The sequence below is a fragment of the Mobula birostris genome, chromosome 2, assembly GCF_030028105.1.
Source record: "Mobula birostris isolate sMobBir1 chromosome 2, sMobBir1.hap1, whole genome shotgun sequence".
In the NCBI taxonomy this organism is placed as follows: Eukaryota; Metazoa; Chordata; class Chondrichthyes; order Myliobatiformes; family Myliobatidae; genus Mobula; species Mobula birostris.
Window position 1 is genome coordinate 173316072 of NC_092371.1, and position 288358 is coordinate 173604429.

General features: G+C 41.8%; 2 protein-coding genes across 6 annotated transcripts; one reads left to right on the top strand and one right to left on the bottom strand.

The window, feature by feature from the left end:
- Positions 1-5556: 5556 nt before the first annotated feature.
- Positions 5557-127166, bottom strand: fbxo9 (F-box protein 9). 4 transcript variants are annotated; one of them, XM_072251117.1, is made up of 13 exons: positions 126905-127166; positions 96987-97064; positions 95328-95486; positions 93961-94018; positions 78332-78431; positions 65045-65175; positions 53768-53882; positions 50530-50648; positions 43765-43855; positions 24766-24861; positions 18554-18647; positions 14876-15033; positions 5557-6170 (listed from the first exon to the last, which is right to left on the bottom strand). In XM_072251117.1, the coding sequence occupies exons 1-13, from the start codon at positions 126905-126907 to the stop codon at positions 6062-6064; spliced, it is 1311 nt and encodes a 436-aa protein (XP_072107218.1). In that variant the 5' UTR covers positions 126908-127166; the 3' UTR covers positions 5557-6061. The 4 variants fall into 4 exon arrangements, with proteins under 4 accessions (XP_072107218.1, XP_072107217.1, XP_072107216.1 ...); XM_072251116.1 differs by having other exon boundaries at positions 95328-95483; positions 96987-97067; XM_072251115.1 differs by having other exon boundaries at positions 96987-97067.
- Positions 127167-128147: 981 nt separating this feature from the next.
- LOC140193932 (serine/threonine-protein kinase ICK-like) lies at positions 128148-218403 on the top strand. Of its 2 annotated transcripts, none has more exons than XM_072251119.1 (14): positions 128148-128335; positions 145828-146098; positions 151638-151692; positions 152731-152852; positions 163987-164066; positions 174089-174221; positions 181781-181952; positions 190409-190576; positions 191515-191829; positions 197757-197944; positions 198027-198172; positions 203227-203364; positions 213075-213188; positions 217271-218403. In XM_072251119.1, the coding sequence occupies exons 2-14, from the start codon at positions 145998-146000 to the stop codon at positions 217414-217416; spliced, it is 1878 nt and encodes a 625-aa protein (XP_072107220.1). In that variant the 5' UTR covers positions 128148-128335; positions 145828-145997; the 3' UTR covers positions 217417-218403. The 2 variants fall into 2 exon arrangements, with proteins under 2 accessions (XP_072107220.1, XP_072107221.1); XM_072251120.1 differs by having other exon boundaries at positions 191515-191820.
- Positions 218404-288358: the final 69955 nt, after the last annotated feature.

Here is a 288358-nt window from a genome sequence, read left to right on the forward strand (position 1 = left end):
GTTGTTCACCTGGCACCTATCAGTCTTCTCCTTCCCCCCCCCTCCCCCCACCTTCTTTATAGGGCCTCTGCCCCTTCCTCCTCCAGTCCTGATGAAGGGTTCCGGCCCAAAACATTGACTGATCGTTTCCACGGATGCTGACTGACCTGCTGAATTCCTCCAGCGTGTTGTGTTGGTTTGACCCCAGCATCTGCAGAGTATTTTGTGTTTACGAACTGTGAATGGAGGTGTGTATAGTAATAGCAAGGTCAAAGTACTTTACCATGGGATAAAGTGCAAACATGAAAATAAAGGACAGAAAAAAATGTCACCTCCAACGCTTATTCTGTTGTTCCAAATTGCAGCACCTCAGGTTGGCACTGCAACCTGCATATTCCCTTTGATATTTATGCTAAAGGGTTGGAGGCTACCCAATTTCTCCAAGTTGCAGTAATTTCTCTTCTAGCCCACTTTCCCTGTTCTGGCCACCCTTTTGCCCCTTTCTTCCCTTCATTTGCCCATCACCTCCCTCTAGAGCTTCTTCTCCTTTCCTTTCCCTCATGGTCCACTCTCCTCTTACTTCAAATTCCTTCTTCTATAGCCCTTTACCTTTCCCACTTATCACCTCTCAGTTTCTCACTTTCACCCTTCCTGCACCTGGTTTCCCCTCCCCCCCCATCATCTTATTCTGGCTTCTTCCCCCTTCTTTTCCAGTCCTGATGTCTTCTTGGCCTAAAATGTCAACTGTTTATTCTCTTCCAGGGACGTTGCATGACATGCTGAGTTCCTCCAGCAATTTGTGATTTCCAGCATCTGCAGAATTTCTTGTTAATGTTATTCAGTCTATTTTGTTTCCATTAATTACTAAAACTTTGTCTTTCTTCTGCTCCAGTCATTGACAGGGACAATTGAATGTGAAGGACCTCAGCCAACGTATGCCTCCAATGGTCGAGGCATTTTCTCCAGTCTGTACGTCAACACAAATCTGGAGGACTGCATAGCACTTGAGAACATCTCTGGTAATCCATGCCTACCGTACACAAACGGGCATGACTTTGGAAAGCCAACTTACCTTTACGATCCATGTGAAATGGATATTAGCAGATATTACGGTAGATGTACACAGTTTAGTGGAGGGTGCCATAATCCTGGAAATTACAGTGGCCCTGCAACAACCTGCAGTGCGAGTTTTGAGTGTGGAGACTATCCCAACTGGAACAAGATCCCTTTAGGAAAGACTGCTTACAGCAACTCATTTATTAGATATTCTCAAGGTTCGCCAGATCCTTGCAATGATGCTGCCAGTTCCAGGAACCTACGTGATCCAACACAGCATGCACAATGTACAGGGAGCAACCTGAACAAGACAGTTTATCAAGCCTCGAAGCCCAACATGGATGAATATGGTGATTACGTTTATGACATGTACTTACAAAATCAGAACAGCACTTACGTATCTGCCGCCATGTATCCTGTGTAGGGGTTTGCCACAAATAAATAACCAACCTAGAACATGTGGCGGACAAAAAGGTTACAATACTACTCAATAATAGGACTGTTTTGTGACCAGCTCATTCTTATTTGCGTACATCAGGGAACTGAAGCCATTCTCCTCTGATCTCCTCATTAACAAGGTACTTTGGCCCACAGAACCACCGCTCACTGGATGATTTTTATTTTTCACACCATTCTCTGTGAACTCTAGGAATGTTGTGTGTGAAAATCCCAGATTAGCAGTTTCTGAGATACTCAAACCACCCTGTCTGGCATCAAAAATCATTCCATGGTCAAGGTCACTTCCACATTTTGATGTTTGGTCTGAACAACACTGAACCTCTTGACCATGTCTGCATTCTTTTATGCATTAATTTGCTGTCACATAATTGGTTGATTAGATATTGACATTAATGAGTAGGTCAGCGTAATGAAGTGGCCATACATGTATAGTTTGCCAATTCCTTGTGGTGCGATGAATAAAACATAGCTCAGTATTTAGACAAGTGGCCTTTGGGTTAAGCCAATTCTAACAGACTTGTGTGGAAGGGCTTTGCATGTTAAGTATATAAAAACTCAGTGAATCAAGTGTACATTAAGTTTACCAATCTTGATGTTTTCAGAATTAAAAATCTAATTTTTGGAAAATCACATTCCCAGGAAACATCTTAAAGGGTTAATTAGTCATAAAAAAAATACAGGCCAGAAACAGACCCGTCAGTTGAGTTTGTGTCAGCTGTCTATTTCACACTATTCTTACATTAATTGCACTTTGCCACTCATCAAAGATTCCACCGCATGCCCACATATTAGATGCATTTTACATCAGCCAGCTTTGGGACGTGGGAGGAACAAAGAGCAAATTCCACACGGACAGCACACAAGATCAGGACTGAACTCAGAACTCCTGCCCTGAGAGAATCAGGTGAACTCATATCTGGTGCTGTGAGATCCCAGTTCAATCCTGGCTCTATCAGCTCTTCCACTGTAGGGCCCTCGTATCATTTACACCTGCTTCATGTTTAAATCCAGGGTCACCTTGGAATGCCAGAAACCATAGAAGTTACCATTCAACTAACTTCCCTCTCTAGACAAGAATTAAGACAGTTTTGGGAGGAAAATATTTGCCTTTGTGCCTTTATATAATTTTAAGCAATTTACTGTGTAGTTTTATTACGTTACTTTATTTTTGAAAATTATAATGTATTTTATGAAAATATTATCAAACGTCACTGTTTGTCTGAAATTCTATTAAAACACCTGAATGGCAAAGATTCTATAGGCTGAGTTGCTGGCTGAACACCAATTAAAACTGTTTTTAAAAAGTCACTGTAAAGTTATTGATGGATTCAATTTCAGAAAGAGGCCACAGTTTATATTAATTTGCTTTGACACTCAGTTATTGCAACATACTGCCACTTGTTCTAAATCGATGAAGGGAGGTTGGTTGATTCTGATCAAAATGGCAAGGTCCAAAATGTACAATAGTGGCTGACTAGGTTTGATAAGTGTCATTAAAAAACAGCAAATAACTTAAGCTTGCCAACTTAATATAAAAACACAGATTTTGTTAGTCCCTAATGCATTTTGGTCTGGTGTAAATGTGCCTGGACTTTAGACCCCCTCATCAATGTGAATGGCTCTTCAGCTCAGGACAACAAATAGGAAACATTCTCTGCACTTCCACACTATCAAGGCCTTGCAATATTTGGTAGGTCAATATTTGGTATAGAGGTCCACAGCTCTGAACAAATCAATAATAAGAAAACAAAACCATCTGGATACAAAATAATTCTAGACAAAGGACTGTAATGGATTTCACTTGATCAACAACACCGTCTGATTCAGCTTCTTTCAGGGCTCCATTGCCTGTCTTCAATGTCCTCTGCAAAAATATCCAAAGTCCAAAACTATCACAACTGTTTTAAATTGAATGTTTACTAGTAAATAACATTTAGGCTGCCTAATCATAGGACAATTTACAATAATTGTAAATTAACCTACCGGTACGTCTTTGAACTGTGGGAGAAAATCAGAGCATTAGGAAAAAAAAACACGATTCACAGGGAGAATGTACAAACTTACAGACCATGCCAGAATTGAACTCTGAAGCTGAGCTGTAATGGCACTGCGCTGCTATGTAGACTTATTCAGCTCAGCATATCTTGAAATTAAAGGTAAAATTGGGTTTCTATTAAATGAAACAGGACCACCTCTTTAGAGTACAGCAGTGCCAGCTTTTACCATTAAACTGATAAAAAAAAGTTTTCAGTCAAGAAGTCTGGACTCCCAAGTGGAAATGTGTTCATTTTCCGCATGTCTAGTCTTCATGCTATGCGAAAATATGCAATACTGGAGTTCACAATTTGCTCTAAAGGATAGCCGATTGATGGGAAGATGACTACTGTTAAATACAGGGAGATCCTGGATTAAAAACGGGCTAGCCTCAGCTAGAATGCATAAACTAAGAAGGTAGTTCATCTTTGAACAGGACAATGACACAAAGCATACTGCCAGAGCAACCATGGAGTGACTTCAAATGGAGAAAACTAATGTCCATGAGCAGCCCAGAGTCTTGAACTTAACCTGATTGAACATGAAATTAACAAGATCTCAAGACTGCTGTCCACCACCATTCCCAAATTAACCTGGCATAGCTTGAGCAATTTTGCAATGAGAAATGGGCAAATCTTGCTTCATCATGCATGCAAAGGTAACAGAGACTTATCTAACAAGACTACTGGCTGTAATAGTGGCAAGAGGTGGTTCAACTAAGTATTGAGCTAAGGGGGATGAATAATTCTGAACTACTGAACGTTCGGTTTTTGAATTTTTAGTTTTTCATTCTTTAACATTTACCCATTTTTGGGCTCTTCTGTGGAAAAAAAAGGAACACGTACGTGACCCACAAATAAAAATTCTCAGTTAAATTGGTCAAAATCCCTGGATCTAATACTCATTTATGTGAACAAAGGGTGGCGGCTGAATACTTTTACAAAGCTCCGTACCTGAAAAATGCTTTAAGACTAATCCTTCCAAATGACAAGGAATTGGAAGTGCATTTGATATACAGCTAAAAGATTCTCATGTCAAAGTCAGAAGATTGCAAAACAATAATTATAAATAAAAACTGACAAACCTCCCATGCACACCTTTACTTTCAAAGACGCGATGTCACTATTTTAAGTATGTAAAAGCAAATCGCATGATCTATTTTGTTGTACAATTTTTAGAGGGTGTTCATTTTATTTAGAGATACAGCACAGTAATAGGCCCTTCTGGTCCAACAAGTCTGCACTGCCCAATTACTCCACTAACCTGTACACCTTTGGAATATGTGAGGAAACCCACGTGGTCATGGGGCGTGGGGGGACATACAACTCCTCACGGATAGTGGCAGGATTGAATGCACGTTGCTGCCATTGTAATAACTTTACGATAACTGGAATGCTCCTGTGCTGGCCTGTATTTTAACCCTGTTCACTCCTACATGCAATTAACTTTGGTACTCCTAGCTTTGCAGCAAATGACAGAATGCGCACATTTGAACTATAAGAAAATGAGACAGAGTTAAATACAACCGCACAGCACAAGGAAGGCCCTTCAGCCCACCGTCTGTATAATAATGATGCCTGTTTAATCCCATCTCTCTGCACAAAGTCTGTATTCCTCTAATCCCCGCCTATTAATGTCGTCTTGAAAAGCTGAGATAGACTGCATATGGAGAGGATGTTTCTTATAGTAGAAGACTTGAGGCATAAGGATGTCCCTTTAGAATAGAGATGAGAAGGCATTTCTTTAGCAGAGGGTGGTGAATCAGTGAAATTCATTGCCACAGATGGCTGTGGAAGCCAAGTCATTGGGTATACTTATAGCAGGGTGTCAAAGGTTACAGAGGGAAGGCAGGAGAATGGGGTTGAGAGGCATAATAATTAGCCATGATGGTGGAGCAGATCAATGGGTAAATGGCCTATTTCTGCTCTCAAGTCTTATAGTCCTGCAATATATTTAAAATGTCACAGGCTGAGAAACATAGGCAGCAAACACAATAAAGACACAGCAAAAATATTTCAAAGAAAACATTTATCTCATTATTGAAACATGATTTCAGTTTAAGTAAATTATTTAAAAAAAACTAAATCAATTAAAGCTTTGAAGTTGGAAGTCACAGATAACATGAACTACTCAATCCGTAATAAAAAATGAGTGAAGATTTCATTCTGGCAACACATTGTAAAAATTCTGCAAATATTGACATATGAGAAGTAAAATTAAAACACTGCCACCAATGCAAACAGCCTCAAAGTTTATTTTCTAATATTTATATAGCCCAAGCCCCAATGCAGATTTCTGATTTTTATTTTATCCATATCACTCCAATGGATAAATGACACAGTGCATTTAAACTTTAATTGCAATTTCAGGCCCATTTTTCTTGCAATATATCTAGCACCTTTTAAAAAGCACTCAGACAGCAATATCCTATTCAAACGGAGACTGCAGTTCCTTAGGTAGCATTAATGTCATTCCACTCATGCATAAGGAACTTTACAATGATTATAAATCTAAACCAGCAGATTAGATCAAATTAAAGAGGTGTTTCAGAAAATGCTGTAAAGCTCTTCACACGAGCGAAGAATAAGGGTGTGTACATTTTATCGATGTCAAATGTGGAAACTGCAGTCTCTCCAGTTGACCTAAAAATGAAATATATAAATTAGACATATTCTACAAGTCTTGATTGAAAAAGAATGCCCCTATTATTTTGAATATCATAATGGAATTAATTAATTAATTACATGACAACAGAATGCCTAAATTTAGTCATGATACGAGTTTCAATAGTGACAGCATTTAATTGCTCTAGGCTTGTACTTGCTGCAGTTTAGAAGAATGAGGGGAATTCACTGAAACCTATTGAATAGTGAAAGGTCCAGATCAGGGATTTCTATTCTTTTTTATGCCATAGGCCAATACCATTAAGCAAGTGGTCCATGTACCCCAGGTTGGGAACCCATGGTCCAGATAAAATAAACGTGGAGAGGATATTTCTTATGGTGGGTGAGTCTTGGACCAGAGAACACAGCTTCAGAATAGATGGACATCCCTTTACAACACAGATGAAGAATTTCTTTAACCAGGGGCTGGTGAATTAGTGGGGAACCCAGTACCACAGATGGCTGTGGAGGCCAAGTCTTTGGGAAATGTGAAGTGGAGGTTGATAAATACAGGTTTCCCCTGCTATCTGAAGGTAGAGCGTTCCTATGAAACCGTTTGAAGCTGAAATGGCGAAAAGCGAAGAAGCAATTATTAATTTATATGGGAAAAATTTTTGAGTGTTTCCAGACCCAAAAAATAACCTACCAAATAGCACATAAAACGTAAAATAACACTAACATATAGTACAAGCAGGAATGATATGCTAAATACACAGCCTATATAAAATAGAAATAATGTGTGTACATTTAACAAAATCCGGAAGATTTAACCAAAACCGATTTGTAGAAAAAAAATTTGGCACGTACACGCATGCGCACACACCTGCCCGCGCAAGGCTTCACGGTCATGGTAGTCTTTCTCAGGGTAAACACAAGTTTAAAGCGGGCGTCTTTTTCCGTAAAAGTGAAAATCCTCTTTCGGTTAGCGAAAACAGGTACTAATGTAGGTCTTTCGTAAAAGCGAAGTGGCGTAAAGCGGGGATCACCTGTACTTGATGTGAAAGGGTGTGAAAGGTTATGGGAAGAAGGTAGGTGAATCAGTTTAGAGGGATAATAATCATCTATGATGGAATGACAAAGCAGACTTGATGGGCTGAATAGCTTAATTCTGCGTCTATGGTCTTATGGTCTATGGTCTTATGGCAAGTATGGATCTGTTCTAACAGCACTTATTCCGTAATTATCCACAGTAAGGTACACATTACAAGAATTTCCGCTTCTGTTTTCTGTATGAACAGTTTTCACATCCCAATGCTCTGGATGAACAGACAAAGTACTTGCATCATCTGAAATTTTCTTTCAAAATAAAAAGTGACTGTGATAAATTAAAGCCAAAGAGCAAATAACGTAACAGGCACACAATGAAATAAAAGAAAAGCCTTCACACAATTTTATGACGAAGAGAATCGTTATGTTTATTATAAACAAAAGATGATCATTATTAACTAAAAAAGTTCTGACATTATTGTAAGAAGAAATAAACGTCAATGGGTAAGAACCGCAGTTATGGAATCATCAGTACACCAAATAACTAAGAGAAATAATATTCACAGAGTTAACTGCCATGGAAACAGGCCTTTCAGCCCAACTGGCCCATCCCTACCAAGATTTCCATCTAAGGTAGTGTAATTTGCTTGTGTTTGACCCAAATCCCTCTAAACATTTCCTATCCACGTACCTTACCAAGTACCTTATAAATATTATGTCCCCACACCACCAGATTCAGAAGCAATTATTATCCTTCAACCATCAGTCTCTTGAAACAGTGTGAATAACTTCACTCACCTCTACACTGAACGGATAACAGAACACAACCTACGGACTCACTTTCAAGGACTCAACAACTCATGTCCTTGTATTATTTATTTATGTGAATTGTATTTGCACTGTCTTTCTTTTGCACATAGGTTGCCCATCAGTTTTTGTTTCTGTAATTTTTATTAGACTATATTTCTTTGTATCCACTATGAATGTTTGCAAGAAAATGAATTTCATGGTAGTAAATGGTGACATATACGTATCCTAACAATAAATTTACTTTGAACTTTTAAATATTAAGGTACCTGCCATGACCACTTCCTCTGACAACTCATTCTATATTCTGACCACCATCTGTGCCCTCTAACTCTTGATTCCCCAATCCTGGGAAAAAAACGCAGTGCATTCACCCTAACTAAGACCCTCATAATTTTATACAACTCTATAAATTCACTTCTCATTCGCCTATGCTGCAATACATAGAGCCTAACTTGCTCAGCCTCTTCCCCATAACCTAGTCCCCAGTTCTGACAATATCTTCATGAATCTCTTCGGCACTCTTTCCAGTAGCAGAGTGACCAAAACAGAACATAGACCAAATGCAGCCTCACCAAGATCATGTATAATTGCAACATAGCATCCAGACTCCAATACTCTGTGCTTGACTGATAAAAGGCCACCATGCCAAATGCCTTCTTTACTACCCTATCTACTTGTTACACCACTTACAGGGAAAACATTTATTTGTACCCCTAGGTCCCTCTGTTGTACAACACTCCCCAATTCCTTATCTTTGGCCATAAATGTCCTATCCTGATTTGTCTTTCCAAAATGCAACACGTAGCACCTATTCAAATTAAACTCCATTTGCCATTTCTCAGCCCACTTATTCAGCTGATCCAAAATCTGTGTGCAAATCCTGAAAACCATCTTCACTGTTAGTGACATCACCTACTTTAGTGTCATCTGTAACGTTACTAACCATGCCTCATACATTCTCATCCAAATCACTGATACAGATGATAAATAGCAACGGGCCTAGCACTGACCTGTGGGGAACACCATGGTTATGGGCCTCCAATCCCAAAGTGCCTCCACTTTCTTAGAAGTTTATCAAGATTTGGCATGTTATCTAAAACGTTGACAAACTTCTTTAGATGTGTGGTGGAGAGATTATTGACTGATTGCATTGCAGCCAGTATAGAAACGCATCAATGCCTAAGAACAGAAAAGTCTACACAAAGTAGTGGATACAGTGCAGTCCATCACAGGAAAAATCCTCCGCACCTTTGAGCACATTTACAAAAAGTGCTGCCACAAGAAAGCAGCATCCATCATCAAGGACCCCCACCATCCAGGCCATGATCACTTCTTGCTGCTGCCATGAGGAAGAAGGTCTAGAAGCCACACCACCAGGTTCAGGAACAGTTAATACCCTTCAACTATCAGGCTCCTGAACTATTGTGGATAACTTCACTCACCATAGCACTGAACTAATCATTGAACATCACCTATGGACTCACTTTCAAGGACTCTGCAACTCAAGTTCTCAGTATTATTTATTTATTATTATCATTTTTGTTGTATTTGTAAAGTTTGTCTTCTTTTGCTCAATGCTTGTCAGTCTACGTAGTTTTTCATTGATTCTATTGTATTTATTTGTTCTACTGTGAGTGTCTGCAAGAAAATTAATTTCAGGGTAGTAAGGTGACAAATGCATATTTTGATAATAGGTTTACTTTGAACTTTAAACTAACCCTATAGAATAACAAAAGAGCCTGCAGATGCTGAAATTTGGACCAAAAAACTTTAGCAGATCTGTGAAGGCAAAAAACGGTTAATGACTCAGGCCATGACACTGCATCAAAATTGCTGCCTAAACAAATGAGCTCCTCTAACACTCTGGTTTTTGATCGCATGTTTTCATTTTTCAAGTAAGTTTCTCTGATATCAAGCATTCAGGAGTGGATTAAAAAAATTAATGTTACCATGCTGGTCATTTTGAGTAATCAGGCTTGCTGCATTTTTTGCCTCAAGATGCACAACCACTGAATTTTACAAATCGTGCTCTATGTTTTTAAAGTACATCCCAGTCATTTTTGGCATTACTCTCTCCCAATTATGACTTGACTTTGACAAAGTCCACATAACAATTTAAAGAGACAGAATTGTAGGGCATAGATTGATGTGCTATTATTGATGTTTAGAATAATTCATCAGGTATTCTTAATAACTAGTTATAACAAACCAAATGCAAAATACCCTAATAAAGGGTCTCAGCCCAAAACGTCGACTTTATATTCCTTTCCATAGATACTGCCTGACCTGCTGAGTTACTCCAGCATTATGTGCATTACTAAAGGCAAAATGAAGTATTTTGTTTATAAATAAAAAATATTTTTTACAGTACGTTATGATGATCTGGAATATGCTATCTGCAAAAGTGGTGGAAACAAATTCAAAAAAATTATTAGTGGATACATATGCAAAGGGACATTTTTTCCAAAGGCATCTCTACATGAGGCACTGCCACTGGCATCTATCATCAAGAATTCAAGATTAAAGATTATTTATTGTCATCCTTCAGTAAACAAAAGTGAAGGAGAACAAAATGATTGTTACTCCAGATCTGAATGCAGCATAAAAAATAAGCATAAAGAACACAACAAAAAAAAGCACATTAAGTATAAATACAGAAGAATAGCTTATGTATAGACATTGTATGTACATAAAGTGATGCTAGGTAAGGAGTAGCTATACTCCTTACCTAGTATGTTCGGCACAGCTTTGTGGGTCGAAGGGCTTGTATTGTGCTGTAGGCTTCCTATGTTTCTATTATGCATAAGGAGATTCTGACAGGAAATACATTTATTCATTCAGTGATACAGCGTGGAACAGGCCCTACTGGCCCACTGAGCAGCACCGCCCAGCAACACATCTATTTATCCCTAGCCTAATCACAGGACAATTTACAATGATCAATTAAGCTAAACCAGTACATCTTTGGACTGTGGGAGAAAATCTGAGCACCGGAGGAAATCTGCATTCACACAGGAAAAACATATAAACTTTCTTACAGAAGCCTCCAGAATTTAACTCTGAACTCCAAAGCCCTGAACTACAACACTGTTGTACTAACTGTTACGCTTCTGTGGCATAAGTGATGAAGTAGCAGTGATGGGGTAGGTGAACGAATGGAGGTGTTGATCAGCTTGACAACTTGGGGGAAATAACTGTCTTTGAGTCTGGTGGTTCTGTGTAGATCCTGCATAGCCTCGTCCTTGATTGGAGTGGAACAAACGATCCATAAGCAGATCCTTCAAGATATTGCTGCCCTTTTTCTGGCACCTTTCTGTCTACAGGTCCTCTATGGTGGGTAGGCTGGTGCCAGTGATGCATCAGGAAGTTTCAACTACTCACTGTAAAGCCCTCCTGTCTGCCACCTCGCACGCACTCTTCTTGCAGTTGCCATCGGGGCAACATGCCCAGAAACTACAAGTCCCACACCACCAGGTTAAGGTACAGCAAATTTCCTTTAACCACCAGCTTCTTAAGCCGACCTGCCCAACGCTAATCCTACCACAACAACGTAACACTATGGACAACCTCTTGCACTGTCATGTTCTTGTTTCTAATCTGGGTTTTGCACTAACGTTTCATTTTGCAGTCTTTTTCTTCATTATTGTACAATATATGTAGTTTATGTTTCATCAGAATCAGATTATTATCAATGATTGAAAAGCTGTGAAATTTGTTGTCTAGTACACTGCAAAGAAAAAATTACATTATACGAATATTACAAAAAATAATAAATGAATAATTTATATTGTGTGTTGTTCAAAACTAAAAGTATCTTGTTTTAAAATCAAAGTCTGTATGTCACCATATACTAACTCAAAATATACAGTGGCATGCAAAAGTTTGGGCACCCCGGTCAAAATTTCTGTTGCTGCGAATAGTTAAGTGAGTAGAAGATGAACTGATCTCCAAAAGTCATAAAATTAAAGATGAAACATTCTTTTCAACATTTTAAGCAAGATTAGTGTATTATTTTTGTTTTGTACAATGTTAGCGTGTAAAAAGGAAAGGAACACCATGCAAAAGTTTGGCCACCCCAAGAGATTTGCGCTCTCAGATAACTTTTACCAAGGTCTCAGACCTCAATTAGCTTGTTAGGGCTATGGTTTGTTCATAATCATTGTTAGGAAAGGCAAGGTGTTGCAAATTTCAAGCTGACTCCTCAAACCTTGTTCCAACAATCTGCAGCCATGGGCTCCTCTAAGCAGCTGCCCAGCACTCTGAAAATTAAAATAAATGATGCCCACAGAGCAGGAGAAGGCAACAAGAAGATAGTAAAGTGTTTTCAGGTAGCCATTTCCTCAGTTTGTAATGTAATTAAGAAATGGCAGTGAACAGGAATGGTGGAAGTCAAGTTGAGGTCTGGACGACCAAGAAAACTTTCCAAGAGAACTGCTCGTAGGATTGCTAGAAAGGTAAATCAAAACCCCCTTTTGACTGCAAAAGACCTTCAGGAAGATTTAGCAGACCCTGGAGTGGTGGTGCACTGTTCTACTGTGCAGCAACACCTGCACAAATATGACCTTCACGGAAGAGTCATCAGAAGAAAACTTTTCCTGCATACTCACCACAAAATTCAGCGTCAGAAGTTTGCAAAGGAACACCTAAACAAGCCTGATGCATTTTGGAAACAAGTCCTGTGGACTGATGAAGTTAAAATAGAACTTTTTGGCCACAACGAGCAAAGGTATGCTTGGAGAAAAAAGGGTGCAGAATTTCATGAAAAGAACACCTCTCCAACTGTTAAACACCGGGGGTGGATTGATCATGTTTTGGGATTGTGTTGCAGTCAGTGGCAGGGGGAACATTTCACTGGTAGAAGGAAGATTGAATTCAATTAAATACCAGCAAATTCTGGAAGCAAACATCACACCATCTGTAAAAAAGCTGAAGATGAAAAGAGAATGGCTTCCACAACAGGATAATGATCCTAAACACACCTCAAAATCCACAAAGGACTACCTCAAGAGGCATAAGCTGAAGATTTCGCCATGGCCCTCACAGTCCCCTGACCTAAACATTATCGAAAATCTGTGGATAGACCGCAAAAGAGCAATGCATGCAAGACGGCCCAAGAATCTCACAGAACTAGAAGCCTTTTGCAAGGAAGAATGGGCAAAAATCCCCCAAACAAGAATTGAAGGACTCTCAGCTGGCTACAGAAAGTGTTTACTTGCCAAAGGGGCTGTTACTAAGTATCAACCATGCAGGGTGCCCAAACTTTTACTTCAGGCCCTTTTCCGTTTTTGTTATTTTGAAATTGTAAAAGATGAAAATAAAAAAGCAATCTTACTTAAAATATTAAAGAAATGTGTCATCTTTAACTTTATGCCTTTTGTAAATCAAGTCATCTTTTACTCGCTTAGCTATTCACAGTAACAGAAATTTTGACCAGGGGTGCTCAAACTTTTGCATGCCACTGCATATTTTTGCAGGCATTCACGGCAGAACAAAGAAGCACAATAGAATCAGTGAAAAACTACAAACTGACAAATCAGCAACGTGCAAAAAAAAAAGGCAAACAGTACAAATAAAAAAATAAGCAATAAAAAATAAAAGATGGAGAGAGGTTGAGCCGGTAGGGCTCTATATAATGGAGTGTAGGAGAATGAAAGATGGACAAAATCATGAAGGATGTAGCTAAGGGTGAATGTGCACAGTCTTTTTTCCAGGGCAGGGGAATCAAGAACTAGAGGGAACAGGTTTAAAGTCTGAGGAGAAAGATTTACAAAGAACCTGAGGGGCCACTTTCTCAGCCAGAGGATGGCTGCTATATAGCATGAGTTGTCAGGAGAAGTGTTTAAGACAGGTACCTTAACAATATTTCAAGGTAAATTTATTATCAGAATATGTATATGTCACCATATACTATTCTGAGATTCATTTTTGTAGGCATTCAGAATAGAGCAAATAAGTAGAATAAATGAAAAAACAGGGACTGACAAACAACCAATGTGCAAAAGAAGAAAAATTGCAAATTAAAAAAAAATAATTAATACTGAGAATGTGAGTTGCACAGTCATTGAAAGTGAGTCCAAATGTTGTGGAATCTGTTCAGAACCTGTCTGAACCTGTGTCCCAAACAGTAGAAATGGAAACTCTACAAAGGATAGTACAAACCAGCAAGAGGATCACTGGGCTCTTGCTCTCCCCTACTTATAATATTAACCGAAAGTGTTGCAGACGAAGAGCCCAAAGCATTGTTGAGAATCCCTGCCACCCATCACACGATGTCTTTGACCAACTACCACCAGGAAGGAGATACACAAGCATCAGAACTAGGACTGATAACAGTTTCTTCCCTCAGGCTGTGAGACTAATGAATACCCTGTCAAAATCAAGATCTTGTCATCAGGACAGTGAGCTGTTTCCTGTATTGTTTTCGGTTTACTGTTCACCTGTATTACACACTACATGCATTTTGTATTATATTTAATAATTTATTTATAGTAATATTTTGGTTTATGTGCTGTGTGATATATGTTTTTAGCTTGCCATGGTCTGGAGGACCAATGTTTCATTTAGTTGTATATATCTACAGTTAGATGACAACAAACTTGAAGAATGGCAAAGAGCTGTATATATCCACATTAAGGATTATTTCAGCACAGAACAGTACAGCAGAGTACAAAGCCCTTTGGTCCTTTATGTTGTACCAACATTTTGACCTTCTCCAAGATTAGCTGAATGTTTCCCTCCTGCATAGCCCTCCATTTTTCTATCATTCATGTGTCTATCTGAGTCTTTTAAATGTTCTTAATGTATCTTCCTCTACTACCACCCCTGGCAGTGCATTCCATGAAGCTTCATTACGAAGTGAGATTGCAATAGTACATGTTGATACTTACTTATAGGTAACTAGACATGAGTGATGAAGCCAGACCAGCTTGTTAAATCGCTGACGACCACTGGAAGCAAGTTGTAACCCCACATGAAAATTATGATCAATCTCAGTAGGAGGAGGAGCCCGTCGATAATACCTATACTTCTGATACTCTGGAGCCTTCTGTTTAAAAAAATAGAGAATAAATCACACATTCTTCCTGAAAGGATGATCATTGAGTTATAGTTTCCACTCAATATTCCTATGAGCTCTTTTACAGTAACTAGAATAAGTAGATACCATCAGCATTTTCAATTTGACAACCAAGTGAACAGGAATGAAATTAAATGGAACATAAAAATCAATCAAGACTACACATTAGAAATCAGAAATAAGGAAAAGTGCTGGATAAAACTCAGCAGGTTAGGCAGCATCTGTGGAAAGAGAATTCAGTTCTGGTCACTTCATTTTGGGAAGGACGTGGGAGCTTCAGAGAAGGTGCAGAGGAGATATACCAGGATGCTACCTGGACTAAAGTTATAAAGTTAGGTTAAGTGAGCCAGGGCTTTTCTCTTTGGAGTAAAAGAGGATGAGAGTAGTATACAGGATTAGAAATATCAAGTAGATAGTCAGATAATATGAGGGAGCATAATTTTAAGATGAATGGAGGGAAGTACAAGAGGGTGTAAGAGGCAAGTTTTTAATTACACAGAGTGGTAGGTGCATGGAACATGCTGTTAGAAGGCAGTGGTAGAGGTAACAGTGGCATGCAAAAGTTTGGGCACCCCGGTCAAAATTTCTGTTACTGTGAATAGCTAAGTGAGTAAAAGATGACCTGGTTTCCAAAAGGCATAAAGTTAAAGATGACACATTCCTTTGATATTTTAAGCAAGAAAACCATTTTATTTCCACCTTTTACATTTTCAAAATAACAAAAAAGGAAAAGGGCCCGAAGCAAAAGTTTGGTTACCCTGCATGTTTAGTACTTAGTAACACCCCCTTTGGCAAGTATCACAACTTGTAAACACTTTCTGTAGCCAGCTAAGAGTATTTCAATTCTTGTTTGGGGGATTTTCGCCCATTCTTCCTTGCAAAAGGCTTCTAGTTCTGAGAGATTCTTGGGCCGTCTTGCATGCACTGCTCTTTTGAGGTCTATCCACATATTTTCGATGATGTTTAGGTTGGGGGACTGTGAGGGCCATGGCAAAACCTTCAGTTTGCGCCTCTTGAGGTAGTCCATTGTGGATTTTGAGGTTTGTTTAGGATCATTATCCTGTTATAGAAGCCATCCTCTTTTCATCTTCAGCTTTTGTACAGATGGTGTGATGTTTGCTTCCAGAATTTTATGGTACTTAATTGAATTCATTCTTCCCTCTAGCAGTGAAATGCTCCCTGTGCCACTGGCTGCAACACAAGCCCAAAACACAATTGATCCACCCCCGTGCTTAACAGTTGGAGAGGTGTTCTTTTCATGAAATTTTGCACCCTTTTTTTCTCCAAGCATACCTTTGCTTGTTGCAGCCAAAAAGTTCTATTTTAACTTCATGAGTCCACAGGACTTGTTTCCAAAATGCATCAGGCTTGTTTAGATGTTCCTTTGCAGACTTCTGACGCTGTATTTTGTGGTAAGTATGAAAGTTTTCTTCTGATGACTCTTCCATGAAGGTCATATTTGTGCAGGTGTTGTTGCACAGTAGAACAGTGCACCACCACTCCAGAGTCTGCTAAATCTTCCTGAAGGTCTTTTGCAGTCAAACGGGAGTTCTGATTTGCCTTTCTAGCAATCCTACAAGCAGTTCTCTTGGAAAGTTTTCTTGGTCTTCCAGACCTTAGCTTGACCTCCACAGTTCCTGTTAACTGCCATTTCTTAACTACATTAGGAACTGAGGAAACGACTACCGGAAAATGCTTTGCTATCTTCTTATAGCCTTCTCCTGCTTTGTGGGCATCATTTAGTTTAATCTTCCAGAGTGCTAGGCAGCTGCTTAGAGGAGCCCATGGCTGCTGATTGTTGGGACAAGGTTTGAGGAGTTAGGGTATTTATAAAGCTTTGAAATTTGCATCACCTGGCCTTTCCTAATGATGACTGTGAACAAGCCATAGCGCTAACAAGCTAATTAAGGTCTGAGACCTTGGTAAAAGTTATCTGAGAGCTCAAATCTCTTGGGGTGCCCAAACTTTTGCATGGTGCTTCTTTCCTTTTTTTCACTCTAAAATTGTACAAAACAAAAATAATACACTATTCTTGCTTAAAATGTTGAAAAGAATGTTTCATCCTTAACTTTATGACTTTTGGAGATCAGTTCATCTTCTACTCACTTAACTATTCACAGTAACAGAAATTTTGACCAGTGGTGCCCAAACTTTTGCATGCTGCTGTAGATATTTTAGCGGCATTTAAAAAAACTCTTAAGATAGGCACATGGATAATAGAAACATGGAGGGCTATGTAGAGGGGTAAGGGTTAGATTGATCTAATAGTAGGTTAAAAGGTCGGCACAACCTTGTGAATCGAAGGACCTGTACTGTGCTGAAGAGTTCTATGAAATATGTTCAGATAGCATTTCAAGTCTGAGACCCTTCATCACAACAGCTTCTCTTTCCGCACGTTCTGCTTGACTAGCATTTGCTACTTTTTTTTTAAAGTAACACTCATGTTTTAACACTCTTCCTGTCGGGTTAATTAAAAGCAACACTATCGAGTTACAACTAAAATCATACTTCCCTAAGACAGAAGATAGCTGTATGGTCTTAATAATCTATAATTTTAAAATGACTATTTACCATTTTTTTCAAAAAGAAGTGTCACACAGCTGCTGGTCAATTTGAAGATACACCAGAGTCAATAGTTTGATTTTCTGTTAATGCCATCATGAACATAAACTCAGTGGCCACTTTATTAGGTCTAGAAGTGGAACCTGGTGTGGTCTTCTGCTGCAGTTGCCCATCCACTTCAAGGCTTGATGTCCTGTGTGTTCAGAGATGCGCTCCTGCACACCGTTGTTGTTGCATGTGGTTACTTGAGCTGCTGTCACTTTCCTGTCAGCTTGAACCAGTCTGGCCATTCTCCTCTGACCTCGCTCATTAACAAAGCACTTTGCCCACAGAACTACTGCACAATGGATGATTTGTTTTTGTTTTTAGCACCATTATCTATAAACTCTATGGACCATTGTGTGTGAAAATCCCAAGAGATCAGCAGTTTCTGAGATACTCAAACTACCCCATCTGGCACCAACAATAATTCCACAGTCAAAGTTACTTAGATCACATTTCTTCCCCATTCTCTGTTTGATTTGAAAAAGAACTGAATGCCTGCACGCTTTTATGCACTGAGTTGGTGCCACATGATAGCTGATTAGATTAATGAGCATGTGTACAGGTGTATCTGATACAGTGGTCACAGTGAATATCCTTTTTGACTTTGAAGGCATTGCAAATTCTCAAAAACCTGAGATTTGGACAGTCAAAATTGAATTCCCTAATCGGAACAGAGGGGAAATCTGCAGCCCTACTATACACACATGGATATCAGAAAACATAGCACTAAGTAGAGATTGAAAATATTGGTCTTGAATACCAATAGCATGGACACATGCTCAGTAAACTCAATGGTAATGATTTGTTAACAAATCCACAGATGTTTTTTTATCTCAAATAATATACTTAGTAACTTGCTATTAATCAATTCTTTAATACCTACCTCCTCCTTCTTCTTTGCTAGAACAGCAAATACTTTGGTTTGATTATCTGTTTCTTGTGACAGACGAAAGTGACCAAATAGGACAGCATCGATTCTATGAGACAAAATGAAATCCTCTGAGCGATTTCAGCAATGAGTTCCAAGACGTCAATGCCACAAGCTATTTCCAGATAAATTAAAGATACATTTGGCTTTAAATGAAATTGTTCTTTTTTAAAAGAAATTAAAAATTCTAATTATCATTTTATACCAGGTCCACATTGAAATTTCATCTTCAGACTTACAAAAGTAACATCCAAGATGCTTAAACAGCAAAAAGCAAATCAGAAAATTTGCTCCTCCTCCTTGATGGTAGCAATGAGAAGATTGCACGTCCTGGGTGATGGGGGTTTTGAATGATGGTTGCCGCATTTATGAAGCATCGCCTTTTGAAGATATCTTTGATGCTGGGGAGGCTAGTGTCCATGAAGGAGCTGGCTGAGTTTTCAACTTTCTGCAGCTTTTTCCAATACTCTGCTGTGGCCCCTCCGTACCACATAGTGATGCAACAGGTAGAATGCTCTCCATGGTACACCTGTAGAAATTTGTGAGTGTCTTTGCTATCATACAAAGTCTCCTCAAACTCCGAATAAAACACAGCCACTGTCATGCCTTCTTTGTAACTGCACCAATATATTGAGCCCAGGATAGGTCTTCAGAGATACTGACACCCAGGAACTTGAAACTCTTCACCTCTTCCACTGCTAATCCCTTGATGAGAACTGGCATGGGTTCCCTCGGCTTCTCATCTGAAGTTCTGTCAACAATAGCTGCGTCATCGGCAAATTTATAGATGATGTTTGCGCTGTGCCTAGCCATACAGTCGTGTGTGTAGACAGAGTAGAGCACAGGGGTAAGCACGCATCCCTGAGATGTACCAGTGTTTATTGTCAGCGAGGAGATGTTATTTCTGCACTGACTGTGGTCTCCTGATTTGTTTTCCTTTGTGAAAGGAAAACAAATTTCACATCAGATTAATAGTTTGGCATGGCTTAGATGGGCTAAAGGTCCTGTTTCTGTGCTGTAGTGCTCTGTGACTTTATGACCTACGATTTCTACACAATTGACAGTTAAATGGATTTTACACACTCTCAAAGGTCCAAGCACCACACTTAACAAGGGATACTGAGGATAGGTCACAATTGGAATTGGTTTATTCTTGTCACATGTACCGAGAAACAGTCATTTGATCATAGTTGATTTATTACCCTTCTCAGCTCCATTCTCCTGCTTTTGATGGTATTACTAATCAAGAACACATCAACCTCTGCTTTAAATGCACCCAATGACTTTGCCTCCCAATTACGTGTGGCAATGAATTCCACAGAATAATCACCCTCTGGTTGAAAAAATTCCTCTTCATCTCTGTTCTAAAGGGAAGTCCTTCTATTGTAAGGCTGTAACCCTCTGGTCCTAGACCATCCCACTATAGGAAACATCCTGCAGCAGTATGCAAGTCAACCTTTTCACTGCATCTTGGTACGTGACAACAATAAACCAATCCAAATTCCAATTCATTGTCTGGTTGTCAGCAAATTATAGTTGAAAGTAGATACACTTGCACCATTCAAAACATCAATATCACTACATTCCTTCCACCACTCCCATGAGAATTTAGGTCTGTCTGCCTCAATACACCCTGCCATTGTTCCATAAATTGTTGCTGTCATTGTACTGGAGACCTTGCAGAATACACCTTAAGAGAGAAGGAAGGAGAATGGGATTGGGGAGGATAACAAATCAACCATAATTGAATGACGGAGACTTAATGGGCTAAATGCCCTAATTTTGGTCCTATATCCCATGGTCTTGTGATTTCCCTGGTAGAACAGGTAGAAATTCTCACTTTAGTGCCAAAGAACAGAAAAAAAGGCCATTTGGCCTTCTTGCTTTCTATCCCACTGTTATAAAACCATTGAACAACCAGTGAGAATGATAATATAGATTCTTGACCTCAAGATTAATTATCATTCAACCATACACAGGAACTCCAGCTAAATTAAAACAGTGTTTCTCCAGGGCCAAGGTGCAAAACACAGAAGGTACAGCCTTACACACCATGTATAATTACAACAGCACATACAGTCACAAAAAGTAATATTGGCACAAGTCCCTGAGTGGCATGGCCTGAAGATTGATGGTGCATGGGTTGCTGTCCTGGAGCCATGTTTCTGCAAGAACAAGTATGCAACAGTTCCTCATCTCGCACTGGTTCAGCAGACGAAGGCAAATCAGCTGGTCTCATGCTGGGTTAGCTACAGACAATCCAGCTTGTCTCCCCAGGAGCGAACACTGGAGAGCAGCAGTGACGGGAAGGGCCAGAACCAACTTAGTTCCAACGCTGCACCTCTGTTTTCTCCCACAATGCCTCCAGCACCTCATCCCGAGTGCCTATAACAGGCAATGCCATAGTATGAGGGTCTGGCCCGCACAACCGAGGGCACCTAGCTCCCATGCTGTGGGTCTAGCCAATGAACCAGACTTGCAGTAGTTTATATTTACCAATGTCCAACAGGTCTTGCAATCGTAAGAAAAGCATTTAAGACACACATTTGCACCATTTGTTAGATCCGGGGAAGCTGCTGTGACCAAGTGCACTGCCATCTGCCTGCAATACACTTTCTCTGTAACTGTCATAATTTATTCTGCATTCTGTTACTGTTTTCCCTTTTACTATCTCGATGCATTGAAGTGATGGAAGAATCTGTGTCCATGGAATGCATGGAAAACAAAACTTTTCACTGTAACATTGTTACAGTTTTTCCTTCATACTAACTCGATGGACTGATGTGATGAATTTATCTACATGGAGGATCTCCACAACAACTTGTTCAGTGTTCCTCGAACCTATGACAATAATAAACCAAATAACCAATTTCATGGTTGATCTTCTACCTCAGTGTCACTTTCCTATGCTTCTTCCAAATTCTGATTCTGATGTCTAAAATGATGGCACTCCTGGCTAATCGTCACTATTATAGTGCCAGCAGTTGAAGTTCAATTCTGCTTCTGTCTGCAAAGGGTTTGTACATTCTCCCCATGACCTTATAGGTTTCTTCCAGGTGCTCCAATTTCCTCCCACATTCCAAAGACGAACAGGCTAGTAATAGTAAGTTGTGGGCACGCTATGTTGGTGCTGGAAGCATGACGACACTTGCAGGCTGCCCTAGCACATTCTTCGACTGTGTTGGCTGCTGATGCGAACCACGCATTTCACTGATGTTTCAATATAAATGTGACAAATTAAGGTAATCTTTTAACTTCATAAAAAAACTGAACTTTATGCTCTGATTTTACTGGTGAGAGCCTTGTGGATGCAATCACCATTCCCAAAACCATTCTCTGATAAAGGGTTTTGACCCATAAATCAATAACTCCTTCCAAAAGACCATAAGACATAGGAGTACAATAAGACCGTTCAGCTCATTGAGCATGCTTTACCATTCTATCGTGGCTGATTTATTATCCTTTTCAATCCAATTCTTTTTTCTCCCTCTAACCTTTGATACCCTGACTAGTTAAGAACTGAGCAACCAAATTCCTCAATATCTCTGTTCTAAATGGACATCCCTCTAATCTGAGCCTGTGCTCTCTGGCCCTAGACTTCCCCACTAAAGAAAATATCCTCTCCATGTCTGCACTGTCCAGACCTCTCAATAGGTTTCAACGAGATCCCCCCCCCCCCCCCATTCTTCTAAATTCCAGCAAGTACAAGCCCAGAGATATCAAATGCTCTTCATAAATTAACCTTTTCATTCTTGTGAACCTCCTCTGGACCCTCTCTGATGCCAGCACATTTTTTTTTTATATGGGATCCAAAATTGCTGAGTTCCCCCAGCATTTTGTGTGTGTTGCTCAGATTTCCAGCATCTGCAGATTATCTCATTTTTGATCAATGTCTTATAAAGTTTCAGCATTTATACCCTTATATTCAAGTCCTCATGAAAAGAATGCCAACATTGCATTTGGCTTCCTTACCACTGACTCAATCTGCAAGTTAACCTTTAGGGAATCCTTCTTGTACCTTTGATTTCTGAAATTTCTCCCTGTTTAGAAAATAGTCTACATCTTTATTCCTTCTACCAAAGTGCATGACCATACATGTCCTGACACTGTAATCCATCTGCCACTTTGCCTATTCTCACAATCTAAGTCCTTCTGCAGACTTCCTGCTTCTTTAACACTACCTGCCTCCCCACTTACCTTCATATTGTCTGCAAACTTGGCCATAAAGTTATCAGTTCTATCATCGACATCGCTGAAAAGAAGCAGTCCCAACATCAACCCCTGTGGATCACGGCTAGTTACTGGCAGCCAACCAGAAAAGGCCCCCTTTTAGTATCTTCCTGTAATACCAGGAGCTCTAATCTTGTTAAGCAGCCTCATATGTGGCATCTTGTCAACCCCTTCCTGAAAATCCATGTATACAACATCCACTGACTCTCCTTTGCCAGATGCTGTTCCACCCACCGAGTTCCTCAGTTAGATTGCTGCTCCAGATTCCAGAATCTACAGTCTCTCGTGTCTCCCTGAAACATGTTTATGAACAAATTTCCTTTCTGTTGTCATGTCTTTGATTGCCTATCTTTGCCTCCAATTACTACCTCCTTCTTCCTTCACTTTCAATCTTTTTTTAATTGATTTCTTCCTTCATCAGTCAGGGCATTGAGTACAGAAATTGGGATGTGATGTTGCAGTTATACAAGACTGCATTTGAAGGGCTGTGTTGAGTTTTGTTGCCTTGGTATCTATTTTCATGGAAATATACCATTAAGCTGGAAAGATTGGTGAAGATATTTACAAGTACGTTGTTGAGACTCAAAGGGCTGAGTTATGGAGAGATGTTGAGCAGGTTGGGACTTTCCTCAATGGAGTATAGGAGATCCTGTAGAAGTATATGGGGTGCATAGAAAGGGTGAATTTGCAGTCTTCTCCCCAGGGTTGGGGAATCAAAAACAACAAGGCATAGTCTTAGGGTGAGAGGGGAAAGACAAACTTCTACACCCTGAGTAGTCAATATATGGAATGAGCTGCTTGAGGGAGTGGTTCAGACAGAATATTAACAACAGTAAAATGTACCTGGACAGATACATTGACAAGATTAGCTTGGAAATTTTGGATCAGTTGTGCTGAAGTGTCTGTTCCTTGCTGTATGATTCTGCGACTCCATCTCATCTCGATCAGTCCTGATGAAGGGTCTCAGTCTGAAACGCTGGCTAATTATTCCTCTTCATAGATGCTGCCTGACCTGCTGAGTTCTCCAACATTTTGTGTGTGTTACTCTGGATTTCCAGCATCAGCAGAGTATTTTCATTTATCATCTTGAACATCCCTCTTTGCACACCCCACCTTTGTCGCCAGAGTTTAGAAACTCCCAAGTCTCCTCTCAATCACCTTCTTATCTTGCTTGAGTTGCTTGTTAAAAGTCAAAGTCAAGTTTATTGCCATATGCCCAGGTGCAATGAAAAACTTACTTGCAGCATCACAGACACAAACCTTCAGATACGTAACATTCACAAGAAACACAAATTAAACATAATTGTACACAATTTCTACAAGAAAGAACACAATTAGGACAAAAAGCAAAGTCCACTGAAATACAAAGTGGTCACAGCGCTCTTCTACTGAGGTAATGATTAGGATTGTGATGGTTGGTTCAAGAACCAAATGGTTGAAGGGAAGTAGCTGTGCTTGAACCTGACTGTGTGGGACCGCAGGCTCCTGCCCAATGGTAGCAGTGGGAAGGTAGCATGGCCCAGATGGTGAGGTTCTTCAATGACAGATGCTGCCTTCTTGTAGCAGCACCTCCTGTAGATACTACTGATAATAGTCAAGGATATACCCCTGATGTACTGGACTGAATCTAGTACTCTCTGTAGCTTCTTATATTGCTGTGCATTTTAGTTGCTGTATCAGACTGTTGCGCAACCACTCAGGACACCTTCAACACTACATCTATAAAAGTTTATTAAGGGTGCTTAGTGACATGTTGAACCTCTTCAATCCTTTAAAGTGGAAACTACCTGCAAAACGTGTAATGCAAAAGAAAATTGAGCAACTCATCATCAAATTAACACTGCAATAAGATTGTTGTTTTTACTGAACAACACACTGCAAGTACTAAAATTTCTTTAAAGCATATGGCATTGTGGACAACACCTTGCAATCATTACCTTGGAGTCCTACAGCATAAGCGGGGTACAATGGACTGGGGATCTTCTGGTGTGGTCAGCATTATCACCTGCCCTCCTGGGAAGAATCGCAGATACCTTGTTGTAGAAAGGGTTATGCATAATGGTCAATAATTGCAAATCTTGTATTTAAAACAGATATAAAATTGTAAACTGAAAAGGCAGTATTCATAATAGTAAGGTATATAACTGAATTATAATTGAAGAATTTTCCACTCTGTATGCTTATTTGGTTATCTTTGGTTGTTCATGGACTGTCATCACTCCCAACAGGGAAGAGGCTAAGTAACATCCACGCCAGGACCACCACACTCAAAAACAGATACTTTCATCCAGCAGTAAGGCATCAACATCTTCACCAACTAAATCACCCCCCCAACCCCCAACAACACTACTTTATTATTTCCTGCCGATCACCTTATGTATAGAAACTGCTGAGCTTTGCATCATTTTATGAACATAAAATCAATGTATACAAGTTACCTTTTGTACTTATATCTATTGTGTTTTTTTTATTATTGTGTTCTTTATCTTACTGCTTTTTTTTGTGCGGCATCACATCCCGAGTAACAATTAATTCATTCTCTTTTACACTTGTGTACTGGAAATGATTTTAAACAATCTTGAAATTGAAACAAATCTAGTCAATTCTGGAGTGGTGTCAAAAAAAAAAAATCAACTGACATGAATGACACATTCCTATGCTATACTGTTCCATGTTCTATGTTCTGGTCAAAACTGAGGTTAAAGCTCAAGAATGAATGAAAACAAAGATTCAATAGAAAGGTCCACAAAAATCATCAAGATAATTGTTCAGATAATTGCTGAAAAAGATGTCTTCAAACTAGTTCTGGACAAGTTTGGCAGTTTGAAACACGATGAACTATTCAACTAAAAATTTTTAACTTCAAAGTTTACTTAATCATAGCATCACACAAGGAAAAGCAAAAATAGAGAAAGTCACGGCAGCCTAGTTATTCAGCAAGTAGTGCAGCTGTCTGACAGCCCCAGCAACTGGACTTGATCCATGTCCAAGCTCCGATGTTGCCTGTGTGGAGTTTGTATGTTCCTTCTGTTACCATGGACCAAAGGTCCATGAGCCAGTCCTCAGAGGATCAGAGGTGGAGAAGATCAGCAACTTCAAATTCCTCAGTGTGAGCATTTCTGAGGACCTGTCCCGGGCCCAGGACAGTTATGAAGAAAGCACAGGAGCACCTCTACTTCTTTAGGAGTTTTGCGAAGATTCATCTTAAAATTTTGATGAACTTCTACACGTGCGGTGGACAGTATACAGTGGCATGCAAAAGTTTGGGCATCTCTGGTCAAAATTTCTGTTACTGTGAATAGCTAAGCGAGTAAAAGATGACCTGATTTTCAAAAGGCATAAAGTTAAAGATGACACATTTATTTATTATTTTAAGATTACTTTTTTATTTCCATCTTTTACAGTTTCAAAATAACAAAAAAGGAAAAAGGTCCGAAGCAAAAGTTTGGGCACCCTGCATGGCAGTAACATCCCCTTTGGCAAATATCACAGCTTATAAACACTTCCTGTAGCCAGCTAAGAGTCTTTCAATTCTTGTTTGGGGGATTTTCACCCTTTCTTCCTTGCAAAAGGCTTATAGTTCTGTGAGATTCTTGGGCCATCTTGCATGCACTGCTCTTTTGATGTCTATCCACAGACTCTCGATGATGTTTAGGTCGGGGGACTGTGAGAGCCATGGCAAAACCTTCAGCTTGCGCCTCTTGAGGTAGTCCATCGTGGATTTTGAGGTGTGTTTAGGATCATTATCCTGTTGTAGAAGCCATCCTGTTTTCACCTTCGGCTTCTTCACAGACAGTGTGATGTTTGCTTCCAGAATTTGCTGGTATTTAATTGAATTCATTCTTCCCTCTACCAGAGAGATGTTCCGTGTCACTGGCTGCAACACAAGCTCAAAGCATGATCGATCCACCCCCATGCTTAACAGTTGGAGAGATGTTCTTTTCATGAAATTCTGCACCCTTTTTTCTTCAAACATACCTTTGCTCATTGTGGCCAAAAAGTTCTATTTTAACTTTATCAGTCCACAGGACTTGTTTCCCAAATGCATCAGGTTTGTTTAGATGTTCCTTTGCAAACTTCTGACGCTGAATTTTGTGGTGAGGACGCAGGAAAAGTTTTCTTCTGATGACTCTTCCATGAAGGTTATATTTGTGCAGGTGTAGCTGCACAGTAGAACAGTGCACCACCACTCCAGGGTCTGCTAAATCTTCCTGAAGGTCTTTTGCAGTCAAACGGGGGTTTTGATTTGCCTTTCTTGCAATCCTACGAGCAGTTCTCTCGGAAAGTTTTCTTGATCTTCGAGACCTCAACTTGACCTCCACCATTCCTGTTAACTGCCATTTCTTAATTACATTACGAACTGAGGAAACGGCTACCTGAAAACGCTTTGCTATCTTATAGCCTTCTCCTGCTCTGTGGGCATCATTTATTTTATTTTTCAGAGTGCTCGGCAGCTGCTGAGAGGAGCCCATGGCTGCTGATTGTTGGGACAAGGTTTGAAGAGTCAGGGTATTTATAAAGCTTTGAAATTTGCATCACCTGGCCTTTCCTAACGATGACTGTGAACAAGCCATAGCCCTAACAAGCTAATTAAGGTCTGAGACCTTGGTAAAAGTTATCTGAGAGCTCAAATCTCTTGGGGTGCCCAAACTTTTGCATGGTGCTCCCTTCCTTTTTTCACTCTAAAATTCTACAAAACAAAAATAATACACTAATCTTGCTTAAAATGCTGAAAAGAATGTTCTATCTTTAACTTTATGACTTTTGGAGATCAATTCATCGTCTACAAAAATTAGCCTATACGGCCCAGTTCATTCTGGGTAAAGCCCTCTCCAGCATTCAGCATGTCTACACGAAGCCTTGTCGTATGAAAGACCCTCACCACTAGGTCATACTCTCTTCTTGCTGCTGCCATGAGAAAAAAGTACATGAACCTCTGGACTCACGCCACCAGGTTCACGAACAGTATTACCACCTCAACCATCAGGCTCCAGAGCCAAAGAAGTCAACTTCACTCGCCCATCACAGATATGTTCCCACAACTGATGGATTCACTTTCAAGACTCTTCATCTATTGTTCTCAACATTTATTGCTTATTTATTATTTTTATTTTTGTATTTGCACAGATTGTTGTCTTTTGCACTTTGGTTGAGTGCCCAAGTTGAAGTGGTCTTTCAATGATTTTGTTACAGTTGTTATTCTATTATGGATTTATTGATTATGCTCCAAAGAAAATGAATTTCAGGGTTGTATATGGTGACACACATGTACTTTGATAACAAAATTATTTTGACTTTGAGATGTATCCATTTACTTGTGCTAATAATTTCCTGATGAAGCAATGTGGTCTGAAACACTAACTGTTTAATCCCCTCCATAGATGCTGCCCTGTCCTGCTGTGTTCCTCTAGGATTTTGTGTGATGCACAAAATTGCCAGCATCTGTCAACAGGGGACCATTGTAGACCTCTTTGACTTTTAATTGATCTAATTCAGTTAATTTAAAATACTACAATGGATAACCAAGAATTGTACTGAGTGACTACAGGTGCTATGATCTGGAGGAACAATTTGCTGGAGAAGTTCAACTCATCCAGGCAGGACAGGAATTGGTGACATTTCAGGTTGAAACTCTGTGCCAGGATTGAGAGTGGAGGGAGGAAATGACCAGTAATAAAGAGGGGGAGTGGTAATGCTGGAGTCAAAGTGATTGGTAGACTGAGGAAGGGTGTAAGATGAAAGGCAAGTCGTGCCAGATAGGGCAGAAACACAGGGGTAGAGTTGGGAGACAGTGGCAGGTGGAGTCAAAGAGGTAGATGGAGTTAGGTGGGAGGGAGGGGAAAGAAAAGATGGGAGACAGCTAATGAAGGGAGTTAAGCAGGAGTGCTAAGGGCTATCAGTGCTGGAATCTGATAAAGGAGGTGAGAGCAGGAGCTATTAAGGAAGAGGTGTAGAGCAACTGGAACCAGACAAGATAACTGAAACGGTGGGGAGGACACATGGGGGAACCAGGGATGTATGAAGCACGTGACTGACACCAGGAAGGGGAGAGGGCTAAAGACAGGTGAAAGGGATAGGGGCGTTGAGGGAAATGGGACAGAAGTGTGATCACGAGAAATATTGAAGGGGAGGGGTGTAGTGAGAGGTAGGGTGGAATAACTATTCACTTTGTCCATTCATGTAAAATTGGAAAACTCATTGTCTATGCCATTTGGCTGAGACTACCCAGCCAGAATATGAGGTGTTGTTCCTCCAGTTAGCATTGACTTCATTCTGGCAGAAGGCTGAAAGTGGACAGGGTGGCGTGGGAACAGGTAAGGGGAGTGAAATAGGAGTTCAGGATGGTCATTCCAGATTGAATACAAGTGCTCTGTGAAACAGTCGCCCAGTCTGAGCTTCACAGGTCCAGAGGCTACACATAATGGTATATGTGTGTGTTTATCAAGGATGCATCTCACCCTAACTATTGACTTTTTACTCTCCTCCCATCCGGTAGGCACTACAGGAGCCTCCATTCCCACACCAGCAGGCACAGAAAGAGCTTCTTCCCTGAGGCTGTGACCCTGCTAAACCTCACATCAGAGCATTAAGCAGTATTGCACCCATATCGTACTGTCTCAGTACTTCTATATTTGTGTGCTGCAGCACTTACTTTTTATTCGCAATTATTTTGTAAATAACACTATTCTTTGCATTTCTGGTCAGGTGCTAACTGCATTTCATTGGCTTTGTATTTGTACTCGGCACAATGACAATAAAGTTGAATCTAATCTAATTCATTTCTTTTATACAAATTTTGCCTGAGAATACACAAATGTGTATTCCTATCACAACCAGCATTCCTGTAGGTGGGGGCTGACAAGCAGGTAAGATTCTTTCTGAGGGAGCAGGTGGCCAAGATGAACAAGTTAAGATCTATAAGACCATAAGATATAGGAGCGGAATTAGCCATTTGGCCCATTGAGTCTGCTTCGCCATTTCATCATGGTTGATCCAATTTTCCTCTCAGCCGCAGTCCCCTACCTTCTCCCTGTATCGCTTCATGCCTTAACCAATCAAGAATCAACCAACCTCTGCCTTAAATATACGTCAAGACATGGCCTGAACAGCTATCCGTGGCAACGAATTACACTGATTCACCACCCTGGTTAAAGAAACTTCTCATGTCTGTTCCAAAAGGACGCTGCTCTTTTCTGTGTCCTATTATCCTAGATTCTCCCACCAAAGGAAGCATCCTCTCCGCATCTACTCTATCAAGACTTTTCACCATTCAATAGGTTTCAGTTAGGTCACCCCTCATTCTTCTGAATTCTAGTGAATCCAGGCCCAGAGCCATCAAAAACGCTTCAAATGGCAAGCCGTTCAATCCTGCAATCATTTTCATAAGCCTTCTTTGAATCCGCTCCAGTTTCAGCACATCCTTTCTAAGACAGCAGCTCAAAACTGCTCACAATATCCCAAGTGAGGCCTCACCAGTGCTTTATAAAGTCTCAACATTACATCCTTGCATATATATTCTAGTCTTCTTCAAATGAATGCTAACATCACATTTGCCTTCCTTACCACAGACACAACCTTTAAGGAATCTTGCACAAGGACTCCCAAGTCCCATTGTGCCTCAGATTTTTGAATTTTCTCTCCATTTAGAAAATAGTCTACCCTTTTATTTCTTCTACCAAAGTGTGTGACTATACACTTAACATCATTGTATTCTATCTGCCACTTCTTTGTCCATTCTCCTAATCAGTCTAAGTCCTTCTGTAGCCCTTCTACTTCCTGAAAACTACCTGCCCCTTCACCTGTCTTCATTTCATCTGCAAACTTTGCAACTAAGCCATCAATTCCATTATTTAAGTCACTGACATATAATGTAAAAAGCAGTCCCAACACAGATCCTTGTGGAACACCGCTAGTCACAGGCAGCCAGCCAGAAAAGGCTCTCTTTAATCCCACTCTTTGCCTTCTACCAACCAGCCACAGCCTTATCTATGCTAGCATCTTTCCTGTAATACGATGGGCTTTTAACTTGTTAAGGAGCCTCCTGCATGGCATCTTGTTAAAGGCCTTCTGAAAAATCAAGGTACACAACATCAATCAATTCTCCTTTGTCTATCCTGCTTGCTATTTCTTCAAAGAATTCCAACAATTTGTCAGGCAAGATTTTCCCTCGAGAAACCAATGCTGACTGCAACCTATTTAATATGCCTCCAAGTACCCTGAAACCATGTCCTTAACAATCAATTCCAACACCTTCCCAACCACTGAGGTCAAGTGAACTGGCCTATAATTTCCTTTCTTCTGCCTCCCTCCCTTCTTGAAGAGTGGAGTGACATTTGTAATTTCCCAGTCTACCAGAACCATTTCAGAATCGAGTGATTCTTGAAAGATCATCACTAATCTCTTCAGCCACCTCTTTCGGAACTGGGTTGTACATCATCTAGTGCTCCCTAGTAATGGCAACTTCACCCATTTTTGACCCCTGATATGCTGGAACTTCCATCATACTGCTAGTGTCTTCCATAGTGAAGACAGGCACAAAATACTTATTCAGCTCATCCGGCATTTCCTAGTCCCCCATTAATAACTATCCAGCACTTTTCCAGTGGTGCGATATCCACACTCACTTCTCTTTTACACTCTATGTACCTGAAGAAACTTTTGGTATCCTCTTTTGATTGGCTAGCTTACTTTCATATTCCATCTTTTCCTTTTTAATAACTTTTGTAGTTGCCTTCTGTTGGTTTTTAAAAGCTTCCCAATCCTCTAACTTCCCACAATTTTTTGCTCTATTATATACCCTCTCTTTGGTTTTTATGTTGGCTTTGACTCCTCTTGTTAGCCATGGTTGTATTGCCATGCCTTTAGAATACTTCTTCCTTTTTGGGATGTACATGCCCTGTGCCTTCTAAATTGCTTCCAGAAATTTCAGCCATTGCTGCTCTGCTGGCAACCCCACCAGTGTTCTTTTCCAATTAATTCTGGCTCCCTTCTCTCTCATGTCTCCGTAATTTCCTTTACTCTGTTGTAATACTGATACATCTGACTTAAAGCTTCTCATTCTTAATTCAGGGTGAATTTGATCATATTATGATCACTTTCCCCTACGGGTTCTTTTACCTTAAGCTCTCCTGCTCATTGCACAACACCCAATCCAGAATAGCTGGTCCCCCAGTGGGCTCAACCACCAGCTGCTCTAAAAAGTCATCTAGTAGGCACTCTAGAAATTGTCTCTCTTGGGATCCAGCACCAACCTGAATTCCCAATCTATTTGCATAATGAAATTCCCCATGACTATTGTATAACATTATCCTTTTGGCATGCATTTTCTACCTCCCGTTGTAATTTGTAGCACACATCCTCATTTCTGTTTGGTGGTTTGTATACAACTCACATCATGGTCCTTTTACCTTTGTAGTTCCTCAGCTCTAGCCACAACAATTCAACAGCTTCTGACCCTAGGTCACCTCTTTCTAATGATATGATTTCATTTTTTTTTTACCAATGGACCACACAGTCCCCTCTGCCTACCGGCCTGTCCTTTTGATACAATGTGTGTCTTTGGACATTAAGCTCCAAGCCATAATCTTTCAGCCACGATTCAGTGATGCCTACAACATCGTACATGCCAATCTATAACTGTGCTATAAATTGAACTACCTTATTGCATAAACTGCACACATTCAAATATAACACTTTCAGTCCTGTTTGATTCTGTCTATCTTTTATACTGCAACTCATCCTGTTGCCTGTAATCATTCTGTGGTGATGCTATTCAGCAGCAGGGAGCGGAGATCTGATCAGGACTGATAGGAAGATGAATGCTGCTAAATACAGAGAAATCCTGGATAAAAGAAGCCTGTTAGCCTCTGCCAAAAGCTTAAAACCATAAGGCATGGGAGCCGTAGTCAGCCATTTGGCCCATCAAGTCTGCTCCACCATTCAATCATGGCTGATCTTATTTTCCCCTCCTCAGCCTCACTCCCTGTAACCTTTGATGCCATGTTCAATCAAGGACCTATCAAGCTCTGCCAATGTGCACCAAGATTTCTGACTGCTCACCCTCTCAGGGACATTCCTGACCCTGGCAGCAGGGAGGCAACATACCATCTGGGTGTCTCCATCGTGCCCACAGAATCTCGTCTGTTCCTCTGACAATGGAATTCTCTATCAACACTGCAGTCTTCTTCACCTCTCTGCTCTTCTGAGCCACAGCACCAGACTCAGTGCCAGAGACTGGTCACTGTGGCTCACCCCTCGTCAGTCATGCCCCTCAACACTATCTAAAGTTGTATACTTATTATCGAGGGGAGACAGCTACAAGTGTACTCTGCACTGGCTGTGGATTTCCCTTCCTTCTCCTGACAGTCATCCCGTTATCTGTCTCCTGCAATCTAGGGTTGATGACCTTCTTGTGGAGGAAGTTTATCTTCCAGCAGGACAAAGACCCAAAGCATATTGCCAGTGTGGCTTCAAATGAAGAAACTTGATGTCCTTGAGTGGCCCAGTCAGGGCCTGACCTCAACTTGATCGAACATCTCTGGTAAGACTACAGATTGCTGTCTGCTCCCCCCGCCCCCCCACCACCTCAACTAACCAGGCACAGCTTGAACAATTTTGCAAGGTGGAATGGGGAAATCTTGCTCCATCACGTTGTGCAAAACTCAAGAGACTCATCCATGTAACTACTGGTTATAACAGCTGTGAGAGGTAGTTCACCTCAGTACGAAGCAAAGGGGAGAATGAATACTTTTGAACTACTGAGATTTCAGCTTTTGAATTTTTACTTTTTCATACTTCACAATTTTCCCTGTTTTATGGGGCATATGAGTCACAAATAAAAAAAATTAGTTAAATTGATCTCAACCCCAAGTTGTAATAGGCATTTATGTGAACAAAGGGTTGGGGGTTGAATTCTTTTCCATGGTACTGTACGAACTTTACTTTGAGCTTTAGATTTTCCAGAATGGTTGTGCAAATGAGGGACTTAACTTATGCACAGTGACCAAAATAGCAAGGTTTCATTTACTCAGCACGTTCCACAACACACTTACAAAGATAACAACACTTCCACCTGGATTATAAGCAGACATTAACTGCGACTCAACGTAAGTGATGTACTGAAACCAGAAGCTACATCAGTGAAGTAGCTAATCAAAAAAAGGGGCATAATTTTAAGGCGTTTGGAGGAAAGTATAAGGTGGGGGGTGTCAGAGGTAAACATTTTACACAGAGAATGGTGGGTGCCTGAAAAATACTGCTGGGGGTGTGGTAGAGACAAATACATTATGGGCATTTAAGAAACTACTAGATGGGCACATGGATGCACATTGAATATTGGCTGTGTGCCAATGTTCATCTGTTAATGGTGTTTCACAAATTCTACTGTATTTCTTTATTTTCCTACAAGGTGACAAATACAAACTTTGATAATAAATTTACTTTAACATTAGATATCCCAGAATGTCATCAATAGACAAAGTGACAAAAATAGCAAGGATTCATTCCTTAGAAGCAGAGAAGGTCTGAGATTCAAGAGATTTGAAGATACAATGGCTTTTGATACAATGAGTAGCCAGAAACTATTTTCAATTTCAAGAAGGTTGATGACATATTTAAGATAACTATTATTTTATTGTGATTAAGAGGAAAATGAATACTTTTCATCTACAGTGAACTGGAATGTAGAATGCGCTGAAGGGATTGAAGGGTGTTCAATAGCAATTTTCAAAAAGAAAAGAATTGGATAAATACTTAAAAAAAAATGTAGACCCAAGGGAAAAGCGCAGATATCTATTGAAGCAGCAGCACAAGCAAGTCAGACCAAACAGCATCTTTCTGTACAATGAAATTCAATCAACAAGTGTTACAAATAAAACAAGAACGTTTTAAAGATCACATTAGGGATACAATTAAGTCACTGGTAATGCATTTTTTTTCCAAAACAAAAGCTTGTGAAGTAAACTCAGTGACCTTCATATAGTGTGCCCATATATTGCTGAGAATAGGTTGAGTGAGCTAGGACTTTACGCTTTGGAGTGAAGGAGGATGAGAGGCGACTTGATAAAGGTGTAAAATGATAAAAGGCATAGATCGAGTGGCTAGCCAGAGACATTTTTCCAGTGTGGAAACGGCTAATATGAAGGGGCATAACTTTAAGGTGATTGGAGGAATTGGGGGATGTCAGAGATGGTCCCCTACCTCACTCCCACCCTCCCACACACACAGAACACACGGAATGCAGGGCTAGATTGATCTCAGAGTAGGTTAAAAGGTTGGCACAACATTGTGGGCTAAATTGCATGCGCTATGATATGTTCTGCTCCTTTGGTGGACTGAATCCCCTAAGACCATAAAACATCGGAACAGAATTAAAACATCTGGCCTATTGAGTGCACTCTGCCATTCAGTCACGGCCGATCCTTTTATACCCTCTCCTCAGCACTACTCCCCGGCCTTCTCCCTATTACCTTGACCAATCAAGAACCTATCAATCTCTGCCTTAAATACATCCAACGATGTGGCCTCCACAGCTGCTTGTGGTAACAAATTCCATAAATTTGCCACCCTCTGGCTGGAGAAATTTCTCTGCATCTTTATTTTGAATGGATGCCCCACTATCCTGAGGCTGTGCCCCCTTGTCAAAGACTCCTCCACCACGGGAACCATCCTTTCTACGTTTACTCTGATAGGCCTTTCAACATTCAAAAGGTTTCAATGAGATCCCCCCTCATCCTTCTGAATTCCAGTGAGTACAGACCCAGAGCCATTAAATGTTTCTCATATGATAACACTTTCATTCTCAGAATCACCCTTGTGAACCTCCTCTGGACCTTCTCCAATGCCACCACACCTTTTCTTATATGAGGAGCCTAAAATTGTTCACAATACTCAAGGTGAGGCCTCACTAGTGTCTTATAAAGCCTCAGCATCATATCCCTGAACTTCTATTTGAGACCTCTTGAAATGAATACTAACATTACATTTGCCTTCCTCACCACTGACTCTACCTGCAAGTTAACCTTTAGGGTGTTCTACACAAGGATTCCAAAGTCTCTTTGCATCTCAGATTTCTCCCCATTTAGAAAAGAGTCTGCACATTTATTTCTACCCTGTATTTCATTTGCCACTTTCCTGTCCATTCTTCTAATATATCAAGTCCTTCTGTTTCCTCAACACTACCCTCCCCTCCACCGATCTTTGTATCTACTGCAAACTTGGCAACAAAGCCATAAATTCCACCAGCTAACTCACTGATTTACAGTATAAAAGGAAGCAGTCTGAACATTGATCCCTGCCGAACACCATTAGTCACTGGCAGCCAAACAGAAAAGGATCCTTTTATTCCCACTCGTTGTCTCCTATCAATGCTCTAATCATGCCAGTAATTTTCCTGTAATGCCAAGGTCTCTTAACTTGGTAAGCAGCCTCATGTTAGGCACTGTGTCAAAGGACTTCTAAAAGTCCAAATATATAACATTCACTGTATCCATCCTACTTGTAATTTCCTCAAAGAATTCTAACAGGTTTGTCAGGCAAGATTTTCCTTTAGGGGAACCATGCTGACTTTGACCTATCTTGTCCTGTGTCACAAATTACTCCATAACCTCATCCTTAACAATTAACTCCAACATTTTCCCCAATCAGTAACTGGTCTACGAGAGGTGATTGATAAGTTTGTGGCCTAAGGTAAAAGAAGTTAAGTTTAGAAAACCTAGCACATTTATTTTTCAACATAGTCCCCTCCTACATGTACACACTTAGTCCAGTAGTCGTGGAACATACGGATCCCTTCTTTGTAGAAATGGTCCACAGCAGGGGTGATTGATAAATTCATGGCCTAAGGTAGAGGGAGATGAGTTATACAGCTCTCATTACATGCACGTGCAGTTCAACGGTTTGAGTGAAAATGTAGAAAGTTTGAAGTTAATAACTCATCTCCTACCTTAGGCCACAAACTTATCAATCACCTCTGTTGTGGACCACTTCCGGAGGTCTAAGATGCCGACCTCTACAAAGAAGGGATCCGTATGCTCCACGACCGCTGGACTAAGTGTGTAAATGTAGGAAAAATAATTGTGCTAGGTTTTCTAAAATTGACTCCTCCTACCTTAAGCCACAAACTTATCAATTACCCCTCGTATAATTTCCTTTCTGCTGCCTTCCTCCTTTCTTAAAGAATGGAGAGGCATTTGCAATATTCCAGTCCTCTGGCACCATGTCAGAGTCCAATAATTATTGGAAGATCATTATAAATGCCTCCATAATTAATCTCTAGTGCTGGCTCTGTGAGAACCCTAAGGTGCAGTTCATCTGGCCCAGGTGACTTTTGTACCCTTAGGACTTTCAGCTTTTGGAGCATCTTCTTTCTTGTAATAGTAACTGTACTCACTTCTCTTCCCTCAAACACTACAACATCTGGTACACTGCTAGTGTCTTCCACAGTGAAGACTGACGTGAAATACCCATTTAGTTCATCTAGAATCTCCTTGTCCCCCGTTATTAATTCTCCAGCCTCATCTTCTTGCAGTCCTTTATCCACTCTCATCTATTTTTTTTACATAATTGAAAAAGCTTTTACCATCGACTTTGGTATTGTTTGCTAGCTTGATTTCATAATTCATCTTTTCCCTTCTAATGATTCTTTTAGTTGCTCTTTGTAAGTTTTTAAAAGCTTCCTACTCCTCAATCTTCCCGCTAAATTTGCTTTGTTGTATGCCCTCTCCTTTGCTTTTACATTAGCTTTGACTTCCCTTGTCAGCCATGGTGGTACTATTTTGCCATTTGAATATTTCTTTGTTTTTGCAATACATCTTCTTCATTTTCCCCAGAAACTTACACAATTGCTGCTCTGCTGTTGTCCCTGCCAGCATCTCCTTCCAATTTACTTTTGACCAACTCCTCTCTCATACCACTGTAATTTCCTTTACTCCACTGAAACACTGCTACATCAGACTCTTTCTCCCCAACAAATTTCAAGTTGAGCTCAATCATACTGTGATCACTATTAAGGGTTCTCTTACTTTAAGCTCCCTAATCACCTCTAGTTCATGACATAATGCCCAATCCAGTATAGCTGATCCCCTAGTAGGCTCAATGACAAACTCCTCTAAAAAGCCATCTCGTAGGCATTCAACAAATTCCCTCTTTTGAGATCCTTTACCAACATAATTTTCCCAAATTGACCTGCATGTTAAAATCTCCCATAACTATCATAACATTGCCCTTTTGACACGCCTTTACTATTCCCTGTTGTAACCTGTGGTTCACACTTCAACTACTGTTGGGAGGCCTTTATATAATTGCCATCAGGGTCCTTTTACGCTTGCAGTTTCTTAACTCAAATAAAAAGGATTTAACATCTTCCGATCCTAAGTCACATCCTTCTACTAATTTGTTGCCATTCTTTACCAGCAGAGCCATGCCACCCTCTCTGCCTACCTTCCTATCCCTCTGATACAGGTGTAATCTTGGACATTCAGCTCCCAACTGCAACCAACCTTCAGCCATTAATCAGTGAAATGCAACGGAGTTTACCACCACAAAATGAACTCACTTGAAACAACACAGACAAAACGCTGGAGGAACTCAGCAGGTCAGTTAGCATTAATGGAGGAGAATAAACAGTCAGTATTTCAGGCCAAGACCCTTCGTCAGAACTGGAATAGAAGGGGCAGAAACCAGAATAAGGAGCTGGGGGGTGGGTACAGGCTGGTGGATGAAAAGTGAGACCAGATGAAGGTTGCAAATAAAACAGGAACTTTTTAAAAGATCACATCAGGGTGGATGGGGGGAGGGATGAAATAACAGGCTGAGGCAAAATATATGGAAGAGGTAAAGAACTGAAGAAGGAATCTAATAGGAAAGGATATTAGACAATGGAAGACAGGGAAAGAGGAAGGTAGCCAAGGGAAGGTGAAGGGCAGGTGATAAAAGAAGGGGTGAGAGGAAAATCAAAATGAGGAATGGAAAAACAGAGAAGGGGGAGAAATTACCAGAAATTAGAGAAATCAATGTTTATGTCCTGGCAACACCCTTAGAAATTTTCTCTGTACTCTTGCAATGTTATTGATATCTTTCCTATAGGTAGGTGACATGAAATGCATACAATGGTGTAAATTTGGCCTCACCAACATCTTATGGAACTTCAACATTACATCTCAGCTCCTGTACTCAATACTACGATTTATGAAGGGCAACATGCCAAAAGCTTTCTTTATGATTATCTACCTGTGATGGTACTTTCAAGATTCTGTATTCCCAGTTTCCCTTGTTCTACTGCACTCCTCAGTGCCCTGCTGTACACTGTGTAAAACATATACTGGTTGCCCTGCCAAAGTGCAACATCTCACAATTGTCTGCATAAAATTCCAACTGCAATTTTCAGCCCATTTTTCTAGCTAGTCAAGATCTTAAAAGCTTTGATAGTCTTCTTTGCCGTCCACTACACCCTACTGCCGCTGGGTCCCACTGCCCACCTTATTCCCCCACTACCCTCTTTCCACCCAGCGACTCCCAAACTTCCCTCTACCCCTCATCGCCCCTCCATTTCTCTGATTCCTCATCCTCCCCTAACCCCGCTCTCACTAAACATCCCAACCCCCCTCTCCCTCCTGATACCTCCCACTCATCACCTTCCTCCGAGCCCAGCCCCAACCCTTGCCGTGTCTTCACCATTCCCTCTGACCTTCCCCTCTCTGAGGCAGAATGTTCTGTCCTTAGCAAGGGCCTCACTTTTGCCCCCCTCCATCCACACCTCAGTGAGTTCCATGCCCGCCATGACAGTGAACTCTTCTTCCGTCGCCTATGTCTCCGAGCCTACTTCTTTGGCAAGGATTCCCCTCCTGCTATAGATGACCCCTTCTCCTGTCTTCAACCCTCCTCCTCCTCCTGGACACCCCGCCCGGGCCTTCTACCTGCACTTGATCTATTCATCTCCAACTGTCGCCGAGACATCAACCATCTCAACTTCACCACTCCTCTCTCCTGTTCCAACCTCACTCCCTCTGAACGCACTGCCCTCCACTCTCTCTGCACTAATCCTAACCTCACCATCAAACCTGCTGACAAAGGTGGTGCCGTAGAGGTCTGGCGGATGGACCTCGACCTTACTGAGGCAAAACGTCAGCTCTCTGACACCTCCTCTTACTTATCACTGGGACAGGACCCCACCAAAAAACATCAAACCATTGTCTCCCGCACCATCACCACCCTTATCAACTCAGGAGACCTTCCATCCTCAGCCACTAAACTCATTATTCCCACACCCTGTACTGCTCGGTTTTACCTCCTCCCAAAGATACACAAGCCTGACTGTCCCAGTAGACCCATAATTTCTGCCTGCTCTTGTCCCACAGAACTTGTATCTGCCTACCTGGACTCCATTTTGTCACCCATAGTTCAGTCTCTCCCCACCTACATCCGGGATACATCCCATCCCCTCCACCTCTTCAATAACTTCCAATTCCCCGGTCCCAACCGCTACATTTTTACTATGGATGTCCAATCCTTATACACCTCCATTCCCCATCAAGAAGGCCTCAAAGCCCTCCGCTACTTCCTGGATAACAGACCTCACCAGTTTCCCACCACCACTACCCTCCTCCGGTTGGCGGAACTGGTTTTCACACTTAATAACTTCTCTTTTGGCTCTTCCCACTTTCTTCAGACTAAAGGTGTAGCTATGGAAACTCACATGGGACCCAGCTACACCTGCCTCTTTGTTGGTTATGTGGAAGTCTGTACTCCAGAACTATTCTGGTACTGCTCCCCAACTTTTCCTTCGGCACATTGACGACTACATTGGTGCTGCTTCCTGCACCCATGCTGAGCTCATCAATTTCATCGACTTTACCTCAAACTTCCACCCAGCTCTCAAATTCACTTGGTGTATCTTGGACACCTCTCTCCCCTTTCTCGATGTCTCGGTCTCCATCTCTGGAGACAGACTGTCCACTGACATCTTCTACAAGCCCACTGACTATCATAGCTACCTCAACTATACCTCTTCCCACCCCGCCACATGCAAAAATGCCATTCCCTATTCCCAGTTCCTTTGTCTCTGCCACATTTGCTCCAAGGATGAGGCTTCCCGTTCCAGGACATCTCAAATGTCGTCTTTCTTTAAGGATCCTGGTTTCCCTTCTACCGTCATCAATGATGCCCTCACCCGCATCTCCTCCATTTCCTGCACTTCGGCCCTCACCCCATCCTCCTGCCACCACAACAGGGACAGAGTTCCCCTTGTCCTTACCTACCACCCCACCAGCCTCCGGATCCAGCACATTACTCTCCACAACTTCCACCACCTTCAACAGGACCCCACCACTAAGCACATCTTTCCCTCTCCACCCCTCTCCGCTTTCCGCAGGGATCAGTCCCTCCGCGACTCCCTTATCCACACGTCCATCCCCACTGATCTTCCACCCGGCACTTATCCCTGTAAGCGTAAGTGCTACACCTGTCCCTACACCTCCTCTCTTGCAACCATTCAGGGCCCCAAGCAGTCCTTCCAGGTGAGACAACACTTCACTTGTGAGTCTTTTGGGGTCATCTATTGCACCTGGTGCTCCCGGTGCGGCCTCCTCTACATCGGTGAAACCCGATGCAGATTGGGGGACCGCTTCGTCGAGCACCTCCACTCTGTCTGCCACAACAGACAGGCTCTCCCAGTAGCCACCCACTTCACCTCTGCTTCCCATTCAGATATGTCCATACATGGCCTCCTCTACTGCCATGATGAGGCTAAGCTCAGGTTGGAGGAGCAACAACTCATAGACCGTCTAGGTAGTCTCCAGCCCCTTGGTATGAACATAGAATTCTCCAACTTCTGGTAATTCCCTCCTCCTCTCTTCCTCTATCCTTATTTCACTCTACCCTCTCCCCCAGCTCCCTCATGGTTCCGCCTCCTTCTTCTACCACCCATTGTTTTCAGGGCTATGACGTCAATGCTTCCCCTCCCCCACTCCTTTGTCTTTCAAATTACTGGTCTACCAACTGACGCTACAAGCATTCTTCAAATCCTTCCCCATCTTTCATTCTTCAGTCCTGACGAAGGGTTCCGGCCCAAAATGTCGACTAATCGTTTCTTAAACACAAAATAATCTGCAGATGCTGGGGTCAAAGCAACACTCACAACACGCTGGAGGAACTCAGCAGGCCGGGCAGCATCCGTGGAAAAGATCGGTCGACGTTTTGGGCCGGAACCCTTCGTCAGGACTGTAGGGGGAAGGGGCAGAGGCCCTATAAAGAAGGTGGGGGGAGGGCTCGTTTGTGTTGACTCGTTTCTGACTGATGCTGCCTGACCTGCTGAGTTCATCCAGCGAACTGAAAGTGTTGCTTTGCCCCAAACTTGGTGCTGTTAACAAATTTGGTGATCCAGTTTACCACATTATCATCCAAATCATTTATATAGATAACAAATAATAATGGACCCAGCACCGATTCCTGCGACACCCCAGTAGTCACAGGACACCAGTAGGAAGGGCAACTATCTAATAACACTATATGACTTCTCCCGCAAAGTCAATGTCGAATCCAGTTTACTGCTTCATCTTGAATGCCAAGTGCCTAAACCTTCTTGACCAACCTCCCATGTGGGACCAAGTCCATGCAATGTCCACTGATTTCAGCAACTTTCCTGAAAAACTTTACGATTGGTTAGATGCACAAAGGCCTATTGACCATCCCTAATCAGGTGTGTTCAAAGGAGATTTGCAGGGCAAGACAGATTAATTTCCCCCGCCTTTGATTAAACACAGAGAGTGGTGGGGGCCTGGAATGATGGTGGAGGCAGATGTGATAGGGGCCTTCAACAGACTCTGAAATAAGCATATGAATAGAAAGAATTCCTCTGTTCCTGTGCAGCACTGTTCTATGTTCCATCTTCCATAAAAGAGGAAGCATACAACACACCTTCTCTGTAACTTCCTATGTTTGGCTGCAGCTCTAAGTCTCCAGATTGGGGTGAAAACCTCAGCTCAGAAGTTGAGACCTTCTTCAAAGAAACGTCATGAGACAAAAAAAAAACAATGAATGATTTTGTTTATCTCTTGAACTTGAACCGTCAAGATAAGAAGTGGACTAACTCAGCATAATGCTCTTTAGAAGCATTCTTTGGCAAGGGTTCTTAATGAGGGTGGGTATGGTGTCTGTTGTGAATGTTTCATTAATTATTCAAACTTGGCCAGATAGAGGGCAAGAAGTGACTAACTTATGACACTACAGGGAGCCACATAGCTCATTAGCCCCATGTTGTTTCCTATGAAATGATGTGATTATTATTCTTGAGCTTTCTTGTCGCTGCAGCCATTGGGATCCTGGATCTGTGTGGGTATCTTCACTCACCTCAGCTCCTAATTGAGATGGATTCACTTTTGGGGACTCTGCAGCTCCTGTTCTCAGTGTTACTTGTTTACTTTTTTAAAATGATTGGAACAACATGTCTAATTTTGCACATTAAGTGTATGTCGCTCTTTGTTATGTGTGCTTTTTTATGGATTCTATTGTGTTTTCTCTTGTGGGTGCCTGCAAGAAAATTAATATTAAGGTTGCACATGGGATACATACTTTGATAACAAATTGACTTTGAACTTTGAGATTGCTATCACCAGGTTAAGACGGGCACATATCTGCAGTACTTCAGAAAACTTCTCTGAATAATAGTAATAATGCTTCAAAAGAGCATTATACCCAGTTAGCCCACCTCTTATCTGGGTGTTAGCTCAAGTTCAAAAGAAAACAAAATAATTTATTGCTTTTATTGTCCAGTGATGTTTCTTTAAAAAAAATACTAAACGTTTAAAAAAAACTTATTTCAGTTGAACCATTCTAGCAAGCAATGTCCATGGAAATAAAACGCCTGCATACATTTTGTTATGTAAATATCATTCACTTCTAATGATCTTGTCTTGTTTTAGAAGACAAAAAAGGTGCTGTACCTGTAATATTCCACCTGATGCCACGCCCTGTAAAAACCATCCAGAGATTCCTCACCTTGACGTACATAGGTCGTTTTACTTATATATACACCTAGAAAAACATCAACACTGTTAACAGATATTAAATGATAGTGGATAAATCCCAAAACATCTGAGTTATCATTATTTACTCTTTCTCACTTCATCAATCTTATTTTTAATTTAGCTATATAAAAATGGCATGGTTCCTCAAGGCTCTCATAACTGGGGTGTGGGGTGGCACCGTCACAGTAGTGGGAGTACACTTCCATTACCTATCAAATGTTCCCAATGGTATGCATCCCAAATCGCCTCTGATAACCAAGTCCACCTCCTGGTTTCATGTGGGGCTTAGCTACTAAGACCACTAGAGCAGTTTCTACCGACAGAAGGGACAAAGGCGGGTTACCAGTGTCTTAAACCCAGACTCTTTACGGGATGGGGCTTGTCAGCTGCGGTTGGCAGCTCATGAAGGAGGAAAATTCTGCTCTCAAACCTCAGCTGCCTTGTGAAGGCTTGGGGAGTAAACTCTGATGAAAAATCCAGAGCTATATTCCCTAAAGTAGTGCTATGTTGAGTTTAATGCTGACTGAGAACGCCTGCAACACCACGTGCTGAACTGTTTCGGTCTCTGCTGTTACTTCCAATTCATCAGCTGCGGCGAGAGGAGGAGCCCACTGCATGGCACCGGCTCGTTCTCCATATTGTACTGCCCTGGGACATGTATGACTTCTGACAGCTAGGACTCAACATCTAAGGTCAACCCTGACCAGGACAGGGCCATCAAAATGGGATGATTTAAAAAAAATACCGATGAAACTAATATTTGTTCTCATGCAACAATTCAGAACTGTTTTCCTCACTGCAGTTTCAAATATTCAGGCTTGCAGGTGTTGGAAATGGTTGGGAGTGAAAATGAAGCGATTTCACTATTTCAGCAAGTTATGACTATAAAGATTTAGAGGATGAATCTTTTACCTCTTTTACCATTCAACTTCTCAGCTCTTTACTTCATCCCTCCCCCTTCAGGTTTCACCTATCACCTTGTATTTCTCTCTCCCCTTTAAAATCTACTCCTCAGCTTCTTTTCTCCAGTCCTGCTGAAGGGTTTTGGCCCAAATCATTGACTGCATTGACGGCACTCTTTTCCATAGATGCTGACCGGCCTGCTGAGTCCCTCCAGCATTTTGTGTGTGTTGCTTGCTAGTTTGCCTTTTTTTAAAGCTATTTCCATGTAACTTTGGTTAATTAGGACAGTCGCTTAATTGGACCAAAATGCATTGGTACCTATGTGTCCCAATTAACCAGAATCCACTGTACTGTGTTATAGAGCATAGAATAGTACAACACAGTACAGGCCCTTCGGCCCACAATGTTGTGCCGACCCTCAAACCCTGCCTCCCATATAACCCTCACCTTAAATTCCTCTATATACCTGTCTAGTAGTCTCTTAAATTTCATTGGTGTATCTGCCTCCACCACTGACTCAGGCAGTGCATTCCACATACCAACCACTCTCTGAGTAAAAAACCTTCCTCTAATATCCCCCTTGAACTTCCCACCCCTTACCTTAAAGCCATGTCCTCTTGTATTGAGCAGTGGTGCCCTGGGGAAGAGGCGCTGGCTGTCCACTATCTATTCCTCTTAATATCTTGTATACCTCTATCATGTCTCTTCTCATTCTCCTTCTCTCTAAAGAGTAAAGCCCTAGCTCCCTTAATCTCTGATCATAATCCATACTCTCTAAACCAGGCAGCATCCTGGTAAATCTCCTCTGTACCCTTTCCAATGCTTCCACATTCTTCCCATAGTGAGGCGACCAGAACTGGACATAGTACTCCAAGTGTGGCCTAACCAGAGTTTTATAGAGCTGCATCATTACCTCGCGACTCTTAAACTCTATCCCTCGACTTATGAAAGCTAACACCCCACAAGCTTTCTTAGCTACCCTATCTAACTGTGAGCAACTTTCAGGGATCTGTGGATATGTATTCCCAGATCCCTTTGTTCCTCCACACTACCAAGTATCCTGCCATTTACTTTGTACTCTGCCTTGGAGTTTGTCCTTCCAAAGTGTACCACCTCACACTTCTCCGGGTTGTACTCCATCTGTCACTTCTCAACCCACTTCTGCATCCTATCAATGTCTCTCTGCAATCTTCGACAATCCTCTACACTATCTACAACACCACCAACCTTTGTGTCCTCTGCAAGCTTGCCAACCCACCCTTCAACCCACACATCCAGGTCGTTAATAAAAATCACGAAAAGTAGAGGTCCCAGAACAGATCTTTGTGGGACACCACTAGTCACAACCCTCCACCATGACCCTCTGCCTTCTTCAGGCAAGCCAATTCTGAATCCACCTGGCCAAACTTCCCTGGATCCCATGCCTTCTGACTTTCTGAATAAGCCTACCATGTGGAACCTTGTCGAAATCCTTACTAAAATCCATATAGATCATATCCACTGCACTACCCTCATCTATATGCCTGGTCATCTCCTCAAAGAACTCTATCAGGCTTGTTAGACACGATCTGCCCTTCACAAAGCTATGCTGACTGTCCCTGATCAGACCATGATTCTCTAAATGCCCACAGATCCTATGTCTAAGAAACTTTTCCAACAGCTTTCCCACCACAGACGTAAGGCTCACTGGTCTATAATTACCCGGACTATCCCTACTACCTTTTTTGAACAAGGGGACAATATTCGCTTCCCTCCAATCCTCCGGTACCATTCTCGTGGACAGCGAGGACATAAAGATCCTAGCCAGAGGCTCAGCAATCTCTTCCCTCACCTCGTGGAGCAGCCTGGAGAATATTCTGTCAGGCCCCGGGGACTTATCCGTCCTAATGTATTTTAACAACTCCAACACCTCCTCTGCCTTAATATCAACATGCTCCAGAACATCAACCTCACTCATATTGTCCTCACCATCATCAAGTTCCCTCTCATTGGTGAATACCGAACAGAAGTATTCACTGAGGACCTCGCTCACTTCCACAGCCTCCAGGCACATCTCCCCACCTTTATCTCTAATTGGTCCTACCTTCACTCCTGTCATCCTTTTGTTCTTCACATAATTGGAGAATGCCTCAGGGTTTTCCTTTACCATAGTCGCCAAAGCCTTCTCAGCCCCTTCTTGAGCTCCGTTCTTGCTTCCCTATATTCCTCAATAGACACATCTGATCCCCGCTTCCTAAACCTCATGTATGCTGCCTTCTTCCACCTGACTAGATTCTCCTCCCCACTTGTCACCCATGGTTCCTTCACCCTACTATCCTTTATCTTCCTTACCGGGACAAATTTATCTCTAACATCCTGCAAGAGATCCCTAAACATCCACCACATGCCCATAGTACATTTCCCTGCAAAAACATCATCCCAATTCACACCCGCAAGTTCTAGCCTTATAGCCTCGTAATTTGCCCTTCCCCAATTAAAAATTTTCCTGTTCTCTCTGATTTTATCCTTTTCCATGATAATGCTGAAGGCCATGGAGTGGTGGTCATCGTCCCCCAGATGCTCACCCACTGAGATATCTGTGACTTAACCCAGTTCGTTACCTAATACTAGATCTAATATGGCGTTCCCCCTAGTTGGCCTGTCAACATACTGTGACAGGAATCCCTCCTGGACACACTTAAACTCTGCCCCGTCTAAATTCTCGGAAGTAGTCAGGTGCCAATCATTATTAGGGAAGTTAAAGTCACCCATGATAACAACCCTGCCATTTTTGCACCTGTCCAAAATCTGACTCCCAATCTGCTCCTCGGTATCTCTGCTGCTACCAGGGGGCCTATAGAATACTCCCAATAGAGTAACTGCTCCCTTCCTGTTCCTGACTTCCACCCATACTGACTCAAAAGAGAATCCTGCTACATTACCCACCCCTTCTGTAGCTGTAATAGCATCCCTGACCAGTAATGCCTCCCCTCCTCTACTTTTTCCTCCCTATCCCTTTTAAAGCACTGAAATCCAGGAATATTGAAAATCCATTCCTGCCCTGGTGCCAGTCAAGTCTCTGTAATGGCCACATCATAATTCCATGTATGTATCCAAGCTCTCAGTTCATCACCTTTGTTCCTGACGCTTCTTGCATTGAAGTATACGCACTTTAGCCCTTCTACCTTACTGTCTTTACACCCTTCATTCTGCTTCTCTTTTCTCAAAGCCTCTCTAAATGTTAGATCTGGCTTTACTCCATGCACTTCTTTCACTGCTCTATCGCTCCGGGTCCCATCCTCTTTGCAAATTAGTTTAAACCCTCCCGAACCATGCTAGCAAACCTACCTGCAAGGATATTGCTCCCCCTCGAGTTCAGGTGCAACCCATCCAATCTGTACAGGTCCCACCTTCCCCAGAAGAGATCCCAATGATCCAAAAATCTAAAACCCTGCCCCCTGCACCAACTCCTCAGCCATGTATTCAACTGCCATCTCCTCCAATTCTTACCATCACTATCACGTAGCACTGGTATCAATCCTGAGAAGACCACCCTTGAGGTCCTGCTCTTCAGCCTTCTGCCTAGTTTCCGACACTCACATTTCAGAACCTCATCTCTCTGCCTGCCTATGTCGTTGGTGCCAACATGTATCACAACTTCTGGTTGCTTTCCCTCTTGTACCGGGATGTCGTGCACCTGGCCAGAGACATCCTGGACCCTGGCACCCTGGAGGCAACAAACTATGCGGGTGTCCTTCTCACATCCACAAAATCTTCTGTCTGCTCCCCTGACTATAGAGTCTCCAATGATGACAGCTCTCCTCTTCTCCGTCCCACCCTTCTGCACCACAGGGTCAGACTCAGTGCCAGAGGCCCTGACACCGTGGCTCACATCTGGTCGGTCATACCCGCCAACAGTATCCAGGATGGTAAACTTATTATTCAAGGGAATGGCTACGGAGTGCTCTGCACGATCTGTCTGCTCACCTTCGCCTTCCCCTCCTCTGACTGTCACCCAATGACCTGCTTCCGGCAGCCTAGGTGTGACTACCTCCCTGTAGCTCTCATCTATGACTGCCTCATTCTCCCTTATGAGTCGAAGGTCATCCAGCTGCTGCTCCAGATTCCTTACACGGTCTTCCAGTTCGCCCAACCGCATGCACTTCTGGCAGATGTGGCTCTGCGGGAGAGGGGAGTTCTCCCAAGACTGCCACATCTCATATGAGAGGCACATCATCGTCTCAGGAGGCATTGTAAAGACTAACTGGGAAGAAGCTCGTCCTCCGCCTCTTCTCGTCGAAGCCTCTCGAGTTAAAGCCTCAAAGCTCCACTCCTTCACTGGCCCACTCACTCACAGGCCGCTCCACTTGAGCTACCACTCTATTTATTTGTTTGAGCTGTTCAAACTGCTTGGTCACCTGACCTCGATTGCCCAATTAGCTGCTTTCTGCTGAGTCTGAGCTATTCAAATCTTGATTGACATGATTGCACAGTCCAACTGCCGAAACTGCCAGAATCGCTCGAGTCAAAGTCTCAAAGCTCCACTCCTTCACTAGCCCACTCATTCACTGGCCGCTTCCCACAGGCCGCTCCGCTTGAGCTACCCCTCTATTTATTTGTTTGAGCTGTTCAAACTGCTTGGTCACCTGACCTCGACTGCCCAATCAGCTGCTTTCTGCTGAGTCTGAGCTATTCAAATTTTGATTGTCTAATCAACTGCTTTCTGCTGAGCTATTCAAATCTTGATTGACTTATGCACCCAAGTCTGTGAGAATGTTGTTTTATTTGGAGGTATACTACATCTGTATGATTTAAGTACAATAAAGTAAACTTGAACTAAATTGTTGCAAACTTCAATGTCCCAACATTTGACCATAGCTAACTTATTATACCACCTAACCCCGTTCTCTTGCCTTTCCCTGTAACCTTTGACACTCTTACAAATCCAGAACTTATCAACCTCTGCTTAAGATAGAAACATAGAAAACCTACAGCACAATACAGCCCCTTTGACCCACAAAGCTATGCCGAACGTGTCCTTACCTTAGAACTATCTAGGCTTAGCCACAGCCCTCTATTTTCCTAAGCCCCATGTACCTATCCAAGAGTCTCTTAAAAGACCCTATCATTTCCGCCTCCACCACCGCCACCCCATTCCACGCACTCACCACTCTCTGAATAAAAAAAACTTACCCTTGTACCTACTTCCAAGCACCTTAAAACTATGGCCTCTCGTGCTAGCCATTTCAGCTCTGAGAAAAAGCCTATCCACAAGATCAATATCAGGTCACTTCTCACCCTCCGTCGCTCCAAGGAGAAAAGGCCGAGTTCACTCAACTTATTCTCATAAGGCATGCTCCCCAATCCAGGCAATATCCTTGTAAATCTCCTCTGCAGCCTTTCTATGGTTTCCACGTCCTTCCTGTCGTGAGGTGACCAGATATACTCAGTGATTTGGGTTCCACAGCCACTTGTAGCAATGAACTCCACAGATTCACCAAGGTTAGTGGATTGAATGGCAACTGTAAATTAACCCTTGTATATGACTGAGGCAGCCAACAGACACTTGAGTCAGGTGCCAACAGAGCATGCCCACAACTTACTAACCCTAACCTGTACAACATTAGAATGTGAGAGGAAACTGGAGCACCTAGAGGAAATTCACATGGTCATGGGAAAAGTGTAAAAACTCTTTACCAACCAGATGTCTGGCACCTGCAACTACTTAATCTATGTCATTAATGCAACTGAAGTTCTACTAACATCCAAACAAGCTGGAATTTCTCATTACCAACTCACCGTCAAATCGAACGCGAGGTCTTTCCAGGAACATGTGTCTCCAAGAACTGTACAACACCAAGGTGCTGCATGCTCTGCCCCATACTTTCAGGCATGCCAAACGCCAGATTTCAGGATCTCTGGGGAAAAAGAAATTCAAGTTCAAGTTTAATAGTCATTCAACCATACACATATATACCAGTGAACCAAGTCGCCTTCCTCTGGGGCCAAGTGCAAAACACATACATACTGTCACACACAGCACATATAGTTACAAGCCCCTGAGTGGCATGGCCTGAAGATTAATGGTGCATGGGATGTTGCGTTGGAGCCGCCTTTCTGCAAAAACAAGTACCCAGCAGTTCCTCATCTTGCACTGGGTCAGCCACAGATGAAGACAATTCAGCTTGTCTTCTACGGAGCAAACACTGGAGAGCAGCACTGATGGGAGAACCAGCTTGTAGAGGCCAGCCCCCAACCCAGCATGGATTCCAGTGCACCTCTGTTCTCTTCTACACGGTCTCTGGAGCCTCCTCCCCTAGGTGGCTTTAACAGGCAATTCCACGGCATAAGGGCCTGGCCCATTCCTCAACCAAGGCCATGCAGCTCCCTGCCATTGGTCTCATCAATGAACTAATGAATTGGACTTGCGATATGTTATATGACCAATGTCCAACAATTACCAATATATAACAGTTGTAAGTTCAATCTTACTACCACAGAACTTACCGTGTAAAAACCTGTCCACGTATTTTTCTCACAGCACTTTTACAGACATTGGTAAGGCCATCATTTAAAATCTATCTCTAATTTTCCCAGAAGTGATTTAAGTTCTAGAGTCATACAGCACAGAAACAGGCCCTTCAGCACAACTTGTTCATGCTAGCTGTGTGGCCCAGCCAGCTAGGTCCCATTGACATGCGTTTCATAGCCCTCTAAACTTGTCCTATCCACGTACTTTTCTACGTGGCTTTTAAACATTGCTAATGTGCCAGTGTCAACCACTATTTCTGGTTGCTCATTCCAAATATGCACCATGCTTTGTGTATATGGGATTTCTAGCTTCTGATCTTAAACCTGTGCCCCATTGTTTTTAGCACCTTTTCCTTGGAAAAATATGTGCTTTCACTCTGTCCATGCCCCTCATGATTTTATAATCCTCCATCAGGTCACCCTTCAGTTTCCTACATTCCAGGAAATGAACTCCTTATACCTCAAGCCCGCAAGTCCAGACTATATCCTGGTAAAAAGCATCCTGGTTAGCATGATGCTATTACAGCTTGGGGTGTTCCAGAGTTCAGAATTCAATTCCTGTGCCGTTCTGTAAGGAATCTTTCTACGCCCTTCCCATGGAATGCATGGGTTTTCCCCAGGTGCTCTGGTTTCCTTCCACAGTCCAAAGATACATTGGGTAGGTTAGTTGGTCTTTAGAAATTGTCCCATGATTAGGTTAAGGTTAACTGGGTATGTGGGATTGCTGGGGCAACGTGGCTTAAAGGGCTGGAATCGTCTATTCCATGCTGTATTGCTAAATAGTTTGATATTCCATGTAATCTTCCATTTTTCTTTCATTCACCTATCTATCTATCTATCTAAGAGACTAAGTGTCCCTAATATATCTGCCTCATCCACCACTCCTAACAGCATGTTTCACATACCTATTACTGTGTAAAAATTCTTCTTCTAACATTCCCCTTATACTTTCCTCCAATCACCTTAAAATTATGTCTAGTACAACATGGATTCTTGACTTCACAATCTACTTCAGAAGTGAGCTCAAAACAACAAGTGCTTTTTCCTCTCCATGGATGCTGCCTGACTTACTGAGGTCCTCCTGCATTTTGTATGAATTGATCTGGATTTCCAGCATCTGCGGAATCTTGCGTTTCACGTTATAATGTTGTATCTTATTGTCTATCTGCACTGCACAACACCAGCCATTTTAGTATCATCTTCACTTACTATCCATGCCTTGTACATACACATCGAATTGAAAAACTTACTTGCACACAGCATAAGAAGAAAATCAGATTATACAAGAAAGAACACAATTACAGCCGAAAATTAATAAAGTTCACAATAGTGCAATGTAGTCAAACTGATCATGGTGTTGCAAGACTACAGTAGTGATTAGGGTTATACAGCTTGGTTCAAGAACTGAGTAGTTGAAGGGAAGTAGATGCTCCTGAAACAGATGGTGTGGGACTTCAGTCTTCTGTACCTCCTGCCTGACGGTCGCTGCAAGAAGATGGTATGGCCTGTATAGTGGGGATCTTTGATGATAGATGCTTTTTTTTGAGACAGCACCTCCTGTAGGTACTAAAGTTGGGGAGGAATGCAGTGGGCTGAGCACACTGCTCACTGCAGCTTCTTACATTCCTGTTCTTTATTATCGTTTTTTTTCCCTGCATTTGCAGTTTGTTGTCTTTTTCACATTGGTTGGTTGCCCATCTTGTGTGCAGTTTTTCATTGCTTCTATTTTGTTTCTTTGTATTTACCATGAATGACTGCAGAAAATGAATCTCATGGTAGTAATATGGAGACATACTGTGTATGGTGCCATATATGTACTTTGATAATAGATTTCCAACATTGAACTTTGTGCATTCAAATGGCCCAACACACAAACTGTAAGGATACTTTCAACAATTTGCTCAGATAGTGATGAGGAGGTTTGCATGAGTGAGACTGGTTCGATTATCTCAGAAACTGCTGACATCCTGGGATTTTCATGCATAACAGCCTCTAGCGTTTACAGACAATGGTACGAAAAACAGAAGATATCCAGTGAGTCACAAACACAAGAAAATCTGCGGATGCTGGAAATCCAGAGCAACAACACAATATGCTGGAGGAACTCAGCAGGCCAGGCAGCATCTATAGAAAAGAGTAAACAGTTGCTGTTTCCGGCTGAGATCTTTCTTCAGGACATCCAGTGAGTGGATTCTCTGTGGGCAGAATACCTTGTTAATGAGAGAGACAGAGAAGAATGGCCAGACTGGTTCAGGCTAACAGGAAGGTGACAATAACACAAATAACCACTTATTACAACAGTGTTGGGAAGAACCTTGAAGCTATAGCAGCAGAAGACCATACTCCTATGGCCACATTTTTTAGTACACTCTTGAGTGAACATTATGATAATGCTGTCCATTTCCCAGCACTTTCTTGGATTGTCCCAAAAACATTTTTTAACACTTTGGTTAGCAAGTCAATAAACAACAAACCTTTGTACATGGGTGCTCATTGTGAACAGTACCTTGCACAAACGTAGAATGCTCTGCACACCATGGACAATTGCTCCAAGGATCGTAGATCCAAGTGACTTGACACAACCCATCGAAATATATACACAAGAATTTCAAAAGGGATATCTGCAAAAGAAAAGTATTGATAATGAAAAGAAATAAACTGGATATGGTGGCTTATTATAGCTTTTGCCACTGTGAACTTGTCTAAAAAACTGCCAGTGACATGCATGATTAATCCATTCTCAATATTATTATTTGTTTTTCATTTATACAATTTGTCTTCTTTTGCACTTTGGTCATTTGTGTGTAGTTTTTCAGTGATTCACTTATTTTTGTATCTGTTATAAATACCCAAAAGAAAATTAATCTCAGGGTAGGATACGGCAATGTAAATAAACTTTGAATTTTAATTCAAACAATGAGTTAAGAAATGAGTGAACAGCTGGCTATCACTCCTCATAATATCTGATCTTTGTTCCAAGGTGAATTACTTGACATTCATAATTCTCTTATTTTTGCAAAAGAGCTTGTCCCTTCTCCAGAGTCATGGCATTCAGCCCAATCAGCCTCTGCCAACTGTGCCAATCCAGCTACTGCAAACTGCGTGTGTTCAGCCCATATCCCTCCAAGCCCTTCCCCTCCCCTCCACGTACCTATCCAAGTGATTTGTAAATAACACTATAGTATCTGCTTTAACCACTTCCTCTGGGAGCTCCTTTCCTACCCTCAAACTGTGTGAAAAAATTGCCCCTCAGGTTGCTTTTAAATCTTTCCCCTCTCACCCTTAATGAATACCTTCTAGTTTTTACTTCATTAAAATTTAATTAGCACAAGAGTACTGTGAGCAGTTTTGGGTCACTGGGCATTGGAGGGGATCCAGAGGTGGTTCACAAGATTGATCCTAAGATTGAAAGGGTTAATGCATGAGGAGCTTTTGATGGTTTTGGGTCTGAATTCACTGGAGTTTAGAGGAATGAGGGGGATCTCATTAAAAGACACTGTATCAAATATTGAAAGGCTTAGATAGAGTGGATGTGGAGAAGAGATTTCCAATAGTGGTGGAGTCTAGGACCAGAGAGCACAGCCTCAGAATTGAGAGACGTCCATTTAGAATGAAGATGAAGAAAATTTTCTTTAGCCAGGTGGTGGTGAATCTGTGGAATTCTTTGCTATAGATGGCTGAGCAGGCTAAATCATTGAGTATTCTTAAAGCAGAGGTCAATTAGTTATTAAATAGGAAGGGCATCAAAGGTTATGAGTTAGCAGGAGAATGGGTTGAGAGGGATAATAAAATCTGCCATAATAAAATGGTAGAACAGATTTGATGAGCCAAATGGCCTAATTCTGCTATGTCTTATAATCTTGCAATATTAAAGTAGGAAGAAAAATATTGTTGTTAAATATTACAGCTCACTGCGCTTGCAAAGCCAAAACACTGGTTTGCATAGTTTCAGTGTTTATTGACAATTCAATTTAAATAGGAAATAGTAGTTAGTGAAAGGAAAATGGTGCAATCACTGCAAATTTGCTCATTTCAGGACTTTGCTCATTGTGCTACTGACATGCTAAACAACGGAGGGGCTGGGACACAGTGGGCAATGCATATCTGGACACCACTAAGTAATTTTCATTCACCCAACGGGCCCACAGCCCATAAAACCATTAAGCAATTAGAATGCCTGAGAAATGAATGAGCACAAGCTGGTGACAGGACTGAGCTGGAATCCTGCCTTGGTTAGGTCCTCCACATCAAGGCAGCTCACCTTAGGTAAGGGGTTCCCAACCTTTTTGACACCATGGACCCCTACCATTAACCAAGGTATTGCTGTTCATCAGTCATGATATCTGTATGGTCTACCCCGCTTTGGGTTCCTTACTCAAACCTTCCACTTATTAGTGAGTGGCTATAGAATGTGAGGGGACACTTGCGGGCAGTCCCAGCATATCTTTGGGTGTATTGGTTGTTAACACAAATGATGCATTTCACTGTATCCATGTACATGTGATAAATAAATTTGAAGATATGCCGGTCAATATAACATTTTTAAGGACTCTACCATTCATGCTCTCAATATTATTTTTATATTTGCACACCTTATGCCTCCCCATAATAGCTATTTCCAGAACAGAACACAATATTCTCTTAGTGTAGTCTAACCAGGGTTCTATAGAGCTCTTGAACTCAGACCCTGACTAATAAAGGCGAGCTCAACATATGCCTTCTTATCCACCCAATGAATTTGCGCTGCAATTTTGCAGGATCTATGGACATGAATCCCAAGATCCTGTCATTAACTCTGTATTCTTCCTTCAAGTTTGACCTTTCAAAATAAATCACTCTACACTTTTCTGAATTGAACTCCATCTGCCACTTCTCAGCTCAGCATCCTATCAATGTCCTGTTGTAACCTATGGCCCACCTTCAACATTATCCACACCACCTTCAAACTGTGACGTTTGCAAAAATTATGGTCAAGCACAGAATATTAAATTACTCAATTAAGTTGGTAGTATAGGGGGCTTTTCAATAATGAATGAATTTCAATGAATGACTTTTTAAATAGATTTTGGTCAGATTCAATGAGCAGTAAAAGTTTGTAATCATGTGAAAAGCATAATTGAAGCCAGTTGTTTATTCATAATTTTTTTTTATTTAGAGATGCACCATAAATAGGCTCTTCCAGCCCTTTAAACCATACTGCTTAGCAACCCACATAGATGGGTCATAGGTCTGTTTCTGTGCTGTACTTCTCTATGACTATGACCAATTAACCTACTAACCGATTCATCTTTGGACTGTGGGAGGAAACCAGGGCATCCAGAGGAAACCCACATACTCCACAGGGAGGACATACAAACACTTGACAGAATATCAGGACTGAACTGTGAAATCTGATATCCCGAGCTGTGATAGCATCATGCTAGCTTGTACGTTACCATGGCACCCCAAAAGAGGCTGCAGATGCTGGAGCCTGGAGCAAAAACACAAACTGTTGTTGGAACTGAGATGACAGCTCTCAGTCCAAAACATCCACTGTCCATTTCCCACCACAGATGCTGCCAGACTCGCTGAGATCAGTTCATTTTAAGTTAAAAATTAAACTGGTTGCTAGGCAGGGGCAGGCAGCATTCTGTAGCAACAATTGACGGTCATACAAATCTAGATTTATATATACACTCAGTGGCCATTTTATTAGTACACCTGCATGTTAATGAAAATATCTAATTAGCCCATCATGTGGCAGCAACTCAATGCATAAAAGCATTTGGACATGGTCAAGAGGTTCAGTTGTTGTTTAGACCAAACGGAGAAGAAATGTGATCTGAGTGACTTTGACCATGGAATGATTGCTGGTGCTACATAGGGTGGTTTGAGTAATTCAGAAACTGCTGATCTCCTTGGATTTTCATCCACAACAGTCTGGAGTTTACAGAGAATGGTATGAAAAACAAAAAAAAAAAATCCAGTGAGTGGCAGTTATATGGGCAAAAAATGCCCTGTTAAAGGGAGAGGTCAGAGGAGAAAAGCCAGATTGGTTCAAGCTGACAATGAAGGTGACCGTAACTCAAATAACGTGCTACAACAGTGGTGTGCAGAAGAGCATCTTTGGACATACATGTCGAACCTTGAAGTGGATGGGCTGCAGCAGCAGAAGACCATGCCAGGTTCCACTCTTGTACCTAATAAATTGGCCACTGAGTGAATGTCTTATGTTAATCTGTTGTCAATATTGTTACCCTTTATATTCACTGACGGACTGAAGGAGAGAATTGTATCAGTGATATGGTAATGAGATCCAAAGAAACATTCAGATTTCATTTGTCAAGGAAGAGGATGGGCTACAGCAGCCAAATACCATGAACACATATTTAGCGGCCACTTCACTAGGTACCACCCGTATCTAATAAAGTGGCACCAAGTATATTTCTGAACTATGGTAAACAGGGTACAGTGATGGAGTTTAATCGGGAAGAATGACACTACTTAGTGCAACAAAACAGAGCATTATTCACAGCAGAAACATTCACAACCCAGGAGACTAGAAAGCCTCTATTAATCTACAAATGTTTCCATTACAACAAAGACCTTGGAACATTTCTTGTTTGCACTGATGACCTGAGGACAAGGCAAAACATAAAGACAAGATGATGCTTTTCACTGGAGTCAAGAGCCAAATCAAAACGCAAGCATAAAGATTCCTATGGCTTGAACATGCTCTTACAAAATGCAATAAGGGAAGTAGACTGGCTCTTTCAGTTAAATACCATTAATGATTGTTTGCTCATAGGGTAGGCTCTCTCAAAAATGTAATCTAGCCAAAACTATAGCAGAAGATGGCTCCAGTTGTTATTCTATATAGCCAGTCACACCACATGCTTGATTGAACCTGTCAAGTTAATCTTGTCAATGATCTCAATGTCGTCATGAAATTCAGGTTAGTCTAGTTTTTTAAATAACTCCAAGTCCAATGTTGATAAAGTAAACAAAGATGTTATCACATTAATCCGAGCAGTCGGTACTTCTAAATCTCTTATTACTGCAATTATCAGGTTCCTATCTGTAAAGTTATGTTTGAATTATTGCAAAAACGCTAAACAATAATGTTGCAACACATTAAGGACAAAGAAGGTTAAGGCCAGTTTAAAGGATTTGCGAATTTTACTGGTCATTAATTCATTCTTTTTACATTCAGTATTATTTACTTCAATTATTAATTAGTGATAGATGAAAAAAAGAAAAACTTTCCTTTGAAGTGATCTTTATTTTTCAACAAAAGTCATCCATCATCTTAGTGTGACACAACAGTTCACAGGTGGTAGGGGGGGGGAGAGAGAGTACAGAACAATCTTGTGATTTCTTTAAAAGGTTTAATTGAGTAATGAACAAATTGCTTTTAACAATGTAGAACAGTAAAGCGCTGGACAGGCCGTTTGGCCCACAATGTTGTGCCAATCTTCAGGCCAATTTACACCAACTTACCTCCTCCAACGCATCTTCCATACCCTCTACTCCCTTCATGTTCATCTATTTATCTAAATGCCTCAAACTCCAATTGCCTCTTTCCACTACTACTTCTGGTCTACTGCTCTATGCACAAAACACTTGCCCCTTGCACCATCTTTAAATTCAAACCCAACCCTCAAAGCATGTGTGGGGAACAGCTTCTACCTTATCTATGTCTCTCAATTTTAAAAACCTCTTTCAGGTCTCCCCTCAGCCTCCAGGGAGACGAACCCAAGTTTGTCCAAACTTTCCTTATCGTTCGTACCTTTGAATCCAGGCAGCATCCTGCTAAAGCTCTTTTGCACCATCATCACATCATCCTAAAATGGAGTGGCCAGAGCTGCACACAATACTCCAGGTCTGGTTAAAATAAAGTTTTATATAGCTGTAGGACTACTTAACTCTCATGTTCATCTCCCCAACCAATGAAGGCAAGCATACCATACGCACTCTTAAAAACCTCACTCACCGATATTGCCACTAAAAAGAGACAGATGATTACCATAACTTCTCTGGAGTCAAGAAGGGAAAAAAATTGAAAAATTGATTTATTTTGCGATCCACATTTATTTAATTTTATTTAGATATGTAGCGCAGAACATTCCTTCCAGCCCAGTTAGCAGCGCCACTTACCAACGCACCTATTTAACGCAATCCTGATCACAGGACAGTTTACAATGACCATTTAATCTACTAACCAGTTCGTCTTTGGCCTGTGGGAGGAAACCGGAGCATCCGGAAGAAACTCGTGGTCAGAGAGAGAGCATACAAACTCCTTACACACAGTGATGGAATTGAACTCTGACATGCTGAACTGTAATAACACTGTGTTAACTGCTACAATATTGTGGTGCCCCCAAGAGATTATTTAATCACATCACTACATTGAAATAGTACATAAGAGAATAATGTTACTGAGAAAGTCGAGAAACACACTATTTAATCAAGAACTGTGTGGATTTGTTAAAGAAAGACCAAACCTAATTCTTAACTGAACTTTTCAAGTTGGGAGAGTCGATGAGGTTAACGATATGATAAATTTTAAACAAGGCCTTTTACAAGATCTCACAAGGCAAGCTAATCCAAATAAAGGACACTGGATTCAAAGAAAGTTGACAATTGGGATTCAAGAAATTGACTGAGAATTGGACTAGTCTTCCAGAAAATGCACTTGGGGAGAGCAAAGGAATCCAAAGGAGATAGTGGATAACTAATACACAGGTCCACAGAGATCTTCATGATTTTTTCTATACATGCCTAAAGGCAGTAGAGCTAGATAACGTATATTGGATCTTTTGACTTTATTAGTGAAGCAAAGAACACAAGAGTTGGGAGCCAATATTACAAATGCATCATACAGTTCTGGTCATACACTACAGAAAATATCTGACAACAACAGCACAATCATAAGATTATAAATTTCACCTAAAGCGTAGATTCAAGCACTAGCAAGTTATTTTTTTTTTGAAAAAGTAAACTACAACATTGAATTATCTGCACTTCCTTGTTAAATAACTCTGTTGAAATCTGCTTCCACTGACGTCTGAACACCTTTTCCAAAAGAGAGAGATGATAACTGAGAAGCAATTAAAAAGATTAACTTTATTTGTCACATGTACATCAAAACATAGAGAAATGTGCCGTTTTGCACCAAGTCAAACTAGTCAGGATGGTACTGCGCAGCCTGCAAGTGTTGCTATGTTTCTAGCATCAACGTAGCATGTCCATAATTTACTATCCCTAACCGTACATCTTTGGAATGTACATGGTCATGTCAAGAATGTACAAACTTCTTATAGGCAGTGATGGGAATCAAACTCCTATCTTATAGCTGGGGCTGTAATAGTGTTACGCTAACCACTACACAACTGTGAAAGCTGACCACATGACTAACACCGATTCTCAACACAGGTGCCCCCAGGATTGTGTTCTGAGTCCCCTTCTCTACTCCCTTTACACCCATGACTGTACAGCCACACAGCTCCAATCTGCTGAACAAATTCACAGAGGACATGATTTTGACTGGGCTTAATTCTAGCAGTATTGAGATAGCCTACAGAGGAGAGGTTGACACCCTGACACAGTGGTGCCAGGATAACAACCTCTTCCTCAATGTCCAAAAAACAAAAGAGCTGATTATAGGAGGAATGGAGACCGGCTCAGCCCGATCAACATCAATAGGTCTGCAGTTGAGAGGGTGAATAGTTTCAAGTTCCTCGGTATACACATCACCAGTGATCTCACCTAGATTTTACACACTTTGTGGCACCAAAAAAAGCACAACAGCGTTTCTTCCACGTCAAGCAACTGAAGAAGTTTGGCATGGGCCTCTAAATCTTCAAGACCTTCAACAGGGGCACCAAGAGCACACTGACTGGCTGTATCATTGCCTGGTATGGGAACTACACCAACCTTGATCACTGGGCACTGCAGAGTGGTATGGACAACCCAGTGCATCTGTGAATGTGAACTTCCCTCCACTGAGGAAATTTATAGCAGCAGGTGCAGAAAGAATGCCTGGAAGATCATTGGGGACACCAGTCACTCCAACTTTAAATTGTTTCAGCTGCTTCCGTCTTGCAAAGGGTACCGCAGCATTAAAGCCAGGACCAACAGGCTATGGGACAACTTCTTTCTACAAGCCACTAGACTTTTAAGTTCACATGTCTGTACATTTCAAAGGAGTCATAATGCAAAGATCTTTACTCCCTCGCATTGTGGTATGGATGTAAGATTTAAATAAATTCTAATTCTAAATTCTTGTCAAAATAACAATTCTTTCATTTGCCTTGCCTTGTTGTAACACATTTAAGAACTATATTAGGGAAGGCAGTGAAAGACAAGTCACTGAAATTTGATTAATGAAATTTACGACAATGCACACTGAATGAAAATCGATCAATTTAAGAATTGATTATAATTTTTTTTCTTTTTTGTATATGCACAATTTGTTGTCTTTTGCAAACTGTCTTTGTTGTGTGTAGCTTTTCCATTGACTATTGTGCTTTTTTGTATTTACTGTGAAAGCTCACAAGAAACAATCTCAGGGTAGTATATAGCACTTTGATAAGACTCACTTTAAACTTTGAAGAGTCTATTTATTTTATGTTGCAAAAGTAAATAACTATTCTTGCCTGAATAAATGGTTCTTTACTGTATTTTAAATGCTCCATAATCTTTAACCAATAGAAAACTATACAGGACTATAACTGAATATCCCAATAAATTGTGCATCATGAATTCATACCCATCACAACCTGCTAAAGCTAATTTTATACAAGGTATAATTAACAAACAAGGCTTTCACTCCATTATCTCTCTAGATTTATGTGCACACCTTTCAATGAAATAAAACACCATCAATTTTAGGGGTTAGAAAAAAAAACACTAGTTGATGCATTAATACCTCTCAATCATGTTGGTGGCCTAAAGAGATTAGTTTTGTGTGTTAGATATACATTGAAACATACAATGAAATCAACGCTGGGTTGTCCATACTACTCTAGCATCAATGAGCAACATAGTCTGAGAATATGCTGGGGGAAGCCTGCAAGCATCACCTGTATGTCTTTGGACTGTGGGAGAAACCAGGAGCATTTGGTGGAAACCCAGGGGGTCACGGGGAGAACATACAAACTCCTCAGAGTGCAGCCAGAATTGAATCTAAATCAGTACACCCGCCACTGCATTACTGTGCCACCCATATGAAACATAAAATACATAAAAACATAAGCTTCTCATAGTATCACATTATTGAATAGAGGCTACCTGATTGGTTAACTCTTACCTATACATTTGGATGGAATGTCTCTTATCTATGGGATATAAGCAAGGACGACCATGCTGCCCACCAACTTAATTCTTTCCCTTCCTTTCCTCTTTGTTCTTAAGAGTCTTGTTACTGTACATTTCCAATTCTCTTTGTTCTATTAGCGCTTAATAGGATTATTGCGAAGCATCAGGTTTAATGTCTCTTACTTGACTCCCGAAAGAACCTTGGATCAAAAACATCAGAATTCAAGAGGTCACTTGACAGAGGTGTACAAAACGCTAAGAGGCATAGATAGAGTTGACAGCTAGAGTGTTTTTCCGAGGGCAGAAATATAAGGGGGCATAATTTTAAGGTGATTGGAAGAAAGTGTAGGAGGGATGTCAAAGTTAATTTTTTTTAAAGAACACACAGTGGTGGGTGCATGGAATACATAGGTAGAGGTGTTGGTAGAGGCAGATACATTTGGGACATTTAAGATACTCTTAGATAGGTACATGCATGAAAGAAAAACATAGGGCTAGATAGAAGAGAAGGGTTAGATTCATCTTGGAGTTGGTTAAAAGGTCAGTTCAACATTGTGAGTAATGTGCTGTACTGATCTATGTTAAAAAGTTGTGAAACTAAAGAGTTAATGAGTCCTGTTGAAACTATGCAGTGAATCTTTGAGTTGCTGAACAAATTGTGAGTAATAAATTATAGTCGTAAGGCAGCTATAGCCTATCTGTTGCATTAATTTGCAACATACACATGTAATAAATACTCCACCAATCAAATCACTCACGCACTCTTCCAACGTAGCCAAATTAAACACCATTTTTCCCCCAATATTAGTTTCAATATTAACATTAATTAGGGTGCCACAGTAGTGTAGTGGTTAGTGCAACGTTATTACAGCTCAGTGTGTCAGAGTTTGGAGTTTGTTCCAACATCATTTGTAAGGAGATTGTATGTTTCTCCAGCTGATGTGAATTTCCTCTCGGTGCTCCAATTTCCTTCCACCGTCCAAACACATACCAGTCAATTTGTTTAATTGACCATTGTAAATTGTCCTGTGGCTAGGGTTAAGTAGGTGGGCTGCTGGTTTGTTGGGCTAGAAGGGCCTATTGCTTGCTGCATCTCTAAGTAAATAAATAATAATAATTAATTCCTAACAAACAGAATCAGAAGGGCGCAAAAGCATCAGAATTCCCAGTGATCGGTGTACAGGTTTCCCCCGCCATCCGAAGGTATAGTGTTCCTATGAAATGGTTCGTAAGCTGGAATGTTGTAAAGCGAAGAAGCAATTACCATTTATAAGGGAAAAATTTGTGAGCGTTCGCAGACCCAAAAATAACCTACCAAATCATGCCAAATAACACATAAAACCTAAAATAACAGTAACATATAGTAAAAGTAGGAATGATATGATAAATACACAGCCTATATAAAGTGGAAATACTTTTCTACAATCATTGCTGCACTGTCCACCGTAGTGAAAATCTCAAGCAAGCGCCGTTGGCAAAAACAGTCGGCAGAAAATCTCACGCATGCGCTGTTGGTAAAAACACTCTCTAGTAACCTTTAAGCTATGAAACTGCCAAATGATAGCAAATAACACAAAAATATACAGCCTATATAAAGTAGAAATAATGTATGTACAGTGTAGTTTCACTTACTGGCATTGGGACAGCGCCCAGCACACTGATGACAGTGTGTTAGGCTGAGTCGGAGGTTGGGGTGGTGCAGTGGCCCCCACCCTCTGGGCTGCCGACTGATACCGATCTGCGAAGCATGTAGGGGTACAGCGGTAGCCGGGGTGCACCCAGCACATCTTTAAGAAAAAAGCCAAAATAAACATGCTGATTAATTAGGTGCCACCTGGCACGTAAATGTCGGCCCAGATCAGAGGCGATTGCCAATTGTGTCGCCTCTGATCTGGGCCAACAATTACGTGCCAGGCGGCACCTAATTAATTAGCTTGTTTATTTCGGCTTTTTTCTTAAAGATGTGCTGTGTGCCTCCCGGCTACCGCTGCATTCTCTGCGAATCCGTATCTGTCCGCGGCCCATTCGCTACTGCATTCGGTTTCAATTGTTATCCTTTCCTCTTCCAATTGCATCAGCTCTTCATTTATCAGTTCTTGGTCATGGGATGCCAAAACCTCTTCAATATCATCTTCGTCAACTTCCACAAGCCAAAATCAGTTTGTCCTTACCTCATTCACCATGATCAAAATGCTTAATTATGTCTAGTTTTACGCTAAGTGTAACACCCTCACGAGCTCTTTTAGGCTTTTCCGATACCATCTTGCTAACGGCTGCTCACAGGCACATGTTTAAGCAATGCTGGTGAGAATGCCGTTCCCGGGGCCAGCTGCTGCTCGGAGTGCACGCTGTTTTTTTAAATCGCGCGCTGCTTTTCTCGTAACAGTGAAAACACCTTCTGTTAGCGAAAACGGAACTAATGTAGGTCTTTCGTAACAGTGAGGTTTCGTAAAGCGAACGTTCAAAAAGCAGGGGACACCTGTACCTGATATGTGTGTCTGGTTCACTCCGAACTCAGGTTGACAAATTTTGTGGGGAGAGTCCTGTAGACTCAGTTGCTGTTGAAAGTACGGCAATAGATCAGTTACTTCATTGGCCTTCCCCTTATCTTCCTTGCTGAAAAAGTTAATTTGTTTACAGTTAGCATTTTAGCAAGACAGTGCTTGTAATCGGCAATTAAGTGAAAAGCTCATTTCTATAAATGAATCTAATGCAACATGCTAATTCAGTATATAGTTCAGTACAGAATATTCCCTCTTCTCCTTACTACCAAGCAGGGAAGAAATAGAGGAGCCTAACGACACACTTTAAACTTTTTAGGAACAGCTTTTTCCCTTCTGCCATCTGAATAGTCTATTGACACTATCTCACTATTTCGCTCTCCTTTGTACTTTCAAAAATGTATTCTTATTGTAATTTAGAGATGCTTTATATATATAGCACTGTAATGCTACTGCAAAATAGCAAATTTCATAATGTGTCAGTGATAATAAACCTGATTCTGATAACTAAATTCCTATGTACTGATAGAATCCTTTATTATTGATATTTTTGGTCAATTTCTCATAACTAACAAATTTAATGGATAAATGTGTAATGGAAAAAGAAGGGCCAGTTAGAGGTACATTAAACAATATTTTCCAAAACACTTTTCAAAGCTTGGGAACACTGGTTTCAAAAAACTCCACAGATCTGCATTAAGATGCATAACCACTCCTTCCTCCCCATTGTCCATAACGTGTCCCTCCCACCTCCCCCAGGGCTGGGTGCTGAGCCCACTGCTGACGCACTGCTTCCACTTCACTGCACGGTCTAACACCTGAATAATCACATTGTCAAGTTCGCCGATGACATGACAGTGGTGGAGCTCATCACCAACAACGATGAGACGGACTACAGAGAGGAGGTGGAAGAGCTCAAGGCTTAATGCCAGACAGATAATCTCTTCCTCAAAACCAACAAGATTAAGGAGATGGTTGTCAAATTCAGGTGAATCTGCACCACTCACACCCTCTGTACATTGGCGGCACAACAGTGGAAACTGCAAGCACTTTCAAACTCCTGGGAGTGCACATCTTGCATACCCTCTCAGTCTCAGAACATACCTAACGCAATCAAAAAAGCTCACCAATGCCTCTACTTTCTGAAGAGAGCTGGACTGCATAACATCATTACTCATGACCTCTGCAGACATGCAATGGAGAGCGTGCATCATTGCATGGTATGGAAATTGCACAGTGGCAAAAAAAGGCTTCAAAACAGGTAGTCAAAATTACCCAATGCATCACTGGCACCAGCCTGCCTGCCATCAAGGACATATTTACAGTAAGGTGCCAGAAAAAGGTTAGCAATATCATGAAGGATCCTATCCATCCTGCTTATGGCCTGATTGTCCAACTCTCCTCAGGGAGAAGGCTACATAACATTCACACCAGGACCACCAGAATCAAAATTAGTTTCCCAAGCAGAAAGGCTGATCAATACCTCAAACCACTAACCCACCCCTCCACACCCCCCACCATCACTATTTCATCATTTCCTGTCAGTCACCTTATGTACAGACACTCCAGTGCCTAGTGTCACTTTATGGACACACAATCAATGAATATAAGCTATCTTATGCGTTGATATTTATCATATATTATGTTTATATTTATATTATTGTATTCTTTAGCTTAGTATGTTTTTTTGTGTGCTGCATATATCCAGAGTAACTACTTCATTCTCCTATACATTTGTGTACAGCAAATTACGTGAAGCAATCTTGAAATAACTTATGTAACGCATATATAGGTCTCTAAGTTAATGCTAAATAATGTAAAAACACAATCAGCCATCAGGAGAAAATAGCCCATTCATTTACTACAATTAAAATTAAAAAGTACACTTGAACAAGATTTATTTATTTAGAAACACAGCATGGTAACAGACCCTTCTGGCTAGCAAACTTGTGCCACCCAATTACACCCATGTGGCCAAGCAACCTCCCAGCATCTTTGGAATGTGGGAGGAAACCAAAGGACCTGAAGGAAACCAAGGTGGTCAAGTGGAAAAGGTACAAACTCTTTTAAAAAAAAAGCAGAATTGAACCTGTGTCACTGGTGGTACGAAAGCATTAGGCTAACGGCTACACTACCACTAAGTGATGCAACTTGCCTCATGAATGAAGGGGAAAATTGATGTACTACCTCATTTCTATTTTCGATAACCATTTTCTGCAGGACACAAGATGCTGTTTAAGCTCTGTGCCGATGCTATTATGTGTTTCTGAAGATTAATAAAAGATCAGAGGCAATTACAAAGACCTGTGGCTAAATAAGGTAACTGCTTTTAAAATTCATCTATGGTAAGGATGAATACTTTCTTAATTGACATTTCTGAAAAGAACCACAGAAGCTATGATCAGATGAAAAGGGGAATTTCAAAAATCGTAAGACCACAGAGATAGGAAAATTAGACCATTTGATCCATTGAGCCTGCTGTACCATTTCTTCATGGCTGATCCATTTTTCCTCTCAACCTCATTTTCCTGCATTCATCCTGTAACCTTTCACACCCTGACTAATCAAGAAGCCATCAACCTGTGCCTTAAATACACCCAATGACCTGGCATCCACAGCTGTATGTAGCAATGAATTACACAGGTTTACTACCCTCTGGCTACCATCTCTGCTCTAAATGGATGCCCCTCCATTTTGAGGCTGTGTCCTCTGGTCGTAGGCACTCCCACCACAAAAAACATCCTTTCCAAATCCACTCTATCAAGGCCTTTCACCATTTGATAGGTTTCATTAAGGTCCCCATCATTCTTCTAAATCCCAACGAGTACAGGTCAAGAGCCACCGAACACTCAGATGATAGCACTTTCATTCCCAGAATCATTCTCGTGAATCTCCTCTGAACATTCTCCAGTGTTAGCACATCTTTCAAAGCCTCAACGTTACATCCTGGCTCTTATATTCCAGTCCTCTTGAAATTAATGCTAACATTGCATTTGTCCTCCTCACCACCAACTCAACTTGCAAGTAAACCATTAGGAAATGCTCGAATTTTTGAACTTCTGGCTTATTTAATCTATGCTTATGTTCCTCCTACCAAAGTACATGACCATACACTTCCTGACACTGTATTCCATTTTCACGTAACGCTGTATTCCATGCCACTTTTTGTTCATTCTCCTAATCTGTCTCAGTCCTTTTGTAGCCTCCCTGCTTCCTCAACACAAAGTCCTTCCACCTTTGTATCATCTGCAAACCTGGGCACAAAGCCATCAATTCCGTCATGCAAATCATTGACTTATAACGTAAAAAGCAGTCCCAACACTGATCCATGCGGAAGACCACAAGTCACTGGCAATTAACCAGAAAAGATCCCTTTATCCCTACTCTTTACCTCTTGCCAGTCAGCCAATCCTCTATATATGCTAGTATCTTTCCTGTAATACCATTAACTCTTATCTTGTTAAGCAGTCTTGTGTGTGACACCTTGTCACAGGCCTTCTGAATATCCAAGAATACAACATCTACCGATTCTCCTTTGTCTATGCTGCTTGTTACTCTTCAAAGAATTCCATCAGATTTGTCAGGCAAGGTTTTCCCCTGAGGAAACCCTGCTGACTATGGCCTATTTTATTATGCTCCATGGAACCTGAGACCTCATCCTTAACAATTGACTACAACATCTTCCCAATCACTGAGGTCAGGCTAATTGGCCTATACTTTCTTTTGCCTCCCTCTCTTCATGAAGAGTGGAGTGCCATTTGCAATTTTCCAGTCCTCTGGAACCATGCCAGAATCTATTGATTCTTGTAAGCTCACTATTATGCCTCCACAATCTCTTCAGCTACCTCTTTCAGAATCCTGTGATGTCATCCATTTGGTCCAGATGACAAATCTACCTTCAGACCTTACAGCTTCCCAAGCACCTTCTCCCTAGCAATAGCAATTGCACTCACCTCTGCCCCTAACACTCTCAAACTTCTGGCATACTGATAGTGTCTTCCACAGTAAAGGCTGATGCAAAATATTTATTCAGTTTGTCTGCTATTTCCTTGTTCCCCATTACTACCTCTCCAGTGTCATTTTCCAGTGATCTGATATCTATTCCCACCTTTTTTAAAAACCTTTATACACCTGAAAAAACATTTTGTTATCCTCTGTGATATTATTGGCAAGCTTCACAGTTCAGCTTTTCCCTCCTCATAGCTTTTTAAACTTGCCTTTTTTGTTTTTTTTAAAAGCTTCCCAATCCTCTATCCTTCCATTAAACATTGCTCTATGTGCCCTCTTTTGCTTTTATGCTGGCTTTAACTTCCCTTGTCAGCCACGGTTGCGTCCTCCTCCCTTCAGAATACTACTTCTCTGGGATCTATCTATTCTCTGCTTTCTGAATTTCTCTCAGAAAGTCCAGCCATTGCTGTTCTGCTGTCATTCCTGCTAGTGTGCTCTTCCAATCAACTTTGGCCAGCTCCTCTTTTATATTGCTATAATTCCTTTCTCTGCACTCAAATGCTGATACATCTAACTTTAGCTTCACCATCTCAAATTATAGGGCTACGGTTATCATATTACGATCACTGTCTCCTAAAGGTTCCTTTACCTTAAGCTCCCTAATCAAATCTGGTCATTATACAATACCCAGTCAGAATAGTTTTCCCTCAGTGGGTTCAACCAGTAGCTGCTCTAAAAAGTAATCTCCCAGGCATTTGGTAAATTCTCTCCGAGGATCCAGCACCAATGTGATTTTCCCAATTTATCTGCATATTGAAATCCTCCATGACTTTCGTAACATTGCTCTTTTGACATGTGTTTTCTATCTCCTGTTGTAATTTGTAGTTCACATCCTGGCTACTGTTCAGACACCAGTATATAACTCCCATCAAGGTCTTTTTACCCTTCCTCCCTCACTACCATTCAGGGCCCCAGACAGTCCTTCCAGGTGAGGCGACACTTCACCAGTGAGTCAGCTGGGGTGATATACTGCGTCTGGTGCTCCTGATGCGGCCTTCTATATATTGGCGAGACCTGACACAGACTGGGAGATCGTTTCGCTGAACACCTACGCTCTGTCTGCCAGAGAAAGCAGGATCTCCCAATGGCCATCAAAGTTGCTGGTGAATGCAGCGGGCCAGGCAGCATCTCTAGGAAGAGGTACAGTCGACTTTTTGGGCCGAGACCTTTCGTCAGGACTAACTGAAGGAAGAGCTAGTAAGAGATTTGAAAGTGGGAGGGGGAGATCCAAAATGATAGGAGAAGACAGGAGGGGGAGGGATGGAGCCAAGAGCTGGACAGGTGATAGGCAAAAGGAATATGAGAGGATCATGGGACAGGAGGCCCAGGGAGAAGGAAAAGGGGGAGGGGGAAAAAACCCCAGAGGATGGGCAAGGGGTATAGTCAGAGGGACAAAGGGAGAAAAAGGAGAGAGAGAGAAAGAATGTGTGTATATAAGTCAGGGGTCCCCAACCTTTTTCGCACTGCGGACTGGTTTCATATTAACAATATTCTTGCGGACTGGCTGATGGGGGGGGGGGGGGGGGTTGCCATCAAATACGCTGAGTTTACCCCGAGAAAGACTACAATGACCATGAAGCCTTGTGTGGGCACCAGTGCGCATGCGTAAAAGTGCCAATTTTTTTCTACAAATCAGTTTTGGCGATTCTGTCGGGGGGGGTGTAAATCACGAACGCAATATAGGTGATAAGTGGCTAATACACTCAATTTCATTTCTAAAAGGGTTTATCCAACGTATTTAATATTAAACACACAGCGCATATTTTCCTCGCATGAAATAGCGATAAGTCAATTATCAGGGGAGCTTGAAGTAAGTGTTGAACGAACTTCCAGTAGAAGTGGTAGAGGCAGGTTCGGTATTGTCATTTAAAGAAAAATTGGATTGGTATATGGATAGGAAAGGAATGGAGGGTTATCGGCTGAGTGCAGGTCGGTGGGACTAGGTGAGAGTAGCGTTCGGCACGGACTAGAAGGGCAGAGATCGCCTATTTCCCTGCTGTAATTGTTATATGGTTATATAAGTCAATAGCATCATAACATTTTAAGTAACATTTGGATATTAAACACACAGCACATATTTTCCCCGTATGAACATATAAAATCACTGCAACACACCGATATCGCTGAATGAGTGGGAGCCCTGGGCTTGTTTCCCTGCAACAACATGGTCCTATCGAGGGGTGATGGGAGACAGCAATACTCGAAGGGGGTTCCTTATCTCCAGTCTATTCCGCAATTTAGTTTTCGTTGCATTCATTGCAGAGATATGTTGCAAATGGAAGCAACGTTTTCAGTGCTTTCGTGGCTATCTCAGGATATTTAGCCATGACTTTGATCCAGAATGCCGGCAGAGATGTTATGTCAAACATGCTTTTCAGCCCACTGTCATTTGCAAGCTTAAGGAGTTGATCTCCTTCCCGCGCTGACATAGATGACGCGCCGGTCATGACCTCGCGTGCATTCAAGCTCAACAGTGGGCGTGACAGGGAACGAGGAAAAGTGTAGCTTACTCATATCGCCAAATCATATCGTTTCCTCGCGGCCCGGTAGCGCATGCTTTGCGGCCTGGTACCGATCCGCGGCCTGGTGGTTGGGGACTGCTGATATAAATAAATAACAGATGGGGTACGAGGGGGAGGTGGGGCATTAGCAGAAGTTAGAGAAGTCAATGTTCATGCCATCAGGTTGGAGGCTACCCAGGCAGAATATAAGGTGTCGTTCCTCCAACCTGAGTGTGGCTTCATCTTTACAGTAGAGGAGGCCGTAGATAGACATATCAGAATGGGAGTGGGATGTGGAATTAAAATGTGTGGCCACTGGGAGATCCTGCTTCCTCTGGCGGGCAGAGCGTAGGTGTTCAGCAAAACGATCTCCCAGTCTGCGTCGGGTCTCGCCAATATATAGAAGGCCACATCGGGAACACCGGACGCAGTATATCACCCCAGACAACTCACAGGTGAAGTGTTGCCTCACCTGGAAGGACTGTTTGGGGCCCTGAATGGTGGTAAGGGAGGAAGTGTAAGGGCATGTATAGCACTTGTTCCGCTTACAAGGATAAGTGCCAGGAGGGAGATCAGTGGGGAGGGATGCAGGGGATGAATAGACAAGTCAGTCGCGTAGGGAGCGATCCCTGCGGAACGCGGGGGGGGGGGGGGTGGAGATGTGCTTAGTGGTGGGATCCCGTTGGGTGGTGGGAGGATGGAGTGAGAGCAGATGTGCGTGCCTCGTACCCCACCCCATCTCCTTTTTCTCCCTCTGTCCCTCTGACTATACCCCTTGCCCATCCTCTGGGGTTTTCCCCCCTCCCCCTTTTCCTTCTCCTTGGGCCTCCTGTCCCATGATCCTCTCATATCCCTTTTGCCAATCAACTGTCCAGCTCTTGGCTCTATCCCTCCCCCTCCTGTCTTCTCCTATCATATCGGATCTCCCCCTCCCCCTCTCAAATCTCTTACTAGCTCTTCTTTCATTTAGTCCTGATGAAGAGTCTCGGCCCAAAATGTCGACTATACCTCTTCCTAGAGATGCTGCCTGGCCTGCTGCGTTCACCAGCAACTTTTGTGTGTGTTGCTTGAAATTCCAGCATCTGCAGATTTCCTCATGTTTGCGTCTTTTTACCCTTGCTGTTTCTTAACTCTACCCACAGAAACTATACATTTTCCAATCACCTTTTCCTAAGATGACTATTTTTTTTCACTAACAGAGCCACCCCACCCTCTTCTGCCTACCTGCCTGTCCTTTTGATACAATGTGTATCTTTGGATCTTCTTTCAGCCATGACTCGGTGATGCCACCAACGTCATACCTGCCAGTCACTAAAAGTACTGCAAGATAATTTACCTTATTCTGTATATTGTGCACTCAAATATAACACCTTCAGTTCTATATTCATCACCCTTTTCGATTTTGCCCCATGTTACATTTGAACTTACCCCACTGACTGCAATTTTGCCCTATTATCTGTCATACCTTTCTCACAGTCTCACTGCATACTTCATCAACTTGTATAACAACAACCCCATCCTCAGCTCTATCACTCTTCCTTCTGTCCCCCTGCCAATGTAGTTTAAACCCTTCAGAACAGGTCTAGCAAACCTGCTCACAAGGATATTGGTACCAACTCCCCCCGCCCCGCCCCCCCAAGTATTGAGTATTGTTTTAAAACAATAGCAAATGATGGATGTATGGCAGGTGCTGCTAGAGGTGGCGGTAGATGCAGATACAATAGGGACATATGAGGAACTCTAAGATAAACCAGAAGATATAGGAGCAGAATTAGGCCATTTGGCCCATCGAATCTGTTCCATTTCAACATGGCAGATCCATTTCCCTCCCAGCCGCAATCTCCTGCCTTCTCCCCATAACCCTTCATGCCCTGACTAATCAATAACCTATCAACTTCAGCCTTAAATATACTCAATGACTTGGCCTCCACAGCCACCTGTGGCAACAAATTCCACACATTCTCCACTCACTGGCAAAAGAAATTTCTCATCTCTGGACATCCCTTTATTCCGAGGCTCTGCCCTATGGTCCTGGACTCTCCACTATAGGAAACATCCTCTCCACATCAACTTTATCAAGACCTTTCAACATTCTATAGGTTTCACTAAGACCACCCCTCATTCTTATCTCTACTGAGTACAGGCCTAGAGCCATCAATCAGTCCTCATATGGTTATCCATTCATTCCCAGAATCATTCTCCTGAATCTTGTATGAACCCTCTCCAATGTCAGCACATCCTTTCTTACATAAGGGGCCCAAAACTGCTCACATTACTTCAGGTGAGGTCTTGGCAGTGCTTTATAAAGCCTCAACATTACAGGCTTGCTTTTATATTCTAGTCCTCTCGAAATTAATGCCAACACTGCATTTGCCTTCCTCACCACCAACTCAATATGCAAATTAACCTTTAGGGAATCCTGCCTGAGGACACTCAAGGCCTTCTGCACCTCGGATTTTTAAATTTTCTCTCCATTTCGAATATAGTCTGCGCTTTTATTTCTTCTACCGAAGTGCATGACCACACACTTTCCAACGCTATATTCAATTTGCCACCTCTTTCCCCGTTCTCCTAATCTATGTCTTTCTGCAGCCTCCCTGTGAATTCTACCATATTATGATCACCAGCCCCTAAGGGTTCCTTTACCTTAAGCTCTCTAACCAATTCCGGTTCATTGCATAATTCCCAATCCAGAATAGCCGATCCCCTAGTGGGCTCAACCACTAGCTGCTCTAAAAAGCCATCTTGTAACCACTCTAGAAATATCCCCTCTTGGGATCCAACACCAACCTGATTTTCCTAATCTACCTGCATATGGAACCTCCATGACTAACATAACATTGCCCTTTTCACATGCCTTTCCTATCTTCTGTTCTAATTTGTAGCCTTCATCCAGGAGTTTTTACCCTTGCCGTTTCTTAGCTCGACCCATAAGGATTCTGCAGCTTCTGATCATTTGTCACCTTTTCCTAAGGATTTGATTTCATTTTTCTTACCAATGGAGCCACCCCACCTCCTCTGCCTACCTAGCTATCCTTTCAAAACAATGTGCATCCTTCTATGTTAAGCTCCCAGGTATAATCTTCCCTTAGCCATGAGTCAGTGATGCCTACAACGTCAGTCTGCCTATCTGTAGCTATGCTATAAATTCATCCAACTTATTCCATATACTACGTGCATTCAAGTGTACCACCTTCAGACCTGTAGTCATACAATCACAGGACAGTACAGCAGAGAAGCAGGCCCTTTGGCCCATCTCGTCTGTGCAAAAGCATTTAAACAACCTAGTCCAATTGACGTGTACCTGGACCATAGCACTAGATATGCCTGCCATCCATGTACCTATCCAAACGTCTCTTAAACTTTGAAATTGAGCTTGCAGGCATCACTTGCGCTGGCAGCTTGTTCCACAGTCTCACGACCTACTGAATGACAAAGCTCCCCCTCATGTTCCCCTTATGTTTTTTACCCTTAACCCATGACCTCTAATTGTAGTCCCACCCAACTCAGTGGAAAAAGCCTGCTTACATTTACCCTCTCTATACCCTTCATAATTTTGTATACCTCAATCAAATCTTCTCTCAATTTTAAATGTTGAAAGGAATCAAATCCTAATCTATTTAATCTTTCCTCCAGTCCTGGCAACATCCTTGTAAATTTTCTCTGTATTCTTTCAATGTCATTTACATTTTTCCTGTAGGTAATTGACCAAAACTGCACACAGTACTCCAAATTAGGCCTCACCAACATCTTATACAACTTTAACATCCAATATCCTGTACTCAATACTTTAATTTATGAAGGTCAATGGGCCAAAAGATTTCTTTACTACCCTATCTACCTCTGACATCACTTTCAATGAATTATGGACCTGTATTCCCCGATCTCTTTGCTCTACCACACACCTCAGTGCCCTACCATTCACTGTGTAAGATGTACTTTGGGTAGTTCTACCAAAGTGCAAAACCTTACATTTGTCTGCATTAAATTCCATCTGCCATTTTTCTAGTTGGTCCAGATCCTGCTACAAGCTCTGATTGTCTTCCTTGCTGTCCACTATACCCCCAATTTTGGTGTAATCCTTAAATTTGATGATCCAGTTAACTACACTATCATTCAGATCTTTGATACAGACGGCAAACAATAAAGGATCCTGTATTCATCACCCTTTTCAATTTTGCCCCCCTTTTACATTGCAACTCACCCCTGCTGACTGCAGTTTTGCCCTATCATCTGCCTCTCTTTACTAGCATTCTCACTACACGCTGCTTCTGCATGTAAACCAACTGCCCCATCCTCAGCACCATCACTCCAGTTCCCATCCCACTGTCAAATTTGTTTAAACACTCCAGAACAGCTCCGGGAAACTGCAGGTTGTACCTTCCCCAGAAGAGATCCCAGTGATCCAGAAGTCTGAACCCCTGCCCCATTTCACCACCTATCTGACACATGCTCCTATCTTTATCCTCACTGGGCTTGGCACAGCTGCAATCTAGCGATTTCCACCCTGGGGGTGGGGGTCCTGCTTTTCTGCTTTCTAGCTAGTTCCCTAAAATCTCCCTTAAAAGGTCAGCACAATATTGTGGGCCGAAGGGCCTATACTGTGCTGTAGTGTTCTATACACACAAAAAGTGCTGCAGGAATTCAACAGGTCAGGCAGTATCTATGGAGGGACATGGACAGGCGTTTCAGACTGAGATACGTCATCAGGACTGGAATGAAACAAGGGCACAGGCCAAAATAAAATGGTGGAGCAAGGGGAGAAGCACAAATTGGCAGGTGATAGGTGAAACCAGGTGAGGGGGTTGGGGAAGGTAGGAAGTGAGGATGGGGGAATAAACATAGAAAACCTACAGCACAATTCAGGCTTTTCGGCCCACAAAGTTGTGCCGAACTCTGGAAAAAAGGGGATGGTGGGAGAAGCTGGGAGGCAAAGCGCTACAGAAGAAGGAGTCTCACAGGAGAGGAAAGTTGACCACAGAATAAGGGAGGAGGAGAAACAAAGGGAGACAGGTCTGGATGATGGGAAGGTCATGAGGGAGGAGGGGAAAGAAAAGGCATAAAGTCTCTTTTTGGATCGAGACCATTCATCAGGACGAGAAAGGGGAAGGAGACAGAATAAGGTGGAGGGTCGGGAAAGGGAAGAAATACAAGGTGGCAGGCAACAGGTGAGACCAGGTGAGGGGGAAAATGCTGGGAGGGGATAGATGCAAAATGTGAAGGTCTGAAGAAAAAGGAATATAATAAGAGGGGACATTGGACAATGGAAGAAAGGGAAGGAGGAGAGGAGCCAAAGGGAAATGACAGGCAGGTGAGGGGAACAGGTGAGAAGGTAATCAGAATGGGGAATGGAAAAAGAGAGAAGCAGTGACCACCCCACCTCCCACCTCACCTATCACTAGCCAACTTGTACTCCTCCATCTTCTCCTTCCTTTCCAGTCCTGATCAGGGTTCTTAGCCCTAAATCCATGCTGTTTATTTCCCTCCTTTGATGCTGCCTAACTTCCTGAATTCCTCCATCACTGTGCGTATGTGTTGCATTATGTTACGGGCTGTAGCTCCTCCTGCTGGCGTGATTGTTTTAAACGATTAAAACACTGAACAGTTTTATTTTATATGCTACTTCATCTTATTTCAGTGAGTGCCTGGAACACATGTCATCTTAACAAACAGATTTTACTGGAAAACATCAAAAAATTGCATTAGATCAGAAAATGCTGCAAGCTTCTGTGTTATCAGTCGAAAAGTAGACACTGTCCTCTAACAGATTCCTTCTTTTTCAGTCCTTTATTTATTTTCAATTCCTTATCAACTTGCTCTACCACCTTAAATATATCTGCATGGATAACCAAGTCCAAAACACACAAGATTCTGCAGATGCTGGAAATATAGAGCAACATAAAGTGTTGGAGGAACTCGGCAAGTCAGCTAGCATTTATGGAGATTTTTCCATTCTCCAATCGGTTACCCTGTCACCTCTTCTCTTCTCCTCACCTGCCCATCACCTCCCTCTGGTGGTCCTCCTCCTTTCCTTTCTTCCATGGCCCACTGTTCTCTTCTACTGGATTCTTTTCCACCTACTACCTCTCAGCTTCCCAATTCATTCCACCACCCTGCATCACCTGGTTTCACCTATCACCTTCCAAATTGTACTCCTTCCTTTTCCCTCCCCCTTCCTATTTTGGCTTCTTTGCTCTTCCTTTTCATGCTGATGAATGGTCTTGGACTGAAATGGCAACTCTTTATTCCTCTCCATAGATGCATCCTGACCTGCTGAGTTCCTCCAGCACTGTTTGTGTGGTACATTGTGTTATGGCCAGCAGCCCCACCTGCTGGTGCCAATGTTTAAGACTGAAATCGCTGAGTTTTTTAAAAATATGTTCTTTCAACTTAATTTCAATACCATGCCATCAACTAACAAATGCAATTTACTGGAAAACGTCAGAAAATGGCATGAAATCAGAAAATGCAACAAGCTATTAACATCGCCTTCTGTGTGTTAACAGTGGAAAAGTAGACTTGAGGCCAATGATACACTGGTTATTAACTTATTAAAATGGAATAGTAGCTTGAATACCTGGTTATTGTTCATTTGTGAATGAATGCAATGCAAATTTAGCTGCATTTAGAAAATTTTAAATCTGTTTTCTTCAACCATATTCTTACCAAAAATGAATTAAACAATATTTCAAAAGAAAAGCATCAGTATGTTGTTCACCCTTAAGTACAAGAATAGAGACTGATCAGTGATTATACACGTACTAAGCTTTGCTGCTTCCATCACTTTCTGGAGAATGGGCATAGTTGATTTTGAATTCAATGTCAGGTACAAGCTGCATGGCCCTCCGATAGTATTTGATAGCTGAAATCAAAATGGACATAATCAGTGTCTGGATCACAAGTGGAGAATCCCATTACTAAATTGACAGTGTAAATTGTAGTTAGAATTTCTTCTTTGCATTAGACTTCACAAGTGACAGATCTTATTACTGAATAGCAAAATCTCCTCCTTCCCAGTGTTGAAAAATATCAATGTTGTGTATACGATTACAAAGCACCAAAATGAGGAGGATGTTTGAGCAGCTAAAAATTATGCTCATGTACAACGTAAACTGAAGATGGTACCTGCCCCATTTAAATAGTTTTGCCAGACTTTTAAAATATTGTACTATACTTCTGCTCACATTATGCAATATACCTCTCTATCAACTTAGTGTCTCATAAAATTAGTTACTTTGTGATCATTTTTTAAAATTCTCTACAACACTGCACTGTACACACTAAAACTTTTTATAATGCTGTTCACATTGTAAATGCATGCTGATATTTACATATTTAAGCACATTTTATTCCATATCCATACTTTAAATTCCACTTTATTTTTAGTACAATTCTTTATTGTGTGTAATTGTTGAACATTGTTTTTTGCTGCATGTTGTAGTGAATTCCTAACACATGTAAATATATGGTGAAAAGAGACAATCCTTGATTCTACTAATTATTAAGTGATTTTACAGGAAGTAGTAAAGCAATGTGACACATAACCTAAAATATATGCATGTATAAATATAATCAGTATTTGTGCACAATGTTCATTAAGGATGAGAAAAACTACCTTGCTTGAAACATAACCTAACAAAAATTGAAATCTATATACTACTAAAACTCTTATGCTCTGTCTGTGACCGCCAATTAGCGCAAATGGTGCATTACAGCGACACTTTTTTTGGCTCAATTGAATTAAAATGCGCTTACAGAATGCAGGCAAAATTCAGGGTTAAATATTCGTATAAAATTGCTCATTTGCAAAAATCAACAGGCTCCCGTATAACCTGAGAGCCCATCCGCCATCATGGAAATCGGGACGAATCAGCCCGACGCATGCGCACAGCCAGCCTCAGCAGCGACCCCTACCGAAGCAAAAGGGCAGGGCAGCTCTATTTCGAGGGGTCACATCCTGCTAATCACCATCCGCATGTGCAGGATTGGGACAGATCTAACTGCCACCCATCAATAAGAGATAATTAAATCTTATTGTAATGACGTACTTCGAGACACTCATAAAACCCTTTGGTGCAGTCAAAGGACAGCGGTGACTATATCACATCCATTTAGGAGAGTGCCAACCACATCATCAAGAATAATCAGCATCCTTTGATGTTACTGCTTCGTATCTTCTATCCAGCATTAGGGTAAAAAAAAAGTCAGCCTAATTACACCACGTGGAAAGGGAAGGGGGACATTATGGTCAAGGGATGACGCCAAATGTCGTCGGGAAGCGGCAAGGAGAGGGAGAGAACAAGAATCGGATGAGGCCAGGGCCACACGACCCCAGGATCAAAAAGTCAGGACAAAAAAAGATGAGTGAAGGAGAGGCATGTACGTCTCCAGGATCAGAGACAAATACCAAACAGCAGAAGAGATGAAGAGACGGGAGATGAAAGGGCTGCATGTCTCCAGAATGACAAGAGGCACAAGGGTGGCAGATAAACCAGAAATGATGCCATCAAAAGTGTCCTTTGTTAAATGAAGAGCAGTTATATTTGCTTTGCTACGCATCGTTCTTCTTTAATAAACTGAGGTTTTCTACTTCAGTTTCCAAAGCAAAGCGATAGCAGTAGCATTCAGGAAAATTTAATGTTCATTCTGGCCACATCAGACTGCACTACCTTTCTCTCAAAGGGTGCCCCAACGGGTCACCCCATTGTCTAGTGACTTTATATAATTGACGTGGCAATTGTATTACTTGTAGAAAGCATAATCCTGAACAGCAACAGACACGAAGGAACTTCCACTGCTTCAAGGTTCCATTCTCTCCAACGTGTATTTTTCATGACAAAAACTACTGGAATAGCAAAAAAAATGAATAACTTCTAACTCTCAAGAGTACGTTCTTCAAAAGCATTGGCTAAGTCAATGCTGCTTGCTGCAAAGGCTTGCACATTAATATTAAGCAGAAGAGAAAATCCTACTGTACAAAGAGGTAGGTGACACCAGGTCCTTTGCTTGTTGTATATTTGTGTGAATGTGACAAGAATTCTGTGCAAATAGTGCATTCAATGTGTTAGAAGCATTTGATTAACTCCAGGCTAAGAAATTAACAACAGAGTTACAGAAGTTGGGATAGAGAGTGAGTTTTGTGGGTTGTAGAGGGTGGAAAGTTTGGTGGTGGAGGAAGGCATTCGGGGCAAAGAGAAGTGTTGTTGATCTCAGGGATCATCTGCAGCATGGTGCTGCTGTGAATTTTGAAATAGATTCTGAAGCAGACTTCTAACATCTAGGTTTAGAAGTTCAAAGCAAAAGTGATAAATTTCAGATAGAACCATGCAGAAGGGCAATAAATTACTAAAAGGCTGCTTTAAATTCTTGGAAATTACTCAAGCTAGATGGATGAGAATAGGACTCAAGGAACCCCTGACTCATGGGGTCGAACTCTCAGGATATGGAGCTGCATGTTCAGAAGTGCCTTCACTTAGAGGGTGGTGAGCCTGTGGAATTTTCCACCTCAGAAGAATATGGAAGCCAAGTCACTGAACATGTGTAAAGAGATAGATTTCTTGACACAATAAGCATGAAGAGAAATGGGAAGAGAGCTGGAATAGGAAGAGAGTGATCGAGATAGAGAATAGGTTGCATTCATATTGAATGATCAAGGAAGCTCCAAGTGCTCAATGGACTGTTTCTCAAAGTTAGGTTCATCCAGCGTGGAAACAGGTCCTTTGGCCCAACTCATCCTTGGCTGCATCACTTTCTGGTATGGGAACTGTACTTCGCTCAATCACAGGACTCTGCAGAGAGTGGTGCAGATAACCCAGCGCATCTGCAAACGTAAACTTCCCACTATTCAGGACATTTACAGAGACAGATGCATAACAAGGGCCTGAAGGATCACTGGGGACCCCAGTCACCCCAACCACAAACTGATCCAGCTGCTACCATCCGGGAAACAGCACCACAGCACTAAAGCCAGGACAACAGGCTCCAGGGACAGCTTCTTCCACCAGGCCATCAGACTGATTAATTCACGCTGATACAATTGTACTTCCATGCTATATTGACTGTCCTGTTGTACGTACTATTTGTTATAAATTACTATAAATTGCAGATTGCATTTAGACAGAGAAGTAACGTAAAGATTTTTACTCATCATGTATGTGAAGGATGTAAGAAATAAAGTCAATTCAATTCATCCACGTTATGCTGCCCAAGGAGCTAGTCCCACGTGCTTGCATTTGGCCCATTGCCCTCTAAATCTCTATCCATGAACGCATCTAGATGGCTTTTAAATGTGGCTAGTGTGCCCACCTTGACTACTTATAGAAGCCCTTAATGTTCCTTTTTAACCTCCCACTTCTTATCTTAAATGTATGCCTTCTTGTTTTTAGTAGCCCTTTCTTGGGGAAAAAAAATTGTGCTTCCACCCTGTCTGCATCCCTCACTACTCTGATTTTATGATTTCTGTGTTGAAACACAGCCAAGTGTGTTAAGTTAAAAGTGGAATATTCCAAATTCCCAGTATTTTCAGTAAATGCAGGGAACGGGGTCAAGTCTTACACAAAGGAAAGCAACATCATTAATGAGTTTACTCCATTTAGAACATGATATTTAAAAACACAGCAGCATTACTTCCTCAGTATGACAACTACTCTGCCCAAGATTTCAAAGAGCTGAGAGTTGTGGACCCAGATCAATCCATCTTGAAAACCAGCTTTCCCCATGAACTCTGTTTGCACCTCTTGGTCCACATCACCAGGTGTAGGACCAGTTATTACCATTCAACTATCAGGCATCGTTAACCAGCATCGTTAACTTCACTCACCTGAATACTGAACTGCTTCCACAACCTACGGACTCACTTTGAAGAACTCTTTAACTGATGTTCTCAGTATTTCTCTGCCTCCGCCGCATCTGTTCCCAGGACACAGCTTTCTATTCCAAGACATCAGAAATCTTCTCCTCCTGCCTCCACTAGTGATGCTGTTCCTCACCCATATCTCCTCCATTTCCTGAACATCCGCACTCACCCCATCTTCCTGCTGTCTTAACAGTAGGAGGGTTCCTTTTGTCCTTACCTACCATCCCATCAGATCAGCATCCACATCCATCACTTCATCCTCCGCAACTTCTGCCATCTCCAAAGGGATCCTACAACTAAGCATATATTTATCTCCTCCACTCCACTCTGCTCCCTCCACAATTCCCTTGCCTATTCAACCCTCCCCTCTAATCTCCTTCCCAGCATTTATCCCTGCAAGTGGCCCAAGTGTTACATATGTCCATACACCTCTCTCACCTCTATTCAGGGTCCCTAACGGTCCTTCTACGGGAGGCAACACTTCACCCGAGAATCGCTCCGGTCATCTATTGTGTTTGAATGTGGCCTTTTCTGCATTGTTGAGAACTGTCTCAAATTGGGGGACCACCTTGTCAAGCACCTCTGCTCTATCCACCACCAGCGGAACTTCACAGTGTCCAATCATTTTAATTCTGATTCCCATTCCTGTTCTGACATGTCGGTCCATGACCTCCTCTTGTGCCAAGGTGAGACCACCTTATACTTCATCTGGATAGCCTCCAACCTGATGGCATAAATATCGATTTCTCCTTCTGGTAAAAAGAAACCTTCCCCACCTGCCTTCCTCTATTCCCCACTCTGAGCTTTTACTTTTTCTCACCTGCCTATCACTTACCCCTGGATCCCCCCCCTCCTTTTCCTTCTCCTATAGTCACTCACCAGTTTCCTTCTTCTCCAGCCCTTGACAGTTCCTTTTCCACCTGGTTTCACCTATCACCTTACAGCTAGCATCTTTATTTCCTCCCCCCCCCCCACCCTTTTTATATTGGCGTCTTTCCCCTTGCTTCTCAGACCTGAAGAAAGATCTCGGTCTGGATCATCGACTGCTTATTCATATCCATTGGTGCTGCCGGACCTGCTGAGTTCCTCCAGCATTTTGTGTGTTGCTTTGGATTCGCAGCATCTGCAGACTTTTCGTGTTAATTATTTATCCATTTGTTATTTATATGCATAATACTGCTAGTGGTATCTGTACAGCAGCCTCTGTTTTTCAAATGTATTTATAAATAATATAGTAGAGTCAAAGAGAAATACAGCATGGATACAGGTCCTTTGGTCCAACAAGTCCATGCCGTTAACAACACTCAACCAGCTTGTCCCAATTTCCTGCATTCAGCCATATCTCTCCAAGTACCTATCCAATGCTTATTAAACAAGACTATTGTACCTGCCTCAACCACTTCCTCTGACGGCTTGTTCCATATGCTCACCACTCTATATAAAAATATTGTCCCTTAAGCACCTTTAAAATCTTCCCCCTCTCGTCATAAAACTATGCCCCTAATTTTGGACTTTACTACCCTGCTGAAAAGACTACTACCATCCATATTCTCTGTCACTGATGGTTTAAAATAACTTCTATAATGTCACCCTTCAATCTCCTATGTTCCAAGGAATAAAGAAAGAGCTGCACCAACCTCACCCTTTAACTCAAGCCCTCTAGTCCTGGCAAGCCCCATAAACCTTTTCAGTTTAACTAAGTCTATCCTATAATAGGGTGACCAAAACCACACATAGCACTTCAAGCATGACCTCACAAAGTATTTATACAACTGCAACATAATGTCTTGCACTTTATGCTCTGACTGATAAAGGCCAGCAATGCTAAACACCTTTTTTTCACCAGGCTGGATTCCTTTGATGTGGTTAATAGACAAACATATATCCAGATTTTATAAGCAACACACATAAAAGTTGCTGGTGAACGCAGCAGGCCAGGCAGCATCTCTAGGAAGAGGTACAGTTGACGTTTCAGGCCGCGACCCTTCGCCAGTCCTGCAATGTAAAAGCTGGACAAAATTGAAAAAGGTGAATACAGGACCAAAGGTATTATATTTGAATGTACGCAGTAAACGGAATAAGGTCGATGAACCTGCAGCACAGTTACAGAATGGCAAGCATGATGTTGTAGGCATCACTGAACCATGGCTGAAAGAAGATTATAGCTGGAAGCCTAATGTCCAAGGATACACACTATTGAAAGGATAGGCAGGAAGGAATAGGGGGTGGTGTGGCTTTGTTGATAAAAAATGATATTAAATTATTAGGGTCCAAAGATGTTGAATTGTTGTGGGTAGAGCTAAAGAAATGCAAGGGTAATAAGACCCTGATGGGACAGCCCCCCCCCCCCCGCAAACAATTGTAAGGATATGGTCTACAAATTATAATGGGAGATAGAAAATGATGCCAAAAGGGCAATGTTATGATAGTTATGGGGCATTTTAAAATGCAGGAAGATTGGGAAAATCAGGTTGGTGCACGATTCCAAGAGGGGAAATTTCTAGAACGCCTACAAGATTTCTTTCTTTACAGCAGCTTGCAGTTGAGCCCACTAGGAGATCAGCTATTTTGGATTGGGTGTTGTGCAATCAACTGGAATTGATTAGAGAGCTTAAGGTAAAGGAACCTTTAGCAGGATAATTGATCATAATAAGATAGAAATCACCCTGCAATTGAGAAGGAGAAGCCAAATTCAGACGTGTTGATATTTAGAGTGGAGTAAAGGGAATTACAGAGGCATGAGAGAGGAGTTGGTCAGAACTGATTGGAAAAGAGCATTGGCAGACATGGCGGCAGAGCAGCAATGACTGGAAATTCTAGAAGCAATTCCGAAAGCACAGAATATATACATACCAAAGAGTTCAAAGTTTAAAGCAAAGTTTATCAGAGTACTTGCATCACTACATATAACAAATTACTGTAAACTATAAACATCAGGAACTGTTACTGTAAACAAACCATGCAAATGCAGCTATAAATAAATAGCGATAAATAATGAGTATGCAATAACAACACAACAGAGTCCTCAAATGAGTGTAGCTATCCCCTTTTGTTCAAAAGCCTGATAGCTGATTGGAATTAACTGTTCTTGAACCTGGTGGTGCAAGTCCTGAAGCACCTGTACCTTCTACCTGATGGCAACACCCCAAGAAAAGAGCATGGAAGTTGATCGTTTTCTGATCAAAGTATATGGCAAAAAGGCAGGTGTATGGGGTTGAGCGGGATCTGGGATCAGCCACGATGAAATGGAGGAGCAGACTCGATGGGCTGAATGGCCTAATTCTGTTCCTATGTCTTACGGTCTTATGGCCTGGTGGTGAGGATTTTTGATTATTGATGCTGCTTTTCTACAGCAACATTTCACATAGATGTGCTCAATGGTTGGGAGTGTTTTACCTGTGATGTACTGGACCGAATCCACTACCTTTGGTAGAATTTTCCGCTCAAATGCATTGGTGTTCAATACCAGGCTGTAATACAGCCGTCAGCACACGTTCCACGACACATCTATAGAAGTTAGCCAAGGTGTTTGCACCTCCGCAGACTCCTGGGGAAGTAGAGGCGCTGTCATGCTTTATTTGCAATATTCATAGGATGGGTCCCGGACAAGTACCCTGTAATAGTGACATCCAGGAATTTTGTTACTGATCCTCTCCACCTCTGATCCTCCAATGATTACTGGCTCATGAACCTCTGGTTTCCCTTTCCTGAAGTCTACAAGCAGTTCCTTGGTCTTATTGACATTGAGTGAGAGGTTGTTGTTATTACACCACTCAGCCAAGTTTTCAATCTCCCTCCTGTATGCTGATTCATCACCTCCTTCGATACAGTCCACAACACTGGTGTCATCAATAAACTTGTATATGGTGTTGGAGTTGTACTTAGCCACACAGTCATTGGTGTGAGGAGGAAGAAGTATTCTAAGGGCAAGATGACACAACCATAGCTAACAAGGGCAGTCAAAGCCTCCATAAAAGCCAAAGAGAGGGCATATAATACAGCAAAAATTTGGGGGATGTTAGGGAATTGGGAAGTTTTTAAACACCAACAGAAGGCAACTAAAAAAGTCTTTAAGAAGGTAAAGATGGAATACTAAAGTAAGCTAGCCAATAATATTAAACAGGGTATTAAACAGAGTGATCATTGTAGCAGGGGACTTCAATCACACAGATTTTACACTGGTCATGCCCAAATTTTACAAAAATGTGAATTTCCTGACATGAGAATATAACATACTAGACCAAGTCTACACAAATATTCCAGGAGCATTCAAAGCAACCCCATCTGCACAGCTAGGACAAACAGACTTTATCTCCCCCACACTGACCCCAGCTTACAGACCACAGATCTGCACAGTAAAACCAACAATCAGGACAGTACATGTGTGGTCTGAGGAAGCCACCTCAATGCTACAGGACCGTTTTGACAGCACAGATTGGGGCTTGTTTGCAAAGGGAGCACACCTGGAGGAATATGCTGGTTCAGTCCTAGGATATATTAAGTTTTGCACAGAAAATGTAATAACACAAAAGACAATTAAGGTGTCTCCTAATCAAAAGCCATGGATTAACAGCAATGTGAGGGCACTACTCAGGGCGTGCAATGCAGCCTTCAAGGCCAGGAGACAAGCAAGCCTACAGTGAAGCACGGGGGAATCTCCGCAGGGGCATCAGGGATGCAAAGCGCAAATACAAATTGCGCACTGAAAATCAGTTTGATAAACAACAACCCTGCAGTATGTGGAAAGGCATCAAGGCACTGACAGACTACAAAACTAATAATCTGCTGCTGGATGATGACGCCACACTGCCTGATGTCCTAAACCAGTTCTTTGCCCGCTTTGATACTCAGAGGGAGGAGGCTCCTCCACTCATCAACCCACCTGTTGATGAGTCCACACTTGGTCCTTAAGCAACATCAGGTGAGATCCACCCTGAGGAAAGTGAATGTGAGTAGGGCAGCTTGCCCAGACGGAGTGCCCAGCCGGCTACTGAAAGCATGAGCCAATCAGCTTGCTGAGGTGTTTGCAAGTATACTTAACCTCTCACTGCAACAAGCTGTTGGTTCAACATGCCTTAAAACCTCCACCATTATCCCAGTGCCCAAAAAATCAGCTGTGAAGTGCCTGAATGACTATCGCCCTGTAGTGCTGACACCCATAGCCATGAAGTGCTTTGAGAGACTTGTGCTCTCACACATTAAGGATATAATCCCACCTGATCTGGACAAACACCAGTTTGCCTACTGGGCAAACCGCTCCACAGAGGATGCAATCACAACAGCCCTCCATATTGCTCCGACTCACTTAGAGAAACCAAACACTTATGTGAAAATGTCACTTGTGGACTTCAGTTCTGCACTTAACACAGTCATCCCCCATAAACTGGTCAGCAAACTGAACACTCTTGGCCTTGGTTCCTCCCTGCGCTCATGGGTCATGGACTTTCTCACAGACTGACCACAGCAAGTCAGAATTGGTAAGCACACCTCCACCACCCTCATTTTAAAAATAGGCACCCTGCAGGGCTGTTTGCTGAGCCCTATGCTCTACACACTTTTCACACATGACTGCACCCCCATCTACACCTCCAACTCTATAATTATATTTGCGGACGATACCACAGTGGTTGGCCTGATCTCGGACGAGGATGAAATGGCTTACAGGGTTGAGGTCGATTATCTGACGGAGTGGTGTAAGGACAATGACCTGGTCCTTAACACTTCTAAAACAAAAGAGATGATCATTGACTTCAGGAGATCAGAGGACAGAGTACACACTCCCCTCCATATACATGGAGAGGTAGTGGAAAGTGTGGAAAACCTAAAGTTCCTTGGAGTTATGTTGTCAAAACAGCTGACATGGACCACCAACACCTCGCTGCTTGTAAAAAAAAAAGGCACAACAAAGATTCTTCTTCCTCAGAAAGTTGAAACAGGCCAAACTTCCACAAAAGCTGTTGCTTAACTTCTACAGAAGCACAATTGAAACCATCCTGACCAACAGTGCCACAGTGTGGTATGCCAGCTGCACAGCCGCTGAGCGCCAAGACCTGTATCGCCTGGTGAAGGTGACCCAGCGAATTGTGTGGATGGAGCTCCCCAGGACTGGACACCATCTATTCCAGCAGACTCGGGAGGAAAGCAATCAGCATAACCAGAGACACCACACACACCGGCCACTCCCTGTTTGACCTGCGGCCATCCAGCAAAAGGTTCAGGACACTAAAAGCCAGAACAAATAGACTGAGGAACAGCTTCTATCCCAGAGCTGTGGCCTCCATCACACCACTCTCACAGAACAATGACTGAAACTGTGAGCACACACATGCACACACAAGGACTCAAATACTTGCACTATCAGCACTTTGTGCATTACTGTGATATTCTGGTGCTGCTGCAACTTATTTTCTGTTACTTATCTATTTAATACTGTTTTTCTATTACTGTCTTGTTTTTATCTACCGCTTTATTTCACTGCCTGAGGGGAAGCCAAATAGAGTTTCATTTTACCTATGTATAATGACAGTAAAAGACTATTCAATTCAATAGTTTCTTCAGATACATTAAAAAGTAAAAGGGAGGCAAGTGTGGATATTGGACCGCTGTAAAACAATGCTGGAGAGGTAGTAATGGGCGACAAGGAAATAGCGGATGAACTGAATAAGTATTTTGCATTAGATTGCGAAAGACACTAGCATTATGGGGGCACGTGATGAAATAGGTCGTAGTCAGCACAGTTTCCTCAAGAGAAAACCTTGCCTGACAAATCTGTTGGAAATCGTTGAAGAGATAACAAACAGGATAAACAAAGAAGAATAGGTTGATATTTTGTACTTGGATTTTTAGAAGGCCTTGGACAAAGCTGCTTAACAAGCTATGAGCCCATGGTATTACAGGAGAGATTCTAGCATGGATAAAGCAACGGCTGATTGACAGGAGGCAAAGAATAGGATTAAAGGGAGCCTTTTCTGGTTGGCTGCTGGTAACTGGTGGTGTTCCACAAACGTCCGTGTTGGGACCGATTCTTTTTACGTTATATGTCAACTATTTGGATGATGGAATTGATGGCTTTGTTGCAAAGTTTGAAAATGATATGAAGATAGGTGGAGGGGCAGATGGAATACAGTTTTGGGAAGAGCATAGAAGAAATGAAAGGGTTGACCCTCTGAGGTGCAAAGGGATTTGGAAGTAAGGATGTAATGTTGAGACTTTATAAAGCACTGGTGAGGCTTTACGTGGAATATTGTGCGCAGTTTTCGGCCCTCATTTTAGAAAGGATGTGCTGAAACTGGAGAGAATTCAAAGGAGGTTCACAAAAATGGTTCCAAGAGTAAATAGCTGGTCAAATGAAAACAGCTTGATAGCTCTGGGTCTGTATTCACTGGAATTTAGAAGAATGAGCAGTGGCTTAATTGAAACCTATCAAATGGAGGAAGAATGTTTCCTTTGGTGGTAGTGTCTAAGACCAGAGGACATAGCCTCAAAATAGAGGGGTATCCTTTTAGAATCAAGATGAGGAGCAATTTCTTTTGCCAGAGAGTGGTGAATCTATGGAACTCCTTGTCACAGGGAGCTGTGGAGGCAGAGCCTTTATATATATGTAAGGAGAGGCTGAGAGATTCTTGATCAGTGAGAGTATAAAGGGATAGAAGGGGAAGGCAGGAGAGGAAAAATGGACCAGCCATGATGGAACTGCGAGGCAGACTTGATGGCCCAATTCTACTCCAATATCTTACAGTCTTACATTCTGACAACAGGTATCAGTAGATTTTAATGCTCTACAGAGAGCAAGTATTTGCATTATTGTTGTGCGCTTCTGCTGAAAACCATTCTGATTGAATCTTAGCTTAGTGTCAATGGCGGTGCAAATCCTGTTCAATATCATCCGATTGTATAGCTTTGCTAAGATGCAGGTCAAGCTGATACCGTGTTAGTTATCCGTCTTCATGAGGGATCCAGATTTGGGGACTGGGATAATGTTTGAGAGTGACCACTGCCCTGGTTTGTCGCCTTTCATCAGTGCCGTATTACATATGTCCAGCAAGATATTGTTCAGGTTGCAGTTCTTCAGGACATCTGGTGGTATCCCGTCTGGTCCAGCGCTCCTGCCCTGTTTGAGTGTATATTTGGCCTTCTTCAGTTCCTCAATGATGAATGGGCCGTCACGGATGTCGACTTGCGTTAGTACTGTGGGTATGTCCTCTTCTTTTTCCATGATCTCACTTGCATTGACACTACTCTGTGATCAGAACTGACTGAGTTGAAGGTGATGTAGGCTTCTGTGTTGATCACACAATTACGCCATTTTGTTCTTACGAGGATGTAGTCGAGCTGTTTCCTGTAGATGGACGCTCTGTTTTCGTATGTCCGTGGTTTACCAGCTCGCTTCTTGAATTGTGTGTTGGTGGCAATGAGACTGTGTTCCTGGATGAAATCAACTAGATATTATCCATTTAGGTAGGTAAAGTATGAGTATAGAACATCTTCCAGTCTGACTGGGGCATTAAAATAGCCGAGCACAGCCAGGAGGTTACGTGCCGGTATTGAAGTGACAGCTTCTTGAAGTTTACTGTAGAAGGCCTCCACCTCCTTCTCCTCGCTGCAGTTGTGCGGATGACAGAGGTCACCGGGTTTCTGTCAAATTTCGCAGTAAGGATTCTGTCACTGACTGAGACTACGCCCCTCAGTGCCTTCTTCGCCTTCGGTTCAACATCAGTCCTACTCCATCCTAGAATCATCGAGGAAATCAAGAAGAACAACCTACCAGCTATGCTTGCTTACATCGATTTTTGCTAAGCTTTTGACTCCATTCACTGAGGTAAAATGCTGAAAATCCTGAAAACTTACGGAATGCCAGACCATCTACTGAGAGCAATAGAGTCCAGCTATACCAAAACCATGGCGAAAGTTGTATCACCAGACGGAGAAACAGCAGTGTTTGAGCTCCTAGCTGGTGTGTGGCACCCTACATCTTTATAATTGTCCTTGATTACACTCTATGTCAAGCTACCAAAGTCATGACAAGCTTGGTTTTACCATAAAACCAGGACAAAACAAAAGGGTCAGACCAGTTACGCTCACATATCTCGATTTTGCAGATGACATAGTCCTGCTCTCTGACTAGATGGAGGAAGCACAGCAGCTACTGACAAAAGTAGAAATTGAGCGCAATAAATTTCACCTAAACGCTAAAAAGACAGAGCACATAGCGCTTAACTGCCATGAAGGTACTCTCAAGACCGTAGAGAATGATACCATTAAGAAAGTCTTTGACTACAAGTACCTCGGGTCAAGAATGATGAGTTCAGAGAAGGACATAAAGACATGGAAGGCGCTGGCGTGAAAGGTTATGAACGACATGAAGGAAATCTGGAAGTCGAACCTGACCAGAGGGCTTAAAAAGAGGATCTTCACAGCAGTCATAAGAGTCCATTCTCACGTACGGATGCGAGACGTGGACACTCACCGAGACTATGCAGAAGTCTCTAAATGGCTGCTATACACGAATGCTCTGGATGGCTCTTGACGTGAGTTGGCAACAGCACATGATGAACATCAAGCTCTATGACAACCTACCGATGCTCACCACTAAAATCAAGGCGAGAAGACTGCAACTAACGGGGCACTGTCTACGCCATCCTGATTTATCTGCCAGCCTAGTCATCATATGGGAGCCCAAGCATGGGAGGATGGACCCTGGCCGCCCTCTCAAGACTATGGTCAACACACTCCTAGAAGACAACGGCGCGGCTAACGTAGATGAACTGAACACACTGATGAGGGAGAGGGAGAAGTGGAGAGTCCGTCATCATGTCCGATGCCGGCCCCCTAGGCTTGAGTCAATGTAGTAGTAGTTAATGTTCTGAATTTAAAAAATGAAGGCATGATTCACTTCAATTTTAAGGCAAGGGTATAGTTCCATGATGGGCAGATAATGGAAAACAAATCAGCCATGAACTAACTGAATATTGGAAATGGCCCAATAGGCCTGTTTCTAATGATACTTTCCATACTGATAGAATGAGACAATCTCTTCAATGTTATGAGCCATGTCCTTAAAAATTAAGATATTCACCTGTTACATACCTCGTGGGTATCTTGTGACTGTCTTATGACCATGATGTAATTGACTGTCTTATGAGCATGACGTAATGGTCTTGTGGAGGTCACATGATGTAATTTTCTAGCCAGTGTGAGGTCACACGATGACCTGTTCCCAAAACGTATATAAAGGGAAACCCTTTTGTGACGCAGTTAGTTTTCCGTTTAGTTGTGTTAGTTCATCAGTTACTCCGTTATGCTGCGTATTTGTCTCATGACGCAGTTTCGTTTTAAAATGGAGTTTTCCTTTCTATTTTAAGGTGCAAAGATTGGTGCTGGCAGTTTCGCCAATTGCTGCCAGGTTTGTGTGTTGCATCTATAATTTTTCCTTATTGAGTCTTTGTTCAGAAACAGTAACATGCATTTGAGATAACTCCTGCAAGAGCAAGGAAGTTTGTGCAGTGTTCACTCGCCAGAAAAAGGTCAGTTCCTTTAAGCTGTTTTATTTCCTTCCTCGTGAATCCTTTGGAGAATCGGTAATAATGTCATGTCTTCGAAGAAATCTGTTTCCAGAGAAGTCTCTCCTTATTGACTGTGTAAATCACTTGAACTTTCGAATTTACCACTTTAAGAACTGTCCCAGAGCTGCCATATAGCAGTTAACTTCCAGTTAAGTTAGTCGTTTAAATATTTTTCCGCTATTGTTGAGTTTAATAAATGTTTGTTTATAAAACCTGACTCAATTATATATTCATTGTTGCTGATTACGTAACACATCTCATTAGCTTGGTTCAATTCAGACCTTAATGAAGGATTATTTATGTGAACATGCAAAAAACTTGTTGCCTTTCCCATAGGTTCCATTAAAGACAAAAGTATCATTTAAACAGTTGCAAACTTTCTTAAAATAAACTCAGTGGCCTCCTTATTAAGTACAGGAGCGAAAACCCGGTGTAGTAGTCGTCTGTTGCTATAGCCCATCCACTTCAAGGTTTGGCATGCTGTGCATTCAGAGATGCTCTTCTGCACACCACTGTTGCAATGCATGGTTATTTGAATTACTGCTGCCTTCCTGTCAGCTTGACCCAGTCTGGCTGTTCTCCTCTGACCTCTCTCACTAACAAGGTTTTTCACCCACAGAACTGTCACTCATTGGATGTTGCCTTTTACATCATTCTCTGTAAACGATGAGACTGTTGTGCATGTAAATCCCAAGAAAACATGAACTTCTGAAATACCCAAATAAGCCTGTCTGGCACCAACAATCCATGATCAAGGTCACTCAGATTACATTTCTTCCCCATTCTGATGTTTGGTCTAAACAACAGCTCAACTTGTTGACCATGTCTGCATGCTTTATATCTGAGCTGCTGCCACATGATTGGCTGATTAGATATTAACAAGGTGTACCTAATAAAGTGGCCACTGAGAACATGTACAGCTATCTTTAACTTTTTAAAAGACTCAAGCGCTTCTTTAAAAAAAATACACCTACCTTCATAAACAGCTCCGTTCTGTTCTTGCTCTACAGCTTTCAGGAACAACTCTTTGGCCTGAAAAATAAATTCATAAGCAAACTGTTACATGGGGAGGGGGTATATGATGTCATATTCTTGAAAATATAACTGAACTTGAATCACAGCTGCTAAATTTGTCTGCAATGTGAAGCCAAATGGCAACTCAAGCTTCCTTTTGAATTTCATATTCAGCTCTTGTGTTGTTTCTCCCACTACAAATATTGGAGAAAAATACAACATTTTATAACACTTAAGTGATCCTTGTAAAAAGCTCTTTGCCCTTGGGTCTAACTTGGGGTATCTACCATTAAGGACCCCTATATCTCGGGACGTGCCCTACTCTCATAACCACCATCAGGGCGGTAGTACAGGAGCCTGAATACACACACTCAACATTTTAGGAACAGCTTCTTCCTCTCCGCCATCAGATTTCTGAATGGACAATTAACCCATGAATATTACTTCATTATTATTTTTGCTCTCTTTTTGTACTACTGGTTTATTTTAGTTTTTTTATATATACAGTATACATACAATTCTTATTGTAGTTTAGTTTTTATGTATGCACTGGACTGCTGCCACAAAGCAACATATTTCACGACATATGCCAGTGATATTAAACCTGATGCGGATTCTGAACTTCCTACTGTACCAAAGCAACTCTTGAAGCTGCCTGCACCACTACTTACTCCTACTCTTGACTACTCAAATCTCCATTTTGGTCTGAACATTTTTTCATCCAAATACTGCCTGATCACATGGAGCTTATTACATGGTTGAGACTCCAGAGATATCCTGAAGTCATCAACTCTAAATCACTATAACTTGCTTAGCCACTACATACTTGAAATTATTAATTGTCCTTTTATCCAGGCTCTATTTTAAGATTACTTCCATGACATCCTTCTTAAAAAGTCTAGCCTTGTTTTATTACCTGCTTCAATTAAACAAATATTCAATTATACATCCTTTCCTTTCTGAGAACCAGATATTACAACTCACTAAGCTTTGAGGTGAATATAACTCCTAGAGACCAAAGCACACAGCTTTTTAAAAAAAAAGTTGCATTGTTCATTTGATGACAGCCAAGTATTCCATATTCAAAGGAACCAGCTACAGGTGAGCATTGTAAACATGCTGTGTTGGAGCCAGAATATATGGTGATACATGCAGTTCAGAATCAGGTTTAATATCACTGGCATATGTCGTGAAATATGTTGCTTTGTGGCACTCCTGGGTGTGTTTGTTGTAAATGCAAATAATGCATTTCACTGTACACTTCGATGTACCTGTGATAAGTAAATCTGAATCTGCAATATATTTTGTGAATCACTACATAAGTTACCTTTTCTTCACGAGCAAGTTCCTGTCTTCCTTTGGTACCCAAAGATTTGAAAGAAAGCCCCTTTGCAGAGATTCTTCCGTGTTCCACTTCTGATCCATTAGAGCTTCCATTTGGAGTCAGCTCAGACATCCACTGAGCGCGAAACACATTAAGTTCCTCCTCAAAAAATAAAAGACATCTCCATATTTAAATACAATTTGCCTAGATTTAAAAGGCATCCAGAAGTGATTACTTATCTTTTATCCTTTGCAAAATACATCCAGTAGCAATAGTTCATAGAATCAGACTACACCATGGCCTCCTCTACCATCACGAACAGAACACTCTCAAGTTAACGGCATGATCATGGATTTCCATCACTTCAAGTAATTTCTCCCCACTACCCCTTCCCTGTTTTTTGCATTCCTCAATCTGGTTCCCCTCTCACCCATTCTCTTCTCCTCACCTCTCTAGTGTGCCTCTTCCTTCTTTTTCTCCCATGGTCTAATGTCCTCTCTTATCAGATTCCCCCTTCAGCTCTTACACCTATCACCTTCCAACTTGTCACTACATCAACTGCTCCCCCACTTTCCCCTTCACCTGGTCTCACCTATCATTTGCAAGGTGTACTCCTCCACCCACCTTCTGACCCTGCCTTCTGCCCCCTTCCTTTCCAGTCCTGAAACATTGACTGTTTATTCTCCTCAGTCATTGCTGCCTGACTTGCTGAGTGTATAAGCAAATCCCTGACCAGCATTTTGTGTGTGTCGCACTTTTGGCAAGTTAGATCACCGAACCCATTTCCTTTTTAAATGCATATCCAATTTCATTTTCCTATTGCGCACAAGAATTAAGATACTAAAAGGGCAGAGATCAAATGTGAGAAAATTAAAGCTGCCATTTACTTTAGCTTAAAAGTAGTAAAGTGAAATAACTATCGTTGTTTATTTGACATATGACAAAGCTTTGATAATTTGAAAGAAATCAATAAAAAGGAATACACGGGAAATGCTGGAGGAGTTCATCAGGTCAGGAGGCATCTACAGAGAAGTACGAACGGTTGACATTCTGACTGAATGCTGACTGAAGCTCATTGCACAGACTCAGTGACCACATTATTTGGTTCACCTGCTCTTTAAAGCAAATATAAATCAAATGCATAAAAGCATGCAGATATGGTCAAGAGCTCCAGTTATTCTTCAGAGAAAACATCAGAATCGGGAAGAAACGTGACTTTGACCGTGGAATGATTATCGGTGCAAGACAATGTAGTTTGAGTATCTCAGAAGGAACTGGTTTCCTGGGATTTTCACGCACAATAGTCTCTAAAGTTTACAGAGAATGGTATAAAAACAAAAGACATGCAGTGAATGGCAGTTCTGCGGCTGAAAACATCTTACTAATGAGAAAAGTCAGAGGAAAATGGCCAGACTGGTTCAAGCTGACTGGAAGGAAACAGTAACTCAAATAACTACGTGTTGAAACAATGGTGTGCAGAAAAGCATCTCTAAATGCACAACATATTGAACCTTGAAGTGGAGGGGCTATAGGAGCAGAAAACCATGAATATACAAGAGGAATCTAATAAAGTCTTTGATAAACACATATGGACTTTATAGATCTGGCAGAAGACTGCTGTCATGAATTATAAAATCTGAGAAGAGACTGAAGGGTCATTACCTGAAGATTTGCTTCTTCAGCTCTTTCATTGTCTTCAACATCAATGACACCAGTGTAGTCATCTTTATCAGTGTCTACCTGCTAACAAAAGACATTCTTTCTTACTCACATGTGGCCAATCAACCACAAACAGAAAAACAATGCTAAATTTTAAAATTTACAGTTGCCAGATATCAACTAAATACAGCATTTTTGAACCGACATTTAATAATATAGCTAATAGTATTACATTACATTGCTATGAATAGACACATTACATGTCTACAAGATGTGCTGGAAGGCAGAATGCAGTTGGAATTTCTGGTAAACTCTCATAATAATGAATGCATATACTTATAGAAGCAAGAGAATGGCTTTTACTTCTGAATACTTCAAAATAATGCATAGACTTTGATGATAAATTTACTTTGAAACTTAATTTTACACAGACTCCAAAGTGGTGAAATATTTGGGTGCTTTTTTTGACAGCATACATAAGATTTGCCAATTTTAAGAGTTATTTTACCGTCAAGATTTAATTTAAACAATTGCAGAAGATGTACTTGTGACTCTGACATAGAACCATGGGGACATATGTACATATCAAATACACTGAGCATCAGCACAGTGGATTTGTTTTGTTCCATCCAGAACAAAGCAATAATTAAAGCAGAAAATCACAATTAGTTCTCCAAAGCTTGATTTTGAGCACCTGCAGCGTGTTAGACCACTAGTCATAGAAGCAGAATTATGCCAGTCGGTCCAGAGCCTGCTCTGCCATTCCACCATGGTTGATTTATTATCCTTCACAATCTCATTTTCATACCTTCTCTCCGTAACCTTTGTCGACCTGACAAATCAAAAACCAATCAACCTCCACTTCAAATATACCCAATAGCTTGGCCTCCACACTCGTCTGTGGCAATGAATTCCATAAACTCACAACCTTCCGGCTAAAGAAATTCCTCCTCATCTCTTCTAAAGAAATGTTCTTATATTCTGAGGCTGCAGGTTGCATTTTCACTCTCTGACCCCAAATTTTAAGGCCTTTTTTTCTGTTTAATCTTATATGTTAATTCACAATTTTCGAGGCCATCTTTCTCTCGCTCCTTTAAAAACATACAGTATATGTATGCTATTATATACTATCCTGAAATTCAAATTTTATTGCAGACATTCACAGTAAATACAAAGAAAAAAAACAAGCAAAATAATAATAAATGAGCAATAAGTATAGAACATGAGATGAAGAGCTCTTGAAAGTGAGCCCAAAGATTGTGGGAGCAGTTCAGTATTGGGGTGTTGGAAGTAATCCCTTAGGATCAAGAGCAATAAGTTACTGATGACACTTTTTTTTAGTTTGAGGCTGAAATGTGACTTTTGCAATAAGGTTGAACGGTCACTGGTCACTCCATTTCCAGGGCAGCAATGACGAAGCCAAAATAAAAAAAAACAAGTGTTGAATTTTCATTTTAGGTCAAATTAGGCTATCTGTGTACTAACCTCTTGGATACAGGAAGTAGTAATTACTCAAGATATTTCATGCACTTATTGATCACTTCCTTAGAGTGTATCCTGGAAGACCAAGATATAAACCAGCTCTGTGCAGTTTAACCAACTTGAATTGTGATCCATGTACACATTCTGCAGATACTAGAAATCCACAATTCCTCCAGCATTTTGAGTGTGTTACTGTGTTTTATGTGCCATGCTGATACACTTCATGCATAAAAATGTTTGCCTACTTCTCTAATTCTGATGCTGCAGCTTGCTTCCTGTTCTTGTTAGTTATCAGTCAATCAACAAATTTGACTGGTGCATGTGTCAGTGCAAATGTCCACACCATTGTATTCATTGCTCATTAATGAAGCAGTCCATTCATTTGTCAAATGATTTTGCTAATTGGCACCGATAAATTGGTACAGAGATTAGCAAGTTAATTTATTATTGTCATGTATGGAGGTATGGTGGAAAAGATTTTTTTCAATGCCACCCCGACAGATCAATTCATCACAGCAGTACATTGCTGTACTACAAGGGAAAGCAATAACAATAAAATATTACAACACAAACAGGGATCTCACTTACAAATTAGCTTATTTTGTCACATGTACATTGAAAAAAGTAAAATGCATCATTTGTGTCAAATCAGATCAGCAATAATCACCTCAAGGAAATGTGAAGATGGTTAAAATTGGATTGGGTCATTCTTTCCCTATCCATCAAAATGACAGGCTACAAAGAATAGCATATGTTCCATGTATCCTTTAGTTTGGAGTGCTTGTCTTTGTATTTTTCTTACAATATTTTATAATTTATTCACTACCAGCACCATTTCTTCTGCAGATTGAGATACTTGTATCATTCATTTTGGTTTTGCTGCACATGAAGCTGCTCTTTGAATGAAACCTTCACAATCATCAGCCAGCATTTTGTCACAAGTACGATTTCAAAGCTCAAAGTAAATTTATTATTAAAGCACATAAATGTCACCATATACAACCCCAAGATTCATTTTATTGTAGGCATTTACAGTAATTTCAAAGAGAAAAAATAACAAACTAGGAATACATAAACAAACAGTAAACATCGAGAACATGAGATGAAGAATCCTCGGAAGTGAGGCTATAGTTTGTAGGTTCAGCATTGGGTAAGTGAAGTTGAATGAAGTTCATCCCTCTGGTTCAAGAGCCTAATGCTTGAGACCTAAACCTGGCAGTGTGGATCCTGAAACTCCTGTGCCTCCTCCTCTGATGGCAGCAGCGAGAAGAGAGTATGGTCTGGATGGTGGGGTCCTTATTTCAGTGCCATGTTTCAACTCCTCCTTTTATCCCTCTCTTAATTCTGCCTCCAATTTGAATGTTTCAATTGCAATGCTTTATTAGCTTCTCCCTAGCAGATTTAACACAAGTGTTCTGTTGTTGACCTGATTTCCCACATGGCATCAAGATCCAATTTAGTGCAGTGATATTTATAAATGGCACACTTTAAATAACTCTATTTCAGCACATTCTTTGCAGTTAGTTTCATTTTGATAACTTACCAAAGTCATTGCACAAGTACATGTATGCACAGTCATTAACTTATTTGCAGAAGCATCAGAGGTACATTGCATCAGATACACAACATTCACCAGAAAAACAAATTAGATAAATGATGCACAATTTAATAAGAAAGAATGCAATTAGAACAAAAATAAAGTCTAACATGTGTACAAAGTGTTTATAGCTCTCCTGAGGAAGTGATTAAGGTTGTGCTGCTTTGCTTATGAACTGCATGGTTGAAGGAATGTAACTGTTCTTGAACCTGGTGGTGTGGGACTCCAGGCTTCTGTACTTTCTGCCCGATGGTAGCTGTGAGAAGATGGCATGGCCCAAAAGGTGGGAATCTTTGATGATGGATGTTGCCTTCTTCAGCCAGTGCCTCCTGTAGAGACCTCCAGTGGGGCGGGGGGGGGGGGATGTACCCATGATATATTGAGCTGAGTTCACTACTCTTTGCAGCTTCTTTCCTTGCAATTTGGAAGCCCCACCAGACCACAATGCAACCAGTCAGAATATTCCCAACAGCATATCTGTAGAAGTTTTTCCAGAGTATTCAGTGACAAGCCAAACTTCCCTAACCTTCTGAGAAAATGCTGGGTCATCTTCCTTGTGATTCCATTTACAGTATGTGCTGGGCTCAGGACAGATATCTGATATGTTAACACCCAGGCATATGTATCTACTTTCTCGTAGTGGGTTGCTTACAAAGCTAGACGGAGTTAAACACCTTCTCAAAAATCACTTGGAATCAAAGCTTTCTTCTGGGTTTTTAATAAGAAAACTTGGAGAAAAGGCATTGCTGTTTCAAGGGCAAATAAAGAGTGGATGGAGGTGGATTTCTTTCTACTCTGTGTGCTTCAAATCTGAATTAATCTGCGCAAGAAATTATTTAATAGTTTACGAACAGGAAGTGATGTTTGTACAAAACAAACAGCACCTCTAGAATACACCCCTGCCTGACATCCACGTCAACTTAACGACCAAACCTAAACTCAAATGATCGTTTCATTATGTCTTTAGCAACTAGTCTTGAAACAGTCTTATTGAAGTCTTTAATCATTCTTGCTTCAAAAATATTGTCTTTGATGAAGTACTTGCTGATGAGCAGACAGGGTGCTCACCCAAAATGACGAATGAGTTGCCCTGAAGTAGGTGGTGCTTTCTTAATACGTCCTCCAACTCACAGTAGACCCTTGGAGTCAAGAAAGGGACAAAGTTTACTAGGGAACCTTTGGATTGGGAGAAGTTCCTGCTTTGTGATGTACTGCAGGGGTCCTCAACCTTTTTAGCACCACAGACAAGTTTAATATTAACAATATTCTTGCAGACCAGCCAACCATCGGGGGGTGGGGGTGGGGGCAGGTTGTTCAAGTAGGGTTAAACTCACCTCAACATGGCTTTTACAGTTAGGGTTGCCAACTTTCTCACTCCCACATAAGGGACAATAGTAGCAGTCAAATCCCAGGACACTTAACCCCAGGAAAGACTACCATGACCATGAAGCCTTGCGTGGGCACCTGCGTGCGCATGCGTGTACATGCCGATTTTCCCCCCCACAAATCAGTTTTGCCTTCATCTTCCCGACTCTACTGTACATACATTATTTCTACTTTATATAGGCTGTGTATTTATATCATTCCTGCTTTTACTATATGTTAGTGTTATTTTAGGTTTTATGTGTTATTTGGTATGATTTGTTAGGTTATTTTTTTGGGTCTGGGAACGCTCAAAAATTTTTCCCATATAAATTAATGGTAATTGCTTCTTCGCTTCATGCCATTTCGACACGAAAGGTTTCATAGGAATGCTCTACCTTGGCGGGGGAAATAGGGACAAACTAATTTAACCCAATATACGGGATGTCCCGGCAAATATGGGACAGTTGGCAACCCTATGTTCAAGTTCAACAGTGCGTGACAGGGAATGAGGAAAGGTGCAGCTGACTCATATGGTTTCCTCATGGCCCGGTAGCACATGCTTTGCGGTCCAGTGGTTGGGGACCGCTGATGTACTGCATACACCTGCCTTGGACCACGGAGGATTCTAACCTTTGCCCAATCCAATTAATCTGCACTGAGAGATTGTTTACAAATGTGCTACGCATTGCCAAGGTGGTCTTTGGTTTCTGCTAGAATCTTCTCTTTCATATAGATATTGCTCTCACAGGGTCTGAAATGACTTTGGTGCCCATCTCCAGAACATTAGCCTCAAAATACATTGACAGTGGGCTGATGAGCATGATTGAGGCAGACTTCACCCACTATAACCCAATCCAGGTCCAGTAGTTGGGCATAAGGCGCATCGTGCTGACCACTGCACTGTTCGTGTACCTTATGCGCACAGATAAGTGCCTCTGCCAAGCAGCAGAATAGTCAAGTGGGGGGGGGGGCGCGGCAGGGGTCTTGTCAGCTATAAGATGTGAACAATTGTGTGCAGCTTCAGGAGCTGGGATTTCATTTCTGTTTTTCGGAATATGGTCTTAGTCAATGATAGTTGGCAGGGGTAAGCCGACTTCCCCTCCTATTGACTCTGCAAAAAAAAACACAATTGGCTCTGCTTCCGGTAATTTCTGATGTTCCAGAACATACTTTTAGAACATATAGGGAAGTAGCTACATTGATGGATACTCAACTGGTTCCCCTCCATGCTGTGCTGAAGCTGTGCTGGAACTGGTAGTAGCCCAAAGTGCTGCTGTATTTACTGCTGTATCTGTGTCTAATTTTCCTGAAGTGTCAATAGGGTCTTGGCTCAGTTCCCTGGAGCCACTGCTGCTTACTGCACCGTGTATCTATCCGTGTTCAAAGTACATTTATTGTCTAAGTATGTATACAATATGCAACCTTGAGATGTGTCTCCTTACAGGCAGTCACAAGACAAAGAAACCTTGTGGCGTCAAACACCCCAAAAACAGTGCAAACAATAAAATTAAGCAAATAACATTCAGAACTGAAGTTCATGAAAGTGAGTACACAGTCACAAAGACAGTCATCACTACAGCTGTCTTAGGAGCCCATCAATTACAGGTCACATCTTCAGTTCAGCACAGAGACAAGTAAACCTCGCAGAGCAGCGAGTTAAACACCAACTCGTCCCTTGCCTCCAGCTTGACACCCTGACCTTTTCAATCTGACCCGGCGCTTAAATGAGCTAAGCCTCTGGTCATTCCTTGCTCTCGAACCTGGGCCCTGTCACTTTGATACACTCTTGGGGTCTGGGACCAGCACTTTGATTTGCCCCATACCCTATCTTTCCAATTCAATCTGGTGCTTAAGTTGGTCAAACCTCAGGTCATTCCTTGTTCTCGGACCCGGGCCTGGGCCCTTGCCACATCAAATCACCTCCAAGTCTGCTCGAGCAATAGTTAAACATTGGCTCATTCCTTGCTCCCTGGCCCAGGCCCCACTGCCTCATTTCCGCTCGCGCACACCACAGTGCAACCATCCTGGATCTTCAAGAATTTAATTCACACTATAAAACATGTCAGGTCGTACAGGCGGTTCAAAAGCTCAACTCAAAAAGGGAAGTTACAGGCTACTGATTTTAGCAACCATATCCTGGAAAAAGTATGATTAATACAGCAATTTATAATTTTGTTTCTTTTTTGCTTGCTACCAGCAAATTGCCGTGCTTCACAAGCACAATCTCAAACTGTTCTGCAATATTTTGATACTGCTTCTCCAGTTCTCCTTGCTACCCTCCCCATATTCTCAATGACTATCCAGGTGACTGCCTTGTCCACAATCGAACTGACTATTCTGGCCGGACTTAGTGTCTCACTCAAACTATTGTCCAATGGTGATTTATCACCACAGCCTGGTGCAGCAAGTGAGGGTTAAGCAGTTGGTTCTGTGGTAGCTTCCACTGAAAGGTGGGCCACTGTTGCACTTGGTGCATTGTTCAGTACTTGTTTGCTCTTAGAAACACATAAATGTTTAATAAGTTGGGTGACCTTAAGCATTTCTCAGTTTCTACCTTAGACGAGGGTTCATCTTTCTTTGGGTTTGAATCTGAAGCAGAGCATGCAAGTTCAGGGGGAGGATTGGGAAAAAATTTAGTGTGAAGCATGACAGAAAGCTGGTTCTTATCTTTGCCTGCTGCTTTGATTTCATCCTCTGCTGAGCAATTTGTGGACAGTTCAATGAGAGGAGGGTTGATACTGGACCAAGTGCTGGGTAATGAGCCTAGCCAAGGTGACTGACCACAACTCCTCAACTTTCAGGATAGCTATAAAGATATATAAGATCCTTGGAGAGTTTTAAACTGGAGTAGGGCAAATTATGAGGGCATTAGGCAGGAACGAATAAGCGTTAATTGGGAACACCTTTTCTTTAGCAAGTCCACATCAGACGAGAAGAGGGTGTTTAAAGATCAATTACACAGAGTACAGGAAAGGTACTGTATGTTCCTGTTAGAAGGAAAGACGGGTGGAAAAATAAGAGAACCTTGGGTGTACAGCGAGTTGATGAATTCAACTAAGGATAATATGTAAAACTTTGGAAATTAGGATCAAATGACGCACATGCAGAGTAAAAAGAAGCCAGAAAAGAACTAAAGAAGGGATTAGGAAAGCCAGGAGGGGCCATGAAAAGTCCTTGGCAAATAGGGTTAAGGCAATTCCCAAGACCTTCTATACATATTGTCACGTAACCCGTGACGGGATAAAGATCCAGCAGAAATGGAAAACACTTTGAAGTCCAGTATTGCTATTAACTAATGGTACTTATTAGTAACTACGCAATACAGTAACATAAATGCAGATATATCAAACAGGTTAACAATGATTATCTAAGTGTGGAAATATATGAAAACCAAGCTTCTTCATGTCTAGGGGTATATAGAAAGTCTTATGATGATGAGTAAAGTTCAGTTCAGTTCATGGTATTTAGTTGAGTAGTGATGGAGAGAGAGAGAGAGGGAGGCAGGGAGAGATTTGAGTCTTCAGGTGAGCTGACCCCGTCAATCTTCCCGTTGTCCTCCGAAATCCTTTAGAAGTCACCGACTATGACCACAGCAAAGGGGGCCGTTCTTCTGTGGTGGAATTATCAATGCAAGCAAGGGTCGAACACAAAAATAACTCCCCACTGGTCACGCCCTTTTCACACTGTGAGAGCCACTGATCGATCCTCCAAAACCCACCTTTTCTGTGGACACAACAAAGCTCATTCAGTATCCAAAACCATGTGTCTGTAGGTCTAGCAGCTGACCTTCTATTTATCTCACCATGCTGAATACCAACTGTCCATCAAGCAGCTCCTCCCTTCTCTCTCTGTAAGAACTTGGAAGCTGCTAGTGTCCTTGCAAAAGTGTAAACATGCTGCGAAAAACTATAACACCATCTCAAAGCAGTCTTTGCCTCTCTCTTTTTAACATGGTGTCTGTGTTCCACAACTCTCTCTTTAAAAAGCACAGTTCATAGGGGTAATTCAGAACCCCATCACAATATATCTAGAGCAGGAGGGTAACTAGGAAGAGGGTGGGACCACTCAAGAATAAGCGGTGGGGGGGGCAGGGAAACGGCATTTGCTTGGATGCAAAGAATGCTAGTGAGGTACTTAATGAGTACTCTGCTTCCATATTTACCAAGGAACAGGATATGGAGGACCCAGGAGATCAGTGCTGAGTGTATAAATATGTTAGAGGTCAAGTAGGAGGAAGTGTTGGGCTTCGTTATGAGTATTAAGGTGAACGCCCCCAAGGCCCGATGGGATCTACCCCAGGTTATTGAAGGAGGGAAGAGACTAGACTGCTGGGCCCTTGACCAGTATCTTCATGCCCCCTCTAGCCCCAGGTGAGGTCCTGGAGGACTGGTGAGTGGCTAATGTTGTACCTGTATTTAAGGGAACAAGAGAAAATACTGGAAACTAGACAGGTGAGTCTCATGTCAGCTGTAGGGAAATTACTGGAGAAAATTTTTAGGAATAGGCTATATGAGAATTCAGAAACTCATGGTCTAATTAGGGAGATACCTTACCAACTTGTTTGAGTTTTTTGACAGGATGATGAGACAGATTAATGAGGGTATGACAGTGGATATTGTCTATATGGATTTTAGTAAGGTGTTTGAGAAAGTTCCACATGGGAGGTAATCCACTGTTCTATGTTCGAGGGCTTACACAAATGGTCAGCTCTTCAACAGGAATTCTGCAGATGCTGGAAATTCAAGCAACACACATCAAAGTTGCTGGTGAACGCAGCAGGCCAAGCAGCATCTGTAGGAAGACACCTCCCCCCCCTTCTAGATCTTTCTGTCTCTGTCTCTGGAGACAGCTTATCCACTGATGTCTACTATAAGCCTACTGACTCTCACAGCTATCTGGACTATTCCTCTTCTCACCCTGTCTCTTGCAAAAACGCCATCCCCTTCTCGCAATTCCTCCGTCTCCGCCGCATCTGCTCTCAGGATGAGGCTTTTCATTCTAGGACGAGGGAGATGTCTTCCTTTTTTAAAGAAAGGGGCTTCCCTTCCTCCACTATCAACTCTGCTCTTAAACGCATCTCCCCCATTTCACGTACATCTGCTCTCACTCCATCCTCCCGCCACCCCACTAGGAATAGGGTTCCCCTGGTCCTCACCTACCACCCCACCAGCCTCCGGGTCCAACATATTATTCTCCGTAACTTCCGCCACTTCCAACGGGATCCCACCACTGAGCACATCTTTCCCTCCCCGCCTCTCTCTGCATTCCGCAGGGATTGCTCCCTACACAACTCCCTTGTCCATTCATCCCCCCATCCCTCCCCACTGATCTCCCTCCTGGCACTTATCCGTGTAAGCGGAACAAGTGCTACACATGCCCTTACACTTCCTCCCTTACCACCATTCAGGGCCCCAAACAGTCCTTCCAGGTGAGGCAACACTTCACCTGTGAGTCGACTGGGGTGATATACTGCGTCCGGTGCTCCCGATGTGGCCTTTTATATATTGGCGAGGCCCGACGCAGACTGGGAGACCGCTTTGCTGAACATCTACACTCTGTCCGCCAGAGAAAGTAGGATCTCCCAGTGGCCACACATTCCACATCCCATTCCCATTCTGACATGTCTATCCACTGCCTCCTCTACTGTAAAGATGAAGCCACACTCAGGTTGGAACAACAACACCTTATATTCCGTCTGGGTAGCCTCCAACCTGATGGCATGAACATTGACTTCTCTAACTTCTGCTAAGGCCCCACCTCCCCCTCGTACCCCATCTGTTACTCATTTTTATGCACACATTCTTTCTCACACTCTCCTTTTTCTTCCTCTGTCCCTCTGAATATACCTCTTGCCCATCCTCTGGGTTCCCCCCCCACTTGTCTTTCTTCCCAGACCTCCTGTCCCATGATCCTCTCGTATCCCCTTTTGCCTATCACCTGTCCGGCTCTTGGCTCTATCCCTCCCCCTCCTGTTTTCTCCTATCATTTTGGATCTCCCCCTCCAACTTTCAAATCCCTTACTCACTCTTCCTTCAGTTAGTCCTGACGAAGGGTCTCGGCCTGAAACGTTGACTGCACCTCTTCCTACAGATGCTGCTTCGCCTGCTGCATTCACCAGCAACTTTGATGTGTGTTGGTCAGCTCTTCAGTCACCTTTCCAGAGAAATGACCACCACTGCCTAAGTCAACTGTTGCTTCAAACTGTTGATTCTGCTTAGGCAGCCTCAGTTTTGTGCTCCTCCTTGAGTGGACTTAATGTAGCTTCTACAAGAGCTTTCAATTTTATGCGTACCATGCTCTGCTCTCATTCTTGCCGCTTCAGTTCTGGCACACGCTCTTGCTGCAGCTATGGTGATCATGGTTTTGCTTGAGCATCATGATGCTGCAATTGATGCAACACATTCAGACCAGACTTCCAGAGCTCATCAATTGATGTTGCTTGGGTCAGAGGCTGACATTGTAGCTCATTGTGTTCAAATATGTCTCCAGTCTCCAGGAGATGCCTTTGAAAGAATGTGGGAGAAGGCTGTAGTACCTGACCACCCACGTGGTCACGGGTTGAAGACAGAAACTCCTTACAGGTTGCTAATGCTGTAGTAGGATCATGCTAACCACTGCGCTAGGTGCACCCCTGAATATAGCCCAAGCATTTTACTGTGCGTTTAAATTAACCATTTTGTCCAGTCATCTGTCACTTAAAAAAAAGAGGCTGCAGCCAGTGGGTTTCATAATCTGAACAGGATGTTCTGTTCTTTGTATACAAACTAAACCTTTTCAAAGATGCTGTGAAGTGTTGCCAGACACAAAATATTATACTGTTATATAAAGGAAACAAAGTTCAAGCAAAAGTAATATTCCACTGATTTATTTCATCTGACCCTTTTTTGACAAACTTATGTGGAGCTGCTATCATTTTAAGTTTGGATCATTTGTAAAACTGACTTCCTAAATTTTTGATTTCAATTGTGTTTATATGAAAGCATTTATTTTTGAAAGGTTACCAGGTACCTGTATGATCTATACAGTTGTGACCTTAGTCAACAAGATGAACCTGGCACTGATCTCTTCCTAGTTTGTGATCATGAGGTCCATGAATGAATCCTGTTCTCCATCTCTTCCTTTGAGAGAGCATTGATTTTAAGGAATCATACCTTTATTTTGTCTAAAAACAGACAATCCTGATGACTAACTCTTGCTATTAGTTTGAGACCCAAGGTGAGCTATTACTAACCACAAAAATCAGAATTTCCCAGTAACTATTTTAATTCTAATCCCCATTCCGACATGTCAGTTCACGGCCTCCTCCACTGCTACGATGAAACCACTCTCATGTTGGAGTATCATCTCATATCCTGTTTGGGTAGTCTTCAACCCTAATGGCAAGAACATTAATTTCTCCAACATCCGGTAATTTTCTCCCATCCCCTCTCCCTCAATTCCCCACTGACACCTCTCTTACCTCTTCTCTTCACCTGTCTTTCACCTCCTCTGGAGTACCTCCTCCTTTCCTTTCTCAATGATCCACTGTCAGATTCCAGCCTTCTTTCTTCACCCCCTCTCCCCACACACCTGGCTTCACCTATCACCTTCCAGCTTGTACTCCTCCCCCTCCACCTTCCTCTCCAGTCCTGATGAAAGGCCTCAGACTGAAAAGCCAATTGTTTATTAATTTTCATAGATGCTGCCTGACCTGCTGAGTTCCTCCAGCATTTTGTGTGTTGCTGTGACCTGACTGGCTTTAGTAAACATTTGAATGACCTAACTTTGTGGCACTTCTTAAACCTGATGTTAAATCAGATTTAAAAAGGACAAAAATCCTGCCATGAAAATCATCACCAAAATCACTGTATAGGATTGATCTCACAGAACAGTAGAAAACAGAAATGGCTGTTCTCATTAACAGTTATGGTTTCGACTACATTAATAAATAACCTAAGACACCCAAATTCTGCTTCACTGTTGGGGGAGAAAACTGAGTTACACCATTATAATTACATATTTCAGGTACACAGACTGACTTACAGTTAATGGAAAACTTCTGACATGATGTCACTGTTGGAACACAAGAAATGCAGCAACCTATTTATACACCACACATCAAAGTTGCTGGTGAATGCAGCAGGCCAGGCAGCATCTCTAGGAAGAGGTACAGTCGACGTTTTGGGCCGAGACCTTTCGTCAGGACTAACTGAAGGAAGAGCTAGTAAGAGAATTGAAAGCGAGAGAGGGAGGGGGAGATCCAAAATGATAGGAGACAGGAGGGGGAGGGATGGAGCCAAGAGCTGGACGGGGTGATTGGCAAAAGGAATATGAGAGAATCATGGGACAGGAGGTCCAGGAGAAGGAAAAGGGGGAGGGGAGGAAAAACCCAGGGGATGGGCAAGGGGTATAGTGAGAGGAGAGAGGGAGAGAGGGAGAGAGGGAGAGAGGGAGAGAGGGAGAGAGAGGGAGAGAGGGAGACGAGGGAGAGAGGGAGAGAGGAGAGAGGGAGAGAGGGAGAGAGGAGAGAGGGAGAGAGGGAGAGAGGGAGAGAGGGAGAGAGGGAGAGAGGGAGAGAGGGAGAGAGGGAGAGAGGGAGAGAGGGAGAGAGGGAGAGAGGGGAGAGAGGGAGAGAGGGAGAGAGGGAGAGAGGGAGAGAGGAGAGAGGAGAGAGGGAGAGAGGGAGAGAGGGAGAGAGGGAGAGAGGGAGAGAGGGAGAGAGGGAGAGAGGAGAGAGGGAGAGAGGGAGAGAGGGAGAGAGGGAGAGAGGGAGAGAGGGAGAGAGGGAGAGAAAGAAAAAAGAAAGAATGTGTGTATAGAAATAAATAACGGATGGGGTACGAGGGGGAGGTGGGGCATTAGCGGAAGTTAGAGAAGTCAATGTTGATTCCTCCAACCTGAGTACGGCTTCATCTTTACAGTAGAGGAGGCCGTGGATAGACATATCAGAATGGGAATGGGATTGTGGAATTAAAATGTGCGGCCACTGGGAGATCCTGCTTTCTCTGGCGGACAGAGCGGTAGGTGTTCAGCAAAACAATCTCCCAGTCTGCGTCAGGTCTCACCAATATATAGAAGGCCACATTGGGAGCACCTGACGCAGTATATCACCCCAGCCGACTCATGAGTGAAGTGTCACCTCACCTGAAAGGACTGTCTGGGGCCCTGAATGGTGGTAAGCGAGGAAGTGTAAGGGCATGTGTAGCACTTGTTCCACTTAAAAGTCTAAGTGCCAGGAGGGAGATCAGTGGGGAGGGATGGGGGGGACGAATTGACAAGGGAGTCGGGTAGGGAGCGATCCCTGCGCAAAGCAGGGGGGGGGGGGGGAGGGAAAGATGTGCTTAGTGGTGGGATCCCGTTGGAGGTGGCAGAAGTTATGGAGTATAATATGTTGGACCCAGAGGCTGGTGGGGTGGTAGGTGAGGACCAGGGGAACCCTATTCCTAGTGGGGTGGTGGGAGGATGGAGTGAGAGCAGATGTGCGTGAAATGGGGGAGATGCATTTGAGAGCAGAGTTGATGGTGGAGGAAGGGAAGCCCCTTTCTTTAAAAAAGGACATCCCCCTCGTTCTGGAATGAAAAGCCTCATCCTGAGAGCAGATGCGGCGGAGATGGAGGAATTGCGAGAAGGGGATGGCATTTTTGCAAGAGACAGGGTGAGAAGAGGAATAGTCCAGATAGCATCCCTCCCCCTCCTGTCTTCTCCTATCATTTTAAATCTCCCCCTCCCCCTTTCAGATCTCCTACTAGCTCTTCCTTCAGTTAGTCCTGACGAAGGGTCTCGGCCCAAAACGTCGACTGTACCTCTTCCTAGAGATGCTGCCTGGCCTGCTGCGTTCACCAGCAACTTTGATGTGTGGTGCTTGAATTTCCAGCATCTGCAGAACTCGTCGTGTTTGTGAATCTATTTATACACAAGCTCTCACAGCCATGTGATGATGGCAACCAAATAACAACTTATTTTAGAAACAAACACTCAGTGAGGGACATTACATGAAATAGCAGGGAACTTCTACAACCTGCAAAAATGAAAAAAAAAAATCCTTAAAAAAAAATTACAGGCACTTGAGAGAACAGCCAGGTCTTGATTTAAACACTGATCTAAACGATCTCTCCCCCCCCCCAGTAGTGCAGAATTCTCTCTGTATTGCAGCTAGATTTTTGTGCTGGAATTATTGAATTTGCATTTACATTTGTAGTTACAAAAACAGATTTACAGCTTTTACAACAAAGGACATAAAACTTATAGTCTTCTCAGATTGTGTGAAACTCGGGTTTCAAAACAACTGGAATAACTAAATTCCCTGTTGAACCCTGTAGAATTTTCTCAATTTCTAAATGTAATCAGATCTTCACGCAAGTCATAAAACTCGATAAAGAGAATCCAATTAAATAAACAACACAAAGCATTATTTATTTATTGGAAAAAAGATCCAATATTACATGCATTTGCTGGAGAAAGCGTGTGAACCTCTGGGATAATGTCTACAACATTGATTGGAGGTGTGGATTGTAGAGATGCCCTGCCCTATGAAGAAAAGACACACAGAGTCAGATTATTGACAAACTGCTCTTCTCAAGAATGATCTGTTTATGTACATCATGCCTCGATCAAAACATTTTTTCGGGGGACTTTAGAAGAATTGTAGAGGTACATTAGGCTGGAAAAGGCTACAAAAGCATTTCTAAAGATCTCAGTGTTCATCAGTGCACAGTAAAGGAAATAGTCTACAAATGGAGGAAACTCAGTACTGCTGCAACTCTTCCCAGGAGTGGGCATCCTGTAAAGATCACACCAAGCGCATAATGTACTATGCTGAAGGATGTGAAAAAGAACCCAAGGGTAACAGCAAAAGAGCTGCAGAAGTCTCTTGAACTTGCTAAAGTCTCTGTTCGTGTGTCCACTATATTAAAAAAAACACTGAAAGATAATGTTGTCATGGAAGGACACCAGAGGTAACAACCACTACTCTCCAAAAAAACACATTGCTGAACATCTCAAGTTTGCAAAAGACCACCTGGATGTTTTACAATGCCTCTGAAACAATGTTCCGTGGACAGATGAGACAAAAGTTGAACTTTTTGGCAGAAATGCACATTGCTAAGTTTGGAGGAAAAAGGGCACTGCACACCAACACCAAAATCTCATCCCAACTGTGAAGCATGGTAGAAGGAGCATCATGGTTTGGGGTTGCTTTGATGCCTCAGGCCCTGGACAGTTTCAATTGTTGAGGGAACAATGAATTCATCAGTTTCAAGACATTTTACAGGGTAGCAGTCCATCACATGAAGGTGAATGGAAGTTGGATAATGCAACAAGACAATGATCTGAAAGACAAGAGTAAATCAATAACAGAATGGTTTAAAAAGAAGAAAATTTGTGTTTTAGAATGGCTGGGTCCAAGTCCTGACCTTAATCCTAGAGAAATATTGTGGAAGGGCCAGAAGCAAGCAGTTAATGCAAAGAAGCCACCAACATCCCAGAGTTATAGCAGTTTTGTAAGGAGGAATGGCTTAAAATTCCTCCAAGCCAGTGTGCAGGACTGATCAATGGTTACCGGAAATGTTTGGTTGAAGTTATTGCTGTACAGGGGGGTTACACCAGTTACCGAAAGCAAAGGTTTGCATACTTTTTCCTACAAATACAGGTAATATTGGATTATTTTTCTCAATGAATAAACAAGCAAATATAATATTTTTGTGTTATTTATTTAATTAGGTTTTCTTTATTTAGTTTTAGGACTTATGTGAGGATCTGATTTTAATCCAGAAGGATAAGACAAAGGAACACATACCAATCCTCAGAGGGATCAGAAGTGGAGAGAGTGAACAGTTTCAAATTCTTGGGTGTCAAGATCTCTGAGGATCTAACTTGGCCCCAACATACCAATGTAGTTATAAAGAAGGCAAGACAGTGGCTATACTTTATTAGGAGTTTGAAGAGATTGGTGTATCAACAAGTACACTCAAAAACTTCTATAGATGTACCACAGAGAGCACTCTGACGGGCTGCATCACTGTCTGGTATGGGGGCGGGGTGCTGCTGCACAGGACTGAAAGAAGCTGCAGAGGATTGTAAATTTAGTCGGCTCCACCTTGGGTACTGGCCTACAAAGTGCCCAGGACATCTTTAGGGAGCAGTTTCTCAGAAAGGCAGCGTCCACTATTAAGGACTCCAGCACCCAGGGCATGCCCTTTTCTCACTGTTACCATAAGGTAGGAGGTACAGAAGCCTAAAGGCACACACTCAGCGATTCAGGAACAGCTTCTTCCCCTCTGCCATCCGATTCCTAAATGGACATTGAATCTTTAGATACTACCTCACTTTTTAAAAAATATATAGTGTTTCTGTTTTCTGCATGATTTTGAATCTATTCAATATACGTATACTGTATAAAGTATAGTGAATAAGATTTATTTAGTATTATTTTATTTTTTTCTTCTATATTATGTATTGCATTGAACTGCTGGCACTAAGTTAACAACTTTCACATTCCATGCCAGTGATAATAAATCTGATTCTGATTCATTTTAGGTCATGTATATGCAGAAATAGAGAAAATTCTACAGGATTCACAGACTTTCGAGCACCACTGTATATGCTCTGTCAACACCTTCAGCACAATATCTACATGCCCACCTAAACATTAAAGATTAGCTTGTCACACGTGCATCGAAACATGCAGTGAAATGCATTATTTGCAGCGTACAGAATGTGTTGACTGCACCTGCTCGTTTCTTTTAAACTCTCTTTCACTCTCTACAGTCTAATGTCTTCTTGCACTGTATTTGTCATTGATATCAAGATCCTCAGACTGTGTTGGTCATTGATACAAATGATGCACTTCACTCTATGTTTTGATGTATGTGCGACAAATAAAGTTAATCTTTAGCTTTCTTAAATCTTTGCCATGGTATTGCAGGGGCTCAATTTCAGCTATGCCATCACAGCTTTCCTCCTGACAATGCCAAGGGGACAGCCTTGAGATTCCCAATGACCATGGACAGAACTGCTGGCACTGGAAACCTCCAAATTGGAACAGAAATGGAGAACAGTAGAGGTGAACTCGGTATGACCCAAGGACTGTAAATGCTGCACTGCGGTACCGGAACCACAGTTGTGACTGCCTTACAATGGGTGAAAGAGAAACACAGCCAAATACAACAGAGCTTGACAAAAGTTGGAAAAGGCTCAACCTCACCCATCCTCCTCAGGAATTGTTGGGATGCAGAAAATTGAAAGGCATTGAAGGATATCAATTTCAAAGTACATTTCTATTAACTTTTAGCAAGTTCTAAATAAATAGAATGAGCCTTGAATAATCCAAGTATGAGAAGCTAAATATTTGTAAAGAAACTCTTAAATTCTGTACACCTGCGGCCAATGACTACCAAAGTACATCTGTGTTGAAGAGACTTATAATGAAACATTTGTATGTTAGATTGCACTAAGGGAATCGGAAGCACCTATGGAAGATTCAGATTCACATTTGAACAAATCGTGAATAAGTCTGAGCGAAGAGCATAGAACAGGCCTTTTTGGCCCTATGACCATCCACCATCCTCAGGAATTGCTGGGACACAGAAAATTGAAAGGCATTGAAGGAAGTAGTCCAGTGATGTCAAGAAAATAACCTCTCCCTCAATGTTGCATAAACAAAGGAGCTGATTGTGGATTACAGGAGGAATGGAGACGGGCTAACCCCTATTGACATCAATGGATCTGGGGTTGAGAGGGTAAACAGCTTTACGTTCCTTGGCATCCACATCATCGAGGAACTTGTGTGGACTGTACATAACAAGCTGTGTGGTGAAAAAGGCACAACAACACCTCTTTCACCTCAGATGGTTGAGGAAGTTTGGTATGGGCCCCCAAATCCTAAGAACTTTCTGCAGGGCCACAATTGAGAGCGTCCAGACTGGCTGCATCACTGCCTGATATGGGAACTGTAACTCCCTTAATCGCAGGATTCTGCAGAGAGTGGTGCGGACAGCCCAGTGCATCTGTAGTTGTGAACTTCCCATGATTCAGGACATTTGCAAGGGCAAGTGTGAAAAAAGAGCCGATTATTGGGAACCTGAGTCACCCCAACCACAATCTATTCCAACTGCTACCATATAGTAAACGGTATCGCAGCATAAAAGCCAGGACCAACAGGCTCTGGGACAGTTTCTTCCACCAGGCCACCAGACTGATTAACTCGTGCTGATTTGAGTGTATTTCTATGTTACATTGACTGTTCTATTTATTATAAATTACTATGATCGCACATTTAGACAGAGATGTAACACAAAGGTTTTTTACACCTCATGTATGTGAGGGATGTAAGAAGTCAATTCAATTCATCCCAACGATTTAATACTGGTCTAACAATATGACAATTTACAATGACCAATAATCCTACCACCCGGTATGTCTTTGCACTGCAGGAGGAAACACACGTGTTCTCGGGGAGGACGTACAAACTCCTTACTCTGCCACCCAAGCTGTAATAGCATCATTCTAACCGCTCTGCTACTGAGGCACCTAATTATCCTCCAAATAAACAGAAATCTCGAGATATACAGCTCAGCTCACAAATCTGCTGAAGTGGTAGCACCTGATTCCTAACTTAAAAAACAGCTTCTTTTCCCACTCTTATCAAGTTATTTAATCATCCTAAAAAAATTTCTAATTCTGCCTCGGACTATATTACCCTCAATTATGCTTTTTTATTATGTTGTGTATGCATAATTTATGTTTAAGTTTACATAAATTATGCAATGCTTGCAATGTACTGTGCTAATCTCTGAGAATTGTCACCTTGTCATGCTTTAAGATCCTAAGAGCAATGACATCTGCAGCTTAGCTTCTGGTGTGGTCAATTATGGCAGCAAGGTCTAGGCAGGGGAATGTTCCAGACAAAGAGGGACCCAACTAAGATTTCAATGATGGAGCTGGCAGAAGATGATGACACATCACAACCAGAGGAAGGCTGCAGCAGTGAAGCGTCCCCAGTTGTCTTCCATGCCACTGGAGCCTGATCCCAATCTGTCAAGGACCATGTGGTGCCTGCCCATGCATCAGCCTCCCCATGTTAAACAAAGTGACACACAGGTGTTTTTTATTGAGGGAATAACCCATTAGAAGACCATCATATACTCGACTGATGGCACGACTACCAATGTGGTAATGCTGCAGAAAGTTAACTTTTATGGCATTATTACTCTGGGTGTATATGTCCGTAGCAATTTGTAATTCAAAAGGAAACAGTAGAATTTTTTTTTCCATGGTCAACTTATTGAAGGCAATTTGTTGATATCAGAGGTAGCAATCTAAACATATGTTACCAAGAAACATGGCACAGTTGTTATTCAGCAAAAGCATGAACTAACTAGCCACTCAGGTGCGAACTATGCACCCACACAACTAAACATGCAGAATATAGTTGTAAATCAGGAAATGAAAGGAAAGAACACACAAAACTTCTAATCATTTGGGATTCAGGAGTTATGGAATTATATGAATATAACAGGCATCAATTCAAACAAGAACCAGTCTACAATTCTAGATTCACTTTCAAGGATTTACAACTCATATTCTCAATACTGTAATTGTAATTGTGTCCAGGGCCCACCGAGATGTTAACACTGAGGAATTTAAAGTTGCTGACCCTCTTCAATGCTGTTTTTCTGATGAGTGACTCATGAACCTCTGGTTTCATCCTCCTGAAGTCAATAATCAGCTCCTTGGTTTTGCTGATATTGAATAAGAGGTTGTTATGGCACCACTTGGCCAGATTTTCAATCATGCTCTTCTACATGTTGATTTGTCACCACCTTTGATTAAGCCTACGACAGTGGTGTCATCGGCAAATTCGACCATGGCATCGGAGTTGTGCGTAGCCACAGTCATAACTAATTGTTTACAACAGCACTGTAAGCAAACTGTACTGTCTACAGAGGACAGATTATTCAGAGCTATGGTTAAAGAACAGCTACTTCTGTTCTTGAACCAACCACAAAAATCGAATCACTATAGTTTAGCAATGCTCTGACCACTGATCACTTTGCACTGAAATACTGTGGTTTTGTTATAACTGTCCCTTCTTGCAAAAATTGTTTGTTTTTCTTGTGAATGCTACTTATCTGATGTTATATGCCTGTGATGTTTCTGCAAGTTTTTCATCGCACCTGTGCATATGATAATAAATTCGACTTTAAACTGACATGATGAAGCATTTGCGTTTGTACCACATTAAGACAATAGGGTATGTAAATTAGCCTACATCAAGCCAAGCATCAGATACCTTTAGCTGAGTTATTTTGCATTATTTTGATATGCATCAAGGTGCTTCACAACCGGCACGACTCAGATTTGTTTTGTCTTTCAGTAATGGGGATACTTGTGCACTCAGCCCTTAAACCACTATTCTTGGGTGTCTGCATTCTGTGCTCAAACATTTTTAGTGAACTACTTTATCCCAAAGGTGACTGAACATTCCTTAGTGTTCAAAAGGTAGGTCAGTGGAACTGTTTTGTCAACTCAAATGCCACTGCATTATACACAAAATGCAGGAGGACCAGAAGGCAGGCAGGGGAACTTGGAAGCTGAACGTAAAGCTGCTGACCCCAGAGAACATCGAGGAACTGGAGAGGGAGTACACAGGTTGGAGAACCTTGAAAGCCTTCTTTGTTTCCCCGGTTCACTGGTGGGAAGCCACCAAGGAGAACATTAAGAGGTTCTTCATCCGCAAGGGTATCCAGAAGGCAAGGCAGGAGCAGAGGGAACTGCGTAAACTCCAGACAGAGTTGCAGCAACTTCTCCTTCTGCAGTCGAAGGGGGTGGATGTCAGGGAGGAATTGCGAGAGGTGAAGGGCCGGTAAGCCCTGCACCTCGCCGCCGAATCCTCCAAGATCATCTTCCGATCAAGGGTCCAAACCGTGGAGCAGGACGAGACGTGCTCACGCTTCTTCTTCCAAAAGGTGCACAGGGGGAGCTCTGTGATCCACAACCTTAAGGAAGAGGACGGCTCAGTTGCGTCCTCGCAGACTGACATACTGAGGATCTGCAAGTCCTTCTATGCCGGTCTGTACGACAAAAAGGCCACAGAATCCACAGCCACCCGCAACTTCCTGTCATCTATCACGCAGGTCTTAGACGACGGCAAGCGGGAGAGTCTGGATCAGCCACTGACCCTGGACGAGCTGACAGGCTCCATCCGTTCCTTTGGGTCGGGTAAGACTCCCGGAAGCGACGGCTTACCAGCTGAGTTGTACTCGGCTCTGTGGAACTGGATGGGCCCAGACCTGCTGGAAGTGTACAACGCTATGCTTCTGGCCGGCAGTATGTCTGAGTCCATGAGGAAGGGCATCATCAACCTCATCTACAAGCAGAAGGGGGAAAGGGAGGGCATTAGAAATTGGAGACCCATCTCTCTCCTGAATGTGGATTACAAGATCCTGTCCAAGGCGATCGCCAACAGAGCCAAGTCTGCTCTGGGACAGGTGATCCACCCAGATCAAACCTGTGCTGTACCGGGCAGGAAGATCTCAGACAGCCTCGCGCTGCTGAGGGACACTATCGCCTACGTGCAGGACAGGGGGGTGGACGCCTGCCTGGTCAGCTTGGACCAAGAGAAAGCCTTCGACAGGATATCGCACACGTACATGGCGGACGTGCTCTCCAAAATGGGATTTGGGGAGGGAATCCGGAATTGGATTAGACTGCTCTACACAGACATCCGTAGTGCAGTCCAGGTCAACGGGTGGGAAACAGACAGCTTCCCCATCAGGTCTGGAGTCAGGCAGGGCTGTCCCCTCTCCCCTCTCTTGTTTGTCTGCTGCATAGAACCCTCTGCGGAAGCCATCAGGAGGGATGAGGGCATAAGAGGGGTGACGCTGCCAGGCAGTGGAGGGATCCAAGAAAATACCTCCCTGGACATGGATGACGTCGCCGTCTTCTGCTCTGATCCGAGGTCAGTTCGCAGGTTGATTGGCACCTGCGAACAGTTTGAGCTAGCGCCGGGGGCCAGGGTCAACCGCACGAAGAGCGAAGCCATGCTCTTCGGCAACTGGCCCGACCGATCCAGCGTCCCCTTCACCATCAGGTCTGACCACGTGAAGGTGTTGGGGATCTGGTTCGGAGGGGCTGAGGCGTGCAACAAGAACTGGCAGGAGCGGACTGCCAAGGTGAAACAGAAACTGGGACTGTGGGGAGGGCGCTCCCTGTCGATAACAGGCAAGAACCTGGTCATCAGGTGTGAGGTGCTCTCAGGGCTGCTGTACTTGGCGCAGGTCTGGCCTGTCCCCCGCTCCTACAGCTCGGAAATCACCCGGGCTGTCTTCAGATTCGTCTGGGGATCCAAGATGGAGCGGGTGAGACGGACCGTCATGCACAAGTCCCTGGACAACGGGGGCAAGAACGTCCCCAATGTCGCCCTCACCCTGATGGCCAGCTTCGTATGTGGCTGCATCAGGTTGTGTGTAGAACCCAAGCATGAGGGCACCAAGTACCACTATGTGCCCAGGTTCTACCTGTCGCCCTGGCTACGAAGGATGGGTCTGGCCCCACTCCTGCGCAATGCCCCAGTCAGCTGGTCGTTGCTGGCATACCTGTCCTACGTAGCAAAGTTCTTCCAGGAGAACGCCTTTGACCACAGGGCCATCAGGCAGTGGTCGGCACGAAGTGTCCTGCAGGCACTGCAGGAGAAGGACGTGATGAACACAGTGGGGTGGTTCCCTAAGCAGACTGTCCAGTTCATCTGGCAAAATGCCTCATCGCCAGATCTCACCAACAGGCACCAAGACCTCGCCTGGCTGGCGGTGAGAGGGGCCCTCCCAGTCAGAGCCCTCTTGTACGCCCGGAACGTTGTCTCCGCACCCCACTGCCCATGGGAGGACTGCAGTGAGGAGGAGTCTGTGACCCACCTCTTTGCACACTGCCAGTTCGCAAAGAGGGTGTGGATGAGGATGGACGGGCTAGTGTCACGTTTTATCCCCAGCAGCTGTGTAACAGAGGACTCTCTGATCTACGGGCTGTTCCCGGGGATGCACACGGAGACCAACATCCGGTGCTGCTGGCAGATCATCAACTCGGTGAAAGACGCTCTTTGGTCTGCCCGAAACTTGATGATCTACCAGCACACGGAGATGTCCGTGGGAGAATGCTGCCGACTGGCACATTCTCGGCTGCAGGAGTACGTGCTGAAGGACGCACTGAAACTCGGTGCAGCCACTGCAAGGGCCCGGTGGAGAAGGACCACAGTATAGGTTTCTCCACCCGTGGGAGTGGGAGGGGTCGGTGGGCGGGGAGTATACCCCTCAACAATGGTATGGTAAGCTGAACTACTGGAGTGCCACGTGGGTGGCTATAAATACGGATATGTACTGACTATAATGGAAACGTATGTAAAGGATGAAAAGTTATTGAATGGTTTATTGTATATATTTATTTTTGAATAAAGTATATTTTGAAATAAAAAAAAATGCAGGAGCAACTCAGGCCAGGCAGCATCTATGGAAAAAAAGGGCTGAGACCCTTCAGCAGGACTGGAGAAAAAAGTTGATGAGTAGATTTAAAGGTGGGGGAGGGGAGAGAGAGAAACACAAGGTGATAGGTGAAACCTGGAGGGGGAGGGATGAAGTAAGTATCTGGGAAGTTGATTGGTGAAAGAGATGCAGGGCTGGAGAAGGGGGAGTCTAATAGGTGGGGATAGAAGGCCATGGAAGAAAGAAAAGGGGAAGAAGTATCAGAGGGAGGCAATAGGCAGGTTAAGGAGATAAGGTGAGAAAAGGAAAATGTGATGGGGACTGGTCAAGGAGGGGGCGGGAAGCCATCACCAGAATTTCGAGAAATCGATGTTCATGTCATCCGGTTGGAGGCTACCCAGACAGAATACAAGGTTCTGTTTCTCCAACCTGAGCATGGCCTCATTGTGACAGCAGAGGCAAGTGCTCCGGTTTCCTCTCACACTTCAAAGATTTACAGGTTAGAATTAGTAACTGTCAGCATACTATGTGGGACCGGAAACATGGTGACACTTGTGGGCTGCCCTGAGGATATTCTTGGACAGTGTTGTTTATTCATGCAAAGCAACGCACTTCGCTTTGACGTATATGTGACAAATAAAGTAAATCTTTAAAAGAAGTGAACTACTACAGAAATAATTCTAAGTTGTTCCCCAAGCACTACAGATTTTGGGTACATTTGTTTTGCAGTGGATTTAGAGAGATTGGGAGAATGAGCAAAGAAGTGGCACATGGAATATTGTGTAGGGAAGTTTATAGTCTTGCATTTTGAAAGAAGGAATTAAGCCATCGACTATTTTTAAATGGGGAGAAAAAGTGAGGTGCAAAAGGACTCGGGAGTCCTTGCGCAGGGTTCCGTAAAGGTTAACTTACAGGTTGAATTGGTGGCGAGGAAGGTAAATGTAATGTTAGCATTCATTTCAAGAGGACCGGGATACAAGAGCAAGGATATAATGCTGAGGCTTTACAAGGCATTGGTCAGACTGCACTTGCCCCTTATCTAAGAAAAGTGCTAGTGTTGGAGAGGAGCCAGAGAACGTTCACAAGAATAATTCTAGGATTAAAAAGGTTAACGAATGAGGAGTATTTGATGGCTCTGGGCTTGTACTCACTGGAATTTAGAAGAATGAGAGAGCAATCTCACTGAAACCTATTGAAGACTGAAAGGCCTAGATGAAGTGGATATGGAGAGGATGTTTCCTGTAGTGGTCCTATTCTAGGACCAGAGAACAAAGTAGATGAGCGTCAATTTAGAACAGAGGTGAGGAGGAATCTCCTTAACCAAGGGGTGATGAACACGTGGAAGTTACTGCCACGGGTGGCTGCAGAAACCAAGTCATTGAGTGTATTTAAAATGGCTCTTGATTAATCAGGGTATCAAAGGTTCTCCGGAGAAGGCAGGAGAATGGTGTTGAGGGGGGGGGATGATAAATCAGCCATGATGAAATGGTGGGAGCATGTTGTGGCGTGGATGAAATTACCGGAGAGAGAGTCACTGGCAGATACAAAGCAGCTTCTTTATTCGACACAACAAGGTACAGCAGGCATCTTAGCGGATGGAGACGCTTTCCGCAAAAGGTCTGCTAGCTAAATGTGGGCTCGATATTTATATGCTAAACACAAAGGCAATCGCTTCTTAAAAAGTTACAGACAATGCTTCCTTCTGAAGTTACATACAAACATCACACCTTCGGATTTCATCCTTTCCTTCTGACGCCAACATGTCTGGATTGGTATCCATAGCCTTTAGTTTAATCCACAATACATTTATTTGGAACAAAGAAATACAATAGAATCAATGAATAGCTACACAAAGTCTGATAAAGAACTGATGTACAAAAGACAAACTGTGAAAATACAAAAATATAATAAATAATACTGAGAATAAGTTGCAGTCCTTGAAATTGAGTACCAGAGGTTGTGGAAACACTTGAGATTTGACAATTGACTGCAATTACATTTTATTGATGTGCTTGATAATCAACCCAGTAAGATACCTTTCAGATAATATTATTAAAACAGAGTTGGTTTTGCACCTACAGTGAGGTTCCAATTGATTTGATATAACTTAATTTATCATTTGAAGGAACACATTTGTTTTCTATGTCTATCCTTATTTACAATGGATTTTGTCACTACAATAGAGTTCTCGCCAATCCCAGTGTTCTCTCCATTGACATGGAAATTTACATACTCATAGTCATACTTTATTGATCCCGGAGGAAATTGGTTTTCGTTACAGTTGTGCCATAAATAATTAAATAGTAATAAAACCATAAATAATTAAATAGTAATATGTAGATTATGCCAGGAAATAAGTCCAGGACCAGCCTATTGCCTCAGGGTGTCTGACCCTCCAAGGGAGGAGCTGTAAAGTTTGATGGCCACAGGCAGGAATGACTTCCTATGACGCTCTGTGTTGCATTTCGGTGGAATGAGTCTCCGGCTGAATGTACTCCTGTGCCCAACCAGTACATTATGTAGTGGATGGGAGACATTGTTCAAGATGGCATGCAACTTGGACAGCATCCTCTTTTCAGACACCACCGTCAGAGTCCAGTTCCATCCCCACAACATCACTGGCCTTACGAATGAGTTTGTTGATTCTGTTGGCATCTGCTACCCTCAGCCTGCTGCCCCAGCACACAACAGCAAACACGATTGCACTGGCCACCACAGACTCGTAGAACATCCTCAGCACCATCCGGCAGATGTTAAAGGACCTCAGTCTCCTAAGGAAATAGAGACAGCTCTGACTCTTCTTGTAGACAGCCTCAGTGTTCTTTGACCAGTCCAGTTTATTGTCAATTCGTATCCACAGGTATTTGTAATCCTCCACCATGTCCACACTGACCCCCGGATGGAAACAGGGGTCACTGGTACCTTTGCTCTCCTCAGGTCTACCACCAGCTCCTTAGTCTTTTTCACATTAAGCTGCAGATAATTCTGCTCACATCATGTGACAAAGTTTCCTACCATAGCCCTGTACTCAGTCTCATCTCCCCTGCTGATGCATCCAACTATGGCAGAGTCATCAGAAAACTTCTGAAGATGACAAGACTCTATGCAGTAGTTGAAGCCCGAGGTGTAAATGGTGAAGAGAAAGGGAGACAAGACAGCTCCTGCAGCTCATCATCACCTCCCTAAATTGACAAGTTTTCAAATTTATATCTCGCTCAGATATGAGTTAATTCTTTCTTACTTTTTGAAGTTCAAGACATAAATCACTCAAATTGTGAATTCTATTCTTCCTACAGATCTTAACATATGGAATCAGCAAACACCACAGACCTCTTCCTTTTGAATACAGGCTTATGGTTTGCACATGCCCACAGTGCCAATCACATCTGCAGCTTTCTCCAGTTTGCCAAATTAATGACAACATGGACCACACAGGAAGGGGGCGATTCCAACACAAAATGTCAAAACTCAGTTTATAGAACACTACAGCACAGAAATAGGCCCTTTATCCCATCAAGTCCGTTACAAAGTATTAACACATTAAGTCCCATCAATCTGTACTCAGACCATAACCCTTCATACTCCTCCCATCTATGTACCTATACAAATTTCTCTTAAATGTTGAAATGTAACCCACATCCACCACTGCATTGGTAGCTTTTTCCATGGAGGGCAAGACTGCCGTTTTCCTGCATGATTTTTCAGTATGCTTGTACCTTGGCAAAATTCTCAAATCGTTTAGTATATAAATACACAAACAAGCACCACACATATTCCCTATATGCACACACATAAAAACACACAAACTCATGAAACATCAGCTGAAGTGGACCAGAAAACCTGCTTCTGAGATTCCTATCATTATTGTTGTAATTTGGCATGTACACTGATTCTATAGTTGCATCACAAACGTGAGAAAATCTGCAGATGCTGGAAATCCAAAGTAACACACACAAAATGCTGGAGGAACTCAGCAGGCCAAGCAGCATCTATGGAAAAGAGTAAACAGTCAAAATTTCAGGCCGAGACCCTTCATTAGGACTGGAAAGGAAGGGGAGAAGTCAGAACAAGGTAGAAGGGAGAGGAGGAAGAAGTACAAGATGGCAGGTGATTGGTGAAACTGGGAGAAAGATGAAGTAAACAGCTGGGAAGTTGATTGGTGAAAGAGATAAAGGCTGGATAAGGGGGAGGACCTCCAGAGGGAAGTGATGGGCAGGTAAGGAGATAAAGTGAGAGGGGGAAAGAGGAATGGGAATGGTGAAGGGAGCAATTACCGAAATTTTGAGAAATTGATCTTCATGCCATCAGAATGGAGGCTACCCAGTTGGAATACAAAGTGTTGCTCCTCCAACCTGAGTGTGGCCTCATTGCAGCAGTGGAGCCCATGGACTGACATGTCAGAATGGAAATTGGAAATGGAATTGAAATGGGTGGCTACAGGGAGATCCTGCTTTTCCTGGCAGTTGGAGCATAGGTACTCAGTGAAGCGATCTCTTAATCTACCTTGGATCTCACCGATATACTGGAGGCCACACCAGGAGCACTGGATATGGCAGATACTCCCAAAAGATTCGCAGGTGAAGTGTCGCCTCACTTGGAAGAACTGTTTGGGCTCTGAATGGTAGTGAGGGAGGTAGTGTAGGAACAATTCAACCCAACCGTAGACCACCTGAGCTTTCAAATTATTTCCAGCACTCATTATATAAATAAACACACAAATTCCACAAACAACCACTCCCCACACACCCACAAAGTCAAAGTTTGTTAAGCATGCAAATGCAATGAAATGAATAGTGTCCTGATGAAGGGCCTCAGCCCAAAACGTCTGTTGTTTATTCCTTTTCATTATTGCTGCCTGATATGCTGAGTTGCTCTGGATTTTTAGCATCTGCTGAATCTCTTGTACTTGCAATGAGAAAATTACAGCAGTGTCACAGGCAGCAAGCATGAGATACACAGCATTTACAAGAGAAGTAAACATGCAATTTTTGATTAAAAATATTACATAATTAGATAAAAAGTCCATTTTGGTAGCAAGTGCAGACTGCCCCAAACCATCACAAAATTGAATTGGTTACTAAAGCAAACGATCCATTTCACTGTAGGTTTTGATATATACGTGATAATTAAACGTGAATCTGAAGTAATCAGAGTGGTTGGTCATAGCTTGTAGTAGTGACTAGATGGATCAGAAACAATGCTTCTAAAACTCAGGTCATGTCTGCAACTCTCCTGCGTGCTTTTGTGACCTGCCAAAGTGTGGACATAAACACAAAGTATTCTGTACACACAGCCACACCCCACACGTCAGCATCAGGTTTAAAATACCACTGGCACATGCCATGAAATTTGTTGTTTTGCGGCGGCAGTACATTGCAATACATAAAGTTATAAATTACAATGAAATATATCTATATATAAACTAATAAAAAAATTAAAAATTGAGGTAGTGTATATAGTTTCATTGTCCATCTTGAAATCTGATGGCGGAGGGGAAGAAGCTGTTCCTGAAACGTTGAGGGCGTTTCTTCAGGCACTCTTCCTTGATGGTAGCAATACGAGGGCATGTCTCGGGTGTTGGCGGTCCTTGATGATGAATGCGGTCTTTTCGAGGCAATGCCTTTGGAAGATGTCCTCGATGGGGGGGGGGGGGAGAGAAGAGACGGCTAGTGCCCATGATAGAGCTGACTGAGTTTTCAAAATTCTTCTGTTTTTCGATCCTGTGCAGCAGCCCCTCGATACCAAACGGGGATGCAACCAGTGAAAATATTCTCTACGGTACATTTGCACGAATTAACGAAGCGCATACACATATATACACAGGCACGCCTACCCGCACACAAACAACCTCATACACATCAACTGAAGTGATCACAACCCCGCCCCCTCAAATGCTGCACGTTAAGCGTTTGATGGCAGAATGCAACCAACAAGTTCTCCAAATAAAAACGGAAACATTACATCGCCGACTACTACCGTTGCCACCCCGGGCCCTCTCTCTTCTTCCCCCCCCCCCCCCATACACTTACCATGCCGACTTGAGGCGCAGGTACGCAGGGCCGAACAGGGTGCACGGACGCGGTTCCAGATTATTGCAGTTCTCGGTCGGAGAAGCGAACGACGCAGTCCAGAACATTGCGGGCTCTCCAAACGGCCGCCATTTCGGGTGGGGAACAGAGGACGGGAGCGGACACAGGCCGGGCCACTGACTCGCCGAACGACGCTTCGAGACCCGCTGCTGACAACACACACTCTCGGCAGAGGGATGGCCGCACACTGCGCGTGCGCGTACACATCTCGCCGCCGACACACCACACACGGACGCGCCCCCCAACTACTCAGACACATGCGCAGTATGAACAACTCCAATCTGGCCCCTGACCGTTGCTGCTGCATCAATGAGAGGGAGGAGCTGCGGATCTCCGACGAGCAATGGGGCGGATTGAGGACAGGATCCTGATGGACGGGTGGCATAACCAATAGATGTTAAAGGACGCGGGTATAAATTTTATCTTTAATATAAGAGATTCTGTGGACGCTGGAAATCTTGAGCAACACGCACAAAATGCTGGAGGAATTCGGCATGTCAGACAACATCCATGGCGAGGAATAAACAGTTAACATTTTCGGCCGTGAGTCCTAATTAAGAGTTTTGATTCGAAACGTTGTCTATTTATTCCTCTTCACAGAGCTCCTCCAGTATTTTGTGTGATGCATTGTTAATTTACCGGTGGGCGGTGTTCTAAATACTAATTGATCGGGATGGTGTGCGTTGCTGCTCGTGGGGTGTATTGATGACTGCGAATTAATATAGAGGGCGGGACTGTTGGGTGTAAATCAGTTTATAGGCCACGCTGCCGACCCTTAAACGGACGGGCAAGGTTGCTGTATGCTAATTAGAAGGGTGAGCTGTTATAAATCGTATATATTTGCATGGTGAACTAATCGACCAGATGTGTGTCGTACTTGATGGGTTGAGGCGGGAAAGGACAGGGGGGCGTAGCTAGTTGATGAATGACAGGCAGCGGGACGCTTGAGATTTAGCATGTGAGGCGGTACCAATGCACCTTGATGGGTGAGGGTGGAGCTGCTATGCTTGATGGATGGGGAAGTGGCTGGTGCCATTGGAGTGATGCAGCGTGTAGTGCACCTTGCTGGACGGGGGCGTTGCTACTGTGTTTAATAGATTGGCTGGGGCGGAGCCTCGGGGTGACGATCAGCATGTGGGGCGTGGCTAGTACGCCTTGATGGACAGAATGGTGGCAGTCTCTGAGGTTTCCGCCCCCTTGAGGAGACAACAGCGGCACTACTCAGTGCTGCCGCCATGTTGGGTCGGAGTGAGGTGAAGGAGGTTGGCGTCGGGTGGTGATTTCTTTGCACCTTCACTCCTTAAAGGATTTGTTTTTCTTCTCCTCACACTCTACAAGCTGTTTCGGCGACGAAACGGCATCCAAACGGCGGTAAGGCCGGGGAGGTGGGGTGGTTGGGCCTGAGAGGCTATAGAGTACTGTGGGTGGCCCTGCGAGGGAATCGGGAGTCCTGGGAATCGGTTGGTTTGTGTGTGGTGGCTGTCTTTTTCCGGCCACTTCATCACCACCATCCTACCTGCTGCCACTTAAGCACTCTGATTTGCTATTGAGTTTTGTACAATTTTGTGCTTTTCCTATGACTGTGAGTAATGCAATGAAGTAAATAACTTTTCATTTTACGTGTGTGTATCTGTGTATATGCTCACACTCACTCGAGCATTCCACAATAAACTCAAATTTGACTTGAGTAGGTAGGGAGGGATTCGCCTTCTTCCTGTCTATCGGGTATAAGCACTGCTGGACCTACTCTCGTCAAGTTGGAGAGACGGCAGCAACAACTTGTGTTAAATCACTACAAATTAATATGGGGTAGGGGAAGCGAAGGACGCAATGGACCGGTTAACTCCAAATCGCATTATTGACATGGGCGTCCCAAAGTGTCTTAAGGTCGGTAAAGTCTTGTGATGTGTTCATTTGTGGGTGGGAAAGCAAACTGGTTCCTAGGACAAAGTGAGACAAATTACCACTGTTTGAAGGTGAATTAGTCTCTGAATTGGCTAACGGTTCACAAGTAGCCCCCTTTCCCATCCCTGAGAAGACATCAGGTATCTCAATTTTACTCGGAGTAAAATAGTCTGTATGTTTATTGTTTCTCTGCACAATCCTGCGTTTTTGGCAGTAACTCAGCAGGTTAGGCAGCATCTGTGGATGCTTCTTGTTGAGACCCATCATTTGACTATAAATGATGTAAGGGACAAAAAGGCTTCACTCCCAGATAAGCTCAATGCCTTTTTCTTGCTTTGGCTATCAAAACACAGAGGAACCTTCACAAACTCCCACAGCCCTTGAATGACCTTGTGATTTCATTCTCTGAGGCCGGTGGTGAAAGCATTCTTCAGGCAGGTGAACTCGTGAAGAGCATCCAGTCCAAACAGGATACTTGGCCAAGTACTAAAGACCTGTGTTGATCAACTGGCTGAAATACTAGCTGGTATCTTTGTCCTCTTGCTTAGGCAGTCTGTGGTACCTACCTGCTTCAAGTAGGCTTGAATAGGGCATTCTTGCCTAAGAAGAACATGGTAAACTGTCTCAATGACTATCATCTGGTAGCACTTACATCCAGTGATGAAGTGCTTTGAGAGGTTGTTGTTGAAACATTTCAACTCCTGCCAGAGAATTGATCTGGATTTTCTCCAATTTGCCTTTCATCTCAACAGGTCAACAGCAGTTGCCACTTCTCTGGCCATTCACTCAACACTGCAATATCTGAAAAGTGAAGATGCATACATCCGGATGCTCTTCATTGACACCAGCTTGGCAGTCAATAGTGTCATCCTCTCAAAACCAATCAATAGGCTTCAAGTTCTAGATCTCATTATCTCCTTGTGCAACTGGATCCTCCATTTCCTCACTTGCAGACCTCATCAGTTCAGATTGGCAACAACAACTCCTCCACAATCACCATCAGCACAGGTGAACCACAAGGCTATGTGCTGTTCTATTCACTTTATACTTATGAATGTGAGGCTAAGGACCACTCCATTGCCATATTTAAATTTGTTGAGATCACCACAGTTATTGGTGGAATCGAAGGGGGTAATGAATCACCATATAGAAGGGAGATTGAAAAGTATATACTGTACATGTTCCATAGTCTTTCAATTTGCTCTTTTAATTCAGCACATTTCTGGTGTTTTTTTTTCCACTTGTAGGCTTCTGTATATTATGTGTGTTTGGAATGGCCAAATATACTACTATATTGAGTAAGCTGTCTGTCCTTGTTTATCTTGTATTATAATCTCTGAATATTTATGATGGATTGTCCGGTTGGTCGTAATATAATTTGTGGGATTCTGACTCTAAAACTGGATCAGGCTTGTATAGTAAGGTATGGTGTTTTTTTTTTATTAGTTTGTATTTCAAAGCAAGATTTTGGTGAATGATGTTTGCCACTTGATTGCACCTGTGCAAGTAATCAGACTGAGTTAAACTGCTGCAGGTTTCTGTAACATGTTGGATTGTTTCTGGTTACTCTTGGTATTTTCTGCATTTATCTTGTTGAATTTGTTGGTCTTGTGTATTTTTGCTAATTTTTTAACCACCTGGTCCTGTATTGCCACACGGAACCCCTCTGTATCTGGGAAGAGATCTCCAACTCTGAGCCAGGAGTTCAATGCTTCCTTTGTTATTATTTTTAATATCTTGTATTTGTCTTTTGCACCTTGGTTGTTGGTGAGAATGTCTGTAAGAAAATGAATCATAGGGTTGTATATGGTTATATATGTGCTTTGATAATAAATTTACTTTGAACTTTGTCCATTGCCCTCAACAGATGCTGTCTATCCTGCTGAGTTCTTCCAGTAGTTTGCTTGTTGCTCCAAATCCCAGCATTGCAATTGCCTGTCTTCTGTTGCATGAAAGTGCAGTTAAGGTTTAAAGCACTTGCTTTGTGTTATCATCCTGCTAAGATTCTTTTGGGTATACCTCTGGACATCTTTAACATCTCCGGTATTTTGTTTCTTCTGTCTTTTATTTTAATCACCAAACATCTTCCTACTTTTCAAAATTTTGTTCAAACCCACCTCATTTAGAATGCTTAAATCCTCTACTGACATGTTAATCAAACTTTTAAAGATCTGTACCTTATTATAATGTAGTTTTGAATAGTTAGTTTTGTCTTTGGTTTAAGTTAATTTGTCTTTGGGTATATTTGAAGAAAAAATAAATTATTCTTACACATTTACATGTTGTACTTCATAGCTTAATGTTATAGCATTCTATGATATTTTAGTTATTATCTCAGTGTTTGTGCAAGCCATTTAAGCCATTGATAATGAATGAAATCTAAGTTCCTGACAAACTTGGAAAAGTAACTACATTGAATAATATAAACAACAGGAATTCTGCAGATGCTGGAAATTCAAGCAACACACATCAAAGTTGCTGGTGAACGCAGCAGGCCAGGCAGCATCTGTAGGAAGAGGTGCAGTCGACGTTTCAGGCCGAGACCCTTCGTCAGGACTAACTGAAGGAAGAGTGAGTAAGGGATTTGAAAGTTGGAGGGGGAGGGGGAGATCCAAAATGATAGGAGAAGACAGGAGGGGGAGGGATGGAGCCAGAAGCTGGACAGGTGATAGGCAAAAGGGGATATGAGAGGATCATGGGACAGGAGGTCCGGGAAGAAAGACAAGGGGGGGGGGAGACCCAGAGGATGGGCAAGAGGTATATTCAGAGGGACAGAGGGAGAAAAAGGAGAGTGAGAGAAAGAATGTGTGCATAAAAATGAGTAACAGATGGGGTACGAGGGGGAAGTGGGGCCTTAGCGGAAGTTAGAGAAGTCGATGTTCATGCCATCAGGTTGGAGGCTACCCAGACGGAATATAAGGTGTTGTTCCTCCAACCTGAGTGTGGCTTCCTCTTTACAGTAGAGGAGTCCCCAAACAGTCCTTCCAGGTGAGGCAACACTTCACCTGTGAGTCGACTGGGGTGATATACTGCGTCCGGTGCTCCCGATGTGGCCTTTTATATATTGGCGAGACCTGACGCAGACTGGGAGACCGCTTTGCTGAACATCTACGCTCTGTCCGCCAGAGAAAGCAGGATCTCCCAGTGGCCACACATTTTAATTCCACATCCCATTCCCATTCTGACATGTCTATCCACGGCCTCCTCTACTGTGAAGATGAAGCCACACTCAGGTTGGAGGAACAACACCTTATATTCCATCTGGGTAGCCTCCAACCTGATGGCATGAACATCGACTTCTCTAACTTCTGCTAAGGCCCCACCTCCCCCTCGTACCCCATCTGTTACTCATTTTTATGCACACATTCTTTCTCTCACTCTCCTTTTTCTCCCTCTGTCCCTCTGAATATACCTCTTGCCCATCCTCTGGGTTCCCCCCACCCCTTGTCTTTCTTCCCGGACCTCCTGTCCCATGATCCTCTCGTATCCCCTTTTGCCTATCACCTGTCCAGCTCTTGGCTCTATCCCTCCCCCTCCTGTCTTCTCCTATCATTTTGGATCTCCCCCTCCCCCTCCAACTTTCAAATCCCTTACTCACTCTTCCTTCAGTTGGTCCTGACGAAGGGTCTCGGCCTGAAACGTCGACTGCACCTCTTCCTACAGATGCTGCCTGGCCTGCTGCGTTCACCAGCAACTTTGATGTGTGTTACATTGAATAACATGTACACTTGTCAAAACTATGGTTTGTATTTGATGGAAAAGTATGACTATGTATTTTGCTTGTAATTTGTCAAGCTTTGGGCTAGTTGGTACCCATAAGCTGCTTATAGCAGTTTTATGTGAAAGTTAGCAATGATATTTCACACAAAGTGAAGGTTACCTGCCAGCCAGTTATTTGACTGTTCTTTCACATTAGTGCCATTTCTCCATTACTAAATCAGTAAAACATGTTAACTTAAAATCTATCACCTAATGTGTTCAAATAGGCTAGTTGTATAATTTAAAAAAAAACTGATGTCTGCACTAAAATCTGAAATGCATGTCAGTTATGGAAATTTAATATTTGGTAATTATACTGTTTTCCCAAAACACCATTTTAAGTTTTGTTCATGTTCTATTTTAAAAAAAAAAAAATCTCAAGTAGATATTTTTAGGTGCTTGTACATATGTAAGCCAATGTACTTCATTATTGTATCATATCCTCCTGTGATGCTGTGGCCCACAGCAATGACTGCTGTGCACTAGAATTAAATAGCTCAATGATCTTCAATTCTTTTAAGCTTGGAAGAGGATGTATTTCTGCCTACAATAATGTATTATTGGCTTCCCTGCTTTAGTGCTGTTTAATTACACTCTTGCACTTAAATCACATTCAATACCATTTTGTTTTCATCAACTATTTTAATGTACAGCTCCAAATACTCTTAGCATCAAGAATCATTACATTGCCAACATCAGAGCAATAGTGGGTGGTGACTTGCTGGGGGTGGGGGGCAGGGGGTTACTTTAACTACCAAGAATTTTATAAGGTATTTTGAGGGCATGTTATAGAAACATTTTAATATACCATGGACTCCAGATCATTTGGACCTGTGTATTTTGGCCCAATTAGTGGCTGCCCCAATTAGCAGAAGTTTCATGGAAATAGTTAAAAGGTATTATAAAGACAAACTACTATTGAACTGAATATTAGATTATGCATTTAAGTGAAATGCATAACTTGGAACACTTCCACTACTACTGCAGTACTATAAAACTGTATTAGTTCCTAATAGTTCATTCAATGTATTCTGCCATGTTCTTTTGATTAACAGAATCAGCACAGACACCTAGGGCAGATAATGGACTGCCTTCCTGCATAAAATCAAATTGGAAAAGCAAAATTATCAAAAATCTCTGCATTTTGAATCCGTGTCTATTGGCCCAAATAGATAAACACAAGCACACGCAACTGACAGTGTTTCAAAAACTTTGCTTCTTAGTGTCTAAGGGCCACACAAGTGAATGCTTCAGATGCTATATAGTAATTGTTCGGCAACAGTCTCATGTCCCAATGAAGTGGTATAGTGTACCAAATAAATGAAGGGAATCCCAGCTATTTTCCTGATTAGTTTTTGTTCCTTAGAGGTTGTCCCAAATAAGCAGCTTCCCTGATTAACTAATGGCCCAATTAACCAGAATCCACTGTATTTAGAAGTATAGGTTCAAAATACATCATGTAATTGTTCCAGTATTTTTATCATAAAATATAGAATTGGCAACTGTGATAAAATATTGCCTAAACATGATAGTTAATTTACTCTATTTTTTCCAAGTGTCCAATAAGACAAATGCTAATGACGTCTAATACCCGAAGTGATTATCTGAATGGAATTAATGACTGACTTCATTGAGATGAAGATCATAAACAGGCTTAAAGGCTTCAGGTCTCAGGTACACAGCTTAGTGAACAAAGCGCATTTGCATTGCTTTGTAGACATCTTTTCTCCCCCACTATGTAGAGTTAAGCTGTAGTACAAGGAATTGGAGGAATCTAAGGCTATGTCCACACTAGACCAGATAAATCCATAACCGAAGCTTTTTCTTTTCGTTTTGACCCTCCGTCCACACTGAAACGGTGTTTTTCTCCCTCAAAAACAGAGCTTTTCAAAAACGCTCTCCAGAGTGAATAAATCTGAAAACGCCTAATGGCCGGTGTAGTGTGTACGGGGTAATCGGCTCTTTTTAAAAATGCTGTCATGATGTGCCGGAAGAGATAATAGTGGCAGCTCATTGTTTTCTTGAACGCAACTTCCAACACCACAACAACAACGGCGGATGGCTTCTTGTGTGTGTTGTTTACTTTATTGTCTATGTTAATTTCAACCCCCCACACAACCTAACAATTTCAGAACAGACGGCAACGAGACTGAAGCCAGAAGAGTTAGAAATGTACTCACCAAATACTTTGACCCATAACTTACTGAATACTGAATGAATAAGTATACTCACTTTGCCCGTTTTCTGTCCTTGCTTGTCCTTACCTATTTATGCAAGTACTTCTCTGACAATAGATGTGTAACAGCATAATGTAACATTGTATGGAAATACAAGATAACACTGATGCAGACATGTTTTATACATTTAACAGGGTGCTTTATTAATGTATTACTTGTGCAAACATTCAATAGATGCAATTGTCACTACTTCCAAAATGTCATTTTTAAGTAGTCGCTTATGTTTGGCATAGACATGAAAATGTTAAGGCCAAAAAAGGAAAATTGTAACTTTCACTTTCACTCAGGTAAAAATAAAATCACTTTTGTCCAGTAACTTGTTTTATTGCCAATGTTAAATACAGCAAAATAATACAGAAAGACAGGGCAAAAGTAAAGGCAAACAAATGAGGTAACAGCAAATTTCACTTTTGCCCAGTAACAAGCCTTATTGCGTTTAGTTGTAGCTGTCGTCCCTTTCATGAGTGGAGAAACTATGGCTGTAGGAAATGTTTCCGGGGTGACCCCTCTGTGGGAGTGGGGAGGATGGTGGGGCCACCCGGGGGTCTGTGTGTCCATATGTGTAGCTATTGTAATGGCTGTGAGGCTGGTATTGTGGTGGTGAAAAGTACTGGTGGGGGAGCCATCATATTCCTCATCAATGCAAATCTCCCTGCAACAGAGTTAGTCATTTTTTCAATGTTCATCGTCAGCCGGGTCATACTGTCTGTGAACTCCCTGTCAGTTGCCTCCATACGCTCCAGTATTTGTTTTTTTAGTTTTAAGTCCTCCTGCGCGAGCTATCTGTCGTTTGGCAATTTCCTTTAAGTTTTTCTAGTCTGCGTTAGGGTTACTTGGTCTAAACTGTGAGGTCGGACGTGCTCGTTGAAGCTGTTGAATTCTGTAGATGTGTCCTGCACATGCCCAGTAGGAGGAGATTTGCCGAAATACCTGTTTTAATGTGGATGGAGGTATTTTCAAAAACGCCTGGTGTGGACGCCTATCGTCTTTACGCGAAACTGGCGTTTTCAAAATTAACTGGTCTAGTATGGACATAGCCTAAGACTCGGGTATGCAAATATTTTGACAGTATACACAAACATTGTAGGAAGAACTCAGCAGGTCAGGCAGCATCTTTGGAGAGGAATAAACAGTTGATGTTTCGGGTTGAGACCTACCAACTTGCACTCTTTCCGCCTCCTCCCACCTTATTGTGGCTTCTTTCCCCTTCCCTTCAAGTCCTGGGCAAAGGGTCTCTGCTTGAATATCAACTGTTTGTTCACCTCCATGGATGCTGTCTGACCTGCTGAGTTCCTCTGGCATCTTGTGTGTTGCTCCAGATTTCCAACATCTGCAGAAGCTCTGGTGTTTGTTATCGAAGGATAGCCTAATTGATCCAGTTAATGAGTTTTGACTGATCAATGAAGAAAATGTGATGTTTTGTTTCATTCTCCTAGATGTAGCAATAGACTATTCCATCTAACTTATTTTTAGTTGAGGCTGTTTTGATGTAATCAAGGAAAAATCTAGGTTCTAGCAGTCGGAGTGTTGATTGTGGGTTTAGGAAATGACAACACTTCCAAAGAATTTGGAAGGGTTTGTTGTACGTTAGACAGTAGTCTTTTAGACCAGGGAGAATAAAATTGATTTTTTGAGGACAGAGCTTCACTTTTTTTTTACATCTTTAAGCCAGATTTTTAAATCCTTTTAAGGATTTAATGTGAAACACAAGCTATTTCTTGTTTGGAATCTAGAATATAATGTAGGAGGAGTTATGTGGTATAATTTAGAGTTGCTGTAGGTCTTAGGAATTTAATTGGTAAGTATTTTCCATGAAGAGTCTTGGGGAAGGTATGAGACCACTGATGTGAGAACCCAGAACAACATGCAGTCTGCAAAAGGAGCTCAGCAGATTGAGCTGCATCTGTTGAGAGAAAGAAGTGCAGAAGAAAGGAGTTTGACATTTCAGGTTGAAACCATGCAGCAGGACTGGGTGGAGAGGGAAGTTCAACACTATAAGGAGGTAAGGGGAGTGGTGAGATGGGCCAGTCGATGATAGGTGGTCTGAGGAGGTGTGGAGTATGCCAGGAAGATGAAGGTATTGGGAATCATTAAGGGAGAAGTGAAGGGCAGCTGGAGTGGAATTGGGGATGGAGATCTGGTAGGTGAAATGTGTGTGTAGCGGCCAATGGATCTGGGAGGGGGATGAAAACAAAGTAATAGGGGCTTAACTGAATGGGAAAAGGGCCAAAAATGGGAGGTGGGTAGGAAGGAAAAGTGTGGGAACATGCAGGCAGTAAGGGTTACCTAAAATAGGAAAATTAATTTGGGTTGTCAAACAAACAAGTGGACTATGAGATGTTGCTCCTCTAGTTAGCATTGGGTTTCACCCTAGGAGTAAAGATGGGTCGGTATAGGAATGTGGAGTTGAAACGAAATGCTCAAATTTCAAAGTAAGATATTATCAAAGTACATGTATGTCACCATGTACAACCCCGAGGTTCGTTTTCTTGGGGGCATACAAAGAAATGCAAGAGAATCAGTGAAAGACTGCCACCAACAGGGTGGACAAATACCAATGTGCAGAAGACAACAAAAATGATAATAAATAAATAAGCAATAAATGTCAAGAACGTCAGGTGAGTCCTTGAAAGTGAGTTTAGTGATGGGGTGAATGAACTTAACCTCTCTGGTTCAAGAGCCTGGTGGTGGAGGAGTAATAAATGTTCCTGAACTTGCTTTTGGCAGTACGTAAACTGCAGTCAGGATTACGGAAGAGGACTGCCTTGGTAATTAGAATGATTGGTATTTAGTCACATGTTCCATGTTGGGAGAACCAGTGTGTGACAAAACTGCAATGTCCGAACACCACGAAGAGTTTATCCTGAAACACAGACCCCCACCTTTTGCCTTCTCTGACCCAGCTGATTGGTTGATTCAGTGTCTTGAGAAGCCCTTGGCTTCTTGCCCATGTATCAAGCATGTCTGAGATGAGCCATGTCTCTGTGAAACACAGGATGCAGCAATTCCTCATTTCCCTCCAATACAGCAATCTTGCTCTTTAATTCTCAATCTTGTTCTCCAGTAACTGCACATTTGCTAACAAGATATTGAGCAAAGGAAGTTTCATACCCTGGAATTTTAGTCTGGCTAAGGGACCTCCCCTCCACCCTCTCTTCCAGCTATTGTGCTGTCCCTTCGTCTGCTTAAAGGTGCCGTACCTGTATTGAGAGATCTGCTGAATCCTTCAGAAGATCAAGAAATCATTAGTTCATTATGACCATAACACCATAAGATATAGGAGCAGAATTCAGCCATTTGGCCCATCGGGTCTGCTTCACCATTACATCATGGCTGTTCCAATTTTCCTCTCAGCCCCAATCCCCTTTCTTCTCCCCGTATCCTTTCATCCCTTAAGATGGTTAAAAATTGTGCAACTTAAAAGGGAAGTTGCAGGCTGCAGAATGCCATGAGTGTAGTTCAGAAGAATGTTATTTGCAACTATTGTAAGCTTCTCTGTGTTTCTATGCTTCACCAGTGCCATCTTGCAAAACTGGGAGCTAAAGATGGCCATGCTGCACAAAGCACAGGTGCTCTGTAAATGAGTCACTTGGCCTGTGATGCAGAGACAGCCAGATCGCGATCACCAAATGTGGGAGATGAAATTGGTAGAGGTGTTTGTGAATTGGGGGCATTGAACTGTGTTTTCATCACTACTTAATCATGGAACAGTATTTTGGTTGTGTACATCTTGTACTGTTTATTGTGCCATGACTCTTGTCACAAATTTGTTTCGGCCTGAAACGTCAACAGTCCTGCCGAAGGTTTTGGCCCGAAACATCAACTGTACTTTTTTCCATAGATACTGCCCGGCCTGCTGAGTTCCTCCAGCATATTGTGTGTGTTGCTTTGCTTAATATTTTTTTCCTTTTACAATTCTTTTTCCATGGCAAAGTTGTAAATAAAACTTGTGTATATAATCACTTCATCTGAATCTGAAGTATTTCAGCATCTGCCTATGACAATATTAATATAGATATCCCAATTGTGTATGGAGTTAATGATACTTTAGCAAGGGGGCTGCTGTGAGGTGGATTATAACTGATTAGATTTTTCTAAGAATAAAACAGAATTGCAACAATCTTAGACAAATGGATGAGTTTTTTTTGGGAAGTAGTTAATAATCATACTGCAAGTCAGTTCAATAACTGGATTGAGTGATAGAGACTTTTTCTCAGGGTTGAAATGGCAAATATGAGAGGGCATAATTTTAAAGTGATTGGAGATGTGGATAGATCTGAATATCAGAAGTAATGTTTTTTTCACAGAATGGTGAGCATGTGGAATGCAGGCACGAGGATGAGAGAAAAATGGAGGGAAGGGTTAGGCTGAGCATTAAAAGATCGACATAACATCATGGGCTAATGGGAAGTACTGTGCTCTGATGTTCTACATTCTATCTAGCATCACTGAACTGTGACATGCAGTGTTTGCATTCATATTTTGATAGTTAAACTTCCTGGAAGTAGTTTGGTACATTTTGATATTGGTTTGTATAGTATTTCTCTCTGCTCTGATCACCATACTCTAGTAAGGATGTGATGGTACTGATGAGGCCTCAGAGGAGATTCACTAGGGTGTTGTCTGAGGTGGAGTATTTTAGTTACCTGGAGGGACGGTGAAAAACAGGTTTAAGAGAGGACATAATTGAAACCTATAAAAAATTATAGATATACTGGACAGTGGGATTCCTTTTCTGATTGAAAATCGATGAAATTAGAGCAGGGGACCCCAACCTTTTTCGCATTGCGGACCGGTTTCATATGGACAATATTCTTGTGGACCGGCCAACCTGCGGGGGGGGGGGGGTGCGGGTAGGGTTGCCAACGGACAAGAGTAGCAGTCAAATATGTTGTGTTTACCCCGAGAAAGACTACAATGACCATGAAGCCTTGCGCGGGCACCAGTGCGCATGCGTGACCTGCGAATGCGTGTATGTGCCGATTTTTTTTACCTACAAATCACTTATGGCGATTCTGTTTGGCGGGAGGGTGTTAATCACGACTGGAATATAGGTGATAAGTGGCTAACACACTCAACTTCGTTTCTAGAAGGGTTTATCTGACAAATTTAATATTAAACACACACCACATATTTTCCTCGCATGAATATAGCAATAAGTCAATTATCAAAGGAGTTTGAAGTAAGTGTTGAACGAACTTCCAGTAGAAGTGGTAGAGGCAAGTTTGATATCATTTAAAGAAAAATTGTACAGGTATATGGACAGGAAAGGAATGGAGGATTATGGGCTGAGTGCAGGTCGGTGGGACTAGGTGAGAGTAGCGTTCGGCATGGGCTAGAAGGGCCGAGATGGCCTGTTTCCGTGCTGTAATTGTTATATAAGTCAATAGCATCATAACATTTTAAGTAATGTTTGGATACTAAACACACAGCACATATTTTCCCTGTATGAACATATAAAATCATTGCAACACACCAATATCGCTGAATCAGTGGGAGCCCTGGGCTTGTTTCCCTGCAACGAGACCGTCCCATCGAAGGGTGATGGGAGACAGCGATACTCAAAGGGGGTTCCTTGTATCCAGTCTATTCCGCAATTTAGTTTTTGTTGCATTCATTGCAGAGATATGTTGGAAATGGAAGCAACGTTTTCAGTGCATTCGTGGCTATCTTAGAATATTGAACCTTGACTTTGATCCAGAATGCCGGCAGAGATGTTATGTCAAACATACTTTTCAGCCTGCCGTCATTTGCAAGCTCGAGGAATTGATCTCCTTCTCGCGCTGACATGGATGACGCGTGTGTAATTACCTTGCGTGCGTTCAAGCTCAACAGTGGCCGTGACAGGGAATGAGGAAAGGTGCGGCTAACTCATATCGCCAAATCATATTGGATCCTCGCGGCCTGGTAGCACATACTTTGCGGCCCGGCACCGGTCCGCGGCCCGGTGGTTGGGGACCGCTGAATTAGAGAACATAGATCTATGCTAAGGGGTAAGATTTGGATGAAGAGGATGTTCTTTACCTGAGAGTGGCTAAATGCATTGCCATGAAGAGTGATGGAAACAGTTGCTGACAACACTTGTGTCTAGCCAAGCACATGAATCACTTAGCCTTCTATGTCAGCAGGCCAAGTACTGGAAGATGGGATTAATAATAATGGGTGCCAGCTGGTTGATGTAGCCTGGAATGCTGAATGGCCTTTTTCCAAGCTTAGTGACTGACCTACAGTGTACATAATATGTGGAATTTTGTGTTGTTTCTAAAAGTTTCATATGCAGTCACTGTAACAGTATTTACTATGTAATGGATTCAATGAAATTGTTGTATGCAGAAGCTCGAAGGTTCATTTATTATAAAAAAATATACAAATCTAAATTTTTTTAATTCTCTGGCTAGCCATCAAGCCAAGAAAGAGAAGAAAGGCCGCATGATCGTCAACTCCCAAAAACCCATCTCCCCACAAATAGAAATGAACAAAAGCGAAACAGGCACATCATCCCCCAAATCTCTCCTCCCACACAAAAGCTGAGCAAAACGGAGCGATCCTAAATCCCTCCTCCTGCAAAAAAAAAAGAACAAAGTGGATCAGGCATATCAACCCCCAAATCCCTCTCCCTGCACAAAAAAAACAAGAAAATTGGGCGGAAAAAAATACAGAATATGAAAACTATAAGACAAATACAGTCTATAGTCAAACTCCACGTCCAAAACTCAGGAGAACCTGGGCAACACTCTCATGGCGCAGTGGCAGATCTCCCTTCTCTGGTACAGAGCAACTGATCAAAAGGCAAGCAGCCGACGCTCACTCGCTTTGATGCTTTAATCAGCGAAATGGGGTCAAACATCGACACGCGCGCCTTCTTGCCACGAGGTTACTCATGCTGCCTCTGCCTCCTTCAATCCTCTTAGAGACTGCAGAGTGCTGAAGCACCCAAACGATTTCCAAACAGCAAAACACACGCTCCAACAGTTCAAAAATCACACTCAAGACAAGAAACAAATGTAAATGACGTAAAAGAAGTGGAAAAAGATGGTTTCATGATCTATCTAGAAGATAACGACCAAAGGAGCATTGTACATAGGTGCCATCTTGACCAGAAAAAAAAGATCATCCTTATAGCTACTATAAGATGCCAGTTCAATGCAAAACAAGTTTTTCACTGTACCTCAGTACATGACAATCAGAATTAGGTTTAACTAGACAACCAGGTGACCTGTTGGGGCACCCTTTGAGAGAAAGGTAGTGCAGTCTGAAGTGACCAGAATGAACATTAAATTTCCCTGAATGCTATTGCTATCACTTTGCTTTGGAAATTAAAGAAGAAAAACTCAGTTTATTAAAGAAGAAAGATGCGTAGCAAGACAAATATTGCTCCTCCTCGTTTAACGAAGGACACTTCTGATGATAACATTTCTGGTTGATCTGCCACCCTTCAGGAATACTCTAACGTTTTCATTTCTTTTTCCCTGGCTTAAAGCCGCATCCAGCTGACCATGCTGGAATACTGGTTTCAGCAGAAAAATCAGCACATTCCCCATGGTTTGGCCTTGCGCCTTATGTATAGTCATAGCAAAGCATGACTCTGTCGGGAACTGGCTCTGCTGAAGAGGAATATCTTCCCCTTCTGGTAAACTGAGAGTAATTCTTGGGATCATGACAATGTCATTTTTGAATGCACCAATGTTTATCTTTGCTACGATGAGATTGTCGTGCAGTTCTTCCACCTTCATTCGCGTTCCATTGCAAAGCCTTGATGGATCCAAGTTCCTCATTCAAATGATGGGAGATCCCCTCTTCAATTCTAGTTTATGTGGTGGCAATCCAGAGAGTTCAACCAAATCACGGAATTCTGTTGGAAAATGAGTGGCGTTAGCTCCTTCACTTACGGCATTGAAGGAACAGTATTCTTTCATGATTCCAGGGAAGCGTCTAATGCACATGAAGTTTATTTTTTGCATCATTTCATTGAGAGGAACCAAGAAAGAATTCCTCGAGAACAGTTCTGCAGGATTGTCAAATGTTGGGTAGATGAAATCAATACATTCTTCCATAGTTTTTGCTGGCAGAATCATATATATCTTCAGGTAATTCGATTTCATCATTTTCATTTTTCTCAATCTTGTCTTCTCCAACATCCAATAAGAACTCAGAATATCTTCCTTCTCCCTCACTCAATGGCATGTTTCTCTTCAATTGAAACTTGATGAAGTTTCTCCATAAATAGGATTTTTTTTATGAATGAGTTCTCCACATCAGCATCATTTCCTCTTTTCACAACTGCTAGAAGCTGATGGAAATCGCCACAGCAGATGGTTAAAATACCCCCGAAGGCTTCATTCCTGCCCCATACATCACGAAGAGTCCAGTCCATGGCTTCAAAGCTCTTCCTCCTAATCATGGGGCACTCAGCCCAGACAATAAGCCTCACATTTCAGAGTAAATTTGCATTATTGGTGTTTTTATCAATGTTACCAAGGGCATCTTCATTGACTTTGAAGGGTATCTTGAACCTTGAATGCGCTATCCTACCACCAGGCATCAATGTTGCTGCAATACCAGATGATGCTACAGCAACAGCAACACCTCCATCTCCCCTAACTTTAGCGAGGATCAAGTTGATGATAAACATATTGCCTGTTCCTCCTGGTGCATCGATGAAAGTCATTGAAGAGAGATTCCTTTCCAAGCAGTTGCACACGTATTCATATACTTCTCTTTGCTCATTATTCAATAGGGGTTCCTTCTGTGAAACAAATTCCTGCTGTTCGTCTGTGTTGTATTGCAGTTCACGCAATAGTTCCAGATTGCCAGCACTTTGAGGAATTGTACAGTTTTTTGGTGTTAGCAAGGTATATTCTTCAAATGTTTTGCCCAAGTTCTCAAGTTTCTCTTGGAAATACAGAAGAGCTTGTCCATGATGCCTCTCATCGATCATGATATCAGGATCATTGATAGTTCTCCTGTCCATTTGTAGGAAATCTTTAGACATTGCATTCTTGAACCGGTTCCATAATTGCTGTGGATTGTTGATTTCAGTGTTTGTTAGCGAGACGACGAACAAATCTCTCATTGCTCTGGGCATTCTTGTTCTCTCTGCCTCTTCCATAGTTTGCTGCCAATGATAGTCAGCTTGCAGCAATCCTCTGCAGATGTCTTTAAATGATAGAAGGATATCTCCATCATGTGTTTTCAATGATTCGAAAGACACTGGCCCCCTTATGTGATGAAGAAGTTTCAAATAGCAGAGGTCACCACTTCGTGGAAAAACGGTATACCCTCGACCCAGAACCTTTGCTTCAGGAATCCTGGAGTAGTCCTCTACTCTTTTTCCCCATTCTCCTTCTTTCCCATCTCTTATTAGTTCAAGTGTAGAATCTGGGAGTAGGGTGTTTTGAAGTACTTCATTACAATAAGATTTAAATATCTCTTATCGATGGGTGGCAGTTTGATCTGTCCCAATCCTGCACATGCTGATGGTGATTAGCAGAATGTGACCGCTCAGAATAGAGCTGCTCTGCCCTTTTGCTGCGGTTGGTGTCGCTGCTGTGAGCATCATGAGGCGCTGCTGAGGCTGGCCGTGTGCATGCGTTGTGGTGTGTCGCGGTTTCCATGAAAGCTAGAATAGAGTGTGGAAAGCGGGGCCTGTTGACAAGTGAGCAATTTTAAACGAATATGAGCAATTTTAAACAAATATAACCCTGACCTTTGCATGCATTCTGAGTTAGCACATTTTAAGTCCATTTAGTCAAAAATAAGTGCAGCTGTGATGTACCGTTTGGGCTAATTGGAGGTCAGAAACAGACAAACAGGATGAGAATTTTAGTAGTATACTATATAGATATCACAGACATATGTCATGAAATTTGTCATCTTTGCTGCAACAGTACACTACTAAATGATATAGAAAAAAAACTGAATTGTGTGTATGGGAGTGGACATCCTGCAAAGATCACACCAAGCCCACAATGTGCAGTGCTGAAGGAGGAGAAAAAAAAAACCCAAGGGTAACAGCAAAAAACCTGCAGAAATCTCTAGAACTTGCCAAAGTCTTTGTTCACATGTCCACTATAAGAAAAACACTGAACAAGAATGGTGTTCATGGAAGGATACCATGGAGGAAACCACTGCTCTTCAAAAAAAACCCACCAAGATAATTGCGTTGTTGGATAATGCAATGGGGCAATGATTAGAAAGAAGAGTAAATGGTTTCAAAGGAAGAAAAATTGCATTTTTGGAATGGCCAAGTCAAAGTTCTGACCTTAATCCTATGGAATAATTGTGGAATGACCTAACGAAAGCAGTTCATGCAAGGAAGCCCACCAGCATCCCAGGGTTGAAGCAGTTTTGTAAGGAGGAATGGCCTCAAATTCCTTCAAGTCGATGTACGGGACTGATCAACAGTTACCAGAAACGTTTGGTTTAAGTTATTGCTGTACAAGGGGGTCTCACCAGATAGTGAAAGCAAATGTTCACATACTTTTTCCAACAAATATGTGTAATATTAGATCATTTTTTCTCAATAAATAAGTGAACAAGTATGTTTTTGTGTTATTTAATTTGGTTTTCTTTAGATAGTTTTAGGATGTATGTGCAGATCTGATCACATTTTTGGTCATATGCAGAAATAAAATTCTACAGGGTTCACAAGCTTTCTACCACTACTGTATTTCTGGTGAATGTTGACCGGTGCTATTAGCTTCTTTCAAATAATGGCAAAGGCTTTTTTTTTAATCAAAAAAAAAGCCAGCTTGAATATGCAAGTAATTAGTTTTGCATTTGAAGGACATCGCCTCTGAATATACACTGACACTTTCACTGCAGTTAGTTTCATAGGAGCATTATTGGAGGTAAATTAAGAACACCTTATCTTTCTATAGAGGTGTTTTCTGAGTGTGAATATAACTTTTTTTGTTCAAATTTCCTCTATTTTCAACTTGTTTTTATTTAATCCTCATACAGGTGATACCATCTCCAAAATATGCCTGTCGTAGCTAGTATCAACTTAGATGCGAATGGCTACTTTATTTGTTGCTGCAGTAACAGAAGATTCTGGATGAACAGTTTGCCGCTGAGGAAGGAATCTTGGTATCTTTCAATTTCGGCTGCAAGTGTATAGTTTGTGCATTGGCATGAATCGTTACACCACTATGAAACAGCTTGGAGATGGAACATATGGCTCTGTTCTCATGGGAAGATGTATAGATTCAGGCGAACTGGTAGCCATTAAAAAGTAAGTGATAATTTATGTTCTAACAGAATTTTCAAATTCTTCTAAGGCTGGTACTTTCCTTGAATATTGGGTATGTTGTAATACAAATGTGCATTCCAAAGTGGTTCACGTCAATGATAGTATGAAAGCTAAATTTGAATTGAAAGCAGAATAAGAGTCTGAATTTATTTTAAGTTTAAGTTAATACTTTAGGTGAAGTGTAACTATTCATCAAAACTATTATTGACATTTGTTCAGACAATGGTGCAATTATATTCTTGGTGTTTCTGAAAGCACTCATTTTAAAATCCTGCTTAATCATTCTTCATTCATCAAATAAGTAATCTGTAAATTTTGACCCAGGATGACATACTGTCTTTGATAGCTCCTGTGACGTCTCAGCCAAAATCGTTAATTTAGAAACTTTTTAACAAATAGTTTCAGCTCATCATCTTGGTCGAAACACTTGTAATAAAGATCAGAAGGGGGTAGTTACTTATCCCTTAAGCTGCTCTTTTTTTCTGCCTTATAATTACCATAAGATGTAGGAGCAGAAGTAGGCTATTTGGCCCATCGAGTCTGCTCCGCCATTCAATCATGGACTGATCCAATGCTTCCAGTCATCCACACTCCCCTGCTTTCACCTATACCCTTTGATGCCTTGGCTAGTCAAGAAACTCTCTATCTCTGCCTTAAATACATCCAATGGCTTGGCCTCCACTAAAGTAATTTCTTCGCATCTCAGTTCTAAAAGGACGTTCTTCAATCCTGAAATCATGCCCTCTTGACCTAGAATCCCCTACCATGGGAAATAACTTGGCCATGTCTAATCTGTTCAAGCCTTTTAACATTCAGAACGTTAATATGAGATCCCCCCTCGTTCTCCTGAACTCCAGGGAATACAGCCCAAGAGCTGCCAGACATTCCTCATACGGTAACCCTTTCATTCCTGGAATCATTCTAGTGAATCTTCTCTGAACTTTCTCCAATGTCAGTATATCCTTTCTAAAATAAAGAGCCCAAAACTGCACATGATACTCCAAGTGCGGTCTCATGAGTGCCTTATGGAGCCTCATCATCACATCCCTGCTCTTATGTTCTATACATCTTTTTCTTTTCAAATCTTTTTATTGTTATATTATACAAAAGAAATAACATGAGTACATCGAAGTAACAACACTTGATTGGAAAAAAATAATTTTGTGATGATTTATATAAAAAAAAACCCTACTAAGCAGAAAAAGTGTGTGTGGGGGGGGAACCCCCATTAGATGTACAACCCCGGAGCCATGCGTCAAACAAAAAGCTTCTAAAAATAAACATCGAACTGCCAGCAAGAAAGAAAAATATACCAAAAAATTTACAAAGTTACCATTTGACGAAGGAGGGACTTTCTGAAATATTTCCTAATGTTGATAGTTATTGTGATAGATGTAAAACTGAGATAGCTACACTGACACATATGTTTTGGTCTTGTTCTATATTGGAATAGTTCTGGAAGTCAGTTTTTTCAACAATTTCTAAAGCACTTGAAATTAATCTACAACTTAATAAATTAACAGTGCTTTTTGGAATAATTCCTCAAAATATTCATGGTATTTTTGTGTCTGACCAACATGTTATTGCATTTGTTACATTGATAGCTAGGAGGGCGATTTTGTTGAAGTGGAAGGATACATCAGCTCCCACTTTGTCACAATGGTTCTCTCAAGTGATGCTATGTCTTAGTTTGGAGAAAATTAGAAGTTGAACCTTTGAACCTTTATTTGATTTTGAGAAAAGATGGGGCTCATTTGCTCGTTATTATCAGTTGAGCTAATTGATTTTCTTCACAATCTAATTATATTCTATACATCTAGAAATGAATGCCAACATTGCATTCGCCTTCTTCACAACCAGCTCAACCTGGAGGTTAACCTTTAGCATATCTTGCACAAGGTCTCCCAAGTCCCTTTGCATCTCTGCATTTTGAATTCTCTTCCCATCTAAATAATAGTCTGCCTGTTTATTTCTTCCACCAAAGTGCATGACCATACACTTTCCCACATTATATTTCATTTGCCACTTCTTTGCCCATTCCCCTAAACTATCTAAGTCTCTCTGCAGCCTCTCTGTTTCCTCAACACTACCCGCTCCTCCACCTATCTTTCTATCACCGGCAAATTTAGCCACAAATCTATTAATATCATAAGTCAAATCATTGACATACATCGTAAAAAGCAGCGGTCCCAACACCAACACCTGTGGAACTCCTCTGGTAACTGGCAGCCAGCCAGAATAGGATCCCTTTATTCCCACTCTCCTTTTCCTGCTGACCAGCCAATGCTCCACCCACGCTAGTAACTTCCCTGTAATTCCATGGGCTCTTATCTTGCTAATTACCACCAACTACAAAACACTACTTAAAGGGAAAAGTGCGATGGCTAATGAATTATAGTTTGGTGTGAATATAGAGCTATAAAATTTCTCTACTTTTCCCCAAGTAAAACACCAGTCAGTTAAACATAATAACCACTGCTCTACAAAAGGACTAATTTGGTAATTATTCAATGAAGAATCCATTAGGGCCCCATGGTAGCACAGTGATTAACGTGGCACTATTACAGCTCGAGCTGTCGGAGTTTATAAGACCATAAGACACAGGAGCAGAATTAGGCCATCTGGCCCTTCAAGTCTGCTCTGCCATTCAATCATGGCTGATCTTTTTTTAAAATCACTTTCTCAACCCCAGTTCCTGGCCTTCTCCCCATAACCCTTGATACAATGTCCAACCAAGAACCCATCAATCTCTGCCTTAAATACACCCAATGACCTGGCCTCCACAGCTGCATGTGGCAACAAATTCCACAAATTCATCACCCTTTGGCTAAAGAAACTTTCCTGCACCTCTGTTTTGAAAGGGCGCCCCTCTATCCTGAGGCTGTGCCTTCTTGTCCTAGCTCTCCCACTGTGGGGAAACATCCTTTTCATATTTACTGTCTAGGCCTTTCAACATCTGAAAAGTTTCAGTGAGATTTCCCCCCCCCCCATCTTTCTGAGTTCCAGCGAGTACACACCCAGAGCTATCAAACGTTCCTCGTATGATTATCTGTGAGTAGTCTGCACATCCTCCCCATGGAATTGTGATTTTGTTTTTTTGTTTTTTTTTTTTTTTTGGGTGCTTCGGTTTCCTCCTCCTGTCCAAAGATATACTAGTTAGCAGGTTAATTGGTCGTTGTAAGCTGTCCCGTGATTCGGCTCTCGGTTGTTGGGCGGTGCGGCTCAAAGGCCTGTATCTCAATAAATTAAGGGAATATTTTCAGAATACATTCAGAACCTGTATAACACTACCCTGCGTGGCCCTGATTCATTACAATGTGGTTATTCAATTTATTGAAATTTTATAAAATGACAAAAGTTCATTCTAAACAATGCTTAAATATTCTTGAGTGGCCACCATTACAGTAAATATTCAATCAGTCGATGAGGGCTCTTGACAAGCGCTCCAAGGCACTCATAGCCAATCATATAATATTAGTTTATGCTCTGCGTTCCTCGTTTGTGTAAACGTTCTTGGTCCTTTGCCAATTTATTCCATTTTTGTTTACCTGTTTCTGGAAAACTGCCTGCTACTTCCATTGAAGGTAGTGCATCTAAGATGTCTGGGAGAAGCATTAGCATGGATGTGAAACTGCAAGTGATACAGCGTGAGGATGTTAATGATGGCATTGTTGATGATTTACTACGTTCTCACGGTGAGAGCCTTAGTAATGAAGAGCTTTGAGAATTGGCAGAGCAACGCATCCTGGATGAATCTGAGGAAGGTGTTTTCAACATGATTTCCTGCTACCAAAAGCAGCTTCATGAGAGGAAACTAAAGAAAAAGCAGTAAAATCTCGATGCCTACTTGAAGAAGCCAGAGTTGGAGGAGGGCCCACAGCCTGGTCTCTCCTCTAAGATGTAACCACCACTCTCTTCCCTGTTGCTGCTGCAATGCATTGCTACTGCACTAATCTACAGGTTCAGCCTATTTGTGTGTTTGTTACTTCATGAATTACTGTGTATACAAAAAATAATATATATCTCGAGTTTGATTTTTTTTTAATCAGGCATACATGTCCATTTATGTAATGTTATAATGATCCTGCATTGCGCTGATTATATAGTGCTCCATCTCCTAGGAATGCATCCTCAGCGTTAAGCGTGGTCCTAGTGCAGTATAATCCACAGTACAGTTGCATTTTAACTCTTATTCTGGGAAAGTGGTGTACGTAACTAATGATCATGATATGATAAATGAGCTTTGTAACAAGTGGTGTTCCTGTATAAATAAAAATATAGTTGTCAAGTTTAGGAAGTACAGATTTAGCATATTGCTACGTGTCCTGATCTTTTGTTGAAATGAAAAGTTGCACCATAACACTGCAGCATTTTTGTAAATGTACTTCTGAAACTTGCTATGCACATTCCTGCATTACATGTAGGATTTATTATCATCAGAAGAAATATTGTGGTCAAAATATTTAAATACCTTGTAATTTCCATTGATGATTAACTTGCTGAGCATAAAGTTCCTTTTTCTTGTCTTGGTGTTGCCCACAGAGTAGGGAAAATGAATTGCATTTATATTGGTGTGTACATAGTGTGAGTAACATTTAGTGACATAAAACAGTACTTTTATCAAACCTAGGTTCTGTTAATATGGAACATGCTTCTGTTGACTTAATGGTCACAAGGTCTACCATGTAGGTGTGTTGGGAATTCTACTTTTTTCTAGACTTGCCTAATTGTATTGTCATCACTGACAATATAATAAAATAAAATAACTGGACCCAGAGTGCATACACTCTTACGACTCAAAACCCACTTGATTTCATTTGTGCACAAGGAGAACAGCATGGCCCCTGTCACCACACTGTTCTGAAGTCAGAACAGAGAAATAATATTTTTTATACAGAATTGGCTGGCACTTAATGGATATTGCCAATTTGTAAACTATATGTTTGAATTCCTTACTTGTAAAAACAATCACTTCACAATACAGGTATTAAAATTCAAACTATATGCTAACAACTGATGATACTTTAAAGGTAGTAAAGCAATTGTTCCTTGGTTTATGTGTATGCCTTGGATCACTTATAACATCTCCAGATCCCTGGTGTACAAAGGGAAGCTACACTCTTCAAAGACCTTTCTTGCTAGCGCTGCCTGCATTCTATTCTTGTCTAGATATTAAGTTAATCCTTGCCTTGCTCCAAATTCCATAGTATTCACGTTATGGCAATATTCTCAAAAGTGTTCAGATGATGGCCATAACAGAAAACAAGTCATTGATGTCCAAGAAATTAAGAACAGTTTTTTTTGGGGGGGGAGTGGTTAAGGTTCTTGCCTTGTACTTAATGTCCTTTGGGTGGGGGGAATATACTTTATTGGTTACAATAAACCAGGGCTATTATTTTTTCCGTGTGAGTGTGCCAACATTGATTCCTTTTAAAGAAAACAAATGGATTTCCTTTTTATCTTAAATTTAAACATGGAAAGATCTTTTGCCATTAGTTTAATCTCTATTTTTCTTCATTAGAATGAAGCGGAAGTTCTATTCATGGGACGAATGTATGAATCTCAGAGAAGTCAAGGTAGATTATAATGACGGCTTATTTCAATTTTTTTGGATTGTTTGGGTTAATATTTATCATCAAACTTGATCTACAGAAACAGATGCATTATACTATAACAAAATGCTGGAAATGCTCATCAGATGAAGCAGGAACTGGTGGGGGTGGAGAAGAATCAATTGACACTTAACATTTAAGACTCTTCTATGCTTTGTCTTACTGTGAACATTAAGATAGTTTTGTGACCCTTTTTTCCTCCTTTGAAGGATTCTCTATCGCCTTCCCTCTGATAGACTTTTAGTAAAAAGAAACATTCAGTGATACTAAGAAAACCAGTTTCCTCCTACAGTCCAATGACATGCTGGTTATTAGATTAATTGATCATTGTAATTGATCTGCAATTAGGCTAGGGTTAAACAGGTGGGTTGCTGTACAGTGTGGATCATTGGGCTGGAAGGGCCTGTTCTGCACTGGATCTTGAAGTAAAAACAGTGAAATAAAATAAATGCTTTGGTTGGTGTAGGCTATATATCAGCTGGAATGTGAATGGTGGAACAGGGATGATGAATTAACTAGCTGCATTATATTCTATTGTTGCTATTGTGCAGTTCTTTGTCCTTCCTAGTTTTTTATTTGGTATGCAATACATCTCCCATCCAATGTCATGCTGTTATTATATTCTCCCTGCATTTCCCTTAAGAGTGACCGAGTGCAGTTGTGCATACTAATATAACAAAATCTCTTATCTATCCCTCCATGTTGCATAAAGCAAGTTCTTGGCACTTAATACAAATTGTTTATATCAGACTGGAGATTAATTAAAATCAGGTATTCGAATTGTTGCAAATTTAAATTGTATAACAATATCTATTGATCAGTCCTCAAATGAAGTCTGCAAGATTATTTTATGAGGCTTTGCTGTTAAGCTTGGCAGGGCTTCTTCATTCCGCATCTTGTTAATCCGCCTTTACGGCCATCCCATTTTCTCAGTAATGTGCTGTGTAGGTTATGTAGAAATTGAGCTTTTCTTTTAACATGGATCTTGTTGTCTCATTCTAGTCACTGAAGAAATTAAACCATGCAAATGTAATCAAGCTGAAAGAAGTTGTAAGAGAAAATGATCACCTCTATTTTGTATTTGAGTATATGAAAGAAAATCTCTATCAGCTGATGAGAGACAGGTACCATAGGACTTAATATCTTCTTAATAGCAAATCTGGTCATTTTAAATATGCTTGTGAAGCTGCTAACAGGTAACGTGTAATTGAACATGATGGACAGTGTTAATGTCAATATTTCCAATCGAGAGTTGCTGCAAAAGCTGATTGTGAACTCCAATAATATTTCACTGGTCAAGTAGATATATCAGTGTTTTATTTGTTACAATTGTAACTTGTTTATCAAGGAATAGAGTTTAGAATTTACTTTTAAAAGGAAATATAGTAAGCTGTCTTTCATTCTAGATTCCTCTATATCTATATGCATATTTTTGGGGGGGGGGGGCACGAGATGAGATTAATCAACAAGCTGAACATGTAAATGCCAACCAAATGCATTGTTTTTTTTCCCCCTGTAGTTGGCTCTCAGCTTTGGAATAGATCTATTACTGACTCTTTGGGTGTGATTAGTGACAAAAAAATTTATCTGCAGTGCTGTCTTGCATGACAGTGCAGAGTGGGTTAAAATTTGGTGTGATTTGCTAGTTTATTAAGCTGTAGATGGTGTTTTAGACCTTCTACATTGATAGTAATGTATATCTATCAGTTCCTGTGGAGTAAAGGAATTCATCTCTGAATTGATCGATCTTTGTTGCTCAAAGGGTTTTTCCCATGGAGCTTACATTCTCCAATCATAAATTATGTTTGTTTTCAATTACCAATTGTATACAATTTATAATCCACTCTCTGATGTACAGAAATTATCTCCAAGTACTGATTTTTGCTTATGATTAATAGTAGTCAGAATCGGATTTAATATCACTGGCATACAGTATGTTGTGAAATTTTTTTGCAGCAGTGCGTAAAAATTAAGTTACAAGATATACAATTCTCTGCTAATACTTTACAGATATTTTCATAATCTTGCACCACAAGGATGTGTGCTTAGCCCCCTGCTTTCTGTACTTGTACTTATGATTGTGTGCCTAAGCATAGCTCCAATCACAAATAAGAGAGAATCTGCAGATGCTGGAAATCCAAGCAACACATACAAAAAATGCAGGAGGAATACAACAGGCCAGGTAGCATCTATGGAAAAAGGCACAGCTCCAATGTCATTTACCAGTTTGCTCATGACACCACCGTTGCAGGCCAAATCAAAGGTGGCAGCAAAGTGTCAGCATATAAGAGGAAGATTGAAAATCTGGCCAGAACAACAACCTATTACTCTATGTCAATAAGATTAAGGAGAACGAAACAAGACGTCCATGAATCAGTCCTCACTGGAGGATCAGAGGTGGAAAGGGTCAGCAGCTTTAAATTCTTTGTTTTTATTACTTTGGAGGACTTGCCCTGGGCCCAGCACATAAGTGCAATTACGAAATAAGCAAGGCAGCATCTCTACTTCTTTAGGAGTTTACGGAGATTTGGCATGACATCTATTGAAGTTTGTCAAAGTTTTAGATGTGTAGTGGAAAGTATACTGACTGGGTGCATCATAGCCTGGTATGAAGTAATAATGGCCTTGAACGGAAAATCCTCGAAAAGTAGTGCATAAGGCCCAGTCTATCATGGGTAAAGCCCTTACCACCATTGAGCACTTCTACACGAAATGCTGTTGCAGAAAGCAGCATCCATCATCAGCAGCCACCCCTACCCCCACCCCCAACCACCATACAGGACCTGCTGTCTTCTCGCTGCTGCCATCAAAAAGAAGGTACGAGAACCTCAGAACTCACCTCATCAGGTTTAGGAACAATTTACCCCTCAGCCATCATGTTTCAGAACAAAAGGGGACACATAACTTCACTTGTCCAATCATTGGACTCACTTTCAAAGACTCTTCATGTCATGTTCTTGATATTTATTGCTTATTTATTATTATTATTACTATTTCTTTTTGTACTTGCACATTTTGTTGTCTTTGCACATTGGATGAACACCCACGGTGGTGTAGTTTTTCATTGATTCAGTTATGGTTATTATTACATAGACTTATTGAGTATGCCTGCAAGAAGACAGTGAATATCAGGGTAGAATATGGTGACATAAATGTACTTTGGTAATAAAATTACTTTGAACTTTTATTCACATCCAGAAAATTCTGAGAATATTACTTGAAGTACTACAGTTATAGAATTTCAGGCATTAAGACTGGAGCTGTTCCCCATGAAAAAGCATGGCTATCAGAATTCATGGTGAAAAAGTTAGGAGTTAATTTAGGAGCAGTAAAATTCAAGTTAAATTCTAAGTCAATGAATAGATCACCACCAGAAAGTTCAGTGTAACTTTTCTACATTTTTTGCTTTAAAATTAGTACTTAATACTGTACTGCTGTTTTCTTTACATCAGAATCGGTTAATTAATAACTACTGTGTAAAGATGCTTCAGGTCAAGTATGAATAACATGATAAAAAATTGTGCAACTTGATCAAATTCAATATTAGTATTAAAAGTAAACTAAGAAAACTATGTATTGAAAGCCTTTTTTATAGATTGAAAAAGTAAATACACAATAAGAGAAGATTAATGGCTTGAATTGTATTGGTGTCCATGTTGTAATCAGTAGACACCACTTCTGTACGCATTGCACCAGAACATGTGCAACCCAGATTAGCTCCTACAACCACCTGAGGACCCACTTACAGACAACTCCCTCGGAGAATATCACATTTGACTCACATGATTGCAGAATTCTTCAGATGTACCATGGCAAGCATTCTAACTGGTTGCATCACTATTGGTATAGAGGAGCCATTGCACAGGATTGGAAAAAGCTACAGAAGGTTGCAACCTCACCTAGCTCCATTATGAGCACTAGCCTTCTCACCATCAAGGACATCCTGAAAAGGTGTTGCCTCAAAAAGGGACCATCAGTTATTAAGCACCAGCATCTCTCAGGATATGCCCTGTTCTCATTACTACCATCTGGGGAAGGTAGGAGAGCCTCAAGAGACGCACTCTAAATTTGAGGAACAGTTTTTTCCCCTCCACCATCAGATTTCTGAACAGACAACGAATCCATGTACACTGCTTCACTTTTTTTGCTCTTTTTTTGCATATTTGTTTATAAATATTTTGTATATTTATTTTCCTGGCCTTGGGGGGCGGGGGTGGGGGGAGTCAGGCACATGTAAACAAAAACTTATAAAGTGAAGATGTTTTCAAAAATAATGAAAAGTTTCTAAATAGCAAAAAATTACTATAAAGAACAGTAAACAGTTTTTCTTTAAAAGCTTAAATCAAATCAATATTTGGTGTGACTGCCTTTTAGACTGCATCAATTCTCTTGGGTACACTGTTACGCAATTTTATAAGAAAATCGGCTGGGTAAGTTACAAATATCTTGGAGAACTTGCCCAGTTCTTCTGCAGACTTTGACTGTCTTGCTTGCTTCTGTCTCCAGATAATCCCAGACAGCCTTGATGATGTTGAGCTCAGAGCTCTGCATAGGCTGTACTACCTGTTGCCAAACTCCTTGTTCTGAAGATGGTTCTTTCTGACCTTGGCCGTATGTTTAGGGTCATTGTCTTGCTGCAGAATGAAGGAATCGATCAGATGCTTCCCTGATGCTATTGCTTGATGGATGAGAATCTGCTTGTACTTCTCTGCATTGAGGATTCCATTGATTGACCAGATCATCAGCTTCATTTGCAGCTTCACTGTTGGCTGCAGACACTCATCCATTTAGCACTCTCCAGATCTTCTATGAATAAACCGCTTCCTGTTTGAGCCAAAAATGTCACATTTTGACTCATCAGTACACAGCACTTGATGCCATTGTTCACCCCAGTCCTTGTGGTTTTGTGCATAGGTGAGTCTCTTGGCTTTGTTTGCACTTTAGAGGGTTGGCTTTTTGTCAGCAGTTCTTCCATGAAGACCACTTCTGACAAGTCTTCGTCAGACTGTAAAGGGGTGTACTTGTGTTACAGTGGTTTCTGTGAGTTCAGAGCTGATAGCACTGCTAAACTTCTTGCGATTTAGAAGGGACGTCAGTTTGATGCATCTCTTGTCTGCTGTTTCTGTGGCCAGCCACTCCATTTCTGGTCCTTAGCCTTGCCCATTTCTTTGTGCTTCTTCAGAAAAGCTTGGCCAGCACATATTGAAACTCCTGTCCACTGCAAAATTTCTGCTTGGGAGAGACCTTGATGATGCATGAATGACCACTCTTACCATGGTGTAAGAATTGATGATTTGAAGGTTAAACTGTATGTTCACACCCTCACCTTTTAGTTTGGTGGTGCTTTGCCCAGTTTGACGACTCCTATCCCTGTTTCTGTTTTAGCAATCATAATTTATGTTTATTTGCAATTACCAATTAGTTGTATACAATTTTCTGGATATGTTGCAATCACTGGCAAAATTCATTAGCTAATAGCTTCCATATTTACAGCTTTAAAATTGCACCATTTAGTGGTTATAGCCCCTCTTCATTATTTGTAAATATTTTCCTGAACTCGTTACTATCCTCAATTTTTCAGCATTTTAGTTAGAACATAGATCATAGAACAGTACAGCACAGGAACAGGTCCTTTGGCCCACAATGTTGTACTTAACCAGCTAAAAAGTAAATTTTAAAAAAACACCCAAAAACTAATCCATTCTACCTACACAATCTCCATATCCTTCCATCTTCCTCACATTCATATGCTTATCTGAAAATCTTTTAAAAGCCTCTGCCACCATAACAAGCAGCACATTCCAGGCATCCACCACTTTGAGTTTTAAAAAAAAACTTCCCCCTCACATCCCCTTTGAACCTATCTCCTCTCACCTTCAGTACATGCCCTTCTGTATTAGACATTTCTATCCTGGGAAGTAGATATTCTATGTCCACTCTATCTATGCCTTTCATAATCATGTAAACCTCGATCAGATTTCCCCTCAGCCTCTGTACTCCAAAGAAAAGAACCCAAGTTTGTCCAGCCTGTCATGATGCATGTGCCCTCTAAGCCAGGCAGCATCTTGGTAAACCTCTTCTGCACTCTCTCCAAAGCCTCAACATCCTTCCCATAGTGAGGTGACCAGAACTGTATGCAATACTCCATATGTGACCTAAGCAGAGCTTTTTGAAGTTGCAACATAACCTCTTGACTTTTGAACTCAATGCCTCGACTAATAAAAGTAAGCATTCCATAAGCTGCCTTAATCGCCCTATCATTCTGTGCAGCTGCTTTCAAGGTGCTATGAACTTGGATCCTAAGATCTCTGCTCAGCAACATTGTTAAGGATCTTGCCATTAAAAGCGTACTGTGTCATTGCATTTTCCCAACCAAGGTGCATTACTGTACATTTTTCTGCGTTAAACTCAATTTGCCAGTCTTCTGCACTATCCACAACTCCACTAGTCTTGGTATCATTCGCAAACTTACTAACCCATCCATCTGCATTTTTATCTGGTTCAATTATATTCATAAAAAACAGCAGAGGTCTCAGCACAAATCCCTGCCGAATACAACTAATTACAGACCTCCAACTCAAATAAGTCCCTTCAACCACTACCTCTGTCGTCTTTGCTCAAGCCAGTTCTAAATCCAAACAGCCAATTCGCTGCGAACCCCATGCATCTTAATTTTCTGTGTTAGGGACTTTGTCGAACGCCTTACGAAAGTCCATGTGGACAACATCCACTGTCCAACCCTCATCAATCTCTCTCATCATCTTGTCAAAAAAACTCTATCAAGTTGGTAAGACACCACTTGCCCCGCACAAAAGCCATGGTGGCTCTCTCCAATTAGGCCTTGGGTTTCCAAATGCTCGTGTATCCTATCCCTAAATTTTCTCCAACAATTTTCCTGCAACTGATGTGAGACTCACCAGTCCTCCGGGACCTTGCCTGTGATACTGGTCAAGGCCCCAGCAATCTCTTCTCTTGGCTCCTTCAATAACCTGGGGTAAATCCTGTCAGGTCTTGGGGACTTATCCACCTTAATACTCATCAGGAGGCCCAACACTTCCTCCTTGACCTCTAAATGCCCTAACATATTTATACACTCAGCACTGATCTTCTGGTCATCCATACCCTTTTCCTTGGTAAATACTGAGGAAAACTAGCAGGCATGAACTTCAGATTGCTTCTGCCATTGATCTCGCCGGCTCCAACACCTCAGGGCATATTCAAAACCCGGACTCCAGCAACGACCATGGACACCTTCACAGTGATTGCGCAACCACCAGCTGCGACTCCAGCCTTGAGCACCAGGCCGGGTCTTTATGTGCTGCTATTGTGACTCCCGTCTCCCCTTCCCCCACCAATACTCTGCAATCCCGTCTCCCTCAGATCCCATCGTCAGCTCCTGGGCCCTCAGAGGCTCCATCTTCCTCTCACCCCAACCCTCCCCCCTCCCCCCTCCCCCCTCTGATCCCAGCTTTCATCTGTGCCGGGTCTTTACCATCCCCTCCGACCTTCAACTGTCGGAGGCAGAACGCTCTGTCCTCAGTAAGGGCCTCATCTTTGTCCCCCTTCGCCCACACCTCAGTGAGTTCCGCATTCGCCATGATGCGGAACTCTTCTTTCTCCGTCTCCGAGCCTACTTCTTCGGCAAGGACCCTTCCACCCCCACCGATGACCCCTTCTCCCATCTTCAACCCTCCTCTTCTTCATGGACACCGTGCTCTGGTCTTCTGCCTGCTCTGGATCTCTTTATCGCTAACTGCCGACAGGACATCAACCGTCTCGACTTCAGCGCACCCTGTCCCCATTCCAACCTTACTCCTTTGGAACGCTCTGCTCTCCACTCCCTCCGCACTAATCCTAACCTTATTATTAAACCCGCCGATAAGGGGGGTGCTGTTGTAGTCTGGCGTACTGACCGCTACCTTGCCGAGGCACAGCAACAACTCGCGGATACCTCCTCTTATTTACCCCTCGATCGTGACCCCACTAAGGAGCACCAGGCCATTGTCTCCCACACCATCACCGACTTTATCCGCTCAGGGGATCTCCCATCCACTATTACTAACCTTATAGTTCCCACACCTCGCACTTCCCGTTTCTACCTCCTACCCAAGATCCACAAACCTGCCTGTCCTGGCCGACCTATTGTCTCAGCTTGCTCCTGCCCCACCGAATTCGTTTCTGCATACCTCGACACGGTTTTATCCCCCCTTGTTCAATCCCTTCCTACCTATGTTCGTGACACTTCTCACGCTCTTAAACTTTTCGATGATTTTAAGTTCCCTGACCCCCACCGCTTTATTTTCACCATGGATGTCCAGTCCCTGTATGCTTCCATCCCCCATCGGGAAGGTCTCAAAGCTCTCCGCTGCTTTTTGGATTCCAGACCTAATCAGTTCCCCTCTACCACCACTCTGCTCCGTCTAGCGGAATTAGTCCTTACTCTTAATAACTTCTCCTTTGGCTCCTCCCACTTCCTCCAATCTAAAGGTGGAGCTATGGGCACCCGTATGGGTCCTAGCTATGCCTGCCTTTTTGTTGGCTTTGTGGAACAACCTATGTTCCGTGCCTATTCTAGTATCTGTCCCCCACTTTTCCTTCGCTACACCGACGACTGCATTCGCGCTGCTTCCTGCACACATGCAGAGCATGTTGACTTTATTAACTTTGCCTCCAACTTTCACCCTGCCCTCAAGTTTACCTGGTCCATTTCCAACACCCCCCCTCCCCTTTCTAGATCTTTCTGTCTCTGTCTCTGGAGACAGCTTATCCACTGATGTCTACTATAAGCCCACTGACTCTCACAGCTATCTGGACTATTCCTCTTCTCACCCTGTCTCTTGCAAAAATGCCATCCCCTTCTCACAATTCCTCCGTCTCTGCCGCATCTGCTCTCAGGATGAGGCTTTTCATTCTAGGATGAGGGAAATGTCCTCCTTTTTTAAAGAAAGGGGCTTCCCTTCCTCCACTATCAGCTCTGCTCTTAAACGCATCTCCCCCATTTCACGTACATCTGCTCTCACTCCATCCTCCCGCCGCCCCACTAGGAATAGGGTTCCCCTGGTCCTCACCTACCACCCCACCAGCCTCCAGGTCCAATATATTATTCTTCGTAACTTCAGCCACCTCCAATGGGATCCCACCACTAAGCACATCTTTCCCTCCCCCCCCCCCCCCCGGCTTTCCTTAGGGATCGCTCCCTACGCGACTCCCTTGTCCATTCGTCCACTCCATCCCTCCCCACTGATCTCCCTCCTGGCACTTATCCGTGTAAGCGGAACAAGTGCTACACATGCCCTTACACTTCCTCCCTTACCACCATTCAGGGCCCCAAACAGTCCTTCCAGGTGAGGCAACACTTCACCTGTGAGTCGGCTGGGGTGATATACTGTGTCAGGTGCTCCCGATGTGGCCTTTTATATATTGGCGAGACCCAACGCAGACTGGGAGACCGTTTTGCTGAACACCTACGCTCTGTCCGCCAGAGAAAGCAGGATCTCCTAGTGGCCACACATTTTAATTCCACATCCCATTCCCATTCTGACATGTCTATCCATGGCCTCCTCTACTGTAAAGATGAAAGCCACACTCAGGTTGGAGGAACAACACCTTATATTCCGTCTGGGTAGCCTCCAACCTGATGGCATGAACATCGACTTCTCTAACTTCCGCTAATGCCCCACCTCCCCCTCGTACCCCATCTGTTACTTATTTTTATACACACATTCTTTCTCTCACTCTCCTTTTTCTCCCTCTGTCCCCCTCTGTCCCTCTGAATATACCTCTTGCCCATCCTCTGGGTCCCCCCCCCCCTTGTCTTTCTTCCCGGACCTCCTGTCCCATGATCCTCTCGTATCCCCTTTTGCCTATCACCTGTCCAGCTCTTGGCTCTATCCCTCCCCCTCCTGTCTTCTCCTATCATTTTGGATCTCCCCCTCCCCCTCCAACTTTCAAATCTCTTACTCAGTCTTCCTTCAGTTAGTCCTGACGAAGAGTCTCGGCCTGAAACATTGACTGGACCTCTTCCTAGAGATGCTGCCTGGCCTGCTGTGTTCACCAGCAACTTTGATGTGTGTTGCTTAAGCAGGGGTCCCCAACTTTTTTTGCGCACCGCAGACTGGTTTAATATTAATAATATTCTTGCGGACCGGCCGACGGTGGGGGGGAGGGGGGTGGCGGGAGTGTGGGGAGTGGGTGGTGGTTGTTGATCACGACCATAATATAGGTGATAAAGTCAACTATAAGTCACTTATAAGTGTCTAATAAACTCAATTTCGTTTCTAAAATGGTTTATCTAATGAATTTAATATTAAACACAGCGCATATTTTCCTTGCATGAATATAATGATGAGCCAATTATAAGTCAATAGCATCATAACATTTTAGGTAACGTTTGGATATCAAACACAGCGCATATTTTCCTCGTATGAACATATAAAATCATTGCAACACACCAATGTGGCTGAATCAGTGGGAGCCCTGGGCTTGTTTCCCACAACAAGATCATCTCATCGAGGAGCGATGGGAGACAGCGATAATGGAAGGAGGTTCCTTATGTCCAGTCTATTCCGCTTGGCAGAGATATGATGTTGGAAATGGAAGCAACTTTTTCAGTGCTTTCGTGGCTATCTCAGGATATTTAGCCTTGACTTTGATCCAGAATGCCGGCAGAGATGTTATGTCAAACGTACTTTTCAGCCCGCCGTCATTTGCAAGCTTGAGGAGTTGATCTTCTTTCCGCACTGACATGGATGACGCGTGTGTAATGATCTGGTGTGTGTTCAAGTTCAACAGTGGGTGTGACAGGGAATGAGGAAAGGTGCAGCTGACTCATAACAGGGTTACCAGATTGGCTTTTTTTGGTGCCAAATTCCAGAAATCTGTCTTTCCCCCAATGCGGTTGGCATCAATAAATTCATTTGGCTTTTTGGCTTTTCCTGGCTTTTTTACATGCTAAAATTATCTGCATGAAAATTACATACCATCCTTTTTCTAAAACATTTCCCTTTAAGAAAAATGTTTTTTGGTCAGTTACATTTGGCAATATTTCTGCCGCCAAGAGTCTGGGCAAGAAGGCGCCAACCGACAAGTTGGCAACATGGTCACAGCGCCAAATCATATCATTCCCTCGCGGCCCGGTAGCACATGCTTTGCGGCCCGGTGGTTGGGGACCACTGCTCTTAAGTACCTCACACATTCTCCACATCTAAGCAAATGTTCCCCCCTTTATCCTGGAATGGTCCTGCCTTCTCAGTTATCCTGTTGCTCCTGATCTTAGTATAGAATACGGTGGGATTCATCTCATTCCTACTTGCTAAGGACTTTTCATGGCCCCTGCTGGCTTTCCTAATTTCCTTTGGTTCTTTTCTAGCTTCTTTATAATCCTCACGTGCTCTTTTTTATCCTAACTTCCAAAGCTTTATGTACTTTTCCTTTTTCTTCTTGACTAAACTCATCCTCTCTGGGCATCCAAGGTTCTATTACCTTTCCATCTCTGTCCTTCTTTCTAACAGGAACATACCTTTTCCTGTACTATGTACTCCTTAAACATGCACCACATGTCTCGTGTGGACTTGGCAGAAAAGAAGTGTTCCCAATTAACTCCTCTAAGTTCCCACCTAATGCCTTTGTACTTTGCCCTTCTCCAGTTTAAAACTCTTGCATGTACCATACCTATTCTTGTCTAAAGCTTTCCTGAAGGTTAAGAAGTGGTCATTGTTCCCTAAATGCTCACCAACTGAAAGGTGAGTCACCTGGCCAGGCTCATTACCCAACACCATGTCCAAGTACAGCCCCTCCTCTTGTTGGACTATCCACATGTTGATTTAAGAAGCCCTCCTGCATATACTCAAATTCTGTCCCATCCAAACCCGTGTATTAAGAAGGTCCGAGTTCATTTTGGGGAAGTTGAAATCCCCCAAAACAAACCCTATTACTTTTACACATTTTCTTAATCTAATCACACATCTGTTCCTCAATGTCCTAGTGGCTATTGGGTCTGTAGTACAATCCCATCAGTGTGTTTGCATCCTTCCAATTCCTGAGTTCTACTCAAATGGACTCTGTCTGAACTCTCCATTATGTCTCCTGTGATATATTGTATCTGATTAGTAGTTCACTAGTTCTTAGCAAATCAGTGCTGTCAAGGTTATTTAAATAACATGGTTATGCCATATTAATGGACAACAATAAGTTTACTTGAAAGTACAATTGGCAAAAGATGGTCCTTTATTTATTGAATCTTTTAATTCTTGGTTGCAGAAACCGCCTGTTTCCTGAATCATCCATAAGAAACATCATGTATCAGATACTTCAAGGTTTGGCTTTTATCCACAAACATGGTAGGTATTCCGAATTATTTGAAGAGAGTGTCAAAGAAATAAAAGAATTTGTTTAGAGCTTTTAAAAGTAAAATGAGCATTTAGCAATTAAAGTACCTGTTTCTTAAAACAGAATTTATTCTGTCCATTCTGGAATTCAGTTTGTATTGTCTGGTTGTGGGTGGTGGTGGAGGGCAGGAAAAGAGACTGTTCTTTGATGTTTACTCTGGGTGTGCATATGACCTCAGTTCTGCCCATTGGTGCGATTCTTTAAATCTGCATTTGGAGTCCTATTTACAAGTCAGTATTTGTGCACATCCATCAAAAGTTAACTTTTGCTGTTAAGGTGGTGATTGAAGAAGAATCTGAACATTGAAAACACATGCCAACAAAAATTGAAACCTGTGAATGCTTTTGGTCTGTCGACTATAAGGCATTTATGGGGTATATATGAGCTTGGATGCTCTACGCTCAGGCATAGGTAAGGTGACAGAAGATTCTGAAAGCAATGCTTTCAAAGCAACAATTCTTCACAAATCTGGTTACTGAAGCTCTGGAACTACTGCTTCACACCCCTCCCAGACTTAGTCCTAATTTGGCTAAAAGCACCCTCTGTCATGTCTTGAGTGATTTCCCTTTGACATTGTCGCACCACTTCACTAACCATACATCAAGGACTCTGCTCACAGTCAGTCAAGGGAATTGGAATGGTTCATTATTGTTACATATACTGAGATACAGTGAAAAGCTTGTCTTGCATACTGCTCTTGCTGATCAAATCACTACACAGTGCGCTGAGGTGGCAGAAGCTAAGGCAATAACTGTGTAGAATACAGTGCCTTGAAAATGTATTCAATCCCCACAACTATTTTCACATTTTACTGTCTCATTTTCTAAATTTAAATTATGTTAAAGTAGAATTTTTTGAACCAAAAAATTCCAAAACCTGTCAACAACTTACTAAAAATTAAAACGCAAAGTTGCGAGGCTGAAAAAGTATTCATCCCCTTTTGTAATTGCCTCAGGTGCAATAGTGTGTATTATCTTACCAACTCGGCTGTTTTCAAGGAATTCATAAGAAATATATATCCTCTCTATGGAAGGTTTAACGGTATGGTAGATTTTCAACAGACCAAACCAAAATGAAGACAAGCAAGTCAGGGAAATAATAATTGAGAAACAAATCTGAGTAGGGGTACAAGACCATCTCAAAGGCACTGAACATGCCTCTGAGCTAAGTGTCATCCAGTGGAAAAACTATGAAACCACAGCCACATTGCTTAGGTCAAACTACCCCTGGAAACTTAGTCACTGGAGAAGAATTGCACTTGTAGAAGATGCCAGCAGTCAATCTGAGTGAGCTGCGGAAGTCTGTGGCTGCAATTGGAGATGAAGTTCATGGCTGTACAATCTCTAAGGCCTTGCACAAAAGGGTATTTATGGACCATTGGCAATGAAAAATCACTGGCTTAAAAAAACATATCCTTGCCCTAAGGCTTTGCAAAGTATCGCTTAAAAGATGCTGTAAAGATGTTGACGGTTTTGTGTTGGATAAAACTGAAATAGAACTTTTTGGCCTCAACACTAAGCAGTACGTGTGGCATAAATGTAATAATGTACATCAGCCAGATAACATCATCCCTGCAATAAAGTATCATGCTATGGGGATGCTTTTCAGCATAGGGACTGGAAATCTGATCGGGATAGATGGGGGGGGGGGGGGGGGGAATGAATGCTACTAAATACAGAGAGATCCTGCATAAAAACATGCTAGCCTCTGCCAGAAAGCTTAACTGGTGAGGAAGTTTGTCTTTAAGCAGGACAACGAACCAAAACACACTGCTGGGGCAACCATGGAGAGGCTTCAAATGTAGAAAATTTATGTTCTTGAGTGGCCCAGTCAGAGTCCTATCCTTAACCCAATTGAACATCTCTGGCAAGACTTTAAGATTGCTGTCCACTGTCACAGCTTGAGCAATTTTGCAAGGTGGAATGGGCAAATCTTGCTCCATCACGTTGTGCAAACCTAATAGAGACCTGTCCAAAAAGACTATTAGCTGTAATAGCTACTGAGGTGGTTCAAATAAGTACTGAGCAAAGGGGGATGAATACTTTTGAACGCGATTTCAGTTTTTGAATTTTTAGTTTTTCGTGCATTACAATTTATCCTGTTTTATTTGGACTCTACTGTGAAAAGAGGTGCATGTGGTTCACAAATACAAATTATCAGTTAAATAGATCAAAATCCCTGGTTGTAATACTCATTTACGTGAATAAAGGGTTGCGGACTGAATACTTTTACAAGGTACTGTCAAGTGCATCAGCTAAAGAGAGTGTATCTTTGCACTGACTTGAATATTACTTTACTGAAAGGGAAATGGCTGTGGTTAGAGTGGTCACTGGTTCCAGTGCAATAGTTCTTTAAAACAGTGATTTTTTGATCCAACCATCTTAAAATGGTTCATCAACTACCTTTGTAAATCAGAAGTAGTTATGTGAAATTAATAATGTTCATTTCCTTTAGCCATTTCTCAGGTAGTGAAGCAGTCTGTTCCTGTATGCATCAAGATCTTGATAACATAAAGACATAGGCTGAAAAATGTTAGTGACATCATGCCCTACAAGTTCCTCACAATGATGATCATCCCATTGAAAAGTCTTACCTCCTGCCTGGCATTTAATTGAATAGCTATTGTTGAATTTTTACACCATTGAAACAAAAAACTCAATTGGATCAACCATACAAAAACTGGCATTCATCAGATCAAAGGTTATGAGACCTATAGCAAGTGACTTATCTCCTGTCCCACTTGTACCTTTCTGCCATCTAGAAGTGACAAATCAGGAGTATATCACTTGCCTGGATCAGTACAAAATCTTGGCAAACCAGACATCACAGAGAAGAAAAAGTTCTCTGAAATGATCTGAGGTCATGTAAGATCATGTGAAGGTAAATGATGTGATGGTTTGATGCTTCTTCCGGAAACTGGTAACTGCAACAGTTTTGTCCAGCTATAACACTGAAATGAATCCCATGTGCTTCTTTAAATGTAGAAAATATCACTCTACCCTTGTATTTCTATCTTAATCTTAGTCGAACCTAGAAACTTGGCCAAACTTCTAGCAAAACTTAAGAGATTCTTGTGTGGTTAATTTAGATTTTAGAAACTCTCAAAAAAATGAGTTCATATAAATTGATTTCTTCTTGCGCTGGTGAACATAAGATTGTCAAATCTTGTATGAAGTTCCTTTTTCTTTTTCAATCTTTTTATTAAGTTTCAGATTAATATACATAACAATATTAATGATATAAAGAGATCGGTGTAAGATTGATAATGGTTAACATATACAGACATAATTGGAGTAAAATATATAATTCAAGCCTCCCAATCTCTGAGTAATTGAACATGAAAAAAGAATTATATAAAGAACCCCCCCTAAACTCAAAAAACAAAACAAAACTGGGATGTCCTATTTCTTCAGATAAGAACATTATTTGTCATTAACTCCGTTCCCCCATAGATAAACAAAAGATGTTTTTTTTAAAAAAGGGTTCTGAAAGGGACAGCTTACATCATATGAAAATGGTGAATAAATGGTCTCCAGGTTTCTTCATATTTAACAGAAGAATCAACTATACCACACCTAATTTTTTTCCATGTTTAAACATGATATAGTTTGAGAAAACCATTGAAAAGTAGTAGGAGAATCAGAATCTTTCTATTTAAATAAGATGGATCTTTTAGCTATTAGTGTAACAAATGCAATGAAACGGCAAGCTGAAAAGGGTAAATGACCAACATCTGTCACTGGTAATCCAAAAATTGCAATAATAGGGTGAGGTTTTAAATTAATATGCAAAACTGTTGAAATAATATCAAAAATATCTTTCCAATATTTATCTAAAAGAGGGCAACACTAAAACATGTGTCAGAGAGACCACCTCAGAGTTATATCTGTCACCCACAAGATTTATATGTCGGTAAAAACGAGCTAATTTATCCTTAGACATCTGACCCTGATGGACTATTTAAAATTGTATCAGTGTATGTCTAGCACACATTGAGGAGGTATTAACTAGTTGAATAATTTTCTCCCATTTCTCTATAGGTAAAGATACCTGAAGTTCTCTTTCCCATTCATTTTTTTATTTTATCAGATGTACCTAGATGTATTTTCATAATTAAAATCATACAAAACTGCTATTAAGCGCTTCTGATAGGGATTTAAACCTAAATTTTTTCTGTAATATTAGTTGGATGAAATAATTGGAAAGTTAGGTAAAATACCATTCAAAAAAACTTCTAATCTGCAGATATCTGAAAAAATGTGAACTAGGCAACTTATATTTATTAGATAATTGTCCAAACGACATGAAACAATTATCCATGGATAAATCACGAAAGCATGCTATTCCCCTCGTTTTCCATAAGGAAAAAGCTTGATCAATTCTAGAAGGTTGAAAGAAAAAATTATGTATAATAGGACTAGATAAAATAAATTCGTTCAATCCAAAAAAATTTGCGAAATTGAAACCATATTCGTATGTTTAATTATCGGATTAATTACTTGTTTATTCAGTTTGGTTAATGCAAAGGGGAGCGAAGCTCCTAAAATAATGAATGAGAACCCCTGCACAGACTCGCCCTCCAGGTTCACCCATCGTGGACAATGAATTTCATCCCAAACTTGCATCCAGAACATTAAATATAGGATATTAATTGCCCAATAATAAAATCTAAAATTCGGCAATGCTAAACCACCGTCCTTTTTTGATTTCTGTAGATATTTCTTACTCCATGTAGGATTTTTATTCTGCCGTATATAAAGAAATTTTAGAATCAACAATATCAAAAAAGGATTTAGAGATAAAAATTGGTACCATTTGAAATAAATACAGAAATTTAGGTAGAACAGTCATTTTAATAGCATTAATTCGACCAATCAATGATAAGGACAGTGGGGACCATTTAGTAAACAATTGTTTAACATGGTCAATTAAAGGTAGAAAGTTAACTTTAAATCTTTTTTTTTGTAATTTTGGCACCCAAATAAGTGAAATAATCAGTAATTAATTCAAATGGTAATTGTCTATAAATTGGAGCTTGCATATTTAATGGAAAAAGCTCATTCTTATTAAGGTTTAGTTTATAACCAGAAAAACTACTAAACTGAGCTAGTAGTGATAAAGCTGCCAGGATGGATTTCTCTGGATTGGAGATGTATAGTAACAAGTCATCTGCATACAATGATACCTTATACGTCTCCTTTCCACAAGTAATTCCAAGTATATTGGGTGAATCACGAAAAGCAATTGCCAGGGGTTCCAAAGCTGTATCAAATAACAAAGGACTTAACGGACAACCCTGTCTTAGTACCTCTGAAAAGCCTAAAAAAGGGAGTTCTTTGATTATTCGTAACTACGGAAGCCAAAGGTGAATGGTATATCAATTTAATCCAAGAAATAAATTTTGCGCTAAAGTTGAATCTCAAGCACATTAAATAAATATTTCCATTCAACTCTGTCAAACACCTTCTCAGCGTCGAGCGAAATAACACATTCCGGAAGTTTAGATGAAAGAGTATATACAATGTTTATTAAACTCCTAACATTGAAATACGAAAAGCGATTTTTAATAAATCCCGTCTGATCATCAGAAATAATTTGTAGCAGTACCTTTTCCAATCTATTTGCTATTATTTTAGAAAAAAATTTTGGAATCTACATTCAACAAAGTTATAGGTCTATATGATGCACAATCAGTGAGGTCTTTATCTTTTTTAGGAATTAAAGAAATGGATGCTTCATAAAAGGATTGTGGTAATTTATGTACAAGTAAGGCATCCTTAAAAGTTTTACGTAACTATGGTGAAAGTAAATTTGAAAAAGACTTATTAAATTCTACTGTAAATCCATCTAAACCTGGTGCTTTTCCAGTATTCATCGCAAAAATTGCTTTCTTAATATCATCTTCCGTAATGGATGCATCTAGTTCTAAGCGTTCAATAACTGGTAATTTTGGAATATTCAATTTCCTTAAAAATTCATACATAATGGTAGATTCTTCAGGAAATTCCAATTGGTATAGAGAGGTATAAAATTCTTGAAAAGGTTTATTAATTTCATCATGATCAACCATCAAGGTACCATCCCGTTTAGAAACTTTACTAATCAAACGTTTAGCCGAAGCAGCTTTCAGTTGGTCTGTCAATAATTTACCCGATTTATCACCATGTATATAAAAATGACTCTTAGTTTTAAGTAATTGATTTTCAATCGGGGAAGTTAATAACAAATTACGTTGCATCTGAAGTTCAACCCTCTGTTTATAAAGTTCTAGAGTAGGAGCAACAGAATACTTTTTTATCAATTTCTTTAATCTTATCAACCAGTGTACGTATTTCATTATTAATTTGATTTTTCAATCCAGCAGAATATGAAATAATTTGCCCACGAATATATACTTTAAAAGTATCCCACAATATTCCATTGGAAATTTCATCAGTAGAATTAGTTGAAAAGAAAAAAACAATCTTTTCTTTAATAAAATTGGCAAAATTTAATTCTTGAAGTAAAGTGGAATTGAACCTCCATTGTCTAGCACTAGAAATTACGTCAGTGAATTTAATTGATAGTTTCAGAGGTGCATGATCAGAAATAGTAATTGCATCATATTCACATGCAATACAGATGAAACTAATCGAGAATCAAAAAGATAATCAATTCTCAAATAACTATGATATACATGGGAGAAAAATACAAACTCTTTCTCATTAAAATGTAAAAACCTCCAAACATCTAAGATTCCGGAATCAACTAAAAAGGAGTTAATAAAAATGGGGGATTTGTTTGGAGATATTTGATTAGGGGCAGACCTAACCATCAAAGTGTTCAAGCAACAATTAAAGTCTCCACCCATTATCAACTTATATTCATTTAAATTAGGAAAAGATGCAAATAAATGCTTAAAAATTCAGGATAGTCCGTATTTGGTGTATAAATATTAACCAAAACAACTTTTTGATTATAAAGTAAGCCAGTAATTAACAAAAATCTACCATTCGGGTCTGAAATTGTTTCATAATGAACAAATGAAATCGAGGAGTCTATAAAAATAGAGACTTTAGATTGTGAATTAGAATGAAACTGTTGAACCTTCCAAAACCTAAAAAAAAAAATGATTATCCACCCTCCTCACATGACTCTCTTGAGCAAAGATAATCTGAGCATTCAGTGTATGAAAGACATTAAAAATCTTCCGTTTAATCGGATGATTCAAACTATTTGCATTCCATTAACCAAAATTAATAACATTATCCATTTTACTACAATAAGCCAAATGGTATGCAAAGGGTTAACCTTGCTGCATGGAAACCCATGACTCAGGAAAAGGAAAAAGTTTAAAGAGTGTTACGTACCCCGTAACTGGGTTGCCAAACCAGCAGAAATGGACCACTTAGTTGGAGTCTGGTTAACAGAAACTAATAAAGTTTTATTAAAGAAATAAGTAACATAGTACTCTAATCGTACGGATATAAATGCAACAGGTTAGCAATGATAAAACACAGATGTACACAGAACTAGGGTAATAGGAATCAATCAAGCTCTATTGCAGTCTAGGGGTAAAATGATCAGTCTCAAGTGACGCAGAGTTCAGTTCAGCTTAGTACAGTTCGCAGTAATCGCTGTTGTGCCGTTGGAGAGAGAGGGTGAGAGAGAATGCAAATTTTGATTCAAACAGACCTTTGATGTTCTTCGCAGTTAGCTTTTGGGCGAACCCTTTTATGTCTTCTGTGGTCACCGACTGTGACCCCTCCGTTCCGGATACGACCGTTCTTCCGCGGTGAACCCGGCACCCAGGCAAGGGCGGACACACACACCAGGTTCTTGCCGATCGTACCTTTTCACCCTGTGCGTCTATGGTCGGTTCCCGTGACCAGACCTCCAAACTCCCACTAACTTGTGGGGGCACACTGCTCTTCCAGGGTCTCGTTATCTCGTGGTCTCATGGTGTGTGTCGTGCCTTAGCGAACCTGTTCTTTTTATCCCCCTGCTGGGATATCGCCTGTCCATCAAACTTCAAACAGTTCAGGTTCAAAGCAACTGGTCTGTCAATATTCTGAAGTGTGTTTCTTTCTCGTTAATCTCTCTCTTCTCTCTTATTAGCATTTTGAATGTTTCTCTATTGTCTCTCATCTCTTTCATCAGCATCAATCTTCTGATAACTTGGTTTGTCATCACAAGAGAACTGGAATCTACGACTCTTCAGACATATTTGTAGATTCAGAACATCCCAATTGGAAAATACTAATCTAAAAGCAATACCATCCCCCACCCACCAAGCCAGAAAAAAACACTGGCCAAAGCCAGCCAGTACGCTAACTAATCCCAAATATATTACCCCCAACTCTCATGAAGATATAACTCCAAGTGGAAGGAATTTACTAAACCACCCACAGACAAAACATTATGAGAGAAATACCAAGAAAAGGACAAAACAAATACTGAAAAAAAGAACCCAGTCATTGCGAGACATTTTGAAAGGCGAAATCTTGAAAAATGAAACAAAATACAATCATATTAATATTTCAAAAAAAAATCAGTCGTCAAGTCAAAATGTTAAACGAAGTTAAAAATACTTACATAAAATAATGAAAGAGAAAAGAAATCTTAACATAAAAGCATAATAAACACCTATAGTCCCAAAAAAGACAGGTATAATCCAACCATAAATAAGAATTCCTGAACTTTAAAGGCAAATCTACATATTAGTTTTAAAGTAATAGACAACTACATTCAAACATGAGAAAGCAGTAAATTTATTAAACAGTTGGAAATTAGTCAAGCTCTTCAAGAAATTGACGTGCCTCTGTCACTGATTTAAACCATTTACGTGATTTATCTGGCAAAACAACCCTTAAACGTGCAGGATATAACAACGCAGGGTGTAATTTCTTTTGGTATAATTCCAATATCACCGACTTAAAAAGAGACTTCGCTTGTAACAACTGTGGTGTAAAACTTCCACCAAACGAAATTTGAGATCCCCATACTCAATCACTCCTTTCTGATGTGCAACTTGAATTAATTGCTCCGTAGTATGCACATAGTGGAATCGTAGGGCAACCGCTCTGGGTTTTAAATCTTTCGGATGTTTAACCCTTAACGAGCGATGAGCGCGGTCTAGTATGTGGGGGGGGGGGGTTAGAAAACACTTCAGTACAGAATACCTCCATTAAAAATTGAGTAAAAAACTTAGTGGAATTGCCACTTTCAACATCCTCACGAAGTCCTATAATCCATAGATTCTGTCTGTGACTGCGTTTTTCCAGGTCAATGATCTTGGCTTTATATTGTTCTAGTGTTTGAATGGTGGAGATTACTTTCTTCTCCAACGAGCTCAATCTACGGTCTCTTTGTCTGCCATTTTCATCAAGATCCGAAATTAGTTGTTGCTTTTCATTCTCACGTTTAATTGCTCCAAGTTGATCTTCAATATTATTTAACTTTATCCCGAGATTAGAAAATCTTTTATCAAGTTTGTCACCCAAAAGCTTGGATATAACTTCCAAAGTCAGTTGTGCCTGTTCAGGCTGTTTAGACTGTTTAGGGTCGCCTCCTTCTCCTCCATTTCCACTGTCTGCTTCCCTGCTCTCTGTTAGTGCCTCTTTCCCTCTGGTTGCCATTTCCAAGAATTAAAAGTCAAAATTCAAGCATACAAAAATATTGTAAACACTTCAGTGTGAATACTAAACGAGTGGTAAATAAATGGAAAAGAAGAACAGAGCCAAGTCAAGTGCGACTTACTCCATCTAGTGCTTCAAGAGAGTCCCCATATGAAGTTCCAATGTTATATCAAGTTTCCACAATATGCTCTTTAGGTCCTACATTTTGTATGGACTTAAAGAGCATAGCGATGGAGGTAGTGGAGGAGAAGGAACAAAGTGGTTGTGATATTTCTTTACAATGGTAAAGAAATAAATGGTAATATTGCAGGGTACTGTTTTACCCAGTTCTTTTGATATAAATATTTCTTATCCAGGATTTTTTCATCGTGACATGAAACCAGAAAACCTCCTTTGTATGGGACCAGAGCTTGTAAAAATAGCTGATTTTGGTCTAGCTCGTGAAATTCGATCTCGTCCGCCGTACACTGATTACGTATCTACAAGATGGTAAGAAAAACATCTTTTTGCTTCTCATTTCTGATCAATGTGTGTAGTAAGAGGGTAGCTTTATTTGACAGCATGCCAAAGACTGCTGTGAATTGTTCATAAAGTAGGCAGTAAAAATTGCATTTTACAGCTGGAAGTGACATACTGTACTATTTTCCAGCATGCTACCTGTAACTTTACTATAATTAATGTGAGGGAATAAGGGTATGCATATCATATATGCCAATGATATAGAATAAATGCTCAATTCTCTATTTGCTGTTTCTTTTTTTTTTTGTTTTACTAGAACATTCACAATTTAAGACAACGTTTAAAGATGACCTTTTTTGTCACATATACATTGACACATACAGTGAAATATCTGTTATTTGTGGCAATGACCAACACGGTCACAGGCTATGCTGGGGTAACCTGTAAGTGTTGCCATGCTTCCAGCACCAACATAGAAAACATTAGTCCTCGTTCAGTCAAACACGAGGGAGGGCAATAGCCTAACAAGTGGAATTTTACATTTGGAAAGCCAGGTTACAAAAATAAATCACACAACTTGTTGCTTTTCCACCCCAGTGACCCCCCCCCCCCCCCCCACATCCCCAGTCCTTGCCTTGTGAGCAGATCATGCTGTGGTAACAAGGTTATTAACATCTAATTTTGTTCTTGCTTTTTCTATTTTTAATGGTTTGGAGGAGCATACTAGAAGCACTAGTAGGATTAAGCCATATGGCCCTTTTAGTCTGCCTTGTCAATAAAACCATGGTTGATCTAATTGTGACTCTGTTCTTCTCTACTACCTCAACTCCCCTCCAGTCCAGAAAATCTAACTGTTTCGTTCTGAAGTTGAATTGAATTGACTTCATTTCTTACATCCTTCACATACATGAGGAATAAAAATTTTTACGTCATGTGTCTCTAAAAGTGCAATTTATAGTAATTTATAATAAATAGTATGTACAACAGGGCTGTCAATATAACATAGAAATACAGTTGTGTCAACATGAATTTAATAGTCTGATGGCCTGCTGGAAGAAGCTGTCCCAAAGCTGGTTGGTCTTGGCTTTTATGCTGCGGTACTGTTTCCTAGATGGTAGCAGCTGGAACAGTTTGTGACTGGGGTGACTTGGGTCCCCAATAGTCCTTTGGACCCTTTTTACACACCTTTATTTGTAAATATCGTGAATAGTGGGAAGTTCACATCTACAGGTAGGGCGGGCTGTCCACAGAGTCCTGTGATTGAGGGAGGTAGTGTTCCCATACCAGGTAGTGATGCAGCCATGTAAGGATTCTCTCAATTGTGCCCCTACAGAAAGTTGTTAGGATTTGGGGGCCCATACCAAACTTCTTCAACTGTCTGTTGTGCCTTTTTCACCACACAGCCAGTATGTACAGATCATATGAGATCCTCGGTGATGTTAATGCCAAGGAATTTAAAGCTGTTCACCCTCTCAATCCCAGGTACATTGATGTCAATTGGGGCTACCCCGTCTCCATTCCTCCTGTAGTCCACAACCAGCTCCTTTGTTTTTGTGACATTGAGGGAGAGGTTGTTTTCTTGACACCACTGTGTCAGGGTGATGACTTCTTTTCTGTAGGCTACCTCATTCTTATTTGAGATTAGGCCAATCAGTGTAGTTTCGTCAGCAAATTTAATTAGCAGATTGGAGCTGTGGGTGGCGACACAGTCATGGAGATACAGAGAGTAAAGGAGGAAGCTTAGTACACAGCCCTGAGGGGCCACCTGTGTTGAGAGTCAGAGGGGATAGAGATGAGGGAGCCCACTCTTACCACCTGTCGGTGGTCTGACGGGAAGTCCAGGATCCAGCTACACAACACACATCAAAGTTGCTGGTGAACGCAGCAGGCCAGGCAGCATCTGTAGGAAGAGGTTCAGTCGACATTTCAGGCTGAGACCCTTCGTCAGGACTAACTGAAGGAAGAGTGAGTAAGGGATTTGAAAGTTGGAGGGGGAGGGGGAGATCCAAAATGATAGGAGAAGACAGGAGGGGGAGGGATAGAGCCAAGAGCTGGACAGGTGATAGGCAAAAGCGGATACGAGAGGATCATGGGACAGGAGGTCCGGGAAGAAAGATGGGGGGGGGGGGAACCCAGAGGATGGGCAAGAGGTATATTCAGAGGGACAGAGGGAGAAAAAGGAGAGTGAGAGAAAGAATGTGTGCATAAAAATAAGTAACAGATGGGGTACGAGGCGGAGGTGGGGCCTTAGCGGAAGTTAGAGAAGTCGATGTTCATGCCATCAGGTTGGAGGCTACCTAGACGGAATATAAGGTGTTGTTCCTCCAACCTGAGTGTGGCTTCATCTTTACAGTAGAGGAGGCCGTGGATGGACATGTCAGAATGGGAATGGGATGTGGAATTAAAATGTGTGGCCACTGGGAGATCCTGCTTTCTCTGGCGGACAGAGCGTAGGTGTTCAGCAAAGCGGTCTCCCAGTCTGCGTCGGGTCTCGCCAATATATAAAAGGCCACATCGGGAGCACCGGACGCAGTATATCACCCCAATCGACTCACAGGTGAAGTGTTGCCTCACCTGGAAGGACTGTTTGGGGCCCTGAATGATGGTAAGGGAGGAAGTGTAAGGGCATGTGTAGCACTTGTTCCGCTTACACAGATAAGTGCCAGGAGGGAGATCAGTGGGGACGGATGGGGGGGACGAATAGACAAGGGAGCTGTGTAGGGAGCGATCCCTGCGGAATGCAGAGAGAGCGGGGGAGGGAAAGATGTGCTTAGTGGTGGGATCCCGTTGGAGGTGGCGGAAGTTACGGAGAATAATATGTTGGACCCGGAGGCTGGTGGGGTGGTAGGTGAGAACCAGGGGAACCCTATTCCTAGTGGGGTGGCGAGAGGATGGAGTGAGAGCAGATGTACGTGAAATGGGGGAGATGTGTTTAAGAGCAGAGTTGATAGTGGAGGAAGGGAAGCCCCTTTCTTTAAAAAAAAAAGGAAGACATCTCCCTTGTCCTAGAATGAAAAGCCTCATCCAGAGAGCAGATGCGGCGGAGACGGAGGAATTGCGAGAAGGGGATGGCGTTTTTGCAAGAGACAGGGTGAGAAGAGGAATAGTCCAGATAGCTGTGAGAGTCAGAAGGCTTATAGTAGACATCAGTGGATAAGCTGTCTCCAGAGACAGAGACAGAAAGATCTAGAAAGGGGAGGGAGGTGTTGGAAATGGACCAGGTAAACTTGAGGGCAGGGTGAAAGTTGGAGGCAAAGTTAATAAAGTCAACGAGTTCTGCATGCGTGCAGGAAGCAGCGCCAATGCAGTCATCGATGTAGCGAAGGAAAAGTGGGGGACAGATACCAGAATAGGCACGGAACATAGATTGTTCCACAAAGCCAACAAAAAGGCAGGCATAGCTAGGACCCAAACGGGTGCCCATAGCTACACCTTTAGTTTGGAGGAAGTGGGAGGAGCCAAAGGAGAAATTATTAAGAGTAAGGACTAATTCCGCTAGACGGAGCAGAGTGGTGGTAGAGGGGAACTGATTAGGTCTGGAATCCAAAAAGAAGCGTAGATCTTTAAGACCTTCCTGATGGGGGATGGAAGTATATAAGGACTGGACATCCATGGTGAAAATAAAGCGGTGGGGGCCAGGGAACTTAAAATCATCGAAGAGTTTAAGAGCGTGAGAAGTGTCACGAACATAGGTGGGAAGGGATTGAACAAGGGGTGATAAAACAGTGTCGAGGTATGCAGAAATGAGTTAGGTGGGGCAGGAGCAAGCTGAGACAATAGGTCGGCCAGGACAGGCAGGTTTGTGGATCTTGGGTAGGAGGTAGAAATGGGAAGTGCGGGGTGTGGGAACTATAAGGTTGGTAGCAGTGGATGGGAGATCATACCAGGCCATTGTCTCCCACACCATCACCGACCTTATCCGCTCAGGGGATCTCCCATCTGCTCGCAGGAAGAGGCTTTTCATTCTAGGACGAGGGAGATGTCTTCCTTTTTTTAAAGAAAGGGGCTTCCCTTCCTCCACTATCAACTCTGCTCTTAAACGCATCTCCCCCATTTCACGTACATCTGCTCTCACTCCATCTTCTTGCCACCCCACGAGGAATAGGGTTCCCCTGGTCCTCACCTACCACCCCACCAGCCTCCGGATCCAACATATTATTCTCCGTAACTTCCGCCACCTCCAACGGGATCCCACCACTAAGCACATCTTTCCCTCCCCCCCCCCTCTCTCTGCATTCCGCAGGGATCGCTCCCTACACAACTCCCTTGTCCATTCGTCCCCCCCATCCCTCCCCACTGATCTCCCTCCTGGCACTTATCCGTGTAAGCAGAACAAGTGCTACACATGCCCTTACACTTCCTCCCTTACCACCATTCAGGGCCCCAAACAGTCCTTCCAGGTGAGGCAACACTTCACCTGTGAGTCGACTGGGGTGATATACTGCGTCCAGTGCTCCCGATGTGGCCTTTTATATATTGGCGAGACCCGACGCAGACTGGGAGACTGCTTTGCTGAACATCTACGCTCTGTCCGCCAGAGAAAGCAGGATCTCCCAGTGGCCACACATTTTAATTCCACATCCCATTCCCATTCTGACATGTCCATCCACGGCCTCCTCTACTGTAAAGATGAAGCCACACTCAGGTTGGAGGAACAACACCTTATATTCCGTCTGGGTAGCCTCCAACCTGATGGCATGAACATCGACTTCTCTAACTTCCGCTAAGGCCCCACCTCCCCCTCATACCCCATCTGTTACTCATTTTTATGCACACATTCTTTCTCTCACTCTCCTTTTTCTCCCTCTGTCCCTCTGAATATACCTCTTGCCCATCCTCTGGGTCCCCCCCCCCCCTTGTCTTTCTTCCTGGACCTCCTGTCCCATGATCCTCTCGTATCCCCTTTTGCCTATCACCTGTCCAGCTCTTGGCTCTATCCCTCCCCCTCCTGTCTTCTCCTATCATTTTGGATCTCCCCCTCCCCCTCCAACTTTCAAATCCCTTACTCACTCTTCCTTCAGTTAGTCCTGACGAAGAGTCTCGGCCTGAAACGTCGACTGCACCTCTTCCTAGAGATGCTGCCTGGCCTGCTGCGTTCACCAGCAACTTTGATGTGTGTTGCTTGAATTTCCAGCATCTGCAGAATTCCTGTTGTTTCCAGCTACACAAGTTTGGGTGAAGGCCGAGGTCCCTCAGCTTCTTGTTGAACCTGGAGGGAATTATGGCGTTGAAGGCTGAGCTGTAGTCCAAGAACAGCATTCTCACAGAAGCATCCTTCTTCTCCAGATGTGTAAGGATGGTGTGTACAGCTGTAGCTATTGCGTTATCTGTTGATTGATTGTGTTGGTAGGCGAATTGTAGGGATCCAGTGTGGATGGTAGCATGCTGTAGATATAGTGCTTGACCAGCCTCTCAAAGTATTTGCTTATTATTGAGGTGAGTGCGACAGGACGCCAGTCATTCAGACATATTACCTTGGTCTTTTTAGGTACCGGAACAATGGTAGATGTTTTGAAGCAGGAGGGCACTCTACATTGGGGGAGGGAGAGATTAAAGATGTCTGTAAACACACCTGCCAGTTGTGCTGCGCATATCCTGAGAACCCACTCTGGGATGTTGTCCGGTCCTGCAGCCTTGCAACTAACTGTCCACTCGTTGGAAACACCTGAACACCTGCGTACTTCGGCCTCAGAGAAGATCAAACTACTAGTCGCTTCAGCAACTCCCTTCAAGGGCTCAGCATTGGCGACATCGAATTGAATGTAAAAAAGACTTGGCTTGTCTTGAAGGGAGGCAGCAATGCTGGAAACTCCAGTGCGCTTAAATTTTAAGTATGCGATGGTGTGCAGACCTTGCCATAAGCTGCATGTGTTGTTGGTGGAGAGTTGAGTCTGATTCTTGTCCCTGTATTGTTGTTTCACCACCTTGATGACTTTGCGCAGATCATAGCTGCATTTCTTGAGCTCCTGCTGATTACCGGCAACGTAAGCTCTGTGTCGTGTGGTAAGTGCTGCTCACACGGAAATGTTGATCCAAGGTTTCTGGGGATTGACACTGACCGATTTCTGGTGGACGACATCTTCAGTGCACTTCTGGATGAAATTCGTGGCCCCATCTAGGAACTTGAAGACATCCTCATCGTGGAAGACATTCCAGTTGACGTCATCAAAGCAGTCCTGTAGCATGGAGGCCAATTGGTTGGACCAACAGTGGACAGTTTTAACTATGGCCGCCTCTTGTTTCAACTTCTGCCTGTACTTTGGCAGCAGCAAGATGGAGGAGTGATTCGATTTTCCAAATGGGGGGGGGAGGGGGCGCGAAGGAGCGCTTTATAAGCGTTGTGGAAGGGAGAGTAGGAGTGGCTGAGTGTTCTATCTCCCCATGTGTTCACCTGGATATGCTGACAAAACTTGGGGGAGACTTCAGTCAGCGATGCTCCTTTAAAGTCACCGGCAACAATGAAGGCAGCCTCCAGGTGTGCCGTCTCCAGGATGCTGACGGTCTCATACAGTTCCTTGAGATCCTGGTCAGTATCGGCCTGCAGCAGAATATATACAGCTGTGATAATAACAGCCGTGAACTCCTTAGGCAGCCAGAAAGGTCTACACAGCAGCACCAGATACAGGGAACAAAAAGATTTGAGGGCATGCACATTCCGTGGGTCGCACCAAGCAATATTGACCATGAAGCATACCCCACCTCCTTTACTTTAGAGAGGTTTTTAGACTCGTCCGCCCGGAACAGGGAGAACCCAATGGGATGATCTGGTATCGCATCCGTCAGCCAGGTTTCCATGAAGCACAACACATTACATTCCTTTGTTTTCTGCTGGTAAGAGATTCTGACTTTTAGTTTGCACAGCTTGTTATCCAGGAACTAGCCAGGATTATGCTGGAAGCAGCGGCCGATTACATTTAATAATTCACGCTGTACAGCTCTCTGGGTCAAAAATTAGGACAGAGACCATAGACCACAGACTGCAGAGCTTACTCCAGAGACCATAGTCTACAGACAGTAGAGCACAGACCATACAGCTTAGGCCAGACATCAAAGACACACTGTAGGGCACTGATGGTACAGCTGAGACCAGAGACCATAGTTCTCACAGATAATAAGTTCTACCCTATTTTCCCTCTGAATCAAGATTTCCTGAGGCAAAACATTGTACCAGTATACCCTTGTATGTTTCTACTTTATTGGATAAAGTTCTCAAGGTCTTTAACTCTGTTGTATGTAACAGGTTGCTCCTGTGAAGTATTTTCACTGTGAAAATACTGAATTGTGTGTTAAGTCACTAGCTAGAAAGTTGAAGGTCCTCAGGGGGTAAGCTAGAGTTGGAAGATTAATTTTCTTTTTCCTAAAACTAAAGTAATTTTATGAATGCTTGAGATTAAAAAAAAATTCTTTCATGTGTTGTTCGATGTTTAAATAAGGCCAACAATAAAGATTTTTTTTAGCCAGCAGATGGGGCTAATTCACTTCATTAAGGTAAAGCTTAAGTCATTTGTTTGACTTTTTTTGGGAAGGAACATCGTTTGCTGATTATTATAATATACTGTATCATGCACAAACTTTACTGTTTGTTACAGGTATAGAGCCCCTGAAGTTCTTCTTCGGTCAACAAATTACAGTTCTCCTATTGACATGTGGGCTGTGGGTTGTATTATGGCAGAACTCTACACATTAAGACCCCTTTTCCCTGGGTCTAGTGAAATAGATGAGATTTTCAAAATTTGCCAAGTTTTAGGAACACCTAAAAAGGTATGGAAAATTTTGTGTCTGATTGTACCTTCGTTACATAGTCTATGACTTATGATATAAAGATCAAGATGGAAAAATAATTTTCAGCAGGTATTGAATTTGGATTTTAAAAGACTGCCTGACTTGGGGGTTTGAGTTGTCAAGAAAATTTGTAACGTTGCAGTAATATAATGCATGCACATTTCTATCAGTAAAACTTGCACATCCTTTTGATATGAAGTGTAGTTAGAGCGTAGAACAGTACAACACAGGAAAGGACCTTTCAGTCCACAAAGTTGTACTAAACAAATTAAATTAGTAATCAAATGGCCTACTAAGCTAATTCCTTCTGCCACTCGATATCCATATTGTTCCATTTTTCTCATGTTCACATGCCTATCTAAATGTCTCTTAAAAGTCCCTAATATGTTTGCTCCTACCACCACCCCAGGCAGTGCATTTCTAATAATAATCTTGACCCTCACATATCCTTTCGAAATGACCTCCTCTCACCTTAAATGCATGTCTTCTGGTATTAGGTATTTAAACCTTTGGAAAAAGATATTGTCTGTCTACTGTATCTATAATCTAGAGATTATCACATCTCCCCTCAGTCTCTGCCATTTCCAGAGAAAACAATCCAAGCTCTTGTTATAGCCCATGCCCTCTAATTCAGACAGCCTCATGGTAAACCTCTTCTTCACCCTTTCCAAAGCCTTGACATCCTTTCCTATGATGGGACAACCAGAACTGTATGTAATACTCCAGATGTGCCCTAATTAAAGTTTTATAAAGCTGCAGTACAACTTCCTGACTCCTTTCAAAACAAAATGGAAATTGTAATATCTTGAAGAAAACACTTTTCATGATTAAATTTATCATCTGTAATTCTCTCCAGGGCCAACTGAATTGGCATTTAACACTGATTTAAGTTTTCCTTCCCACATCCACTTCAGATTCAGATTTATCACATGAACTTGGAAACGTACAGTGAAACGTCATTTGCATTAACAACAACACACCCAGGGTTGTTCTGGGGGCAGCCTGCAAATGTCGCCACACATTCTGGTGCCAACATAACGTGACCACCATGCTTCATTTCAATATCTGTGCTCCTTATGGTAATGCCAAAGCCCAGATTTGCTCACTTGACATACAGTTTCTCAATTCCTTTTACTGGACTAAGCTAGAATATTTTGAATGCCTACTCACACTCATCACTCTAATTTATCTTGTTGGCTCACTTTATTTTCTCCCCTCCCCCCCCCCAATCAAAGTTGTGCTGTTTACCTGCAGAAGTTTAAGTTCTTTTAGTATATTTTAGCAGTTCCAGCTACATAACTCTTTGACAACTTACAAACAGGTAGGAGGTACCATAGCATTAAGGCTAGAACTATTCAGATGGGAAATAGCTTCTCCCAGGCTGTGAGACTACTGAGCTCCCTTCCAACACCAGGTCTCATCATGTATGGAACACCAGTAGTGTATGTTATTTAATTTTTGGCTTGCATCATAAGTACTCATTATTTGTTAATTTATTAGTAGTAATAATACCTTTGTGTTGTGTGTAAATTGTACATTATACGTACTGTGTTGTGCACCTTGGTCTATAGGAATGTTTTTTTTTCATTTGGTGGCATGTATGCATAAAGTTGAATGACAATAAACTTGAATTTGACCTGATATTCCCACATGTATTTTCCTCTGTAACCTTCAGGTTCTGTCAGCTGCTTAAATCTAGGGAAGACGATCTCTGGCCCTGCCAGATGGGTGAGATTCAGATGTGAGTCCACCCCAAAACCCCCCTGTTTGTGTGGATACTGTGTGATTTTGTTACCTGTTACAAATCAGTACCACGAAATAACAGACAATACACCTCGTGCAATTAAACGATTTAGCTTTATAATTCTTAATTTGACTACAGGGTTAGTGAAAAAAAAAACAAAAAATGAAAAGGGCCAGTTTTTAATGAAACAGTCTAATGTGCACAAATTGGAGCTCACGGTTTCCCTTTCACCGATCCTCCTTCGATCTTCCCAGCCTTTGAGGTGAAGGAACCCTTAGGGGGCAGTGATCATAACATGATTGAGTTCACTGTGAAATTTGAAAAAGAGAAGCTGAAATCTGATGTGTCGGTATTTCACTGGAGTAAAGGAAATTACAGTGGCATGAGAGAGGAACGGGTCAAAGTTGACTGGAAAGAGACACTGGCGGGAAGGACAGCAGAGCAGCAGTGGCTGGAGTTTATGCGAGAAGTGAGGAAGGTGCAAGACAGGTATATTCCAAAAAAGAAGAAATTTTCGAATGGAAAAAGGATGCAACTGTGGCTGACAAGAGAAGTCAAAGCCAAAGTTAAAGCAAAGGAGAGGGCATACAAGGAAGCAAAAATTAGTGGGAAGGCAGAGAATTGGGAAGTTTTTAAAAGCTTACGAAAGGAAACTAAGAAGGTCATTAAGAGGGAAAAGATGAACTATGAAAGGAAGCTAGCAATTAATATCAAAAAGGATACTAAAAGCTTTTTCAAGTATATAAAGAGTAAAAGACAGGTGAGAGTAGATATAGGACCGATAGAAAATGATGCTGGAGAAATTGTAATGGGAGATAAGGAGATGGCGGAGGAACTGAACGAGTATTTTGCATCAGTCTTCACTGAGGAAGACATCAGCGGTATACCGGACACTCAAGGGTGGCAGGGAAGAAAAGTGTGCACAGTCACAATTACAACAGAGAAAGTACTCAGGAAGCTGAATAGTCTAAAGATAGATAAATCTCCCGGACCAGATGGAATGCACCCTCGTGTTCTGAAAGAAGTAGCTGTGGAGATTGCGGAGGCATTAGCGATGATCTTTCAAAAGTCGATAGATTCTGGCATGGTTCCGGAGGACTGGAAGATTGCAAATGTCACTCCGCTATTTAAGAAGGGGGCAAGGAAGCAAAAAGGAAACTATAGACCTGTTAGCTTGACATCGGTGGTTGGGAAGTTGTTGGAGTCGATTGTCAAGGATGAGGATACGGACTACCTGGAGGCATATGACAGGATAGGCAGAACTCAGCATGGTTTCCTTAAAGGAAAATCCTGCCTGACAAACCTATTACAATTTTTGGAGGAAATTACAAGTAGGCTAGACAAGGGAGATGCAGTGGATGTTGTATATTTGGATTTTCAGAAGGCCTTTGACAAGGTGCCACACATGAGGCTGCTTAACAAGATAAGAGCCCATGGAATTACAGGAAAGTTACATAGGTGGATAGAGCGTTGGCTGATGGGCAGGAAACAGAGAGTGAGAATAAAGGGATCCTATTCTGGTTGGCTGCCGGTTACCAGTGGTGTTCCACAGGGGTCTGTGTTGGGGCCTCTTCTTACGTTGTACATCAACGATTTGGATTATGGAATAGATGGCTTTGTGGCTAAGTTTACTGATGATACGAAGATAGGTGGAGGGGCCTTTAGTGCTGAGGAAATGGAGTCTGCAGAGAGACATGGATAGATTGGAAGAATGGGCAAAGAAGTGGCAAATGAAATACAATGTTAGAAAGTGTATGGTTATGTACTTTGGCAGAAGAAATAAACGGGCAGACTATTATTTAAATGGGGAGAGAATTCAAAGTTCTGAGATGCAATGGGACTTGGGAGTCCTTGTGCAGGATACCCTTAAGGTTGAGTCGGTGGTGAAGAAGGCGAATGCAATGTTGGCATTCATTTCTAGAGGAATAGAGTATAGGAGCAGGGATGTGATGTTGAGGCTCTATAAGGCGCTGGTGAGACCTCACTTGGAGTACTGTGGGCAGTTTTGGTCTCCTTATTTAAGAAAAGATGTGCTGACATTGGAGAGGGTTCAGAGAAGATTCACTAGAATGATTCCGGGAACGAGAGTGTTAACATATATGGACGTTTGTCCGCTCTTGGAGTGTGTTCCTTGGAGTTTAGAAGAATGAGGGGAGACCTCATAGAAACATTTTGAATGTTGAAAGGTATGGAGAGAGTGCATGTGGCAAAGTTGTTTCCCATGATGGGGGAGTCTAGTATGAGAGGGCATGACTTAAGGATTGAAGGGTGCCCATTCAGAACAGAGATGCGAAGAAATTTTTTTTAGCCAGAGGGTGGTGAATCTATGGAATTTGTTGCTACGGGCAGCAGTGGAGGCCAAGTCATTGGGTGTATTTAAGGCAGAGATTGATAGGTATCTGAGTAGCCAGGGCATCAAAGGTTATGGTGAGAAGGTGGGGGAGTGGGACTAAATGGGAGAGTGGATCAGCTCATGCTGGAGTGGTGGAGTGGACTTGATTGGCCGACTTCTGTCTCTTTGTCTTATGGTCTTAGTCGACCATGGCTCCACTCCAAATCAAGTCCTACAATGACTTCCCTCTCTCTTCATCTCCTGATGAACAAAACACCCAGATCATCCTGGTGTCAGGCACGCAGCATGGAAACACCCTCCCGTCACTGGACGGCTCATATTCCAAAGCACTCGTATCTCTAACCATAACCCAAGCGTTGCTTCTACAGAAAGACCATTACATTAGCAGTGAAACCTTTCTCAGGGTGTTTTACCACTCCTGTGCTATTAGTTCACTGCCTATTCTTTGCACTCTTATTTTTTTCATAAATACACCATTACAGCTTTAGCATCCCTTTCTTTAGAAAATCACTCCTTGTTCACTTTGCTGCCTCCCAGTAACCTTCCCTGTCCTATTCCAGGGGTCCCCAACCTTTTTTGCACTGTGGACCGGTTTAATATTGACAATATTCTTGCAGACCAGCCGACGGAGGGGTGGGGGTGTTCAAGTAGGGTTAAACTCACCTCAGCGTGTCTTTTACAGTTAGGGTTGCCAACTTTCTCACTCCCCAATTTGGGACAAAAGTAGCAGTCAAATCCCGGGACACTTCTGTTTACCCCAGGAAAGACTACCATGACCATGAAGCCTTGCGCGGGCTCCTGTGTGCGCATGTGTGACGTGTGCGTACGTGCTGATTTTTTTTCCACACATCGGTTTTGCCTTCATCTTCCCGACTATACTGTACATACATTATTTCTACTTTATATAGGCTGTGTATTTATCATATCATTCCTGCTTTCACCATATGTTAGTGTTATTTTCGGTTTTGTGTGAATTGGTATGATTTGGTAGGTTATTTTCTGGTCTGGGAATGCTGAAAAATTTTTCCCATATAAATTAATGGTAATTGCTTCTGTGCTTTACGCCATTTTGGCACGAAAGGTTTCATAGGAACACTGTACCTCAGCGGGGGAAATACGGGGCAAGGGCGGTCCCATATGGGACAAATCAATTTAGTCCAATATACGGGATGTCCCGGCAAATACAGGACAGTTGGCAACCCTATGTTCAAGTTCAACAGTGTGTGACAAGGAATGAGGAAAGGTGCAGCTGATCGTATTGTTTCCTCGTGGCCCGGTAGCACATGCTGTGTGGCCTGGTACTTGTCCACGGCCTGGTGGTTGGGGACCACTGTCCTATTCAATCAACAATAAAACCCTCATTAAGCCACACTTGGAATATTGTTCACTTCTGGTTGCCTTATTATAGGAAGGATAGTGGGTGCAGCGAAAGACCAGGATATCACCTGGACTAGAGGGTATGAAGATGGGTTGAGCAAGCAAGGCCTTTTCTCTTTGGAGTGAAGGAGGATGAGAGGTGACTTGATAGAAGTGTACAGGATGATAAAAACATAGGTTGAGTGGATAACCAGAGACTTCTCCCAGGGTGGTAGTGGCTGATACATGGGGGCTCATAACCTTAAGGTTGATTAGAATAGGGGGTGGATGTCGGAGATAGATTTATGATTTATACTGAGTGGTGGGTATGTGCAACTCCCTGTCTGTGGTAGTGGTAGAGGTAGGAACAGTATTGTGCAAAAATCTTAGGCACATGTGAAAAAAAAAAATAATTCTGTAAAACAAAGATGCTTTCAAAAAAAAAAGTTTCTAATATCAAAAGAATTGCTATAAAGAGCAGTAAACAGTAAAAAGCTAAATCAAACCAATATTTGGTGTGACTACCTTTCTTCTATATAGTCATAGAAAACTATAGCACAGAAACTGGCTCTTCAGTCTGTCTAGTCCATGGCTGAGCCACTTAAACTGCCTAGTCCCATTGACCTACACCCGGGCCATAGCCCTCCTATCCATCTGTGTATCCAAACTTTTCTGAAATGTTGAAATCGAAATCAAATCCACCACTTAATGCTGGCAGCTTGTCTGCGCTCTCACCGTCCTCTGAGGAAAGATGATTCCCCTCTTGTTCCTCTTAAACATTTCACCTTTCACCCTTAACCCCTGACCTCTAGTAGTTTCACCCAATCTCAGTGGAAAAAGCCTGCTTTCATTTACTCTACCTATATCCCTTGTAAATTTGTACACCGCTTTTGAATCTCCCCTCAATCTTCTATGTTCTTGGGAATAAAGTTTCAATCTATTCAATCTTTCCTTATAATTAATTCGTGTCTTCCAGTCCAGGCAACATCCTTGTAAATTTTCTTTGTACTCTTTCAATCTTACTTGCATCTTTCCTGTAGGTACGTGACCAAATCGCACAATACTCAAATTAGGCCTCACCAATGTCTTGTAGAAATTGAACATAACGTCCCAACTCCTCTACTCAGTACTTTGACCTGTGAAGGCCATTGTGCTAAAGGTGTTCTTCAATGACCCTATCTATCTGTGATGCCACTTCCAATGAATTAATGGACCTGTACTACCAGATCCCTTTGTTCTACTGCACTTCTCAGTGCCCTACTGCTCACAGTGTTAGACCTACCCTGGTTGGTCCTCCCAAAGTGCAGCACCTCACACTTGTCTGCATTAAATTCCACCTGTAAAATTTCATCTTTAAAACTGAATCAATTATGTGCAGTATTGTGCAAATTTATCAGAAAATCAGCTGGGAAGTTGTTCCAAGTGTCTTGGAGAACTTGCCTTTAGTCCTTCTGCAGACTTTAGCTGTCTCGCTTGCTTGTGTCTCTCTAGGTAATCCCAGACAGCCTTGATGATCAGGGCTCTGTCGAGGCCACACCATCTGAGGGTGCGTCCACACTACGCCGGATAATTTTGAAATCGAAGCTTTTTCTCTTTGTTTTGACCTTCTGTCCACACTGAAACGGCGTTTCCATCCCCTGAAAACAGAGATTTTCAGAAACGATCTCCAGAGTGAATAAATCTGAAAACGCCTAATATCCATTGTAGTGTGTACGGGGTAACCAGAGAGATTTAAAAACGCTGTCATGACAACACCACAACAACAATGCTTTTTCTGCTTCTGCTTGGTACTGTGCAAGCTGTTATAACGCACAGTCGATGTGAACAGCATGAGAGTTAAATTGTAAAGTGAGCTTTTTTGACTATTTAAAAATGCTGTCATGACGTGCTGGAACAGATAGCCGCAGCGCAGCATTTCGTTGTTTTCTTGAACGCAACCACCTAACAATTTCAGAACAGATGGCAATGAGACTGAAGCCAGAAGGGTTAGAAATGTAGTCACCAAATACTTTGACCCATAGCTTACCGAATAAATACGTATACTCACTTTGCCCTGTTTTCTGTCCTTGCTTGTATGAAGGTGGTTCACCTATTTATGCAAGTACTTCTCTGACAATAGATGTGTAACAGCCTAACGTAACATAGTATGGAAATACAAGATAACACTGATGCAGACGTTTTATACATTTAACAAGGTGCTTTATTAATGCAACAGAGTTAGTCAGTTTTTCAATGTTCGTCGTCAGCTGGGTCATACTGTCGGTGAACTCCCTGTCGGTTGCCTCCATACGCTCCAGTATTTGTTTTTTTTAGTTTTAAGTCCTCCTGCGCGAGCGCCAAGAGCAAGTCTTTTTAAGTTTTTCTACTCTGTAACTGGACAAACGCGCACCAAGTATACAGTTTCCTCTTCGCTTGTTTTCTGTGTGTCCTGCGCATGCCCATTAGGAGGTGGTTCGCCCAAATATCCGTATAATGTGGACGGAGATATTTTGAAAAAGGCTTAGTGTGGACACCTGTCGTTTTTACTTGAAACTGGCGTTTTCAAAATTATCTGGCATAGTGTGGACGTAGCCTGAAGCCATATAAAAATCTAGACTTTTGCACAGAACAATATTTTAGCGGCCTTTAAGAAAGTTAAATAGACTCATTTATGATAGAAAATGGAGGACTAAGTAGGAGGGAAAGGTTATATTGATCTTAAAGTAGGTAAAAGATCAGAACAACACTGTGGCCCAAAGGGGCTGACCTGTGCTGTAATGTTTTGTGTGTCAGTACGTGCGAATGTAATTAAAAAGGATTACATTCTTTTTCATTCATTGTAATTGAATCGAGATTCCTTTTTGTGAAAGAGGTATTTAGTGAATAATTTGGTGCAAATTTGCCCAGATAACGCTTTGCTCTGACAGTGATGATTGAATTATCCTACAATCACTTGTGTCAGATGTCTTTATAATTCACACAACTTTGTAATTGCCATTTTAGAATAATTGGTCAGAAGGCTATCAGCTTGCAGCAGCCATGAACTTCCGCTGGCCTCAGTGTGCGCCAAATAACCTCAAGACTCTAATTCCTAATGCAAGTGGTGAAGCCATTCAACTGATGAGGGATATACTGCAGTGGGACCCTAAGAAGCGCCCAACCCCAAGCCAAGTGAGTTTTTGAACTGTAACTCAAATGGATTATACTTGCTATCAAATTACCGGAATGCACAATTCATTAGGGGGAATTATAGAAACCTACATTAATGATCAGTTTATGGTCTGTCAATGGGCCATGTAATTTAACTGCTTTAACTAAAGTCATAAATTTATTTCATGCTTCTGGTCTTGCAGGTCATTCTGACATTCTGGAGTACTTTATCTATTGTGTGGAGTGTGGGAATTTCTGAGACTTAAGTTTTTCTGTTGAATTTGCATGGTACCTATTTCGAACTTAAGATCTCGGCTAATCCGATTTCTCTTTGACTTTGTGCCGATTGATGCCTGGTTCTAATTCTACAAGTGGCGGGCATTTCTTTAATATGTTCATTGTCTACCCTTGATGAACTTGTAAATGACACAGCAGGATGGTGATCATTTAGAAGGACCATTGAAACTAAATATTTGTTTTGATGTGTAGTTTCAGTTTTGTAGATGATGATGAAATTCCCCACACCCCAGTAGCCATGAAATTCTGTCACTCTTTTGATTGGCTCTGATTAATTTATACTAGACACTGTCCTATCAAACTCTCCGTCCAGCCCTTTACCTTTCCCACCCAATTTTTCACCAATTTCCCCCGGGATCAATAAAGTATGGCTACCCACCTGACTTCACCTAACACCTAGCCAGTCCTCCTTCTTCTTCCCTTTCCTTTTTTTATTCTGGCATCTTCCCCTTTTCCAGCCATGCAGAAAGGTTTTGGCCTGAAATGTCAACTATTTATTCATTTCCATAGATGCTGCCTGACTTGCTGAGTTCACCCAGCCATTTTTGTGTGTGTGTTGCCAGAGGTATAAAAAAAAGTCTTTGTGTTGTTGTATCATTTAAAGCATTAAAAGGGTGTAAGAGCATTACTTGGCCTCAGAATGTTTTGCATTGTATTTGCAGGCACTGCGATATCCCTATTTCCACGTTGGTCAAGCTCTGGGAACTCCTCAGCAAGTGCAAGAACAAGGGAAACAGCAAAGAGAAATGCATAACAGGCACACGGTTAATCAGCTGAAGCCTGTGCCACCACCTCAACCCCCAGCCCTGCTTAACCCCCATCCACCCTCAAGGCCGTTACAGCAAATTACTCCCTCTCAGCACCAAACAAGTGTGCAACAAGCCAATACAACGGGCTCACGTGACAGTGGGAGCAACAACGAACCAACAAAACAGCATCAAAATATTCTACCTCCAATAAACATCAAAGTGTGTAAAGTAAGAATTCTTGCTTTTAAAATTGATGAGGGTTAGTGTCATAAATTTAACCAAGGTGCTAAATGAATAGGTAGTTTGAACATGTTTGGACCACATTTGGAATATTGTGTTCAGTTCTGGTTGCTTCATTATAGGAAGGATGTGGAAACTTCAGAGAGGGTGCAGAGGAGATTGACCAGGATGCTGCCTGGATAAGAGAACATGTCTTATGTGCATAGGTTGAGCGAGCTAGTACTTTTCTGTTTGGAGCAGACAAGGATGGGTGGGGTGGGTGGGTGGTGACTTGAAAGAGGTGTAAAGATGATAAGAGACATAGATAAGGTGGATAACCAGAGATTTATTCGCAGAGCGGAAATGGCTAATGCAAGGGGCAAATTTTAAGTTACTCGAGTAAGGTACAGAGGGGATGTCAGAGGTAGGTTTTTTTTTTACACAGAGTGGTGGATGCATGGAACGCTGCCAGGGTGGTGGTAAAGGAAGCTGCATTAGGGACATCTAAGAAACTCTTAGATGGGCACATGGATGAAAGAAGCATAGTGGGAGGGAAAAGTTGGAGAAGGTTAAAGGTTGGCACAACTTTATGGGCCAAGACCCTTTATTGTCCTGCAATACTCTATGTTGTGATGTCAATGTAGAAGATCATAACATAGAATACTGCAGCACATCAAGAACATGTGTATGGAATATAGTATTCTATGTTAACATTACAACTATGTCAAAGCACAAAGTTTAATATATTATCCTGCATTAATTTCAATAACCTGCATTTTCTGTGAGAAACGGGATTGTGAAATTACCTCTTGGCAGTTAAGTACCTTTCTTGATTTTATTATTGCCTTTTAATCACTTGGCATATCCTGGATGTTGGTACTTGAGAAGCTAAAAGATCATGATTAATCATAGATACTGTGTAAAGGATTGTGCTGAAGAAATGCAATCTCATTTTCTAGTGTAATAAAAGAATAGAATTAGTGTTTAGTGTTGCTTATGATACATTTTTTGGGAAATGCTCAGATTCTCAAATCGCCCCACTGTTCTGCGATACAGAGCCAGGACACTCCTGCAATTGGGCTGTCCTGGTAGTAGCTACCTTTTAAATAATTGAATAGTATTTTAACTTCCTTTTCTAGAAACCATAGAAAAACTACAGCACAGAAACAGGCCTTTTAGCCCTCCTAGGCTGTGCCGAACCATTTTCTGCCTAGTCCTACTGACTTGCACACGGACCATATTCCTCCATACACCTCCCATCCATGTATCTGTCCAATTTATTCTTAAATGTTAAAAAAGAACGCGCATTTACCACCTCGCAGGCAGCTCATTCCACACTCCCACCACTCTCTGTGTGAAGAAGCCCCCCCCAATGTTCCCTTTAAACTTTTCCCCCCTCACCCTTAACCCATGTCCTCTGGTTTTTTTCTCCCCTTGCCTCAGTGGAAAAAGCCTGCCTGCATTCACTCTATCTATACCCATCATAATTTTCTATACCTCTATCAAATCTCCCCTCATTCTTCTATGCTCCAGGGAATAAAATCCTAACCTATTCAACCTTTCTCTGTAACTGAGTTTCTCAAGTCCCGGCAACATCCTTGTAAACCTTCTCTGTACTCTTTCAACCTTATTTATATCCTTCCTGTAATTTGGTGACCAAAACTGAACACAGTACTCCAGATTCGGCCTCACCAATGCCTTATACAACCTCATTATAATATTCCAGCTCTTATACTCAATACTTTGATTAATAAAGGCCAATGTACCAAAAGCTCTCTTTACGACCCTAACGACCCTATCTACCTGTGACTCCACTTTTAGGGAATTTTGTATCTGTGTTCCCAGATCCCTCTGTTCCACTGCACTCCTCAGTGCCTTATCATTAACCCTGTATGTTCTACCTTGGTTTGTCCTTCCAGCGTGCAATACCTCACACTTGTCAGTATTAAACTCCATCTGCCATTTTTCAGCCCATTTTTCCAGCTGGTCCGAGTCCCTCTGCAGGCTCTGAAAACCTTCCTCACTGTCTACTACACCTCCAATCTTTGTATCATCAGCAAATTTGCTGATCCAATTTACCACATTATCATCCAGATCATTGATATAGATGACAAATAACAATGGACCCAGCACTGATCCCTGTGGCACACCACTAGTCACAGGCCTCCACTGGAAGAAGCAATTCTCTACTACCACTCTTTGGCTTCTTCCATTGAGACAATGTCTAATCCAATTTACCACCTCTCCATGTATAGCTAGCGACTGAATTTTCCTAACTAACCTCCCATGCGGGACCTTGTCAAAGACCTTACTGAAGTCCGTGTAGACAATATCCACTGCCTTCCCTTCATCCACTTTCCTGGTAACCTCCTCGAGAAACTCCAATAGATTGGTCAAACATGACCTACCACGCACAAAGCCATGTTGACTCTCCCTAATAAGTCCCTGTCTATCCAAATGCTTGTAGATTCTGTCTCTTAGTACTCCCTCCAATAACTTACCTACTACTGACGTTAAACTTACCGGCCTATAATTTCCCGGATTACTTTTCGATCCTTTTTTAAACAACGGAACAACATGAGCCACTCTCCAATCCTCCGGCACCTCACCTGTAGACAGTGACATTTTAAATATTTCTGCCAGGGCCCCTGCAATTTCAACGCTAGTCTCCTTCAAGGTCCGAGGGAACACCCTGTCAGGTCCCGGGGATTTATCCACTTTAGTTTTCCTCAAGACAGCAAGCACCTCCTCCTTTTCAATCTGTACAGTTTCCATGATCTCACTACTTGTTTCCCTTAATTCCATAGACTTCATGCCAGTTTCCTTAGTAAATACAGACGCAAAAAACCTATTTAAGATCTCCCCCATTTCCTTTGGTTCGGCACATAGCTGACCACTCTGATCTTCAAGAGGACCAATTTTACCCCTTACAATCCTTTTGCTCTTAATATACCTGTAAAAGCTCTTTGGATTATCCTTCACTTTGACTGCCAAGGCAACCTCATGTCTTCTTTTAGCCCTCCTGATTTCTTTCTTAAGTATTTTCTTGCACTTCTTATATTCCTCAAGCACCTTATTTACTCCCTGTTTCCTATACATGTCATACAACTCCCTCTTCTTCTTTATCAGAGTTACAATATCCCTTGAGAACCAAGGTTCCTTATTCCTATTCACTTTGCCTTTAACCCTGACAGGAACATACAAACTCTGGACTCTCAAAATTTCTCCTTTGAAGGCTTCCCACCTACCGATCACACCTTTGCCGGAGAACAACCTGTCCAAATCCACGCTTTTTAGATCCTTTCTCATTTCTTCAAATTTGGCCTTCTTCCAGTTCAGAACCTCAACCCTATGACCAGATCTATCCTTGTCCATGATCAAGTTGAAACTAATGGTGTTATGATCACTGGAACCAAAGTGCTCCCCTACACAGACTTCTGTCACTTGTCCTAACTCGTTTCCTAACAGGAGATCCAATATTGCATCCCCTCTAGTTGGTCCCTCTATATATTGATATAGAAAACTTTCCTGAACACATTTTACAAACTCTAAACCGTCTAGACCCCTAACAGTATGGGAGTCCCAATCAATATATGGAAAATTAAAATCCCCTACCATCACAACTTTATGTTTCCTGCAGTTGCCTGCTATCTCTCTGCAGATTTGCTTTTCCAATTCTCATTGACTATTGGGTGGTCTGTAATACAATCCCACTAATGTGGCCATACCTTTCCTGTTTCTCAGCTCCACCCATAAGGACTCAGTAGACAAGCCCTCTAATCTGTCCTGCCTGAGCACTGCTGTAATATTTTCCCTAACAAGCAATGCTACTCCCCCACCTTCCATTCCTCAGCCTCGATCACATCTGAAACATCGGAACTCTGGAATATTAAGCTGCCAGTCCTGCCCCTCCTGTAGCCAAGTTTCACTAATTGCTATAACGTCATAATCCCATGTGTCAATCCACGCCCTCAACTGATACTGATCCACCTTCCCCGCAATACTCCTACCATTGAAATATATACACCTCAGAAGATTTTTACCACCACTCACAACCTTTCTATTAGCGAATTTGCTTGAACTTTTAACATCATTTATTTTCACCGCAGCCACACTGTCAGCTCTGGCACTCTGGTTTCCACCCCCCTGCAAATCTAGTTTAAAGCCTCCCCAATAGCACTAACAAACCTCCCTGAAAGGATATTGGTCCCCCTGTAGTTCAAGTGTAACCCATCTCTCTTGTACAGGTCCCACCTGCCCCAGGAGGTTCCAATGATCCTGAAATCTGAAACCCTGCCCCCTACACCAGTTCCTCAGCCACTTGTTCATCCTCCAGAGCATCCTATTCCTACCCTCACTGGCTCGTAGCACAGGTAGCAATCCTGAGATTACCACCCTTGAGGTCCTGCTTTTCAACTTCCTACCAAGCTCTCTATACTCACTCTCCAGGACCTCCTCACTCTTCCTTGCTATGTCATTGGTACCGATGTGCACCATGACATCTGGCTGATCACCCTCCCACTTCAGAATGTCATGCAAGCGATCAGAGACGTCCTTGACCCTGGCACCCGGGAGGCAACAAACCATCCTGGATTCTCTGTCATGACCACAGAACCTCCTAATGCACCTCTAACTACCTTTACATCTGGGCATTTTAGCCAAGTTGCTGGGTTATGGGGTCAAATGCACTTCCTCTCTGACCTCTCTTAACACCATCTGGCATACTCAGTGTGGTCCTATTAATTTTGAATGGGGTTCCTGATCTTCAGTTATTAAGGTAAGTTTTTTTTTCAATGTATATTAGTTTTAAACTTACAGAATTTGTTTTTTTTTTTAACTACAAGTTCTTAATTCTAAGTTTTAAAAACTTCCAGTATTCCTAATTGTCTTTGACAAAGGCAAACAGTTGAAGGGAAAACCTTATAGCATGTGGTGTTGGAGGCCCATGTGGTGTCTGAATAGGGCCTTAATTCTCATAACTTACACTTGGTGTCCCACCATACCCTACTGAATGGTCAAAACAATGATGTTTGCAGTGTACTGGGAATTGCATGGCCGCAAAATATCATGCTGGTATAGGTTAGCCAGTAGCTGTAAGGGCTGGGCTGGACGGCACACTAGCATAGTGGCTAGTGTAATGCTTTACAATACCAACAATTGGAGTTCAATTCCTGCTGCTCTCTGTAGAGTATTTGTACCTACTGATCACTTGGATTTCTTTCACATCCTCCTGTTTCCTTCTGCATTCCAAAGACTCATGGGTTAGTAAGTTGTTGGCACCGTATGTTGGTGCTGGAAGCATGGAAACATTTGCGGGCTGTCCCCCAACACGTCCTGGGATTGCGTTTGTCATTGATACAAACAAAGCACCTCACTGCAGATTTTAATCTTCAAAATAAAGCAAATCTTATTGTAGCAAATGCAACTTCAAATTTGTGCAAGCTAAGCTCCCATAAATTGTAATGTGATCATTTTCACATGATCTGATTTAGAAATTTTGATTATTATTAATAGAGAAGTTGGATCTGTTGGTCAGGAAACAGGCAGCATCACTTGTGGAAGCAGATTCCGGTTAAATACCAAGGCCTATGCAGGTCATGTGATTTTTCAGTTAATATATTTTGCTAGAATATTAGGCGTAATTCCTACGTTTACAAAACATTGATGTTTTGTCTAACTGATTTAATTTCTCATCTGTCGTTTCCAACTGTACTGTATTGTGTCAGTTCGCCTAGATCTTTGCGTTTCAGACTCTTGGATGTTGCTGAAGTTCGGAACCTCCTGACATTATGTAAGCTGTCCAATTATAGGTTGTGTTTGTGTTGATTTACAAAAAATTCCAGTGAAACACTCTAAATATTGCAGTTATGCTTCTGATTTTGTTCTGATTATTTTAATCATAACTCAAGTTGTTAAATTTTTTTTTGTAATCTCAGAAAGTAATCAAGACAGAGGATAATATCTGCAATAGCACCAAGCCAAATGGCAGTGCTCGACGATGGAGTCATACCATCTTGAAAGATTTCAGCAACTGGAATGATTCTGGAGACTTGGAATTTGGCTGTTCAGCTAAAAATGCAAATTTGAATGATAAAAAACGCCAAAGTCAAGAATTGCAGTTGAAGTAAGCAGACCACTATTCTGTGTCACTTCATCTAATTTCCTTCTGAAGTTGTAAACTATTTGGTGAATCTTATTCTTTGCAGAATGGAAAGCTTTTTAGACTTTACTCCTTCAAACGCTAAATCAAGCAGTAAGAATATTCCGACAGATAATCTGCCTCAAGCGGATGCGGCTTCTAGAGTTTCATCAGCCAAATATCACTATCTGAAACAATCAAGATATCTGCCAGGTTTGTAACAAATGAAGTCTGTAACCATTTCATGTTAGTGGGAAATGGGTGATTTAAGCAAAAAAAAAAGATGCACTGTACCTTTTGAACTTAAACAATAGACCGTCAGGCAGTAGGTACTACAGTATAAGAAGGTAAACACAAAATAATCTGCAGATGCTGGGGTCAAAGCAACACTCACAACACACTGGAGGAACTCAGCAGGTCGGGCAGCATCCGTGGAAAAGATCGGTCGACGTTTCGGGCCAGAACCCTTCGTCAGGACCGTCCTGACGAAGGGTTGTAGCCCGAAACGTCGACCGATCTTTTCCACGGATGCTGCCCGACCTGCTGAGTTTCTCCAGCGTGTTGTGAGTGTTACAGTATAAGAAAGACTGTTGGGTTCTTCCCCTATGCTGTGAGACGTCGGAACACCCTGCTACTACCCAATACACATTATTGATGCCAGTGCAAGTAGGAGTAATACTATTGCGAGTGTTGAGGCCTCCGTTGGTTGGGGTCGACAATGGATGTTTTGTCCTAGCTGCCTAGATACGCAAGCCTAGGTGGTATGATATGGAGAGCGTGCTGTTGCCTGTGTAGCAAACTCCTCTCTGTGCATCTGATGAACCCAAAGAAACTGAGAGTTTGGTACCAACAGTGTTGCAAGAGTTGCCAGTCAGCATTGAACTTAGGGACTCCAGCTCTGGATTTTTCCCCTTGGGGTTTATTCCTGAACCCTTCCCCATGAGTAAGTATAGCCGCAAGGCCACGAAGGTTTGAGATCAGAGTTTTTCTTCTCCCAGATGAGCTGCCAACCACTGCTGACAAGCCCCATCTGCCCAAAGCAACTGGTTTTAAGACACCAGTAACCTGCCTTTGCCATTTGTCCTATCAGTAGAAACTGTTCCGCTGGGCTTGGTAGCCAAGCCACACGTGAAAGGTGGGAGTTGACCTTGGATGTTAGAGGCTATTTGAGGTGCTCATCATTGGCAGCATTTAATAGGTAATGGGAGCTTGTTCCCATTACCACCCCCAGCTATAACAACATTAAGGAAGAATACAATTGTATATTTTAACTATATGTTGTATATGCACTTTTTGTCCACTTGTACATCTACAGAATACTTTTTGATTTGATAATGTGTTACTATCATTTTATATGCTGTATGTGATATATGTACTGTGTTTTGCACCTTAGTCCCTGGGGAATTCTTTAACTGTATACACATGTATGATTGAATGACAATAAACTTGAAGTTGCATAGTTTTAACAAATGTAACTGTTAATTTGTAGATAAATTGATCTCATGCCATCCCCATTTGCTCTGATTTAGTTTAATATCACCACCTTAGTTTAAAGTCAAAGTACATTTATTATCAAAGCATTTATCAAAGTAGCCGCCCATGTATCTTCTCTCGGTTGATTTATTTATTTCTATGTATTTTTAAAAAATGCAACGCAGGCAGGCCCTTCCAATCCAACAAGCCGCACCACCCAGCAATCCATCTATTTAACCCTAACCTAATCACAGGACAATTTACAATGATCAATTAACATACTAACCAGTACATCTTTGGACTGTGGGACAAAACCAGAGAACCTGGAGGAAACCCATGCACTCAAAGGAAGAACATAGAAACTTTCTTACAGAGGATGCTGGAATTGAACTCCAAACTACAGCACCCTGTGCTGTAATAGCGTTGTGCTAACCGCTGCACTACGGTGGTTTGAGTTTAAAACCCAAGATTGACACACCTAATCACTATTTTTTGGTTTTCCTTTTAACGTGGAAGTCTTTGTCACATCATATCCCTCTGTTTCTAAATTTAAAAAAACAAGAGATTACAGGTTTCCCCCGCCATTCGAAGGTAGAGCGTTCCTATGAAACGGCTCGTAAACCGGAATGTAGTAAAGTGAAGAAGCAATTACCATTTATTTATATGGGAAAATTTTGTGAGCTTTCGCAGACCCTAAAATAACCTACCAAATCATGCCAAGTAACACATAAAACCTAAAACAACAATAACATAGAGTAAAAGCAGGAATGATATGATAAATACACAGCCTACGTAAAGTAGAAATACTTTTCCACAATCATTGCCTGCACTGTTGTCCGTAGTGAAAATCTCACGCAAGTGTCGTCGGCAGAAGAACGGCGCAAGTGCTCTGGGCAGAAAATCTCACGCAAGCGCTGTTGGCAAAAACACTCTCTCCAGTAACCTTTAAGCTATGAAGATGCCAAATCATACCAAATAACACGTAAAAATACACAGCCGATATAAAGTAGAAATAATGTACGTACAGTGTAGTATCACTTACCGGAATTGGGACAGCGCTGAGCACACTGATGATGGTGTGTTAGACAGAGTCGTTGGAGTTTAGGCGGTGCAGTGGCCCCCACCCTCCAGGCCACCGACTGATACATTGCTGTGAAGCATGCAGTGGTACAGCGGTAGCTGAGAGGCACACAACATATCTTTAAGAAAAAAACAAAATAAACAAGCTAATTAATTAGATGCCACCTGGCACGTAAATGTCGGCCCAGATCAGAGGCGATTGCCGATTGCGTCGCCTCTGATCTGGGCCGACAACTACATGCTGGGCGGCACCTAAGTAATTAGCTTGTTTATTTCGGCTTTTTTCTTAAAGATGTGCTGTGTGCCTCCCGGCTACCACTGCATTCTCCGCGAATCGAAATCTGTCCACGGTCTGGGGGTTGGGGTGGTGGGACACTGGGGTGTCATCTCATCGTCGTCTATTTTCATTCGGGCAGGCAGCTCATCTTCTCCTATAACTGCCCACCTTGATGTCGAAGCTCGAGGTTCGTCGTCTGCTGTGGCTGATGTGGAAGGCTTGCTTGACTGCTGAGCCTCGCGCATTCTTCTATCATACAGTTCTTTGTAAGCACTCAAACCATCCTGCAAATATCCCCTAAACCTATGTACCCTTTCAGAATTAAAGTCGTACTTTATCATTGCAGCGACAATCTCACGCAGTTGCTTCATGTTCAGTTTGCTACTGCATTTGGTTTCGATTGTTATCCTTTCCTCTTCCAATTGCATCAGCTCTTCATCTATCAGTTCTTGGTCATGGGATGCCAAAACCTCTTCAGCATCATCTTCGTCAACTTCCACAAGCCAAACTCACTTTGTCCTTACTTTGTTCACCATGATCAAAACGCTTAATTATGTCTAGTTTTACGCTAAGCGTAACACCCTTACGAGCTCTTTCAGGCTTTTCCAATACCTTAGAACTCACCTTGCAAACGGCTGCTCACAGGCACGTGTTTAAGCAATGCCGGCAAGAATGCCATTTGGAATCCAGGGGAGAGTGGCTGCTCGGGGCGCGCGGCGCGCTGCTTTTTTTTTATAACAGTGAAAGCACCTTCTGTTAGTGAAAACAGGGAACTAATGTAGGTCTTTCATAACAGTGAGGTTTCGTAAAGCGAATGTTCGAAAAGCGGGGGACACCTGTATCATGTTTGGAATATGATTGAGACAAAACCCAGACTTGCTACTGGGACTTGGAAGTAACTGGGAAGAGAATTTGTTACAACATTCTGTAGAAATTGAAGTATTTTTAGGCATCAGACAGTCCACACAACGTGAGCTTTTTTTTAATCAGCTATGTTGCAAGGGCATTGATTTTTGTAGAGAATAAATCAAAGTTTAAAATACTGTACCTTTTGTGAATCAAGTATCCAGGGAAATATTGACCATATTCTGTTATATGACAGGTATAGAAGGTCAGAGGGACCTGGGAGTCCTTGTGCAAGATTCCCAGAAGGTTAATTTACAGGTTGAGTCTGTGGTAAAGAAGGCAAATGCAAGGAGAATAGAATATAGAAGCAAGGAGGTAATGATGAAGCTTTAAAAGACACTAGTCCGGCTGCACTTGGAGGTTTATCAACAGTTTTTGGCCTCATATCTCAGAAGGGTGTTGTTATTGGAGAGAGTCCAGGGGTGATTCCCAAGGATGATTCCAGGAATGCGAATGAAGGGGTTAACATATGAGGAGTGTTTGGGAGCTTTGGGCTTGTACTCACAGGAATTTATAAGGATGTGGGGGCGGGGGGAGTCTCATTGAAATCTACCGAATGTTGAAAGGACTAGATAGGGTGGAGAGGATGATTCCTGTGGTGGGGGTATCCAGAACCAAAGCACGTAGCCTCAAAAGGAGGATAAGGAGGAATTTTTTTTTAATATATAGCCAGAGAGTAGTGAATCTGTGGAATGCTCTGCCACAGACTGCGGTGGAAGCCAAGTCTGTGGGTATTTTTTCCTGATCGATCAGGGCATCAAAGGATATGGCGTGAAGGCAGGTGAGTGGGATCCGGGATCAGCCATGATAAAAGGGAAGAGCAGGCTTGATGGGCTGAATGGCCTAACTCTGTCTCATGGTTATAATCCTTTGCATATCTGTTATTCAATATATACACTCAGTCACTTCATTAGGTACAGAAGTGGAACCTTTTGTGGTTTTCTGCTGCTGTAGCCCATCCACTTCAAGGTTCTACATGTTGTGCATTTAGAGATGATTTTCTGCACACCACTATTGCAACAGGTGGTTACTTGAGTTGCTCTTGCCTTCCTGTCAGCTTGAACCAGTCTTGTTATTTTCCTCTGAGCTGTGAGTTCACCCACAGAACTGCCCTCACGGGATGTTTTCCTTTTTTTTTTTTTTTTTTTTTTTTTTGCATCATTTTCTGTAAACTCTAGAGACTGTAGTGCGTGGAAAAACCCAGGAGGTCAGCCATTTCTGACGTATTCAAACCACCTGTCTGGCACCAACAATTATTTCGTGGTCAAATTCATATCGACTGTATTTCTTCCCTATTCCGATGTTCAGTATGAACAACAAATGATGTTCTTGACCATGTCTGCTTGCATAAATGCATTGAATTGCTGCCCCATGATTTGCTGATATTTGCATTAATGAGCAGGTGTACAGCTATTCCTAATAAAGTGGCTGCTGAGTGTCAGTGTTTAGAAGAAAACAAAATGTGTGTTTTGGGTGACAAAACTAACACATTGAAACATTACTACAATTTTATGTCATATTGATCTTGCAGGAATTAATGCCAAGAAAACACCACTTGCCAACATAGGTAAAGATTTCAACGTTCATAATCTCTGGGCCAACTCTAACCTTTCCAATAAACCTTTAGGAGTTGCTGGAGGAGCACTTCCCCTCAGCTGTACCAACACAGGTAAGGCGATGCCCATCTTATTGTCCTGTTGTGTTGTTTTGTAGGTGACTTTCAGCTTAGAGTTACTTCTGAGGCTCTAATCTTTGCAGGAGCATAAATTGAAGTGAGCTCCCCCCTCCACTGTAATGTGCAAGTTCATGTTTATTGGCTTCTTACTGTACATGCGTACATTCAAACGAAACAGGAGTCATCCGGACTGTGGTGCACTCTCAAAACATGTATCACACAGCGCATAAACCAGAACATTACAACAAGTGTGCTTATAAAATATAATTTAAAATTCATGTAGTGTGCCGCACATGTTAACAGTACATAAACAGCTTGCTGTCCTAGTGACAAGACCATGGTGGTGGCAGGGTACCCTTTAGTCTTATAGTTTTGCCGGAAGAATCTGTTACCCAGTCTGGCAGTCCTAGTCCTGATGCTCCTGTACCTCCTTCCTGGCAGCAGTGGGTCAAAGAGATTGTGGGATGAGTGGTAGGGATCCTCAACAATGCTTCAGGCTCTTCGTCTGCGATGCTCCCAGTAAATGCCACAAATAGGGGAGGAAGGAGACCCTGGAAATCTCGGCGGTTAGTACTATCCTCTGTAGGTCTTGCAGTTGCCTTGCACTTTCCATACCATCCAAGCATCCAATCTTGAATATATTATCCACATTCATGAAACATATGAAGAGGTGTCCAGATAAGAGAGTAAAGCAAATCATCTGTGTTTTGTACATTCTGATCTTTGGCCTTGGCGAAGATCCTAAGAAAATGAGTAAGTTTATATTCATTGGTGCCCTCCTATGATATAAACCATTCTGGGGAATGAATAAGGTAATGCTGGATGTTTGGGGAGATGAGGAATGGGGTTGAGAGCTTCTGTCAGCATTGCATGGCTTTCTGAAAGGGAGCACAAAACCTGACGGCAAAACCACAAAGACTTGACAGAAACTTGTTGTGTTGATGGGAGTCTGTGGAATTAAGGTGGCAGATGTGTTTATTCATGCACAGCTGGCTCAGTGGAAAAATGGAAGATGATTGTGGTGGATTTCCCGTCAGTCTCCTTATGTTCAAATGCTCCTGCACCTAGCCATCACTTCATGGTAAATACAGTCAATCTGTATATAAGCTGATCTTGTATACAGTGGATTTCGGTTAATTGGGCTAAATCATTCTGGCACAATTAAGTGGCTGTCCCAATTAGCCAAAGATTCATAGAATGAGTTAAAAAGGTCAAAAAACAAAAAAAAACTGAGTAACAAATTATATATTTAAATGAAGTGCAGAACAAATTACACTATCAATACCACTACAGTATAATGAAACTGTGTTAGTTCCTAATTGTTATTGATGGAGAAATTTATCCACTGTACCTGTACATTGTGGAGTGTTTTTGATTGACTAAATGAACAAAATCAGTGCAGACACCTGGTGTAGATCCTGGACGACCTTCATACAAGGTTATTGATGATTGCATCCTCCAAATTTTCATTGTAACATTCAAAATGACTGTTACCTACAAATTCTTCATAGCTCCTAATTTCATTTCATTTTTAAAATATTCTTTATTATTATTAAAGATCAACAAAAAATACATTAAGGTAATCAAGCCAATATGTCAATATGTAAAATGAAGAATTAAATTAGCAAATAACTGATTAACAAAGCTAAAATATCAATAATAAGAAGAAAAAATAGTGTTAATTTTTTTTGAAAGGAAAAAAGGAAAAATAAGAGCCCCTACTAACTAAGAGGAAAAAAAAACCCTACTAACTAAAAAAAGAAAGAAAAAAAAATCCCCCATTGGGAGCACAACCCTGGAGCTGTACATCATACAAGCTTCCATAAAAGAGGAACATCAATCCACCAACTCAAATCCATTTAAGCAAAAATCAGAAGGAAACTATATTAATTAACTCAAATCAGATGATAGTAGTGGGCAAATGAACCCCACCTTTTCTTGAAATCAAATCAAAGATCAAAAGTTCGACTTCTGATTTTCTCCAAACTAAGACATAGCATCACTTGAGAGAACCATTGTATCAAAGTAGGAGCAGAAGCATCTTTCCACTTCAACAAAATAGCCCTTCTGGCCAATAATGTAACGAATGCAATTACATGTTGGTCTGATAGAGAAATACCATGAATATATTGAGGGATTATACCAAACAAAACTGTCAATTTATTAGGTTGTAAATTAATTTTTAAAACTTCAGAAATTGTAGAGAAAATAGATTTTCAAAAATGTTTCAATACAGAACATGACCAAAACATATGTGTCAATATAGCTGTCTCAGTTTTACATCTACCACACTGACTATCAACATTAGAAAATATTTTAGACAGTCTCTCCTTTGACAAATAGTAACAATGTACACTTTTAAATTGAATTAAAGAGTAACTGGTGCAGATCGAAGAAGAGTTAACCAACTTCAAAGTCCGCAACCAATCCTCTGTTATCAAAGTCATGTTAAGCTCTCTCTCCCAATCTTGCTTAATCTTAAGTGAAGGGTAATTGTGTTGTTGTAACAATAAATTATAAATTTTCCCAATAAAACCTTTCACTAAAGGGTTCATTTTTTAAAATAGACTCTAACAGGTCAGAATCTTGTATATATGGAAGATTACTTAAATATTCTTGTAAGAAGTGTCTGACCAGAAGATATTGCAGGAAATGTGAATACGAGAGAGAGTATTTAGTTACTAATTTCTCAAAAGACATCAATTGGCCATCTTGGAACAGATCCATGAAGGAATAAACTCCTTTATTCCTCCAAAGAAGAAAGGTAGGATCACTCAATGAAGGTTTAAATAAATAATTTTGATAAATTAAACTAAAAAGTTTAGATTTTTTGAGATTAAAAGATTTACGAAACTGGAACCAAATTCGTAATGACTGCTTAATCACAGGATATAAATTTAAATTAGCAATTTTGGCCAGTTGTACAGGTAGAGAAGCTCCTAATAATGAGGTTAAGTGAAACTGTTTCACAGCTTTCAATTCCAAATCAGCCCAATATAACTAAAAACACATATAACATATATTAACAGCTCAATAATACATTCTTAAATTAGGCAGAGCAAGACCTCCATCCTTTTTTAATTTCTTGGTGTTTTATTATTTCAAACAAAAGATGAAATAATAGAGTCAACCTGATCAAAAAAAACTTCTTAGTTTAAAAAAAAATAGGGAGATTTTGAAATGCATATAAAAATTTTGGTAAAATCATCATTTTAACTGCATGAAAACGCCAAGGCAAATTTGCAATAACGGCATCATTCAATTCAAATGCTAAGCTTAAAGGCGCATGTTCCGAGAAAACGATAGCATTATATTCACACTTCTGGACTTTGGACAGAAATCGGAGATCGGCTATAAAATAATCGATTCTGGAATATTTTTTGTGAACGTGTGGAAGAAAAAGAATAATCTCTATCATTGAGATGTAAATGTCTCCAAACTTCAACCAGGCCATAATCAATTAAATAAGAGTTGATAAGTGATGCAGAACAACTCGGAAGCCGCTGATTGGTTGAACTCTTGTCAATCAAAGGATTTAAACAACAGTTGAAATCACCACCCATTAACAACATATATTCATTTAAATCTGGCAATAAAGCAAGTTTTTAAAAAAAGAAGGATCATCTACATTAGGTCTATATAAACCACAGGACAATTTTTCTATTACAAATTGTTCCTTCAACAATGAAAAAACTACCATTAATATCTGACACAATGTCTTCTTGGATAAATAAAATATTAGATTTAATAAAAATAGATACTCCCTTCGTTTTATTTTGACAAGTAGCGTGAAATTGAAGGCCCTTCCACATTTTAAAAAATCTATTTTGATCGCCTGTTTTGATATGCGTTTCTTGAACAAAAATTATATGGGGTTGGAATTGATTAATGATTTTAAAAGTCTTCTTTTGCTTAATAGGATGATTCCAACCACGTACGTTCCAATTTATAATGTTTATCTGTTTAGCTACCATAAAAATTTTTATTTTCTTTAACACATAAATACAGGCATACCAGCACGGGCCAGTCAAAACTGGCGGTGATAAGTATAACCGTATACAAAACACGCATGCTCCGGAACTCCATAATGGGAAAAAATACAATAAAGAAAACAAATTAATCCCACAATTAATCTTGTAACTCAAAACTAACCCCAGTCCTCCCTCCAGCCCGCAAAGCCCGAAATTTGGCAAAAAAAAAGCCAAAGTGCGTCCCCATAGAAGTAAAAAAAAAAGGGACAGACTCCGCGAGCTGCCCATTTTATAATGGTGATTTTAAAAGCTTTCCTTAATTCCTCCCTCCAGTTACAAAAAGAAACACACAGCCCTAAAATAGGAGAGGCCTACAGAGAAAAAAAAATATTTATACTTAATCCTTAAAAATAAGTTGGGGTATGCGGAAACAAGTTGGGGTATGCGGAAATAATCTCCAAAAATGCCAAAACAATAAAATTAAACAAAGAGAAGAATGCCTATGTAATCTCTAATGTAGAAAAATCAGTGCCATTTTCCATTTAACTTACATGCCCAATGAAAAACTGTTTTTAGAAAAAAAACTTAAGTATCTAGCTACTAAGCACTCCCAACTATGTATATATAAGAAAAAGTCCTTATGAACTATGAAAACGATCACTTAATTAATGAAAAAAATGGAGGATAGAAACAAGTAATCAAACCAGTTAACAATCTGTCCACTGTGTTAATTCGCTCAGTAAACCAAACAGATTTCGGAAAAGTCATTCATCAGTCACATCAAGAAGTTCACATCTTCTTTAAATGGTCCATCGATCAAAGGACATCTTAAACAAATCAGAAATCTTTAAAGCTTGTTTTCTTTCCAAAATAACAATTATTCAGCAGACCTAAAACCATTCAAACCTCCGCAGCAACTGAAATAGAATTAACATGCTCCAGTGCCGCTTTGGGGTCCAGAAAAACACGTGGAGTCGAATTTTTGGGAAATAATTTTAATCGGGCTGAATAGTGAAGTGATGGGAATACTCCCTTATCATAGGCTATCTTCATGGTTGGAGCGAATTTAGACCGCAGGTCCATAACTTCCCGTGGATCATCTTCATAAAAACGAATCTCAGAAACCTTGAATTTAAAAACTCTGTGTTTCCTTGCATATTTCATGATTTGGTCTTTAACTTTGAAACAAGGAAAGCAGACCAAAACCTGAGATTTTGAAGTGAAAATTCTATGCGCTCTTTCAATATTGGGGGGGTTGAGGTAAGATATCTGGAAACAGAGATCGAAACAAGTTAGCAAAATAGTCCAATAAATCCCCACTCTCAGGTCCTTCGTTCAGTCCAACAATTTGAATATTATTCCGACGAGATCTTGCTTCCAAATCGATAATCTTATGTTGAGACTTTTCTAAGCGGGCTGAAATATCCGTTATCTGACACTTTGTCTCTTTAAGGTCAGAATTCAAGGAAATAATATTTTCCTGCACAAATTGAAAACTCTGCTGTAATGACTTCATCTCAGAAGAGGTAGCAACAAGTTTTACCATGTTGTTGTCTATTTTCCTGTTGAGAACCATCTGTGAATGTTCTAAACGCTCAGCCCAAAGGATTTTCCTTTGAAGTTTTCCCCTTTCCATTGCTGGATTCACTTTTTAAAGCTTGTGACATAATAACAACTATTCCCCTCTAAGATCTGACAAATAAAAGTTAAAAATTCAATGTTTAAACTGGGGAAAAGGAATTAATCACAGCCACACAAAATGTGTGTCACTCCATTGGGCAGTAGGCAGAGTCCCCTCCTAATTTGCTGAAGTAGTGAAATTGTTTTATTTTCACTCCCAGCTGTTTCTGGCATCTCTAAGCCTAAATGCTTGAAACTGAAGTAGGCAAAACAGTTCTGAATTGTCTTACTGCTTATTTCTTGCCAACTATCAGTGACAAAAATCATTGCTGTTTGAACACGAACACACACAAGTGATGCTATTTTAAAAACTGTTTGATCCAAGCATGGTGTGGTGTCCAATAGCCACACAAGAGCACATGTCTGACACTAGTTAGAAATTGTTTGGCAACAGTCTCTTGCAGCAATTAAGTGGCAGATTGTTCCAAATAAACAAATGGAATCCCAGCTATTTTCTGTATTCTGATTTTTGTTCATCAAGAGTTGCCCCAAGTAAGTGGCTGCCCCGATTAATTGATGGCCCAATTAACCAAAATCCAATGTATATGATTAGCTTATATACAGATTTTGTATATATTTTTAATGTGTATCTAGTTCTGCATCTCCTCCCTCCCCCAAGAAGTTTTCATGTTTTATTGTTTTACAACATTGAATCGTAGTGGATTTAATTTGACTTTTTTTGACATTGATCAACAGAAAAAGACTCGTTCGTGTCAAAGTGAAAAGAGATCTCTACAATGTGCTCTAAATTAATTACAAATATAAAACACAAAATAATTGATTGTATAAGTATTCACCACCCTTAATATGACACACCAAATCATCACTGGTGCAGCCAATTGGATTTTGAAGTCACATAATTAATTACAAACGTTATAAATGGAGATGTGTTTTTGGAGACCTGTCTGCTGTCAAGTTGCTTCAATTGATTGTAGTAAAAATATACCTGTATCTGGAAGGTCCAACTTGGTGAGTCAGTATTCTGGTAAAAACACTCCAAGCACCTCTGTGAAAAGTTTATTGCAAAGCGGAAGTCAGGAGATGTCTACAAGAAAACTTCCAAGTCACTGAATATCCATTGAAGTCAATCATCAAGAAGTGGAAAGAATATGGCACAGCTGTAAATCTGCTTGGAGCAGGCCATCCTCAAACACTGAGTGACCATGCAAGAAGGGGACTAGTGAGGGAGGCCACCAGGAGACCTATGACATCTCTGGAGGAGTTACAAGTTTCAGTGGCTGAGATGGGAGAGACTGCATACAACAACTGTTGCCTAGGGCCTTCACCACTCATAGTTTTATTGGAGAGTGGCAAAGAGAAAGCCATTGTTGGGGGGAGGAAAAAAATCTCTCGTGAGTTTGCCAGAAGGCATCTGGAAGACTCTAAAGTCAGCTGGAAGAAGGTTCTCTGATTTGAAAACAATTGAGCTTTTTGGCCATCAATTTAAGCGCTATGTTTGGTGTAAGCCAACACTGCACATCATCAAAAACACATCATCCCTACTGTGAAGCATGGTGGTGGTTGTATCATGCTGTGGGGATGCTTCACTGCAGCAAGCACTGGAAGCCTTGTGAAGGTAGAGGGTAAGATGAATGCAGCAAAATGCAGGGAAATCCTGGAGGAAAACCTGATGCAGTCTGCAAGAGAACTGCAACTTGGGAGAAGGTTAGTTTTCCAGCAAGACAATGACCCCCAAGCATAAAGCCAAAGCTGTTCAGGAATGGCTTTAAAATAACAAAGTTCAAGTCTTGGAGTGGCCAAGTCAGAGTACAGACCTCAATCCAATTGAGAATTTGTAGCTGGAATTGAAAAGGGGTGTTCACTCATGATCCCCATGCAATCTGACAGAGCTTGAGAAGTTATGTAAAGAAGAATGGGGAAAAATTGTAATGTTCAGATGTACAAAGCTTCTACAGATGTATCCACAGAGACCCAAGGCTGTAATTGCAGCCAATGGTGCATCTACTAAATACTGACTTGGGGAGAGTAATCATGCAATCAATTATTTTGTGTTTAATAATTGTAACAAATTCAGGTGAATTTGTAGAATTCTTCTTAACGAAAGAGACTTTTAGTGAAAAGAATTCTACAAATCTTTTTCTGTTGATCAGTGTCAAAAGAGCCAAATTAAATCTACTGTGATTCAATGTGGTAAAACAATAAAACATGAAAACATCCAAGGGAGGAGTGAATACTACTTATAGGCACTGTATATCACTGTATATATAGTCTTTGGTGCTTTGCAGAAGTGACTTTGGTCTCACCACGACATTAAAATGGCAACCAAGGTCAAAGTGTATAACACAGCTGTTTTACCATCTCTGCTTTATTCAACTGAAAAGGTGACATTGTATCGGAAGCACATCAAGAAATTGACCGAGACGTAACACAGGAATTTATGCCAAATATTATACATCAAGTGGCAAGAGAGGGTACCAGCTGTGGAGATGCTCAAACGTGCTGGGACAGTCAGTGTAGAATCGCTCATTACAGCTTCTCAGCTGTGTTGGACTGGTCATGTCACAAGAATGAGCGATGATCGTTTACCCAAAGCTGTTTTCTATGGTGAGCTACATGAAGGAAAGAGGAAGCATGGTGGTCAGAAGCTGCACTACAAAGATGTGCTCAAGCACCACATGAAGAACACTGACATGAACGTCAACACCTGGGAGAAAGATGCTTTGGATAGAAGAAGTTGGCACTGCGTTGTCAAGAAGTCAGTCCTAGCTATCGAGGAGAAAAGGCAGAAGAAATATGAAGCAGGTCAGGGACGCAGACCAGTCAAATCACAAATGCAACCGATGTGGGAGACAGTGCTGATCCAGTGCTGGTCTTGTGGCCCATAAATGTGCCTACAGAGGCTAAACTCTCAGCACAGTCAACATCGAAAATGATGGACAGCTGAAGAAAAGAAGTATATCACACACGACCACGCTCAGTTACTTGCACATTGTGCAAGTGCAAATACAAATAGAAAAGCAAAGTGGTAACAATAAATAAATAAATAAACAATATTGAGAACATAAGTTGCAGAATCCTTGAAAGTGAGCACATTGGATGCTTGACAGTCTTTCTTAATGGCTTCTACTGGGTTTCTTTGTTTTGAGATGGATCTCAAGGTTGTATATAGTATATTTTGATAATGAATATACTTTGAACTTCGATAGGTTTTGGAATCAGTTCAGAGTTAGGGGAGCCTCTTGGTTGAGGAGTAATAACTGTTCCTGAAATAAAGCTAATCCTTTTACAATATGGAAAGGCAATGTATTTAATGGTGGAGTTAACCTTGGTATCTGTGTACATAAATCTTTATTAAAGTTTTCCCTCTGAAAAGGCAGAACAAGATAAAATGCATTTTTTTTAAAAAACATAAATTACATTTTAACTGAAAGAAGAGCATGTTAAATAGAGGTCATACTGGAACTTGATAAATTTCTAGTTTGGCTACAGCTGTTTTACAGAGGAAGTGAAGGCTTTAGAAGGGAGACTGGTGATCTTCCTGAATGTCAAACAGGAGAAAATCTGCGGGTGCTGGAAATCCAAGCAACACACACAAAATGCTGGAGGAACTCAGCAAGCCAGGCAGCATCTATGGAAAAAAGTACAGTTGACGTTTCAGGCCAAAACCCTTTGAAGAGTCCTGCCGAAGGGTTTCTGCTGGAAACGTCGACTGTACTTTGTTTCCATAGATGCTACCTAGCCTACTGAGTTTCTCCTGCATTTTGTGTGTGCTGACCTTCCTGAATGTTCCCAGGGTTTTGGACTTTCAAGGTTGGGAAGAGTATGGATCGTGCTCCTTGGAATAGAGATGGTTACGGAGTGAGCTGAGATGATTTTATGATGGAGGTTTTGATAGAGCAGATAATAAGGCTGCTGATAACTAGATTATGTAGCTTCAAAATTACCTCGAACAGTAAGTCTCTTTCCACTGCCACCCCCCACAACTTGTTAAGATCTGCAACATAACCAGACATTGAAACTGAATGCATGATTTTGAAAAGTAATTTAAATTTTTTCTGACAAAAGCAGATACTACCTTATTTTCTTTTCCAGTTTATGCCTCTGGCACTGAAGCCGCTGGAGGATACACGTCGACGTTTCGTAAGAAAGAAGTTGGATCTGCTGGCCAAAGAGTGCAGCTAGCACCAGTTGTGGAAACCGACTCCAGTGAGTATTATGAATCTGTAGACCATGTGATCTTTCAGTTAATCTTTGAATGTTTCTAACCCTCAGCCTCTGCTGTTAAAGGAAGTGATTCCATGGGGTTTAGGCAGCCCATAAGACATTGGAGCAGAACTAGGCCATTCAGTCCACCAAGTCTGCTCCACCATTCCATCCTGCTGATTTATTATCCATCTGAACCCCATTCTCCTGCTTTCTGTCCATATCCTTTAACACCCTTACCAATTAAGAATCTTCACTTTTAATATACCCAGTGATTTGGTGTCCAGAGCTGTCTGTGGCAACGAATTCCACAAATTCATTATCCTCAAAGGAAATTCCTCCTCATCTTTTCCAAAGGGAGATCCTTGTATTCTGACGATGAGCCCTCTTGTCCTAAACTCCCCCACTAAGGGAAACATTCTCTCCACGTCCACTGTATCTGGGCCTTTCAATAATTGATAGGTTTCAATCAGATCCCCGCCATCATTCTTCGAAACTCCAGTGAGTACAGACCTAGAGCCATCAAAACCCATTGGTGACTCTTCGCACAGTTCACCCAGTTGCTTGTCTTCAGTACATCTCAATCAAACTCAATACATCTTCTTTTCAAAAAAAGGCTAACTTCTGGAACTACTTAACAGGCCAGGCAGCAGGAGAAGAAATTGATGCTATCAGATCAGTCTCAGTACCTCCAATCTGTAAAAGTGGGACAAAATTGTTGTAAGGAAGAGATTGGGATGAACAGAGGAACTGGTTGTGACAGGATGGAGTTTAATTTTGTTCGGCTGATGCAGTGCTTTTGGAGCTTTTTAATTATAAAAGCTGTTGGAAAGTAAACGAAAAACAGCAGGATCTGTAAGATGTTTGACATCTGAAACAAAAGAGTACTGGAAACACACAACAAATCAGGCAGCATCTTTGGAAAGATTAACTGAGACTTGATAAGGCTGCATTGGGAGTATTATGAGCAATTTGGGCCCCACATCTAAGAAAGGATGTGCTGGCATTGGAATAGGATCCAGAGGAGGTTCATGAGAATAATCTCTGGAATGAAAGGGTTAATATACGATAAGCGTTTAGTGGCTCAGGGTCTGTACTCGCTGGAGTTCAGAAGAATGGGAGGGAATATCATTGAAAGCTATTGAATATTGAAAGGCCTAGAAAGAGTGGACGTGGAGAGGATGTTTCCTATAGACAGAGAGTTTAGGACCAGAGGGCACAACCTCAAATACAGGGATATCCCTTTTGAACTGAAATGAGGAATTTCTTTAGCCAGAGGGTGGTGAGTCTGTGGAATTCATTGCCACAGCTGGCTGCAGTCATTGGGTTAATTTAAAAAGAAGGTTGATTTGTTCTTGATTAGTAAGGGCAGCAAAGGTTATGAGGAGAAGGCAGGAGAATGGTGTTGAGAGGGATAATAAATCAGCCATGATGGAATGGTGGAGCAGACTTGATGGGCTGAATGGAGTAAATCGGCTCCTACAATACTATGCAAAAGTCTTGGGAACCCTAGGTTTTTTTCAATATAAATTTTGGATTAGATGTTTATTTTTTGTTTTCTGCATTATTGTGTCAGTAGAAAAAAGCAAGTTTTAGATTTTCAAACTTTTATTTTCCTAAAATTAAATGTTAGAGATTTTTTTTGTATTTTGTTAAAGAAAGACATATTAAGTAATAGACCATTTTTCAAGTAAAAACTTGATTACTTTGTAGGATGCATCACACTGTGGTATGGGGGGTGGGGGGGGGGGGCCGCTACTGCATAGGACTGAAAGAAGCTACAGAGGGTTGTAAGTTTAGTCGGCTCTACCTTGGGTACAAGCCTACAAAGTACCCGGGACATCTTCAAGGAGCAGTGTCTCAGAAAGGCAGCGTTCATTATTAAAGACCTCCAGCACCCAGGGCATGTCCTTTTCTCACTGTTACCATCAGGTAGGAGGTACAGAAGCCTGATGGCACACACTCAGCGATTTAGGAACAGCTTCTTCCCCTCTGCCATCCGATTCCTAAATGGACATTGAACCCGTGAACACTACCCACTTTTAAAATGTATATTATTTGTTTTTTGCATGATTTTTCATCTATTCAATATAGGTATACTGTAATAGATTTACTTATTATTATTATTTTCTCTTCTATATTATGTATTGCACTGACTTGCTGCTGCTAAGTTACCAAATTTCACGACACATGCCGGAGATAAACCTGATTCTGATTCTGCGGTATATAGCTCAGTGCATGATTAAACAAAGAAAACAAACAGGATGATAATGATCAATGACATACTGAGTTGATTGAACTAAACTGATTAACTGAAACAGAAACTGATCTAGAAGGAATCAAACTGGGTGAAGGATGGCCAAAGTAAAAGGTGAGGGCAGATGTGGTAGTTTAACCTTCAAATCATCAATTCTGATGCCATAGCTAGAGTGGTTATCGTGCATCAGCAAGGTCTCTCCCAAGCAGAAATTTTGTGGCAGACAGGAGTTTCAAAGCGTGCTGAACAAGCTTTTCTGAAGAAGCACAAAGAAACAGATAAGGTTGAGGACTAGAAAAGCAGTGGTTGGCCATGGAAACCGGGTGCAACAGGCAAGAGATACAACAAATTTCCCTCCCTTCTAAATCAGAAGTACAGCACTGCTATCAGCTCCGAACTCTCAGAAACCACTGCAATCCAAGTATACCCCTCTATAGTCCAGAAGAGTCTTGTCAAAATAGGCCTTAGGAAAGAGTTGCTGCTAAAAAACCATTCCTCCAAAGTGGAAACAACCAAGAGAATCACTTGTGCATAAAAACACAAGGACTGAGGTATTGAACAGTGGCAGCTGATATTTTTGACTCGAGGAGGCAGTTTGTCCATAGAAGAGCTGGAGAGTGCTGCATCGATGAGTGTCTGCAGCCAAGAGTAAAGCACACGGTGGTTCCTAACAGGCTGGAGCTGCATTTTTGAAAATAGAGTTGGTGATCTGGTCAGAATTAATGGAATCCTTAATGCTGAGAAGTACAAGCAGATTGTTATGCATGATGCAATACCATCAGGAAGGGGTCTGATTGGTCCCAAGTTCATTTTTCAGCAGAACAATGACCCCAAACGCACAGGGCCAAGGTAATCTTCAGTAAAAAGAAGAGCAGGGAGTGCTGCAATAGATAGTATGGCCTCCGCAGAGCTCTGATAGTCATAGTCAGTCATACTTTATTGATCCAGAGGGAAATTGGTTTTTGTTACAGTTGCACCATAAATAATTACAAATGTTTGTAAATAGTAATAAAACCATAAATAATTAAATAGTAATATGTAAATTATGCCAGGAAATAAGTCCAGGACCAGCCTATTGGCTCAGGGTGTCTGACCCTCCAAGGGAGGAGTTGTAAAGTTTGATGGCCACAGGCAGGAATGACTTCCTATGATGCTCAATGTTGCATCTTGGTGGAATGAGTCTCTGGCTGAATGTACTCCTGTGCCCACCCAGTCCATTATGTAGTAGATGGGAGACATTGTCCGAGATGGCATGCTTTCAACATCATCGAGGCTGTTTGGGATTATGTGGAAACGGAGGCAAGCAAGACAGTCAAAGTCTGCAGAAGAACTGTGGCAAGTTCTCTCAAGATATTTGAAACAACCTACCGACTGATTTTCTTATAAAACTGCATGACAATGTACCTAAGAGAATTGATGCAGTTCTAAAGGCAAAGGGTAATAACAGCAAATATAGATTTGATTTAGTATTTTACTGTTTACTGCTCTTTCTAGTATTTTTCTGATATTTAGAAACTTCATTTCATTATTTTTGAAAGCATCTTCACTTTACATAGGCACCTGTTAAAAACTAAGACTTTTGCACAGTACTGTATGTCTTGTGCTCTATAACTTTGACTCTAACCAATGTGCAAAAGAACATAAATTGTGCAAATAAGATGAAGTACTAAAAACATGAGTTGTAAAGTGAATCTGTAGGTTGTAGAATCATTTCAGAGTTGTGGATCAAAGGCAACTGGTTTGGTTAAGAAGAGGAGCCAGTTACAAGGGATATCCTTTTTATAAGAAGGTTAATGGCAAATTAATGAGAGCATGTTCTTCTTTGCAGATTATGCATCTTGGAAATCCAGCCGATCGGAACTGGGATATCAGCCATATAATCCTTCAAGCAAAAGCATCAGTGGGTTAATGCCACACGCGCATCCAATCCATGGACGAATTGACTGGTCGTCCAAATATGGAGGACATAGATGAAAATAGATCTGAATAACCTTTTGATGCAAGTCAGGAATACTACTTTTTTCATGATATCTACTGAATATTAATTTTATGAGTGGGAAACTTGCCACATTTAAAGTTAAAATTCAAACAGTTGCATTTTGGAATAGTTAGTTTATTTCTGTTATAATTCATGTTTTTCCTACCCTTGGGAAAATATTTTTGCAAGAGCTTTTTTTGAATATTTACTGGTTAATAATTTAATGCTTTTTTTAAAAATCTTTTTGTACTTCTGTATATATTGTGCAATGTATATAACAAGTTTCAGGGTTTGTTTATTAAGGTGCGTTAAGTATTATGTTAAAGGACAGGGTAATAGACACGTGCAGATATATTTGCATATGAAAGGTACTCTGACAACTCTGATTTGGAATGCACTACATGTGGGAGTTATTGAAATTTGTCTGGCAATTAGGCATTTTCTTAAAGGGAGAATTTATTGTAAAGTTTGAAGTATCCTTGAAAAACAAACTTGAGTAATCTATTTTTAGAAAATGGAAGATTAAAAATATTTGCATTGCTTTCTATATCTTTTAAGCACAAAGCATTCCCTTTCTTGGGAAGACTGCAGTTCTACCCTGGATGCCTCCTGATGTTACTGGCGAAAAAAAAATTGCACTTTCTTTGTATTGGGGAAGATTTCCTTCCTCTAAGGGCTCGAGTGATTAAAATTTTGCCACATGGAAAAGTCCAACCACAAACCTTTTATCCTGCCACTAAATGACAACAGCACATTTACACCCGTGCCCTCCACCACTGTCCATCGCTGCCTCCTCTTTCCAGATCCAAACCCTCCTTCAGTAGCTTTTAGTTGGCACTGGAACTAATTTATAGGGTTACTTCCATTAAAGATTGGCCTTACAATGTCTTTACAGCAAAATGAGGGGTGATTGATAAGTTCGTGTCCTAAGGTAGAAGGAGTCAATTTTAGAAAACCTAGCACATTTATTTTTCAGCATAGTCCCCTCCTACATTTACACACTTAGTCCAGCGGTTGTGGAGCATACGGATCTTGGACCTCCAGAAAGTGTCCACAGCAGGGGTGATTGATAAGTTAGTGGCCTATGGTAGAAGGAGATGAGTTGTACAGCTCTCGTTACATGCATGTGCAGTTCAACTCTTTGATTATGCAGAAAGTTTGAAATTACTAACCCATATCAATCACCTCTGAGTTATTAACTTCAAACTTCCTGCATAATCACTCAGAGTTGACCGGCATGTCATGTAACAAGAGCTGTATAACTCATCTCCTTCTATACCTTAGGCCACAAACTTATCAATCACCCCTGCTGTGGACACCTTCTGGAGGTCCAAGATTCATATGCTCCACAACCGCTGGACTAAGTGTGTAAATGTAGGAGGGGACTATGTTGAAAAATAAATGTGCTAGGTTTTCAAAGATTGACTCCTAACTTAGGCCACAAACTTAGCAATCACCCTCGTGTTAGTGTGTTAAGTAACAACATAGAGCATTTGGTCTACATATGTGTAGTCCATTTATCCTGAGAATCAAGTCACATAAAAACTGTATCAACATTCTGCTAGTATTTCCCTGGTAAGAAATGCTTAGGAAGATTTTAATTAGCTTCTTTAATAAAACTGAGGCATTTTATTCCCATTTTTCTTCAAGCTTTGCAGATTGGTTTAATGGTTGACCTGAAGGTATTTCTTTGACCATCTTCATGAGAGTCTTGCAACTAGCCACAAATTATTTTTCCTTTCTTTGCCTATGTAATGAAAATCTGATAACTGTTCTGTGCTAAGCTTATTGACCATACCCAGTTATAGGGGGAAAAATAAAACCAGATACAAATATGTCACTGGTTGTTTGTGAAGCTAGTTTTGGTGTTCCAACTTAAACATTGAATTTTCTCTAATGTATTTAATATGTGGAATGTTTTAAGTAATTTTTTTTCAGATTTGTCTTTAAGTTATAGTTGTCTTTGTGGTGGTGGGGTGGGATTACCCATTTTCTTTGTTATATTTTTGCAAATCTTTCTACTACTTAGAAGACAAAAATAACAAGATGCTTCTGAAAGCCTATTTTATTATCTGCAACAGTCTTATTAACTATTATAACTCATAGCATCTGATCAGCTATGCCTTAGTAATGAAATCAAAATGCATTGTAGCAATGCAGGGAATTGCATACATGTTAAATAAGCTTGGTATTCTTTTGCTAGTTATATTTTAAGATTATTGATTCAAATTTTCTATAAATGTACTGTGCTATTAATTTGAAAGATCTACTGTTGTAACTAATGTTTCTGAGACAAACTCAGCTGTCAATAATAAAATTATTAGTTTTGAATATTACATTTTTTGAGAATTAGCAGTGCATTCATATCAAATACTGGTTACCAAATTCTTCGTGGACATCCACTGCTTGTCCAGTTTGTATCAAGTTTATTTGAGAGAATGATGTGTAAGATCAGTATGAAAGTACTTCCCTTTAATCATTCGGTTTTTGAATCAACCAGCACAACCATAATCAATGCAGTTATACACACTATAGCCACTGTAATCATATTGCACTAAAATAGATTTTGTTTTCTTCGTTCCAGTAATAAAGGTGCTCATTTTGTGCTGTTATCTTGCTTTCTGCCCTCGAGTTAGGAATCAGTTCCTGAATTTGTGCATATTCTGGTGTCTTCTAAATTTGAGTAATTGTTAATCTGTGTATAATTTGTGTTGGGTAAAGCATGGCGATTAATAAAACAGTTTTAATTCTATCCATTGGGATGAGGCTAACTGGAGAAAATGTGTGGGATCTTTACATATAAGGAATGCTGTTCATCAGGGATTTCTACATTGGTCAATAATGATTAATTCAGACATTTACTCTCAGGGAATTATGCCTGAATTTTTGATCTGATCTGCAGAATGGAATGCAAAAGATTGAACTGTTTTCTACCAAATTATATATAGAACAGTACAGCACATGGGTCCTTTGGTAAACTGAACAAAACTCCACTGCAAAAATGCTCAAGCAAAATATGGAAAAAATTGCAATTTTATTTGTTTCTGTTTTATTTTTTATTTTATTTTACTGATACAGCGCATAATAGGCCCCTTGAGTCGTACTGCCCCAGCAATCTCCAACAACCCCGATTTAACTAAAATAATCACAGGACAATTTACAATAGTCAATTAACCTCCTAAACGTTATGGCTTTAGACTGGGAGGAAGGTGGAGTGCTTGGGGGAAACCAATGCATTCCATGAGGAGGATGTACAGACTCCCTACTGATGATGCTGGAACTCAACTCTGAAGCCCTGAGCTGTAATAGCGTTGCACTAGCTGCTATTCTAATGTTGTGCCCGATGTTTTCATCATTGATCTAAAGCATCAGTCCTGTTTCACCATAGATGCTCCTTGAAATGCAGTGCATTTGGAGTTGTAGAGTTTTTGTTTGGCAGAGGAAAAAAAAAACCCTCTTTTTCTTTGCAGAAAATGAATCTCAGGGTAGTATATAGTAACGTGTACGTTGCTAATAAATTTACTTTAAACTTTGAAAGATGTGCTGGGGATAGTTCACAAGCATTGTCACATATTTTGGCACCAACATAGTATGCCCACCATGCTTGGCAGAACAACACAGAACACAACAAAACAGACCATAGGAAGCAACAACAGTGAAACAAATACTGTTCCACCTCTCCCAAACCTCATCCATGCTATTGGCTATATTGTGTGGACAGGTTATTAGTGATGTTCACTCCTAGGAATTTGAAGCTCTCAACCCAACACCGTTGACTGGAGCCTGTGAACTGTTCCCCTTTCTTTAGTCACTGACCAGATTTTCTTCCTCTCTTTGTGCTGGCATTGATGGGAGGGTACTGTCATGACACCTATCACTAAGGTCTCTAATTCGTTCCTGTACTCCAAAGGATTCATGCAAATTATGCTAGTGGCAGAGTCAGCAGAGGAACTTCTGAGGCAGATACTTGAAACCTGAAATAAAAATGGAAGCTACGTTTAAAAAAAATGGGTTTGATTATCAGGAGAGATCATAAAGGCCATATGTCTGTTTTCACTGGAGTGGAAGGAGCCTAATAGGTGACGATACAAGAAAATGCTGATACTGGAATCTGGAGTAGCATATGATCTGTTGGAGGATCTGTGGGTTGAGCAACATCTGTAGAGGGGAAAGAAACTCAGAGTTTGAGACCTAGTTTTTGGGGTCCTGTCATTGGAATGTAGCATGGTGCCAGAATGTGTGGCAACACTTGTGAACCGCCTCCAGCAGATTCTCAAAATAATTCAATGTAAATTTGTTATTGAAGTACATGCGTGCTACTATATAGTACTCTGCGATTCATTTTCTTGCAGGCATTCATTGTGATATCCAACTGTGTTGATGGCATGACCAAGGAAGCTGACCAATGCCTCCACCTTTTCAGAAGGCTGAAGAAATTTGGCATGCTCCCATCAAGCTTTATGAATTTTTATCAATGCATCACAGAAAGCATCCCATCCAGATGCATAACAACTTGATATGGCAAATTCTCCGCCACAAAAAAATCAGTCTTGCCTCTGCCTCAGTAAAGTAGGCAACATAATTAAAGACACCACCTATACTGGGCATTCCCTCTTCTCCCCTCTCCCATCAGGTGGAAGATACAAAAGCATGTTACAACAGTGGTGTGCAGAAGAGCATCTTGAGGTGGATGGGCTACATCAGCACCTGACCACAAACATATACTCAGCAGGAGATACCGATTGAAGTGGCCACGAAGTGTTAAACTCTGACCCTGTCAAGCTCTTAGGCAAGTGTATAAGAAACATTTCAGCACTGTGGGCTAATGCAATACTTTTCTCTTCAATTGCCAAAAGTGGTGGAGTAAAATAAAAGAATGACAGATCAAATGAAGAGCACATATGCATTTCTAATGCATGTTCTCAGAACATTATGTTTTGAAAGAGGTACAAAAGCCAAAATATTATTCCCATCCCCATCCCTATCCCCCTCACCCCAGATATGGAAATCAGAGTGGATTTATGTCTAGAATACATGTCAAGAGACTGCTACAGCCTGCAGTTCTGAAACCACTGGGTTGGATAAGTGGAAAGTGCAGTGGGAATTAACGGCTATCATAGCCCAAAGTCCAATCCACGTCTAATCTCTTTCATCTGTATTTAGCGAGCCATGGGCCAATCATTACACAGCATAGAAAAAGGTCCTTCGGCCCAATTCATTCACCCTGACCAAGGTGCCTACCTAAGAAAGTTTTATTTGCTTGCATTCAGCCCGTATCTCACTCAACCTTTCCTATCCATATAACTGCCCTGTTCCCTTAAAAACTTTATAATTGTACCCATCTGGAACATAGAACAGTATGGCACAGGAACAGTTTCTTCAGCCCAAAAATTCAGTCTAACTAATCCTTTCTGCATTCACAATCTTCACATCCTTCCATTTCCCTCACATTCATTGGTTAATCTAAATGTTTCTTAAAATTCCCTAGTGCATCTGTCTTTACCACCCCCCCCCCCACCCGCATTACATTCCAGGCACTTTCTGCTCTCTGTGTGAAAAAAAGCTTGCCACTCACATCTCCTTTGAACTTACCCTTCTCACCTTCAATGCATTCCCTCTGGTATTAGACATTTCAACCCTGGGGAAAAGATACAAAGATACTGTCTGTCTATTTATGCCTCTTATAATCTTATAAACCTCTGTCAGGTCTTCTCTCAGCTTCTGCCACTCCAGAGAAAGCAATTCAAGTTTGTCTAGCTTCTTGTAATAGCACATGCTCTCTAATCCAGGCAGCACCCTGGTAAACCTCTTCTGGACTTACTGCAAAGCCATGATATCCTTCCTATGGGCGACCAGAACTATATGCAATACTCCAGATGGAGCCTAACTAGAGATTTATTACGCTGCAACATAACTTCCTGACTTTTGAACTCAATGTGTTGACTATGAAGAGAATATGCCTTCTTAACCCTCCTATCAACCTGTGTAGCTACTTTTAGGGAGCTCTGACCTTGGATCCCAAGATCCCTCTGCTCATTAACACTGCTAAAGTATAGTGTCAATTTATATTTGATCTACCAAGATGAAACATTTGGCTGGGTTAAACTCCATCTGCCATTTCACTGCCCATACCTTCAACTGATCAATATCCCACTGTATTCTTTGCCGGTCTTCTATGCTATCCACAACATCACCAGTCTTTGTACCATCAGCAAACTATTTTGTAAATCCATGTAAATTTTCATCCAGGTCATTTATAGACATCACAAACAGCAGAGATCCCAGCACAGATCCCTGCGAAACGCCATTAATTACAGACCTCCAGCTCGAGTAAGTCCTATCAACTACTACCCTCTGTCCTCTATGGGAAATCCAGTTCTGAATCCAAATGACAAATTCACCATGAATCCCATACATCTTAATTTTCTGGATGAGCCTCCCATGAGGGACCTTGTGAAACACCTGTTATGTCTCTACCTATTGTGCCTGATGGAAGAGGGGAAGAGGAGAGAAGATGGTGTCAGTCTCCTCCATCTCACAGAACCCACCCTCTACCCAGCTGGTTCTGTGTGAGCATCCGGAAGAATAGTGAAGTGCAGTGGTCTGCCTATCTCTGCCCTACAGCTCACTCGCAGGCTTCCACTGGAATGGAGAGGTGTTGGGCATTTGCACTCCCTCCGGCCTAAATGCCAGCAGCCTCTTCAGTCACTGGGAGGACAGCATCTTTAGGGAGGATTTCTTTGATTCAAGTCAGATTTGCAGCATGATTTCAAGCCACGATGCAGCTATTGCATTTTGTTTTCTCATACAGCTCTATAAATAACCAATTTCCCCTGGGTTCAATAAAGTATGACTACGACTATGACTATGACTATGACTACGACTATATTTCTCCTGTTTTCTTTTTCTGTTACAAAAAACATATTTCTTTGAAATTTTTATTGACTGTGTACATACCATTTGAAAAATTTCTGATTTGCTCGTGTTTCTTCCGATCTTTATATATTGTCCACCTTACTTGGCCTCCCTGCATCCTTTCAAACAACAAGAACATGACAAATAGTTCATTTTCCCGAAAGACAACTGGTTATTTACTTGCTGGTTTCCTTTGTTCAATGAAGCGCAGTGGAACAAACACTGTCTACTTTAAGCTATCTTGTCATCTTGTTTTGTCTTGCATTGAATGCTATTTAACTTGACTGATCTTTGGTTATTTTCCACATCTGTTGGTTTGCTTATCCTTGGATTAATTTACCATAAAGGCTGCGATAGTGGTGTGGCGGTTAGTGTTATGCTATTAGAGCAGCAGTGACCCAGGCTCAAACCTGCCACTGTTGGTAAAAAGTTTGTACGTTCTCTCCGTGACCATGTGTGTTTCCTCTGGCTGCTCCAGTTTCCCCCAACATTCCAAAGACGTACTGGTTAGGGTCAGTAAATTGTGGGCATGCTATGTTGGGGTCAACTTGTGGGCTGCCACCAGCATATATTCGGACTGTGTTAATGATTGACACAAACAGCACATTTCAGTGAATACTGAGGAGGAGGAGAAGATAGCGGCACGGTGCGCAGTGGCCACTCCGGTGAATGATATCTGTTATCTGTCAAGTAGGGTCCCGTGCACAATCCTGATTTGATGGAGACAGACATGGGAGCACGGAGGAACATTTGGAGAAACTTCTGAAATGCCTTCTTCGCTGCCGCTGCTACTGTGTGATCCAGAATCTCTGGAGGAGAAGGCTGCGAGTTCTCGGCTTTGCTTGTTGCTCAGCGGCCGGGGCGGGGTCAAAGTGCTTGGCAGAGGATGGTGCTCAGGAGGCTGTATCGGAGGGGCTGGTCGGAGGCTCGAAGTTTTTGGATGGACTCAGAGTCAGTCGGCTCTGGTCGGGTGCTTCCAATGCATCGGCAGTTGTCGGCGCCTGGAGGTTTATGGCAGGGAGAGTTTCTCCCTTTTGCTGCCTGCTATTGGGACTATCGGGAGTCGATCGGAAATTTGAGACTTTTTTTAACCGTGCCCATGATCTGCTATTTATCAAATTATGGTATTGCTTTGCACTGTTGTAACTATATGTTATAATTAAGTGGTCTTGTCAGTGTTAGTCTTTGGTTTGTCCTCTTTTTTGTGATATCACTCTGGAGGAACATTGTATCATTTCTTAATGCATGCATTTCTAAATGACAATAAATGAGGACTGAGTGTTCTCATAATCTAATTTAATCTAATAATCTAATACTTGGATGTACATGTGACAAATAAAGTTATTCTTTATCTTTATATTTTGATTGATTTTATAGACACAAAATCTTGATAAAAGATAGTCTTTGTAGACGTACCATTGGAAGCATCCTCGGGATGCATCTCAGCTCAGTATGGCAGCTGCTCTGCCCAAGACCTGAAAAAGACAGCAGACAATTGTTGACACAGCAGCATCATGAACCAACCCATCAATAACACCTCACTAGTTTTTGCTCTCTTTTTAATTGAAATTTTATTTATGCAGTGGATTTGGTCGAAAGGGCTATTGGTTAATCAGGGCAGCTACTTAATTGGGACAACTTTCATAGAACAAAAACAAACTGAGAAAATAGTCAGGATTCCCTTCATTTATTTGGGCACTATGCCACTTAATTGGGGCAGGAGACCATTGTTAAATAATTTCTAACTAGTGTCTGTCACGAGCATGTCATGTAGCCATTAAACTCTACACTGTGATTCGAGCAAATGGTTTTTAAACACTGTCATTTGCACATGTTTGTGTTCAAAAAGCAAAGATTTTTGTCACTGATGGTTGGCAAGAAATTTGCAGTAAGACAATTCAGTGCTATTTTGCTTGCTACGGTTTCAAGCATTCAGGCTTGGAGATGCCAGAAACAGCCATGAGTGAAAATGAAATGCTTTCACTACTTCAACAAGTTAGCAATCTCGAAGAATTTGAAGGTATCAACTATCATATTGAATGTTACAATGAGAATGAAGATTTGGAGGATGCATTCATTGAAAGCATTGTATAAAGGTAGTCCATTATCTGAACTAGTTGTCTGCACTGATTTTGTTCATTGAGTCAATCATAAGAACACCATCAGGGTACACTGAATGAATTCTTCTGTCAATAACTATTAGGAGCTAATACACTGTTTTATAGTACTGTAGTATTTTTTAGTAGTGTTCTAATTCGTTCTCTATTTCATTTAAATACATAATTTGTTATTTGGTTAAATGGTTATTTGTCTTGTTTATTCCTTTTTAACTATTTCCATGAAATTTCGGCTAATCGGGGCAGCTGCTCAACTGGGTCAAAATTTACTAGTCCCAATGTGTCCCAGTGAACCGGAATCCCCTATATATAAATTTCTTACTGTAATTATGTATTGAGCTGTACTGCAGCTGCAAAGCATCAAATTATATAACATGTCAATGATATTAAACCTGACTCTGATTGACATCTCAGCACATCATGGAGAACATCCATGGACTCTGTCCACATTTCCCCATGCCCCAGGAAAACAGCCAAAATAGTCAAAGACCCCCCCACCCCCCACCCTGGTCATTCTTTCACCTCCCTCCTTCATTCGGGCTTGAAAACGTGCACCCCAGGCTCAAGGTCAGCTTCTATTCAGCTGTTAAAAGACTATGGAATAGATCTCATAAAATTAAGATAGATTCTTCACCTTTCAGCCTATCTCCTTGTGGCCATTGTACCATTTTGGCTCCCTCTATTGCAATTTCTCTATGTGAAACATTATATTCTGCATTCTGTTATTGCTTTTCCCTTTGTATTACCTCAATATACTTACTGTACGTTTGGAATGATCTGTTTGGAAGGCATGCTAGACAAAGTTTTTCATTGTCCAGAGGAGGTTCACAAAATAATTCTGGAAATGAACTGGTTAACACATGAGTAGTGTTTGATGGCTCTGGGCCTGTACTCATTGGAGTTTAGAAGAATGAGGGAAGATCTCATTGAAATTGAAGGAACATTGAAAGGACTATGTAGAGTGTTTGTGGAGAGGATGTTTCTAATAGTGGGTCAGCCTGTGACCAGTGGGCACAGCCTCAGAAAAGAAGTATGTCCTTTTAGAACAGAGATGAGGAGGAATTTATTTAGCCAGCGGGTGGTGAGTCTGTGGAATTCATTACCACAGAATGCTTTGGAGGCCAAGTCATTGGATATATTTAAAGTGGAGGTTGATAGATTCTTGATTAGTTAGGGTGTCAAGTGTTATCGGAAGAAGGCTGGAGAAATGGGTTGAGGGGGATAATCAATCAGCCATGATAGAATGGTGGAGCAGACTCAATGTGCTGAATGGCCTAATTGTGTCCCTATGTCTTATGGTCCTGTGGTCTTATTGTATATGAGTACATATAACAATAAAAGAACAATCACCAAAAGCATCATTTTAGATAATGACGAGTGGTATTTCTAGAACACATCAACATAACCTGAAGCAACTGAGTTTGAAATTCACTAACTAAATCTCAGATGCATTGACATATCCCAAAACTACTGACCATGCTGCATTGTTCTGGCCAACACAAGTGAATTGATTCGTAAACGGGGTGAGCTTGAAACAAAGGAGGCACTAACATAGCAGTAGATTGTCCACTCCACTTCGTTAACTTTCCTTGGGTCAGGTATACAGGTTAACCAATTCCTTCATGCTCAGTCGTAATATCAATATATATTGTGCTCTGCTTCAAACCATTGACTCCTTTGCTTTGAATGCTATATTATACAGGTGTAAAATCATGGTAAGGTCTGTTAGTGCAATATCATGGCCATTACTTTACCTCCATTAGACAAAAACATCCAAACCTCTTTGTGTGGCTTCAACATCAGAATGGAGGAGTGTTGTTCTGTCTAGCATTAAGTCTAATCACTGAATCTCTCTGACATCTCATCATGCTTCAGTAAATGAACAAATAAAACATACATTAAGCAAAGGATAGTTAAAAAACTAGTTCAGAATCAGAATCAGTTTTATTATCACTGAAACAACAGGAATTCTGCAGATGCTGGAAATTCAAGCAACACACATCAAAGTTGCTGGTGATCTCCCCCTCCCCCCCCACTTTCAAATCTCTTACTAACTCTTCCTTCAGTTAGTCCTGACGAAAGGTCTCGGCCTGAAACGTCGACTGTACCTCTTCCTAGAGATGCTGTCTGGCCTTTTGCGTTCACCAGCAACTTTGATGTGTGTTGCTTTATTATCACTGACATATGTTGCGAAATTTGTTGTTTAGCAGCAGCAGTACAGTGCAATGCATAACATAGACCCATATGCTGTATATATAAAATAAGCAGTGCAAAAAGGAGAGCAAAAAATACTGAGGCAGTGTTCATGGGTTCATGCATTGTTCAGAAATATGACGGCAGAGGGGAAGAAGCTGTTCCTAAAACATTGAGTTTGTGTCTTCAGGCTCCTGCACCTCCTACCTGATGGTAGCAATACAAAGAGGGCACATCCTGTGTGGTAAGTGTCCTAAATGATGGATGCCACCTTTCTGAGGCATCGCCTTTTGAAGATGTCCTTGCTGGTGGAGAGGCTTGTGCACACGATGGATCTGGCTGAGCCTACAACCCTCTGCAGCTATTTTTCCAGTTCTGTGGTTCAAAAAGTGCCATCCTGCAGTGAGCAATTCATTGGCCACTTATATTCCAAATTTTAAACTGTAAGCTATTAATATAATTTTTTTATAATAACTCCTCACTGTCTATATTCTGCTTGTCAATTGGGTTAAAGTAAAATAAAACTGATCCATATTGCAGGATTCCCTCTATCTCTGCAACTCACACAAAATGCTGGAGGAACTCAGCAGGCCAGGCTGCATCTATGGAAAAGAGTAAACAATTGGCGTTTTGGGCCGAGTCCTTTCACCAGGACTGGAAAATAAGATAAGATGTTACAGCAAGAAGGTGGGGGAGGGGTAGTGGGGCGGGGGAAGGGGAGGAGGAGATACAAGGTGGTAGGTAATAGGTGACACTAGGAGAGGAAGTGGGAGTGAAGTAAAGACCTGGGAAATTGATTAGTGAAAGAGATAAAGGGCTGGAGAAGGAGGAATCTGATAAGAGAAGGTAGAAGACCATGGAAGAAAGGGAAGGGGGAGGAGCACCAGAGGAAGATGATGGGCAGGTAAGGAGATGAGGTGAGAGGGAAATGGGAATGTGAATGGTGAAGGGAGTGGAGGGGCAATTACCAGAAGTTTGAGAAGTTGATGTTTATGCCCTTAGATTGGAGGCTATCCAGATGGAATTTAAGGTGTTGCTCCTCCAACCTGAGTAGGCCTCATCACGGCACATGTCGGAAAGGGAATGGGAAGTAGAGCTGAAGTGGGTGGCCACTGGGAGATCCTGCTTTTTCTGGTGGACAGAACAAACGTGCTCTGTGAAGCAGTCTACCAATCTACTCATATTTCCCTCTATCCCTGATCAAGTTGTCATTGATGATCTGGGATTTGAAGCTCTCAAATCGCTGTAGTTTTTTGCTTATGCCTCCTAGTTGGGAAGTTGAGTAGTACAAACAGAGGGCAATAGGCTTTTAACCACCTTTGTCCTGTCTGCAATGCACCCATACTATGTTCATTTTACCCTTTTCAGCTGAGCTTTGCCTTAAAGTTGCAGTAGTGCAATGTTGCACTCGTTCAGCAGATGGCGACATTTCTTACTTTCTACTGCATAACTGAAGAATGCATTTCGATCTCAACTGTCAGACAACACCAGTCACAATCATGTTTATTATATTTGTTAGACTGTGGCAGCAATACAGGGCAAAGACATGAAATTACTATAGTCACAGTGCAAATAAATAATGCACAAAAACAAATAACAAAGTAGTTGTATAAGATGTTGATGAGGCCCAATTTGGGAGTATTGTGTGCATTTCTGGTTACCTTCCTACAGGCAATATGCTAATAAGATTGAAAGAATGCAGTGAAAATTTACAAGGAAGTTGCTGGGATTTGAGAACCTGAGTTATAGGGAAAGGTTAAATAGGTTAAGACTTTGTTCACCAGAGGGAGGAGAATGAGAGGAGATTTGATAGAGGTATACAAAATTCTGAGGCGATATAGATAGGGTTAATGCAAGCAGGACATTTCCACTGAGGTAGTGTGAGACTAGAACTGGGGGTCATAGGTTAATGGTGAAAGGTGAAATGTTAAAGGGGGAACTTCTTCACTCAGATTGGTGAGTGCGTGGAACGAACTGCCAATGGAAGTGGTGGCTGTGGGTTCAATTGCAACATGTAAGAAGAGTTTAGTTAAGTACGTGGATAGGAGGGGTATGGAGGGCTATGGTCCAGGTGTGGGTCAATGTGATAGACTAGATGGGCCGAAAGATGTGTTTCTGTGCTATGGTACTCCATGACTCTATAACTCTACACGTAGTAAGCATGCTGAATCAGAAACTGACTGCTAATCTTAAAGAGTATTTCAGTAACACAAACTTAAGCAGTTGTTAATAGAAGATTTTTTTCATTATTCAATGCATGTTAAATAATTTAAATTATAATCTTTGCCTTGTAAACTAATGTAAATAGTCACAAACAGCTAGCTATTAATGATCTACAGCTAAATATTTAATTAACATGATCTACAATTTTACATCATCTGTCTGTTCTTATTCATAATTTTAATGTGGTGTCATTAATCAGAATTTCGCACCTAGCGGGAATATTTTGAAGACTTGCTTCCCAAAACCTGCTTGTGCAATCATGACTTCAGAGCGTGCCACTTAATCTGACAATAAAAGTCAGGGTGGAGTTCATTGTGCGATGCGCAAGTGCATGTGTGCTCAGGTGCAATGAAAAACTGACCTGCAGCAGCATCAGAGGCACAGAGCATTAGATAAGCAGCATTCACTAGAAAAGCACAAAGTAAACATAAATTATGCACAATTTTTACACAAGAAACCAGAATTAATGCAAAAAGAAAAGTTGCATTGCAGTGCAAAATGATCATAGTGTTCATGGCACTGGAGTACTGTAGTGACTAAGGTTGTGCTGGTTGGTTCAAGAACTGAATGGTTGAAGGGATTTAGCTGTACTTGAACCTGGTGATTTGAGACTCCAGACTTCTGTACTTCCTGCCTGCTGGTAACTGCGATTGTAGCTGGTTCTAGACTGTCCCACTAAAGCAGGGGTTCCCACAGACTCCCTCAGTTAATAATAGAGGTACATGACATAAAAAAAGGTTGGAAACCCCTGCACTAAAGGTAACTCCCTCTCTACATCCACTCTATCTAGGCCCTTCAATTCGATAGTTTTCAAACTTCAGTTCTTCATAAGCGACGTGGGCCATGAGCAGTTGCACTTTAAAAAAAATATTTTTATTTAGAGATACAGCGCAGTAGCAGGCCTTTCTGGTCCAATTAACCTGCATCGCCCAATTTACCTGTTGACCTGTACACTTCTGGAATGTGGGTGGAAACCAGAGCACTGGAGGAAATCCATGCGGTTACAGAGAGAACATACAAACTCTTTCCAGATGGCAGCAGGAATTGAACCTGCGCAGCAGGTGCCGTAAGCCGTTGCACTAACTGCTACACTGGCAAGTGTTGGATTAGACTCTATAGCTGTTATTTTCTTTGCAGTTTAATCATTTATGCCTGCTAGTATTTTATATGACCACATACCTTTATACATGTAACCATGTAGTATGTTTCCTAGTCGTCACAGTATACATATGCAATTATCCAGCGTTGGTTACATTTCTTTGTATCATTCTGGAAAGTTCCCTGGTATCACAATGTTTGAATAGGGGTATCTTTTTGGATAATACTTATCTACAAATCTGATGGAATGTCTCTTATCTATAGGGTATAAGAAGAGTTGACAACGTTGTCCCACCACCCTTGCCATCTTTTATTCTTTCTCTTCCTTTCCTCTATTTTTAGCCTCTCATTTTTCCTTGTTTCCAATCCTCTTTGTTTTATTAGAGCTTCATAAATGATTATGAAGCAACAAATTTGATGCCTCTTTCTTGACTTCCAAAAGAACCTTGATTAAAACATCAGAATCCAATACATGCTTCCGTCCTGGAGTTTATGGTAACCAGGCATGAACTTGCTATAGTTTACTTTAGCCTACAGTTTGCTTGGCAGGTTTGAAAAGCTCCAGACACCCTCTGCCTAGTACCAACATTGTAGAGACTGACATGTCAGTCCTGGGCCTCCTCTGCTGCCACAGTGAGGCCATTCTCAGGTTGGAGGAGCAACATTTGATATTCCTTCTGGGTAGCCTCCAACCTGATGGCATGAACATTGATTTTACTAACTTCCGGTAATTTCTCCCCCTGCATCACTCTCTTTTTTGTTCATTTCCCTTTGTGGCTCCACTCTTACCTTTTTACTTCTCCTCACTTGCCTATCACTTCCCTTTGGTTCCCCTCCTCTTTCCCTTTCTCTCATGGTCCACTCTCCTCTCCTATCAGATTCACTCTTCTTCAGCTCTTTGCCTCTTCCACCAATCACCTTCCAGCTTTTCACTTCATTTTCTGTCTCCCACGCACCGACCTTCCCTCTTGCCTGGTCTCAACTATAGTCATAGTCATAGTCATACTTTATTGATCCTGGGAGAAATTGGTTTTCGTTACAGTTGCACCATAAATAATTAAATAGTAATAAACCATAAATAATTAAATAGTAATATGTAAATTATGCCAGGAAGTAAGTCCAAGACCAGCCTATTGGCTCAGGGTGTCTGACCCTCCAAGGGAGGAGTTGTGAAGTTTGATGGCCACAGGGAGGAATGACTTCCTATGACGCTCTGTGTTGCATCTCGGTGGAATGAGTCTCTGGCTGAATGTACTCCTGTGCCCAACCAGTACATTATGTAGTGGATGGGAGACATTGTCCAAGATGGCATGCAACTTGGACAGCATCCTCTTTTCAGACACCACTGTGAGAGAGTCCAGTTCCATCCCCACAACATCACTGGCCTTACGAATGAGTTTGTTGATTCTGTTGGTGTCTGCTACCCTCAGCCTGCTGCCCCAGCACACAACAGCAAACATGATTGCACTGGCCACCACAGACTCGTCGAACATCCTCAGCATCGTCCGGCAGATGTTAAAGGATCTCAGTCTCCTCAGGAAATAGAGACGGAACCTGATAGGAGAGGAGGGTGAGAGGAGGGTGAGAGGAGGGTGGGAGGAGGGTGAAAGGAGGGTGGGAGGAGGGTGGGAGGAGGGTGGGAGGAGGGTGAGACGAGGGTGGGAGGAGGGTGGGAGGAGGGTGAGAGGAGGGTGGGAGGAGGGTGAGACGAGGGTGAGAGGAGGGTGGGAGGAGGGTGAGAGGAGGGTGAGAGGAGGGTGGGAGGAGGGTGAGAGGAGGGTGGGAGGAGGGTGGGAGGAGGGTGAGAGGAGGGTGGGAGGAGGGTGAGAGAATGGTGAGAGGAGGGTGAGAGGAGGGTGGGAGGAGGGTGAGAGGAGGGTGGGAGGAGGGTGAGCGGAGGGTGGGCCATGCAAGGAAAGAAAGGAGGAGTAGAGCCAGAGGCAGGTGATATTCAGGTGAAGAGGAAAGAAGGGGTAAGAGGCAAGCAAGATTGAGGAATGGAATTTCTCCCCTCCCCCTTCTCTCTTTTTCTATTTCCCTATTCTGGCTCACTTCTTACCCCTTCTCCTCTCCTCACCTACGTAGCGGACAGTGACAGAATTGAACTTAGGCTACTGGTGCTGTAATAATGTTACACTGCCCACTGCACTGGCAAGCATCCTTAGGCTGGTAACCAGGCAGGGGCTTGCTATAGTTCACTTCAGCCTACAGTTTTTTGCTTCGGCCAGTTGGCTTTCTCTGTCTGGTTCCAATCCTGTAGAGTTTCCCCTTTATCTCTATGTCACAAGATTATTCCTCAGCTCTCTACTGTGCTACAGGCCCTGCAATTCATTCAAATTCACCGCGTGAACAGTGGACCATGAGAGAAGGGGAAGGAGGAAGTGAACCAGAGGGAAATGATGGACAGGTACGCAGAAGAGAAGGGGTGAAGGGAGAACCCCTCTTCTTGGCTGAATTCTTCCAGCACTTCTGTTTGTGCTCTGTGAACTGGAACTTCTAATCTTAGAGCAGGAGCTCCATGATTTGCCAATGACTTTACCTCTCTGTAGTTTATTGCAGATCGAGACTTCCTGGTAGATTGCTGTAATAATGAGATGTTGCAAAGCTTATAATAAGCTGTGACATTATTGTTAAGTGGATTAATTCAAGAGCATGGAAAATAGATTATCTTCCAATTAATTAGCCACTTAATTTGTGAACTTGCATGAGACTAAAATGTTGATAGACCTCCTGTTTATGTGAACTTAATTTAAGCATGGTTATTTGCATAATTGCATAATTTACCATTATTTGGTGTTGAATTCTTTTTAAGGAGTGCCAGTGGTGCACGGTTCACAATAAAGATGAAGAAGGTGGATGAGGGGAAGGAGTACAAGCTGGCAGGTGATAAGTGAGACCAGGTGAGGAGGAAGGTGGGTGAGATGGGGAAGGAGGGGAACCAGATGAAAGTGATGGGCAGGTGAGGAAAGGAGAAGGGGTGAGAGGGTTACCCTTTCTCTTATGCTTCTCCAATCAGATTCCTTTTTCTTCAGCCATTTACCTAGTCCACCTATCACCTCCCAGCTTCTTACTTCATGTACCTTTCCCCACTCACCCACCTTCCCCCTCACCTGGTCTCACCTATTACTTGCCAGCTTGTCTTCCTTCCTGTCCCACACCCCACCCCAACCTTATTCTGGCTTCTGCCCCCTTCCCTTCCAGTCTGGGTGGAAGAAGCCAGAGCAAAAAGGTGGGAAGAGGGGAAGGGTCTCCACTGATGCTGCCTGACCTGCTGAGTTCCTCCAGCATTTTGTGCAGGTTGCTCTGGATTTCCAGCTCAGCAGAATCTCTTGTGGTTACATTTCATCCCCTCATTACACTGAGGCTATACAAGGGAAAAGCAGCTGCAGAGTTCAGTAAAAGGCCACGACAAGGTAGATTTTGAGTTCAAGAATTCACCTTACCTGCCTTTTTCCCCGCACCACAGCAGCTTGAATATGGTTTCAAGCTTACTTTTTCAGAGATACAGTGCAGCCCCGCATTCCATGCCATCACAGGACAATTTACAGTGACCAATTAACCTACTAACCTGTACGTCTTTGGACCCGGGGTAAACCCACACGGTCACGGGGAGAATGTACAAACCCCTTACAGACAGTGCCAGAATTCAACTCGGAACTCTGACGGCCCGAGCCGTGATAGTGTTGTGCTAGCCGCTATGTTACTGCGGTGGCAATGTGCTTTAGGCTGTCCTGAAGAATGAAATGAGTCCTGACGAAGGGTCTTGACCCGAAAGGTCGACTGTTTCATCGACGCTGCCTGCCCTACTGATTTCCTTCAGCATTTTGTGTGTGTTGCTCTGGATTTCCAGCATCTGTAGAATCTCTTGTGCTTCTGAAGAATGAATAGTGATATTCAGCTTGAAGCTCTCCTTTTCTTCTGTTCACTGTGATTGGTCCTGTGATCTCTGTTTGCCTATTACCCTGTGATACGACAGTAAGGAAGCCAGATCCCACTAACTTCCTGGAAGCTTTCAGCTGCTTCCCATGGAAGCATGAGAGAGCCACAGGCAATTTTCTGGACATATATTGGCTTTGTGTCAGCCTATTGCTGGATGATGCATTTGTATTTCAGGGATCAAAGATCAGCTTTATTCACCATATTCATTTATGTGTATTAGGAGTTTGCTGTGATGTGTTGGTCAGGGTACGACATGCAGCAAAAAACAACAGTTTAAGAAATGAAGTATTACATAAAGATAAAGTTAGAGGTTAAAATATGGATATGGAATAAAATGTGCATAAATACATAAATCCCAGCACATATTTACGATCAAGATTCAACACTGAGAACACAAGTGTAAAGGAGAATGAAATGATTGCTGCTGTGGATTTGATGCAGCATTAAAATAAAACACAATAACAGAAAAACACAATTACATTTACAATGTAAACAACATTATCAGAAGTGTTTTGAAGAGTTTTCAGTGCAGTGCAGTCACTTGGTAATCATTAGGGGGGGTGGGGGAGGCTAACAGGGATAGCTGATCCGTTGGAGATGGCATGGAGTTTTTGTTTTAATAGCCTGAGGTCACTTTCCAGAAGTGAGCCTCTGAAGAAGGTAGTTTGCAGGGTGGGTAGTATCCACAATGACTTTTCTTGGCTGCTTCTCTGTACTGGACACGTACAAGTCCTACAGTGATGATAGACTGCAGCCTTTGACCCTTTCTGCTGTCCTGAGTGGTTGTTAAAACGCAAACAACAGGAATTCTGCAGATGCTGGAAATTCAAGCAACACACATCAAAGTTGCTGGTGAATGCAGCGGGCCAGGCAGCACCTCTAGGAAGAGGTACAGTCGACATTTCAGGCCGAGACCCTTCGTCAGGACCAACTGAAAGAAGAGCTAGTAAGAGATTTGAAAGTCGGAGGGGGAGGGGGAGATCCAAAATGATAGGAGAAGACAGGAGGGGGAGAGATGGAGCCAAGAGCTGGACAGGTGATTGGCAAAGGGAATATGAGAGGATCATGGGACTGGAGGCCCAGGGAGAAGGAAAAGGGGGAGGGGGGAACACAGGGGATGGGCAAGGGGTATAGTGAGAGGGACAGAGGGAGAAAAAGGAGAGTGAGAGAAAGAATGTGTATAAAAATAAATAACGGATGGGGTACGAGGGGGAGGTGGGGCATTAGCCGAAGTTTGAGAAGTCAATGTTCATGCCATCAGGTTGGAGGCTACCCAGACGGAATATAAGGTGTTGTTCCTCCAACCTGAGTGTGGCTTCATCTTTACAGTAGAGGAGGCCGTGGATAGACATGTCAGAATGGGAATGGGATGTGGAATTAAAATGTGTGGTCACTGGGAGATCCTGCTTTCTCTGGCGGACAGAGCGTAGGTGTTCAGCAAAACAATCTCCCAGTCTGCGTCGGGTCTCGCCAATATATAGAAGGCCACATCGGGAGCACCGGACGCAATATATCACCCCAGCCGACTCACAGGTGAAGTGTCGCCTCACCTGGAAGGACTGTCTGGGGCCCTGAATGGTGGTAAGGGAGGAAGTGTAAGGGCATGTGTAGCACTTGTTCTGCTTACAAGGATAAGTTCCAGGAGGGAGATCAGTGGGGAGGGATGGGGTGGACGAATGGACAAGGGAGTCGCGTAGGGAGCGATCCCTGCGGAAAGCGGGGGGGGGGAGGGAAAGATGTGCTTAGTGGTGGGATCCCGTTGGAAGTGGCGGAAGTTACGGAGAATAATATGTTGGACCCGGAGGCTGGTGGGGTGGTAGGTGAGGACCAGGGGAACTCTATTCCTAGTGGGGTGGCGGGAGGATGGAGTGAGAGCAGATGCGCGTGAAATGGGGGAGATGCGTTTGAGAGCAGAGTTGATGGTGGAGGAAGGGAAGCCCCTTTCTTTAAAAAAGGAGGACATCTCCCTTGTCCTCGAATGAAAGGCCTCATCCTGAGAGCAGGTGCGGCGGAGACGGAGGAATTGCGAGAAAGGGATGGCATTTTTGCAAGAGACAGGGTGAGAAGAGGAATAGTCCAGATAGCTGTAAGAGTCAGTAGGCTTATAGTAGACATCAGTGGATAAGCTGTCTCCAGAGATAGAGACAGAAAGATCTAGAAAGGGGAGGGAAGTGTCAGAAATGGACCAGGTAAACTTGAGGGCAGGGTGAAAGTTGGAGGCAAAGTTAATGAAGTCAATGAGCTCAGCATGCGTGCAGGAAGCAGCGCCAATGCAGTTGTCGATGTAGCGAAGGAAAAGTGGGGGACAGATACCAGAATAGGCACGGAACATAGATTGTTCCACAAAGCCAACAAAAAGGCAGGCATAGCTAGGACGCATTCGGGTGCCCATAGCTACACCTTTAGTTTGGAGGAAGTGGGAGGAGCCAAAGGGGAAATTATTAAGAGTAAGGACTAATTCCGCTAGATGGAGCCGAGTGGTGGTAGAGGGGAACTGATTAGGTCTGGAATCCAAAAAGAAGCGTAGAGCTTTCAGACCTTCCTGACGGGAGATGGAAGTATATAGGGACTGGACATCCATGGTGAAAATAAAGCGGTGGGGGCCAGGGTGGTTGTAGTTTTCGGGTATAGTGAGAGGATACTGCATCAAACTAGGCTGTAATGGCTGAGGTGAGGCTACACTCTGTGATGGCAGTGTAGAATTGCACCAGTACGTTCTGGTGAAGACAAAATTTTACTAACTGCAACAATTAGTAATAGGGGGCAATGGAAGCACAGTGCTATGATATTACAGTTCAAGGCATCCGAGTTCGGAGTTCAGTTCTGGTACATCTGTAAGGAGTTTATACATTCTCCCTGCGACCATGTGGGTTTCCTTTGGATGCACTGGTTTCCTCCCTCAGTCCAAAGACATACCAGTTAGTAGATGAATTGGTCATTGTAAATCTTCTTGTGATTAGGCTAGGAATAAGTATATGGGTTGCTGAGCGGTATCGTTTGTTGGGTTGGAAGGCCTTGTTCCGTGCTGTATTTTTAAATAAACAAACAAACAAACAAATAAAAAGTACATTCTTCAACCAGCCTTTTTGTGAATGAGCCTTTTATCGCATTCATCATATTTGTCCTGCAATATGATGCTCATAAACCCAAAGCTGTGTTTATTATCATAAGCGCAAGTCCAGAGATGTACAGGTATAACAAAAAACTTGCTTGCAGCTACGTCGCAGGCACAGAAGAAATAAGCCCTTGGTAGTACAAGAGGTGGCACAAGAGGTCACAATTATTACTCCAACTACAACCCTTGAATTTGAAGCTGAGCTTACTGCATTAAATGACATCTTCTGCTCTTTCTCCATGGAATTTTTCATTGCCACAGCCAGCTGCGGAGGTCAAGTCATTCAGTATAAACTCAGTGGCCACTTTATTAAGTACTTCCTGTATCTAATCAAGCAGCCACTGAGTGTACGTTTGTGGTCTTTTGCTGCTGTAGCCCATCCACTTCAATGTTCAACATGTTGTGTTTTCAGAGATGCTCTTCTGTAATGTGTGGTTATTTGAGTTACTCTTGCCTTCCTGTCAACTTGAAGCAGTCTGGCCATTATTCCGTGACCTCTCTCATTATCAGGGTGTTTTCACCCATCTGTCGGTCACTGGATGCTTCTTTATTTTTCACTCCATTCTCTATGAACTCTTGAGACTGTTGCATGTGAAAATCCCAGGAGATCAGCAGTTTCTGAGATACTCAAACCACCCTATCTGGTACCAACAATTATTCCACAGTCAAAGTCATATAGATCACAAGTTTCTTCCCCATTCTGATCTCTGATCTGAATTGCTTGACTATGTCTGCATATTTCTATGAATTGAGTTGCTGTAACATAATTGACTGATTAGATATTTGCATTAATGAGCAGGTGCACAGGTGTACCTAATAAAATAGCCTCTGAGTGTATTTAAACAGAGGTTGATAGGTTCTTGATTAGTAAGTGCATTAAGGCAGGAGGCAGGAGAATGGGGTTAAGAGGGATAATAAATCAGCCATGATGGAATGGCAGAGCGGAGTCACTGGGCCAAATGGTCTAATCCTGCTCCTATGTCTTTTGGTCTTGTGGAGTTGGTAAGAAAGATAAAAGCAATGTTAGCATACATTTTGAATGGTCTAGAATATAAATGCAAGGATATAATGCTGAGGCTTTATAAGACATTAGTCAGAATGCACTTGCATTATTGTGAGCAGTTTTGGGCCATGTATCTGAGAAAGGATGTGCTGGCGTTGGAGAGGGTCCAGAGGATGTTCACAAGAATGGTTCTGGAAGTGAAAGGGTTATCGTATGAGGAACGTTTGATGGCTTTCAGCCTGTACTTTCTGGAGTTTAGAAGAATGCATTGAAACCCATTAAATATTAAAAGGCCTAAATAGAACGGATGTGGAGAGGATGTTTCCAATAATGCGAGAGTCTAGTATCAAAGGGCACAGCCTCAGAATACAAGGATGTTCTTTAGAACAGAGACAAAGATGAATTTCTTTTGCTGGAGAGTGTGTATCTGTGGAATTTATTGCCACTGGTGGCTGTGGAGACCAAGCAACTGGGTATATTTAAAGCAGAGCTTGATGGGTGTTTGATTAGTCAGGGCATCGAAGGTTACAGAGAGACAGCAGGTTAAGAGGAATAATAAAGCAGCCAAGATTAATGGTGGATCAGATACGATGGGCAGAATGGCCTACTTCTGCTCTTTGTCTTATGGTCTTATGAATTATATGCACATCTGTAGAATTATAATATATATACATAGCAACATCAAGACATGTTCAATCATTGTATTCTGGTTAAAGACATTTTGAGCAGAAAAGTCACTATTTACCAAATCATCTGATAAGGAACTGTCCTTGGTGGGAGAATATTTTTTCATTTCATGTTTGACATAGTCAATCTCCTGCATTCTAAAAGGGTCAGCAACATAAAACAACCCTTATCATTTATCAATAACCCCACCGAGGTGGCACTGTTGTATCACACAGCCTAAGTCATGAGAACTGAGTTGAATTTAATTTCTAATGAACCTGAAGAGCTACTACTAAGAGCTTAGGAGGATCAGGCCTAAAGTCAGCTTTGTTTAATAAGGGACAAGTTCTGTGCAGAATAATTCCCATTATTTATTTATTTATTTAATTAATTTATGGATGCAGCATGGAACAGACCCTTCCAGTTCAATGAGTCACAGTGCCCAGCAACCCACCTATTTAACACTACCCTAATCACCGGAAAATTTACAATGACCAATTAACCTACTAACTGATGCATCTTTAGTATGTGGGAGGAAACCAGAGAACCCAGAGGAAACACACACTGTCATGGGAAGAACGTACAAGCTCATTGCAGGCAACATCTGAAATGAACTCCAAGCTCTCGTCCTGAGCTGCAATAACACCATGCTAACTGTAATGCTACCATGGAACCTATATTAGTGTTTGCTATCTTACATCCGCCCAGAATTATCATTAGCTCCTGAAACAATTTTTCCCCAGTCGTAGATCACTGCATCCTCGTTATTTCTTGATATTTTTGACGTGCTCAGATTAATGGCTGCTTCAAATTTATGAAGCGACCTTAAGCAACATTACTTATTTTCATATGTCCTTATTGTGCTCATCATATCATTGTCCTTCTGAAACACTTTGACTGACTGTGACAAATTGCAGGTAGTCCCTGTAGAGATTTTTAATCAAATTACTTAATCATTGACCTTTAATGACTTGATCTCTTTAATGGAAACAGACACTTAGCAAAACTGTAAAATAAAAAAAACATACATGATTCTGTAGATGTTGGAAATACAGAGTAACAGACACAATATGCTGGAGGAACTCACTCAGTAGGTCAGGCAGCATCTGGGGAGAAGAAAAGAATGTTGATGTTTTGGGCCAAGAACTTCCATCAGTACTCCTCACTCTTTCATCCTTTGTGCACTGTCTTCTCCTATCAGATTCTGTCTTCTTCAGCCTTTCAACTCTTCCACATATCACCTCCCAGTTCCCTCCTCCCACCCACCCACCCACCTCCTCCCCCTCACCTGGACTCATCTATCATCTGCCAGCCTGTACACATCACCTTCACCCCACTTTCTTATTCTAGCCTTTCCTCCCTTCTTTTCCAGTCGTGATGAAGGGTCTCAGCCTTGAAACATTGACTATTTATTCCCCTCCATAGATGCTGCCCGATCTGCTGAGATCCTTCAGCATTTTGTGTGTGATACGCTGTAAAACAAAAGTGCTCCAAAGCTGAACTGACATTCAATTAAATGTTAATTTAAATATTGCCTTCCTGATATTTCTCATTATTTTATTAAACAAAGCAGAAAGTTGGGTTTCAGTATACGCTTCAGTTAAAATACACTCAGCGGCCATTTTATTAGGTAACACCCGTACACCTGTTTGTTCATGCAAATATCTAATCAGCCCATCATCTGGACACAACTCAATGTATTAAACTTTAATTAAAGCATGCAGACATGGTCAAGAGGTTCAGTTATTCCTCAGACCAAACATCAGAATAGGGAAGAAATGTCATCTAAGTGACTTTGATGGTGGAAAGTTTGTTGGTGCCAGATGGGGTGGTTTGAGAATCTCAGAAACTGCTGATCTCCTGGGACTTTCACGCTTAACAATCTCATGGGTTTACAGAGAATGGTGCGAAACAAAAATCCAGTGGGTAGCAGACTGTGGGAGAAAATGCCGTGTTAATGAAAGAGGTCAGAGGAGAATGGTCAGATTAATTCGAGCTGACAGGAAGGTAACTGTAATTCAAACAACCACACGTTACAGCAGTGGTGTTCAGAATGCACATCACTTTGAACCTTGAAATGGATGGGCTACAGCAGCAGAAGACCACGAACATACACTCAGTGGTCACTTTATTAGGTACAGTGACGCCTGGACTTTTCATTAACCACCCTGTTTTTTCCAGACTACCAGCCAGATCAGGGAAATGGAATCATTGAATTCTTGCCACATCAAATGTTGAATAGATCTCTACCTTGCCAAAAGTTTGGCGAAGTGGATAAGAAACTAGATTTCCATAAGTCACAGACCATATGTCAGGGGCTTGTGAGCTACACCATCAGACACAAAGTCCTGATTTTTATGAGTATGCAAGAAACTGCAGAGGGTTGTGGACCCAGCTCAGCACATCACAAAACTAGCCCCACCCCTCCCCCCACTCTACAGACTCGCTCTCATGCCTCACTGCCTCAGTAAAGCAGCCGACATAATCAAAGGCCCCACCAACCCTGGACATTCTCTATCCTGCACCCTCCCTTTGGCCTGAAAGCATTTACCACCAGGCTCAAGGACAGTTTCTATCCCAATGTTATAAGACTGTATTTAGGTCAACATTTTACCACAAACCATATCACAATGTGAAGGCATGTTTTGACACTGCCTTCTGTGTCCTAACCCAACTGAGCTACGAGGTTTGTCACTGGGGAGAAAAATTATATTTTAAATGATACTTTTGTAATTGGCTTTGAACAGATTGAATTTGCTTGATTACTCAGTGCTGGTGGAGATTAAGCTTGAAAGAGAGACAAATTGAATGAGGCAGGTAGCAAGCTTTTTAGCAGTATAACGCCAGACACAAAGAGGCACCCTGCCTCGAATGAAGTAGAGCAAGGGATGGAGAGAAAGTGAGAGCTGAAGGAGAAGAGAGGAGGAACTGATAGAATATGACAAGTAAAGAAGGTCAGCCAGGTCACCACAAGGTGATTATTTTCTGCATATTGTCAGAATATGCTTTTGTTTTGGTCTGAAGAATTGTTATTTTAAAAACATAGAACATTAAGCACAGTGCAGGCCCTTCAGCCCATAGCGTTGTGCCAGCCTTTTAACCTATTCTAAGATCAATCTAACCCTTCTCTCTTACATAGCCCTCCACTTTTCTATCATCCATGTGCCTGTCAAAGAGTTTCTTAGATGTCCCTAATGTATCTGCCTCTACCACCACCCCAGGCCCAATCCGCTGAAATGATAAAAGTTGCTTATTGTCTCCACCTTTGGTCACCTGATGTGGACTCACTCAGGGACATCAGTTTCCTCCTCCTGTAGTCAGTAATCAGCTCTTTTGATTTGCATGAAAAGTAGTTATTGTGGCACCATTCAGCCAGGTTTTCAATCTCCCTCCTATATGCAGATTTGTCATCACCGTTGATTCGGCCAATAAAAGCAAACTTAAATATGGCATTGGAGCTGTACATAGCATTGGAGTCATAAGAATAAAGTGAGTAGAGCAGGAGGGTAAGACTACATCCTTATGGTGCTCTTGTGCTGATGATGATCGTAGAGGAGATTTTGTTGCCAATCTGAACTTTACCCCAATGCTGAACTGATTCCACAACGTATGGACTATATATATTTTCTCTCTCAATCTTGCACATGCTATTTGTTTATTTTGCCATTTGTTTTGTACACATTTAAATTATGGACAATTTAAGTTAAGTTTATGTTAACTTATGTTTGTCCTTGCAATGTACTGTGCTGCTGCAGAGAGCAAATTTGCATGTCGTTTGTTCCCATGCGTGTGTCCATGAAGACAGTAAACTTAAACTCTTAAAAAGTTGTGGTGGTTGGCATCCATCTGTCTCAAGCCTGGGCAGAAGGTATGTAGATCCTGAGATGCCCAGCCATCAAGATCCCCCTCTCAGCCTCACCAGTGTAGTCTAAAGAAAAAATTATGAAGCAGTGTGTTTGGCACCAACTTGGCTGCAGGAGCTGCTGGGAAGATGTTCAATGACATCCAGCTGCCTTAGGGGCTCCACTCCAGAGTTGCTGTCTGGGTTTACTCCTGTAACCTTCATCTCCCTCAATGAGATATGGTTATTACCTCTATCCCACTCATAGGAAGGGAAAGAAGGCTTTTCTTTTTGGAGTGATGGAGGATGTGAGGTGACCTTATAGAATTGTACAAGATGATAAGAAGCATAGGTGAAGTGGATAGGCAAAGACTTTTCCCAGGGCAGAAATGGCGAATACAAAGGAGAATAACTTTCAGGTGATTGGAGGAAAATATCAGGAAGGATATGGAAGGTACAGAGAAGGTGTGGAGGAGATTTACCAGGATGCTGCCTGGATTAGAGAGTACGTTTTAAGTGGTAAGGTTGAGTTAGCTGGTCTTTTCTCTTTGTGCTGAAGGAGGATGAAAGGTGACTTTACAGAGGTGTACAAGATGATAAAAGGCACAGATTGAAAGGACAGCCAGAGACTTTTTCCAAGGGTGGAAATAGCTAATATGAGAGGACATAATTTAAAGGTGATTTGAGGAAAGTACAGGGAGATGTCAGAGGTAGGTTTTTCAGCATAGAGAATGTTGTGTGCATGGAACATGTTGCTGGGATGGTGGTAGAGGCAGATACAATAGGGATATTTGTTCAGGCATATTGATGAAAGAGAAAAATGGAAGACTATGTAGGAGGGATGGGTTAGATTGATCTTAGAGTAGGTTAGGAGGTTGGCAGAACATTGTAGACCGACTGGCCTGCAGGGTCGGCACAGCAGCATAGTGGTCAGCACAACACTTCATAGTGCTGGCAACCTGGGTTCAATTCCCGCTGCTGCCTGTAAGGAGTTTGCATGTTCTCCCCATGACTGTGTGGGTTTCCTCTGGGTTCAATTCCCGCTGCTGCCTGAAAGGAGTTCGCATGTTCTCCCCGTGACCATGTGGGTTTCCTCTGGGTTCAATTCCCGCTGCTGCCCGTAAGGAGTTTGCATGTTCTTCCTGTGACCGTGTGGGTTTCCTCTGGGTTCAATTTCCGCTGCTGCCTGTAAGGAGTTTTTATGTTCTCCCCGTGACCTCTGGGTTTCCTCTGGGTTCAATTGTTTCCTTCCACAGTCCAAAGATGTACCAGTTGGTCTGTTACTAGGTCATTTTTCCACATTCAGCACATAAAGGAGATGGTGATAGACTTTAGGCCTGCACTGCTCCCTGTTACTCTCAATGTTGAGGATGTGGATGTGGTGGAAGGTCCAGAGCTGCCTCTACTTCCTGAAGAGACTGAGGTCCTTTGGAGAATGCAGGCCTTTCCTTCACATGTTTTACCAGTCCGTTATTCCAGTACAATCTTCTATGCGGTGGTGTGCTGGGGCAATGGCATCAACACGGGTGATGCCAACAGGCTCAATAAACTGATTAGTAAGGCTAGCTCTGTTTTCGGAGTCAAACTGGACACACTAGAGGCTGTGGTAGAACAAAGGACCCTATGGAAAATCCCAACATTTCTGGACAATGTTTCTCACCCTTTGCATGGCACATTGGCAGAACAGAGGAGCACTTTTAGTAATAGACTAAGACAACTGCACTGCTCTAAAGAGCGCTAATTGAGGTCATTCTTCCCCTTGGCCCTTAGGCTTTATAATGAGTCAACCTATAGCTGGGGAAGCGATGATCCCCTCCTGTTAGATTGTTTGAGGTAACTTATTTTTTTTATTCTTCTCTTCTAATATTTGTATATTTGTGTATCTGTGCACTTGTAATGCCACTGTGACACTGTAATAATTTTCTTTGGGATCAATAAAGTATCTATCTAATTCTCCATAACTTTCACGATCACTAATGGGATCCCACCACCAAGCACGTCTTTCCCTTCTCCTCACCTTCCGCTTTCCTCAGGGATCGGTCCCTATGTGACTCCCTTGTCTACTTGTCCCTCCCCACTGATCCCCCTCCTGGTACTTATACTTGCAATGGAACAAGTGCCACACCTGCCCTTACATCTTCTCCCTCACTACTATTCAGTTCTTCCTGGTGAGGCAACACTTCACCTGTGAGTCTGTTAGGGTCATGGAATGTATCCAGTGCTCCCGGTGTGGCCTCCTGTATTTCAGTGAGACCCGATATAGATAGGGAGACTATTTCATTGACCTTCACTCCATCCACCACAAAAAGTGTGATTTCCCAGTGGCCACCCATTTCAATTCTATTCCCCATTCCTATTCTGACATGTCAGTCCATGACCTCCTCAACTGCCACAACGAGGCCCACTCAGGTTGGAGGAGCAACACCTCATATTCCATCTATGCAGCCTCCTACCTGATGGCATGAACATCGATTTCTTGGACTTCTGGTAATTGCCCCCATCTCCTCTCCTTCACCATTCCCCATTCCCATTTCCCTCTCTCACCTTACCACCTTACTTGCCCATCAAATCCCTCTGGTGCTCCTCCCCCTTCCCTTTCTCCCTTGGGTTTCTATCCTCTCCTGCCAGAATCCCCCTTCTCCAATCCTTTATCCCTTACACCAATCAACTTCCCAGCATTTTACTTCACCCCTTCCATTCTTCCGGTTTCACCTAACATCCTGACACCTTGTACTTCTTCCTCCTCTCCCACCGCGCCCCCAACCTTTTTATTCTGACTTCTCCCCTTCCTTTCCAGTCCTGATGAAGGGTCTTGGCCTGAAACATTGATTGCTTCCTCTTTTTCATACTGTAGATACTGCTTGGCCTACTGATTTCCTCCAGTATTTTGTGTGTGCTGCTCTGCTGTAACATTCTATGTTCTATGAGGAGAGCCTTATACTTTGAAAGATGCCAAATTCACAATTGTATGAAAATCTATTTATGTGCTACTCTTATTTTGCAAATTAATAATTCAAATTTTAATTACATACATTAAAACATGATTTTAATTTATCACATTCACAATTTTGCACAAAAAACAAAACAAAAGTTTTTAAATATAGTAATAATTTAGATGTTTATTGTATTCATATTATATGGTAAGCTGATTTTTATATATGTACATTATAACGATTCATATTAAAATATTGTCGATACTTTACATAAAGCCTTCAGTTTTACGTTTAATATTGAAATGATTTAAATAACAAGGATGTTAGATCGCTGAAGCCTGAATGACACAATAATTATTCCACTGTGAAAAAATACCATAAATTTCACTCAGCTGCATTCTAAGGAGGGTGAGCTGCCAATATCAAACAAGCAATTAAATAAAAAAGTCTTTGCTTGAGTGCAATGGCTGGGATGGAACTGTAGAAAAGTTTAGTTAACCGAATGATCCAAGGACATTTGAAAGATGTGAAATGGTTATTATCCCTGGTGTTGTTCCTGGTCTCTGGATTTCATTTTTGCTGAATTACAGAGAATGATTTCAACTGCACAGCATTGCAGGCCAAAGAGGCTGTACTGTTCAATTTCCATGTTCCAAAACTTAAAAACAGAGGAAGAAAATAAATAAACCTGCAGATGTTGGAAATCTGAAATAAAAACAGGAAGTTGTTGTGCATTTAACATTTCAGTAATATTTGAGTAACGTAAATATATCATTTGATTAGGCATTCCTTGTTGTTTGCATAATGCATTACCGGTTATATGCAAGAGTATGTGAATTACAGATGTCATGATGCTACCATGTGACACACGTTCACCTCACCTAAAGTAAAAACCAAAGTTAGATTCATACTCCTGGCTCCGCCTTTTTATTTGCAATTGGATTTATTTTTTTAGAGATACAAAATGTAACAGTGGTGATGAGATATTTTCAAAACGAACTCGAGGCGACTACCTACCTGCTGAAGTGCATGCAGTGAGGTGTTCGCGTTTTAAGAAAGTGCAATGAGAAATGGTTGAGTTAAAAAAAAGCGCAGCATGTTTTCTTTTCTTCAGATCAGCACGTTTTCTTCACAAAAGGAAATGACAACTGAGTTAAAAAAGGCAGAACAGAAGAATTCATTGATTCATAAACAGTGAGTACCTGGTGATAATCCTTATAAAAAAGAGCAGAAATGCTGGCTACATCAGAGAGATTAGTGCGTTTCATTACAAAAGACATAATTGGATATTGTATACTGAGCAGATTGAGTAGTATTTTATAGCAAATGAAACAGTCAATGAGAAGCAAGTGTTAGTTTTGCTGAGTGCATTGGATCTAAGTTTGTTTCGAAGTTTAGTTGCTTCAACCAGTCTGGCCGAACGGAGCTGTGCTGATAGCGTGAAAGTAATGTAGGAACATTCTGAGCCAAAACCATTGTTGATTGCAGAACACTTTAGGTTTCATAAGCAGAGTCAAAAGGACGAGTAGTCTATTTCAATGTACGTGGCTGAATTGAAGAGATTGTCTGAGCATTCTCCTGCCTTCTCCCCAAAACTTTTGACACCTTTACTAAACAACAACAACAAAACAAACCACTGTTCTTCCTCCCTCCCATCCACCCACACACACGGGCAGTCCTCTAACTCCAGGACAGGCCACCAGTCTCCAGGCTTTGGCCACTGGGCCTCAAATTCCATACTTCAAATTGACCTTTGGGTTCTGATCTTCAGTATTGACTCCTTGACTAGCCAATTTCAAGTCAATGACTCTTCATCAGATTTGGAGAAGTGTATTTTAAGATTGGGGGAAGGGTGGTGGGAACAGAAGGATCATCTGTGATAGGGTGTAGACCAATATTGTCCAGGTGACACCATGATTTTAACATACACAGAATGCTGGAGGAGGTCAGCAGGTCAGGTTATAGGTAGAGAGGGTCAACAATTTTAAATTCCTCAGTATTAACATTTCAGAGGTTCTGTCCTGGGTCCAAAACATAAGTGCCATTACAAAGAAAGCACAGCAGTGCCTGCACTTTCTTAGAAGTTTGCAAATATTCAGTATGTTCAAGAATAGTTATTACCCTTCAGCCAACAGGCTCTTGAACCAGAGTGGATAACTTCACTCATCCCAACACTGAACTGTCCCCTCAGCCAATGGACTCACTTTCAAGGACTCTTCATCTCATGTTCGCAAGAGTCCCAGGCACTGGTGTGACTCTTGAGGGCTGGTGACACTCTCTCAGATCACTGGCGTTGTGAACCTGGAAGTTGAGACCTAAAGTTCAAATCTTTGATTGGTGAGTCCTTGGATTGATACCCAGTCATCAGAGAAGTCTGGAGGGCAAAGTTGAAGGTCGAAGTCTAGAGCATGGTGAGTCTTGAGGTTGAAGCCTGAAGGTAGAGGCCTGAAGAATTCATGAGGGCTTGGGTCACTGGGGACGGAGCTCCGTGTCAGTCCGGAAGTTGAGGACCAAAGGTGAAACTCATGGTCGGTGAGTCATGGAGTGGTCCAATGTTTGAGGCCCAGTGTCTGTGAATCTGAGAGGTCAACGTCAAAATGGAAGGCCCAGAGGAGGCCTGTCCTGTGTGTGTGAAGGGGTAGGTGAGATGAAGGATGGGAAAGAGTTTTCTTATTTTGCTGTTGCAGTGTTGCTTTGCTATTGCTGTCATTGTTTGTGTTGTTTTGCTGAGCATTGTGGGCATGCTGTGTTGGCACTGGAATATGTGGCGGCACTGGAATATGTGGCAACACTTGTGGGCTGCCTCAGCACATCTTTGAGTGGGTTGGTTGTTAAAGCAAATGATGCAATTCACTGCATGTTTTAATGTACATGTGACAAATAAAGTGAACCTTTTTTTATCTTTATCATGGAGATAATAAAGATAAAAATAAAGATCAATAGCATGCATTAATTGTTGGAGGTCCTCAGCGTCAAACCAAATCAGTGAGGACTGTGCTGGGGTAGCCAGCAAGGGTGACCACATTTCTGGTGTCAGTATAGCATGCCACAACTCACGAATCCCAACCATAGGTCCATGGAACGTGGGGGAACCGGAACACCCGGAGGAAACCCACACGGCCGTGGGGAGAACGTACAAACTCCTTACAGACAGCAGCAGGAACTGAACCCTCATCTTACAGCTGGCACTGTAGAGCAATTGCAATAGCTGCTGTGCTACAGTGCCGCCCGGTACAGGGTAAAACAATAAAAATGTGCATAATAAAATGTCACCTTTACAGAGAAAGTGTGCTGCAGGTAGGCAGTAAGGTGCAAGGGCATAATGAGGTAAACTGTACATCAAGAGCCCATCTTATACTAAAGACCATTTAATAGTCTTGCACAGTGGGATAGGAACTGTCCTTGAGTCTAGTTGCACCTGCTTTCAAGCATTTGTATCGATCTCACTCCTGTATGCCTCCTTGTCACCTAATTTCAAGTTAGTATATGGTGACATCTACATACTTTGATGACATCTACATATGGTGACATCTACATAAATTTACTTTGGACACAACTAATAATGTGTGAAGTTATTTTAATTTAACTGATAAATTTCCCTCCTATCTCTGTTTTGTGTAGTAACAAGAATTGAAGTTTCAAAAGGTTATTTTAACAGTTTCCAAATCAAATTAATTAGTGCAATTGGTAAATTGTTTTATTATTGTCACATGTAGTGAGGCACAGTGAAAAAAATCCATACTATTCACACAAGTCAATTCATTACACAGTGCACTGCAGTAGTACAAGGGAAAATAAGAACATGGTGCAGAATAAACTATTAAAGTACAGAGAAAGTGCAGTGCAGGCAGACAATAAGATGCAAACTCATAATGTTAAACACAAGAGATTCTACAGATGCTGGAAATCCAGAACAGCAGACACAAAATGCTGGAGGGACTCAGCAGAACAGGCAGCATCTATGGAAAGGGAAAAACAGCTGATGTTTTGGTCTCAGTCCTGATAAAAGGTCATAATGAGGCAGGTGTGAAGTCAAGAATCCTTGTTGTGCCAGGGAACCATTCCATTGTCTGATCACAACAGGATAGAAGCCGACCTCGAGCCTGGTGTTATGTGCTTTCAAACATTTTTGTACCTACTTTCCCACCGGAGTTTAAACTCACTGTGGAATTAAAAAATATGCTGGTAGCAATAATAGCTGCCAAAACAGTCAATCACTGTAAAAACTCATCGAGTGTACTAATGTGAAAGAAAAAATCTTGCCAATAATACACCACTGTTGTAATGCTTGGAAATTTGAATTACGGATGCCTTCCTGTCAATTTGAACCAGTCTGGCTATTCTCCTCTGACCTTTCTCATTAACAAACTGTTTTCATCCACTGCTGCTCACTGCTCACTTTTGTATGTGAAAATTCCAGGTGATTACAAATTTCTGAGATACTCAAACCACCCTGTCTGGCATCAACAATCATTCCATGGTCAAAGTCACTTAGATCACATTTCTTACTCATTGTGATGTTTGGTCTGAACAACCATTGGACCTCTTGACCTGGCTTGTATGCATTTTTGCATTGAGCGGCAGCCATATGATTGATTGTTTAGATATTTGCATTAACAAGCAGATGTACAGGTGTACCTAATAAAATGGCCACTGAGTGTATATTCTGGAAGTCAAATTGAGCTCAAATAACTCATTCTCATTTCAAAAATGATTAGCATTACATGATTTAATATTTTATCTCTTATCCAGCATAATAAAATTCAATGTAAAATCAGGGATAAATTTACTATCCCTCTAATTACAGTGATTAGGAAAATTACACAGTGGATTAACCATATAATTAGATCTAGGCCTCAGAAGCTGTTAAAATCATCTAAAATATTTTTGCAGTTAAAGATTAGTATTTATTTCTTCAGTCAGTACGTTAGATGTTATTTATTTTTTAGATTATGTTTTACTGATAATCTTTATTTTCATTTATTTTATTTAGAGATGTGGTGTGGAACAGACCCTTCCAGCCAAACAAGCCATGCTGCCCAACAACCCACCTATTCAACCCTAGCCTAATCGTAGGGTAACTTACAATGGCGATTTACCTACCGATTGAACAGTGTGAGGAAACTGGAGCACCTGAAGGAAACACATGCAGTTTATGGTGAGAATGCACAAACCCCCTTCAGACTGCGCCAGAATTGAACTCTGAACTCTGGAACAGCCTGAGCTTCAATAGTGTCACTCTACCAGCTTCACTACTGTGGTAGCACAGCTTTGATAATGTTTTGGAGCTCTATGGGCATGTCTCAAAACCACAGTGGGAAGGACCCCACACTAATATTCTTCAGAATCGTAATTAATTCAACTACACCGAACTAAGATCTGTAGTAGTTTCCTGGCTGAATTTTATGCTGTTTCAGGTTCCAAGCTCTTAATGTATTACCATCAGCCCATGTTATTTGGCAATTACACTCAGTGGCCACTTTATTGTAAAAAACCTGTTTGTTAATGCAAATATCTAATCAGCCAATCATGGGGCTGCAACTCGATGCAGAAAAGCATGCAGGCAAGGTCAAGAGGTTCCGTTGTTTTTCAGACCAAGCACAAGAATAGGGAAAAATGTTATCTAAGTGACTTTGACCATGGAATGATTGTTGGTGCCAGACAGGGTGTTTTGAGTATCTCAGGAAATGCTGATCTCTTGGAGTTTTGACGCAGAACAGTTTCTAGAGAAAGGTGTGAAAAACAAACAAAAAAATCCAGTCAGCAGCAGTTCTGTGAGCACAAATCCCTTGTTAATGAGAGAGGTCAGAGGAGAATGACCAGCCTGGTTCAAGCTGACAGAAACTCAAATAACCATATATTACAACAACGATGTGCAGAAGATCATCTCTGAATGCACACAATGTCGGTCCTTGTAGTAGATGTACTACAGCAGCAGAAGACCATGTCAGATTCTGCTACTGTACCTAAAATAGTGGCCACTGAATGTATTTTTTCTATGGAGTAGGAATCCATTCTCACCCTAAGACAGTGTCATTTATTATCAGCTCCAGTTTGTTCCCAAGTCTCTGGATTGCACATCCTGCATAAATGAAGCCATTTGCTCCTTTTGCGGAGGTTTTTTAAGGTAGTCATAGATGGGAAAGGGGTGGATTTATAGTAGTGGGGATAAGCTGTGCATCTTAAATAGCCTGTGGCAACCAAGTCCAGCTCCCGGCCTACTCATATAGCTTAGCTACTAAACTCAGTGGAACTTTCTATTGACAGGAAAAGGAGCAAAGGTGGGCCACTAGCGCCTTAAAACAGGTCACTTTGGTCAGATGGGCTCGTCATCCGTGGTTGGTAGCTCATCTTGGAGATGAAAAACTGATCACAAACCTCCCTTGCCATACCCACTCTTGGGGAAGGCTTCAAGATTAAACCCAAGGAAAATTCTGGAGCTGGAATTCCAAAGATAGTCTTATGTTAAGTTCAACATAACATAGAACATAGAACAGTACAACACAGTACAGGCCCTTCAGCCCACAATGCTGTGCTGACCCTCAAACCCTGCCTCCCATATAAGCCCCCATCTTAAATTCCTCCATATACCTGTCTAGTAGTCTCTTAAACTTCACTAGTGTACCTGCCTCCACCACTGACTCAGGTAGTGCATTCCACGCACCAACCACCCTCTGAGTAAAAAACCTTCCTTTAACATCCCCCTTAAACTTCCCACCCCTTACCTTAAAGCCACATTCTCTTGTATTGAGCAGTGCTGCCCTGGGGAAGAGGCACTGGCTATCCACTCTATCTATTCCTCTTATTATCTTGTACACCTCTATCGTGTCTCCTCTCATCCTCCTTCTCTCCAAAGAGTAAAGCCCTAGTTCCCTTAATCTCTGATCATAATGCATACTTTCTAAACCAGGCAGCATCCTGGTAAATCTCCTCTGTACCCTTTCCAATGTTTCCACATCCTTCCCGTAGTGAGGCGACCAGAACTGGACACAATACTCCAAGTGTGGCCTAACCAGAGTTTTATAGAGCTGCATCATTACATCGCGACTCTTAAACTCTATCCCTCGACTTATGAAAGCTATCGCTCCATAAGCTTTCTTAACTATCCTATCCACCTGTGAGGCAACTTTCAGGGATCTGTGGACATGTACCCCCAGATCCCTCTGCTCCTGGCAACGCTGACTGGCAGCTCCTGCAAGCCCACCGGTACCAAACTGTATTGGTCTCTGCCATTCCTTTGGATTCATCATCTGCATGGTGAGGGTAAGCCTGCTGCATGGGCAACAGGAAGGATTTAGACACCATGGTGACCAGAATGTAAGCCTTCAGCCTCACCTTTGCAGTAATGGAGAAAGCTGTGGACACCCCATGGCCTGACACTGCAGGGGCAGCTGGAGGGACTCTATATACTCATGAGGTGAGGTCAGGTTCTGCTATAACTCCTTCTATGGGTTTGCAGATGACACCACTGGAGTGGGCCATATCTCGAATAACAACAAGTCAGAGTAAAGGAAGGATATAAAGAGCTTAGTGACATGGTGTCATCACAACAACCTTTCCTTCAATGTCAGCAAAGCAAAGAGCTCATCATTATCTTCCGAAAAGGGTTGATGCACAAGCTCCTGTTTACATCAATGATGTTGAAGTTGAGACAAATGAGTGCTTCAGCTTCCGAGGAGTGAATATCATCAAAATCCTGTCCTAGTCCAACTATGTTAATGGCACAACCAAGAAAGTTCACTACTTGCTCAGAAGACTAAAGAAATTTAGCATGTCCCTGCGAACTCTGACCAATTTTCATTGATGACCCATTGAAAGCATCCTGTGGAGATGCATTGGAGTTTGGTACAGCAACTGCTCTGCCTGTGACCTACAAGAAATTATAGATGCAGCTTAGCACATCACAAAACTAGCTTCCCCACCATGGAATCTGTCTACACTTCTCGCTGCCTCAGTAAAACAGCTAACGTGATCAAAGACACCACCCACCCCGTACATCCTTGATCTCCCCACCCCCCTTTCTCTCTATCTCCTCAAACTTCTGATTTTGCAGCTAAACTTTTGATCATTCTTAAACTTGCTTCAACTTCTTGGGTACCACGGTTAGCATCTCGGGTGTTCTGGATTTCGGAGTTTAATTCAAGCATTGTCTGCAAGGACGATCCTCCCCATGAACCATGTTGGTGCTCCTATTTCCTCCCACAGTCCAAAGGCCTACTGATTTGTAGGTTAATTAGCCATTGTAAATTGTCGTGTGATGAGGCTCATGTTAAACAGGTGGGTTGCTGGGCAGTGCAGCTCATTGGGCAGGAAAGGTCTGTTCTGCTCTGTAAATCTAAATAATAAATAAACAAGTAAATAAATAAAATATTTCAGGCTTCTTCCTCCTGCAGATTAGAATCTGTTTGCTCATTTTTTCATCTTGTGAATCCCTGCAGACATTTTTATTATGCATCCAAGATACTAGGAGGAAAAATCAGCACTGCATTTTGTTGTTATAGTTAATATACGTGTGTCAGACTTGTTAAGTGAATACATCGTGTTAGCAGTTGCTCACTTAACAGTGAAGACATTAAATGCCATAACATATGGGAGAGGCTACCACAAGCAATTGAAAGCAGTGTGTCTTGCTTAAATTTTATTAATATTGTACAACCTTCAACTTTAATAGAATAGCTTTTCCTAGTTAAAGTATCCAGGGATTTATGTAACTTTAACCTCTGGAAAAAGACTAAGGCCTGAACTGCGAATGGTGTCTGATTATTTTTTCCGCAGATGCAGCCACACAATGGGAAAATATGGATGTCTTTCCTCTGATCGAAGTGACGGTGAGAAGGATCAAATGGAGCACAGTGTGATAAAAAAGGCATAATTTTAAGGCGATTTGAGAAAAAAATTAGGTGGTGGATATCAGAGGTAGGGCGAGTTTTCAGTGCATGAAAGTGGCTGGAGGGGGTGATGGTGCAGGCAGATACATTTGGTTCATTTTGAAACTTTTAGATAAGCAAATGGTCAAAAGAAAAATGGAGGGTCATGGGCTATGTGAGGGAAGGGTTAGATTGATCTTGGAATAGTTTAAAAGTTTGGCATAACATTGAGGGCTAAAGGGCATTTTACTGTTCCATGTACTATGTTCTATGTATTTTGAAAAATGGCTGGTTGGTGAGCCCGGGGAGCAGGAACCTTTGCCGAAAAGAACTAAAGTTTGAGTATAGCTCCAGGTCAGAGTTTTCAGCAGAACCCCATCCACCTTAAAAGCGAAAGAGAGAGAATTAAAGTTGGAAATTAAGCTGTTCCGGCAGATGAATTCAAACAAGTCGCTGTCTAGTGCCATTGTAGCTCTGCCCACCTATCTAATAATAAGATTATTAGAGGCATAATGAGAGTTGACAGCTGCTATTTTATCACAGATTAAAAAACTGCACTGTGGTGGACAGGGGTAGTCTGGATAGTCAAAACTGCCAACGCATCACGGCACCAGCCTACCCACAATCAAGAACATATATACAGAGAGGTGCTGGCAAAGGGCCAGTAGCATCATGAAGGATCGCACCCACCCTGCTCATGGACTATTTGTCCCACTCTCATCAGCAGGAGGCTATGTAGCATCCATGCCAGGACAACCAGATTCATAAAACAGTTGATTTCCTCAAGCAGTGAGGTTGATCAACACCTCCACCCACTAACCTACTCCACCACACTCCAATCCACTACTGCTTTATCATTTCCTGTCAGAGTCATCTTATGTACAGATACTCTTGTACCCAGTGTTCATTTTATGGACATAAAATCAATCTGTGTACATAAGCTATCTTATCTATTTATACAGTATTGTTTAAAAAAATATATTGTATCCTTTATCTCATTGTGTTTTTTTGTGCTGCATTGGACCCAGAGTAACAATTATTTTGTTTTACTTTACACATGTGAACTGGAAATGACATTAAACCATCTTGAATCACAAGACAAAGTACTATACTACATATAATATGCTATACATAGAGTAGCCCCTGGCAGACAGGGTTGGAAGGTTTAATACTGTAAGACATTCATCTGAGGTTAGAGGGGAGAAGTTTAAGGAGGTGTCGAGGGCTCGTGTGGTGGGTGCCTGGAATGCACTGCCAAGGGTGGTGGTGGAGGCAGATAAAGTCAAAGCTTGACTACCACATCTTCTCACTGGTCCAATTGAGCAGGATGCAAGAGAATGGGGGCATACAGATATTGTGTAGGCAGAAATAATTAGATTAGTTAGGTGTTTAATTACCGGTAAAACAAAAGAGCTGGTGATTGACTTCATAAAAGGGGGTGTTGCGTATGCTCCTATCTGCATCTCTTTTCTCCCCCTCTCCCATCGGGCAGAAGATACAAAAGTCTGAAAGCACCCACCACCAGGCTCAAGGACAACTTCCGTCCCACTGTTATCAGACTCTTGAATGGACCTTTTGTACAATAAGAATGGATTCTTGGTCTTAAATATACCTCAATATGATCTTGCACTTTATCACTACCTGCACTGTATTTTACTGGTAGCTTTAACATTTATTCTGCATATTTCAAAATTCTAGTGTAATGCACTGTATAATGAATTGATCTGTATAAACAGAATGCAAGACAAGCTTTTCCGTGCACATATGACAATTATAAACCAATACCAATACCATTAGTTTCATTAGTTCGGCACAACGTTGTGGGCCAAAGGGCCTGTACCTGTGCTGTACTGTTCTGTGTCCTTTGCTCTGCATTAGCTCATGGACAGTCATACACTTACATTCAAGTCTGCAATACAGTTCAGCCCAGGGTCAGGTCTGCGTGTGTCTGTCAAGGTGACTGACACGTTTCTGTTACTGGGCCTGCTGAGGCAATGTCAGGAGACAGCCGACAACTTTCCATGGTTGCTGCATTCTGACGCCTCTGCTCCCTCTCCTCCTCGTATGCCCAGTTCACTTGACTAACCCACTCTCTCAAGAGATATGAGAGAGCCCTGCGGTGTTACCATCTCGCTGGGATCCCCAGTGTGAGCAGTATTATTGATGTACGAGCAACTGATCTGTGACAAAACGTGCAGAATCCCACGCATTAAAAACAAGCTAGCAAAGAACTGGTCATGAATCTTTCATTTTAAGCCAATCCACGCTGCCGGGAAGGTAGGATTGATATCTGCTGTGCAGTCGGGGCTGTCTGAAGCAATTATAACTGGCTTAAGACTTGAAGGGCATCATAGTGAGGACATGTAGCAAGTCGGATCAGGGTGGAGTTAATCACTGATGGGCTTAGACAAATATCCAAGTGTCGTCATTGGGGAGTTGTTAGTGTATAACCAGTCAACAGTGCCCAGAATTAATCCCAATGAAGAATGTGCTGTTACAGAGCGAGATTCAGATACTGGGTAACATATTTCAGTGACAGCAACATCAGACCGTAAGCAGTTTCAGGCTCCATATCTGAGTGAGAATGTGCTAGCGTTGGAGACGGTCCAGAGAAGATTAATAAGAATGATCCTGGGAAGGAAAAGGCTAATGTCTGAGCAGCATTTGATGGCTCTGGGCCTGTGTTTGCTGGAGTTTAGAAGAATGAAGGGCAGATCTCATTGAAACTTATCAGGTATTGAAATAGACTGATGGATGGCAGACAGGGTTCTGCTTTCATTCAGCTGAACAATGGGAAGACATCTCTGCTTAAATAGAAGGGAAATGCTAGTAACCATTATCAAGTTAGAGTCACACAGCACAGAAACGGCCATTTTGCCCAGCTTTTTCAAGGCGCACATTGAAGTTAGTCCCACTTGCCTGAACTTGGCCCAGATTAGAATGAGAGAGAATCTGCATATCAGCTATTAACTACTGTCTGGTTTGGTGCAGCATCCTCTCACAATAACAACACCCACAACACGCTGGAGGAACTCAGCAGGTCGGGCAGCATCCGTGGAAACGATCAGTCAACATTTTGGGCTGGAACCTTTTATCAGGACTGTAGAGGGAAGGCGCAGAGGCCCTATAAAGAAGGTGGGGGGAGGGTGGGAAGGAGAAGGCTGGTAGGTTCCAGGTGAAAAACCAGTAAGGGGAAAGATAAAGGGGTGGAGGAGGGGAAGCAGGGAGATGATAGGCAGGAAAGGTGAAGAAGGAATAGGGGAAACCACAATGGGTAGTAGAAGGAGGTGGAACCATGAGGGAGGTAGTAGGCAGCTGGGGGGAGGGGGCAGAGTGAAACTGGGATAGGGGAAGGGAGGGAGAGGGAATTACTGGAAGTTCAAGAATTCAATGTTACCGGAAGTTGGAGAATTCAATGTTCATACCAAGGGGCTGGAGACTACCTAGATGGTATATGAGCTGTTGCTCCTCCAACCTGAGTTTAGGCTCATCATGGCAGTAGAGGAGGCCATGTATGGACATATCCGAATGGGAATGTGAAGCAGAGTTGAAGTGGGTGGCTACTGGGAGATCCTGTCTGTTTTGGCGGACGGAGTGGAGGTGCTCGACGAAACGGTCCCCCAATCTGCGTCGGGTTTCACCGATGTAGGGGAGGTCGCACCGGGAGCACCAGATGCAATAGATGACACCAACAGATTCACAAGCGAAGTGTTGCCTCACCTGGAAGGACTGTTTGGGGCCCTGAATGGTGGCAAGAAAGGAGGTGTAGGGACAGGTGTAGCACTTGCGCTTACAGGGATAAGTGCCAGTTGGGAGATCTGTGGGGATGGACGTGTGGACCAGGGAGTCGTGGAGGGAACGATCCCTGCGGAAAGCGGAGAGGAGTGGAGAGGGAAAGATGTGCTTAGTGGTGGGGTCCTGTTGAAGGTGGCAGAAGTTGCAGAGGATAATGTGCTGAATCCGGAGGCTGGGAGGGTAGTAGATGAGGACAAGGGGAACTCTGTCTCTGTTGTGGTGGTGGGAGGATGGGGTGAGGGCCGAAGTGCGGGAAATGGAGGAGATGCGGGTGAGGGCATCATTGATGACAGCAGAAGGGAAACCACGATCCTTAAAGAAAGAGGACATTTGAGATGTCCTGGAATGGAAAGCCTCATCCTGGGAGCAGATGTGGCGGAGACGGAGGAACTGGGAATAGGGAATGGCATTTTTGCATGTGGCAGGGTGGGAAGAGGTATAGTCGAGGTAGTTATGAGAGTCAGTGGGCTTGTAGAAGAGTCAGTGGACAGTCTGTCTCCAGAGATGGAGACCGAGAGATCGAGAAAGGGGAGAGAAGTGTCCGAGACAGACCAAGTGAATTTGAGGGCTGGGTGGAAGTTTGAAGTAAAGTTGATGAAATTGATGAGCTCAGCATGGGTGCAGGAAGTAGCACCAATGTAGTCATCAATGGAGCAAAGGAAAAGTTGGGGAGCAGTACCATTACAGGTGTGGAGCACAGACTGTTCTACATAACCAACGAAGAGGCAGGCATAGCTGGGGCCCATGCGAGTTCCCATAGCTACACCCTTGGTCTGAAGAAACTGGGAAGAGCCGACTAGAAAGTGCAATAGGGCTATTAAAACTAAAACTTCATGCCATCCTAAAAGTTTCTTCCCCGGCAGTTAATCGGATTAACCATAGTTATCCTCCCACCCCTCTCTATTACCTCAGTCACTGTACCACACTGTAAACATTTTAAACCAATTTTAATAATGTTCTGCTATTTATGTATTTATGCACATTTTATTCCATATCCATACTTTAGCCTTTTTTTATATAATTGTTTATAATTGTTGAATGTTGTTTTTTTCTGTTGTGCCATGACTAACACACTACAGCAAATTCCTAATACATGTAAATGTACAGTATATGACAAATAAAGTTGATACTTTCCTGTTCACATACCTGTCTAACTGTCCTTTAAATACTGTAATTGTGTCTTCCTCTGGCAGCTCCTTCTGCACGCAGACAACTCTCTGTGGGAAAAATTTGCCCCTTCAGGTCCCTATTTGTAAGGAGTTTGCATGTTCTCCCCGTGACCATGTGGATCTCCTCTGGGCACTCCAGTTTCCTCCCATATTCCAAAAATGTACTTGATAGGGTTGGTAAGTTGCGGGCATGCTATGTTGAACCCAGAAGCATGGCGTCATTTGAGGACTGATCCAAGCTCATCCTCAGTTGTGTTGCTCATTGATGCAAACATTGCATTTTTTTGTATGTTTCAATATTTCAATGTACATGTGACAAGTAAATTTAATACTGATCTAAAAAAAATAGGTCCCATTTGCAGTATGTCCTGCCTGGTGTTGGAGTTTTAACTGTGACTGATTTTTTCATTAGCTATCTTATTCAGTGTGTTGTAACTCTAAGTAAAAATAAAATATGTTTTTCCCCTTTTTATCATTACAATCAGGAGCAGAGTGCATCACTGGTCCCGTCACGGTCTGCTATGCAGGGTATCATTGCACAGGATCAGAAACAGCTGCAGAAAGTTGTAAGCTCAGCCAGCTCCATCATGGGCACTGCCTCCCCAGCACTGAGGACATCTTCAAAAGGCGATGCCACAAGAAGGTAACACTCACCATTAAGGATGCCCATCACGTAGGATGTGCCGTCTTCTCAATGCCACTATTAAGGAGGAGGTACAGGAGTCCGAAGACACACACTGAACATCTCAGGAGCAGCTTCTTCACCTCCATCATCAGATTTCTGAATGGACAATGAACCTGTGTACATTACCTCATTTTTGTTTGCTCACTTTTTGAGCTACTTACTTAATTTTTATATATATGTAATATATGTATTACTCATTGCAATTTATATTTTTATTACTCAGTTTTGCAATGTACTGCTGCTGTGAAGCAACAATTTTCATGACACACACTAAATGTTAAACTCAGCAGGCCAGCCAGCATCTGTGGAAATGAGTAAACAGTCAACATTTCAGGCCGAGAGCATTCTTCAGGACTGGAATGGAAGGGGGAAGATGCAGAATAAAAAGGTGTGGGGGAGGGGAAAGAGAATAGCTAGAGGGTAATATCAGGTGGGTGAGAAAGGTGAAGGCCTGGAGAGGAAAGAATCTGATAGGAGAGGAGAGTGGATCATAGGAGAAATGGAAGAAGGACGGGAAACAGGGGGAGGTGATAAGCAAGTGAGGTGAGGTAAAAGGCCAGAGTAGGGAATAAAAGAAGAGGGAAGAGGGATTTTTTTTTACCAGAAGGAGAAATCTATGTTCATACCATCATGTTGGAGGCTACCCAGCTTATTGTGTTGCTTGGAATACGAGGTTTTGTTCCTCTACCCTGAAAGTGACCTTGTTGTGGCACATGGATTCACATGTTGGAATGGGAATGGACATTGGCATTAAAATGTTTAACCACCAGGAAATTCTGCTTTAGGCAGATGAAGAAGAGGTGCTCGATGAAGCAGTTTATGATGGGTTTCATCAATGTAGAGGAGGTCTCACTGGGAGCACCAGATACAATAGACAACCCCAACATATTCACAGAGGAAGTGTTGCCTCACCTAGAAGGATTGTTTGGGGCCCTGATGGAGTTGAGGGAGGAGATGATTGGGGAGGTGTAGCCCTTCAGCTGCTTGTATGGATGTGTCCGGAGGGAGATTAGTGGGGAGGGACTAATGGACAAGGAATCACAGAGGGCAGAGAGTTGGAGGGTGGGTGAAAGAGTTTGGTGGTATGATCTCTTTGGAGATGGCGTAAGTTGTGGAGAATGATGTGTTGGATGTAGAGGCTCATGGGGTGGTAGGTAAGGACAAGAGGAACTCCATCCCTGTTAAGGTGGTGGGATGATGGAGAGAGCGTGGATGTCTTGGAAGGGGAAGAGATGCAGGAGAGGGCATCCGCTTTCTCTGAAGAAGGAGGTAATCTTTGATATCCTGGAAAGGAAAGTTGCATCCTGGAAAAAATGCAGTGGAGATGAAGGAACTGAGAAAAAGGAATAGGATTTTTACAGGAGACAGAGAAGGAAGAGGTATAATCAAGAGAGCCATGGGAATTGGTAGGTTTATAGAAGATGTTGCTCGATAGTTTTGACTTCAGAGATGGAGGCAGAGAGATTGAGGAACGGGAGGGAGGTGTCAGAAATGGACCAAGTGAATTTAAGGGCAGGGTAGAAGATAAAGGCAAAGTTGATGAAATTGACAAGCTCAGCATGGGTGCAGGAAGCAGCACCAATGCACTTGTCAATGTAGTGGAGAAAGAGTTGGGGAGCATTACCAGGGAAATTTCACAAAATTCTAATTATATTAAACCTAATTCTGGTGAACCCAGAGATGACCTTTAGTATTTTGTCTTTGATATTTGTTTGAATAAATACATGGAGAGGTTTTTTGTTGATTTCTGTCTGAGCGCCTTTAACAGAGACTTGAATCCATTTAAGCAGACCAATAATTAAGTTAAAATTGGTTTTCAGGGATTTATTTGAACATATTAAAACACGTGTTTTAAGTACCCCAAAAATAGAAATCACCTTTAAGGCTTCATGTCAACATTTCACTCTCTAGCAAAATCATCAATTATTATAGTCATGGAGCACTACAGCACAAAAACAGTCCCTCTGCCTCATCTAGTCCATACTGAATTATAAATCTGCCAATCCCTATCAAAGTGCACCCAGACTATAACCCTCCATATCCCTCCCTTCCATATACCAATCCAAATTTCACTGAAATGTTGAAATTGAACCCACTTCCACCACTTTGATGGCATCTTTCACCTCTTTCCAATCTGATAAGACCATAAGACATTGGAGCAGAACTAGGCCATCCAGCCCATCGTGTCTGCTCCGCTATTCCATCATGGGTGATTTATTAACTTGCTCAACTCCCATCTCCTGCCTTCTCCCTGTAACCTTTGACACCCTTACTAATCAAGAACCTATCAACTTCCCTTTTAAATATACCCACTGACTTGGCCTCTACTGCTGTCTGTGGCAGTGAGTTGCACAGATTTACCACTTTATAACTAAAGGACTGCCTCCTCATCTCTGATGTAAAGAGGTGCCTTTCTATTCTGAGGCTTTGCCTTCTAGTTCTAGACTCATAAAATATCTCCAGAATGATTAAACTCAATCACAGCTGCACTTTGTAGAAACTTGCTGAACAATGCTGTCGTTGTGCCCTCCCCTGTCACAACCACTGATTTGGCAGTGCAGCCGATTCGCCAGTTGTGCTCTGAATATGCACGTATCAGCTAATTATTATTTCATTGTGATGGAATTTAACTCCATTCTTTTTGTCGTAGTTCTTGTCCAGACTTGAGCAAAGCACAGCACCATTTTGCTGTCTGCTTGCATTTGGTCTTGTCTGAAAAATTGGATTGTTGAGTCAACTGACCCTGAAGACTAGTGGTATTCATTTTATATTCAGTTATTCCTTTCATCCACAGAGTTGGCTTCATTTTCCATTTGAGAGTTTTAATTAATGGCCCTGTTTGGCTTAACGGTTATTGTTTTCCTTTCCCTCTAACTCAGTTCTCATTAAAATCTGTGAAATATTATTCCGCTTCAGTGTCTCTCTCTTCACACTTGGGCCATATCTGAACATAGTGACATCCCCACCATTGAGCACATTTACAGGGATCACTGCCACAAGAAAGCAGATCCATCATGAAGGACCCCCATCATTCCGTCTATGCTCCTTTCTCGCTATTGCCATAAGGTAAGAGGTACTGGACCCACAACACCACAATTCAGGAACAATTATACCCTACAACAATCAGGCTTCTGAACTGCCATGGATTACTTCACTCACCACAACTCTGAACTGATTCTGCAAATTAAAGACTTTTTCAAGGACTTTTTACAACTCATGTTATCAGTATTATTCACAAAAAAGAGAAAATCTGCCGATGCTGGAAATCCAAGCAACACACACAAAGTGCTGGAGGAACTCAGCAGTCTAGGCAGCATCTAGGGAAAAGTGTAAACAGTCGATGTTTTGGGCTGAGACACTTGATCAAGACTGGAGAAAAAAGATGAGAAGTCAGAGTGAGAAGGTGAGGGGAGAGGAGAAAGAAGTACAAGATGGCTGGTGATAGGTGAGACCAGGAGAGCGGGAGGAGGTGAAGTAAAGAGCTGGGAAGTTGACTAGTGAAAAAGATAAAGTGCTGGAGAAGGGGGAATCTGATAGGAGAGGATAGAGAGAGGGTAAGGTGAGAGAGAGAGAGGGAGAAACAGGAATGAGGAATGGTGAAGGAGAGGTGGGAGAGGGGGGCAATTACGGAAGTTTGAGAAATCAATGTTCGTGCCATCAGGTTGGAGACTCGCAGATGGAATGTAAGGTGTTGCTCTTCCAACCTGAGTGTGGCATCATCGTGGCTGTAGAAGAGGGCATGGACTGATATGTTGAAATGGAAATGGGAAGTAGATTAAAAATGGGTGGCTGCTGGGAGATCCTGCTTTTTCTGGCGGATGGAGCGTAGGTGCTATGTTCCAATATTCACTGACATTTGGAAGGCAGTGTAATGAAAATTGAACATGAACCAGCAATATTCAAAGACCACTCTAGACGTACGGCTGCTGGAACCTTTAATCTCAATATGTTATGGTTTAGGTGACAAGCCTTGAGAATAGCTACTCAAGATTTTGCACTTCAGCCTATTTACCTTTCACAATTATTTTACTCTAGCTTTATAAAAACTCAGCAAGTTTTTTTAATATGATTTCTTCATAACTGAACAAATTCCTGAAGTAACATTGAAGCGGAAGGCATAATTTCTCATCACTCTGTTGCTGTTCTTTTCCACTCTACATTGCATCATGAGAGATCGGATAACCTGTCATGGTCTGGAGATCATTTTGCTTTTGATGGTAGTTGCTCTGATTTCATTTCTAACTACCATATCCCCATAACCCTTGTCTAACCAGTTCAATAACTCAAGAGATTCCATACTGCTGGAAATCCAGATTAACACATAAAAAATGCTGGAGGAACTCAACAGGTCAGGCAGCATCTATGGAGGGGAATAAATAGTCTATGTTTCAGGCTTGATTAAGGATTGATCTGCTGAGTTCCGCCAGCATTTTGTTTGCATTGTGGTGTAGTCCAATGGTGCTTCCCTGAAGTTATGAGATCTTGTCACGGCACATTAACAGTAAAACACAACAGACAAGTGACTAGGCCTGGGTATAATTCTCTTCAGCGCAATGCCCACATTGCAATCAAATGTAAAGCAGTATTAGAGAACAAATGGGGCTCAAAGTTGCGAGATTTACGAGCTCCAGGAGTCCGCTTGTTTTCCTGGACCACATGTCTTGTCATCTGGGAAAACAGTGCCAAACCGCTGACTTGCCAAAACAGGGGCACACTGTTCCCTTCCTGCGGTAGAGACATTCGGTATCAGTCTCACACACACACAAACACACACACACACACACACACACACACACACACACACACACACACACAAAACAAGCTTAGAGCCCATGGTATTATAGGAAAGATACTAGCATGGATAAAAGGTTGGCTGATAGCAGGAGGCAAAGAGTGGGAATAGAGAATTCCTTCAATGGTTGGCTGCTGGTGTTCCACAGCAGACAGTGTTGGGTCTGCTAATTTTCTTGTTATATGTCAATGAGTTGGATAACAGAATTACTGGCTTGTAACTATGTTTGTGGATGGTACAAAATAGATAGAGTGCAGGAAGCAGAGTTTGCAGAAAGACTTGGGCAGATTAGGAGAATGGGCAAAGAAGTGACAAATGCAATACAGTGTAGGGTCATGCACTTTGGTAGAAGGAATAAAGGTATTGACTATTTTCTAAATGGGGTGCAAATTCAGAAATCCAAGGTGCAAAGAAACTTGGGAGTCTTCATGCAGGATTCCCTAAAGGTTAACTTGCAGGTTGAGTCATTGGTAAGGAAGGCAAATGCAATGTTAGCTTTCATATTGGGAAGAATAGAATATGAAAGCAAGGACGTAATGCTTAAGTTTATAAGGCCCTGGTCAGACCACACTTGGAATATTGTGAGCAGCTTTAACTCCTGTATCTAGAAAATATGGGATCTAGAAGGGATGTGCTGGCATTGGAGAGAGTTCAAAGGAAGATTGTGAGGATGATCCTGGAAATGAAACGGTTAACATATGAAGAGCATTTGATGGCTGTAGGCCTGTACTCACTGGAGCTTAGAAGAATGGTGGTGGGGGTGGGGGGGACTCGAAGCCTATCAAATATTTAAAATCCTAGATAGACTGGACATGGAGAGAATGTTTCCAATACTAAGAGAGTCTAGGATCAGGATTAGAGGACGCAGCCTCAGTATACAAGGACATCTGGTTCGAACAGAGATGAGGGGGAATTTCTAGCCAGAGGACGTTGAATCTGTGGGATTCATTACCATAGATGGCTGTGAAGGCCAAGTGATTGGGTATATTTAAACAGGAGGTTGATAGCTTCTTGATGAGTAAGGGTGTCAAAAGTTATTGGGTGAAGGCAGGAGAAAGGTGATGAGAGGGATAATAAATCAGCCATGTCTGAATAGCAGAATGAAATCGATGGGTTGAATGGCTTAATTCTGCCCCTATGTCTAATTTTCTTATGGCTTCCTTTGGGATAACTGCAAATAAACTTTCAATCTGTGCTCTACAAATAGTTTGAAGATTTTATAGCACAATTCTCCCAGAGCCACATTGCAGAAAAAAATGTCTGCCATAATCCAAACTAAAATGGTGTACTGCTGGAAAAATAAGCCACTCTAAGAACCAGGTCTGTAAGCACAAAGGCCATGGGTTCAATTCAAGGTTGGATTTACCTGCTCATCTGGTGCACCCAGGTCACGTTGAGTTTATTGTCATGTGCGAGATGGAGGTGAGGAACAGCTCCAATATAAACATCACTTGTAGGCATGTAGGCACAGACAGCAATCAGAATGTAGCTTCATGAGTCAAACATTCAAACCCAAAGAATCAATGGCATTGCAGTGAAGGTTTATAGATGTGAGTGTGAATCATAAAATATCTCTATCTATTGTAACTGTAGTCTGTTTTCATTGGATCATATTCTGCTTTTTGTTTTTCAGTGGGTTTCAGAATCAGATTCAGTTTTAATATCACTAACTTGCTTTAAAGAAAATTTAGAGCAATACACAAAAAGCTGGAGGAAATGAGCAGGTCAGGCAGCATCTATGGAAAGGAATAAACAATTGATGTTTCAGCCCAAGACCCTTTATCAGGACTGGAAAGGAAGAGGAAAGAATCCAGAATAAGAATGTGAGGGAGGGGGAGGATTACAATCTGGCAGCTGATAGATAAGAACAGGTGAATGGGAAGATGGGTGGGTGAGGGAGAGGGAATGAAGTCAGAAACTGGGATGTGATAGGTGGAAAAGGTAAAGGGCTGAAGAATGAGGAATTTAATAGGAGAGGAGAGTGGGAAGGAGGAGGGACACCCGTGGGAGATGATGGACAGGTGAGGAGGAGAGATGAGGTGAGAGGAATTCCTGGATGGGGAATGGACAGTTGCCATTTTGGGCTGAGACCCTTCATCAGACATCAAAATTCAAAGTTCAAAAAAATTTATTATCAAAGTACATATATGTCACTGTATATTACCATGAGATTCATTTTCTTGTGAGCAATAGCAAATTAATTCAATTGTGTTTTGAAACTTCTATCCAGCCTCTATGATTTTGTTGGTATATGACTCCAGATTTCCATTAACCTGTGTGCAAATCCGTCCTTCAAAACATCTTTAAATGACACAATTCCAATTTTAAGTTTACATACACTTATCCAGGATTTCATGAGCAGAGAAGTAATGACCTAATAATGGCCTTCAATATGGGAAAAGAATGTTAGATATGCATCGTGGATTGAGATATTGTGTCTGTTTTGTGAGAGGATCTACAACAATTATAAATTTTGTAATAATTGCACTGATAGGCATTTTAGGCAATTTTCTTTCAATTATTAGTGCCCTACATTAATTGTTTTAAGCACTTCACTTTGATCACCTTAATTTGAAAAACTAGCTTTATTTGTCGCATCTACATCAAAACATTGAAACATACAGTGAAATGCGTTATTTGCGTCAACGACCAACACTCTCCGAGAATGTACTGGGAGCAGCATGCAAGTGTTGCTGTACTTCCTGTGCCAGTATAGCATACCCACAACTTACTAACCCTAATCTGTACTTCTTTGGAATGTGGGAGGAAACCAGAACACCTGGAGGAAACCTATGTGGTTATGGGTGAATGTACAAACTCCTTACAGAAAGCGACAGGAATTGAACCCAGATTGATGATTGCTGGCTCTGCAATGCATTATAATAGACAATAGACAATAGGTGCAGGAGTAGGCCATTCAGCCCTTTGAGCCAGCACCACCATTCACTGTGATCATCCACAATCAGTACCCTTTTCCTGCCTTCTCCCCATATCTCTTCACTCCGCTATGATAACTGCTATGCTATCATGCCGCACCAATAATAGTTGAGAATTAGTAAATTACCCAATAGCAAGTGTTGTGCTAGAACCCTTCCTTTGCATCTTTGTATTGTTTTGATATTCTTGATGACCTTGGTTCCCGGGCTGGAACAGAAGGACTGTCCCAAGGAGAGTTGGGCTTTCAAGGACCATGCTCAGCTTGGGTGACTGCACTATTTCCGCACACTGTCTCTGTCAGCTTATCATCTCGACTTTTGCCTTACTGAACTTTCTCACTCAGAAAAGGTTGTACAAAGCCTCAAGCACTCAGAGGTTTGTTTCAGTTGAGACTGTACAGTGTCTGCATTCTGTTCTGTAAGCACACAATTTTAACCCTTGCCTTGTTGTAACCTCTGCACCAATCCCATCTGTGGTTTCTGCTGGAGATGTCTCTCCATATGACTGATGCAAGCACAATCGTATCATTTATGAAGCACATAGAAGATACATGGAGGGTTCTTTGCAAATGAAGGGCCAAAGCATTGTTGAGGATCTCTACCACCCATCCCACAATCTCTTTGACCCACTACTGTCAGGAAGGAGGTACAGGAGCACGAGGACTGGGACTGTCAGACTGGGTAACAGCTTCTTTCCTCAGGCTGTGAGAATACTCTGCGACCACTGAGGTCTTGTTCCTGATTACCTGTGCTGTGCGCGGCATGCATTTTGAATTATATTTTATTAACTTAATTGTGGTAATATTTTGTCTCATGTGTTGTGGGTGATATATGCATTATGAGTACACTGTGGTCCAGAGGAATGTTGTTTCATTTGGTTGTGTATAGACAGATAACAATAAATCTGAACTTAAACTTGAACATGAGGCTTAAACAGATGTAGGCTGAGCACAGCAAAATTGGTACTAGCTGGATGGGTATTACCTGTTGGGCCGAATGGCCTGAATCATAAATACATAAGAAATACAAACAAGAGTCAGCCATCTAGCCCAGTGAGCCTGTTGTGCCATTCAATAGATGGCTGATCTGGCCATGGGCTCAGCTCCACTTGCCTGCTTTTTCCCTATAACCCATAATTCCCTGTACAACAATCTATCTTACTGCTCATAGTTGAAGGTAAATTTATTATCAAAGTATCTATATGTCACCATAAACTATTCTGAAATTATTTTCTTGCAGGCATTCACAGTAAATGTAAAGAAATACAATAGAATCATATTAAGAGAACTACACACAAAGATGGACAAACACCAATGTGCATAAGAAGACAAACAGTGTAATTGAAAAAGTAATAAATAAATAAGAAATAAATACTATTGAGACTCTCGATTTGATGCAATACAAAAAATCACAATATGATAAAGAACACATTAATAAAAAAAACAGAAAAAATAAATGAGGTAGCCTCTACTGTTTCTTGAAAGAGAATTCTACAGATTCACTGCTCCCTGGAAAAACAGTTCCTCCTCATCCCAAGCACTAGAGGACTTACCTTTAGGTTAGAAGGGGAATGTTAAAAGGTGATATGAGGGGCAAGTTTTCCATGCTACAGGTATATTGCTCCATGACTCTATGACCAAAAGACTATAAGACATAGGAGCAGAATTAGACCATTTGGCTCATCTGGTCTGCTCAACAATTCTATCATGGCCAATTTATTATCACTCTCAACCTCATTCTCCTGCCTTCTTCCCATAATCTTGACTCCTTACTAATCAGGAACTTATCAACCTCTGCTTTAAATATACCCAGTGACTTGGTCTCCACAGCTGTTTGTAGCAATGAATTCACTACCCCCTAGCTAAAGAAATTCCTCCTCATGTCTATTTTAAACAGACGTCCTTCTATACTGAAGTTGTACCCTCTGGTCCTAGACTCTTGCATGATAGGAAATATCATCTCCACAATCATTTTATATAAGCCTTTCAATATCCAGCAGATTTCAATGAGATCATCCCCTCATTCTCTAAACTTCGGGAGGTACAGGCCCACAGTAGTCAAATGTTCCTTGTATTCCTGGGATCATGCTTGTGAACCCCCTCAGGAGCCCCTGCAATGCCAGCACATTGTTTCTTAGAAATGGGGCTCAATACAGCTCACAATACTCCAGATGGTCTGACCAATACTAAGGCCACCATATGATTTCCTTTCTGTAGAGCCTGATTCCAGCAACGTTGCGAATGTTGTGGTCATCACTGATCACTACACTGGATATGCTCCATCCTTTTCCACAAAGGATCAGAACACGTCCACGGTCATCAAAATGTTATGTTCATTATGGCCTCCCAAGAGGGATCAGGAAAGGGATTTTGAGAATTGGCTCATACATGAGTTACTGAGCATGTTGGGAGTCAAGAAGTTGAGGACCACGCCTTACCATCCTCAGGATGATCCCCAGCCTGAACGGTAGAACCGGACGTTGCTAGACGTGTTTAGAGCCCTGGATACCAGCAAAAAGAACAGGTGCTGCTAGCATATTGCGCATTTGGCCCATTGCTACAACTGAATGAAGCTACTGGATATTCGCCATACTAACTGATGTGTGGGCACAAAGCGAGATTGCTCGTCGATCTCCGTTTTGGGACTGGCAATGAAGGCTTGCCACAAAAGACCCATCTTAAGTATATCTCTGACATGAGGAAGGAATGGCAAAGGGCTTATGAGCTAACAGCGGTCTTCGCTACCATGCAAATTCAAGAAAACAAGGGGAGATAATATCAAAAGATTAGGTTCTCTCAACCGATACCTGGAGACAGTTTATTAAGAAATTTGGGGCTACCAGGGAAGTATAAGTTGGCTGACTACTGGGTGTCTATGCCTTATATCGTGGAGAATCAGAAGACGAGGATGGCCCTATTAAAATTCTCCATTGGAATCACCTTTTACCTCTAGGGCAGGAGGTATGTGTTGACCCAGAGCCTAACCTGGACCCCACACCTCTTAGGAGAACCCTACGCAGAAGGAGGAGAACTGAAAAGCAAACAGCACAAAGACCTGAAAAAAACCCAATCACTGAATACTGTACAGAGGCTGAGGAAATGGGGAAATACGTTACCTTATGCAAATTCCCCAAGAATTTATGAAGAGAAGCTGGCCAGAGAAAGCTGGGCAGTGAGGATTTGTGATGGACACTGGTGGGAGTTGTGGCGTTTTGGTGGGAGATGGAGGGAGGAGAAAATCGGGAGAGATGGCTGAAGGTTTTGATCTGACGGGAAGGTATCATCCGGAGGAGTCCAAGATGGGAAATTTTACTGGTGATCGGTGACGAGAAGTCAGTGCCGTGAGTGAGGGCCACATCCAGCTTTTGGAAGGTATGTGCACATTTAGAGTGGTTTAATTATAATGTGCCCTTCTATTTTGTTTTTCTTTTCTCTTGTCCCTCTTAATAATTATTTGATTAAGCTGAAATTAGTAAATGCATTTTCTTTATAAATGTATGTGATCTATGGTGTGTTATTTTTTGCCAACGGATAATTGCATATGGGCAGTATTTACATGGCATTCACTCAAATCGGGGTACAGTTTGTCAAAATATCCCAACTTCCTGGTTTGGTGAGACCCAAATATACCTATTGTCGATGTACATTGTTTGAGAAAGGTGGCTTTCTCTCTGATGAGTCTGGTGGCGGTTAGCAGAGCCAAGTTTCTATACAAGCCTGCTGAGGGGTCTTTACTTACAAAGCCTCGATGTTACATCCTTGCTTTTATATCCTAGTCCCCTTGAAATGAATGCTAATATTTCATTTGCTTTCCTTACCAGACTCAACTTGTAGGTTAACCTTTAGGGAATTCTGCATGAGGACTCCTTTTACACCTCTGATTTCTGAATTTGCTCCCCATTTAGATTATAGTTTATGCCTTTATTCCTTCTGTTCCTTCTAGAGCGTGACCATGATCCATCATGAATAAAACAGCAGAGTTAATTTAAGAATTTACAGTACAATGGCAAAGCAGCTGGGTACTGTGTTAGCAGCTGGCTAAAATGTTAGTACTACTTTGCACAGAAGGTGGCATTGTGGTATTACTGAACCGGCAGAAATGTCAAAAAAAATCTGTAAGATAATTACTTGGCCCTTGTCCAGAATACATTGTTGTTTTACTTATCCAGTTACTGAAGTCAGCTCGTCTGTAAATTGTTAAAAAGGTGATCCTACCCTTTCTTCCCCCATTTTTATTTTTTTTTATGATCTCTTCAAGTCTTTGATGATGTATTGTAAAAAGAAATCAATTCTTAACTTGCGTATAAGGAGTCTGGCAGTTCAGACTTGTTATGTTTCCATGCCAAGCTGGTTAATTTGACATTGCATGCATCAGTTCAATGCCCAACAAGGAAATCTTTTGTCTCTGATGCCATATTGCCATTCATTAATTTTTCTGTCCTGGAAAAATGAGTTAATATTGTTCACGGGTTCATGAACCATTCACAAATCTGATGGAGTTATTCCTAAATCATTGTGTGTGTCTTCAGGCTCATGTACAAAAACATTTGGATCATATGTATGTACAGTATGTGGTGACATATATGCACTTTGATAATAAACTTACTTTGAACTTTGTACCTCCTCCATGATGGTAATAATAGGAAGAGGGCATGTTTTGGATGGAAAAATGAGGTGGTATTTATTGTTCATTGGTACTGTTCATAGTCTTCTCTGAGGATTGTCACTTTGTCGTGGTGGAGAGGTTTGTGAGTTCTGAGAGAGATGCCGTCCGGAGCTTAGCTCCTGGTATGTTCACCCATGGCAGTAAGGTCAAGAGAAAGGTTCTAGACAAAGAGCAATCTAACCAAGAACTCAACGGTGGAGTTGGTGGAAAATGATGACACATCATAACAGGAGTGAAGGGTCCTCAGTTGTCTTGAATTCCATGTCACTGGACCTTGACTATGATCCGTCAAGGGCTGTGCGGTATACACAAAATGCTGGAGGAATTTAGCAGGCCAGGTAGCATTTATGGACCAGTTGACGTTTCAGTCCGTGACCCTTCAGCAGGGCTCAGTTACAATGAGCTTGTAGGGGGCTGCTTGTGTAACAGCCTCCCCATGTAAAACAAAGTCATGCACAGGCATTCTCCATCTAGGGAATCTACCCAAGACAAACCCTTAGGAGAACATCATACTTGAATCGAGTGATGCACAACTTATTGTTCATAGTAATAAGAAGGGTGAATGTCATAGTATGCTATACTTATAGAGGGCATGTCATTCATAGTACAGTAATAAGAAGGGCGAATGTCATAGTATGCTATACTTATAGAGGGCATGTCATTCATAGTACAGTAATAAGAAGGGTGCACATTCCAGGTGGAAAATTAGGTAGTATCGGAGGGGAAGAAGCTGCTCCTGTATCATTGAGTGTGTGTCTTCAGTCTCCTGTACCTCCCCCTTGATGGTAGTAATAAGAAGGAGGCATTTCTGGATAATGAGGGTCCTTAATGATGGATGCTACCTTCTTGAGGATGTCTTCGATGGTTTTCCTCAGTTAAAAAGTGTACATGTTAAATACAATGAAAGATACAGCAAAAACAGCTGAATGGTGCAGTGTATTGTCATCAGATGCTGCTTCCGCCAGAATATATAATAGATCAGTTTTTTAAAGGAAAAAACCACAGAAGGTTTCCTTTAATACTCAAAGATGAAAAAAAATTAGATTAGTTTTATTAGAGCTTCATGTAATTTATTAGATTAGATGAGCACACAGAAAGGGATGAGAAACTGTTGCATTCTGCTTTCAACAATATGCTTGGCTTGGTGTTTCAACACAACAGGATGACTGTTCTGTGCAGACATGACCTCCTGTCAGGGAAATCCAAAGGAGATGGAATCTGTGTGTACATTAACAAACGTTGGTGCACAAACTCATCTGTAGTTAGTAGTGACTGTTCTGGGGCAATTGAGCATCTTATATTTAACTGCCGGCCATATTATTAAATGTCGATCACATTATCTGCTCAGGGTATTGTCTACAAACTTCCTCCAGAGTGCAAACACCAAGGTTGCACAGGGAGAACTTTACAGCATCATCAGCTTTCTTCAAAACAAACATTCAGGTGGTCTTTTCATAATTGCAGGAAACTTCTATCATGTTAACCTGCATTACATCTTACCCAAATTACACCAGTCCCTCACTATGGTCACTAGGGGAACAAATAGTGTTCATTCTAGTACTAACAGACATGGTACTCCCAAAGCTATCTCACACCTTCATCTTGGCCTTGCTAACCACATCTCCATAATGTTAATAGCCTGCTGAGCATTGCTTAAAATAGAGAAACCAGTCAAGAGGACCATCACTGTAGGGCCTTACATCAGAACGCTGCTTCTAGATTTTAGTTCAGCATTCAACACTATTGTCCCACAGACCCTGGTGAGCAAACTCTTACTCCTCAGCTTAAATACACCACTGTGCAACTGGGTGTTGGACTTCCTAACCAACAGATTTCAGATTGTCAGGATGCACAATCACTCCTCCCTCTCCATCTTCCTCAACATGGAAACCCTCTAGGGCTGAGTGCTGAGTGCCAAGCCCATTTCTGTACACTCTGCTCATACGTTTCCACACGGCCAAAGACCCAAGCAATCACATCGTCAGTTTTGCTAGTGATGTATCAGTGTGGAGCTCATCACCAACAACAGAGAGGAGGTGGAAGAGCCTGAGGCTTGGTGCCAGGGAAATAACATTTTCCTTAATGTCAACAAGACAAAGGAGATAGTTATTGAATTTGGGATAACTCCCACCACTCACACCCCGGTTTAAATCTGTGGCACAGAAGTGGAGACTGTGAGCAATTTTAAACTCCTGGGCATGCAAATCACATGCAACCCTTGTGGTCTAGAACACATCCTACACAGTCAGGAAAGCTCACTAACGTCTGTACTGTCTGAGGAGGCTGAAGGGAGCAGCACTTTGCACTTTATGTAATTTTACAGATGCACAGTACAGTGCATCTTATCAAGCTGCATCACTACATGGTATGGAGACTGCACTGCAGCAGATAGGAAACCTCTACAATGGGTAGTCAAAACTACCCAACACATCATGAGTGATCTCACCCATACTACTAATAGACTGTTGGTCCCATTCATATTAGGGAGGAGGCTACATAGCATCCATGCCAGGACCACCAGACTTGAAAACAGGCTGATCAACACCTCCACCCACTAACTCCAACGTTACTGTATTTAATTTCCTGTCAGTCACCTTATAGATAGCCTAACGTCTATGTATTTTTAAAATTATTTTTGAGTTCTTTATCTTTCATGTTCCTTATTGGATCTGGAGTAACAATTACACGTTCTCCTTTATACTCGTGTACAGCAAATGGCATGAAATGGTCTTGAATCTTTATTTGTCACATCAAATCAGTGAGTATTATGCTGGGTAGCCATCCTTCTGGCGCCAACATAGCATGCCTAAAACTCACTAACACTAATCCATGCATCTTTGGAATGTGGGAGGAAACCGGAACACCCGGAAGAAATGGGTAGGACTCAAATCCAATCTTTAGCTGTCGCGCTGTACGTGTTGGATTAACTGCTATGCTACCATGCTGCCAGGCCTCTTTACTAGAGACGGCCTTTGGTCACAAGCTGGTAAGTTGTACCACAATTGTTCATCCTCCCGGTTTTGATTTACCAACTCTAGAGTGTAATCTGTTCTCCTGGCCCAGCTCTGAACAACAGCCAGCAGGAGGCAGATACACAACTGCACATCTCAGGACTCAAGCAAAGGTACTACGTTTGAATGGAAGAAAGCTTGTGTGGTAAACTGGCTGATAGTCCTGAGTTTCTCAAATATACTGTGGGTCACTGAGCTTAAAAGTATAACTTTTTCTCAGATCGTGCACTGCCTGCTTACCTGAAAATTCATGTTTTACTGAAAGAGATGTGCTGCAGAAATGCTGATTTTCGCTTTATGAGTGAATGTTCCAACTAATCCTGTGGGCTTTTTACATGAGTGTACCTCTCCCACTATATCACCATAAGACCACAGGAAATAGGAGCAGAATTAAGCCATTCAGCCCATCGAGTCTGTTCCACCATTTGGTCGTGGCTGATTTATTACTCCCTCTCAGCTCCATTCTCCTGCCCTCTCCATGTAACCTTTGACACCACGACTAATCAGAAACATATTAACCTCCACTAAAAGTTGACGATTCTGAAAGAGGCTGGGTATGGACAGTGAAATGTTTGGTGTGTTAGGTTTTCTGACAACATGCAAGTGATGTCAAGGAGAATGGGGTGAGTTTCCATCTCCAGCCAAGCACAGGGATCTGTGATGCTGACTTCTTAGTCTACTGAACTGTCTGAGACCAAAAACACAATATCATAAGACATAAGAGCAGAACAGGCCACTTGGCCCATTGAGTCATCTTCACCATTCAATTATGGCTACATTTTTTCAACCCCATTCTCCCACCTTCTTCTCACAACCTTTTACCCCACTGCCAAACAAGAATCATGGCATGGTATTAATTCTGCTCCTTATGGTTTATGTCTTATGGCCTTAGAGAATACGTTTGAAAGGGATGATAAATTAGCCATGATGGAACAGCAGAGAAGACTCGAAGGGCCAAATGGCCTAACCTTGCTCCTATGTCTTAAGGTCTTATGGTAGAGTTGCAGTTAGTGTAATGGTCTTTTACAACGCCAGTGACCTGGGTTCAGTTCCATCGCAGTCTGGCTGAGGAGTTTGTACATTCTCCCTGTGAGAACCTAGGTTTCCTCTGGTTGCTCCAATTTCCTCACACATTCCAAAGATGTACAGATTAGTTGGTTAATCGATCACATGGATGTAATTGGGTGGCTCAGGTTTGTTGGGCTTGAAGAGTCTGATACGATGCTGTACCTCTGAATAAATTTAAAAAATCCCCACTTTAAATAGACTTAATGACTTGGTCTCCATCGTTGGATTTTTCAATAAATTCCACAGATTCAACACTCTCTGACTAACAGGTTTCCTCCTTGTCTCTGTTCTAAAGGGATGTCCCTCTTTTCTGAGGCAGTGCCCTTTGGTCTTAGTTCAGAAGTGAAAAAAAAAAATCAGCAGTCCCGAGACTGATAAATATTTTCTCCCACTGAGTGTATGTAACTTATTATTCAATACCATTTTCTGATGTTTATATCTTTTTCCTTTGTGTGTATTTGTCAGAAGAATTCACTCCACTTTGAACAGTGGCAATATCTATTTATAACACCCCTACAGTGTGAAGAAAACACCCCTGAAAGAGGCAATGAAAGTAGAGGGCATTATAAATAGAGCATACCGCACTCTTGCCTTCATTGTGTGAGGTATTGAGTTCAAAGTTTGGGAAGTCATGTTGCAGCTGGATAACATGACCTGGTTTGGCAAAATTTGGAGTAATATGTTCAGTTCTGGTGGTTGCATCATGGAATGGATGTGCAGGTTTTTGGAAAGAGCTCCACTGTCCAAAGTGGATCAGTTATTACTCCTCAACCATCAGGCTCCTGAACCAGAGGGGATAACTTCACTCATCTGAACACTGAACCGTTGACACAACTTTCAAAGACTCTTCATCTCATGTTCTTGATATTTATTGCTGATTTATTTACTATTATTAAATAAATAAATAACGATTTATTTCTTATTTTTTCCTTAAGGTTGTTACAGCTGGGGCTGGTAGGGGGGATAAGCTCACATTACCTATTAAATGCTCCCAGTGGTGTAGACTGAAATAGCTTCTGACAACGAAGTCCAGCTCCAGACCTTCAAGTGTTGCTTAGCTACTAAGCTGGTGGAACCATTTCTACTGACAGAAGAAGGGGCAAAGACGGGTTACTGGCACTTTGAAAGTATTCGCTTCAGGCAGATGGGGCTTGTCAGCGGTCATTGGCAGCTCATCTAGGAGAAGGGGAACTCTGATTTCCAACTTCCGCTGCCTTACGGCTATACACATTCATGGGGAAGGCTTCAGGAGTAAACCCCAAAGAAAAATCCAGATCTGGAGTCCGTAAGGCAGTCCTACGTTGAGTTCAATGCTGACTGGCTACTTTTGTGTTGCCAATGGTGCCAAACTGTATTTGTCTCTGCATTTCCGTTGGATTCATCAGTGAGCCCGCTGCATGGGCGACAGCTTGCTCTCCATATCATAATGCCCTGGCTTGCATATCACATAGACAGCTAAGATGCAACGTCCATGGTCAACCCTGAGCAACGGAGGCCTTCATTTGTTATTAATATTTTTCTTTTTCTTTTTGTATTTGCACAGTTTGCTGTCTTTTGCACTTTGCTTGTTTGCCTGTCTTGTGTACAGTATTTCATTGATTAGATTGTGTTTCCTTGTACTTAGACCATACTTAGTCCAATTGGCCCATCGAGTCTGCTCCGTCATTCAATCATGGCTGATCCTTCTTTTTCCTCCACAACCCTATTCCTCAGCTTTCTCCCTGTAATCTTTGATGCCACATCCAATCAAGACCTATCAAGCTCTGCCTCAAATGCACCCAATGACCTGGCCTCACAGCTGCATGCGGTAACAAATTCCACAAATTCACTACCCTCTGGCTAAGGAAATTTCTCCAAATCTCTGTTTTAAATCTCTCTGAATCTCTTTATCCTGAGGCTGTGCCCTCTTGTCCTAGACTCCCCCACCATGGGAAACATCCTTTCCACATCTAATCTGTCTAGGTCTTTCAACATTTGACAGGTTTCAATGAGATCCCCCAACCCCCCATCCTTCTAAATTCCAGTGAGTGCAGACCCAAACCCATCAAATATTCCTCGTATGATAACCCTTTCATTCCCGGAATCAACTTTGTGAACCGCATCTGAGCCTTCTCCAGCACACCTTTTCTTAGATGAGGAGCCCAAAACTGTTCACAATACTCAAGGTGAGGCCTCACCAGTGCCTTATAAAGCCTTAGCATCACTTCTCTGCTCTTGTATTCAAGCCCTCTTGAAATGAATGCTAACATTGCATTTGCCTTCCTCACCACCGACTCAACCTGCAAGTTAACCTTTAGGGTGTTCTGCACAAGAACTCCCAAGTCCCTTTGCATCTCAGATTTTTAGATTTTCTCCCCCTTTATAAAATGGTCTGTACATTTATTTCTACTACCAATGTGCATTACCATGCATTTTCCAACATTGTGTTTTATTTGCTACTTTCTTGCCATTCTTCTAATCTGTCTAAGTCCTTCTGCAGCCTACCTGTTTCTTCAGCACTACCTTCCCCTCTATAAATCTTCATATCATCTGCAAACTTGGCAACAACACCATCTAAATCATCGATTATACAGCATAAAAAGAAGAGGTCCCAACACCAACCTCTGCAGACACCACTAGTCACTGGCAGTCAACCAGACAAGGATCTTTTAATTCCCACTCACTGCCTCTTATGAATCAGCCAATGCTCTAACCATGCCAGTAAGCTTCCTGTGATACTGTAGGTTCTTAACTTGGTAAGCAGCCTCATGTGTGGCACCTAGTCAAAAGCTTTCTGAAAGTCCAAATATACAACATCCACTGCATCCCCTTTATCTATCCTACTTGTAATCTCCTCAATGAATTCCAACAGGTTTGTCAGACAAGATTTTCCTTTAGGGAAATCATGCTGACTTCGTCATATCTTGTCCGCTGTCAGCAAGTCCTTCATAACCTCATCCTTAACAATTGACTCCAACATCTTCTCAACCACTGTTAGGCTAACTCTTTTAATATTTTTATTAATTTTTATATATATATATAAGAATACAATTGCCTGCACAGATCTCCGTAGCGAAAGTCTCACGTAAGCGCTCTCGGCAGAAAATCTCACGCAAGCGCTGTTGGCATAAACGCGCTCTCCAGTAACCTTTAAACTAGGAAGCTGCCAAATCTGCCAAATAACACATAAAAATACACAGCCTCTATAAAGTAGAAATAATGTATGTACAGTGTAGTATCACTTACCGGAATTGGGAAAGCACTGAGCACACTGATGATGGTGTGTTAGACTGAGTCGTCACAGGTTGGGTGGTGCAGTGGCCCCCACTCGCCAGGCCGCCGGGCGATACGTTGCTGCGAAGCATGCAGGAGTAGCCGGGAGGCACGCAGCACATCGTTAAGAAAAAAGCTGAAATAAACATGCTAATTAATTAGGTGCTGCCCGGCACGTAAGTGTCGGCGCAGATCAGAGGCGATTGCCGATTGCATAGCCTCTGATCTGGGCCGACAATTATGTGCTAGGCGGCACTTAGTTAATTAGCTTTTTTTTCGGCTTTTTTTCTTAAACATGTGCTGTGTGCCTCCTGGCTACTACTGCATTCTCCACGAATTGGTACAGTATCTGTCCGGGGCCCGGGGGTTGGGGTGGTGGGACACAGGGGTGTCATCTCATCATCGATTAGGGCAGGCAGCTCATCTCCTCCTATGACTGCCTGCCTCGATGTTGAAGGTCGAGGTTCGTCGTCTGCTGTGGCTGATGTGGAAGACTTGCTTGACTGCTGAGCCTCGTGCATTTTTCTATCATACGGTTGTTTGTAAGCATTCAAACCATCCTGCAAATATCCCCTAAACCTACATACCCTTTCAAAATTAAAGTCGTTCTTTATCATTGCAGTGAAAATCTCACGCAACACTCACAACACGCTGGAGGAACTCAACTGGTCGGGCAGCATCCGTGGAAAAGATCGGTCGACATTTCAGACCGGAACCCTTCGTCAGTTGTGAGTGTTGCTTTGACTTTCGGATGCTGCCCGACCTGCTGTGTTGTGAGTGTTGCTTTGACCCCAGCATCTGCAGATTACTTTGTGTTTACGAAAATCTCGTGCAGTTCCTTCACTTTCTGCATTCGGTTTCGATTGTTATCCTTTCCTCTTCCAATTGTATCAGCTCTTCATCTATCAGATCTTGGTGATGGGATGCCAAAACCTCTTCAACATCATCTTCGTCAACTTCCACAAGCCAAACTCACTTTGTCCTTGCTTCGTTCACCATGATCGAAACACTTAATTATGTCTAGTTTTACGCTAAGTGTAACACCCTTACGAGCTCCTTCAGGCTTTTCTGACACCTTAGAACTCACCTTGCTAACGGCTGCTCAATGCAACGTGTTTAAGCAATGCAGTTCTGAATCCGGGGCAGAGTGGCTGTTTGGGGCGCGCGCTGCCTTTTATCACGCACTGATTTTTTTATTGCGCGCTGCCTTTTTCGTAACAGTGAAAGCGAAAACAGGGTGCTAATGTAGGTCTTTCGTAACAGTGAGGTTTCGTAAAGCGAACGTTCGAAAAGCGGGGGGCACCTGTATGTCAATACATTAAGCTAAATCGCATATAAAGATTCCTTACCCTATATTTGTACAAGCCAATTAGTTTGCAAAATTGAAAAATAATAATTTCAGGCAAACTGATCTATAACTTCCTTTCTGCTGCCTTCCTCCTTTCTTAAAGAGTAGAGTGACATTTGCAATTTTCCAGTCCTCTGGCACCAAATTATTCATTTCAATTTAACATTAGGGAATTATTGGGCCATAAGGGAGGGTTAATCGCAATATTCATAACAGCGTGAATGACAGATGGATCTTGTGGTCCATGTTCATAAATCTCTTAAAGTTGCTGAGTGTTGTTAGTATGGGTTAGAAGTTGTATGTTGTGTTGTCCTTCACTCATCGGGGGATTGAATTCAAGAGCAGTGAGGTGATGTTGCAGATCTATAAGACTCTAGTTATACAACATTTAGAGTATTGTGTTCAGTTCTGGTCACTTTATTATTGGAAAGATTTGGAAGCTTTAGAGAAGGTGCAGAGGAGATTTACCAGGATTCTGCCTGGACTAGAGAGCATGCTTTATGAGGATAGATTGAGTGAGCTAGGGCTTTTCTCTTTGGAGCAAAGGAGGATGAGATGTGACTTGATAGAGGTGTACAAGGTAATCAGAGGCATAGTTATCATTTCTGCACAGGGGGGACAGAAATGGCTAATGCAAGGAAGTATAACTTTGTGATTACATTTGCGTGTTGGGGACAGGACAGTTTGACAGAGATGTTAATACTCAGGAATTCGTCTTTCCCATCCTGCACCCACTCCATCTGTTCTTCACCCACGCACCCCACCACAGGGTCTCCTCCCTTCACTGTTTCACCATCTGCAGGCCTCCGTCATCTCCACCTATCACCTCCCAGCCTTTGTCACTATTCTCACTCCTCCCTTCCTCCAAATACCTTTCGCCATCCCCTTCCCTCACTTGGATCCATCTTTCACCTGCCATCGCTTGCTTCACCCATCCCCCTCACCTCCTTAGATTATCACCTCTCTCTACTCTTTTGGCCCAGTTGAAGGGTATTGACCTGAACCATTAACTGTGCATTTCCCTCCTTACATGCTGCCTAACCCACTATATTCCTCCATATTTCAGAATCTTCAGTTTCTCACATCTCACACAACGCTGTGTCACATCTCGAGTGATGCAGAATCAATTCTGACTTCAGGTGCTCTATGTGTGGAGTTTGCAGGCTCTCCCCATGACCACAAGGGTTTCCTCCATGTGCTCCAGTTTTCTTCCACATTCCTGAGATGTGCTGTTGGCAATGTAAAGGACTGCTGTAAACTGCCCAGTGTGTGTCCATGGGTGTCCAGAAAAGAGATAGTTGATAGGCAAAGGTTATAGGGAAACATGTCAGAGAATGCAATTGATGAGACTGCTCTGAATGCTGATATTGACCTGATGGGCTGAATGGCCTCCCTCTGTGTCTAAAGTGGGTATAAAACACTTAATTATGAAGCTTTTTCAAATCCCATTGACTGTGTTAAACTCTGACTGAAAGACTAGTATCTTCCTTAGAGAAACTTGATGCACTAGAACCACGCATAGTTAGCATTCATTTTAAGAGGACTAGAATATAATAAAAAGCATGTAATTCTGAGGTTTTATAAGGCATTGGTAAGATGCACTTGGTATATTGTGAACAGTTTTGATCCATTTTTGTAGGAAAAGATGTACTAGCAGAGGAGAGAGTCCAGAGGAGGTTCACGAGGATGATCCTGGGAATGAAAGGGTGCACATGTGAGGAGTGTTTGATAGCTCTGGGCCTGTGCTTGCTGGAGTTTAGAAGAATGAGGGGGGAGTCCCATTGAAACCTATTGAATATTGAAAGATCTAGATAGAGTGGATGTGGAGAGGATGCTTCCTATGGTGGGGGAGTCTAGATCAGAGGGTACAGCTTCAGAAAAGAAGGACACTGCTTCTGAAAAGAGATGAGGAGGAATTCCTTTAGCTGGAGGGCGGTGAATCAGTGAAATTCATTGCTACAGACAGCTGTGGAGGCCAAGTCATTGGATATATTTAAAGTGGAGGTAGATAGGTTCTTGATTAGTAAGGGCATCAAAGATTACAGGAAGAAGGCAGGAGAATGGAGTTGAGAGGGATAATATATCAGTCACGATAGAATGACAGAGATATTAGATGGGCAGAATGGCCCAATTCTACTCGTGTCTTATATCTGATGGTCATAAGCAAAATGATATAAAATAAAAGAATAAAAATATAAAATCACTGGTAAAATCATTGAGGCAAAATGAACTGTGTGACGAATTTTATTCTGTGGCATTACTGTTGCTGTCTGACTTATGGGATATGGTAACACTGATTAAATTATATACTTCAGAAAGGGGAGAATATTTTTAAAAAATGATACAGATCAGAGCATGATCCACATGAAAACACTAGAATTTTCAATATAAATTATTAGAATTCTGAATTTTAACATTGTACAATGTTGCAATCCCTAATATAACGTAAGCTTGTTTCTTGAGCCTGCAATTGTTTATTTGAAATAGCATTTTCATTGATCTATCAAATGACAGGCAGGGGAAATATGACTGAGTACGATATTTTTTTAAGCTAATTATTCTAGAATATATGATGTTGCAGAAAACATTATGTAGGGATCACAGTTGCAAGGTCGATGGTTTAAAGTAAAGATAGCATTCGTGAGTCCTTTTAAAATCAGAATTTTTATTCTGTTGAAGGTTCCGTGGGTAAAGATTAAAAAGATTAGCTTTATTTCTTTTGCACAATATATTGGGCCGAAGAGCCACTACCGTGCTGTACGTTTGAAGGATTAATTTCCTAAATGAAAAGATTTACCAGGATGTTGCTTGGACTTGGGAGCCTGAGTTACGAGGAGAGGCTGTGTAGATTGGGATTTTATTCCCTGAGGGGTATCCTGATAGAGGTATGTAAAACCATGAAGGGCATAGACAGAATGAAAACCCTTTGCCAGGAAGAAGATGTTAAAAACAAAAGGGCACAAGCTTAAAATCGGAGGTGACAAATTTAAAGTGATTAGCTTTATTTGCCACGTTTATTGAAATATTGAAACATACAACCAACACAGTGTGAGGGTGATCTCTGGGCAACCCGCAGCCATCACATCACATTCCAGTGCCAACATAGCATCATGATAACTCACTATCCCTGACCCCGTACGTCTTTGTAATGCAGGAGGAAGCTGGAGACCTAGAGGAAACCTCCGCGGCAGATACTGAATCCCAATGGCTGATCGCTGGTGCTGTAAAGATTTACACTCACCGCTACGCTGCCAAAGGATGATCCATTAAAACAGCAGCATTTTATTTTAAAACTGCTCGGTTTTATTATTCAGGATTGTTTATTGTCATTCGTCAGTACACTAGTGTAATGGAGAATGAAACGATTTTTACTCTGGATCCGACACAGCATAAAAAACACAATAAGCATAAATAATACAACACAAAATAACAAAAACACAATAAATATAAACATAAAAGCATTCTTAGATAAAATATATAAAAAGCTTACAAGATTATGAGAGGCATAGATAGAGTAGAAAGACAATATCTTTTTCCAGGGTTGAAATTTCCCATAAGGAGAAGATGGCAATGTGACGCAGTGCCCCCGGCCTCTCCGGTGAATGATATCTGTTATCTGTCAAGTAGGGGACCGTGCACAATTCTGATATGATGGAGACAGACATGAGAGTACAGAGGAACATCTGGAGAAACTTCTGAAATGCCCGCTTCACTGCTGCTGCTACTGTGTGGTAACCGGAATCTCCAGAGCAGAAGGCCCCGAATCCTTGGCTTTGCTTGTTTCGGTGGCCGGGGCGAGGTCGAAGGCGCTCGGCAGAGGATGGCGCTCAGGAGGCTGTATCGGAGGGGCTGGTCAGAGGCTCGAAGTTTTCGGATGGACGGACTCGGTCTTGGCTGTGGTTGGCTGCTTCCAAGGCATCGGCAGTTGTCGGTGCCTGGAGGTTTATGACAGGGAGTTTCTCCCTTTTGTTGCCTGCTATCAGGGACTCGGGAGTCGATCCGGACTTGAGACTTTTTTTTACTGTGCCCATGGTCTGTTCTTTATCAAATTATAGTATTGTTTTGCACTGCTGTAACTATATGTTATAATTATGTGGTTCTGTCAGTGTTAGTCTTTGGTTTGTCCTGTTTTCTGTGATATCACTCTGGAGGAACATTGTATCATTTCTAAATGCATGTATGCATTTCTAAATGACAATAAAAGAGGACTGAGTGTTCTCATAATCTAAAATGATTAATATCATAGGGTATGCATTTAAGGTAAGAGGGACAAAGTTCAAGGTAGATGTGAAGGGCAAGTTTCTCACACAGTGAGTGGAGGGTGCCTGGAGCACATTGCCCGGGGTGGTGGTAGAGGCAGATACGATAGAGATGTCTAAGAGACATTTAGTAGACACATGAATGTGAGGAAAATGGACGGATGTGAACATTGTGTAGGCGGAAGAGATTAGCTTAGTTGGCCATTTAATTATTAATTTAATTGGTTCAGTACAATATTGTGGGCCAACAGGCTTGTTCCGGTGCTATACTACTCTATGTTCTATGCTCATTTCAATAAAACACAATTCCCAAGTGACTGTTATATATATAGACTGACTGTATGTACATGAAGTGAATCTAGGTGATGTGTATGTCGTAGTAGTGGGGGGGAGGGGGTTGTGGTGTGGGTTCATGGTTGGAGGTGTTGATCAACCTGACAGTTTGGGTGAAGTAACTATTTTCAAGTCTAGTCGTCCTGGTGTGGATCTTCCCTGATGGGAGTGGGACAGACTTATTGCCAGTTATTTACAGGTGCAATAATACCAAATTTGCAAATGCTCTTGTAACACAGATTCTAGAAACTCTCATTTGATCAAATATATGGAATAATAGCCAGATTTTTTTAAATAACTTCATCTCAAATTTAAATTGAATACCTTAGTAACATGCTTTATTGTAAAAGATAAAATATATTTCAAATGTGTGGGATGCGTTTGATTATTTATCCTGGAGGAAGTCTAATGTAATTTGGTTTAATATAGTGATATTGCCATTAAATATTGAAATAATTTTGTTTTCAATGGAGTTGAAATTCTCTATGAGGAATAATATTATTGTTGACAACAAGGTTACAAGTAGTTTGCATTCTATGGAATCGTGGAACATAGAACATTACAGAACAGTACAGGGCCTTTGGCTCACAATGTTGTGCTGACCTCTTAACTACTCCAAGATCAATCTAACCCTTCCCTTCCACAGATCTCTCCATTTTTCTATCATCTATATGCCTATCTAAGAATATCTTAAATGTCCCTAATGTATCTGCCT

Excerpts from the sequence above, each read along its gene's own strand:
- fbxo9 (XM_072251115.1), bottom strand. Across the intron at positions 65,176-78,331 it reads GATGGAAGCAGCAAAGCTTA|CAAGGAAGATAAGGGGAAGG; the intron begins GTACGTGTATAA and ends TAACTTTTTCAG. Across the intron at positions 6,171-14,875 it reads TCATGTCTAGTTACCTATAA|GTCAACTGGAGAGACTGCAG; the intron begins GTAAGTATCAAC and ends TTTCATTTTTAG.
- LOC140193932 (XM_072251119.1), top strand. The coding sequence starts at position 145,998 with ATGAATCGTTACACCACTATGAAACAGCTTGGAGATGGAACATATGGC. Across the intron at positions 197,945-198,026 it reads AGTCAAGAATTGCAGTTGAA|AATGGAAAGCTTTTTAGACT; the intron begins GTAAGCAGACCA and ends TATTCTTTGCAG. Across the intron at positions 203,365-213,074 it reads CCTCAGCTGTACCAACACAG|TTTATGCCTCTGGCACTGAA; the intron begins GTAAGGCGATGC and ends TTTCTTTTCCAG.